Source organism: Schistocerca piceifrons, chromosome 2, assembly GCF_021461385.2.
Source record: "Schistocerca piceifrons isolate TAMUIC-IGC-003096 chromosome 2, iqSchPice1.1, whole genome shotgun sequence".
NCBI classification, from domain to species: domain Eukaryota; kingdom Metazoa; phylum Arthropoda; class Insecta; order Orthoptera; family Acrididae; genus Schistocerca; species Schistocerca piceifrons.
Window position 1 is genome coordinate 1,055,190,378 of NC_060139.1, and position 288,358 is coordinate 1,055,478,735.

The 288,358-nt window shown below is 43.8% G+C and overlaps 1 protein-coding gene and 1 pseudogene across 1 annotated transcript; both read right to left on the bottom strand.

Moving 5' to 3' along the window:
- Positions 1-58,235: 58,235 nt before the first annotated feature.
- LOC124776115 (homeobox protein unc-4 homolog) lies at positions 58,236-216,885 on the bottom strand. The gene is made up of 6 exons (XM_047250957.1): positions 216,789-216,885; positions 208,968-209,264; positions 204,404-204,734; positions 168,045-168,090; positions 58,638-58,748; positions 58,236-58,355 (listed from the first exon to the last, which is right to left on the bottom strand). The coding sequence occupies exons 1-6, from the start codon at positions 216,883-216,885 to the stop codon at positions 58,236-58,238; spliced, it is 1,002 nt and encodes a 333-aa protein (XP_047106913.1).
- A 5,000-nt stretch (positions 216,886-221,885) lies between these two features.
- Positions 221,886-222,003, bottom strand: LOC124778449 (annotated as a pseudogene).
- Between the last annotated feature and the right edge of the window lie 66,355 nt (positions 222,004-288,358).

Below are 288,358 nucleotides of genomic sequence, written 5' to 3' on the forward strand. Positions count from 1 at the left end.
GTACACGGGAGTACGAATGTGTGCGCTGTGACGCACAGCAGTTTGTTTAATAGATACTCTCAGAATGGTTAATTGTATTAATTCTGAAGTGTTTTCTTTAAACTACGTGGTCAATGTGACTGCTGAGAATTCACCTTGTTACTTGTCCTGTGTGTAATAATTAATTATTAGTATTATGGTATAATGACTTACTAAGATGCATGTGTAGATAGGTATATGTGGTGTAGCTTGTTGTGGTAGCCATATGGTCAAGGTGGTAGTTGGAGACCAGTGCATAGTTCTGTGTTATGATAGAATTATTTCTCCATCTTATGTTTTACTGCTGAGGTTGTCTCAGAGATTATTAACGGTTACTTCTGAAGGTCAAGCATTGCAAATTGTTGCTTTTGTTGCCCTTTTGCATATGTTGGAGCAAAGGTTAAATTTTTAATTCTTTATTTTAATTCAAGACTTTTCTTATATTGATTTCATACATCCCTGTTTAACTATCTATACGGGTTGCAGAAATATGTTATTGTATTGTAGGAGTATTACTGTTCTGCTGTCAGAAATATTTTGGTGTAAAGTAAAATAATTGTTAAAATGAGTCCCACCTCTGCACCAACTCCAGCCAGAAACCTGCTCCTAAATCCTCCGCTCGACATGGAAATGCTTACCATCTGCACATACAGGCATCTTGTATACTCCATCCAAATCTGACGTTTGTTGCTTGGCGCCCCATAATTTTGCCGTTTCAGTGCCCAACGGTGAACAGTGCTCCTCCCAAAACTCGTCCCAGGTTCCTCACCAGTTTTTTAGAAATTTCTTATACAGTACCCTTCAGAACCGCCCCATTACCTGTTACTTAGCAAAATAGTCTGTCCTGTATCACTGAACAGCGATTATAGTGACGCGCAAGAACAAATGGTCTAGCTAATGGTGTTACACATTCTGTCAACGCACGACAAATGATGTCCATTGGAAAGCGTAACGTGGGCTCCACTACTTGTCATTCTGCGGATAGAATGTGTATCGTAAACAGGGGACACACTCCTTCAGCTTGCAAATGACTCCACCTTCCTAGGTCTACACACTACCTTCCAGAAGATGCAACGATTCCGTCAATTCCTTGTCAACCAGTTTACCACTTCGGGCAACCAAAGCCTCCTCATGGTCACTTTTCCAAGACTGAGGCACCCTCATGACTTCTCCCTCACCGTTTACAATCGTCCTATCCAATTTACGAGGGCGGTTCAGAAAGTAACCTCCGATTGGTCACAGTGTGGGTTGTGGGGGGAGTAGCGACGCCATCTGTGCGTTCACGCACTCAACAGGTCAGTCGGCATCAATCCGTGGTCGAGTGAACGTCGTACCTGCGCTAGTTTAGTTTTTGTGGCAGTTTGAAATGTGTGCTGCAATAGAAAACCCCGCCAAATGTGAAGTGCGTGCTGTCATAAGGTTTTTTACAGCCAAAGGATATTCTGCAGCAGCTATTCATCGTGAGCTTTGTGCCGTGTACGGACCAAGAGTTATGAGTGAAGGAGTTGTCCGTGAATGGGTACGTTTATTTAAAAGTGGACGAGAAAACGTTCATGATGAAGAGAGGAGTGGTAGACCATCATTGGTGACTGACGAACTCGTTCAGACAGTTGATGCAAAAGTTCGTGAAAATCGACGTTTCTCAATGTCGGAGTTGTCTACTGGTTTTCCACAGATTTCTAAGACTCTCTTGTACGAGATAGTGACAGCAAGATTGGGTTACCGTAACTTCTGTGCACGATGGGTGCCCAAAATTCTTACCGACCACCACAAAACTCAAAGAATGGCCTCTGCATTAGACTTTCTGTCACGTTATGAGGACGAAGGAGAACCATTGTTAAACAGAATCGTGACCGGTGACGAAACCTGGATTAAGTACGTGAAGCCTGAGACAAAAGAACAATCAAAGATGTGGGCACATTCAAATTCGCCTACCAAACCAAGAAAAGCCTCGCAAGATTTTTCTGCCAGAAAACTGATGGCAACGGTGTTTTGGGATGCCAAAGGGGTGTTGTTGGTTGAATTCATGGAACGTGGTACGACCATTAATCAAGACGTGTACTGTGAAACAATAAAAAAGTTACGACGGGCTATACAGAACAAACGCCGTGGTATGCTGACTTCCGGTATCGTTTTTTTGCACGATAACACCCGTCCTCACTCTGCTCGCAGAACAACGGCCCTTCTTGAGTCCTTCAAGTGGGACGTTATCAACCATCCACCTTACAGCCCAGACCTGGCGCCAAGTGATTATCACCTCTTCATGCATTTGAAGAAATGGCTCGGGTCACAGCGGTTTGATGACGACGAAGAGCTCAAAGATGCGGTCACAGGCTGGCTCCAGGCACAAGCGGGTGATTTTTATGCAGAAGGAATTTCAAAGCTTGTGAAGAGATACGATAAGTGCCTCAATCGCTATGGAGACTATGTAGAAAAATAGTGCAAAGATGTAGTTGTAAGATGTATATATTAAAATATTTTTATTTAACTTGGTGTATTTTTTTAAATCAACCGGAGGTTACTTTCTGAACGGCCCTCGTATTAACACACTAAAATACCTCATACTATGCCTCGAACTAAAATAACATGGGTGACTCGCTTACTAACCATTCTACCAAAAACTTACGATAGACTAAAAATACACTGAAGAGCCAAAGAAATTGGTACACCTGCCTCATATCGTGTAGGACCCTGCGAGCACGCAGAAGGTCCGCAGCACTACCTGGCATGGACTCGACTAATGTCTGAAGTAGTGCTGGAGGAAACTGACACAATCAATCCTGCATGGCGGTCGGGGAGGGGGGGGGGGAGGGAAGGGGAAGGGAACAATCTCTTCTGAACAGCACGTGACAAGGATCCCAGATGTGCTCAACAATGTGTAGCAAACCTGGACGTGGGGGGGGTGTCGCATTGTCCTGCTAGAATTGCCCAAGTCTGTCGGAACGCACAATGGACATGAATGGATGCAGGGGATCAACTGGATGCTTATGTACATGTCGACGTGTCGACTGTCAGAGTTTTATCTAGACGTTACAGGGGTCCCATATAATCCCAGCTGCACACGCCCCACACCATTACACAGCCTCCACCAGCTTGAACAGACCCCTGCTGACGTGCAGGCTTCATGGATTCATGACGTTGTCTTCATACCCGTACACGTCCATACGCTCGATGCAATTTGAAACTAGACTCGTCCGACCAGGCAACACGTTTCCAGTCATCAACATCCCAATATCGGTGTCGACGGGCCAGGCGAGGCGTAAAGCCTTGTGTCGTGCCCGCATCTCGTGGTCGTGCGGTAGCGTTCTCGCTTCCCACGCCCGGGTTCCCGGGTTCGATTCCCGGCGGGGTCAGGGATTTTCTCTGCCTCGTGGTGGCTGGGTGTTGTGTGCTGTCCTTAGGTTAGTTAGGTTTAAGTAGTTCTAAGTTCTAGGGGACTTATGACCACAGCAGTTGAGTCCCACAGTGCTCAGAGCCATTTGAACCTTGTGTCGTGCAGTCATCAAGGGTACGCGAGTGCGCCTTCGGCTCCGAAAGCCCATATCGATGATGTTTCGTTAAATGGTTAGCACGCTGACACTTATTGATGGCGTCAGCAGTGAAATCTGGAGCAAAGAGCGGAGGAGTTGCACTTCTGTCACGCTGAACGATTCTCTTCAGTCGTCGTTGGTCCCGGTCTTGCAGGTTTTTTTCCGGCCGCTGCGATGTCGGAGATTTAATGTTTTACTGGATTCCTGGTATTTGCTGTACACTGGTGAAATGTTCGTACGGGAAAATTCCCACTTCATCGCTACCTCGGAGATGCTATATCCCATCGCTCGTGCGCCGACTATAACATCACATTCAAGCTCAGTTATATCTTGATAACCTTCCATTGTAGCAGCGGTAACCGATCTAACTGCGTCAGACGTTTGTTGTCTTTCAGAGGCATTGCCGAATTCTGCCTGATTATATATCTCTGTATTTGAATATGGATGGCTGTACCAGTTTCTTTGGCGCTTTATTGTAGTTGCATAACAAACAAGAGGCTTTCATTCCTCCACCGTACTCCGGTGCTATTAAGCCTAAATCCGTCCACTCCTTTCTCATGCTATGCCACCTAAATATTGCCATTTCTTCCAAATCCTTGAACGATATGCTCTCTATCTCGTCATTCTTATACGAGACATTGTTTGTTTCGAGTCCTGTATTAATTTATTAGTTCTTCATCCCCTTCCTCTCCTGCTTTTGCCACCCTCGTGTTTCCTACACTTACCACAATCCTGAGATCAAACACCATATCGGTTTATTCCGTATTATTAAACCTCGTACTCTGCCATGCTAGTAGCAAGACATCTCTCCAGCCTTACACCTATACCCACTACAAAATGAATAAAAACGAAACTTTAACCGCCTCCCTGTACCTGAACACGAAACCCGGCCAGATGTCTAGCCATATTTCTAGTTTTAACACTCCCCTTCCTATTTATACCTAGTCTTCCTTTCTACCCAGTTTTGCTCCCTCCCTTTTCAAAAGCTTGGTTCGGAATACTCTTCCCCATCCTTCCGAATCAACATCCTTTCCAAAACATTCTTCCACAACAACCCCACCGCTAATTGCTTCAGACTTAGTGCAGTGAAGTGAAGTATTCTGTTTTTATGACCACGACCACGGTCAGAGCTCATACTCCAAATAACAACAAACATACATGTGACTTCTTCAATGTACAACCGCACATGAGCCTTCTGGCTTTTTTGATGAGGCTCGCCACTATCTCCTCTCCTGTGCCAATTTCTTCATCTTAGTTGTTGGATATATTCCAATCAGTGTCTGAAGATATGTCTTAATATCTTGTCCCTCCTTCTTGTCAATGTTTTCTACATGTTCCTCTCCTCGCCGATTCTGTGGAGAAGCTACACGTATCTTACCACTCCTAATATTCAACATTCTTCTATACCACCACATCTGAAACACTTAGATCTTCTTCTTTTCTTGGTTTCACACGGTCCACGATTCACTTCCGTACAATGTTGTGCTGCAAACGTACGTTCTAAGAAATTTCCTCCTCAAACTGAGGCTGACGCGTGACACTAGTGAACTTCTTTTGAACAGTACGTCTGCCTTGCCTGTGGTAGACTGCTTTCAATGTCCTCCTTGCACCATCTGTAATGTTTTATTGGGTCGACAGAAGCGTCCGATCCCACGCGTCGGCTTTGACCCGTGACGTAAGGGTGTTGTCGAGTGTGACGTCATGACGGCGCGGAGTTTGGTTTGTGAGTGTGGCGTGTTTGCAGATGTCGTCGTGTTGTGGTTTGTTGAGCTCTCTGGTGGTATGTTCAGGGCTTTCGTTTGTGTGGTGTAATGGGCTCAGTCTGCTTTTGCTCATTATCCAGAATTGTTAGAGTGTCGGGTGTGTTTGTAGTGGAATTCGTTTCAGTGAGTTAACGATTTTGTGTGAAAGTTAATTTAGTGTTGTTCGCTTTACATCGTGTGGTAATTTTAGTAAAATTAATCGGTTGTTGTTTTTGTTCAGGAATGGATATGACGGATAAAATTAACAGTGCGCAGGTCAAGGGAAGTGTTCGTCCCAATGTGTGGCTGTGTATGTTTATATTGGTATCGGGAGATGTTTTTGAGCTATATAGGCCAAGGGAAGTGTTTGATCCTAATCTATGGGATCGGGAGCTGCTGTTGAGCTATATAGGTCAAGGGAAGTGTCCGATTCCAGATGATATTGTCTTTAGTAGTATTTGAGGAGTTTTGTGATGTCGTTTTTTTTTTTCGTCGTTTTGTGTGGTTTTGTATGGGGGTGGGTGTCTAAATATGTATATATTTAGTTTGCCCCCACCCAAAAACACCCAATTTCCCGCGCTTGTCCAGTTAGTGTCATGAGGCTTTTTGTGGAGAGTTTATGTGTTTGTTTTTGATGTATTTTCGTCCTCATAATGTGTGCGTACCGACGTTATATGCGCCATATTGGAATCGTGGTTTATGGTCGTTTCCGCCATATTTGTGACATCATGGGTCAAAGCAGACGGGCGGGATCGGACGCTTCCGTATTTCCGTTTTATTTTACTTCCAAGATAGCAGAATTCATTCATATCGTGTTTCTCGTGACCCTCAAATTTGATCTTAAGTTGAAACTCATTTCCGCCGTTCCTCATCATTTTCATAATAGTGTGTGTACTCATTTGACTGTTCATTCATCGTTCATCCACGTGTGCATAGCCGACGATCTTCATTCACTTGCGGCAGTCGCTCACTGCAGCACTTACTGCGGTATCATAGATGGATTCCTCCCTTTCCCGACAGACGCCGGTAGTGGCCGTACGGTGACTCGGCGAGTCCAGTGATGCCCTCCCGCTGGGTCCCTTCAGCGGCTGCAGCTACGAACGCCCTCTGCTGGCGCGGTGTAGGATGGCCGGCGGCAGCTACACACCCCAGTCTCTGTGGCAGTTTTCTGTCTTCAGTCTTAGTCAGCCACCGACAGTTCACTCGTGCATTAGTAGTGGAAGTCTCACTCTGTATGAGGCTTTTTTGCTTCTTGTAATAGCTGGATTATATTGCTGTTTGTTCTTTTTTAAAGTTTCTTCGCAACACTTGGAAAAAGCTACAAGTTAAGTATAACTACTGTATTTACGTGTTCGCTGATCATTACTGCTCGGGTCCAGCTTCCCTACGACCACAGCTGCCTCATCACTCTGTAGCCGACAACACGTACAACAATAAAAATTAAGTATTTTAACACCGTACCATATTACAATGTAAAATGAAATGTGGTACTGCAGTTGATCAGTGAACTACAGAATGTAACTACGTTATTAATTGTGACTGAATAAGAGGTAGGAGTGCGAGTCAGAGCGTCGACAGCTTTGCGACCCGACCCCCTCCTCAGACTTTTTTCTTTTTTGACAGCCCAGTCAACGGACACCATCTACGTCTACATCTACGTGATTACTCTGCTGCTCACAATAAAGTGCCTGGCAGAGGGTTCAATGAACCACCTTCAAGCTATCTCTCTTCCTTTCCACTCTCGAACAGCGCGCGGGAATAACGAGCACTTAATTTTTTCTGTGCGAGCCCTGATTTCTCTTATTTTATCGTGATGATCATTTCTCCCTGTGTAGGAGGGTGCCAACAGAATGTTTTCGCAATCGGAGGAGAAAACTGGTGATTGAAATTTCATGAGAAGATCCGGTCGCAACGAGAAACGCCTTTGTTTTAATGATTGCCACTCCAATTCACGTGTCATGTCTCTGGCACTATCTCCCCTAATTTGCGATAATACAAAACGAGCCGCCCTCGTTTGAAATTTTTCAGTATAATCCGTCAGTCCCACCTGATACGGATCTCACACAGCACAGCAATACTCCAGGATAGGGCGGACATGCGTAGTGTAAGCAGTCTCTTTGGTGGAGCTGTTGCACCTTCAGCCAATGAATCGCAGTCTTTGGTTTGCTCTACCTACAACATTATCTATGTGATCGTTCCAACTTAGGTTATTTGTAATTGTAATCCCTAGGTATTTAGTAGAATTTACAGCCATTAGATTTGTGTGAATCATCGCGTAATCGAAATTTAGCGCATTTCTTTTCGTACTCATGTGAATAACTTCACACTTTTGTTTATTCAGGGTCAATGACCACATTTCACACCGCCCAGATATCTTGTCTAAATCATTTTGCAATTCATTTTGGTCATCTGGTGACTTTACAAGACCGTAAATGACAGGGTCGATCAGGAGGAAAAATCATTTTTTGACAATTCTAGGAGGGGACGTCAGAACAACATAGTAAAAACCCTGAGTGAGTGTTGGGGTGAGGGTTAGCTTACTGGTAATGGTCAATTTATTAGGTATTGCTCGAATAACTCGAAAACCGCGGCTTTCACAGTAGCAAATTAAACTATATTAAATTTCATACAAAAAGGGCCTGTTCATTTTTCATCTAGGAGTAATAGTTTCCGCGTTCAGGGGATGGAAAAATCGGAGATTATTCAAATGGTTCAAATGGCTCTGAGCACTATGTGACTTAACTTCTGAGGTCATCAGTCTCCTAGAACTGAGAACTAATTAAACCTAACTAACCTAAGGACATCAGACACATCCATGCCCAAGGCAGGATTCGAACCTGCGACAGGGAGATTATTAGAAATATTGTTCTAACGGTACAAAATTAAAGTTTATCTTTGAATGCAATGGGTTAAAAACAAATATGAAATGTGTGTACGACATCCAAGAGCAGTAGAGCCATATTAGGAGAGAAATTGTGTACTGGGAACTTGGGAACTTATTGTGCTTGGGGGGGGGGGGGGGGGAGAGATGGAGCTCTGTAAAGTAGAAATACGAAGTAAAGTGGATCGCCAGATTGTGTTCATGCATTTCCCTCCTTCATAGGTCTGCAAACTGATGGTGTAGCAAGTGAATCCCAACTAGATCTACTGCACCAGGTCACAAAAAGGAACTAACGGGTGTTTCACAAAGTTATAAGGGCCCTCCACAGCGTGCCTTATCGATCACTGCCGACACAGCGCGAAGACTTGCCTAGGATGTGCTTATTTTGCACGAAGTGCGTTAACAATACTTGGAATGCAGATATGAATTTCTAATAACACTAAGTCAGGTAATTCAGACGCAAAGAATCTACATAAATACTGCATATTGTTGTACACTGCCAGAGGAGCAATTGATTCTTAGTCGTCTGAACGGCAGCTGCAGTGTGCTTCCGGGAATGGCGACTTCACCCACCACGACCGTGGCTCACTTTTCAGTTTACACACAGGCAAGACCTCTCTAGCATTTCCTTACCAGTTCTCTTATGCGAATATACAAATAACTTCACTGGCTGGGTGTTTATACGGTGGAGTTATTTCAGTTTATTAAGTGAGTTTCTAAAATACGTCACTGTGTGAAACGTCCTGGCTGATTAAAACTGTTTGCTGGGCCGTTACTCGAACTCGGGACATTTGCCTTTCGCGGGAAAGTGGTCTTCCAGCTGAGGTTCACAAGTAGAACTCACGACGTGACCTTAAGCATTACTTCCGCCATTACCCTGTCACCTAGCTTTTTAACTTCACAGAGTACATGCCCGCAAAAGGCAAACGTCCCGAATTCGAATCTCGGTACGGCACACAGTTTTAATCTGCGAGGAAGTTACACAGGAACGTACTTTACAGACTCTCTTAACAGAATGAAAATAGCTCCACTATATAACCACGCGCTCAACGTAGTTATTATTTCTACTCACAAAAGAGAACTGGTCGAGAAATACGGGAGCGATATAGTCGGACTGTAAACTGAAAAGCGAGCAGCGTTCATGTGGGGAGATTACTTTTCCCGCCATAACACTACAGCTCTCGTACAGAATGACTAGGGATCAATTGCTCCTCCAGCAGTGCATAACAGCGTGCAGATGGTTATGTGGATTCTGTGCGTATTAATTACCAGAGTTAGTGTTACTAGTGACATATCTGCATTCCGTGTAGTGTTAACGTATTTTGTGCAAAATAAGCAGTCCCTAGGCATGTCTTCGTGTCGTCAATTTTACGTATTGTATTTTATCTCCTCCTAGTTTGATGAAACCCTGAAACCCACTAAACAATTCAGACAGCAAGGAATCTCAGACAAAGTTTAACATTTCGTTCATTGACCGATAATGTTAATTTTCCTTTTTGACTGCAGGTGCCGCGGATGACTATAAACTTCTAGTAGAAGGGGCAGTCAAATAAAACAAGACAGATGGAAAAAAGTTAGTAAACTCTTTATTTTTCAAAGTAATTCCCATAACTTTTAATACATTTATCCCACTGTGAGAGAAGACAGTCAAATGTTTGGGGTTGCCTACGAAGCCATGATGGTACCGATGCGTGCATCTCTCCGACTGAAGCAAATGGACAGTTACGAAGCTCTTTCCTCGTGGCTCCAAAAATATGGAAATTGCATGAGGAGCAATTGGGACTGTATGGAGGATGTGTAAGGAATTCCTAGCTGAACTTTTGCAACGTACGCCCACATGTTGCCAAAGTTGTTTCGACGACGCTGCAGAAGTTTCACTAAGAATTCAATTAATCCTGATCTTTCCCCTTGCCAATTCCATGTTTTTGGAGCCCTGATGAAAGACATTAGCGATCGTCGATTTGCTTCGGACGAAGAGGAGCATGCCTGGGTACAATAATGGCTTTGTAGACAACCGCAACTATTTTTTAATAAACTCACTGAGTGTGTGATCCCACAGTGGGATAAATTTACTAGTATTAACAGCTACGACGATTACTTTTGAAATAATAAACAGTTTACTAACTTTTTCGGCACCTGTCTCGTTTTCATTTGACTGCCCCTTATATAGTAGTGAAATCAGTATAAAGATAGGATATTTGCAGGAAAATTAACATTATCTTTTGGAATAGTTGTGGAAAATGTATACATAATAGAATGAAATCCAGTACTCCCCCGTGAGTAAACCGACAAATGTAGTCAAATGATATCGCATTTGATGTCAGTAGCACAGCATATAAGAAGACATCAACGATTTAGGTGATAGAGTGTGGAGCTTTGTATAAAGGCAGTTGGGTCTGCGCGGTGTTAGTGCATACGTGCATGCCTTTGCAGCAGACAGGAAACAGACACCGTTAGGGACAGTGTGTGTTGTGTACTTAAGCCGCGATTGTGACAAAGCCACGAGGAAAAGCAAAAACCGGCACGTACAAGGAAATGGGACTCTCTAATGGTCAAATTACAGAGAAGTTGAACTGTTCAAGAACAGTAATTGATAATTCCGTTAGACTGTGGGCACGATATGGACAGAACGGGAAATAGAGCTGTTGTGTCTAGACAAGACAGCCTAGACACAATGAGAGGAAGCCGAAAGGCACGCGCTTAAACTCACGCAGGCTGGCGTGAGGTCTGAAACAGGATACGTAATGAATGCTATAAAGAAAAGTACGTAGCTTCTGGAATACTTAACTTTAATCCATAATTGTAGAACATCGCTCTTGATGATACATGCTTCATATAATTAATATCAATTGAATACGGCGCCTTGCTAGGTCGTAGCAAATGTAGCTGAAGGCTATGCTAACTATCGTCTCAGCAAATGAGAGCGTAGTTGTCAGTGAACCTTTCCTTGCAAAGTCGGCTGTACAACTGGGGCGAGTGCTAGTACGTCTCTCTAGACCTGCCGTGTGGTGGCGCTCGGTCTGCGATCACTGACAGTGGCGACACGCGGGACCGCCGTGTACTAATGGACCGCGGCCGATTTAAAGGCTACCACCTAGCAAGTGTGGTGTCTGGCGGTGACACCACAATAGCCAAGGCAGAAAATTATCTGAGGTATGCGAAAGTATTACTTTTGCGTAAAGCAAGGTCCGCAAAGCGTTATTCTTGTCAACTTGTTGCCGATTTATAGTTGCCAGTAACTGTCAAGTGAGTTCGAAAAATTTTGTCACATGACTAACATTTTGTATTTAAGAAACTACTGCAGAAACCCGCTCTAACACCCAAATATAAACAAGCTACATTTGAATTTGCTCAAAAACATGTGTCATGAAGTTCATAATGAGACAAAATGCTCTTCAGTGATGAGAAGAAGTTTAATTTAGATCGTCAGGAGGTCTTGAATATTACTGGCATGATTTGACAACAGAGCAGCAGGTAAGAATGAGCAGAAATTTTGGTGGTGGAAGTGTTATGATTTGGGCAGCCTTCTGCGCTAAAGGTAAATCGTGCATGGATTGGCTGAACACTAGAATGAACGCTAACACGTACACTGAGATGCTAGAGACAGGACTGATTACATTATATGACGAAAGTCTAATGTTCCAGCGAGATAGTGCTTCTGTGCATGTTTCTGCTACAACCGAAAACAGGTTTGAAGGTAAAGATATCGATGTCGTGCCCTGGCCAGGACGTACCCCAGATTTAAACCCCTTGGAAAACCTTTGGGGAATATTTGCAAGGCATGTATATCGTAATGGAAGGCAATCTGATGACGTATATGAGCTGAAAAGAGTGATGCGAGAAGAATGCGCGATAATTTCGCTAGAAGAACTACAAACCCTAACAAAATCAATGCTGAAGAGACTTTTTGAGGTAATTAGGAAGACTGGAACTGGAACTACTACTAAAAATACAATAACACAGTAGGACATCAATTACCTCTATACCATTTCCCATACAGGAAATTCAAACGACTTATTTTGTTACTTGTGTTGTGAACTAAATTACTTAATTTTGTCATGACTGTTGATGTCTTATATGTATGTACTACTTTCATAGTAAATTCGATACATATATGCTTCGTACATTGTGTGGTGTCACCGCCAGACACCACACTTGTTAGGTGGTAACTTAAATCGGCCGCGGTCCATGTAGTACATGTCGGACCCGCGTGTCGCCACTGTGATCGCAGACCTAGCGCCACCACCAAGGCAGGTCTCGTGATACGAGAGAGGACTCGACCCCAGTTGTACGAGAGCCTAGCTACCGACCAGTTGTACGCGAACCTAGCTATCGCCCAGTTGTATGAAGCCTTTCTCTCTCCTTAGCCGAGAGACAGAATAGCCATCAGCTAAGTTCATGGCAACGAACTAGTAAGGCGCCATTTGTATCAGTGCCTATAGCTTACGAGTATTCAAGAGAAATAAAAGATAAGTACAAAGCATCTACATACTTTTCTTCTTATTCATTAATAAGTTCTCATGTTCCAGACTTCACGCCCGTATGCTGTATGCGTGCACTATCGGCTACCGCGTTAGTCAAGCTTTCTTTTTCAGCTAAACTTCAATGTGTCGGTCTCGCTACCGATACTACATATGGCGACGAGATAAAGAGTTTGTATTACTTTGTTTGTACCATTGATGACGTTTCAAGTGTTCTGATTGTTTCTATTTAATTGTGTCATGGCTTCGCCACATTCTCCAGATGTACTGTCCGAATTTTATCGCTTGCAGACTCAGCAGACGCAGGCGTTACTGGATGCCCTTGGACAGCTCGTCCAGGGTCAACGTACCATTCAAACCGATGCGGCCGCCGCCGCTTCTTCGCTACCGCTGCCACTGAACGCTGTTGCACCTCCCTTTCGACCATATGTGGCAGCCGATGAGACCTGGCAAGAGTGGTCTCGCCAGTTCCACTTTCATCTAGAAGCCTACAGAATTCAAGGTAAAGAGCGGCAGCCGTTTTTGCTTTCTTGTGTCGGTGTGTCCACATACCGTGTGATAGTGAAATTGTTTCCCCGGCGCGACGTAGCAACTCTGTCCTACGAGGAAATTTTGTCTGCATTAGATGCCTATTTCAAAGAAACAGTTAATGTGGTTGCAAAACGGTATACGTTCTTTCGTACAAAACGTACGGCCGGTCAAACTAATAGGGAGTGGGTAGCAACATTGCAAGGACTTACTAGGGACTGTGCCTTTGAATGTGACTGTGGTCTTTCTTATTCAGATACAATGGTGCGTGATGCAATTGCACAGAACGTTTCTGATGTTCGCATACGGGAGCAAATTTTGAAACTAGTTAATCCCTCCCTTCAACAAGTGATAGACATATTGGATAGACAGGACACACTGGACTGTGCTCAGGAATCTTTTGAAACTTCGCCAGCCGTGTGTAACATTAACCGGCCCGCTGGACGCGCAGCGCGGCCCGGTAACCGGGCCTCGCGCACGGACACACAGCGACCGCCGCGTGCTAAGCCAGGTGTGCCGCGCCAGCCCGCAAATGCAGTGAAATCATGCCCGCGGTGTGCTACTAGACATTCGCGTGAACATTGCCCGTCACGCCAAGCTATTTGCTTTTTCTGCAATAAGAAAGGACATGTTCAAAGTGTTTGCCAGACAAAGCTCAGATCAGACACTCACAATCATTCCAGGCCCTTTGCTTCGCGCCGGAATCGAACCAAGGACACTCAGGCTCGTGGACCTTCGCCTATGGACATTCAGGTCGTTAATTCCACTTCGTCCAGTGACACTTTCTCTAACAGTGACAGTGATCGTCCCACAAAAACTGTGCGTCGACGTCGCCGGAAATCACGTCAATTAGCAAGTGATTCTGTTCCAGTGTCTGTTCCAATTGCACAAAACAGTCGCTCTTGTCGTCAGCAGGACAATAAACTTTTTGTGGACTTAGACTTTGAAGGCACAGTGATACCATTCCAGCTCGATACCGGAGCTGCAGTTTCATTGCTCAATCACGACACATACAAACAACTGGGCGCACCTCCGTTGCGTGCCGCAAATGTTAAGCTAACTACATATTCCGGACAGAACATTCCTGTGTTAGGACAGTGCAGCCTTCTTGCAACATACAAGGGACAAACAAAACTTGTGTCATTTTACGTTCTTCGTTCTTCTTCTGCAGTGAACTTATTTGGTCTAGATTTATTTAAGTTGTTTAACATGTCTATTGTAAATCGGGTCCTATCAGTGAATCAGACTGTGCCTACAGACAGTGTTTCTCGGCTGTGTGACGAATTTGCAGACATTTTTGCACCGGGCTTAGGTTGCGCTACAAACTATGAAGCACATTTAGAACTGAAGGTAAACGCGCAACCGCAATTTTTCAGAGCGCGCAATGTTCCCCACGCATTGCGTCAGGAGGTCGCAAGAACATTGAACAATGTAGAATCACAAGGTGTGAGTGAATGCGCGCAATGCCTCTTTCATTTCAGCTCCGCTTCATCGCGTACGCCGTACAGGTGTTCCGTTCGTCTGGCCGACGGCATGCGAACGCGCCTTTCGCCAGTTGCAATCGGCGTTGCTTTCTAATACTTGCCTTACGCCATTCGATCCCCAGAAACCCCTTTTGTTGATGGTAGATGCATCGGATTTCGGGATCGGTGCTGTGCTTGCGCACAAAGTTGGCTCACATGATCGCCCTATTGCCTTTGCGTCCAAATTGCTCTCGTCTGCGCAAAGAAATTATTCACAGATAGAGAAAGAAGCTTTGGCTCTCGTGTTTGGTGTTACTAAGTTCCATGATTTCTTGTATGGTCGTCACTTTACCATCATCACAGACCACAAACCTTTGACGTCGCTTTTTCATCCGACCAAGCCTGTACCTCCACGTACAGCGCAGAAATTCATTCGCTGGTCTATTTTCCTCTCGCAGTACCGCTACGATATCTTGTATCGGTCCACTGCTAAGCACGGCAACGCCGATGCGTTGTCCCGTTTGCCTGTTGCTGAGGATAAAGCATTCGATTCTTCCGAACTTGCTTGCATGTTCATTGATTCGGAAACCGATGAAGTGGTCGAATCGTTTCCGATTGATTTTCGTCGTGTCGCTACAGCCACAGCTGCTGCCCCTGTCCTTGCTACTGTTTTACGTTTTGTTGCTACGCAATGGCCTTTGTCAAAGTCTCGGATCGAGGATCCGTTGGTTCGCCGATTTTTTGCTCACAAGGACAGACTTTTTGTTCGACGTGGTGTTTTGTTGTTGCGTTCTGATAATGATCAGTCCAGAGTCGTGGTCCCACGTTCGTTACAGTCCTCTGTTTTACGGCTTCTTCATCAAGGACATTGGGGTATAGTGCGAACGAAACAACTTGCTCGTCAGCACTGTACTTGGTTCGGAATCGATGCTGCGATTACGAATATGTGTTCTTCGTGCCCGGCGTGTGCCGAACAACAGTCCGCACCGCCGCGGAAAGTCTTTGCGTGGCCAAAAGCCACTTCCCCTTGGCAACGCTTGCACTTTGATTTTGCTGGTCCATTCTGGAATGCTCGATGGTTGGTTCTGGTCGACGCCTTCAGTAATTTTCCTTTTGTTGTCCGGATGTCTTCCACGACGTCCTCCGCCACCATCCAAGCGTTGTCGGCTATCTTTTGCATTGAAGGTCTTCCGCAGACTATTGTTTCCGACAATGGCCCACAATTCATGTCCGCAGAATTCCAGTCTTTCTGCCAGGCCAATGGTATTCAACATCTGACATCCGCGCCGTTTTCGCCTCAGTCCAACGGTGCCGCTGAACGATTGGTCCGGACTTTCAAGTCACAGATGTTGAAATTGAAAGAGTCGCATTCTCGGGAGGACGCATTGTTGCTCTTTTTGTCTTCGTATCGCTCTCAGCCCCGAGATGGTCGCTCGCCGGCTGAGTTGCTCCACGGTCGTCCTCATCGCACCTTGATGTCTTTGCTGCATCCGCCGCATCAGGTTCCTGCGCAGCGGCAGACTCCTGCTTTTGCTCCAGGCGACGTTGTATTTTATCGCAACTATCGAGGTTCACGGCGTTGGCTCGCAGGGCGCATTCTTCGCTGCCTCGGCCGCGCGATGTATTTGGTTTTGGGGGCCTCTGGTGAGGTGCGTCGGCATCTCAATCAGCTGCGCCTCTGTCGTCGCTCGGGTTCTGCCGCTCCCCGTCTGCTTTCAGCGACGGTGCCGTCCGGTCAGCGCCCTGGGGACCCATCTACTGGCTCGCCTCATCCCCAGGTGTTACCGACGATGCCTTCCATTTTGCCCCATGGCGACGCGCAGCCGCCGCCGCAGCAGCAGCAGCAGCAGCAGCAGCCGCCGCCGCCGCCGACCGCATTCGACGCTTCCTTGCAGCCGCCAAGCGCCTCCCAGGGTCACGCGCCGCCGATCGCTTCCCGTGACCAGCTGTCCTCCGCCATGGAACGCCCGCCCGCTCCGGACCACATGACGTCATCGCGCGTCGGCTGCCCCGACGCAATGGAAATTGATCCTTCAGTCCCTCCTGTCTCTTTACGGGCGCATACACCACATGTTGACGTGCACCCTGGACTAGTTTTGCAGGCGTTTCCTAGCTCCCCTCGGACCGGATGGCCGGGTGCGGGTGGCACAGCCTCGCCTGTTGTTAGGCTCCCCACCTCCTCGCATACGTCAACATGTGGTCCTCCCCACGGCGGGCGGAAGCCTTATCTCACGACCGTTCGCCGATTTGCGGGGGAGGAATGTGGTGTCACCGCCAGACACCACACTTGTTAGGTGGTAACTTAAATCGGCCGCGGTCCATGTAGTACATGTCGGACCCGCGTGTCGCCACTGTGATCGCAGACCTAGCGCCACCACCAAGGCAGGTCTCGTGATACGAGAGAGGACTCGACCCCAGTTGTACGAGAGCCTAGCTACCGACCAGTTGTACGCGAACCTAGCTATCGCCCAGTTGTATGAAGCCTTTCTCTCTCCTTAGCCGAGAGACAGAATAGCCATCAGCTAAGTTCATGGCAACGAACTAGTAAGGCGCCATTTGTATCAGTGCCTATAGCTTACGAGTATTCAAGAGAAATAAAAGATAAGTACAAAGCATCTACATACTTTTCTTCTTATTCATTAATAAGTTCTCATGTTCCAGACTTCACGCCCGTATGCTGTATGCGTGCACTATCGGCTACCGCGTTAGTCAAGCTTTCTTTTTCAGCTAAACTTCAATGTGTCGGTCTCGCTACCGATACTACACATTGTACTATTGCTTTTGTGGAACACTGCCCTTATACTGCTTTCCACTACTGTATATCTGCTGTCAACAGTTCTCATTAAATTGCCGCTGGGCGACACAGAGTGACGGACGTACAGGCAGTGTATGAGATTGAGTGAATGACCGATGCTTTGTGTTCATATTCTGACGTAAACTGACACTGCCGCATCTTTAACACCTTGACCGAACGCTTCCAAACTGACACTCCAGTATTTCCGTTCCTGTGGGACATTTCGGTTAAAATTTCATCATTCTGCGAGTTTACTGTATTTTCAGTACTTTCAGTAGAGATTAAACCAGTTAGTACAGGTGAAGTGGATATCAGTACGTGATGGGTATTGGTATGTCTAACGTTTCTGAAACGTGGGCTTAGGGAAAGCAGCGAAGGTGTGGACGGGGCCTAGTCAGTTACCGTTGGTTGCACAGAAAACACATATACTTTATTTTTAAAAACCAAAACTCTCAACAATCATTTTTAAAAAGATTTTACTACACTGGCGGCTGGCAGCCTTACTAGAGGAATTGAAAATTATTGCCGGCTGAAGGCCACAAGCAATGTTACACACAATCAACGTCTGAAGGCCGAATTATGAAGGTTCAGAATTATTCGTAGGCTGAAGGACAGAAGCAATTTCAAAAATACACAACGGCTGAAGGCCTGAATTACAAGTAAGTTGGACAATTACACTTTAAAATTACTAAAACTCTTAATAACTTGTAACAAGCTGCAGTGACGGTTGAATGCCCTACTAAAACGGTATCGAAAATTATTTGTCGGCTGAAGGCCACAAGCAATGCTACAAAATATTAATGGCTGCAGGCCTGATTAAGAAATGACTCAAAATTTTCAGGATACTCAACGGCTGAAGGCCGGAGTTACGAGTGGGGGATGCAATAACATGGTAAAACATTAGGGTAAATTTTAAACAATTATGACAACTTGTCCAAACATGACGGAGTGATCCACAGACAGAGCTCCCTGTATCGACCTGAGGAAGGTGACTACAGCTGTGTAAGTGGTGAGACCGGCTGAGAGGCACCCACTTGCCTTTCTCATACTGTGGCATCAAGCAGTCAGGCCTGCAAGATGTGTGGTTTGCCAAGCGAGTGGAATCTTCCTTAATTTATCGAGCAACATGAATTCTCGTATCTTACTATTTAGTTACAAATTATCCTCCTGTATGAATAATACGCAACGGAAACACGCATCTGACTATCAGTGATTTATAGAACTCTGACTGTACACTACGCACTGGCAATACCACATTTACCTTTTGTCTTTGATTTAACGGCATTTATATAAATTCGGGACATTACGATAACATACAATTTAATGAAAAAGGCCACCAATCTCTTTCTTTTCACTATTTGATTTATTCCTAAACACACAAATTCTACAACCTACAACAAAACCACATGAGAAATTCCGCCCAGTGGGCATGGCTTTACGTTAGTGAATCTCTATACTATGGTCTCGTAATCTATTTACCGCAACAGTGCACTCCCTGGATCGGATGGTGGATCTTTTATTATACCTCACACTTCGCCTCTCACAATAATCCTCACGAAACTTTCCTCCAGATCGAGCGATACAGAAGGAACAGGCATACCCACAAATCTTTCGAAACTACCTTGCTACTCCCATGCAAAACACACATACCCAAATTACAAGACATACACAACACAACAATATGAAATATTACACAAAGAACGGTTACAACTTCATCACTTTCCGCTTTCCCACTTCAATCAATATTTATCCCAGTTTCACACGACACTGCCCCACTTTGTAATTTCTACTTCCCTAATGTGAACTCTGGAGATAAACGCACGTCTTCCTGTGCAATGCAAGCCATGTGGCGTTGCTGGAAAAACGGCCGACTCACCTTGATTCTCTCTCAGAGTTTAAATTCAGCGTCACACGGAATGATATTTCTTAAATACTTCAACTTATGATACACACGCTATTTCTTAAATATTTCAGCTTATTGTACACACGCTATTAATTCTTAAATATTCCAGCTTATTGTACACACGCTATTAATTCTTAAATATTTCAGCTTAAGCTCACGGAAGTATCTCAACTTATATCTACACGTGGGCTCTTTGTGACCGTTGGTTTACTACAATCCCCTTAAATTTACCTGCCTCACTTTGTAATTTTCCCCACAAAAGGTCCTGTGAAAGAGAAATTATTAATTCTAACTACTCTTAAATATTCCACATCCATACCATGCCTCCACTCTTTCATTCCGGAGCACAACAAAAAAACAGGTCTTTACAGCAGAAGGTTCAGCGGCAGAGTGCTGAAACATGGCCGTATTCTGATTCTCTCGCACCTCTCTCGAAGTGGGAGAAGCACCTTGCTACCTTATTGGTCAGCCACATTTCAGACGCTCAAAGCTCTGGTAACTTCCATCTCTTTGGTCTCACCAAAGGTAGCCAAAGGATCGACTCAAAGATGATCATATATTCCGATTCACTATCTGTGGTTAGCAGACGACCATACATTCATTCCTTTCACAGATCTCACCAAACTGGATGTAGGGATTTATTTTGAGGGAGTGCACATGTGATCAATTAAATAAATAAATTGTCATTCTTTCCCACACTGGTATCCGGCTTCGCTGTATTAATTGAAATTGAGTTACTTTTACACAAAAAATGTGTTGTTCTGACAAGAATTTCGTACCTATTTTCAGTGTTGGGCGGTACTGTACCCTTTCACGGCAGCCAAGAGTTGTACTCAGGATGTCAACTCACACTAGGGGTAGCTTAAGGCCGACCGACCGACTAACCAATCCGCCTAATGTCCGATCACCAGTACACCGATAAAATAATTTTAGGGAAGGGCGAAGAGATGGACAGCACCACGTCTTGAGAAATACACCCAAGGCTGAAAGAAACGCTCCAGGGCAGGTAACTAAGGCGTTAGCGGCCACAAGGCAGAAAATAAAGCTGGTTGCACTTCACTAATAAGAATAATACCAAATCCAAACTAACAACAAGGCAGACTCCACTTGTTGCGGTTGGTCTACCGACCCTGGAAGCAGCAACACGCAAACAACAGCGAGATCTCAAGCAGTGGAGGTTTCAACAGTGGACACGGTTCACTCAACTTTTTGAAAAAACAATGGTTCAAATGGCCCTGAGCACTATGGGACTTAACTGCTGTGGTCATCAGTCCCCTAGAACTTAGAACTACTTAAACCTAAATAACCTAAGGACATCACACACATCCATGCCCGAGGGAGGATTCGAACCTGCGACCGTAGCGGTCTCGTGGTTCCATACTGAAGCGCCTAGAACGGCTTGGCCCCACCGATCGGCCGAAACAGTCGTGCATGATGAGAAAAGCACGAGCGACATTGACCCCAGATTGCTAACCCCTCGTAAAGTTTACGACTGCAGCTGTTATCAATTCGCTGTCCCCTTTTGTCTAGTCAGTATAGGGTGTGAAACAAGACATTTTGTACCTTTTCGTATGTGACATACCACTGGAGACCTTATAATTATAATTAATCAGTACATAAACTATAAATCATGACTTTCATTCAATAGAATATGGAGTAGTAATATTCACGATGTTTTAGTAACAATATAACAATTTCTTCCCTTTAGTGTTCTAGGGTTAACAATTGACTGCTTAAAGTAAGGAACATGCAGCCCCTGACTAGCTGCAAGGTGGCACATCTCAAGGGCATAGCGCTTTCATTGCTCCGGATGCACAAACAGAATGGGATTGGAGATAGATAGCTCCGGGTTTTTATTGCTTCAGAGCCACTGAACTTCAGCAGGCTTTCGACCCTAGAAAAACATCGCTGGTTGCCAACTGCTCGTGTTTACTGCTGACGGATGTTTTGCATTCTGTTCCATTTCCAGAAATAAGTCTCTACGGTATCCCTCTAATCCACCTCCGTGGCGGTGGTACCTATCACATGCCTCTGTGGTGGCGACTCGGGAATAAGCCGTTTCGAATCCTGGTATTGGATGAATATTTGGCTTCCAATATTTGCCTGGCATGGGGAGGAGAGGTGGCGGCATTATGTTCCTCATCACCAGACCTTTCGTCAGTGTCCTGGATAAAATTCCAGACCTCTCCACAGTGCCTCATGAAGTGAGACACGTAAGCCACATCTCTCACATATGCTCAAGGACGAGAGCCTTCGTGAACGGAAGAAGGAAATATTTCGCAACTAAGCGGGAAATCGCACCCCTTGGAGACTCCCAGTCAACAATGCCATACGACAATACTTGTTGTATCCAGCAATTGAAGTTCGTGAAGAAGCTGTCAGAAACCTAAGATATTTTTAAAGGGTTGCCGCCATTTTGAGCAAGCTATCGGCTTTTCGCTGAATGAACACAACAAAAATCCGATTCCGAATTTCAGTTCCTACGAACATCAGGAGTCTGTTTATTATGGTTTCCTTTCTCTTGGCTCTTTTACTAAGGGGTTAATTTGCAATTATAACGGCCTTAAAAACAACTTCACCCATGTATTGTTAGGGGAGGGTCCTTATCTGTCATTATACGGCTGGATTATTAATTGTTTAGTATCTCTGCACTCATTGCTTCAGAGTCACTGAACTTTAGTAGGCTTTCGACCCTAGAAAAAAAGCGCTGTTGCCAACTGCTCGTGTTTACTGCTGCCCCTATTCATGCAGTTTGCCAGTTTCACAATTAATGGTCATTCATTAATTCACCAACAAGTGACAACACGGATACATGGCTATACACTATGTTATCAGCGAAAGACAGCAGCAAGATGTTATATTCACCAATCCAATCCCTTCACCAGCAACACTACATACATCTTTGACAAAATCACACAATTTAAGCACCTTTGACGCACGGTTTATAGGAACGTATTTTACATACAAGCTCTCTTAACAACTGCAAATAATTACTCACTTAACAAACTGAAAATAACTTCATTATATAAACACAGTCCGCAGCTCGTGGTCTCGCGGTAGCGTTCTCGCTTCCCGAGCACGGGGTGCCGGGTTCGATTCGCGGCGGGTCAGGATTTTTCACGTGCCACGACATGACTGGGTGTTGTTGTCATCTTCATCATCACCACCACTCATCTCCATTACGGTCGGTGGAAGGCCACGGCAAACCACCTCCAATCGGACCTTGCCCAGTACGGCGGTGCGGATCTCCCGCATCGTTCCCATACGCTCTGTCAAAAAGCATGGGACTTCATTTCCATAAACACAAGCTCAGTGAAGTTATTTTGTATGCTCACATAAGAGAATTGGACAGTGAATGCTGGGTAGGTCTAGTCTGTCTGTAAACTGAAAAGCGAACAGTCGCCTTTCCCAGAACAATGTGCAGAGATTTACATAGAATGTGTTCATATACTTCCTTTGCACCTGTATTGTTAGCAACTCACATCTGTATTCAGTTTAGTGTTCACACACATTATGAAAAACAAACGCCTCCCCCCCCTCCCCTCTCCGAGAAAGTGTCTCTGCATGGAGTCGCCAGTGAGTTACACGGGGCCGAGCGGAGGCACCTGTGTGTGAAGTCAGGGTAGCAGTTGGGAACCTGTAAACTTGATTAAAAATTATTCTAAGTGCTAGAAAGTCGTCGTTCTGCAGCATCATCCTCGGCTGTTGCTCATTCAGCTGCGTGTTGGACTCCAGCTGATGACCGTCGTGGCAGCTCAGCGTCTGCGCCCCCAGGAGACGAAGTCAGCGACCCTGGCGCCGCGGTGGACTGCCGGCCAGCAGGTGCGGCCGTTTGTGGCTGTTTGCTGGAGTTACTCAGTCCCACCCCAGCTTCTGTAGTGACCCTTGATGACTCATCCGCGATGTACTGTACATGGTGTCGGTAGTCGTGTGGTCGGTTGATCTCCTCTCTGCCTTTGGTAAAAGTCAGCACGAGAAGGTGAATGATAGTTGAACAGGAACGTGGACTCCAAGACCCCTTGTTGTTTTCTTACACTTCGAAGTCCGGTACTGGCAGCACCTTGCGATGCAATGTTGTCGGTAAACAGTCAATTTCTCTATCAGCAGCCGTCCGGTGTGGCCGAGCGGTTCTAGGCACTTCAGTCTGGAACCGCGCGACCGCTACGGTCGCAGGTTCGAATCCTGCCTCGGGCATGGTTGTATGTCCTTAGGTTAATTAGGTTTAAGTATTTCTAAGTTCTAGGGACTGATGACCTCAGATGTTAAGTCCCATAGTGCTCAGAGTGATTTGAACCATTTCTCCATCAGCAGATGGTATGCGGGAGACAGCATCTTCCACTAGTTCATGGACTGTGTTGGATCATCTAGGACACAGATTAACTACAGTATCGTAATCATGGAACCAGGTGATGTTACTTTTAATCCCATCGATCCCAATGATCAACTCATAACGAGAGATGGGGTATCTAAAGGGAGCTAGTGCGAGGCTATGATGCAAGGCTCGGTACGTAATGTTCAAATTTGCCCTCTTCATTCCACTATATTCACTTAACCGGCTCTTAACTGTGGTGTTGATCCCTCACTATGTGCTCTTATGAAAGAGACAGAGCCTCCTGCAACACGGCTCACGAGCTAACAAATATGGTTTCCTCGCTTCCTTTGGTTTTCTCTCGCAGGCAACTTTCAGCTGAGTGCGTATCACTATACGGCAGACAGAGCCGTGGACGTGGCCCACTTGCGACACACTGGCTCGCTTCCTGTGTCCACATCTATCTCTGGAATGACTTGAATTTGCTTGTGGCAATGGGAGTGATTTAAGAACAGTTTTCTAATTTATACCCCTTATTATTCTGTGCCGTAACAGATTCAGAAGGCGAGCTCTGGAAGGATAGGTATAACTATATGAAAAAACCTGTAGCTTTTTTTTTGTGACTTACCATGGTAGAGAGAATGTGGAATTGCCTACTCGTTCCTCTGTTTGCAGACCTGTGAAGGAGGTGACTGCCTGACCTCAATCTGGCGACTCACCTTCACTCACGCCTCTGACTTCGATCCCCACCTTTCCACCCTGCTACACCCACAGAACATAAATTATTTCTTAATACGTTTCTACTGCACTTATGTGTGGTACACGAACTTAATATTTGTTCTTAGCCCAATTCATTTAAAAATAAACATATATTTTATAAAATTAAACCACTATTTTCAATAACTCGCGATTTTTCCATCCCCTGCAACGCGGAAACTATTACTCCTTGGAAAAACCATGAATAGGGCATTTTTTGTGGCACATTTAATGTGGTTTATTTTTGTACTGGGAGAACATTTTAATCTGATGGTGCAGTGTTGGAGATATTCAAGGGAAAATCAAAAAAGTGACCTTACACGCCCCTGACAAATCTTCACGCTCACACAGTGCTCAAGATTTTAGGTATGTTGTTCATTACATTCTTCCCTACCACTACACGTTTTCCCCCAGTCGATAATTTTTGGTATTCGTTGACGAGGCTACTTGGAAGGTTGTTGTGTTACAATCAACGGGAAATCAGCAACCGTGTTTTGAACCACACAATGCAGCCACAGTAGAGAATAACAGCTCTCTTGTATGCATGGTTGTATGTGACCGCACAGCTTTGCTCAGCGTTGGTCTGAAGCAAGAACTCACAATGGCTGGGCACCTCTCTGTGTCGAGGTCCCATTATCTTCTTTTTTTTTTAATGGCTCGATGTGTAAGCGTCAGCTCCCACGGCAAAGAGAAAACCAAAACATCAGACAGCATTGGACACGAGAACACACCCACTGGTCACCTGTATTACAAAATGTAATTCTCTTGGGAGAGTCCCTTTTCAGACTGTCCTGCAGTGAAGGTAATATGTCTATCATCCGCTAACGTACTCACTGCTTTCTGGCTGTCAATGACATGTTCCTTCAGTGCTATTCAATACAGTGCTCCATACCCCCTTCTGTCTATTGACAATAATAGCAATCAGTGTTACATTATGGCTTTATTAAGCCAAGGTATTGCCTCTTCTTTAAGTAAATCCATGTCCCATTTTCCAACAGGAAAATATCCGGTCATATGTGATGATCAATGTGCTCTTCTCTGAGAAAAATCAGGTAGCTCTGCATCTTTGGCAATGCGCGTTATTTTGTCATATCGGCCATCGACGCTAATTAATCCTCTGCCCACATGATTAGTTAGCAACCATTTACTAATAGTTCTTCAGCAACTACTTTTTTTTTTCCTCATGGATTAGCGCGCTCTGTGGAGGTCCTCTTTGATGTCAAGACATGAGAGTTGGAGACTTTCATTATTGCAGGGTGACACCTACCAACACACTGGGATCTGTAAGTCTGCCAGTCCTGTAACTCTAAATAATCTATTTTAGGTAAAAAAAAACCTAACCGCTACAATAAATTTCATATCAGTTACATTAATCCTTCTTACTGCAGCAATTCTTACATAGCTTGAAACTTCCTGCGAACCTTGCAGGAGAGCTTCTGTACAGTTTGGAAGGTAGGAGAAGAGGTACAGTTGTGAGGACGGGGCGTGAGTCGTGCTTAGGTAGCTCAGATGGTAGAGCACTTGCCCGCCAAAGGCAAAGGTCTCGAGTTCGAGTCTCGGTCCGGGACACAGTTTTAATCTGCCAGGAAGTTTCATATCAGCGCACTCTCCGCTGTGGAGTGAAAATCTCATTGTGGCTTACAGAAGTTGCTGCATTACTGCTACAGCTGAATCAGTTGTATGTTGTCAATATGTTGTTCTCGAACAAACAAATTTTCTACTAGCCACACAATACTGTATCATTAACCTAAAGCCATAGCCCTCTGACTCAGTAGTCTCTGTGTGATAAGGTCTGTATGATATGGAGTTCGTGGATCCTACATAAAAGTGGATCCTACACTGAATATGTAATTTATCTTTTTCAAAGTACTTTAATTTTTTTTGTAATTTACTTGATACTGTCAGAGTACACGAGAACCGCATTCCAGCCCCCTGGAACACAGAAGAAATCAGAAATTACTTTAATCCACAAACATCATATGATAGCTTGTGGCTGACGTTAACAAACCAATGCACAGAGCTTACACAGCCGACCCATTTCGAATTCAGAGAGCTCGTTTTGATTTCCTTAAACCCATGTACTTAGTCTGTGACATTAACAGTATATTATTGTCCCTATCTCATAAGATTACGTTCTTTTCTTCTACAATTTTTATAACCTGAAATGTAATAAGCAGTAATTCCGCCTTCTTCTAAAACATATTGTTTACAGAGCTAAAATTTTTTCGATACTGTTCAGTCATTATCAATGTGCTTTGTGTTGTTCTTTATGCAAAACTAGCTCAATACTTGGCGTTGCCCCGGTATATATTTACTCCAATTTTACTATTCCATCTCCTCCTTCGTCCTCTACTTGTGCATCTTCTCCTCCCTCCTTTCTGACCATTTCCTCATTCCTCCCCTCTCTGGCAGTCTTCTCCTTCACTCTCTCTTTCCCCTTTCTTTATTTATTTTCTCCTCCCCATCTCTCTGTCCAGTTTCTCCTCCATCCTCCCTCAATCCTTCTCCTCCTCCATCCTTCTTAGTCCGCGTCCTCCTCCTCTCTCTGTCTATCTCCTCTTTCTTCATTCCTCTGTGCATCTCCTCTAGCTTAACTCTCTGTTCATCTCCTCTGCATCGCTTTCTCTGTCCATTTCCCCGTCCCCACCACAGTTTACATCTCCTCCTCCTTCATATATGTGTCCACGGCTTCCTTCCTCCTGTTTGTCTGTTCATGTCTCCCTTCCCAACTTCACTCTCCACATTGTGGTACCCACCGCAAATGGAGTTTGCTGTTTATTACCCCACAGTACTTCTTTTCCAGACAGTAGTATGTGTACCACATTTCGTTGAAATCGATCCAGGGTTTTAGGAGGAACATTTAACCCGAGCCTTTCCCAGAGTATTTACATGTCAGTATGTTCCACATATTTTAGTATATTTCACACAAATTTGAACTCGCATTTCACCTGTATCTGTAGCGGATTTCTCCCTGTGGTTTCGATTGTAATCAGCTCAATCTCTATGACCTCGCGTCTCCTAACCCGGGTGTCTTAATGATGTACATTTAGCGGGTAGATTCAGTGGTATATTTTTATGCTGTCTGGAAACTGTGTTGTGAATAGAGTTCGTAGTAAGAACGTAATAAATGAAATCGTCGTGCATGATGTGGCAGTTTTTCTCTTGAATATCTCCAACACTGCCCCATCCGGCGAAAATGTTCTCCCAGTACAAAAATAAACCATATTAACTGCGCTACAATGAACTGCGTGTCGTACAATGATACAATTTGCAGATAAATTAAGTGGTATATTTGAATACTGTCCGAAAAATCTGTCGTGAACACAGTTAGTGGTAAATAAATAATAAAGTAAAAACTCACGCATGATGCGCCACTTTTTCACGCACCTCAATGTTTATGACGTTATTTCTCTTGAACTATGTGTCGTGCAATGACATAATTTTCCAGGTACATTCAGTAGTGTACGTGAATGTACAACCAAGAAGTTAATAGTAAATCAGTAATAAATTAAAATCTCATGTCTGATGTGGCAGTTTCACTGCATGAACAACGAAACTATATTAAGTGATAAAGTTTTTTCCTTTCATCATTTTGTGCAGGTTATCTGCGAGAAAAGGTTTCGTGAATGTTTGAAATTATGTGTAAAGTTTGTTGCAAGTCACTAAGTGTTCTCGTTCTCAAATACTGGCTGAATAAAGTCTGCATATTTGCGCATCATGAGCTACACTACTTTTTCATCCTCATAGTTATTTCGTCTGTGATGTCGTTTCCTAGTGTCTCCCATGCAAAATAAAGTTCATTTATAGTTTTTCTTTGATTTTTCCTTAAATGTGTTCCATTCTGAGAAAGTAAACTTTTTCTTTTTCCTTAATATAGTATGTTCCTTCTACAGCAAGTCTTCTGGGTTTCAGTTTTGTTTTGCAGATGATAGACATTTCCGATGTTCGGTAGTTTCTCATGAACCTATGTTGTATCTTTGCTGAGTTTATAATTTTGCGTTTGTGACATATACTGATGATCGTTCTATAATATTCAGTGTTTTGAAAGGATTCATCATTCTGTTTCCTTAGAGTGCTGCCAAGTACATAAGCAATCTCCTTATTATCAATTTATATGAATTGTTTCTGTTATTCTGTGTTATGTGTGATGTCCTTCCTTGTTGGCTGGTTGTCAGTGACACCTGTTGTTTAATCTTTTTCTCCGTGATGGCTCAAATGGCTCTGAGCACTATGGGACTTAACATCTGCGGTCATCAGTCCCCTAGAACATAGAATTACTTAAACCTAACTAACCGAAGGACATCACACACATCCATGCCCGAGGCAGGATTCGAACCTGCGACCTTAGCGGTCATGCGGTTCCAGACTGAAGCGCCTAGAACCGCACGGCCACATTGGCCGACGATTCTCTGTGATGTCCATTTCATTTTTTGTATCTTTTTCCCTACTAGAAATGGATTCGAGTGGCTCTTTAGTTGATTTATTATGTACATTTGTCTTTGCTGTAGATGGTTTTGTTAAGTGTACAGCATGTACCTAAATCTTGCACGTTTATATCTTGCTGCAGTGAATGACAACTAGTAGTTGTTGTGGATCCGCTGTTTAGTGAGAATCTGAAAAGTAATTTTTGTTTGCTTAACTAAGAGGTAAATGGTGTAATCCATGCAAAAGTTGTGATTTCAGTCTTTCAGATAATATTAAGTATTTTACTTCTACAGGTTGACGCTGCTAATGTTTTCAGCGACGCTCTATTCGAAACGACCTGTTACTTAATTTTCTTGTAGACCATACTGCACTGTTAAACAATAATTTGTTTGCTGATGTAGAAGCTTCTAATCTGTCAATATATTCTAAAAGTATAAGAAATGAAAATGTGTTCTTTGTTTACAAAATAGTAGTGAAGTCATTTAAAACTAGAACAGGACAGAGTGCATTGTAGTATGTGCGGTATGCCGTTGTCTAACACATGACTCAGCCCTTGACGAAGACAGAGACGTCCATGAACTTGGTCGAAACGTTAATCTCCAATGCACCAATGCATGTTGTCAGTGATGTAACATTTTGGGAATGGGTTTCGTCATTTCAAACTACTTAAGAAAAAAGTCAAAATCGTGCTCTGGTCTGAGTTTCTACATCCGCATCTACATCTACATCCGCACCCTCCATGGCAGAAGGTGCGTCTCGTTGTATCAGTTATTAGGGCTTCTTCCCGTTTAATTCACCCCTGTGTGCGCTGTTATTAGTCCTCTATTGTCTTTACGATTAGTATTGTAACGATATGTATAGAGTTCTAGTTCATTCCTGGGGTCATCAATCAACGCATGTTCTTGAAATTTTTGTAAGTAGGCTTTCGTCGGGATAGCTTCTGTCTATCGTTTCTACAAACACAAACAAAAAATGTTGATATTTCATAGCTTTCATGTTCCTGACCAACTGTATTATATTCCTAGAAGACAACTTGACCATCGTGAGCTAATAAAAGAATGAGTAATTAAGTAAATCATTTACAAATCTGCATTTGAATGAGGGCTGTACATACTTCTGCAAGATGTGGTTTAATGAACCATTTAAGTTTGGATTTGGAAAGATTACTTGTGTCTGTGATGAACAAGGAGTGCAAATGATATGCTTGTATAAATGACAATTGCACCGTTATTTCCATATAATGATGTTAACTGCTCAAATGTTATCCTGCTGTGTGAAAGTGTCCACATTCCAAAATTCCTTGTGTTGTACAAACGTGCAATTTGTTGACTCTTGGTTTATTGCTATGTTGTCGACATATCGCCACCGTTATACAGAGTGTCAAATAAAACACCTTTCAGACGTCTAATTTCATAACTACCAGTTCCCGCGATTTGATACGCAATCTTAGCGTTATTAAGAAACTGCACCTTGTAGCACTAGATATGAATAAAGTCATGACGGTTTAATGTTATTTGTTGTGCCCTTTTCCTACATGTTGAGAAGAGTACACCCTTTCCTTTGTTATTATGGTGTAAGACTGCCATGGCTATTTTATGTCAATGTGCTGGTGATTTTCTTATACTAGATGTTCTTTGACTTTTAAGGCATAAGATTGCCACATCTGTTTTTAGTATTTTTTCCGTCTTCATAAATAATGAAATAATAAGCAACCATTTGCACAAAAGAAATTCAATTTCCTTACCGATTCGGGTACCTACTGCCCTTCTTTAGAAGGTTATGCCTATTGCATTACTTGCGAGTGTCAATAATAAAGTGCATACAGCACAGTGCATTGGTCCTAAAAAATATGCAGGAGCAATAAGTGATAAAATACTGCATCCATTAATACAGTAAGAGCTCATAAAAGCCTATATGTAGTTCACAGTGTCCGCATTGTGCAGCTGGTTGCTTATTATTTCATTATATACCTCTGATTTTATTCGAGTGTAGTGAATGTATCCTTCCTCATATGCAGAACATCTAGTATAAGAAAATCACCAGCACATTGACATAAAATAGCCATGGCAGTCTTACACCATAATAACAAAGGAAAGGGTGTACTCTTCTCAACATGTAGGAAAAGGGCACAACAAATAACATTAAACCGTCATGACTTTATTCATATCTAGTGCTACAAGGTGCAGTTTCTTAATAACGCTAAGAATGCAACATAACACTGCTTAAAAATGTACACAGTACTGAGTGGGGAAGGTTCTTGGGGAATCACATGACATGTGCACAAGCCAGATCCCAGTATATTGATACAGTGTGAAGAAGATACTTCCGCCATCAAACTGAAGGATTATTAAAATAAAAAAATATGTTAAACTGAAACACTTCAGTAGGTACGATGTGATACAGGATAAAAGTGAAGCTACAAATGTAGGAAACAGTCTCACAGAAGATTTTGTATTGGACATTTCCATGTGTCTTCATACATTTCCTATCACAGAAAGTGAGAAATGTGAAATTAACTAAACCTGTAGCAAGTTCAAGCGCAGTCTGCAGAAAGTAAGCTTGCGTCCAGCGAAACGAATGAATGTGACATACAGTTAACTGATTCTTATACCGTGTTCATCTGTTGCCCAAACAACTGCGAAGGGGCACAGTAAAAGACGAGAAGCAATAGAAGTAAGCGATAACCACAACCCGATAATTGCAATGTGTGTAGTTAAACAATTATTTTTAATAGGTGAAAAGGATACACTTCGCTGGGTCTTTTTTTAATTTGTTTTCTTAATTCGGAAAAAAAGCTCAGATAATCATTATACATGTACAGCAATGCAATTACAGGATATATATACAGCCGCTTCGTTTGCACAAAACCGAGATGGCTGTATATACGACCTGTAATTAAATAACATACGGTTGCTGGATCACAGTGAATCAAATATTTGAAACTTGTACAGCAGCTAGTTGTAAACTACATTTGATGTGTTGCTTTCTAGTGCAAAGACGAGTAAGTTTTTTGCTTGCCTAACATGTGAACACATTACATGCAATTGTCCATGTGAGAAACAAGATTGGAATGTCGGTGTTTGTGCGTTGTTGATACTGATACTGTACGCTGATTTTGCCGAAAATTGGAGTCATTTAAAACTGAATGGTAAGGTAAATAAAATGATGGTATGAATACAGATTCCTGATTAAATTTTATTTTTTAAATTAACGCAAGTTCTTCGACTTCTGTTTTAACATATGGAGGAATAACATAATGTAAATTACATGTCTTTGTTAATTTCTCACTTTCTGTGTAACGAAATGTGCAAAGACATGTGAAAATGTGCAATATACAATTTTCTGTGAGGCTGCTTCCTACATTTGTAGTTTTCCTTTTATCCTGTAACACGTCGATCCTACTGAAATGTATCAGTTGAACGACTTCTTGAATTTAAGAAGTCTTTTATTTGATGATGGAAGTGTCTCCTTCAGACTGTAGCGGTGTATTGGACTCTGACTTGTGCACATGTCAAGTGATTGCACAAGAACCTTCCTCATTCAATATTCAGCACATTTTTACGTAGCTCTACGTTGCATTTTTACCATTGCTAACAAACTGCTCCTTGAATAAATAATAAAGTCATGATGTTTTATTGTTATTTGTTGTAGCATTGTCGGTATTATTTATGGAGTCACATTTAGTTACGTTTCATACTGTCGCGTCTCATTCTTCCTTTTCCCAACTTAGATCTGAAATGATACGCTAGTCATGTCGTAACTGGTCTCATTAAAAAAAAACAGTAGTAAGCCAGACGGTGCTTTTCATTTTAACTAGACGTTCTGGAATTTTGGGCATAGAATTACACTGCCTAATAAAATAAGTGAAGCCCCAGAAGACAACTTGCAATGTAGTTTCCTACGCGAACACAACACAGACGGCTACACAGTATAAATGATTACAGTTTCAATTCTCCGTGACACGCAGAAAGGCCTACAAGGTGAATTAGTGTTGTTCGCGTCTAGTGGCTTTACCAGGTGTGATAGAACATATAACTGTCGTGAACAGCGTCAGATCACTGTGAGTAACACGGAGATACAGCATTCTCGTTTGTCTGACAGGTGTGTAGTTTTGGGTCTCGATTTGTCAGCGTGGTCGAACCATGCTCTACCCAGATTTGTGGAGCAATTGTGTGCGACAGTGGCGCGATGTTGGACTGTTTGGAAGCGTGAAGGCGAGCACACTCCTGGCGGGCACACTGCGCTCCATCACGTCTGACCACCACGAGACAGGACCGCCGTTTTGTGCACCAAGCACTTCGTTTACTCCTTCACATCTGCGACTGCCATACGAGAACAACTAATGGACTCCCTGCAATATTCTGTGTCGCCCCGCACCATTGGTTGGAGAGACTCGCAGAGAGACCAGAGAATTCACGTAGCATGCGTTGGTTTCCGTTAACGCCACGGCGCGAACAGCTGCACTAATAGCAGTGCTGTAATCGGGAAGCATTTACTGCTGATGAATGGCGTCGCGTTATGTTCAACGATGAATCGTGATTCTCCATATCACTACCGGCTCTCGATATATCGAGAAAATGTACCGATACATCGACGAAAAAAATATCGACGTACCGGCCCATAAAAACATCGGCTTCATATTGTAAATATACTTAAGGTTTTGGAGCGGAGCTTTAGATTTAAGTTTCGGAAATTTGAGTTAAGTTCCTATGGGACCAATTTGCTGAGGTCATCCGTCCCTAGGCTCACACACTACTTAATCTAACTGAAACTAACTTAAGATCCTATGGGACCAAATTGCTGAGGTCCTCCGTCCCTAGGCTCACACACTACTTAATCTAACTGAAACTAACTTACGCTAAGGACAACACACACACACCCATGCCCGAGAGATGAATGTCCGACGGGTGCATCCGCGTGAACCGTGGCAAGGCGCCCCAGACAGCGTGGTTTCACCACGTGGCTTTTAAGTATTGATTTATTATTAGATATTTTGTACATCAATAAACTAGGCGCCTGTCTATCCCACTTAGAACAAGAATTGAAAGGAAAACGATGCACGTTCACACTTGACGATAACCACTTTGCTAACAATGTTAACAGCATTTAAGTGGCACAGTGAGAGCTCCACAATGAGATTTTCACTCTGCAGCGAAGTGTGCGCTGATATGAAACTTCCTCGGGACCTTTGCCTTTCGTGGGCAAGTGCTCTACCATCTGAGCTACCCAAGCACGATTCACGCCCCGTCCTCACAGCTTTACCTCTGCCAGTACCTCGTCTCCTACCTTCCAAACTTTTTTACAGAAGCTCTCCTGCTTGGGTAGCTCATATGGTAGAGCACTTGCCCGCGAAATGCAAAGGTCCAGAGTTCGAGTCCCGGTCCGGCACACAGTTTTAATCTGCCAGGAAGTTTCACAGTGAAAGGTGTCCGATGAATCCTCGCTTGGTTTCGTCATACGCCGACTTCCCTGTTTTTCCATTTCTGCCAGCGACGTAGTAGTTGTAGCGTCAAAATTGCGTCGTGAAGCTAAACGTGGCAGTAGCTATTGGTGGCACCGAGCGCCGATTACGTCAGCATTTCCCCTCGCACGTCTTCGCCAACCGCAAACACACATCTTGTCACTCAGGTTTTTGTTCATCATTTTCAGCTACTGTTTTTGAAGAATTCCAATGTGTGGAAATAGTTGTAAGACCCCACACACAGTGAAAGTAACATTATGTTCTACTACAATTTCAAAAGAACAACTTCAAACATGTACCGAAAATTGTGAAAAAAATGTAATATATAAAAACGGCAATCGATATTCCCATTTTGATATCGATACATGGTGAAAAATGTGTCGCCGGTATACACCCATATGCCTTGAAAAAGTTGTCGATGTATCGATACATCGTTATTTTGTCAACAGCCCTGCAGTGTAAGCTACGACTTGAGCTCCAGACTGGTAGTGGCTGAGGCAGCTCTGACAGCACAACGGTACGTCACGGACATCTTGTGTCCTGACGTGTTACCTCTCATGCGACTCTATTGTCGTGCTGTCTTTCAATAGCAGATTGCTCGTCCACACAAAGCACGTTTCTCTGTGAACTGATGCACGTGATGTTGAGGTTCTGCCTTGGCCAGCAGTATTCCCAGACCTGTTCCTGACAGGAAACGTTTGGGACCAACTAGGACGTTAATTCCATCCCAGTGTCAGTATACAGGCCATCAAGCACCAGTTACAGTAGCGAAGACTTGCTGCACAATTCTGTGTCATTCTGCACCATGGGTCGGAGACTAACAACAGCTGGGCTAACGAATTACCGAGCCATGCGTTGCCTGCCGCTGACATCGCAGCACGAACAGATGTCTTTGAAGCGCTGCGGTGACCGGGAACCGTGGACTGAAGAACAGCGTGAGTCTGCAGTACCCTGGATGACCATCGTCGGCGAGGATGGTGACGAAATTCTTCCACTGTTTTGGAGTGACACAGTGGTTTTTCTCCCGGAATCATGGTATGGAGGACAGTATCCAGGATGTCAAGGACCAATTACAACAGCTGACGGCTCGCTTGCATCATGAGGGGACACAAAGGCTTTGTACGATCCTTTCCAACCTAATCAGTGCATGCACCCAGACCAGAGGGGTTCTATGTTGTACTGATAATTGGAATCATTCTGGCCAATTCTTTGCAAATTTCAGTAGATTTTGTAATCACTGCAATAACGTCACATATTGTTTCAACCTGTGAAGTTTCGTTTCGACTCTTCTTCCCCTTTCTGTGCTTCACTTTGCCTGTCAGACACCGTTTATCAAAATCGGAGAGTGTTCTAGTGTCACACTGCACGTTGTCAAATAGAGTTGCGTTCTACAAAAACTACTGTTCGGTGGTTTAGATACACTACGTAACTCAGGTAGTAAATGGTAGAACTACGGGCGGTATTGCAGAAACTGGTGGGGAAAGAAACATAAATGAATGTGCAAGAGAGACAGTGGGAGTCAATGTCTTCTCTTTGTTTTATTGTTTGTTTTGCACGTAATTGGAATCACACGTCATTCCGTGTTAGTCCAGTCTTACAGAACACAAATTGCAATTTATAACTGATAAAAATTAGTTGATCGCGTATCGTCTGCGCTTTTAAGTAACCAAACCAATTGTTTTTGATTTTGATGCAAATATAGTTTGCATATGCATATACAGGGTGGTCAGAAAATGTGTGAAATGCTTGTAGGGATGGTACAGGGCAGGTTGTACTGAGATATAAATGTTAAGAAAGAAATTCGATACGTTGCTCCGTTTCCGAATTATTTAGCATTCAAGCGGCCTGCCAGGGGCGGTGTTGCCCAACGAGTGCTTTGTCTCGTTAGCTGAAACTTGAATCTACGCACGCGACGATCTGATTGGCTAACTTCAATGCTAAATAACTCGGAAACGGTGCAACGTATCGAATTTCTTTCTTAACATTTATGTCTCAGTACAACCTGCCCTGTAACATCCCTACAAGCATTTCACACATTTTATGACCACCCTGTGTGTAAATCAAGTACGACGAAGTATTGAAGTGATGTTTGATATATTTTAGTTTTGCGTTTTTTGTTGTGGATGGGGGCGTCCAGTTTCATGAAAATCTAGCTGCTGCTGAAAAAGACAAATAAAGGTAGACGGATTTGTTTTTGGAGAGTGTCCACCTTGAGCAAAACACAGTTTATATTTTTCTCCTTATTCCCCAGACATGTGCCGCTGAAGTTTCAGCATCACCAGTACTGTTTTGTTATCTTCTTGTTACCTTGCTTTGTTCATAGTTTGTTATCTGCAGCCATATAGAACTTAACGTAGAACAGTTATTTACTTCGAAAATTTACGATTGAGCATGTTATGGTTATGCCTGCCAGTAACTAATACTGTGTAGAAGATTTTGCGTGTCTGTGTCTGTGTGTGTGTGAATAGGTGTGAGCTTCATTTATTTAATTACTACCTTTTTATTTTTTACGTTATATTTTTCTCATAATAAAGCTGCTTCGGTTTCTGGTTTGGCTGCTTCAGTATTTTGCTGTATTGTTAGTAACACATTACAGTGCTAACATCAAAGCTGTTATTAGACAGTAGATACAGTCTCCTTTTTGTTCCACATGATATCTTCATTTCTTGGGTAATACACGGTTCATTTTTTGACTTCTGTTTAATTTGAGTTACCTTTCGGGGAAAACAATTTTAAAAAGTGGAGGTACCTTTATTAATGAATGATTTGTGTTTTCCATTTGAATCAAAAGTATTGTAAACATCTATCCAATTAATGTTTTCGAGCAATTTCCTGAATTTGTCAATTTTTGACCTACTGATTAGTGTCCTGTACTCAGATTTAATAGATTTTTTTGTATACTGAGAAGTTTCAACATTTAACACAAGATTCTGCATGTCATGATCATACAGCCAGTTTACTATAGGTTTTGTGATGTGACTTTTTTCCCTATATTTGTCTACGAAGGTATTATCAGTAGCAGTCTCAAAGCATTAACTATCCTAGTAGCAAAATGCACGTAGGAACTAAACTGAATGATAGTGTTACTGACAGCAATAATTCTTCACTGACAGAGGTTTTCAATAAATCCACATTAAAATCACCAGCAACCACTATTTCCTTGTTTTCTACTATAAGATGGGACAACAGAGCTTCCAAATTTTTTATGAAGAGGTTAAAATTTCCTGAAGTTGATCTGTAAATACCTACTATTATGAAGGACTTATTATGAAATACTACTTCTGTTGCACAAGCTTCTAAGTGCTGCTCTGAGCAATATTCTTGAAATCAAAACGGTTTCTGACAAATGTGGCAACTCCTCCTTTCTCCATATTTCCTCTACATAAATAAGAAGCTAACTTCAATCCTGTAACATTTAACATATCTATAACATAGGTCACATGATGTTCGAAGTGGCATATTATATCAACTGATTTTCCAAGTTCTAACTCTTCGACAGAAATAAGCAACTAATTAAGCTTAATCCTTAGTCCTCGGATATTCTGGTACAATATTGATAACTGATTTTGTGTATTGGCTGAACTGGATGAATCTGTGTTTGTGTTTGTGTGTGTGTGCGTGCGCGAGTGTGAATTATTGTTTGTGTTTGGTGTCCTGGATGGACAAATGCTTCGGTTCCAGGGCAGCTCAAACAAAATGATAGCAGCAAAGAGTGTCGAATAGTAAAATACATTACTCAACTTCTGTAATGCTAGTTACAGCAATTGTGGAATGCAGATTTAGCCTATCTGTCCCGCGCTGACTACATTACCATGAACACAAATTGAATAATGTTCTCTGAACTAAACTCGGAAGAAATCTAAACTTCTGTCCAGATGTACTATTCGAAGAACAGTCACAAATGAACAGTACCCAGTTAAATGCCTAGGCAGGCAGTCTCTGTCCGTAGACGATAATTCTATTCGCTGTTCTGTTTCTACCAACTATCTATCGGCCACTGTTTATGTCTCACTCCGGGACTTGAAGACTTGAAAACACGACGCACGCTCTGCAGGGACTCTCTAGCAAGACTCGGACTGACTTACAACTTGCGACTGAAAACTTCAAATCATGTACAATTGCTTAAGTGCGCATCTCACTTCCTAGTGACACTACCGCTCCAGGGTGGGGAGTATTGTCATGGGCAGCAAGATTGATTTGAGTACAGCGAAATTCCGATGTTCTACAGTACCTCTGGCAACAAATTCCGCAAACTCTTCTTGCGTGGTATCTCAGTACACAATCATTTTTTTACCTTTTTGTTGAAGGAGTTGCGTTTTCTAGAGCTATATGATAAATCTATATTGTTTTCAGACTAAAATTTTCACTCTGCAGCGGAGTGTGGGCTGATATGAAACTTCCGGCATATTAAAACTGTGTGCCGGACCGAGACTCGAAAACGGGACCTTTGCTTTTCGCGGGCAAGTGCTCTACCATCTGCGCTACCTAAGCACGACTCACGACCCGTCCTCACGGCTTCAGTTGTGGTAGAGCACTTGCCCGCGAAAGGCAAAGATCCCGAGTTCGACTCTCGGCCCGGCATACAGTTTTAATCTGCCAGGAAGTTTCTGTATTGTTTTGTTTACTTTTACTACAACATTCCTCTGTTTCTTGTTAAAAATCAACAGTTCTCGAATAAAGCCTGAATGAGAGATTGGCAGTTTCAGTTTTGCTGTAAATAATGTTTATTCTTGAGTAACAGACTGTGTGGAACAAAAATGTTCTGTAGGTTACCTGGCCCTTTATTTATCATCACTCAGTTTCTGGACAGTTTACCACTTCCGATTTTTGGGGGAATCAACTAAGACACTGATAGCATACGTAAAGAAAGCGATCGTTACGAGGTAACGCTCATTGGGTATGCAACACACCCAACATACAGATAATGCGACTACGACCTCTGTAGACCAAAGCTGCTAGGAAAACTACCGTAGTCTCGCTTACTTATGGTAATGGATGACAGCTTACGGTAGTTTTAGTGTCAAACAAACACGTCACCAGACTCAGAGTGAACCGCAGACGTTTCCTCTGACGTCAGCTGAGTTAGCGGACCACACCTGTGTACTTAGTAAGAGAAGAAGACAGGCGAGAAAGCTGCAGGAAGGCCAGAACAGAGCAGACAGCTGACGCGAGGTAGCGTGACGGCAGGCAGCGTGGGGCTAATAGAGCCACGACGGGGCGGCGTGCACGCCACGCGAGGCCGGCCTCACGTACACGGCGCTCGCGTGACGGCGCGGCTGTGTCGCGCGTGTAACAGCATTAGGAGGACATCTCGCTGTGCGTGGCGTGCGGCTGTGTGGGAGGGTCAGAAGGCGGGGTGGGGCGGGGGGACAACAGAGACACGGGAGGGGACAGAGGCCGAGGCTGCAAGTGCCGCAGCCCGGAAGGTCCGCTACCTGCCTCCCGCTCCGTGAAAACTTTAATAGCGTGCGCCCGATAAACATCGGGACAAACTGTGCTACACGACTTTGTTATTTCCAGGACGACGGAGGGACAGCAGCGACGAAACAAAGTGGGTGCATCACATCAGGCGGACGGACGGAGCAGGTAGGGGGAGGGGAGGGGGAGGGTAGCGGCTTCTCGGAGCCTCGTATTTCAGGCTGGCTGACGGCGGAGATACCGCCGACCTGTGCCCGCCGCGCCTTCCTCCCTCCCCCTGTTCCTCCCCCTGTTCCTCCCCCCAACCCCCACCCCTCTCGCTTCCTCCTCTCTCCCCACCCCATCCATACTCATTCTCTCCCACAACCATTACCTAATTGCGGATATGATACATCGGAAACGACATGTCAAACTACAATTTGGCTATCACGTAATTCCACTCTGTGCGGCCCGAGAATAAACACTGACTTACACGTAAGGTTTAACCTCTGAATAGACACAGAAATAAGTTTTCGTGAATAAATTTGTACTTGCAGTTCAGCTACTCACAAAGGATAAATGTGGGCTGCAATTATTGCACATCAGCGAAACTTGGTAGATATTCCATTGCGTTAATGTGGAACAGATACACACTGAAAAAAAATTAGTTCCAATTTTGGCTACCAGGTGCATATCAGGCGTTGTACATCATCTCCTCTACGTCTCCAGCGCTCTTACTGAACAAACTGTGAAGACGCCAGTTAGTAACAACATCAGCATTACGCCATCCTCAATAGTTTGACCCTTCCTGCCCGCATCCTATTCCTAATCCATTACATATGGATGCATTTCCATATTTCATTCTTTCGTCTGGTGGCCAGAATTGGAACTTCCTTCCAGTATATATCGATTCCGTTCCAGCGCATTAGTTTATCTACCAAGTTACAAAACCATATGATAATTACAGCCATCACAGGATTTCTTTCACTAGCTGTATTTTAATTATAACCACCCTGTACATTTCTTACATTGAATCCCCATCACAGTTTAGAGCTAGTGAACTGAAAACGACGACTTGATGATTATTTCACCATCTGTTCCAAGCCGATCCCGATCATTTTCAGATTGTTTTACTTTGTATGTGCAAGGTGTTGGGCATGCACAATACGTACCACTGGATGTTTTGCCTAGGGAATTATTACATAAAGATACTACATATAAAAAGACCATACTAGAGCAATTTCAATTTTGTAAGTTCTTTGCTTTCCTACATTATTATATGCCACAGAGTCATAGGTCACAAGTAAATCACGAGAGAGTACATTCCAGGCTGCTTTAATCAGATTTCTTAGAGCATTGAAAGGATGCCGTAGCTTAGAAAGAATTGAGATTTATGGTATTAGATACGAATTGCTCCTCTGTAAATAGAATAAAACAAAACAGAACTATCACAACACATTATCAGAGTAAGTAGTCATATGCTTAAGATATAAGAAGAGGGATCATGTCCTCTAAGGTCGAAGAAAAGATGGGTAAAGTAAAAGGCCAGTTCCTACTCTGTGAAGTATAGAAGAAGCAAAAAAATAAAAGAACCAATATTTGCAGACTTTGCAGGCAATCAAAAACTACTACATAAACCACTGTGTAAACTCCAGTTAGTAATAAAATAAACATTACGCCTTCCTAACATACAGAGTCATTATTTTTCGATGGAGATAGACACTATGGAGGTGCTCGACGCGATTTTCGTGCGAAAGTGCCGTTGTGAAGTTGGGGTTAAGGTTTCAAAAATCCATTGCTTTGAGTGTAGTAAAATACCGTGAAATCACAATTTCAATCCGCGCGTCTAAGCTACGGCAAACTACCTTTACTATCAGCCATGCCAAATACATTGTTACTGGTATTACCAGCAAACTAAAACCCCTGCATATTTGTTGCAAGGGAAGATGAATTCAATAAAAGACATAGAGATTCCTTGAGCCGTTCTACATAGTCAGCAAAGCAAATACCTGACAAGCAGACATGGCTTCCAAGTAAAACCCTCCCACCTGCCCTTTGTGCTGACAACCTATCCTAGCGCCTATAATACATTATATGTTGACAAATAAACAGTGATCAAGCTGTGTAGCTAACTAGGAAGCCCGCTGTAGCTTAAAATAAATGGTGTCCACAATTAAAGTTCCACTTTCAAAACGCTGTAGAAAGAGAACCAGTGCTCAGAATGACGTCACATTTGAACAGGATATTATTGACGCAGGGAGAAAGGTCACTGAACAAAATAAAAATCAACGGAAATTTTATCAATAGATCGCGCTGTAAGAGTCTTAACGGTTGAATAACAGACGAATCGCCTTACGACGCCTATGGTTTGAGTTGCACATTAACCATCCTTACTGTTCAGTTTTCATGACTGCACAGATTCGGCAGTCAACAGTTGTGCTCTTTTAGTTCCATAAGCCCATCCACCAGGACCAGGTGGATCGGATGGGAAAATCGGTTTTTAACTGACCTGAGTCCAAAAACTGCATCAAAAACAAATCAGTTTCTGATTGTAGCCAAACTCGCGCAATATCCGTTCAATATGCTTTATTGTCGAAAAGTGACATTTTGAGCCCGTGGCTGTGTGCAGAATACAGGGTAATTCTTGCAGAGAAGAGAAAAGCAATCAGCCACTTGTTATGCTTTTTATATAAATAGCACCGTTGTCGGTTTCGAACCGACAAATGCATTACCAGACGACTTTTTCACGTTAAGATACATTTTTCTTACCTTGTATTAGTTTTCACATTTTATTTCCACATACGATGAAATTTCCATGGGGTGGTGGAGTCCTACAACCAAAACATGATGTGAGAAAATACCTGTTTAACTGTAATCGTGCCTCACAACAATTTTTAACTTTGTAAAGAAGTTGGTAAAGTGAAAATATTTTTGTTACTTACGTCGAAAATTCTACGTCATTGTGTTCCAGTGTTGACTGCTTGTATTCATGCCACAGCGAAGACAAATGAAGCCTTTTCTATATGAATATGTACATATATACTCTAAAGCACCACTCACACACCAAGAAGTTTCTCCACATGGAAAGATGTATACAAAGATGGTGATATTACAACCATAACAATACCAAATACTTCCTCGCTCAGAGATATTGACATGACAATAGAAATTTACAAAGTTCAAACGCTCCATTACTTACATCTGATATTAAGCAAGTAGTTTGTTATTTAATCTACATGACGGACTGTTCCTAGAATTAACAATCGGCCTGATTGGGCAATTTTCTGCATGCTCTTCTTAATACCTACTACACTTTTGAAAACGAATTCTGCATTAAGAACACATATGAGCTCACTGACAAAATTAAAGAAGTGTAAATTCCACTGACAGCCAATTTGTATAGGTTGACATAGTAACCCTTTTATACTAATAGCCCTCTAGAGGACACCATAAACATAATCAGAAGTAATCTACATAAACAAAAGAAATTAAGCATGGCAGTGATTTGTGAGCTCGTTGATTAGCTTACCTTGCTTCTGCAATACAATTATTTCAATTTTAATAACAAAATATACAAAAAGAAAGATGAGTCGGCAATGAGTATTAGCGTAGATGGGATGTTAGCAGATGCTTACATAGATCACTCAAAGCAAACATTTTTCGACGCTAACAGTCACGTCAACAACAAATGATCTACTACAAAACGAATGTCGATGGCACAATTATACTTTCTGATGGCACCAGTGAGGAAAATGACACATTAGTAACAAATCTGAGCTCCACGCACAGAAAGATTAAATTCACAGTTGAACATGAGACCAACAAGAGCATCAATTTCTTATACAAAAAACCGTAAACATCACATTGAGATTTGTAGAATACAAACATCCGCTGAAGTGTAGGTCAACACTTCATGCTGTCATCCAAACCAGCATAAGATGGCATATTTTAGATCCACATTACACTGCCTGCATAAAATTCAATTTGAACAAGATCAAAATGAAAAAGAAATCGGCATAATTAAAACCATAACCTCAGACAGTGGATACAGAGGCTCGATTCAAAAAGCATATAGATGCCACAAGTTTCAATAACACTTAGAAATTCCCATTTACTATGCACATAACTATTAACAATCAAGAAATCAGGAACAGTGAAGACCACATTCAGGTATTTCATAATGCTGAGAAAGGTAGCTTTACGAATTTGCTTGACTGAAATACATGTTCATGAAAGCAGATCACCACAAAATTTTCTCAATGAACTGGTCGAACTAGCAAACGCAACATTTCTTCAGAACTTCATTCACCTGGCTTACAGTTTCCAGTAATCACTATTCCCTTAAACAACAACAAATTGCAGACATTAACTCAACATTAAATAGTGCATACAATATAACAGTTTGCTTAGTCATGCAATACCTTCAACTAGTTATAAAATAATTTTAATATAATGTCCACTGTTGTAGTATTTATTTATCTGTATCTGTCCCCTATCATTTACTTTGCCTCCAATGTATGCCATATTATTTGCATAATATTATTGCAATAGTACTTTGTAACAAACTGGGTGTTCTATTTGTTTATCTTAATTTTAGCCAGTTCTCTTTTAATATAAATTGTAATTAACGAACGTTTATACTTTGTAAATTTCTGCTGACACACAAATGTATATATCGAAATATCTCTGAGAGAGAAACATTTTAGCACTGGTATGGTTGTGATATCGCCAGCTTTGTATACATCCTTCCATATAGCGAACCTTCCTGGTGCATGAGTGCTGGTTTAGGGTATGTGTGTACAGATATATAAAGAAAGTGCTTTGTATAGTCTTCGCTGCGGCATGAACACAACTAGTCAGCACTGGTACCTGCCCCGTAATTTTCGACGTAAGTAATTAAAATATTTTCACTTTAATAATTTGTTTACATAACTTAAAATCGTCGGGAGGCACAGTTGCAGTTACACAGACAATTTCTCACTTCATGGTTTTTTTTTTTTTTTTTTCAGAGCAACACCATCCCAAAAACATTTCATCATATGGCGGAATAAAAATTGAAACCGAATGTGAAGTCACAAAAACGCATCTTAACGTCAACACACCGTCTGATCATGAATAAACCGATAACGGTGCTATTTATATTTAAAAAAATAGCGTTAGAAAAAGCGGCTGGCTCCTGTTATTCTGTTATTGCTCTGCAAGAATAAACCTGTATCACATTCAATATGCTGTCCGTAGTTTTCTGCCACAAGGTGAAATTGAGAAACAGCACGTACCAAAAAAATCAGTGTGTCTCGGGGTCACGTTCAGAATGAGATGCCCAAAGAGCACCTTCAGTTCAGCTACGTTCGTAATTGGAGCACTGAACACAACATCGTTCAGAGTATCCCACACCCAGAAGTCACGCTGACTGATTCGGTGGTCTGGACGGACAGGCTGTAGGAAAATGGCAACTGGTAATTCTAGGATTTCCGAAATGCTTCTGCAGCGGCCGCTTCAGTGGCTGTGCAATGTGCGGAGGAGCCCCAACTTGCATAAAAATGATCTTACCCACGCATCCGCGCTGTTCAAGGGTTGGAATGGCGTTCGTGTACAGAAGACTCTTATAGCGTTTACCAGTGACGCTACAGGTAACATGACCTGCACGACTCATCTTCTCGAAAAATTACCCCCTGCGATAAAAGATACCGTCAACCCGCACCACACGGTAACCTTTGCAGAATGAAGTGGTACCGACCAGTGTGCGAGGGGATTTTCCATTGCCCGTATTCTGCAATTGTGAGCTTTCACGTGTCCTAGGAGATGGAAATGGGTTTTTTGTCTGTGCACAACATGTTCATGGCCATTCACTGTCCACTTCCATGCTAGTGAGAAATTCAAGAACTAACTTTTGTCTTGTTGGCAGGTCAGCACCCCCAACTCCTGAACATGGCTGATTTTGTGTGGACAGCATCACAGGATGTTTCGTAGGGTTTTATGTGCCGTGCTCGCAGGCATGTCCAACGTTCGGGCAGTTCCCGTGCACTGAACGTTTGCACACCAACTCTCAAGCCCTCCTGCAATACTGTGGCCGTATCTTCGAAAGACGTCGAATCAACTGGTTTCCTCCCTCTACCACATTGCACTTCAAAAGAACCTGTCTTCTCGAATTTTGCAATAATTTTCTTCAGACCCTTAGAGGAAATCGAACTAATGCATTTTCTTGCGTTTGAATGTCCGGAATTTCTGCATGCCGACTGACGCAAAGTCACCGTTGTTGCAAAAGAGCTTTACCAGCAGCGCTCGATCCTTCATGTCATGTTGGGGTCTCGGAAGCAAACTGAGGAACAGTCGTGTGCCGCGATTTTGTTGGTGTGCGTTTACAGGGCCACGTGTTGGTGAAATTTTCGTTATTTTTTTTATTTCCGTTAATTTTTTTTCGGTGACGTTTTCCCCTCCGTCAATAATATGCTGTCACTAATATACTGGATCTGTTTGTACAGCGTTTCGAAACGAGAACTTTAATTAAACATGTTGAATATTAAGGAATGTGTGTTACTTGTTCTCCTTTTCTGATTTCGCCCCCTACGAATGACATTATGTTTCAGTCAATATAGAAGCGAACGACACTACGGTACATGATTCAGGTAATTCAGTTTATGCTGGTAATTTGAATACCTTTACATGGTTCCATAATCTATCTTTGAAGTAATAGATAATTTCGTAACAAAATGACGATAGGAACGAGCTTCATGTAAATACTCTGTTTTAAGTGACAGGACTGATTTTTAACTTGAAAGAGTCTTCCGCAGGCCAGCACTAAATAACAAATACACGATAAAACTTTCTTCCAGACTGCAGATACATTCATGTTCAGAAAAAAAAAACAGAACACCTTGAACGACTAGAGATAGGACATTCATATACATTCATGTACGCCGGCCACTGTGGCCCAGCGGTTCTAGGCGCTTTAGTCCGGAACCGCGCTGTTGCTACGGTCGCAGATTCGAATCCTGCCTCGGGCATGGATGTGTGTGATGTCCTTAGGTTAGTTAGGTTTAAGTATTTTCTAAGTCTAGGAGACTGATGACCCCAGATGTTAAGTCCCATAGTGCTTAGAGGCATTTGAACCATTTTATTCATGTACATTAGTATGTTCTGCGGAAACAGTTAGCATTTAAACCTGTCAGCCGACTGGTTCAAGGTCAACATCGATATCGCAACACCACCTACCGGTAAAACATGCCTGCGGCTCTCGCTGTCGCTATAACACTAACGTAAAGGATGAGCGTGACTTGAGCAGCCGTGCAGGATGTCTCGGAGACGTGTGCGCTAACAGTACCGTCAAATCAGTGAGTCTGGAATTCGGGTGTGTTGTTGGCATGAGAGAATGTGATGCATCCATCCGGAAAATTGCTGATCGCGTGGGTCGAAGTGTTTCGGAGGTGCAACGGGTGTGTGCAAGTCGATTCATGGAAGGCCGTAGTACACGACGAGGTGGCTGAGGTCGCACCACACAGACCACCCTCCGAGAAGATCGACACCTCATACGAATGGCATTGCAAGGGAGATTTGCGTACTCCTCCGCTCTGGGGCAACAAATGGTTCAAATGGCTCTGAGCACTATGGGACTTAACATCTGTGGTCATCAGTCCCCTAGAACATAGAACTACTTAAACCTAACTAACGTAAGGACATCACACACATCCATGCCCGAGGCAGGATTCGAACCTGCGACCGTAGCAGTCGCGCGGTTCCGGACTGAGCGCCTGAAACGCTAGACCACCGCGGCCGGCTCTGGGGCAACAGTGGAGCAATGCAACATATCGGACACTATCAGGGGTGACAGTCCATCGCTGTTTATTATGGCGTGTACTACGTACGCTTCTTCCGCTTCTCTGCTTTCCTTTGACGAATGTGCAGAAATATGTTAGACGGCAGTGGTGTATGGAACGACGTCGCTGGGGACAATAATGACCTCAGATAGTGTTTCCGCACAAATAAATGTTTTCTTTATTTGAAAATTATTGCCACATTTTGGTTCGTCGCAGACAGGGGTAGCAGCAATGCCAGTGACTGCATTCACACAAGACATACAGCGCCAACTCAAGGCCTTGTGGTATGGGGCGCTATTGGGTACAACCACAAGTTACTGCTGGTGCATGTCCAGGGCACTGTGACCAGGGCGGCCTACGTCAATAACATCCTGCGACCCGTAGCCATACCCTTTCTGCCCAGCACCCTAGACACCATTTTTCAACAGCACAATACACGATCACATGTTGCTGCACGACCACGTGTCTTCTTGGTGTCATAGGATGTCAGCCATTTGCCCTGGCCCTCCAGATCACGAGACATGTCACCAATCGAAAATGTGTGGGATATGGTGAAATGACGGGTTCAGTGCTGTGACCCAATACCAAACACCACAGATGAACTTGGGAACCAGGTGAATGCAGCATGGATGGCTATGCAACAGGATTACACATGTGGCGTATTATCATCGATGCTATCATGCATGGAACAAGTTATAAGGGCCCGTGTCGGACCCTGTGCCTACTAGGTAACAGGACGCATACTGAACCGAGGTGACTGAAACGCTAATCATTTCTGCAGAACATACCAATCCACATGTCCTGTGAATATGAACGTCCTGTCTCTATTTGTTCAAAGTGTTCTGTTTTTTCTTTCTGAACTTCAGTGTAGTTACTGACTGCGGGAACTGACAAATAGGCACACAGACTCTGACACAATCGTCTCATTCACTAAACTGTTGTTCGTGCCGATTTGGTAAGTACAAGAAATTATTATTGATTATGTATTGTTGTTCGAGTATGAGGTCAGTAAAACTCTAATACAATAATACCTGGAAGTAAATATGCTGTCAGGCCCAGTGAACCACGCAATGTCTTCGATCGACCTTTGTTTCATTGTAGGCATTAGATGGTACTGGAGGAGCGATTAATCAGCAAACAATTCTCCCAGCCATTACTGCAGTGTTTTGAAACTGGAGCCACTGCTTCTCCCTCAAGTAGCTCCACCGCTGTCGTGACGGGACTGTGTGGACTCCAACCCAGTCTTCCACCAAAATTCTTTTGCGCTGCTGCCGGTCGAAACTGATCCTTCTGTTTTCTAGTTAGACAGTCTTCACTCAACTGGTGGTGTGGACACGGCTTTATTGCGTAAATATGAGTGGTATTTAAACGTAACTGGTGTTTTCCGATAGTTCAGTAAGGAAATAACAGAATAAACTTACCTCTTCTTGCGTTGAACCGGCTTTTAATTTTAGTCTCCCAGTGCCAAGGTTTCAGTATAGGATGCTCTTTTGTTGGGATCTTCAGCCCGACACTGATTTGACGTAGCTCTCCACACGAGTCCGTCTTGCATAGGCCTCCTCATCTCTTCGTAATTACTGAAACCTAGATCCATCTGAACCAGCTTACATACATTTTCTATCCGCCCCACTAGGCACACACACATCCCTCCACTGTCAAATAAATTATTCTTTGATATTTCAGGATGTGGCTCATCAACCTATCCCTATCAAGTTTTGCCATAAAGATATTTTCTTCTCGACTGGATTGGTTATCCTACATATCTTCAGCATTCTTCTGCAACGACGTATTTCGAAACCTTCTACACTCTTGCTGCAGGTACTGTTTATCGTTCCACATAAGGCTATACTAGAGACAAATACTTTCAGAAACAACTTCGTAAAACTAAAATTTATTTACCATGTTTCCATATTTCTCTTCTTTAAATAAGCGTAGGCCCACCTTCCTAGACCAGTCTGCATTTTATATGCTCTTAACTTCAGCCATTGTCAAGCAGTTTGCTGCGGAAATAGCAAAACTCGTTTAGTATCTTTAATGCCTCATTTCCTTCTCTGCCCTCCTCAGAATCACCTCATTTCTTTTTACTGTAATGCCTCATGCGTGTTTCACTTCTGATACTCATCTACTAACATCTTTTCTAGATATTATCCATTTCATTTCAGAACGATTATAGGAATGACTTAGATAACAGTACTCTTTCTCCCCATCTATTGCATAACGTAAAAGTAGCTAACATCAAACTTAAAAAACCATAGTTACTTTCCTGTAGTATGGGTCCCCAGATAGTATGAATTTTTTAAAGGATTTCATCTTGCTTTCAGCTTTTAGAATTTTATTTTGCAATAGCAATTTTGGCGTTAAGCCATTTGAAGCATTTACAAAACATAATACAATGTAGTGATAATAATTTACAGTGGAACTAATTGTAGGTGCAACCGATTTTGTAGTTTTTTGACAGTCATTTATGTAGGGCAAACAGGTACATGTTTCTCCATCATATTCAGGGAGCACACAAACATAAGCGAGAAGTGTAAATCTTCATTTAGTGTACGTCTACAATACTGTAACCATAATACCAACAGCATTGAGGAAACTTTACAGGTACTACACAGGGTAGAGAAAGTCAGATTGATGGATGTTCTAGAAGAAATTGAAATCTATAGCTCCTTCAAAGGTCAACCACAATATGTACTTAATGAACTAACAGATCTCAAAAATAAAAGTTTTCTCTGGTGTTTTAAACATTTACTCTACTGTATTGTAAGTGTGTACTTGGAGTTGTTTGATAGATACAACCCACTCAAAATCTCAGCATATAAAGTGAATATTGACTAATGTTGTTGTTTGATGTGCAGTTGTGCATATTACGTTGTTATCTCTGCCTAACATAAACCTGTATGTCAAAATCTTGCAAGTACAATATATGAATGTCAAAAAAATTCAGAATTGGTTTTATCTACTACTAATCCCACTATAAATTATTCACACTGTACAGTATATGAATGTTAAAAAAATACGGAATTGGTTGTATCTATTACTAATGGCACTGTAAATTTTTGCATTGCGACGGATTAGTCTATGTTTTATGAGATGCTGCAAAAGGGTTCAGCCATAGTTGCTACAATGTCTCTGCATGTAAAGTTGTCACTATTACCAGCACAACAAAGAACGTGACTCTGTATCTTGAACGGTCTTCAGATTAGTAGGAGTATCTATATACGTCTGTTTACTCCCATAAACACTTAAACATGAAGCTACATTTCCCTTGTGACGGATTACTTTTAATTTTATATGTGTCAACAGAAATGTTGATTACCTTAAGTTTATCGCAAAAAATTTGCCTCATGAGCTTTACGTGTTGCAGGAGTATAGCGGTGAGTGTATATCATTTTAGCATTTATTCGTGTCTAATTCAAGTATTGCCTCTAGTAAACGTGAGCAAAACAATGTTACAATATACTAATTTAAAGGATCGGAAAATTTTCTGAAATAAGACTTGACCTAAGATTAATCATATTTAGAGCTGCAGATTTAATGACATTTGTCTTTTTTCTTGATGTACTGCTAATGGCGAGATTTCATACAATATTGATCTCTGTCTCTCTGACATAATCTGTTTCTTTCTTTTTGTTTCCAAAGCGGGATGTGTATGCTGGAGGATGCAATCATCAGTTTATTGACATATTATGCGAAAGGAGTTGGGCAAATAAGGAAACATTTCTAGATCTACATATATTTATATAATTTAACAAAAACACAAATTCATATAATATTACATAACAACAAATAAAATATTTTAACCAATTAGAAGCTTTAATTCCTACAACAAAAAGGGTTATAAGACCTGACTCATTCTCTTCGGTATCAATTCATACTATTTCAGTACTCTTTCTAGTCTACTCAACGTAACATTTTGTTGTGTTAATTAAATAATAACAAGTACCTGATACGATTCGAAAATGTTTTATGTGCTATAACAATGAAGTCTTTTTGAAAATGACTAATCACAAACACTCAATGAATAATCTTTGTGACGCTCACTCTAGAGCACAGCAAAAAATTCAGAGTCTAAAAGAACAAATGCAGTCAGTATTTGAGAAGTAATCAACAATTTTGATGGGCAGTTGCAGTACCGAATGTTGTGTAGGGCGACAGGTATGCTACCTTTCCACACACCATGAGTACGAGAGTCATGTAAATGCAGACGCAGATAAGGATAATACTTTATGACATAATGACAAATACTTAAATAACGATAGGCATCTTGATCATGCACACTTTGAGTAACTTCAAATATAAGTGAAAGAGTTAATTAGCTTATTGGCTTCTTAACATCTGTTATTTGTTGTTTTCTACAGTACCTGTCATGCCTCACTCGATTTTTCAGAGGGTAACATCCGAATCTGACAAATAAATGATGCGAAACTGGTGAAACTTACTAAAGAATAGCGACTGGAGCTGTACTTATTTTAAAATCTTCGTTACTGAGTAATACAACTTCATGGAAATGCAGAGAGACACTTAAGTCATCGTCACAGCGCAGTGTGCATGAATGAGGAAAGAGCAGGACCAGGAGTACGTCATTGGCGGAATCATATGCCCCCTTCCTAATCATAGGAGTTTACCTGTCAGTTGCAAGGAATTCTCAATGAAGTGTTACCAGTACATATTTTTTTCTATCAGCTATCTCTATAGGCACAAAGCTTTATTTCTGCAGTATCTTAATGACAGTTGTCGACATCATTGTATTTCCTGATTTGATTTACTTGTAAATAACGAAAATCACTTCTATATCTGTAACATGAACTCTGTTACCGCATAGTATCATAGGCGAAGGTTCCTGTCGTTAGGCACACAAATTATTTTAATTCTGCTTCTGTACATTGTACTTAGAATGTCACCACAAGTATCTCATTGATAACACAATTCATTCCATATCGAGACTTAGCTGCCGCCACACTTAAACAATCAAAGTAGCATCTGTACAAACGGGAAATCGCCCGTCGCTTCACACAACATTCTTCAGTAACATCATAATTGTATTGTCACTTTTAGCAGTAAAACTTTAAACTTCAGCCTGGTTATGTACCCTAGAAGCACAGGAAAATAATCCACTTTATAGATAAATGAGACGCGCATGTGTTTCTTTGCGCAACTGACCGCTCTTTGCAGCGCTGGTCGAGAAAAGAAACAGTGAACGTTTTCATACTAGAAAAGTACTTTTCGTGGTATCGAATATCATCATCATTCTGAGGAACACGAACAGCGACATCGGAATATAATCTCTAAGGTAGTCCCATTCTACATGTTGCACATGAAACTGGGCACTATTTGAGATACGTATACATAATAATCAAGTCAGCATACTGACTAAATGTGTTCTATACCTAATTCAACATTCAAACTCACTGTTTACCAGTGCGTCCGTTCTTATAAGTAATTATTTCATTGTGCGATTTGATTTATAGTTAACGATCCACTACGTTGGACAGTATATATTTTTAAAAATAGCGTCGGTTTGGAATGGATAAAAATACACTCCAAATACTAGTACATAAGGAAGGACACGCTCTTTCTAAAATTTCGAAGTGCAGAAGGCATGAAATAATCTCTCCGGCATGAAAAGCAAATATATTAGTTACGAACAGTCTTTACAAGAGAGCGAAGAAACGCAACTGGGCAAAACAGTGAAATATCCACAAAATGTAGAGGGCTTTTAATTATGTGGAATGGAGTAATACGCTTTCTATTCTTATGGCGTGTGGTAAAAAATACCGGTTCAGAAGGGAACTACAGTCTGGAGTAGTCAGCCTTGCCGGAATGACGCGAGAGGCCAGAAATCAAGGAAGGTGTCAGACAGTGTCGATTTTTGTCACCATTTATAATTAATTTGTATTCTGAAGAAGCAATGACGGATTTGTATGATAGTAAAAGGGAATCACTGGGATTCGTTTCACTGATAGCGCCGCAGTGGTCGCTGAAAGTGAACAGAAATTGAGACACATGTTTAATGAGGTGGTAAGTGTGCTAGTTGACGGCTATTACACACACGCAAACATTGGAATATTGTGATACGTTCAGCTGGTGTCTTTGCTAACTTCAGTGAAAGGGCAAAGATTTGCAGGACGTGATGAATGAAATAAACAATCTAATGAGAACACACTATGGATTGAGAGTAAATAGAAGGAAAACGAAAGCAATGAAGAGTAGCAAAAATTAGAATAGCAAGCAACTTAACATTGATATTGACGAACATGAAATAGACGAAGTAAGACGAAGCAAGGAGGACATAAAAAGCAGTCTAACACAGACAATGAATCACGGACTGTGGAAAAACCGAAAAAAGAAAAACTGAAGCGTCTGAGATGTGGTGCTGTAGAAGAATGCTAAAACTTAAGTGGACTGATGAGGTAAGAAATGAGGAGGTTGTGTACAGAATCGGAGAAAAGAAGGTCACTTGGGAAAATTGGACACGAAAGTAGAGGATGGCAGTACTCGTTTAAAGACATCAGGGAATCACTAGTATGGGCGTAGCTATAGAGAGAGTATAGTGCTACTCTGAAACGAAGAGTTTAGAATTGGAGAGGAGTTCGTGGCGGGACCCATCAAACCAGTTAGAAGACTGATGACAAAAGAATCATTCAGCAGCTCATTGACTTCAAGAGTTGAAAGCGTCTGTCCTCCACAGAGGCAACTTGTGCTAACATAGGGTACTCGAACACTATGTGCTCGGCGGTTGTTTCTGCTTTACCAGAGTCACATTTCACCCACGCAAAAAAAAGCAATTGTGTGCGCCGCATTTAGACATGATGGACTGCTAAATGTGAAACTTGAACAGGAGACTCTTGAAGAGGCAGATGAATTACATCTCGTAAGTAGATAATTAAGGAAAATGGAAGAAAAATATAGTAGCAACTATGGTACAAAGCAAAAGGGGCCTAAACAGAAAGAAACATCTGTTACCTTCGGTAAGTACAAACCTTGAGAGCAGGAAAAGATTCCTGAGAATCTGTATTTACGTCATAGCTCTACACGAATCCGAAATTTGGACAATGGGGCAATACAGAACTGAAACAACCTAAAATGCATGGGAAAGTCTTCCCCTAATTCGGCTAAATGGTTGGTGGCCTGGATCAAACCTCCTGTTTCCAAAGGTGAATGACTTTCACAGGTGTTCCTGACAACTTCTGTAAATGAAACTTCTGAGAGGCAGGAAGGAGCACTTTACAGGAGGTACTATGAGTATTAGCAGGAAATTTCAAATTGAAGTGCCCACATTCTGCCCTACAGACTGATTGACCTAAACGTAGTGCACATTAAAATAATTTCGAGGGGCGTTTTTAGTAGCTCTCTATAAATTATTACGATTATTACAATAACGTTTTAATCAGTTAGCTTTTACGATAAAAGATTGCCTTAAAGAGGACGTGCGCATCTAGTGCAAAGAGTAGGGGAGGAAAAGTACACTTGGTTGTACGTATGTAATTCTTTGATTTCTGATTTTATTTAGTTGAAAACGCATGAACACTTGATCATCAATTACCGCCCATAGGTATGGACCATATGCATGTTAATAGCACATTACTAAGCTCACAAATAGACCTAGTGAAATTAACTGCACTTTTGTCAAGTCTTAAATTAAGCTTTTCTGTTCTCTATTGTAGCATCTCAAGGTGGCATTGGAAGGCCGAAACTGATTATGGCTGTGGCATAAAAAGTGATTGGGTCAAAAACAAAAAAATATCCTACAATAAGTCAATCACCGTTTCCACAAACAAATTGTCGTTTTTTTCCAACAACTTGTGGTGTATTTGAGTGTAGCCTGCTCTCTTTTAACTTCAGTTTGTTATCCTCATTTTTTCCGAGTAGATATTAGAAACCCATTGGAGAAGGTGTAGTTGCCGGCGGCGGTGTTGGTTTTCAAAATCAATGGCAGGATCTGAGAATCTTTTGAAAGTAGTTGTACTGCTACAGAGCACTGATTAGTGATGTAGAAGAATTGACTAATTTAAGCATGTCTCGTGGGTGAAAGAGAGGCAGCCGACCCTTATAGAGTCTGCATACTATATGTATGGCGAAGAATATAAATAAATCGGGCCCGTCAGCAAACGTTTTGGAGCAAGTCTACGGAGCAGTAACTCGCGTGGTTTGTCTCTCGCACTGCACGGCGCTAAAAGTTTGTGGATCCTGGCTGTGGCCGCGAGAGGAACTTCGCCTAACAATACGGAAGCTCCGAGACCACAGACCAAAAGAATGATTCACCTGTTGATTGTCAGCTGGATTGATCGAGTAAGGAATGGAGAGACCCTGCAACGAATCAGCGAGACGAAATACCAGATAAAGATAGTGATGAATCGAAGAGATGGAACGGCAAGCTGTAGTTGAAGGGATGATGGAAAGACAGTATGGCAGTGACATGTCGTTGCAAATGTGTAATGCAGCAGCTATGCTGAAGTGTGGAGGGTTGTTGGTAGGCTCAGGACTGGAGAACTGCATCAAACCTAACTTACGGTTGATGATCGAAATAACAACAATGATACGTGACGTAGTATAGTTCTGCTAGTTTGTGTGAGTGCTATATGAATCCTCAGCTTATCTTTATGTATATAGATTTGAGGTTCCACAGCGTGGCCAAAATAAAACTGACCCTTAAAATATTTCATTTCCCTTAAGATAAACAACCCAGCATACATCATCAGCATCTGGGCCAGATGATGTAAGTTAGGTTGCCTACCTGAAGCGGGACGAAATTTTTTTTTTATTTTTCGTGTCGTATATCACATTATCTGGTGCCTCATCTGAATTAGATTTTGCGTCTTCTAAAATAAACGTCGGTAACTGTGTAAGAATTCCGCTTTATTGTCAAGGGATAGATCCTAAGGAAGAAGATTTGACACACATCTCTACCCTGTTACGAAGTAGCAGGTGTCTGTGTCCTGTGGATGATTCAGATGAGTAATGTTGTTTGTGTTACGGTGGACTGGTAAATAATGAAAGGGTGGGAGACGGTGAAAACGGATGCCTGCATCTTTATTAAAGTTTAGGGGGCTGTCGAGTTTAATGTCCGCACCAGAAAAACAGGTAGTCACCAACAATGTCAGACACTATCACTCCACGACCCACTGCACAAAACTGTGACCAGCTAGACCAGCTACATGTGGATGGAGCACCTCCGCGCTAGTGTGCACTGGCAACGTTATTTACGGAAACTGGTGATGTAGGCACTGCATCTTTTTTCCCATATGAGGCATAGAATAATGATAGCATGACGTGTATACTATTTCTGATTTGTCGACTTTGCTTTTATTTTATTTATTTAACTTTCATTCTTCGCGACTAGTTTCCAGTTTGCAGCCCCATTCCCAAGCAATCAACAGGTTGGGATAGTACGTCGAAGAAACAGCTGCTGACCCACCAGTACAAGTCTCCTTCAAAACTAAACCAGAATATTATGACAAATTTTCTCACTCGGCTTTGTCCAGTAGATTCATTGCAAATGGGCCAGAGAAGTCAGCTACTGTCCAGTTTCTTCAATTAAAAAATGTAAAATAATTCTATATTTTGTGTGCTCATGAACGGTTTGTCACTATTTACAATATTACGCTCAAAATCGTACATAGTCGTCGAAGAAACAATACCGTCTAACTGACTTTATCCATTTTCTGGAATTCGAGCAGTTTATCCACTTGACTTAAAGCACCTGCTGCTACTTTTGGAAAGACAAATTTTCAGTGCTTTGTAACAGGAATGAAGTTGGAAGAATTCCGCAAAGTGAAACAAGGTAATAAATGTGTGCATCCCGCGAAACTACAAAAAAATGAAATGTCTCGTAACTGGAGAGTCGGAAGTTCTATGGTGTGATCTACGGTGACTTCGCAACGCCAGAAGATTGTGATGAAATTCGGGAACACCTACAACTGCACAAGACTGATGATTGGTGCAGTGGCGTGCAGCACTCTCAAAAACCAATCTCTACTTTTATACCCAACTTTCCAGTGAGTGACAATTTTTCTCTTGGTGAACGAGCATGTGACACGCTGATAGTTTCTGTCAACTAATTTCTCGACTCAAGAACCAATTTCGAGCGCTGAGAGGCACACAAAAACCTTTAACACTATACTGTGGCAGTGTGAACTTCTGGATTTACATAACAAATAAACACAGTCGGTTACGTGGTATTGTTTCTTGAACGAGCAAAGAATTCTAGTAATGTCTGCCAGTTTTCTCGGAATCTATCCCCCAAAGGGACTAATGACAGTTATTTCAATGGGCTATCACTTAATGTAAATCATGGACGGACTATGCTAGTTTAAGCCACAGTGTTCCAACGCTGTCCTCGGGTAGGCAGTATAAGGTGCCTGGCACGTAGCTCTGTTGCACGCATTCTGCGCATGCCCGAGCCGGTCGGCTACACCCTCCTGCAGGCGCTCGGTCAGGGCAGTTCGATCACGCAGACTACAGCAGGTTGCCTGACTGGCCAAGTGTCAGATATTTGTCTATCCCTGTCCGCCGCTGCCTGCGGGTGCCCGACTGCCTCTCGGCCCTCGAACTGGACCAGCCTGGTCTAAGGATGCGGTAACGAAGGGATGTGAAGATGCGAAGTGGATCCGCCGTGACGGACGAAGCTCCGGATCGCGTCCGTTTGTATGTTCTGGCCAGTGCGGATCGCTACTCTAGGAGTCCAGGCGGGCGCACAGCCAGGCTAGCAGCGGCGCCGGGCAGGCGGCGCGGGCTCAGCTGGCGACGTCGCCGTCGTTGCGCAGCATCTCGAGGCGCAGCTCGTGCTCGCGGGCCTTGAGGCGCAGCGCCGCGATGCTGGAGCTGCGCACGTCCAGGCCGAGGGGCGGCGCGTCCTTGGCGGAGGCGGCGGCCAGCAGCAGGCTGTGGAAGCCCGCGTGCGGGGGCGGCGGCGGCAGCAGGTGCGCGGCCGGCGGCGGAGGGGGTGGCGCGTGCGCGTGGTGGTGGTGCTGGTGGTGATGGTGGTGGTGGTGCGGGGGCGGCGGGGGCGGCAGGTAGGCGGCGAGCGGCGGCGGCGGCGGCCGGAAGGGCACGGGGCCGGCCGCCAGGAAGGGCTTGCCGCGCAGCGCCGCCAGCGACGCCAGGTGCGAGAAGGGGTGCGGCAGCGACGGCGCCACGGCGGCGGCGGCGGGCGGCGCCCCGTAGGCCTGCAGCGGCGAGTAGGGGTGCGCCTGCGGGCCCACCTTCTCCTGCTTGCGCCACTTGGCGCGCCGGTTCTGGAACCACACCTGCAACACCGTCGCACACATGAGCCAACAGTACGCATGTCACGTTCACTCCCACTAGATAGACAAAACCCTTCAAGAAACAACCAGCCACACGTATTATAAAAAATGGATGTATCTATGTATGCATTAATGTACGTACATATGTATGTGCATAGGAAATAAGACGTCATAAGCAGTGAACCGCGTGAAAAAGAAATTGTAGGGCGAAATATACTGGAGATATAGGTGAAGCACATGTAAAATTATGTGCGAATTATGCCAAATGTATGTGATACGTGTGTATATGGGCAAACCCCTTGCTAAGCTTTTAAGCTCCTTGTTCGATTTCAACCAAACTTGATACATGTATTACTTACTATCTGGTAACAAGTGCTGTGGGGGTTAGAACCAGCGACCACCTACTCAAGTTGGGGGGATAACATGGAGAGAGAACGTCAGGAGGAAAAGGTGGACAGAAAGAAAAGGGGAAGGTGGAGACGGATGAAGAGGGGGAGAAAATAGGCTGAGAGAGAAATGAGGAGGGGAAGACAGAGGGATGAAGAGGAGAATATGGACAGAAAAATGAAGAGGAGATTTACAGAGGGATGGGGTAGAGCAGACACAAGGTATGTGGAGTAGATAGGTGGGGCAGCAGTCGATAGAGGGGGAGGAGTAAGTCAACACTGGTATGGAGGAGTTGGAGAGAGAGGGGAGGGGAGAGGTGGACTGTGAGAGGGGTCAGGAAGAGATGGACAGAAAGAGAGGGAGAAGCAAATTAACAGTGAGAGGGAAGAGGACATGGACACAGGATGAGGAGGAGATGGACAGAGAGAGGGTGAGAATGAGATGTGCAGAGAGTGAGAGGTGGAGGAGGCAGGCAGAGAGGACCAAGAAAGAGATGGTCAGAGAGAGTCAAAGGAGGTAGGCAGAGAGAGAAGGAGATGGAAAGAGAGAGAGAGAGAGAGAGGGCAGAGAAGATGCATAAGAGAGAGGGCAGGAGGATATGCACAGAGAGTGGGGGGTGGGGGAGATGGGGGACAGGGGGAGGGAGAGCGGTAGATGGCGAGAGAGGGGAGCAGAGTAGAACGGCACATTGGAGGGGGGGGGGGGGGAGGAAGAGATAGACTAATAGCTAATAAAACTGCAACGCATACATACCTGGTCAGCGCTGGGTACTTCACTAGTAATGAATAAACGGACAGTGTCTTATATCCATTACTAATCACTAGATCGTCTCCTAATAGGGAAAACAATCTACTTAACAAAATGATAATACTGTATACCTGCCCCATATGGGGGACACTCTGTTTCTACTCATATTAACAAAGTTCAGGTTCCCGAAAATAAGATATTGAAACTAATACTAAATGCCCCATTCTTTGTTAGAAACTTAACAATCCACAATGACTTAAAAACGAAAATTGTTCCAGAGTCAGTTCTCTCCCTATCTGACAACTTTGACAGCGGACTTTCTCACTCCGCCAGCACACTAATTCATCAATGATCAATTTATGACATTGATAACGAACAAAAACATAAGCGTCCGAAGTTGGTACAGTCACCACATCAAAAATACAAAATGAGTCTAAAGGACAACACCATAAGTATTCTAACCAGTACTTAATTGTAAGAAGCCTTTCCAAGAAATGAAGAAGCAGGTAGAATAAGTTTTCTCGTATCAACCAGATTTTTATGGTTCCATACCTCAATTCGTAAAAACGTAACCCTTCTAGAATCACTTTGTTGTCCATCTGTCGTCTGTCTCCCCGTCACTTAAGACGCCTTTTTTCTCCCGAACGTGTACAGAAATCAAGTTTAAATTCATGTCAAACACTAAGATCTACGGCGCCTTGGCGGTGAAAGAATGAAGCATCTAAGCCAATCCCAACAAAAAATACGGGCATTTATGTTACACATTAGATACTCGCAAATTCTCTCGACAAAACCTACAGGGTTCTAGACTCATGAAATTTGACAAGAAGTAGGATTTCGCAGTAAATGTAAATGGAAACATCCCACAGGCTGTGGCTAAGCGAAGTCTCCGCAATAGCCTTTCTTCCAGCAGTGCTAGTTCTGCAAGGTTCGCAGGAGAGCTTCCGTAAAGTTTGGAAGGTAGGAGACGAGGTGCTGGCAGAATTGAAGCTGTGAGGAGGGGTCGTGAGTCGTGCTCTGGTAACTCAGATGGCAGAGCACCTGCCCGCGAATGGCAAAGGTCCCGAGTTCAAATCGCCGTCCGGCACACAGTTTTAATCTGCCAGGAAGTTTCAAAGAGCTACTGCCTAATAACAACTACAACAATCAAGATACAAACAGGAATGAATAGTTTCATTACGAAATGAGGCTCTTATTATCTTTTCTGTCTGACGGTTTGTTTACTTTGCCTGAAATCAATCTTTCCAACCACGAAAGACTCACTTGAAGCGATGCAGTCTTTTTTTTTTTTTTTAGCAATAGAACATTACATAAACATCATTAATGAAATAATTTAACGATTGACAAGATGTCTACCAAAACGTACTCATTTGTGTTATAAAGGGATTATAAAATAACAGTTCTTGCAAGTACGCTGTACGCAGATTGGAGAATGTTTCCTACACGATGACTGCAATCCGCCCAAGAGTGGTAACAAGCTGGTGTATTTGAAGGAGCATATCTCAATCATAAGCTTTTGATGAAAGATCGGATCACTTTTGATTAAGCCGCATGTCGCTTTTTATCGAATGAAACAATTTCGCTCTAGACTTGGCATTTCTTTATTTACATTGGCGATTGACTTGTTTCGAACTTTTGATTATTACCAAGGGGAAACCTCACGACCTCCTGGAACGCGTTTAAAATATTTTCTTAATGCAATTTTCTACGGCATCGATGAAATGTTTGAATGAAGACGTGTGTAGAAAACATTTTTATCATTGCGCAACAAAGCAATTCGATTACCTTCAGGTTGATCTAAAGATCGAAAGCAGACAATCATAAACACGAAAAATTTAAAGCCTCAAGAATAAAATGTCCTCACTGAAATATTTAATAGAGGCTATGGAACCGTGTGTATAAAAAATATACTTTTAACACGTCGTTTCTTCTTTCGCGGATGTATTACTTAGGAACACGCAAAAGCAACATTTGTTGCCCTTCCTTTTACCCCACTATTCTGTTATGCACAACGAGACAACGTGTGTTGTTGTTCATATATGTTCTTTGTTCGTCGAAGCCTTATCTCTTCGTAACTTTCGTGACTGTACCCCGGTACGTTAGGTTTGATGACTCTAATACCGTGAAGTCTTTCTCTGTTTATTTCTACGGTTAGTCTATCGTAATTATGTTTTCGAAGAATTGGTAGTTAGCTTGTTTATGTCTATTCTTCTTCTGCGTCCCATTTGCTAGCTGTTTCGTATTCGCTTTGTAACCATGATTTTACGAATTTGCTATAGTTTTCTGCCTTGGATTTTGGTGACACAATTCATCTCTTATTATCTTTAGAATTTCTCATTATTTTACATTCTGTTACTTTCCATAGCACTTTTAGTGTACTTTTTTTCTTGATGTAAGTGTGTAACTACTGTTACCAGTCGTTTATGAGGCGCACACATAGACTGATGAGCCAAAACATTGTGACCACCTGCTTAATAAATTGTTTGTCCGTCTTTGGAAGAAAATACAATACTGATTCTGCGTATCAGGGATCCGAATGTTTGTTGTTAGGTTTGTGGAGGTATGTAGCGTTAGCTGTCTGCCCCCGGGTCATGTAATTCGCACGAAAAACTGGCCTCTGGTTTGCGTACTCGGTGATGGTGCCCGATAGTGACCTAGATGGAGTCCGTGCGATCGACATAAGGCAAATTTGGTCACCGATTCATCAACGTGAGTTCACTATAATGCTCATCGAACCACTGTAGTACGGTTCTGGCTCCGAGACAATTCTTGTTGTTGTTGTGGTCTTCAGTCCTGAGACTGGTTTGATGCAGCTTTCCATGCTACTCTATTCTGTGCAAACTGCCTCATCTCCCAGTATGTACTGCAGCCTACATCCCTCTGAATCTGCTTACTGTATTCGTCTCTAGGTCTCCCTCTACGATTTTTACCCTCCACGCTGCCTTCCAGTACTTAATTGGTGATCCCTTGATGCCTCAGAACATGTCCTACCAACCGATCCCTACTTCTAGTCAAGTTGTGCCACAAACTTCTCTTCTCCCCAATTCTGTTCAATACCTCCTCATTAGTTATGTGATCTACCCATCTAATCTTCAGCATTCTTCTGTAGCACCACATTTCGAAAGCTTCTATTCTCTTCTTTTCCAAACTATTTACCGTCCATGTTTCACTTCCATACGTGGATACACTCCATACAAATACTTCCAGAAACGACTTCCTGACACTTAAATCTATACTCGATGTTAACAAATTTCTCTTCTTCAGAAATTTATACTGCTGAAAGATGACATCGCCGTTGGGGAAGACATCAAGTACGAAGGGATGCAGGTGGTTCCCAGCCTTTAGTGTGTCTTCTATTAGCACTACCGGTCCCATGCCAGCACAGGAGGATATCTCCCATAGCATAATAGTGCTCCCATCAGCCTGCATCGGTGGTGAGTTCCACGTTTCGAGCTGCCGTTCATGTCGATGAAGCTGCTTGTGTTGACGACGTTTCACCTACAGCAGCAAAAATGTGATCCACCCGAAGAGTTGACACGTTTACACTGATCTACGGTCGAATCCCAGTGGTCCCGTGCCCACTTCAGTAGTAACTGAGGATGTTGTGGAATCAACCTGTGAACACGTAGGGGTAGTCTGCTGCGGAGTTCCTTGTTCTACACTATACGATGAACGGCGTACTCCGAAACACTTGAGAGTGCAACAAAATTGCACTCTTTCGGCAGAGATGCCAAAGATCACCGTCTGTCTTACTTTACAGAGCAGACAGGCCTCCGAACCCCACATTCTGTGAAGAGTCGTGGACGTCAATCCATTTAGCAGCTGGTGGTAGTGTCACTGTCCTTATACCTCTTTCCGTAGATGCTCGCGAAAGTTGTACGTGAACATTCGACAAACTTTACCATTTTCGAGATACTTTTTACAGGCTCTGCGTAATAAAAATCTGCCCTTCGTCAAAGTCTCTTATCTCAATGGATTTCCCCATTTTCAGCCCTTATTTTCACTAAGGTGATTCCTGTCCGCGTCTGCTCCGCTTGCATACTTTCGTTACCGCTTCACTTGCCCGCAACGCCACCAGGTTCCATCCAAAGTCGCGGTGGGTAGTTATCATAATGTTTTGGCTGCTCGGTGTAAGTGGTTCAAAAAATGGTTCAAATGGCTCTGAGCACTATGAGACTCAACTTCTGAGGTCATTAGTCCCCTAGAACTTAGAACTACTTAAACTTAACTAACCTAAGGATATCACACACATCCATGTCCGAGGCAGGATTCGAACCTGCGACCGTAGCGGTCGCGCGGTTCCAGACTGCAGCGCCTAGAACCGCTCGGCCACAGCGGCCGGCCGGTGTAAGTGACTTGCTGGTATTGTATGCTAGGTGGCACAGACAATTCGTAGTTCAGAGTATCTTATCTATTCTGACGCAGGATGGATGATTCATGTAGGAAATGCAGTTGGACAACAAATAAAGTTAAAAATAATATAAATGTATAGTTGCTGTTTAACACGAATCATCCACCAATTCACAGATGTTGCTTATTGTAATTTTCATTTTACCTTACCAACCGTTGTTTTTCACATATGAAGCTGTAGGTTGTAATGATCCCGATAGGAGGGAAAAGAAGTATGGAAGTACACGATACTGAGGATAAATTATGATTTTTCAGTAAATTAAACTCAAATAAGTTAAATTTCGTATGGGTGCAATTATGGTGCAATATTTTTCAATGTCGTCAATATATAATATTTCGATCCAAAAGAGACTGCAAAAGCAAGGTACATTTATTTAAACTGTTTTAACACGAGTATTTCATTAGGAACTGTTATGTTTTGCTCATATAGGCTTATTCATAGTGTCAACATATGTGACTACGAAATTGCTTGTTATAAAATTTGGCCACGAGAACCTGATTATTCACTACACTTAGTATGAAAAACAAATAAGTTTAATAATACTTTTGTACTGTATACTCACGTTATTTATATATTTGCACTTTTTAACCCCAATATTATGCAAATGAGAAAGGTCATATTCAACACTTTGCAATCCAGCTATTTCACTTGGTTGACACTTGTAATTATTAGTAAAATGCACCATTTATGGTTTCAATCTAAACACCTGAGCACCAGAATCATTTGTAACTATTTCATGTAAATAATTCATTTAATAACAATTTAATTGACTCTAAAAAAGAGATAATTTGTTGATCTCTTTGGAAGGTTATAAATACGAGCACTGTCAAAGACCGGCAGGCAGTTGGCTCAGTGTAGTTGTGAAAGTCACGTCTCTCAGTGTTTTTAGTCCCGGCTAATTCCATTGTATGTAAACATGTGTGGATTGCAGAACCAAAGAGGTTGATGCACAAGATGTAACTGTTTTGTCAGAGACGCCATGTAAACTTTACGTGTGTTTTTTAAAGAGGAAAAAAAGCGTGTGATGACTTTTATAAAACTACTAGATGTCTCCAGCCTTACCTGTTTTAAAAATCCGGACCTCTTATAAATATGCAATACCCTAGGCAACAAAAGTGAAGAGCCATAAACTTTATCTTGGAAACAGTATTATTCAGCGTTGTGACGACCACCCTGCGAACATCTTTGTAATGTTTTGATGAGAAGTTATAGTCTCCTAAAGCATGTGACATTTTATTTACTAACATAAAACTGAATTTTCATCATATTAAGGCAGGGGGCCGTTACTACGTCCATCGCGAACGACATATTATTTGAGCTCAATGGCGTGAATGTGTTATGGGTCGACAGTAGCCAATGGAAGAGTAAATACGAGTATAGCGCACAGTCCGGCGGTCATGAACTATACGCTACTATTTCTCGTCGTCTTGCAACCCAAAAGTTGATGATGAAAATATCTGCCTCCACCATAATTTGAATTGTCTTTTTTATAGGTCGAGCACCTCTGCACTAGCCTCGTTTTGGTGAACCCGTCAGGAAAATACCCGATGGCTGTAACGCTACTGTGGCGTCAGCTGCTTGAAAGAGAAGATCAATGAACTCCTCACACTTCACCAGAAGCTGCGGTACCTATGCCGGCTCCGGCAGATGCAGCAAAAGAATGCGCTGCTACCTGGCAACTGGCGAACCCCGTTTCCTGGGACACCTGAACACGGCTGACAAAGCGCCTTCTCAATTAGCGCCCGTAATCCGGGTAATGGGCACCCTCTGGAATTAGGTAGATTTGCACGCCCCGGCAGTCGTGAGGCACGTAGTGAGTTCGCTAATTGCGTTCGCCAGGCAGGAGACAGCCGGTGGCAGGTCGGGCACTGCAAAAACACCGGCGGCGTTTCGTGACGGCCCACTCCCACGCCCGCAAGGCACCTCCCCACCAGAAGGCTAGGGACACTACCGCAGCTGCACGAAAGGTCTCAGGTACCAGTGGAAACTTCTGTGCATCTGTAAGTAAGGCACTGGCCAGCAGAAAACGAGCAGTATACGAGGTGATGCAGATGCCCGTACCGCTGTCGTTTTACGCAAGCCGCAATGTTCCAGATGGCCTTCATAAACCAATCGCGAGATTTTCGTATACTCTCGCTCGCTAGGCCTCAAATTATTAGTCCTACAGAGAAAATGAGCAGGACATTACTGTAAGGAATTTAATGAATTTAAATTTTGTCCTGAGATACGTTTCCGCTGGAAGCCACGGTTTTCGAATTATTCACGAAAAACGTACAAAAGTGACCTTCAAACACACCTCCACCCCCCACTTATGCCTCATCAGTCAGATTTCTGGTATACTGTTCGTAGCACTCCCTTCTACCACTGAACAAAAATTTCTGACTACACGAGCTATTCCCGATATTAGACCTCTTTTTGTCTCTATTTTTTGGGCTGTTATGGCGCCAGCATAGTCGGCTACTTCATTAACATTATTAATTTAAACATGCCCCTGAGTGTAATGAACAAAAACGATTTTTGTAAACGTTACGTTAAACCTAATTACGTTGATAGTGCGATCCGAACTTAAGCCTTACAAGCACAACAGCTTTGCAGTCAGAAGGCCTGGCGAAAACAACGAAGTAATAGTTCATTTTATACTATTAAATTTCACGAAATTGTCAAGTAAACCTCAGTTTTACAGTCTACTGCAGTGCACGACTATGCTGGTGCTGTTGTAGGCTAGTCATTAAAGGCCAAAACAGGTCGAATGTCGAAAGTAATTTGTGTTGTTGCGAGTATTTGCACAGTGATGGTAGGGAGTGCTACGAACATACTAGAAATCCTGACTGGTGGTGCCTCAGTATGAGAGCGGGAGTGCATTTGAAGGTCACTTTTGTACGGTTATTTTTTTTTACGAAAAAAGAAACTTGTGAATTACTGCCTCTAGCGAAAACTTATCGCCGGCCGCTGTGGCCGAGCGGTTCCAGGCGCTACTCTCTGGAACCGTGCGACCGCTACGGTCGCAGGTTCGAATCCTGCCTCGGGCATGGATGTGTGTGACATCCTTAGGTTAGTTAGGTTTAAATAGTTCTAAGTTCTAGGGGACTGATGACCTCATAAGTTAAGTCCTATAGTGCTCAGAGCCATTTGAACCATGTTTTTTGAAAACTTATTCCAGTACCAAACCTAGTTACATTAAGACTGCTACAAAAAGATTCTGTTCATTTTTTTCAAGGGCTAATTGTTTGCGCGTAGTGAGCGAGCGAATATGAAAATATCGCGTGTGATTTATGAATGCCAGCTGTAGCAATGCGGGCTGCATAAAACGACAGTGATAAGGGGAGTTAAATGACCCTGTATGTTCGAGGGGCAGTTATACACTTCTAATCACCATCTCGAAAAAAATTAATCTACGATCATGAAATTTGGTGTTGGTGTTAGTCCTCCTCCACGTATTTATCCTTCAATGGGACACATTCTTCCCAATGATGCATGCGTTGGCAATGATCCCGGCCATACAAATCTGCAACTTAGTTGTTCAGCAACCTTCTACTTCGAAAATCACCTCGTCGTCAATCTGAAATCCTACCAAGTAATTGTTTCTTTACCCGAAAAAAGACGAAGAAATCACACATGTCATGTGAAAAGATCTATTCGCGAAGAATGCAACTACTGCCACTGTCACATCTTAGCAAAATATCTGGCAGAGGACTCGAGAAATTTCAGGCCCAATGTAAAACCGCTAAGTGGGTCTAAGGCTTCCATACAGCCCCTTGTTGATCAGTCTGGTGTGGCAGTTGAAGACCGCAAAACAGAAGCTGAAGTTTTACATTTCACATTCAAGAAATAGATCACACGGGAGAATTGTACAACCACACCGTCGTTTGACCATCGAACAGACTCCTGTATGCATGACATAGTAATAAACATGCCTCGCTTAGAGAAACAACTGAAAGAGTTGAAAACAAGTAAGTCACTAGGTCCGCATGGAATTCCAATTCGGTTTCTAAAAGAGTGCTCTGTGCCATTTTTCCCTTTATCGCGAATTTCTTGCCGAGTGTCCACGAATCAGCATGGTTATAGAAAACATCGCTCGTGCGAAACTCAGAGTACGCTTTTCTCAGACGATATACTGAGAACTATGGATGAACGGAAATAGACACATTCAATATTTCTAGATTTCCGAAAAGCATTCGACACGGTACGCCCTGCAGACTGTTAACGAAGGTACGTGCACACGGAATAGGCTCACAGATATGTGACTGGCTCGAAGACTTCTTAAATAATAGACGGCGGGTGTTTATCGGAGACAGGGGTAACATCAGGAGTGCCCCATGGAAGTATGACAGGACCACTATTACTGCCTTTATACACAAAATTACTTGGCGGACGGGATGGACACCAATCTGCGGTTGTTTTCTGATGATGCTGTGGTGTACGGTAAGGAGTCGAAGTTGAGTAACTGTAGAAGGATAGAAGATGACTTAGACAAAATTTCAATTTGGTGTGATGAAAGTAGAAAAATGTAAGTTAATGCGGATGAGTAGGAAAAACGAACCCGTAATGTTCGGACAGCGCATTAGCAGTATCCTGCTAGACATAGTCACATCATTTAAATACCTGGCCGTACCGTTGCAAAGCGATGTTAGATGGAAGGAGCATGTGAGGATTGTGGTAGGCAAGACGAATGGTCGACTTCGATTTATTGGGAGAATTCAAGGAAAATGTGGTACATCTGCAAAAGAGACCGCATAAATACACTAGCGAAACCTAATCTTGAGTACATTGAAGCATTTCATATTTGTTACTAGTAGGTTCGAACAACATGCAAGTGTTTCGGACATGCTTCGGAAACTCAAATGGGAATGCCTGGAGGAAAAGCGACTTCCTTTTCAAGGAAAGCTGTTGTGGAAATTTAGAGAACCGGCATCTGAAGCTGACTGCTGAACGAATCTGCTGCCTCCAAAACGAAAAGAAGATACGAGAGGTTGGGTCTCATACGGAGGCATATAGACAGTCGTTTTTCTCTTGCTGTGTGGGGAGTGGAACAGGAAAGGAAATGACTAGCTGTGATACTGGGTACCTTCTGCCTTACGGTGGATTGCGGAATATCAGTGTAGGTGTGGAATACAGGGGGTTGGGCAAAATTTGATAGCCGAAAGGAGCAGCTTGTATGACTGTGTCCGGTGCGATATGAGCCTAGGTGTTGTCTTGGAGCAAAAGTACCCTGTTGGACGTCTTCCCTCGACGCTTATCCTCGACAGCCTCCCTTAAAGTTGTCAAGAGGTTTCGGTCGTATGCTCCTACGCCGGTCTGCCTCGGCGGTGTTAAATCCACGAGTTTCGATTGCTGCTCCTTTGCCTCGAGAACGTAGTGATACTCTTAGCACTTGTCTCTGATGATTAGCCTGCTAAAGAAGTCACCTACATTGGCCTAACACAGATGCAACATTTCAACTGCTGTCTCGGATCGGCGGTTTTTTTTGACATGGTATTTGTTTTGTATTTCATTTAACTCTTTGCAACTCATTTAAAGGCTGTTTTGCTCATCATCAAATGGCACTGAGCACTATGAGACTTAACATCTGAGGTCATCAATCCCCTAGAACTTAGAACTACTTAAACCTAACTAACCTAACGACATCACACACATACATGCCAAAGGCAGGATTCGAACCTGCAACCGTAGCGGTCGCGCGGTTCCTGACTGAAGCGCCTAGAACCTCTCGGCCACCATGGCCAGCTGCTCATCATCGGGCGAGTATGCATACAGATGTTACTTAAAGATGAAATTTAGTCTGTAACAACCAAGAACTGTTTTTATTCGGTGTTCTGTTGGTGCAGTGGCTATTGGGGTATTGGTGGGAAACGGTGAGCAGTGGGTGGCCAGAAATCAGCGTCCAATCACGTGTTCTACTGGCATGGAACTCGCTGTTTTGATTGATAGCACAGACTGCTATTTAAAGAACATATAGACTCCTACACACTTCAGAAATGTAACAAATCAGCAGTAGCAACACACATTAATGACACAGGCCAATCTTTGAAAATCGAAGGCAGTCTTGAAAGTTTGCTCAAAATCGACAAAAGTAAAAGAATGGATATCATGGAAGAAATCGAAATTTTTATTCGCAATACAAAAAATGGTGATAATATTCTTAATGAACCAACTGAAATTCTTCAGTAGCCTTCAGACAGTACTAGTGCAATTGATTTAAGGAAGGCAGTGCGAAACAAACGGCTACCAGACTGTCAGTATCGTCAATATTGCAGGAAAGAAATGGTAGTCGATGCTCATCAACACACTGCAAGAGCTTCATACTGCATTTAAGATATCCTCTACAGATCTACAGTGGAACTTCAAGAACATGTTCGATTAAGCAGTGCAATAGTCTAATGGTGAACAACAGTTCCGCCAGTAATGAAGCGTTGGGACGTCTAAATCTTTAAGTGAACACCCAACATATATAAAAGTATATCACACGATTACAACTGACGCAAAACTATCTGCATCTCGCACAGGCTGTGCTATGAATCACAACAGGGAGGCACACCTCCATGCTAGCAGAAGACAAGACTGGATGTCGATTTCTGCCCACACACTGTCAATCCCCACTTACCGAGTACCCCAATAGCCATCCCGGCAGTAAAACGGCGAAAAAAACAGTTCTACGTTATTTTAGATTAAGACATTTTACGTTTAAGTAACATCTGTATGCACAAACGCGTGATGACGAACAAAACATGTTTGAAACGTGTTACAAAGTGTTAAATTAAACATAAAAGAAATGATTGTGGCTGGTAGTAGAAAAATACAAATAATTAATCTTTGGACTATTTCGTTTACCAGGCGCAAATTATCCTGTCGGTAGATCTGATCATTCCGTATTGGTGCTGAGGCTGACTTTTGTGTTCAAGTACATCCTTGCAATACAAGCCTGCAGTCTCCTGAAAACGCTCCCTTGATTTCATTTTACGCTAGCGACTTTGTGGTCAAAATCTACTGGTCATGCCGGGTTCCTGTCGCGTGCTTGTTTCTAAATCAGATGCCAACCACGTCGTGAGTGGGCCATTGATCAGTTCACAGTGCCGAGTGCATAGCTCTAAAACCCTCACCAGGCCGAACACTGTGCCTGCGCAGAAACAAGGGACTGTAGTGCCGCCAGCAAACGTCCGAAGTTAACGTACTAAAATAAAAATGCTTCCCTCCCTTAATTCAGACCAATGTTTTCGGGAGGTTTACCTCGGTTGTAAGGCAAATGCCGGAATTTGAAACCCTTGCCAGATTTCCCCAATTTGGATGCCTTCTGCCCCACCAGCATAAAATAAGGTGAATAGAAACAATTTTCAATTTCTAAATAAAAGACTGACAATTTTAAATAGGAAAATAAGAATAAAAATTATAAGAGATTGTGGATTTTGTGCTAACTCTAGCTTATGCTAACTCTAACTTACAAATAGTTTTCGGACCTAGTTTATGATTTTATAACATAAAACAAATAAAAAGTTGGTATTTCTATTCACCGTGTAGAGAGGAGATATTGTTTCTATTAATGGGCATTTGGTGAATAGGAACGTGTAAGAATCTGTTTTGGTCCTTGCAGAATAAGAAACAAAATTTATCTGGTTGAAAAACTTTTATTCAATACAGAACTAAGAAAATTGCTTCAACCAGGATTTTTTTAAAACTTCTGTTTTCCAAACAAACAGTCATATCTGTAGCTACGTTATTGTAACATTAAACTGATGTACTTGATTTGTTGTTAAGTCACTGTGGGTGCACTAAGCCTCGTGATGCCAATTGAGGAGCTACTCGACCGAATAGTAGCGGCTTCGGTCAAGAATACCATCATAACGATTGGGAGAGCGGTGTGCTGACCCCACGCCCCTCCTATCCGCATCCTCCTCGGAGGATGACATGGCGGTCGGATGGTCCCGGTAGGCCACTCGTGGCCTAACGACGGGGTGCTTATTAAGTCACTGGGATCATTTTTAAAAATCCGAATAAACGATAGTGGAACTCGCGTATCGGTGATTCGGTACGAAATTAATTTTATATATACATAGTTCATCCATCCCTGTAATCGAAAATCTCGAAGATTTTTGCCTCTCATTGATACCGGTACACGCAATATACACGTGTGCCCATTCCTGGGAAAAAGCGTTCTTAACAGATGGGAAACAGTCAGATAACAAATGATTTTCGTATTATTTTATTACTAATTTCAATTTTCGGTTTTTTTTCCTTTAGTTGAAATGTGAAACCGTGCTTCTCGCCCAATTTCATGACTCTAGGTCAATGGGAAGTAGCTGATAGGCAATGATCAGTGAGTTTGCGAGTACCAGAATGTGTGACACAAATGGTCGTATCTTTTGATTGCACTGAGTTAGAATATTTAATCTTTTGCACCACCAGGGGACCGTAAACCTAATATGTGACTTCAGTTTGAACTTGACACTTCTTCTTGTTCCTGAGAATAAGGATTTTTAACCGTCGGACTGGCAGACCGACAAACGGACAACAAAGTGATCCTGTAAGGATTCCGCTTTTACTGACTGAGGTACGGAACCCCGCAAATGATCACGTCTTCGAATCCACAAGTCATACGTATCCCACAAGAAAGGCAGAGCTTTCTGACGTATCCTTCACTAAAAAGTTGTAAGTAGGCTGTTTAGGTTTTTATATTGGTAACACCACGTATCGTTCTGTTTGAAAATCACTGGCTGTGGTGCGTGCAGTCACAGACTGGTTGGCATTGTTGGAATATTCGCTATTGCAGTGTTGGGCAGCTGGATGTGAACAGCGCGTAGCGTTGCGCAGTTGGAGGTGAGCCGCCAGCAGTGGTGGATGTGGTGAGAGAGATGGAAGAATTTTAAGAGCAGACGATCTGGACGTAAATTTGTAATACTGGATATCATGAACTGATATATGTATGACTTTTGAGCACTATTAAGGTAAATATACTGTTTGTTCTCTATCAAAATCTTTCATTTGCTAACTATGCCTATCAGTAGTTAGTGCCCTCAGTAGTTAGAATCTTTTATTCAACTGGCAGTATTGGCGCACGCTGTATTGCAGTAGTTTGAGCAACGAAGATTTTTGTGAGGTAAGTGATTCATGAAAGGTATAGGTTAATGTTAGTCAGGGCTATTCTTTTGTAGGGATTTTTGAAAGTCAGATTGTGTTGCGCTAAAAATATTGTGTGTCAGTTTAAGCACAGTCATTTATAATTTTTCTAAGGGGACGTTTCAAAGTGAAACATGATCTTCTGCAATAAACGTTTTTAATCAGCCTGTATTTTATCAAAAAACACCAACATAATCTTTGCCTTGTAAATAACAAATTTTAGACGCATACAATCTAAATGGCTGCTTACTTTTTCCGCATAGCTCCACACACACACACACACACACACACACACACACACACACACACACACCTGGGTTGAGAACCGTGCCAGGTGGTTCTTTATTTCCGTCGAATTCTTGGTCTTCTTTTGAAGGAACACTGGCGATTACTGTTTCTGTTCAACCCATAAATTCCGAAACCATAAACCTTCCGTTTCCAGTTAGCCGAAATACATGTCACATTAATGTATAATATAAAAGAACTACTGGGTAATGCAACGCAACTGCAGATTTGCTTCACAGGTGCTTAAATTAAAACAAGCCAATTCAGATAAGTACTTACAAAGTTCGAAGTAAGCAAATTCAGCACCACATCCGATGCTTATAACAGAGTAAACGAAACAAGAGTTGACAGTTGCCAGTTTTAAAATTCATAATTTCCTGTTAAATTGATCCACTACCAACCTAGACATAGAAATCTTTTACTGGTATTCCCGTTTCTCGTCCGACACGATAGCACACAACTTTTTCGTACATTTCTGTAACTGTCACGCTATTGTACGGTACCTGTTCGACTGGTATTTAGTTGGAAAGACTCTCACACAGGAGGAGAAGACGGCAGGTGCTATAACCCGATTCTCCGAAAACTTCGCCCAGTGGAAGAGAGGTCAAAATAAGCGAACACGTGTTTTCGTGTCTTGGCTTATCTGTAGATACCCGACCGTTTCTGGGAATAATGGCGGTCAAAGTTATCGAGGTACCTTGTAAAGCTGTCAGTGGCTAAATAATTTGAAGCGAGCGATGGCACAGCGCCTACGTCACAGTTTCGTGCTTTTGCGCTCCGCATTCGAACCCCGGTTATTACTTTTGTGATTACATGTCCGATGAAGGTCATTACACAGATGTTTTCGAATGTGTACTGTAATAACGTTGCTCGTTTTCATATTACTTCAAAGTCTGGTGACTGAATTTAAAACAAATATTGTTGTTGTTGTTGTGGTCTTCAGTCCTGAGACTGGTTTGATGCAGCTCTCCATGCTACTCTATCCTGTGCAAGCTTCTTCATCTCCCAGTACCTACTGCAACCTACATCCTTCTGAATCTGCTTAGTGTATTCATCTCTTGGTCTCCCTCTACGATTTTTACCCTCCACGCTGCCCTCCAATGCTAAATTTGTGATCCCTTGATGGCTCAAAACATGTCCTACCAACCGATCCCTTCTTCTAGTCAAGTTGTGCCACAAACTTCACTTCTCCCCAATCCTGTTCAATACCTCCTCATTAGTTACGTGATCTACCCACCTTATCTTCAGCATTCTTCTGTAGCACCACATTACGAAAGCTTCTATTCTCTTCTTGTCCAAACTAGTTATCGTCCATGTTTCACTTCCATACATGGCTACACTCCATACAAATACTTTCAGAAACGACTTCCTGACACTTAAATCTATACTCGATGTTAACAAATTTCTCTTCTTCAGAAACGATTTCCTTGCCATTGGCAGTCTACATTTTATATCCTCTCTACTTCGACCATCATCAGTTATTTTACTCCCTAAGTAGCAAAATTCCTTTACTACTTTAAATGTCTCATTTTCTAATCTAATTCCCTCAGCATCACCCGATTTAATTTGACTATATTCCATTATCCTTGTTTTGCTTTTGTTGATGTTCATCTTATATCCTCCTTTCAAGACACTGTCCATTCCGTTCAACTGCTCTTCCAAGTCCTTTGCTGTCTCTGACAGCATTACAATGTCATCGGCGAACTTCAAAGTTTTTATTTCTTCTCCATGAATTTTAATACCTACTCCGAATTTTTGTTTTGTTTCCTTTACTGCTTGCTCAATATACAGATTGAATAACATCGGGGACAGGCTACAACCCTGTCTCACTCTTTTCCCAACCACTGCTTCCCTTTCATGCCCCTCGACTCTTATAACTGCCATCTGGTTTCTGTACAAATTGTAAATAGCCCTTCGCTCCCTGTATTTTACCCCTGCCACCTTCAGAATTTGAAAGAGAGTATTCCAGTTAACATTGTCAGAAGCTTTCTCTAAGTCTACAAATGCTAGAAACGTAGGTTTGCCTTTCCTTAATCTTTCTTCTAAGATAAGTCGTAAGGTTAATATTGCCTCACGTGTTCCAACATTTCTACGGAATCCAAACTGATCTTCCCCGAGGTCCGCTTCTACCAGTTTTTCCATTCGTCTGTAAAGAATTCGCGTTAGTATTTTGCAGCTGTGACTTATTAAACTGATAGTTCGGTAATTTTCACATCTGTCAACACCTGATTTCTTTGGGATTGGAATTATTATATAAATAAATAAACGAAAATTAATCGAAATTCCTGTAGTCTACCTTGTCTCATAACCTGTTACCAGCTTGGCTTACCTCGAAATTATTGCCAACGTGTGAAATCTTCAGCAATGTTAACGACGTTCAGAGGGCGATTCATGAGAAGAAGTTTCGCTGTTGGAAACCTGCCTTCCCACGATGCTCGTCGTGTTCGGAATTTCTGTGTTTCGAATGTTTGAACGATCGGTATCATCCAAGTGGAACGACCCAAATCTTCCTGAAGAACTGACGTAAGTTTAAATATAAGAGTTAGTATAAGAATTCGTGTAAGAATGAAATATAAGAATATAAGCATTCAACAGATCGTGATTCTTGACAATACCATGCACACATGTGCTATTCGTGGGTTGGATAGAAAGTAGTGATAACGCTGCCGTAACATGAAGAATACGCACTAAACAACAAACGCGTTGCCTGTAGCTGACAGCAGAAGGGCAGATAAAGTAGTGCAGTGAGTGGCGACGACTGTGAGTCAGCTGCTGTGTGTGCTGTCTGAAACTTCGGAAGGCCAGTTCAAGCGCCCTAACAGTACGTTCTGGAAACACGGCAACATGCGTGGATCAACATTTACGTGGCATGTAGTTGCAGCGTATAATAATGTTTCCTTCTGGCACTGCATTCCTTCTATCATTCATGACAATGCACGAAGCCACACGGCGAACCGCGTGCAAGAGCTTCTGCATATGTGGGGGTGGGAGTTACTGATAATATATCCACCGTAGACACCCCCTATGTGTCCGTGCGATTACGACCCGTGGCATGCTCCGCAACACAACAGAAGGCATCATCTGTACCATAGGGCAGACCTTGTGAGACATCGACGGAGATACACTATGTTATCAAAACTATCCAGACACCTAGCTGAAAATGACTTTTAAGTTCATGGCACCCTCCATCGGTAATGCTGGAATTCAGCATGGTGTTGGTCCACCCTTAGGCTTAATGACAGGTTCCACTCTCACAGCCATACGTTCAATCAGGTGCTGCAAGGTTTCTTTGGGAATGGCAGCCCATTCTTCACGGAGTGCTGCACTGGGGAGAGGTATCGATGTCTGTCGGTGAGGCCTGGCACGAAGTCGGCGTTCCAAACCATTCCAAAGGTGTTGTATAGGATTCAGGTCAGGTCTCTGTGCAGGCCAGTCCATTACAGGGATGTTATTGTTGTGTAACCACTCTACCACAGGTGGTAGAGTGCTAGATTGTGTTGAAAGATGCAGGCACCATCCCCGAATTGCTCTTCAAAAAATGGTTCAAATGGCTCTGAGCACTATGGGACTTGACTGCTAACCTAAGGACATCACACACATCCATGCCCAAGGCAGGATTCGAACCTGCGACCGTAGCGGTCTCGCGGTTCCGGACTGTAGTGCCTAGAACCGCTCGGCCACTCTGGCCGGCAATTGCTCTTCAACAGTAAGAAGCAAGAAGGAGCTTAAACATCAATGTAGGCCTGTGCTGTGTTAGTGCCACGCAAAACAACAAGGGGTGCAAGTCCTCTCCATGAAAAACACGACCACACCATAACACCACCGCCTCCGAATTTTACTGTTGGGACTACACACGCTGGCCGGTGACGTTCTTTTAGTAACTACATTTTTAGCAATTGTTTCTTTTAGTAACTACATTTTTAGCAATTGGCAGGATACCATCATTTCATGAAGTCTTTCGGATATGTACACGTGATCTGTTTGTATAGACATATCTGTGACTTCCTTGTTTACTTGCGCGTGAGCTCACTCGCGTTTCAGTGTCGTGTTTGGCTACGTGGTGTGTGGTATCAACGAAGAAGCACGGGCGGTTTACGACGATAGAGGAGAGAGCCATGTGGTTAGATGTTGAACACCATAGGCGACACGATTTTAGAGTTTTTTATATTTTGACGACTATGTGGAGATGCACCTTGGAAGACAGGGCTGATGTTTTAATTTTATTATCAATGTTATTGTCCCTGGTGCATGTTCCATTTTAGCGAGTTTTAACAGTTTCTTTTACTTTTTATTATTTTGATGATGGAAGCTTGACTTCAGAAAAGCGTCAATCTAAGTGTTTTACACTATAAACAAATGGTTGAGCCGATATATTTTTTAACATTGACGTTCACAACCACGAACTCTCATCCAGTACGGATAAAATCAAAGATGTTGACAATACCAATGCATCATCGATTAATTTTTATACTTTGTGCGGGGCTACCAGTCCTCCTTCCACCGTTCTGAAGTCCCACTTGCTTACGACGTACGTATTTCATTACCTTGAAATTAACTGCAATCATTAGGAAATCCTCCACGAGATCCGAGAGCCCGCAGCGAGCACGTAATCGAGAGGATGAAAATGAAGCATCAGCATCCGCGTAATGCACGGCAAGTGGGACCTCTGTAATCGACGAGGCTCGCCGCGCCGCCACGAAGAAAAAGGAGAGGAGCGGCTGCCGACAGTTGCGCAACGGAACGGGAGGACGACGCCAAATAAATTGTCCCGCGTCGCTAACAGCCGAGCGTACCGCAGCGGGATCTAATCTCGCGCTGCGGTGGCGCGGCTTTACGCTCGGCACGGGGCCGCGCCGGCATTCCGGTAGCGGGCGCGCTGCGCTGATCACAGGCTGCGCTGCGGCCCCTTAATGCGCGTAATTAGGCGCATTCGCGCGCGGCCGGGCTGATGAAAACACGGACGCCGTCACGACGCTCCGTCACGGACGACGCCGGCCCCTGGCCGACCGCCTGCCGACTCGGGAGGTCTGCCACCTCGCTGCGAAGACGGGCCACTAAAATGAGTACGGTACTACTGGCTTTCAGCTGAAAACGACCGATTAAATACGACGCGAACCTAAACACCTTACTTCACGGACTATAAGACGCTACGGGCCGTAAGACGCACCTTAATTTTGAAGCAATTTTGAAAGATAACATTTTTACCATTCTTATTATTAGATTGTCAAGCCAGACTAAAAAAATTTCTTAGTTTATAAAACCAAACTGACCTTCAAAGTCCCCCAAAATCATCATCTGTTGTTAGCAACACACCCTGAGGAAGGCGCCTTGCAAGAGTCGCCGAAACGTCGGTATTTTACAGATGACAATGCGGCCTGGATAAACTGAAAGAACCAGAGGTTGTACAGAGTCTCAGGGAGAGCATAAGGGAACAATTGACAGGGATGGGGGAAAGAAATACAGTAGAAGAAGAATGGGTAGCTTTGAGGGATGAAGTACCGAAGGCAGCAGAGGATCAAGTAGGTAAAAAGACGAGGGCTAGTAGAAATCCTTGGGTAACAGAAGAAATATTGAATTTGATTGATGAAAGGAGAAAATATAAAAATGCAGTAAATGAAGCAGGCAGAAAGGAATACAAACGTCTCAAAAATGAGATCGACAGGAAGTGCAAAATGGCTAAGCAGGCATGGCTAGAGGACAAATGTAAGGATGTAGCGGCCTATCTCACTAGGGTTAAGATAGCTACTGCCTACAGGAAAATTAAAGAGACCTTTGGAGATAAGAGAACGACTTGTATGAATATCAAGAGATCAGATGGAAACCCAGTTCTAAGCAAAGAAGGGAAAGCAGAAAGGTGGAAGGAGTATATAGAGGGTCTATACAAGGGCGATGTACTTGAGGACAATATTATGGAAATGGAAGAGGATGTAGATGAAGATGAAATGGGAGATATGATACTGCGTGAAGAGTTTGACAGACCACTGAAAGACCTGAGTCGAAACAAGGCCCCCGGAGTAGACAACATTCCATTGGAACTACTGACGGCCTTGGGAGAGCCAGTCCTGACAAAACTCTACCATACGGTGAGCAAGATGTATGAAACAGGCGAAATACCCTCAGACTTCAAGAAGAATATAATAATTCCAATCCCAAAGAAAGCAGGTGTTGACAGATGTGAAAATTACCGAACTATCAGTTTAATAAGTCACAGCTGCAAAATACTAACACGAATTCTTTACAGACGAATGGAAAAAATAGTAGAAGCCAATCTCGGGGAAGATCAGTTTGGATTCCGTAGAAACACTGGAACACGTGAGGCAATACTGACCTTACGACTTATCTTAGAAGAAAGATTAAGGAAAGGCAAACCTACGTTTCTAGCATTTGTAGACTTAGAGAAAGCTTTTCACAATGTTGACTGGAATCCTCTCATTCAAATTCTGAGGGTGGCAGGGGTAAAATACAGGGAGCGAAAGGCTATTTACAATTTGTACAGAAACCAGATGGCAGTTATAAGAGTCGAGGGACATGAAAGGGAAGCAGTGGTTGGGAAGGGAGTAAGACAAGGTTGTAGCCTCTCCCCGATGTTGTTCAATCTGTATATTGAGCAAGCAGTAAAGGAAACAAAAGAAAAATTCGGAGTACGTATTAAAATTCATGGAGAAGAAATAAAAACTTTGAGGTTCGCCGATGACATTGTAATTCTGTCAGAGACAGCAAAGGACTTGGAAGAGCAGTTGAATGGAATGGACAATGTCTTGAAAGGAGGAGATAAGATGACCATCAACAAAAGCAAAACAAGGATAATGGAATGTGGTCTAATTAAGTCGGGTGATGCTGAGGGAATTAGATTAGGAAATGAGACACTTAAAGTAGTAAAGGAGTTTTGCTATTTGGGGAGCAAAATAACTGATAATGGTCGAAGTAGACAGGATATAAAATGTAGACTGACAATGGCAAGGAAAGAGTTTCTGAAGAAGAGAAATTTGTTAACATCGAGTATAGATTTAAGTGTCAGGAAGTCATTTCTGAAAGTATTTGTATGGAGTGTAGCCATGTATGGAAGTGAAACATGGACGATAAATAGTTTGGACAAGAAGAGAATAGAAGCTTTCGAAATGTGGTGCTACAGAAGAATGCTGAAGATTAGATGGGTAGATCACATAACTAATGAGGAAGTATTGAATAGGATTGGGGAGAAGAGAAGTTTGTGGCACAACTTGACCAGAAAAAGGGATCGGTTGGTAGAACATGTTCTGAGGCATCAAGGGATCACCAATTTAGTATTGGAGGGCAGCGTGGAGGGTAAAAATCGTAGAGGGAGACCAAGAGATGAATACACTAAGCAGATTCAGAAGGATGAAGGCTGCAGTAGGTACTGGGAGATGAAAAAGCTTGCACAGGATAGAGTAGAATGGAGAGCTGCATCAAACCAGTCTCAGGACTGAAGACCACAACAACAATGCGGCCTCAATTCCAGAAGAATTTTGTTGATATTTTTTTATTTGTTACGTCGTTTCAAGTAGAGAAATGATCAGTTCTGGAACGAAATTTTCACTCTGCAGAGAAGTGTGCACTGATGTGAAACTTCCTGGCAAATTTAAACTGTGTACCGGACCGAGCCTCGAACTCCGGATCTTTGCCTTTCACCGGCAACTGCTCTACCATCTGAGCTACCCAAGTACGACTCACGGCCCGTCCTCACAGCTTTAATTCTGCCAGTACCTCGTGAGGAATGGACGCGAGTCGTGCGTGGGTAGCTCAGACAGAAGAGCACTTGCCCGCCAAAGGCAAATATCCCGAGTTCGAGTCTCGGTCCGGCGCACAGTTTTAATCTGGAAGGAAGTTTCAGTTTCATTATCAGGTCTGTCATTAAGACTAAAGGGACATAAAAACGAGACATGATTTTTTATGCAGTATCATGCTGCAAAAGATGAAAAATTAAAACTCAGAACAAATTAAAAAGTTCACTCACCAAAACCCGGAACTTGTAACACAGAGCTCAGTGTCACTGTCAATAAAACCTGATTATGTAGTAGCCCAAACTACATCATATACTGAGCCATCTCGACGGCATTACTCTCAAAGTATCCACTTTAGGCAGAATAACGGCTCGCGTCGGCGAAATCCGGTGTCTTTGCTTTTTGACGGAATTCAGCACCTGCAGCCAGTAAAGATCGCGATCGAAGAGAAGAGACCGCAACGGGACGCGAACACGGCTGCGGCTAGTTTCCGCGCCAGGCGAGCAAGCTGAGGGGCAGCCAAACGGTTGTCTGTGCAACCGTGGGTGACGGGACAACAGCCCTCGGTTCTCTAGAATGGAGCTTCCCGTGGTAAAACAGTGTACGCGCTACGAAGAAACACGGGAATGCTTGTGCATCCATCGTATTTTGCTGCAGATGTAGACTTTCCTACTGGATAGTTCACCGTGTTTCCAGGACAACCGCCTCCTTAGTCGAGGTCGCCAGTGTACGGCTGTGCGGTGGAGGTACGTTAAGGTTTCTCCGCAAACCTGCACCCTCATGTAAGATAAGGGTGGACTGGGACTGAATGACTTGCACGCAAAATGTGCGGCACTAATCGTCAACACAACTGCCTGTGTAACAGAAAAGGGACCACACTCGCCAACTGCTGTACTATTTCACAAATATCGCTCGACATCAGAGCCAGTATCCCATACTCATTAAGATTTGCCTGAAATTGTTATCTCCGTAAGAGATACATATGAAAATAAGTTTTAAAACAAGGAGAAGTTTTTAACATGGCTATAGCCGTCAAAGCAATACCAGTTAATAATAAATGGGAGCTGCGACTACCATCACAATCCATGTCCTGGTTCGAAGGAAGAATGATGGTTCTCTAGGGCATTCAGTTTACCGGAAACCCACTCATACTGATTTGTACCTGCAAGGATCGAGTTGCCGTCACCCATCGCAAACCATGAGTTTGCTTGAAACACTTGTTCATAGAGCTCATACTGTCTCAGCCGGCCACGGTGGCCATGCGGTTCTAAGCGCTTCAGTCCGGAACAGCGCGACTGCTACGGTCGCAGGTTCGAATCCTGCCTCGGCCATGGATGTGTGTAATGTCCTTAGGTTAGTTACGTTTAAGTAGTTCTAAGTTCTAGGGGACTGATGACCTCAGATATTAAGTCCCATAGTGCTCAGAGCCATTTGAACCATTTTTCATACTGTCTCAGATCTAGATAGCTTACATCAAGAACTCGCCCATCTAAAGACAGTATTCAGCGAAAATAGGTATTCCATCCGGCAGATTAACAGGGCACTAACAGTCAAAACTAAGAAGCAGGAAGTGAATAAAGAGGAGAACATGCCAGAACAATCTTTAGCTTTTCTTCCTTTCGTTGGCAACACTTCGTTTAAAATATCAATATTCCTCCGAAAATTTCAGGTAAAAGTGGTTTTCCGCCCACCATCGAAGATTGCGGACCTTGTGGGATCAGTTAAGGACAATCTGTTACTACGAAAGGCCGGAATTTACAAGATACCGTGCCAATGTGGTATGGATTACATACGTCAAACCACACGCACCATGAAGAACGCTGCACTGAACATTAACTTTACACCCGCCTTTTGTAGCCAAGCAAGTCCGCTATTGCTGAACATTGTATTTCTACTGGACATTCAATGGAGTATGAGAAAACAATGATTTTGTCCACAGCAACGTCTTTCTGAGACTCCATTATTAAAGAATCCGTAGAAATACGACTGGCGGAAAATCTGTTAAACCGTGACAGCGGCTACCAGCTGGACAGTGCATGGAATCCCATCATCTCCACGATTTGCTCAAATCGAAGACGACAGAGTGCGTCGACGGCCGTGGCAAACAGCAACGCAGAGGGCGACTGAGTTCCGCTATTCCACCAGCGAGGGCGCTGCCGGCGGGCAGTGTGGTTCAACTATGAAGTTCTCGACGCATGCGCAGAATAGCTACAGTACGCTATATATTGCGGAACGGAGGACGTTTTCGTCCCCCACCTCCCCCTTCTACCCCTCTTGGCAGGTCCCCGGACTCGCACACGTTACGTGGACATTCGCGCGCCGGAGGTCGTCGCCATCAGTGTTTTGTGTGTTTAGTGTTTAGTGTTCACCGTCCCCTCCATCGTTCACCAGTGCCATCATCATCTTCAGTGGTTGTGCGTCGTCTCATCAGCTAGCAGTGTGGATTATCGACGAGTGTGAACGGCTCCGTGATTGTCTCTATGTGTCTCCTGTTTTATTGCCCACCGCTCTGTGACTTATGTGTCTTCTCCCTGTTTTTGCTGCTTGTGTCTTCTCTGGCTGAAGAGCAGCGTAGTGTGCTGCTGACAGCCTGCCTGTTGTACAGGTTTTAAAATAACAATAAAGTAAAAAAAAAAAAAAAGACGTTTTCGCCAGTCTGCGACGGCTCACCTGAAGATGAATGGCAGGTGCCCAGTTGAAACATCATGCGAAGTATTGAACGACGACCGGCTGCAAGCCCGAAATTTGTTTGAACAGTCAATTCGCTGGGAAAATTTTAAAATTCACATTCCTATTACTGATAATTTAGATATATGTACAATATTTAACAATCATTTTCTTGGTTTCTACAGGTAATCATGCAACTCTCTCAGAAAATGCCTTTCCGGGACGTGTCTGAAATACTCCTTTGAGATACTAACACGGGGGAGATTGAGTCAATAATTTAATTACTGAAGACAAAGGACTCTCATGGATATGATAGAGTACCTACCAGAACATTTAAGTTTTGTGCTGCACATGTTAGCCCTTTACTTAGCCGTATCTGTAATTATTCCTCTAAGAATGGTCAGAATGCTGTACGACTAAAGTACTCATCGTAAAGCCGTTTTTTAGAAATGAAAGAAGGGATAACGTAGGCAATTGTAGACTTATTTCTATGCCATCAGTGTTTGCTAAAGGTATTGGAGAAGCTATGTATGCAAGGATAATTAATCACTTTATTTCACGTAATTTGCTATCAAATGTACAGTTCTGTTTTAGAGGTGGTTTAACAGCTGAAAACGCTATATTCTCTTTTCGCTGTGAGGTACTGGATGGATTAAACAAAAAGTTTCGAACGCTACGCATCTTTTTTGATTTAACTAAAGCATTAGAGTGTGTTGATCACAAAATATTGCTCCAGAAGTTGGACCACTATGGAATACGAGTAGTAGTTCACAATTGGTTCACCTCTTACTTTAACAATAGTCAGCAAAAAGTCATTATCTACAATGTTGAGACTGGCAATGATGTGGAGTTTGAATGGGGCATGGGGCACAGTGAAATAGGGGGGCGGGGGGGGGGGATGCCCTAGGGACCTGTGCTGGGGACACTCCTGCTCCTTCTATATGTAAATGATATGCCCTCTAATAGTACAGATGATTTTAAAATATTTCTCTGTTTGCTGATAACACAAGCTTGGCAGCAAAAGATGTCGTGTGCAACATTCGGACTGTTTGAAATAGCGTAGTTCATGACATAAGTTCTTGGCTTGCAGAAAATAAGTTAACGCTCAATCACAGTACGACTCAGATTTTACATTTTCTAATACACAATTCAACAAAACCCGATGTTTCACAGAATGGGCTTCTGATTAGTGAAACTGAACAGTTCAAATTTCTCGGTCTTCAGATAGATAGTAAACTGTTGTGGAAAGCCCACGTCCAGGAACTTGTTCGAAGACGTAATGCTGCCATTTTTACTATTCGAATGGTATCTGAAGTAAGAGACAGTTCGACACGAAAAGTAGCCAAATTGCTTCTTTTCATTCGCTTATGACGTATGGTATTATATTTTGGGGTAACTCTTCCCATATATATATATATATATATATATATATATATATATATATATATATATATTCTTTACTGTCGTATCTTGTTAACAATATCAGCTAGTTCCCAAGAGCCGGACCGAGTGGCCGAGCGGTTCTAGGCGCTACAGTCTGGAACCGCGCGACCGCTACGGTCGCAGGTTCGAATCCTGCCTCGGGCATGGATGTGTGTGATGTCCTTAGGTTAGTTAGGTTTCAGTAGTTCTAAGTTCTAGGGGACCGATGAGCTAGGATGGTGAGTCCCATAGTTCTCAGAGCCATTTGAACCAATTTGACTCGTTTAATTTAACTTATGGCCTGACTTTCGTTGGATTAATAAGCATTTTATTTTATCCGCTATTATTTTTATGTCGTAATTTCATGTACTGACAGGTTCCACGACCTTGGATGTTTGCTCCTCAGTTTGGTCCTACGGAACTAGACGTGTAAAATAATATAAAAGAATAATTGATGATGTTAGGTGTAAGTTCTACTCTGAGATGAAGAAGTTGACACAGGAAAGGAATTCGTGGTGGGCCGCTTATAACTACCCCCAAAAAGCTGCAGAATCTATCAATTTTTATGGTTTGACATCTCATTCAGTAAAAACGGAACCAGTAAAGAATCACTTTGTGTGTGTCTGTGTATCGTCTGTCCGACTGTTCAAAATCCTTTTTCTCAGAAAACGAGTAGACATATGAATTTGAAGTATAAGTCGCATATTGATGTCGAATGTCCCTTGACGTTGTAAAAAATTATGGACATTTATGTCACATATTTCGATACTCCCAAACTCACTTACCAAAGTGGTTCAAATGGCTCTGAGCAGTATGGGACTTAACTTCTGAGGTCATCAGTCCCCTAGACCTTAGAAATACTTAAACCTAACTAACCTAAGGACATCACACACATCCATGCCCGAGGCAGGATTCGAAGCTGCGAACGTACCGTCGCGAGGTTCCAGACTGTAGCGCCTAGAGCCGATCGGCTACTTCGGCCGGCGCACTTACCAAAAGTTACAGGGTACTTTCCCTTGAACTAGAGTCAAGAAATTTTCCTAGAAGCAAGATTTCACATTACAACCAAAGAGAAAAACATCCGAAATTTGTTAATTTGCAATTATACCATGCGGAAAACTTTTTTTGTTATTTGTTGTCAGACTGTCTGTCCATCTGTTCAGACCCTTTTTTCTCTGGAGAAGGAAGGCGTATCAAAATGAAATTTATGTGTCATATTGAGTGTAGCTCAGTGCGATCAAAAGATTCGGCCATTTATGTCACATGTTTTTATACTTGCAACTCAATCATCAAAACTAGTAGGGTACTTCCTGAAGGTTTGCAACAATGAAATTTGAAAAGAAGAAACGTTTCGCAGTTCAGGTAAAGAGAAAAACTCGAAATTGTTATTAATTTGTAATTACATCGCACGAAAAAGAAATTGTTATTTGTTATCCGACTGTGTCGTCCTCCATCTGGTAAAACCACTTTTCCTAAGGAAAGGGGAGACGTACCAAGTTAAAAATTATGTCACTGATTAAGGTCTTTAGCCTTATGGCTCAATAAAAATGTTAAGCTTATTAGTCAATGAGAACAAAAAATACGGTCGTTTCTGTCGCCCATTTTGAAACCCAGAATCTCACTCATTAACACCTAGACGGTAATTCTCCTTGACGTAGAATCGAGAAATTTGGCAAGAAGAAAAATTTCACAGTACAAACAGAGGAAAAGGATAATAAAATTGCTAATTTGTAATTATATCTCCCGGAATTTTTTTTTTTATCATTTGCTAACCGACTTCACACCTGAAATTAAAATACTGTCGAAAGTTTTGGTATCTCTGGAACTGGTATCTTGCCAGTATCATTGTAGATAACAGGCAAAACTCTTCGAGATCCTCGATTCCCGCGATATATATAAAATCTCCATTCGTCCATTCGTGCCGTAATTTATAGTGGCCAGCTCCCCTTAAACACCACAGTGCCCGCCCCTTTCTTTGTGGAATTCCTCTGTAGATGAGCCCGATGGAGAACAGACGTTAAGTGCCGCCCCCCGGCGCCACGTCGGGTAATTAGCGACGTCCCGGCGCTGTCGCGCGCTGGGCAGCCACGGGAGTGTCCAGCGGGTAGCGGGTAGCGGGCAGCGAGCGGCGGGCGTGTTAATTGCTGTCCACTGCGGCCCGGATGTCGCCGGCGGACCCTTTCAAGCCCGGGAGGCGGCGGCGGCGGCGGCGGGGGCGGCCAGTGGCCGCGCCGGGCTTTTACCGGCCCGTAATGACACTTTACGAGCGCGCGTCCTCAGTTCCGGCTCGGGGCTATTAACGCGGACAGAGCCGTGGCTGCCCGGCCGTACGTGACAGTGGTCGCTGCTCGCTGTGCTGTCTCAGATAACGACGCCCACCGCCCACCGCCTCCTAAAGTGGCGCTGCCGGGCCCACCGGCCGATCCGTTTTAAGGAGAACGGCCCGCTTTCCTTGAAGTCGCTGCCGCGTTAACTGGCCTCTCCGGCTGTGGTCGGTCACCTTTAATGCACCCGATACCGAAAACTGCCACCGAGGGAAAGCCTGCGGGCTCGTAAGCAAATTCTCGCGGTAGTTAGTGGAAATGTGTGTTACATAAAACACTTAAATTCGGTTCGGTCGTTAATTTTTAAAACGGACAAGAAGTCGTCTAGGGACCTTAAAGTAAAGTACGCTACTTCCCGAGAAAGGCAAGTAAGTAGGACGTGGATCGAACCGGCGTGCTGACTGGCCTAAATGCGGTTTTTTCGCGCTTCACGGGCCAAAAGTGCCGACTAGTTCCTTATCTCTGTCAAGCAAACGCACTGTACAATCATTTAATCATTTCAAATACGAATTTGCACAAAACCAAATTTTTTCGATAAATATAGTACCTAGCATATTTGTTCTCCCGCGATTAAATTCTGGGCCGGCCGGGGTGGCCGAGCGGTACTAGGCGCTTCAGTCTGGAACCGCGCGACCGCTACGGTCGCAGGTTCGAGTCCTGCCTCGGGCATGGATGTGTGTGATGTCCTTAGGTTAGTTAGGTTTAAGCAGTTCTAGGGGACTGATGACCTCATAAGATAAGTCCAATAGTGCTCAGAGCCATTTGAACCATTTTTTTTTTATTAAATTCTGTTAATGTGTTGACAAATACAAAGAGTGAACTATGTGTTGGATAGAGAGTTCTCGAATGACTCGCCTCGTCAAATATGGCTAAAATCCAAAGCTTTCGACGATTGTCTCCATCATCATCGTCAGGGTGACTTTCGCAAATCAATTCAGATACCAGTTAGGGTCATGTGCAGAGTGACCGTCTCCTTACTTTTCATTCAATGACAAGAACTAAGACAGTGATCGCATAGACCGAGCCATTTTTATTAATCTCTCCTCTATATACCCTCATGCAAGCAAAAATGGTTCGAATGGCTCCGAGCACTATTCGACTTAACTTCTGAGGTCGTCAGTCGCCTAGAACTTAGAACTAATTAAACCTAACTACCCTAAGGACACTTTTTTTTTTTCACTTGCCGCCCTGATTTTTACGACCCACCACCTAAGTGCTTAAGGTGGGTCTATTTTGACCACTTGGCCGCTACGACCGGTGTGCGGACACTGATGTAGTTGATGAAACTCACACCAGTTCCCGCATCCGGTCGCACCGTTGCCCGTGTCCCGCCACGTGGAGGCGGGTCTGTGCTTTTTTTTTTTTTTTCTTTTTTTTCTTTACTTTGGCAGCTTTCCCAAAACCGATTTAACAAAAATTTTACAAAAATTAATTTTGAATTGGAAGAAGGAAATACAAGGAACAGTTTAGTCTGAAGAGGAGAAAAGACGATAGGAAAGGAAGAGATGATAGTCCCACCACCGTAGGGGACTGAGGATGAGCGTCTTGGGATTTATCTTCAAGCCTCTGATCCTCAGTCCCCTAACCTTAGCCTAGGAAGTTCTATTCTATTCTAGTTGTGGCGTTTGATATCTCTATTTATGTTCTATCTGGTTACTTGTATACAGGTTTAGAGTGCCGTGGTAGCTGATGGCAATTGCGACGGTGCGCCGACACTGTTTATGTCTAATTTTATACATTAATCCTAAGGACATCACACACATCCATGCCCGAGGCAGGATTCGAACCAGCGAGCGTAGCGGTCGCTCGGCTCCAGACTGCAGCCTAGAACCGCACGGCCACTCCGGCCGGCTTATGCAAGCAACTGCAGTCTTTCGCGGCGTATTCCACTGATGGATTGTTCTCGGATTATCAGCCGAGAGGTGGCGTCGTCTTATCGCAACGTTTCAATGAGTTTCTCGCCAGAAGATGACGGGTACGAAACTCCAGAAACGGTGCGACAAGACGATGCCACCACTCGGCTGATAACCCGAGAAGAATTCATCAGCTTATGCAAGCAGTTATTTGGTTTGGCATTGATCGATAGAGTTGTTGAATGTCCTCCTGAGCCGGCCGCGGTGGTCTCGCGGTTCTAGGCGCTCAGTCAGGAACCGCGCGACTGCTACGGTCGCAGGTTCGCATCTTGCCTCGGGCTTGGATGTCTGTGATGTCTTTAGGTTAGTTAGGTTTAAGTAGTTCTAAGTTCTAGGGGACTGATGACCACAGATGTTAAGTCCCATAGTGCTCAGAGCCATTTGAACCATTTTTATGTCCTCCTGAGGGATACCGAGCCAAATTCCGCCCAACTTGTGCGTTACACTGCAAAAATCGGGATATGGGTGGAGAGCCTGGCCGTAATGCTCCATACGTTCTCAGCTGAGGAGAGATTCGGCGACGTTGTTGGCCGCAGGCTCGTCTGGCAAGCACGAAGACAAGCGTTAGGAACCCTCGCCCCATGCAAACGATTAAGGACAACAAAACAAGGCGTAGAGTAGCGTCGACGTACCGCTGTGCTGTAAAGGTGCAAAGGGTGACAATCAATGAGGTACCGCTATGAAAAGGAATGGAGCCCCAGGTCGTCACTCCTGGTTCTCCGTCCGTGCAGCGGGTGGCAGCCAGGTGGGCATCCCACCATCGACTGGGGCGCCTCCTGACACATCTCCGCTGGCTATGGGGTTCATTTCGAAGCGGGACTGATCAATGAAAATTCTATCCAGTCAATGCAATTCCAAGCCGAAGACGTGTCCGGAGAATCCCCGGAAAGCGCTGGGATACCAGCGTGGTTGTCGCCCGCCATATGGCCCGACAGCCAGAAGTGGCAATCCAAGTTGGTCATTTCTTTCCATAGCAGGACCCCTATGGTTGTCATCCGTGTCACCCTTAGAGCACAGTGGTACGTAGACGACGTTCTACGCCCCATTTTGTTGCCTTTCATGGGAAGCCATCCTGGACGTACATTTCATCAAGATGATGATCGTCCGCACAAGGCGAGAGTTTCTACTACGTCATGTCTTCGCGCTTGCCGAACCCTAACGGGCCAGCAAGATCTGCCCAATTGAATATGGCTGGAGCATTGTAGGTAGGGTCCTCCATCTCGGGCCAGAAGTGGGCAATTATGTTACTGACTTGCTCAATCTGCGAAGCTCTTTCTCTTCAATGAATCATCAAGTTTTTTAGAAATTGTAATCATTTGTTTGTTGTTACATGTACATCCCATCTACCGATTTACGTCTCATTCGGATAATTCCTTCGACCTGTGTCTGATTTTCCTTTCCCGTTATTTTTTTTTTTTTTTGTTCTTTTCTTAGAGTGTAATAATTGGTTATCACTGCAATAAGCTATCTTCTCGCACAGTAACCCTGGACATGGGCAGCCAGTCTTGTAGTAGGAGACAGGGGCAGCATTCGGTGCACCCCCGGATGGCATCCTCCAGTGGAACTAACTGACGGCCGGCCAGAGTGGCCGTGCGGTTCTGGGCGCTACAGACTGGAACCGAGCGACCGCTACGGTCGCAAGTTAGAATCCTGCCTCGGGCATGGATGTGTGTGATGTCCTTAGGTTAGTTAGGTTTAATTAGTTCTAAGTTCTAGGCGACTGATGACCTAAGATGTTAAGTCGCATAGCGCTCAGAGCCACTTGAACTAACTGAGGGCTGAATTGAAAACGGAACTTCACCAGCGGTGGCATGTGCTCTTGCATTGTCTGCCTGGCGCCGACTTGTCGGACACTACTGGATTGTTCTGAAAATTCTGGAAAGTTGAGAACAGCATGCAGACTCTGTGTGCACACTAAAAAGATAGCCAGTGGACTCACCCCATTGATAATGGACACTTTATAACAGTCAGCGTCCGGATGTGCGCTTTCTGTAGATGGCATATTCTGCTAGCCAGTGAATTCGCAGAAAGCAGTGGAATGGGGAACGCTGACCGTTTTCCAATTTTTTTGACAGCAGACTAGGGATTGGTAGCAAAGAAACGAGGCATTGACGTGAAAGCAGGACGACGAACGATTGCGTGCCGCATCTACGAAGTCCCTAGTAGCAGAAATTAACAACTTAAAAAATGTACGATTTGCTGGTGCCAAGAGGAACTCTAGGCTCGACTTCTGACAGAGACATGGAGGCAGACACTCCTTCTCAGGACACCGTGCGTTACACACTTCTTCACCAGATGGTGGGAGGCATTTCAACTCTAGATTCGACTTCTGTTAGAGACGATGCATAGAACGATGCCGAGCTCTCCACAGCAATTCTTCGGTTGAGCTTGATCAAGAAAATTCGTCACTTGATTCTGGCGCAGTATGAGGCTGGATCGAGACTTCGGTTATTGTGAGCAGCAGCTGGTTATGGAGGAATCGAGGTAAATTTTTGTTAATATTCCTTTAAATGCAAGCTGGCTTCTCATGAATAGGTATACAGACACTGTTTCATGTAATCTCGTCTTCTGTTTTCGTTACGACTATGCAGTCTCGGCTATTTTGTTTGGTACTGATATGCTAGGAAGTTGATTTTTACACCTCCCCGTTCCTCATTAAATTATCTTTACCAACCACACCGTACTCCACTGTAACTTAGTTTCATGTCTCATTTTGAAGTTCCTGTCGTGTGCGCCATTCAAAAATCTTGCAATGTTATGACTAGTCCGTGGACGCTAAGAATTTGTAATAAGTATCAGGGTTTAACTGGGCCATCTCTTTTATTTCGTAATTAGCTAATATCTGTCATGACATTAATGACGATAAAATACTTGTGGAATGTCATTACCTGGAATTCAAGGCCAGGGCCACCTCACTATAAATTGCGTTAAATTAGATCCGATGCGTAACGTCTGAGCATTTGGATTCCACGAAGCGATTCGCCGCTCACGAGAATAACACAGAACGTAACGTGACCGGATTTCCCAGAAGAAGAGGGATCAAAATAAGCGAACCTGTGATTCGACTTATCCGTATATACGGGACCGTTTTCGGAAAAACGACAGCCAAAGTCTTCGAAGCATTTTCGAAGTACTTTATGTCCCTTTAGATCGCGATATCTTCCGGCGAAAAGGGGCCTGAGTGAGTAGCGTACTGCGTTATTAAATTTGCGCCCCGCGTTCAAAACCTGATTATTACTTTTATTTTTGTTTTCATTTATACACCAATGTCTGCAGAACGTCACTAAACCAATGTTTTCCAGTGACTACTGATATAACGTTGTCCTTATTCGTCTACCACTTGTATGTCAGATGAATAAATTTTAAAAAAAAATGAGTAAATTATTTTAAATTGTTTTCGGTGACAATTTTGTTGTGTGTCATGATCAGTTTCAAGCGCCAGTTTGGCGTAACGTGATCCGTTATGCATGGTTTGCCACGAAATTACTGCCAACGCATGAAATCTTCAGCAGTGTTAACGACGTTTCTTCCCCGAGTGGGATTCGTACGAATAAAAGTCACTGTGCCAAGCCCGCCTCCGCGCAATGCTCGTGGTATTCGAAATTTCTATGCTTCGAATGATTCTGATATCTGTCCAAGGGAATCATCCAACAGAATGCACCGAATCTTCCTGAGGAATAAATTCTGAGTAAAATATAAAATTATAAGAAATGACATGAGAGTGATATATCAGAATATGAGAATTTTAAAAGATTATAAACCATCAACATACCATACACACATATATTATACAATAAAAGTGTGACAGTTATTGTGAAATCCAGCTGTAGTTTCACAATAAATAAAGGCCCTTGTATCCCCTAATTTGATAGGAAACATTCGTGTAGTAGCCTTCTACGGACAAGAACAAATAACTGAAAACAATAAAAATAAAATAAATAAAAAGTCTGCCCCTGGTAGCTGAGTGGCCAGTGCAACGGAATGTCATACCCAACGGTCCGGGTTCGATTCCCCGCTGGGTCGCAGATTTTCTCCGCTCAGGGACTGGGTGTTGTGTTGTCCTTATCATCATCATTTCATCCCCATCGACACGCAAGTTGCCTAAGTTGCACCGCCTCGAAAGACTTGCACCAGGCGAACGGTCTACCCGACGGGAGGCCCTAGCAACACGGCATTTCCATTTCCAATAAAAACATAATTGGGTTTGGAACACGGGGCGCAAAATTAAAAAGCGCTCACCTTACCCACTTAGCCACCATTTGGTCTGAAGACATCGCCTGGTCAAAGCCATATAAAGTACCCTGGCAGTTCCTCGAAGACTTTGGCCGTTGTTTATTGAAAAATGATCCAGTATGTACGGATAAGCCGAGATACGTATTCACTTATTTTGATTCCTCTTCCACTGAGCTAATTTCCCTAGAAGTGGGGTGATGGCACTTCCCGTGTTCTCCTCGTCAGTAGCTCCAGTTGATGCAGATCATCGTAGAGATTCACACCAGAATTTCGCAAGGGGCTAAGTCTGACTGCCGTGAAACTGGCGCAGTTTCCATTTCTATGCCGACTGGTCGGATTATGTCACGGAGAATGAGCTTGCTTCGGCGATGCGCTCAGCGTCCACAGATTACATTTCTCCTCACTGTCCAGCGTCGCCTTCAGCGCCACCACGCGCAACAGACGGACGACTTGCAAAGGGCTTAGCCGGCGTCTCTATTGAATCTGTTATTACATAATCTAGTTCCTGATGATTTGCTGATCGCACAGTCCCAACAGTTCAAAGCATAATCCGGAATTATCGAGCACAGTCCAATATTTGGCATTTGAGGTAGTCCCCGCTGTATGTTGGACAGAAAACTCATGTTTATTTAACAGAATAGTATACGATAATTTACTGATGCTAGTGTGCAGCAACTACACATTTTCTCACTTTCCGGGAAATAAATGGATTCGACGATAAAAAATTTCATATTCTTTTTGAGTGATCCACTCATGGAGCCAGTTTTAGAGAGAATTAAAAGATGTGATTTGTTGCTCAGAAAGCACATGCTGCATGGACTGAAACAACTGGAAACAGCTGAACGTGTTGATGGCCGCGGTCAGCCGTCTTCAGGCTGCTGCCTCGGAGTGTAGCGGCAGTGGGGAGTCTGGTGCGTCGCATGGTACGCCCCAGGTGTTACATGCTTCACCCACTGTCCCTGCTGTTGAGACATCTTCGCGGGTACCGGGCGCGGTTGGGCCACCCTCTCCCCAAGGGGAGTGGCGGGTTCAGCGGCGTTCCCGGCGCACGAGGCGGAGGGTCAATGTGGACGCTGGCCGTGTGGCATCGCCCGCTCTGCCTGTGAGTGGACATGTGGCTGCTCCTTCAGCAAGGTCCGAGCATGCACACGGGGGGAGGGGTTTATTAGTTATTGGGAGCTCCAACGTTAGGCGGGTGATGGAGCCCCTTAGGGAAATAGCGGGAAGGTCGGAGAAGAAGGCCAGTGTTCACTCTGTCTGCTTGCCGGGGGGTCTCATCCGAGATGTGCAGGAGGCCCTGCCGGCGGCGATAGAGAGCACTGGGTGCACCCGACTGCAGACTGTTGCTCATGTCGGCACCAGTGACTCCTGCCGACTGGGTTCAGATGTCATCCTCAGTTCGTACAGGTGGTTGGTGGAACTGGTAAAGGCGGAAAGCCTCGCTCGCGGGGTGGAATCTGAGCTAACTATTTGTAGTATCGTTCCCAGAACCGATCGCGGTCCTCTGGTTTGGAGCCGAGTAGAAGGCTTAAACCAGAGGCTCCGACGATTCTGCGGAGATGTGGGGTGCAAAATTCTCGACCTCCGCAATCGGGTGGAGAAATGTAGGGTCCCCCTGAATAGGTCAGGCGGGCACTACACGCCGGAAGCGGCTACAAGGATAGCGGAGTACGTATGGAGTGAACATGTGGGTTTTTTTAGGTTAGAGAATTCCCTCCCTAGGCTCGACAAGACGACTCCTGAGACCCGGCAAGATAGGAGTAGGCAAAATGCAACAGGGAATAACAATATTAATGTGCTAATAGCGAACTGCAGGAGCGTCTATAGAAAGGTCCCAGAACTGCTCTCATTAATAAACGGTCACAATGCCCATATAGTACTAGGGACAGAAAGTCGGCTGAAACCAGACGTAAACAGTAATGAAATCCTAAACTCAGATTCGAATGTATACCGCAGAGACAGGCTGGCCAGTGAAGGGGGAGGCGTGTTTATAGCGATAAGAAGTGCAATAGTATCGTAGGAAATTGACGAAGATCCGAAATGTGAAATAATTTGGGTGAAGGTCACGGTTAAAGCATGCTCAGACATGGTAACTGGATGTCTCTACAGGCCCCCTGGCTCAGCAGCTGTTCTGGCTGAGCACCTGAAAGATAATTTGGAAAATATTTCGAGTAGGTTTCCCCACCATGTTATAGTTCTGGGTGGAGATTTTAATTTGCCGGATATAGACTGGGAGACTCAAACGTTCATAATGGGTGGCCGGGACAAAGAATCCAGTGAAATTTTTTTAAGTGCTTTATCTGAAAACTATTTTGAGCAGTTAAACAGAGAACCGACTCGAGGCGTTAACATATTAGACCTCCTGGTGACAAACAGACCCGAACTATTTGAAACAGTTAACGCAGTACAGGGAATCAGCGAATATACAGCGGTTACTGCATCAATGATTTCAGCCGTAAATAGAGATATTAAGAAAGGTAGGAAGATTTTTCTGTTTAGCAAAAGTGACAAAAAGCGGATTACAGAGTACCTGATGACCCAACACAACAGTTTTGTCTCAAGTACAGATAGTGTTGAGAATAAGTGGACAAACTTCAAAACCATCGTACAATATGCGTTAGATGAGTATGTGCCAAGCAAGATCGTAAGAGATGGAAAAGAGCCACCGTGGTACAACAACCGAGTTAGAAAACTGCTGCGGAAGCAAAGGGAACTTCACAGCAAACATAAACATAGCCAAAGCCTTGCAGACAAACTAAAATTACGCGAAGCGAAATGTAGTGTGAGGAGGGCTATGCGAGAGGCGTTCAATGAATTCGAAAGTAAAGTTCTATGTACTGATTTGGCAGAAAATCTTAAGAAATTTTGGTCTTATGTCAAAGCGGTAGGTGGATCAAAACAAAATGTCCAGACACTCTGTGACCAAAATGGTACTGAAACAGAGGATGACAGATTAAAGGCCGAAATACTAAATGTCTTTTTCCAAGGCTGTTTCACAGAGGAAGTCTGCACTGTAGTTCCTTCTCTAGATTGTCGCACAGATGACAAAATAGTAAATATCGAAATAGACGACAGAGGGATAGAGAAACAATTAATATCGCTCAAAAGAAGAAAGGCCGATGGACCCGATGGGATAGCAGTTCGATTTTACACAGAGTACGCCAAAGAACTTGTCCCCCTTCTTGCAGCGGTGTACCGTAGGTCGCTAGAAGAGCGCAGCGTTCCAAAGGATTGGAAAAGGGCACAGGTCATCCCCGTTTTCAAGAAGGGACGTCGAACAGATGTGCAGAACTATAGACCTATATCTCTAACGTCGATCAGTTGCAGAATTTTGGAACACGTATTATGTTCGAGTATAATGACTTTTCTGGAGACTATAAATCTACTCTGTAGGAATCAGCATGGATTTCGAAAAAGACGGTCGTGTGAAACCCAGCCCGCACTATTCGTCCACGGGACTCAGAGGGCCATAGACACAGGTTCCCAGGTAGATGCCGTGTTTCTTGACTTCCGCAAGGCGTTCGATACAGTTCCCCACAGTCGTTTAATGAACAAAGTAAGAGCATATGGACTATCAGACCAATTGTGTGATTGGATTGAAGGGTTCCTAGGTAACAGAACGCAGCATGTCATTCTCAATGGAGAGAAGTCTTCCAAAGTAAGAGTGATTTCAGGTGTGCCGCAGGGGAGTGTCGTAGGACCGTTGCTATTCACAATATACATAAATGACCTAGTGGATGACATCGGAAGTTCACTGAGGCTTTTTGCGGATGATGCTGTGGTTTATCGAGAGGTTGTATCAATGGAAAATTGTACTTAAATGCAGGAGGATCTGCAACGAATTGACGCATGGCGCAGGGAATGGCAATTCAATCTCAATGTAGACAAGTGTAACGTGCTGTGAATACATAAAAAGATAGATTCCTTATCATTTAGCTACAAAATAGCAGGTAAGCAACTGGAAGCAGTTAATTCCATAAATTATCTCGGAGTACGCATTAGGAGTGATTTAAAATGGAATGATCGTATAAAGTTAATCCTTGGTAAAGCAGATGCCAGACTGAGATTCATTGGAAGAATTCTAAGGAAATGCAATCCGAAAACAAAGGAAGTATGTTACAGTACGCTTGTTCGCCCACTGCTTGAACACTGCTCAGCAGTGTGGGATTCGTACTAGATAGGGTTGATAGAGGAGATGGAGAGAATCCAACGGAGAGTAGCGCGCTTCGTTACGGGATCATTTAGTAATCGCGAAAGCGTTACGGAGATGATAGATAAACTCCAGGAGAGACGCTCAGTAGCTCGGTACGGGCTTTTGTTGAAGTTTCGAGAACATACCTTCACCGAAGAGTCAAACAGTATATTGCTCCCTCCTACGTATATCTCGCGAAGAGACTATGAGGATAAAATCAGAGAGATTAGAGTCCACACAGAAGCATACCGACAATCCTTCTTTCCACGAACAATATGAGACTGGAATAGAAGGGAGAACCGATAGAGGTACTCAAGGTACCTTCCGCCACACACCGTGAGGTGGCTTGCGGAGTATGGATGTAGATGTAGAGAACTAGTATTGGGATGGCGTGATGTCTGGAGAATACGGCGGCTGAAGTAAGACATACCATCGACATCCCTTCAGTGTTTCATTCGGTTGGTTTTCAACGTATCGTTTATCATTATCATGTAGCAGAATGACTTTCTCAGACCTCTGAGCACGGTATTTAAGTGTGCTATTGAATAACTATGCTTGGTAGTACTCGGCAGTCACCAGATCATGGAACACTACATCCACTAGGACGCATTTTGTCACGCACCTCAAAATGTTTGTCGAAACCATTCTCTGCACGCTGTTTCCGACAGAGCACGTTATGCTTATGCTTCCACAGGTGAACAATGACTTTCAGCAGCAGATTTATTGGAATGAAAGTAGTGTAGCACTTCATGATAATACTGTTTTCTAGGTACGAACATAACATGTTCAGTTCACTAAATACCATTCCTGAAAGTCACTCACAGACCTGTAAGCTGGTATTTCTATTGTTAAATAGTTCTCGTGTTTCTGTTCATTATGCTGCACTAGTACATCTACTGGCCCCGCTTCTTCAATAGCAAGAACTAATTCAAGATCTAATAAATAAACACAAGATCATCTTTGAACCTACGACATACGATTTACTACGTTAAACTGCGTGCACAGCTAAATGAGAAGCCACTGTCAAAGAAGGTTGGGGATGTAAAAGCATAGGGAGTCAACCCCCAGGGCTATTCGTTCTCACTCTCCATTTGACGGGAAATGCGAAGCAGGTATGTATAATGTCGGGATGAACTGTGTTTAGTGCGACTAGAGTGAGAAAGAAAGTCGCTCTGGTGCGGAGCATCTGAAGTCAGACAATGTAGATTACATCTCCAGAATGCGCAGGCCAAGTTTGCTTTCCAGGAGTTGTGTGTTCTCGGGATGTGTGCCACTTAACGGCCAGAATACCAGAAGAACTGTTACGACAAAGAGAAACAGCGGGCAGCCAAACTTCACCCAAAAACACAGGCTGTCACTACCTTAGAAAGTGTAAAAGAAACAAATTTGGGACTCCTTTGAGAAGTGTAAGACACCGCCATCTGCCCAGGTGCCGGCAAACCGAGTGTTTAAAGAAATTTAAAGTTGGCTTCCATTGGTTCATGTAAATAATTTAGAAGTGGGAATCAGGACTGTGAAGACTACAGGTCTCTTGTTGCAGGTGCATTGACAAATGGAAGATGTTAATGTGTGTGTGCGTTGTGGGACTAAAGGATTATATCGGTAATAACTTCATTGATGAGTGCATGAAATGCATTAGTATCCATTGCGATACTGTATGGATGCTCAGTAATGTGCCTCTTCCAGTTCAAGTTTTCATCTATATGCACACCTAAAAATTTGGAAGATTCTGCTTGTTTACTGACTACTGTTCATATGCTATATCAGTCTCATTTAACAATTCTTTGAAAAATACAATTAACAATTTCTTATGTTACATCACATCTAATTGAATGTGTTGTAGCCCTTCTATCATCTAAAAAAAGTGCCATTTCTGTTTCATGAGTTTTAAGTGGAAGATTATTCACATATGTAAGGAATGAGAGTGGACGCAAAATTGAACCGTGTGGGACTGCCTTCGTGATTTCTCACTATATCTGTATTTCATAGACCTGAAGTTTCTTCTATGAGAATCACATGATCTACAGTATCAGTCGCCTTAGAAAGATCGCAAAAAATACTGGCTGGTAATTTTTTCTTACTTAAATTCATACATAATCTCCAGTTGGATAGCGGCATATATTGCCGATACTCTTCACAATAATAAAACAGGAATAAAGTTGAAAATCAAGAGGAAGAAATGTCATACAATAAAACCACATACAAATATCTGCAGCAAAAAAAAAAGAAAAAAATGGTCCAAATGGCTCTGAGCACTATGGGACTTAACTTCTGTGGTCATCAGTCCCCTAGAACTTAGAACTACTTAAACCTAACTAACCTAAGAACATCACATACATCCATGCCCGAGGCAGGATTCGAACCTGCGACCGTAGCGGTCGCGCGTTTCCAGACTGTAGCGCCTAGAACCGCTCGGCCACTCCGGCCGGCTAAAGCATAAAAATCTAAACATGTTTGCTTCAATTAAATCTCGTCAAGTTCGCTTCATTCAGTCAACACTACCTCCAGGTACCTAACGGATTCTCGCTCTGGTGTAGGACGCTTCTTCCCGTGGAGGTCTTGCACGTTCACTCAAAGGCAACATCAAGTGAAACATAAACGATATCTGGCGTTCCGCAAAGAAGGTTTGTAGGTCCTCTGCTGTTCCTAATCAATATAAACGATTTAGGAAACAATCTGACCAACTCTCTTATATTGTTTGCAGATGATGCTGTCATTTACCATCTCACAAAGTCATCAAACATCAAAACGAACTGCAAAATGATTTGGACAAGATATCTGTATGGTGCAAAAAGTGGCAATTGATTGCAAATAATGGAAGGAATGAGGTCATCACATGGGTAATAAAAGGAAAACGCTAAATTATGGTTATACGATAAATCACAAAAATTCAAATTCTGTCAGTTCAACAACGTATGTAAAGATTACAATTACTTTCTTGTGCCGTTGTCCCACTTCATCAAAGGGTCGACATGTTTATTAACGGGTTTGACATTGTTATCTTAAGGAGTGGCCGGATATCCTTCTGTCGCCACACTGTTACCCCCAGGGGTGGAATGTGTGTACCCAACCTATCTACTCGTTGTGTTATACGTGTGAAAGTGAGCGAAAGTTTCCTGCATGTTTGCGAATCTTGTAGCTGAAACGGAACTTGAGTACCAGCCCGGTATTCAGCTAGTGTGATGTGGTAAAACGCCTGAAAACCACATCCGGGCTGGCTGGGACACCGACCCTCGTGGGTAGCGCCCACCTGTGGGTAGCGCTCTTCCGGAAGCGGCGCTTCAACACGCGAGGCTCTCCGGGAGGGTAGCAGGAAATACAGTTAGGAATAACTTATGCTGGAACGATCACACAGTTAATGTTGTGGGGAAAGCGAACCGAAGAATGCGTCTGGTTGGTAGAATGCTTAGGAGATGGAACAGGTCTACTAAAGACACTCCCTACACTATAGTTGTGGGTCCTCTTATGGAGTGTTGCTGCGCGGTATGGGACCGCATCTGATAGTATAGACGGAGGACATCGAAAAAGTTCAAAGAATGGCCGATCGCTGTGTTTGATCGCATAACAGGGGACTGAATGTCAAGGGTGTGATAAGCAAGTAGGGGCGGCAGTGATTAAGACAAAGGCTTTTTCCGTAGCGGCAGAATCTTTTCACGAAATTGTAATCCCCGAGTTTCTCCTCTGAATTCAAAATTAAGTTATTGATGTCAATGTACTTGGTGCGTAATGATCATCTTAATAATACGAGAGAAATCGGAGCTCGCACGGACAGATCTGACTGTTATTTTTCCCACGTGCTGTTCGAGAGTGACACGATACGGAAATAGTTAGACATTGTTCGATGAGGCCTGTGCCAGGGACTTAATTACGAATTGCAGAGTAGTCATGCAGATGAGTGTGTAGATGATAAGTTGCTTAGATGACCGGAAATGGGGCTAACCAGAATTGAACGAACGCGCCCAGGAATGTACTTGTAATTCTGGTAGCTTTCTCGTATATGAATTTACTACGAAAGGTCACTGACTCCAGACCTCAATAAAACACTTTAAGACACGAGATCTGCTTTACGGGACCTACGATTTCCCACCTCAACCCTGAGAAGGCTACTGGCCGATTCCTCAATTTCGAGAACTATAAGACCCTCTATGAAATTGTTTACCGTTTAGCCCTTTCCCGTAATCAGAATTAGGAACAGATAGTAAGCATGAAGTACAATTAAGTAATCTTCAATTTTATTTTAAAATGCTCGTTTTTGGGCTTCCAGCCTCGTCTTCATATGTACCTGAAAGCTAAACATCAAATCGACGCATGTGATAGCGGACACAACGAGCACGCTGACTACAAGGGAACAGTTCTACAGCAAAAGTAAGACTTGCAAAGCGACAGTGGAAGTCGATTGCGTGAGCAGTCACCAGTTACGAACACTGATTGAAATTAGGGGACAGCGACTGTGTTGAGCTGAGAGCGCCGTTGGTCCGACCCAGCTCGCCAGCCAGGCCGATCTCAGCCCGCCCCCAATTATTCGTGGCCCTGTTAATCGACAGCGGCCGGCGACGGAGCGTCGGCAGCGTCTTCATTTAATTAAACACGCTGCGCATTATATCGTAAATTCCGCCCTCGTCCGTCGCGCCTTGGGGGAAGGCGGTTTGACGTAGCAGGCAGGCGGAGGCATAGGCGGAGGCGGCAAAAAACACAGCCACCAGGAACGAGGGACGGGGGGGGGGGGGGGAGGGGGGAGGGAGCGGCTCGATGCATAGCAAGCAGCCTGCTAATAGCGGCCGCTGTCGATGTGTAGCGATAGCCCCGCTACTTGCTGCTAATAGCTGCCGGCGCTGCCACGGTAGATACTGAAACTACCCAAGCTGTCCGCACCGTTGTGTGTTAAGACCGATACGTGCTGGACTTCAACCGAACGACATATCACGTCGAGATGTGTCTATATCATGTCTAATCAAAAGTATCCAGGCGCCCTACGTAATGCGGAACTGACCACCAGATACTGCGTGAGGCGGACTCGCCAATATGACAAGAAACGGGGAGTACTTTGTTGCCTGCAGGGTAGCGGTAACGGCAGAATGGGTCAGTCGGAAGACCTCACTGAGTCATTCGACGTCATCTGAGTTACAAATTTATCACGGACACTTCAAACCATCCACACTACTGGCCATTAAAATTGCTACACCACGAAAGATGACGTGCTACAGATGCGAAATTTAACCGACAGGAAAAAGATGCTCTGATATGCAAATGAGTAGCTCTTCAGAGCATTCACACAAGGCTGGCGCCGGTGGCGACACCTACCAAGTGCTGACATGATGAAAGTTTCCAACCGATTTCTCATACATAGACAGCAGTTGACCGACGTTGCCTGGTGAAACGCTTAGAGATTCCTCGTATAAGGAGGAGAAATGCGTACCATCACGTTTCCGACTTTGGTAAAGGTCGGATTGTTGCCTATCGCGATTTCGGTTTATCGTATCGTGACAATGCTGCTCGCGTTGGTCGGGATCCAATGACTGTTAGCACAATATGGAATCCGTGGGTTCAGGAAGATAATACGGAACGCCGTGCTGCGTCCCAACGGCCTCGTATCACTAGCAGTCGAGATGACAGGCATCTTATCCGCATGACTGTAACGGATCGTGCAGCCACATCTCGATCCCTGAGTCAACAGGTGGGGACGTTTCCAAGACAACAACCATCTGCACGAACAGTTCGACGACGTTTGTAGCAGCACGGGCTATCAGCTCGGAGACCATGGCTGCGGTTACCCTTGACGCAGCATCACAAACAGGAGCGCCAGTGATGGTGCACTCAACGACGAACCTGGGTGCACGAATGGCAAACGTCATTTTTTCGGATGAATCCAGGTTCTGTTTACAGCATCATGACGGTCGCATCCGTGTTTGGCAACATCGCGCTGAACGCACATTGGAAGCGTATATTCGTCATCGCCATACTGGCGTATCACCCGGCGTGATGGTATTGGGTGCCATTGGTTACACGTCTCGCTCTCCTCTTGTTCCCATTGACGGCACTTTGAACAGTGGACGTTACATTTCAGATGTGCTACGACCCGTGGCTCTACCCTTCATTCCATCCCTGCGAAACCCTACATTTCAGCAGGATAATGCACGACCGCACGTTGCACGTCCTGTACGTGCCTTTCTGCATGCAAAAAATGTTCGATTGCTGCCCTGGGCAGCACATTCTCCAAATCCTTCACCAACTGAAAACGTCTGGTCAATGGTGGCCGAGCGACTGGTTAGTCACAATACGCCAGTCACTACTCTTGATGAACTGTGGTATCGTGTTGAAGCTGCATAGGCAGCTGCACCTGTACAAGCCATCCAAGCTTCTTTTGACTCAATGCCCAGGCGTATCAAGGGCGTTATTACGACCAGAGGTGGTTGTTCTGGGTACTGATTTCTCAGGATCTATGCTCGCAAACTGTATGAAAATGTAATGACATGTCAGGTCTAGTATAATAAATATGTCCAATGAATACCCGTTTATCATCTGCATTTCTTCTTGGTGTAGCAATTTTAATGGCCAGTAGTGTAAATCAGTCCTAGTCCACTGATGGGGATGCGTTTGTGAGGTGTAAACGTGAAGGAACACCCACAGCTAAGCCAAAACAAGGCAGATTCAGAAGTCCTAGTGAATTCCTGGCTTTGCTTGAATGCAAATCATTTTTATAATATATACATTTAAGCATGCTTTAATGGCAGAAGTAGAGCAACAGTATAAAGAAATGAATATATACAGGGTGAGTCACCTAACATTACCGCTGGATATATTTCGTAAACCACATCAAATAGTGACGAATCGATTCCACAGACCGAATGTGAGGAGAGGGGCTGTGTAATTGGTTAACACAAACCATAAAAAAATGCACGGAAGTATGTTTTTTAACACAAACCTACGTTTTTTTAAATGGAACCACGTTAGTTTTGTTAGCACATCTGAACATATAAACAAATACGTAATCAGTGCCGTTTGTTGCATTGTAAAATGTTAATTACATCCGGAGATATTGTAACCTAAAGTTGACGCTTGAGTACCACTCCTCTGCTGTTCGACCGTGTGTATCGGAGAGCACCGAATTACGTAGGGATCCAAAGGGAACGGTGATGGACCTTAGGTACAGAAGAGACTGGAACAGCACATTACGTCCACATGCTAACACCTTTTCATTGGTCTTTTTCACTGACGCACATGTACATTACCATGAGGGGTGAGGTACACGTACACACGTGGTTTCCGTTTTCAATTACGGAGTGGAATAGAGTGTGTCCCAACATGTCAGGCCAATAGATGTTCAATGTGGTGGCCATCATTTGCTGCACACAATTGCAATCTTTGGCGTAATGAATGTCGTACACGCCGCAGTACACCTGGTGTAATGTCGCCGCAGGCTGCCACAATACGTTGTTTCGCCGGCCGCGGTGGTCTAGCGATTCTAGGCGCTCAGTCCGGAACTGCGCGACTGCTACGGTCGCAGGTTCGAATCCTGCCTCGGGCGTGGATCTGTGTGATGTCCTTAGGTTAGTTAGGTTTAAGTAGTTCTAAGTTCTAGGGGACTGATGACCGCCGTCCGAAGTGGCCGTGCGGTTAAAGGCGCTGCAGTCTGGAACCGCAAGACCGCTATGGTCGCAGGTTCGAATCCTGCCTCGGGCATGGATGTTTGTGATGTCCTCCGGTTAGTTAGGTTTAACTAGTTCTAAGTTCTAGGGGACTAATGACCTCAGCAGTTGAGTCCCATAGTGTTCAGAGCCATTTGAACCATTTTTTTGACTGATGACCACAGATGTTAAGTCCCATAGTGCTCAGAGCCAATACGTTGTTTCATATCCTCTGGGGTTGTGGGCACATCACGGTACACATTCTCCTTTAACGTACCCCACAGAAAGAAGTCCAGAGGTGTAAGATCGGGAGAACGGGCTGACCAATTTATGCGTCCTCCACGTCCTATGAAACGCCCGTCGAACATCCTGTCAAGGGTCAGCCTAGTGTTAATTGCGGAATGTGCAGGTGCACCATCATGCTGATACCACATACGTCGACGCGTTTCCAGTGGGACATTTTCGAGCAGCGTTGGCAGATCATTCTGTAGAAACGCTATGTATGTTGCAGCTGTTTGGGCCCCTGCAATGAAGTGAGGACCAATGAGGTGGTCGCCCATGATTCCGCACCATACATTTACAGTCCACGGTCGCTGTCGCTCTACCTGTCTGAGCCAGCGAGGATTGTCCACGGACCAGTAATGCATGTTCCGTAGATTCACTGCCCCGTGGTTTGTGAAACCCGCTTCATCGGTAAACAGGTAGAACTGCAACGCATTCTCTGTTAATGCCCATTGACAGAATTGCACTCGATGATTAAAGTCATCACCATGTAATTGCTGATGTAGCGACACATGAAACGGGTGAAAGCGGTGACGATGCAGTATGCGCATGACACTACTTTGACTCAGTCCACCGGCTCTCGCAATGTCCCGTGTACTCATGTGTGGGTTCATGGCAACAGCAGCTAACACACTAACTGCACCCGCTTCTCCCGTGACGGGCCTGTTACGGACCCGTTTGCGTGCTACGGCCATATCTGTTGCATACAGTTGGCGGCAGATGTTTTGCAATGTGCGGCACGTTGGATGCTCTCTGTCCGTGTACCGTTCTGCATACACCCTGCAGGCTGCAGCTGCATTTCGTCGACACTCGCCATAGATGAGTATCATCTCCGCCTTTTCAGAGTTCGAATACACCATGGTCACAGTTCCTACAACACTACACTATCACAGACGTCTGGTAACACGGTGTACTACAGTTGGTCTGTCTGAAGAGACGAATGCAGAATAACAATAGCAGCAAGTGCTACATGCGGACACTGCGACAGTTAGACCAAACCACAACAGTGCACTACAGCCACACTCGTAAACACAGTCGTCATCGTAAACATGTCCCTGCAGATGCTGCTCTCCGACCGTGGCCCGTGTTTGTTACAACTCGCAACTGAACGTCGGAGGTTTCAAGCGTCAACTTTAGGTTACAATATCTCCGAATGTAATTAACATTTTACAATGCAACAAACGGCACTGATTACGTATTTGTTTATATGTTCAGATGTGCTAGCAAAACTAACGTGGTTCCATTTAAAAAAACGTAGGTTTGTGTTAAAAAACATACTTCCGTGCATTTTTTATGGTTTGTATTAAACAATTACACTAGCCCCTCTCCTCACGTTCGGTCTGTGGAATCGGTTCGTCAGTATTTGATGTGGTTTACGAAATATATCCAGCGGTAACGTTAGGTGACTCACCCTATATATATATATATATATATATATATATATATATATATATATATATATACAGGGTGGTCCATTGATAGTGTTGTTGTTGTTGTTGTTGTTGTGGTCTTCAGTCCTGAGACTGGTTTGATGCAGCTCTCCATGCTACTCTATCCTGTGCAAGCTTTTTCATCTCCCAGTACCTACTGCAACCTACATCCTTCTGAATCTGCTTAGTGTATTCATCTCTTGGTCTCCCTCTACGATTTTTACCCTCCACGCTGCCCTCCAATACTAAATTGGTGATCCCTTGATGCCTCAGAACATGTCCTACCAACCGATCCCTTCTTCAGGTCAAGTTGTGCCACAAACTTCTCTTCTCCCCAATCCTATTCAATACTTCTTCATTAGTTATGTGATCTACCCATCTAATCTTCAGCATTCTTCTGTAGCACCACATTTCGAAAGCTTCTATTCTCTTCTTGTCCAAACTATTTATCGTCCATGTTTCACTTCCATACATGGCTACACTCCATACGAATACTTTCAGAAATGACTTCCTGACACTTAAATCAATACTGGATGTTAACAAATTTCTCTTCTTCAGAAACGCTTTCCTTGCCATTGCCAGCCTACATTTTATATCCTCTCTACTTCGACCATCATCAGTTATTTTGCTCCCCAAATAGCAAAACTCCTTTACTACTTTAAGTGTCTCATTTCCTAATCTAATTCCCTCAGCATCACCCGACTTAATTAGACTACATTCCATTATCCTTGTTTTGCTTTTGTTGATGTTCATCTTATATCCTCCTTTCAAGACACTGTCCATTCCGTTCAACTGCTCTTGCAAGTCCTTTGCTGTCTCTGACAGAATTACAATGTCATCGGCGAACCTCAAAGTTTTTATTTCTTCTCCATGAATTTTAATACCTACTCCGAATTTTTCTTTTGTTTCCTTTACTGCTTGCTCAATATACAGATTGAACAACATCGGGGAGAGGCTACAACCCTGTCTTACTCCCTTCCCAACCACTGCTTCCCTTTCATGTCCCTCGACTCTTATAACTGCCATCTGGTTTCTGTACAAATTGTAAATAGCCTTTCGCTCCCTGTATTTTACCCCTGCCACCTTTAGAATTTGAAGGAGAGTATTCCAGTCAACATTGTCAAAAGCTTTCTCTAAGTCTACAAATGCTAGAAACGTAGGTTTGCCTTTCCTTAATCTTTCTTCTAAGATAAGTCGTAAGGTCAGTATTGCCTCACGTGTTCCAGTGTTTCTACGGAATCCAAACTGATCTTCCCCGAGGTTGGCTTCTACTAGTTTTTCCATTCGTCTGTAAAGAATTCGTGTTAGTATTTTGCAGCTGTGACTTATTAAGCTGATAGTTCGGTAATTTTCACATCTGTCAACACCTGCTTTCTTTGGGATTGGAATTATTATATTCTTCTTGAAGTCTGAGGGTATTTCGCCTGTTTCATACATCTTGCTCACCAGATGGTAGAGTTTTGTCAGGACTGGCTTTCCCAAGGCCGTCAGTAGTTCCAATGGAATATTGTCTACTCCGGGGGCCTTGTTTCGACTCAGGTCTTTCAGTGCTCTGTCGAACTCTTCACACAGTATCGTATCTCCCATTTCATCTTCATCTACATCCTCTTCCATTTCCATAATATTGTCCTCAAGTACATCGCCCTTGTATAGACCCTCTATATACTCCTTCCACCTCTCTGCTTTCCCTTCTTTGCTTAGAACTGGGTTTCCATCTGAGCTCTTGATATTCATACAAGTCGTTCTCTTATCTCCAAAGGTCTCTTTAATTTTCCTGTAGGCGGTATCTATCTTACCCCTAGTGAGATAGGCCTCTACATCCTTACATTTGTCCTCTAGCCATCCCTGCTTAGCCATTTTGCACTTCCTGTCGATCTCATTTTTGAGACGTTTGTATTCCTTTTTGCCTGTTTCACTTACTGCATTTTTATATTTTCTCCTTTCATCAATTAAATTCAATATTTCTTCTGTTACCCAAGGATTTCTACTAGCCCTCGTCTTTTTACCAACTTGATCCTCTGCTGCCTTCACTACTTCATCCCTCAAAGCTATCCATTCTTCTTCTACTGTATTTATTTCCCCCATTCCTGTCAATTGCTCCCTTATGCTCTCCCTGAATCTCTGTACAACCTCTGGTTCTTTTAGTTTATCCAGGTCCCATCTCCGTAAATTCCCACCTTTTTGCAGTTTCTTCAGTTTTAATCTACAGGTCATAACCAATAGATTGTGGTCAGAGTCCACATCTGCCCCTGGAAATGTCTTACAATTTAAAACCTGGTTCCTAAATCTCTGTCTTACCATTATATAATCTATCTGAAACCTTTTAGTATCTCCAGGGTTCTTCCATGTATACAACCTTCTTTCATGATTCTTAAACCAAGTGTTAGTTATGATTATGTTGTGCTCTGTGCAAAATTCGACCAGGCGGCTTCCTCTTTCATTTCTGTCCCCCAATCCATATTCACCTACTATGTTTCCTTCTCTCCCTTTTCCTACACTCGAATTCCAGTCACCCATGACTATTAAATTTTCGTCTCCCTTCACAATCTGAATAATTTCTTTTATTTCATCATACATTTCTTCAATTTCTTCGTCATCTGCAGAGTTAGTTGGCATATAAACTTGTACTACTGTAGTAGGCGTGGGCTTCGTATCTATCTTGGCCACAATAATGCGTTCACTATGCTGTTTGTAGTAGCTTACCCGCATTCCTATTTTCTTATTCATTATTAAACCTACTCCTGCATTACCCCTATTTGATTTTGTGTTTATAACCCTGTAGTCACCTGACCAGAAGTCTTGTTCCTCCTGCCACCGAACTTCACTAATTCCCACTATATCTAACTTCAACCTATCCGTTTCCCTTTTTAAATTTTCTAACCTACCTGCCCGATTAAGGGATCTGACATTCCACGCTCCGATCCGTAAAACGCCAGTTTTCTTTCTCCTGATAACGACATCCTCTTGAGTAGTCCCCGCCCGGAGATCCGAATGGGGGACTATTTTACCTCCGGAATATTTTACCCAAGAGGACGCCATCATCATGTAATCATACAGTAAAGCTGCATGCCCTCGGGAAAAATTACGGCTGTAGTTTCCCCTTGCTTTCAGCCGTTCGCAGTACCAGCACAGCAAGGCCGTTTTGGTTATTGTTGTAAGGCCAGATCAGTCAATCATTCAGACTGTTGCCCTTGCAACTACTGAAAAGGCTGCTGCCCCTCTTCAGGAACCACACATTTGTCTGGCCTCTCAACAGATACCCCTCCGTTGTGGTTGCACCTACGGTACGGCTATCTGTATCGCTGAGGCACGCAAGCCTCCCCACCAACGGCAAGGTCCATGGTTCATGGGGGGCCAAATATCTCACGAAATAAGCGTCAAACGAAAAAAAATCACATAGAACGATACTTGTCTAGCTTGATGGGGGAAACCAGATGGCGCTATGGTTGGCCCGCTAGATGGCGCTGCCATAGCTCAAACGGATATCAACTGCGTTTTTTAAAATAGGAACCCCCATTTTTACTACATATTTGTGTAGTACGCAAAAAGAAATATGAATGTTTTAGTTGGACCACTTTTTTCGCTTTGTGATAGATGGCGCTGTAATAGTCACAAACGTAAAAGTACGTGGTATCACGTAACATTCCGCCAGTGCGGACGGTATTTGCTTCGTGATACATTACCCGTGTTAAAATGGACCGTTTACCAATTTCGGAAAAGGTCGATATCGTGTTGATGTATGGCTATTGTGATCAAAATGTCCAACGGGCGAGTGTTATGTATGCTGCTCGGTATGCTGGACGATATCTTCCAAGTGTCCGGACCGTTCGCCTGCTAGTTTCGTTTTTTAAAGAAACAGGAAGTCTTCAGCCACATGTGAAACGTCAGCCACGACCTGCAACAAATGATGATGCCCAAGTAGGTGTTTTAGCTGCTGTCGCGGCTAATCCGCACACCAGCAGCAGAAAAATTGCGAGAGAATCAGGAATCTCAAAAACGTCGGTGTTGAGAATGCTACATCAACACCGATTGCACCCATACCATATTTCTATGCACCAGGAATTCCATGGCGACGACTTAACGTCGTGTACAGTTCTGCCACTAGGCACAAGAGAAATTACGGGACCATGACAGATTTTTTGCACCCGTTCTATTTAGCGACGAAGCGTCATTCACCAACAGCAGTAACGTAAATCGGTATAATATGCACTGTTGGGCAACGGAAAATCCACGATGGCTGCGACATGTGGAACATCAGCGACCTAGTCGTGTTAATGTATGGTGCGGCATTATGGGAGGAAGAACAATTGGCCCCCATTTTATCGATGGCAATCTAAATGGTGCAATGTATGCTGATTTCCTACGTAATGTTCAACCGATGTTACTACAAGATGTTTCACTGCATGACTGAATGTCGACGTACTTCCAACATGATGGATGTCCAGCACATAGCTCGCGTGCGGTTGAAGCGATATTGAATAGTATATTTCTTGACAGGTGGATTGGTCGTCGAAGCACCATACAATGGCCGCACGTTCACCGGACCTGACGTCCGCGGATTTCTTTCTGTGGGGAAAGTTGAAGGATATTTGCTATCGTGATCCACCGACAATGCCTGACAACATGCGTCAGCGCATTGTCAGTGCATGTGCATGTGAATACATCACGGAAGGCGAACAACTCACTGTTGAGAGGAATGTCGTTACACGTATTGCCAAATGCACTGATTTTGACGGACATCATTTTGAGCATTTATTGCATTAATGTGGTATTTACAGGTAATCACGCTGTAACAGCATGCGTTCTCAGATATGATAAGTTCACAAAGGTACATGTATCACATTGGAACAACCGAAATAAAATGTTCAAACGTACCTACGTTCTGTATTTTAATTTAAAAAACCTATCTGTTACCAACTGCTCGTCTAAAATCGTGAGCCATATGTTTATTACAGCGCATCTATCACAAAGCGAAAAAAGTGGTCCAACTAAAACATTCGTATTTCTTTACGTACTACACGAATCTGTAATAAAAAATGGGGGTTCCTATTAAAAAAAACGCAGACAAATATTTCATGTGCCTTGGCGAGATCATAGAATAAAGGGCCATAAAAAGGAACCACAGAGTTGGAGTACAGACACTCAAGAGAGTAGAGGAGGACACATGACTCTGCAACAGGATGTCCATGTCCACGTAGACAAAGGTTAGATACTACAACACAGTAATCAAACATGAAGTTTTGTGCGCCAGCGAAACTCTAATTCTCAACAGAAAAGGCGATGTGAAAAACAACCTTAAGGAAGAGCGATTAGTTATAAGGAAAATTCTTCGCCAGGAAAAATAGAGGACAGATACAGACTGAAATCTCGAAAAGTAACAGAGTAATTATCAAATCTGGCAGAAGACATTATAAAACTAAGACTGAAATTTTATGGAGAATTTCGAAGACTCCCAACAATGAGACTCATACACAAATTACGACATGTATAGGAAAATTGAAGAGTGTGCCATGGATCCAAGAAGATGAAAAAGACCTCAAGAGAGCCCAGATAGAAGCAATGGGAGTATTAGACAGAAATCTGTTCTGTCAAGAGGAAGGAAGATGAGATTATTGTACCAATGACAACGAGATCATTAGAGACAGAGCACAAGCTCAGGTTAAGGGAGGATGGAGAAAGAAATCCGACGTGCCCTTTCAAACGACCGATCCCAGCATTTGCCTTTGGGAAATCACAGAAAACTTAAATCTGGATGGCTGGACGGCATTTGAATTATAGTCCTCGCAAATGCCAGTGCAGTGTGATGAACACTGCGCCACCTCGCTTGGTGGTTTGAGTCAAAACGTAAACTGTTACGTGGCACAGCCAGAGAATGAGGGGAAATAAAAGAATGCCGCTCACTAACCTAGTGGACTGAAGATATAACAATGAGAAGAATGAGAGCCACACAGAAGATAAGGAATCTAAAAGCACGTTAGCACGCCGTTTTCGGAATTCGGGGAGGCGCACCGACGCAAGACCAAATCTGTTCGGGCAGACTAACGACTAGCGCCGGTGTGCCGACTAGCTCGGATGTTGTTTTTAGGCGGTTTCCCAACATCCCACTAGGTGAATACCGGGCTGACGTCCACATCCAGTCTCAGTTACGCCATTGACAAACATTTCGAAAACGTTCGGGTGCTTTCAGATGGGCTAACACTTGACACAGTTGTTCAAAAATGGCTCTGAGCACTATGGGACAACTTCTAAGGTCATCAGTCCCCTAGAACTTAGAACTACTTAAACCTAACTAACCTTAGGACATCACACACATCCATGCCCGAGGCAGGATTCGAACCTGCGACCGTAGCGGTCGCGCGGTTCCAGACTGTAGCGCTTAGAACCGCTCGGCCACTCCTGCCGGCTGACACAGTTGTGATAGGGATATTCTGTCCTGATGGTGGAGGGAACTGGCGAAAGAGTTGACAGCAGGATGGGCATCTGGCCGTCTTCTACCACTGACATTGGCAAGTCCATAAATTAACAAACCGACCCAGTGAAGAAACAGGATGAAGACGAAGAAAAAGGAGAATAAATACAGGCTGATTCAGCTGTCCCTACTTACGGATTTTATGCAACCTGCAACGCCTTTTGATACCATGAGTGAGATTTTCATATTCTCTTCCTGGCTACACTCAAACTACACTGAAGAGCCAAAGAAATCGGTACACCTGCCTAATATCGCGTAGGGCTTCCGCGGCCATGCGAAAGTGACTCTACTCGACGTCCGAAGTAGTGCTGGAGGGAACTGACACCATGAATCCAGCAGGACTGTCCATAAATGCGTAAGAGTACGAGGGGGTGGAAATCTATTCTGAACAGCACGTTGTAAGACATCCCAGATATGCTCAATAATGTTCATGGCTGGGGAGTTTGGAGGCCAGCGGAAGTATTTAAACTCAGAAGAGTGTTCCTGGAGCCACTCTGTAGTAATTCTGAACATGTAGGGTGTCGTATCGTCCTGCTGGAATTGCCTAAGTCCGTCGGAATGCGCAGTGGACGTGAATGGATGCAAGACAGGATGCTTACATACGTGTCACCTGTCACAGTCATATCTAGACGTATCAGGGGCCTGTATCACTCCAACTCCACACGCGACACACCATCACAGAGACTCCACCAGCTTTAACAATTCCTGCTGACATGCAGTGTCCATGGATTCATGAGGTTGTCTCCATACCCTTTCACGTCCATCTGCTCGATACGATTTGGAACGAAACTCGTCCGACCAGGCAACATGTTTCCAGTCATCAACAGTCCAATGTCGGTGATGACGGGCCTAGGCGAGGCGTAAGGCTTTGTGTCGTGCTGTCATCTAGGGTACACGAGTGGGCCTTCGGCTCCGAAAGCCCATATCGACGATGTTTCGTTGAATTCTTCTCACGCTGACACTTCTTGATCGCCCGGCATTAAAATCTTCAGCAGTTTGCGAAATGGTGCACTTCTGACACGTTGAACGATTCTCTTCAGTCGTCGTCGGTCCCGTTCTTCCAGGATCTTTTTCCGGCCGCAGCGATGTCAGGGATTTGATGTTTTACCACATTCCTGATATTCACGATACATTCATGAAATGGTCGTAAGGGAAAGTCCCCACTTCATCGCTACCTCGTAGATTCTGTGTCCCATCGCTCGTGCGCCGACTGTAACACCACGTTCTAATTCACATAAATCTTGATAACCCTCCATTGTAGCAGCAGTACCCGACCTAACAAATGCGCCAGACACTTTTTGTCTTATATAGGCGTTGCCGACCGCAGCGCCGAATCTGCCTGTTTACATATCTTTGTGTTTGAGTACGATTGCTTATATCAGTTTCCTTGGCGCTTCAGTGTATTAGTGCAAATGGCTCTGAGCACTATGGGACTTAACTTCTGAGGTCATCAGTCCCCTAGAGCTTAGAACTACTTAAACCTATTGAACCTAAGGATATCACACACATCCATGCCCGAGACTGGATTCGAATCTGCGACAGTAGCTGTCGCGCGCTTCCAGACTGAAACGCCTAGAACCGCTAGCCCACACCGGCCGGCTAGTGTATTAATCCTACAGAAAAATGAACAGGACATTTTTAAGGAAATTTATTGTAATTAAATGTTGTAGTTCTCGAATCACTCAAGAAGAAGGTACGAAAGTGACATTCAGACGCGTTTTCCTTAAATAGCTCGAAAACTTCAGCCTCCATCGAAAACATATCCCAGTAAAGAATTTAACCTATATTAAATTTCCTACAAATAGGTTCGATTCCTGTTTTTTTGTGGGACTAACAGTTTGCACGTAGTGAGGGAGGGAAAACAAAAATCTCACTTTTCGTTTTTGAAGGCAGTGCAAGTTTTATAAAAATCATAGACGGGGGCAATTGAATCACCGCGTGTGTTATACACCAGGACTTGGATTTTTTTATGGGCACAGTATCTCTACGTCAGTGACGCTTTTGTATAAATATTTTAATTAGTCAGTAGTAATTAAAATACCATTGTTCGAATGAAACACATTTTCTGTATTGAGTTATTCCGATCTTGTACAATACTTCTACTGCCATACTTCAGTTTCTTTAGAAAGCTTTTTCAAGACAGAGTCAAAAATTAGTTTGAGACGTACTCTGTCGTAAGGCTCTATGAGACTAGTTCATGGAGGTTACTCGCCCCCCAAAAACCTATCACGGTACTGCGAATAAGAGGTAGTTCTGATTCCCAAAAAATATTAGCTACGATAGGTATAATTTCTGAAAGAGAAATCAAATACAAAACTTTGAATCACGCGAAGAAAGTTGATAACTTGAATACAGAGTTTTTAAAAATGTGTCACATAGTCCTACAAGAAATAATATTAGCCATAATGAGAAGAAAAGTTCCTATAACGATATGTAAGGAAACCATAACGTGTTGGGATAAGGACTAATCTGTCCTCTCATTCCCATCTGTCTGTCAGATGAAAGTGGACACTATATCAATATGTGACACTTTTTCATATACCCTATGTAAATAAAAATATCTATATGGAAAGATGCGAACAACTTCAAACAATTTTATGTACTACCCGAAGTGTCTGTTATGTTACGTTCAACCAACCTTCATCTTACGATAAAAGAAGGACCTCCCTTCTGAATCAATCGCTTACGTATAGATCGAGTGTGACCTCTCGACCTTAGATTTACCAAAAGATTGGAAGATTGATTATAATTATATCACAATCCAACGATAGTGGAGGAGTGTTCGCGTTAGACGGAACGTAACGACAGCGACTCCTCCCAGCACTCAACAAAGAAAGGGAGGTCGTGAGGGACAGTCCGTCCTTCAAGAAGTTGTGATATTACACAAGGGTGGAACAACTGTTAAAAGTGCACCTGAGGCATGACCAGTTTGCGTTCCGTAGAAACGTAGGAACACGCGAGGCTATGCTGTCAAAACATCCTATCTTAAGCTGAAGGAAGGTTAACCTACGTCTATAGCATTTGTAGATTTGGAGAAAGCTATTGATAATGGTGACTGGTAAACGTTCTCTGAAATTATAGAGGCAGCAACGATTAAATACATGGAGAGAAACCTGACAACAGTTAATGATGTCGGGAAAAACGAAAGAAAAGCAGTGATGTGGGAAGGTCGAAGGCTATCCTTGATGTCATTCGGTATGTACAAGGAACAAGCAGTATAGAAAACCAAAAATAAATTGGGAAAGGGAATTGCAATTCAGGCAGAGGAAATAAAATTTTAAAGTTTGCAGATGACATATTAAATCTCTCAAAGTCGGCAGAGTGCGAGGAAGATCATTGAATGGAATAGATACTGTCCTGAAAATAAGATATGAGATGAAGATCAACAAGAGTTAAATGAGGGTGATGAAATATAGACGAATTAAAACGGGTTGTATTGCGGGAGTTGGAGTAGGAAATAAGACACTAAAAGTAGCAAATGAGCTGTGTTATTTGCAAAGCAAAACAACTTTTTTTGGTCGAAGTAGAGAGGATATAATATGTAGACTCCTTAAAGTAAAAAACTCTTTGTTATAAAACAGAAATTTTAAGAAAAAATTAAGTATTAGGAAGTCTTTTCTAAAAATATTTGTCTGGAATGTAGCTTTATACGGAAGCAATACACGGACGATATACAACACAGATGCTATAAAAATGTAATGGCATTACAGTTTTCTAACGGGGTTGATCTCATGGTGAAACTTCACCCAGTAAACATCACAGAAAGAGTTTATGACATAATTGGCTGTGAAGTTTGCCGCTCATATGTCGTACAGAAATATGTTGAAGATATTAGATGGGTAGATCGGATAACTAATGAAAACTTAACCGAACTGAGGAGAAAAGAAATTTATGTATCAGCTTACCTAAAATAAGGGATCGGTAGAAAGGTCTCACACTGAGACATCAAAGAAACGTCTGTTTCAGTGCGGAGGGGTAAACGTTCTAGAACGAGGCCAAGACTTCACCACTGAGAGTTCAAATAGGTGAAAGCTGCATAAGTCATGCAGATATGAAGAGGACAGAGAAGACTAGCCTGGAGAGCTACATAAAATCAATGTTTGGACTGCAGACCACAGTAACAACATAGGCTCACCATTAGGGAGCTAGCAATTTTAGTAGTAACTATTAATGGCCACAGCAAAATTCATCAATTGGATCTTCTCGACAAAGGTCGTATGTTAAATTCTGCACACTGCTACGAAATGAAAGAACATGAAAATGCTGTACACTGGTTTCACAGCTTCAATATTAATTCATATTAATTCATAATAAAGTCCATTCAAGGTAAGTGCCGCTGAACCGAGAGAAAATTATCTACGTAACCAATGGTCTGTAAAACACGGTCATGGAACTACGGCATAAAACAGCAGACAATCAGGAGCTTGTACACGGAAAAAAATACTCGTGAAAGAATTCCTAAAATTATTTCTGCAGCTGCGACAACCATCATTTCTAGTGGGTGCGCTAATCGTTTCTACGACGATGCCAACCCTGTAGCGACTCTGGAAGTAGAAATTTTGACTTTAAAAATATCACTTGAGAAAGAAGAGTGTTTAAAATTTAATTCTTTTTTTCTTTTTTATCACTCACTTACTTTACAGTTGATGATCTGCTTGCTAGAATAAAAGTTAATTCTTAGACTCAGAACATAGCAAGCATCAAAATACGTGTTCTTTAGATTTAATCTTTAAATGCATTTCACCTTACAGTACCACATGTCGACTTGTTAACTGCACTGCCATCTCTACAGTACAGGATTTACTATAAAACTGTAATGGCATTACAGTATTCTAACGTAGTTGATATCATGATGAAACTTTACCCACTAAAAATCACAGAAATAGTTTGTCACCTAATCGGCTCTGGAGTTTGCTGTTCACTATTAACTGCAGAGTTATACATATCAGTCTCTTTTCTTATCGATTATTTCTTCGCTCTACATTAGTTATTGAGAAGAAAATTTTCGGAATTATAAGATTAAATTTTACATGTAGTTGTTGATATCTCTGTCCGTTAATGGGTTAAAGGTTATGGACAGTCTTAGTTCTGGCAGTTCAACGTTTGCACTTAAACTTTTATGTAATGATTTTATACTTAAACTATCGTTTAATTTTATATTGTTTTATTACAACAGTGATTCCGCCTGAAAATAGGTAGTTCACCCACAACCGACGACGGAACTGAATAAAGAAGTACATTCCTCTGAGACGGTGCTAAGGAAAACTGATGTTCATCATTGGTTCTGAGCAGCTGGGTTACCTTGAAACAATGGAAAAATATTTAGTCCACATTTTACTTTCTTTTCAGATTTTATCTCAAGCTATCCATTTCAACGGCCTCCTATTAATAAAAACTGTTTCGTTTCCTTAACGAAGCGTCGACCATAATAGAATCGTATAGCAGCGTGTTTGACACTGATGCAGTACGTAAACTCCGTGTTTGTTTTCATATGTTGTGAACCAAAACATTTGGTGCATACTGGAAATTCGTTATGTGACCAAGCGACAGTGTTTTATAACGCAAACCAACAGATGTGTGGGTGAAAATAAAAACATCTTTGCGAATATAATTCGTTGCAAGAAAACTGCAAAAACTAATGAGCCAGATGGACATTTCACGTAAGTTGCACTCTAACACAAATCTTTAGCGGAACCGTCTTTGTTACATGTTTGCAACTATGAATTACTGTTTGTCCTAGGACAGCTCACGGGAAGCCAATGTATCAGTTGTTTCAACAAAAGCATGAAAGCCGTCTGATGAAGAATGGTGTAAATTCGAAAGCAGTAAAGGTACATTCTGAATAAAGTAACATGAAACCAGTTATTGGCTGGCTGCTGTACACCATCAACAGTTCACATCATGAAAAATTTATACCATCAACAAAATATTTCCCTTAACAGCTGCGGGCTCCAATCGTGTCTTTATTTAACGAAACAGCAAACGTAATCAAATTGACAGGTCGACTGTAATGTGAAATACAGCGATCTCCATTAAACAAAAACAAAAAATGAATAAATAAATAAATAAGAAAACTTGTGCAACGTAGACATTCGCGAGTAAAAGGTTCACGCAATGATATCCTCCAATTGTTTTTAAGTTGTAAATTATAGATAGCAGCAATCAGTCGTCCTTGCTTAAATTTTATTTTGCAGATCTAGATTTCAGCTAGAGGCTAGCCATTCTCAATGCACTATTAATTTCGCTCAAAGCATCCGAGTCCCTGTTGATCGGGCTTCAGCCACAGTTCATTGAATCCTTCATAAGTATTCAATGAACTGTGCGTGAAGCCCGATTTTACATGCTTTGAGCGAAAATAATAGTGCATTGAGAATGGCTAGCTTCTAGCTGAAATCTAGATCTGCATAATAAAATCTAAGCAAGGACGACAGATTGCTGCAATCTATAATTTACAAATCAATAAAACAGTCGCTGAGTGCAACCGCTTTCCAAATGGAAGGTAACCTGATGTTTTTAAGTTGCTTAGTCACACAATAGTTTACCACATGTACAGCTCTACAATAACTTTATTATTTGAGATATTTTCACAATGCTTTGCACACACATACAAAAACTCAAAAAGTTTTTTTAGGCATTCACAAATGTTCGATATGTGCCCCTTTAGTGATTCGGCAGACATCAAGCCGATAATCAAGTTCCTCCCACACTCGGCGCAGCATGTCCCCATCAATGAGTTCGAAAGCATCGTTGATGCGAGCTCGCAGTTATGGCACGTTTCTTGGTAGAGGAGGTTTAAACACTGAATCTTTCACATAACTCCACAGAAAGAAATCGCATGGGGTTAAGTCGGGGGAACGTGGAGGCCATGACATGAATTGGTGATCATGATCTCCACCAATCTCCTGTTTAAGAAATGCCGAACATCGTGATGGAAGTGCGGTGGAGCACCATCCTGTTGAAAGATGAAGTCGGCGCTGTCGGTCTCCAGTTGTGGCATGAGCCAATTTTCCAGCATGTCCAGATACACGTGTCCTGTAACGTTTTTTTCGCAGAAGAAAAAGGGGCCGTAAACTTTAAACCGTGAGATTGCACAAAACACGTTAACTTTTGGTGAGTTCCGAATTTGCTGCACGAATACGTGAGGATTCTCTACCGCCCAGATTCGCACATAGTGTCTGTTCACTTCACCATTAAGAAAAAATGTTGCTTCATCACAAGCGTTTGACTTTGTCATCGGGTGTCAGGGCTTGTAGCAATTGTAAACGGTAAGGCTTCTGCTTTAGCCTTTTCCGTAAGATTTTCCAAACCGTCGGCTGTGGTACGTTTAGCTCCCTGCTTGCTTTATTCGTCGACTTCCGCGGGCTACGCGTGAAACTTGCCCGCACGCGTTCAACCGATTCTTCGCTCACTGCAGGCCGACCCGTTGATTTCCCCTTACAGAGGCATCCAGAAGATTTAAACTGCGCATACCATCGCCGAATGGAGTTAGCAGTTGATGGATCTTTGTTGAACCTCGTCCTGAAGTGTCGTTGCACTGTTATGACTGACTGATGTGAGTGCATTTCAAGCACGACATACGCTTTCTGGGCTCCTGTCGCCATTTTGTCTCACCGCGCTCTCGAGCGCTCTGGCGGCAGAAACCTGAAGTGCGACTTCAGCCGAACAAAACTTTATGAGTTTTTCTACGTATCTGTAGTGTGTCGTGACCATATGTCAATGAATGGAGCTACAGTGAATTTATGAAATCGCTTCAATCATTTGTAATAGCCCTGTACATGTATCCAGAGAGCCGTGAGACACAACAATTGATGCAATTTTTCGCTTTCAAAACAAAGAAACACTCACGACTGGCAGTATATATCCCTGAAGAATGAGTACTGAAGCCACACGATCAAAGTCGTGGTGCGGCCCTCGCGCAGTTGGCCTGGAAGGGAAGCCCAGCGAGCCCTACGCCCCGGCAGGTGCTGAGCCCTGCGCTCATTACGCCAAGCCCTACAGGCCGTCCATCATGTGAGCCCTCCATTATCGACACCAGCTCCCTCAAAGTGCCGTCTCCCACACGTATAACCACACGGACAGCCTCACAACCGCCATCACTTTGCGGCGAGATGAAAACGTTTGATCTTTTCTACTATATCAGACGTCCCTCTCGCACGCAGTTTCACCTTCCGTTACTTTTTGTTTCGATTTTTCGATTTTTCCATGCCGTACAAAGAAAACACCATCAGTCCTCGAATTTTTGTTTTGTAACATATACACAGACTGGTATGGAAAGTGTTACACCATGACTACCTTGATCGGAGACCACCAAACTGATACGCCATTATTAGCACGCTTTAGGATATGCTGATTAAAATTTCTTCCTTATGCGAACTTATTTTGAGCTGTTTCCGTACAGAAAAGCGTCACTCTTGCGCGTGGAAAATGACGTGAGTACATTATGGCTTTCGAGTGTTTCTAACGCTATTGGAACATTTCCGGTGATACTCATGGACCCAAGGGCGTGCACCTGCAGAAGAGCAGGCACAGTCCTTCCAGGATTACAACACGAGTAGCTCTAGGATTATTCGATGGGCTCTGATTGATAGGTGGATAACCACAGAAAAATTTCGGATGGAGATAACAGCCAGTGCATCACCACTAACAGTTGGGAACAGATTACAGGAAGTTGGGTTGCCGTCTCGAGCTAGCAAGCGTCTTTTACCATTGCCACTATACCGCAGAAAACACAGACTCGCATGATGTAGAGACAGAGTCAACTCAGGCACTGAGTGCCAGCCTACATCGACATCTACACCCACTCTCTGGAAACCACTGTGTAGTGCATGGCAGAGGGTACTCCCCACTGTAACAGTTATTGGGGATCCTTCCCCTTCCATTCAAGTTCGGAGCACGGGAAGAACGGCTATTTATCTATGAGCGCCGCGGTTAATCTGATCACCTGACGATCCCTACCGAAGTGATACGTAGGGGTATGTAGTAGAGTTCCAGATTCACCACTGAACCCCGGTTCTTGGAACTTCGTAAGTACGTTGTCTCGAGGCAAATTGCGTCTGTCTTCAAGTTTCCTCCAATTTAGTTTCTTCATCATCTTTGTGATACTCTCCCTCTGGTCAATCCTACCGGTGTCCGTTCGTGCTGCCATCTCTGTACAGGGTCGTTATAATTAAACTTTGACTACTTGAACCAATGTAGACGGGAAACTTTCACCGTATGGGTAACCAACTTAATAGGAACGATGTTTGGACTGTACGCTGCAGGACTTGCGTTGTTAGTAGTGTTAGTGTCATGACTTGCCGTTAGGCACCTGTACAGATATGGCGACGTAAGATTGAAACACAAGCATCAGTGAGCATTACAGCTGCAGACACCCAACATGGCTCTGGATAGTAACCAAGGATTCATTCGTAAAGCTGTTTTATATAAGCAACAGTAGTAGTGCTGCTGGTCTTTGCGGTTATCGATATATTAAAGGAATAAAGAAGGGTCCTCTTTCCGCACCGGATTAAAGAACATGATTCGGAAGTTCGAAACTGCTTCGCCACCAAGATCAACATGTATGACCCCGTGTGCTTTCTGGCTGTGGGGTTATCTGAAAGACAAGACTTCCCAACGCGACACTAACACAACACGGAAGCTGAAGCTGAGAATAACGAGGGAAGTAGCCAAAATATCACTTGAGATGTTCCAGGCATCAGTAAGGCAATCTCTAGCGCGATTCCAGCTGCCGTGGACGCAGATGATTGTCGAGCAACGTTTGTAACCTGGAACACAAACATGGAACGCAGTTGACAAATGTTATCCTCTCATGTGGAAACTAAAACTGTTTGTTCAATGGTTTATTCGTTATTTCTCTTCTGCATGTCCTTACCAACGTTAACACAACATTTCATTGTCCTTATATCGCTCGGTTTTCATGGGAGTGGCTCGCTCAAGAAACGAAAGTTTAATTATAAACATCCTGTACTTTCAGTACCCCAGCTATTCCTATCTGGAATGGGTCTCATATACTTGACCAATACTCCAGCGCGGGCTGCACGAGTGATATGTAAGCTAGCTCTTTTCTAGACTGATCTCATTTCCCCAGCATTCTACCAATGAAAGCCACCTGCTTTACCTACAAATGAGCCTATGTGATCGTTCCATTTCACATCCCTACAATAAGTATTTGTTCGAGCTGACCGATTCCATTTGTGACTCGCAGAAACAGCAGTCAGAGCATACTATGTCTTTTCTTTTTGTGAAGTGCCCAGTTTTACAGTACTGAACATGCAAAGCAAGTTAGCAGTCTTTGCACCACTGAAATTTTATCAAGATTATACGACTACACTCGTAATATGAAGGTTACTTGCATACTAGTGTTCTCGCGCTCTTTCAAATCGACACTAACAGAACATCACAGGAAGCAGTGATTCTCTGGAGCCAAATCTGTCCAACTCCTGGAAACATAACACGCGGATCTACTGAATATGACAACATGACTGATTTGGTAATTACTGAAGGAAGGCAGAATGCACGCTAGTACTGGTAACAACACTAAACATTGTTGTCATCCCATCATAACCAGTATTACAAACTGAGTGTTCCAGCAAGATAACGCAAGACCCCCACAGCAGTTCACACCACAAACGCATTGTGTAATTTACGTATCCTTGAGGCTCTGCCCATTTGTCACACGTAGAACACGTCTAGGATACGATAGGAAGGCCAATACTTTCCAGCCTGTAGCTACTAATCTTAACGATTGGACACAATATGTGTTTCAGCTGTAAATGTAAAAATTCCTCAAGATGACATTCACAGACTGTTTCCTTCCATGCCATGTATTCGTACACTTGGGGATCACATCTCATACTTACGCTAATGATCGATATCATCAGTTCCAAACATATGATGAAGATTTCCACTAACTTAAATGTCGCAATGGTATCTCATGTGGTAACGCTTTCCATTCCCTACAGTACATTAATGAGTGCAAAGAGTGCTACAAAGCAAAAATTCAGGACAAAATTCTTGTTCAGAAATTGATTCGTATTATAATTTAATATTTGCTCCATATGACATACAGTGTGATTAAATGGACGTCTGTTGAGGTGACAGTACGGACAATTCTGCATGAAAAACATTATATAAAGACACGTTCTATCGTCAGAGAGCTCTTAGAAGCTCGCAGCATTTGTCATGTAAGAATCCTGAATTTCGAACGTCACTTTTTCAGACTAGTGGACTCATCTTTCACAACGACATTCAGTTATGGACGTTAACATTCTGGCATATATGGATTAGGAAAATTGGAGCAGTTTACCAGTGTAGTCTACACCCTGTGTCATGAAGCATCGAATATTTACACAACCAGATTATGTCGAGATGGTGTACCACTACTGTTCGAAAATACCAAAGATGGTTTGCTGAATGAGGAATACACCATTCAGCGATGCTTTCGAGTGTCTTCCAGTCATTGCTCGAATCTGATCCTCTCCCAAAAATCTTCAATGTATCGGATGGATAGGACTAATAAGATGTAAATAAAGCGGAGAACATTCATCGCTATTTGAACTCGGAACGCTGAACAGCCGTAGAAAAATTGGTAGTTTCTTTGACGAACTGTCTCCACAGATTCGGTTATCTAATGGATCGATATTTCCTTGTGGTGGAACCTGCTACAGTTGTAACCGGAAAACTATATATTGTGCTGCGTCAGTCGCTAAGTTTTTGCTACATCCAGTACAGCTTTGTCAAAAGGTGGAAGACATCTTTTATTGGTTAGCTGCTGTTCGTGGTAAACGTTGGTGGTTTCTTGTAGCTGCATGTGAGGTAGCTGTTAATTTACGTTGTGACTTGCAAGTGCGGGAACAACACTATATGTGCTGTATTCTGATACAGAGAATCACTTATGCTTCTCATTGTACATCAATCACACAATGCTGTAATTGTTGCACCCCAGAGGTTTCTGTTTCGTCTTCTACAAAATCTTATTTTTTCAGTATTTTTCATTTTCAAAATTACAGTGTTTCTTGACATATTGTCTCGAACGATTTATCAACAATTTTGTTTAAATTCAGCACGTTCTGTCATGTTCGTATTACCGTTTACTTGTAAGTCTCATCTTTTCTGTTAATGAGGCTTGTTCCATTTGATATTTTCTTCCTTTCTCCTCTATTCTTACGTGAACATATATCGCAATTTGGATAATAACTTTGTTAAATAGTTATCCCTCTCAACTGTGGTGAGCCTTCATTTTCTGCGATGCTTGTATAATGATTTAATTAACACTATAATTAATGTATGGTGCAAAACATTCTGCTTTGTATATATTATAATGTAGTGTAACTAGATAAATTACGTTTCTTGAAAGCCTACACACAGAAAGCACAAATGCTCCAATTATCTTTGATGTGCAGGCGGATTGTACAGTGCTGCTTAGCGTTTGTTCTTCCCTATGTATGTACGTATGTATGTATTAAACCAGGGACCTAGAAACGACGGACAAGCTTCGTCCTGCTGTAGCAGTCTGTGGTTCACAACCCTACAACAGGCCACAGCAGTCCACCCACCCCACCACCACCCCACACCGAACCCAGGGTTATTGTGCAGTTCGGCCCCCAGTGGACCCCTCCGGGAACGTCTCATACCAGACGAGTGTAACCCCAAATGTTTGCGTGGAAGAATAAGTATGGTGTATATGGTGTACGCATATGTGGAAACGGTATTTGCGGAGCAATCGCCGACACAGTGTAACTGAGGCGGAATAAAGGAAACCAGCCCGCATTCGCCAAGGTAGGTCCAAAACCGCCTTAAAAACCATCCACAGGTTAGCCGGCACACCGGACCCAGACACTAATGCACCGGGCAGATTCGTACTGGGGACCGGCGCGCCTTCCCGTTAGGGAAGCAGTGCGTTAGACCACGTGGGTAGCCGGGTGGCCTTTGTTCTTCCCTAAGTCAGGTATCAGCTTAATATTGACTCAGCGACTTTCCAACATTGCGTAAATAACTAGAAAGAAACGGAAGATCTGGAGTTGCTTACGGTGCCTGTGTGCAGTGGCTGAAGCTAACGAGTTCTTTGATATTCCCTTCGCGTGAGCGGCCGAGCTGTTTACACAACAAGAGGGCAGACGGAGGAAAACGCAGGAATAACAGCAGTGTCCTTAATGCCAAAGAAGACGTTTACCAAGACGTTCACACGTTATGGCAAAATGTAGCTGCGACAAAGCTGGGAATGTACAATCAGAAAATGGCCAAACAGCGTTAGCCTTCCCTGCAGTTGTGATTCTGAGAATAAAACATGAAAAAGCGGCAGGGTGAAATCGGCGTCACCGATCATTTCTGACCGAAAGTAGCAGAGATCACTGAAAAATATGGTGCAGCGGCGATTTAAAGTACGGCAGTAATTTGTGATGGCTGCAGTCACGTCATCAACCGTGCCAACGCTATTCCACAAGGAGTATGAGTAAACCCTGCCTGAAGAGTTATTGCTGATCACAGAAACGCCCTTTTCTAACATGCAGCCAACAAGAGCTATAGCTCTTATTGAAAAACTAGGCGCTCCTAGCCAGTTCTGTTTCAACATTTACCCCTTTAGTCCAAAAAGTTTCGAAACTGGATTAATATCAAAGACAGAAGCGTTAAGATGGTGGTTTTACTGCTTCATATGTTCTACACAGTCTCCACGCACTTGAGTACAACGCACGGAACGTTCAAACAACAACGTCCAACTGTCAGAAACGGCGTTGATTGGGATGTTGTCCAACTCGCGCATCACTTTCGCAACTTGTACTGTCTTGGCGGAACACCTGAGACCCATTGACAATTTATGGTCTGTTCGAACTGGTACGCATATCCTAGTCACTCCATTTTCCAGAAAAAAGTATCCACATTTTCCATCATTTCAGCCAATCACGACACCCTTCCACTTGTCGTTATTTTTATTCAAGAGTGAAGGTGTGCGGGAAAAACCTCGCACACACATTTCTCTTCTGCAAAACATTCTGGAGGATATCTTGAACACCTGATTTAGAGATGTTTCCCCATTGCGATTTGTCGCGCGACGACGCTGACACCCTATATTTTAAGTCCACTACTTAGCATTCCGTTTTCCCAACAGACTGGTCGAATGAACAGCTCTTGTTTACATTTGTCACTTCAAGTTGCCACCGCAGGTGCAGCGCTACGTCGCTTTTAAGCCAGGAATAAAATCAATCTCGGGACTTTCCGGACGTCCGTTATACACTCCTGGAAATTGAAATAAGAACACCGTGAATTCATTGTCCCAGGAAGGGGAAACTTTATTGACACATTCCTGGGGTCAGATACATCACATGATCACACTGACAGAACCACAGGCACATAGACACAGGCAACAGAGCATGCACAATGTCGGCACTAGTACAGTGTATATCCACCTTTCGCAGCAATGCAGGCTGCTATTCTCCCATGGAGACGATCGTAGAGATGCTGGACGTAGTCCTGTGGAACGGCTTGCCATGCCATTTCCACCTGGCGCCTCAGTTGGACCAGCGTTCGTGCTGGACGTGCAGACCGCGTGAGACGACGCTTCATCCAGTCCCAAACATGCTCAATGGGGGACAGATCCGGAGATCTTGCTGGCCAGGGTAGTTGACTTACACCTTCTAGAGCACGTTGGGTGGCACGGGATACATGCGGACGTGCATTGTCCTGTTGGAACAGCAAGTTCCCTTGCCGGTCTAGGAATGGTAGAACGATGGGTTCGATGACGGTTTGGATGTACCGTGCACTATTCAGTGTCCCCTCGACGATCACCAGTGGTGTACGGCCAGTGTAGGAGATCGCTCCCCACACCATGATGCCGGGTCTTGGCCCTGTGTGCCTCGGTCGTATGCAGTCCTGATTGTGGCGCTCACCTGCACGGCGCCAAACACGCATACAACCATCATTGGCACCAAGGCAGAAGCGACTCTCATCGCTGAAGACGACACGTCTCCATTCGTCCCTCCATTCACGCCTGTCGCGACACCACTGGAGGCGGGCTGCACGATGTTGGGGCGTGAGCGGAAGACGGCCTAACGGAGTGCGGGACCGTAGCCCAGCTTCATGGAGACGGTTGCGAATGGTCCTCGCCGATACCCCAGGAGCAACAGTGTCCCTAATTTGCTGGGATGTGGCGGTGCGGTCCCCTACGGCACTGCATAGGATCCTACGGTCTTGGCGTGAATCCGTGCGTCGCTGCGGTCCGGTCCCAGGTCGACGGGCACGTGCACCTTCCGCCGACCACTGGCGACAACATCGATGTACTGTGGAGACCTCACGCCCCACGTGTTCAGCAATTCGGCGGTACGTCCACCCGGCCTCCCGCATGCCCACTATACGCCCTCGCTCAAAGTCCGTCAACTGCACATACGGTTCACGTCCACGCTGCCGCGGCATGCTACCAGTGTTAAAGACTGCGATGGAGCTCCGTATGCCACGGCAAACTGGCTGACACTGACGGCGGCGGTGCACAAACGCTGCGCAGCTAGCGCCATTCGACGGCCAACACCGCGGTTCCTGGTGTGTCCGCTGTGCCGTGCGTGTGATCATTGCTTGTACAGCCCTCTCGCAGTGTCCGGAGCAAGTATGGTGGCTCTGACACACCGGTGTCAATGTGTTCTTGTTTCCATTTCCAGGAGTGTATATCTCAGGTACAGAGACGCTGCTTAGCAACTGATTGTGACGACTGTAGCGTCTAGAACCGCTCGGCCACCCCGCCTGGCCGTTCTGAACAAATTTAAGAAAAAACTGTAATTGTACAATACGTATCGCTTAGGAAACAGTGTATCAAAAAGTCAAAGTAGTCTCATAGTCAGAGAATGAGTGTATCGTAACGGATACAGAAATCTGGCATCAGGATCCTAGTGGAGAAGGTTTACTGCTGCCTTCCTCCGACCTGTTATGAAGTGTCAGTTGTGTACCTGTGTCAGATGGATGATTGTGATGAGTGGTACAGGGATCACCATCAACAGTGTCGCATTCTCTCACTTCACGAGACATCGCGGTGAGGTTTGCAATTTAATCCAAGACACCGGCACAACAGCTGATGGTCAGGAACTTTACGCCACCAAATCTCCTCCCCTTGCCAGCCAAATACATACAGCTGGTGAAATTTTTGTCCACCCACCAGCATGCGAACCGGCATACCTCCGAGTCGAGTGCCCCGACACATTAGCGACAACAGTCACAGAGGCCGGTAAGAAACGTCGTATACTACAGCATCAATAGGCAGATCAAAATTAGAGCGCAAGAACTATCGAATCTAAACAGATTATTCCAACGGGAAACTTAAGACTATTGAGGTGGGTTGCCTATGTGGTCTGGCATTGCGTAGGATAAGATTAATTGTAGCTACAATTTGTTTCCAATTAAACGAAGCTTTCAGGTTAGAAATTTGCTGCGCGTATGACAGACGCTGTATTAATATGCTCCGACCTAGTTGGCGATGTGGAGTGACTCAGGCCGCAGTGGGATTAACGAACAGGTGTAATTAAATTTCCTGACAGGCGAACCGGCATAAACAGCGACCCGGCCCGGAAGAGCCAATCGACGGTGGCAAGCAGAGGTGGGGGCGGGGGCGATCGCGTGCGCCCCGGCTCCCCCCCCCCCCCACCCCCACCCCCCTTCGGTGGCAGCCGGCAGTCGGTCGGTTGTTATGGCGTGTCACTGCCGGCTGCGGCCAGATAGCATCTCTACTTAATTAAACCGCCTACGCTAATCCAATTTAACTTAACATCGACTGTGTCGGGCACGCCGCGCCCGCAGGGAGAAAGGTCAGCCTGAGCAGCGTCCTGGGGAGAAGGCGGGAGGAAGGGGTGTGGTGCTGGTTGGCGACGCTGAGGCGGTACTTACTCTGCTGCTCAGAGAACCAACAGAGCAGGAGGTGTGTCTGCCACATCGAGGCATTTGTCGTGGTGACAATTCCGTTAACTGCCAGAAGGTGTAAGACCAGTCGGGGATTGAACCTAGCATCTTCTCCACAATATGGTTTACTACAATCGAATCTCGCATAAATATTTCTATGTCTATATCAGTTTCTGCTTGGCAGTCGTTTTCAACAACCGACGGAATTGCTCTTGGTGCAATACTGCATCATATTACGATTTAAGCTCCTTTCCACCACTACTTCGATGCCACAGCTAGAACACTTCTCGAATTAAAATCCTATTGAGCATTTACGTCTACTTCATACTCCGCAAGCTACCTAACGGCGTGTGGCGGAGGGCAGTTTTGTACCACTAACTGAGCCCTCCAACCCTGTTCCACTCGCGAGACGTACGTAGTGGGAAGCAATATGGTGTCCGAATCATCCCGGAAAGTGCTCTCTCGAAATTTCAGTAGTAAATAGACGAGCTTCAAAATCCGCTTATATCAATCGACCATTATACCTGTGATGTTATATGGATGTGAAACATTAATATTTAGAAAGAAAGATGAAGAAAAACTGTTAATATTCGAAAGAAAAGTACTAAGGAAAATTTTTGGACCTGTATACAATGAAAATAACATGGAATGGAGAAGAAGAAGAAATGAAGAATTAAGAGGGCTGTATAAACACCGTTACATCGTCGAAGCGCTCAAGAGGAGAAGATTGAATTGGGCAGGCCATATTGCAAGAATTACAGAGAATAGACTACCTAGAATGGCATTCAGCACAACAATAGAAGGAACGAGAAGAAGAGGGAGACCCAGAATCAGATGGCGGGATAACATTCGGGAGGACACAACGAGGATGAACAACAGCAGCAACTGGACAAACAGCGCATTGTACAGGCAGAAGTGGAAGAGGCTCATAGAGCAGGCGTATGGTCGATAAGGCCTGTGTCACATGTAAAGAAAGAAAAGAAGAAGAAAGAAAATAGAAGAGCTAGGCGATTTTTTACCTGGCAGTGTGTTCGGGGCTTAAAACCAGGTCCCCGTGAAGCAGACAGCCTCTCCTGTACACAGGGTGGGCAAAAAAAAACAAAAAAAACGGAAACGCCACAAGCAAAACATATTACCGAGCCTAATACAGCACAGGAAAACCGTTGGCATTCAAGTCGTCTCTGAATGGATAATTACGAGTTCTCTTTGGTTTTTAGGGGCATTTTATATCATTCTTCCTGCAAAATTTGGCAACTTCAAATGATGTTGATCGAGATGGATAGCGAACTCGCAGTCTTCCTTCCAAAATAGACGACAAATGCTTTATATTACTGAGATCTGGTGGAGGTGGTGGCCAGAGCAGGTTGGGCAATTCGTTCCCGTGCTCACAAAACCAGTCCTGGACGATGCGAGCTCAGCGAACAGGGGCTCTGCCTTCTTTGAAGTCTGCGCCACTGTTGAGGAACAAACATCGTATCATGGGATGGACTTGACCTGCCAGAATGGTCACATAATCCTTGGGTGACCATTGCAGAGTAACCGTGGCGCCCATGGACTATCACAAGACGGCTGCCAAAATCATCACTGGACTACGCAGACATATTTCACTCTTGGAACATTAATGAGGCCACAAGTTGGAAACAGTGTGAAACAAGACTCATCCAAATAAACTGAATTGTTCCATTGCTCCTTAGTTGAGATTTTATGGCTTCGGTACCACGTTTTTCCGTTAAAGGCATTTGCGTCAGTGATGAGTAGTTTATGCAATTCCAGCCCGCCCTGTAGTTACTTCTATGGAGCTCCGTTCGTGTTGTTTTGTTGCGGAGAGGGTTCGCTAGTGCGACATTCACTTCTGCAGTAACTTTTGCAGCTATTGTCCTCTCATTTTTCGTCACAGTCCTCTTCAGTGGCCGTCCGCCGAGATCACACAACAAGCACTTTCATCCGCATTGTGACTTAGTGGATGGCGTTTCTCCGTTTTCCCTGTACACGGTATAAATCTTCGATATAGTTCGAGTACCTTGGTTACAGCAATCACCGTACGGTCACCGTTACTTTGACCACGCTCGAATTCACTTAGCTGCGACATAGAGCACCCACGAGTACACAAAACACTGTTCTTGCCGCGACTGGCACTTGCAACGTATTGACGACACTGTAACGGTACTGTTTGTGGTCGAACACAGCAGCGCATCCTGCAGGCTTGGTTAGCATTCGCATTTTTGTTCAAGCACGCATTTCTTTCGGTGTTTCCGTATTTTTGTCCAACCCCTGTACGTCGAGCGGCAGTATTCATGCGAGGTTCCTGGCAGTAAACCTACTTTCCAAAATAGTTGTCCAGCTGAAACCGATCTAGCCACAGAACTATTAACGTGAGTATTGACTGTAATAAAATGTGATGTTAATAATCATACTGATCATTGTTCTCTTCCTGAAATGACAAACACGACACCATTCCGCCACTACGTAGCTACGATTGGTCTTTAAAAGCCTGTAGCGAAAAAGAAACCGCAGCAAAGGACTGCTCGCATTTACAAGAGCCACGTCAGCGAACACACAGAGGTGTGTTAGCCTAACCGGCCATAACGCTATCCCCTTGCTCGCCACCTTCCGTAGACGGCGCAGTTAACGCCCAATATAAGAAGGGAATAGTGTCCTGTTTAAGGCGGATGTTGGCTGTCTTACAAGTACTGCATTCAGAGAACTCCTTCCACTCAAGAAAACATTTTATGAGCAGCGTAAACCCTTCCTGTTCCAGGAAAGCGTTTAGACAGTTCTTTATTGCTGTCCGTTTAAGAGACCCTGGTTTTGGTCTGCAGTGAAACCTGTTCCATTCATAACTGTCCTAGGTTCAAAGGGCCTTGGCAACCACGCCTGTGTGAACGCAACTCCAAAACGGTTTTTTAAGACCGATATTTTATTTTGAAAGAGCTAAATCGTCTTCGAAACATATACACAAAATCTCGTGAAGGAATTTCTCTCAGAGGTAAGCAAGAAAAACAAAATCGTCTGAAATTTCTTTCGTAACGATTAAGTAGTAAAAATGTTATCTATACTGCGAGAAAGAAATTGCTGTACTGTGCTGTGAAAACGTGCAGTCTCGTTTTGTCTCTCACAGCCAGTTCTAACTACGATAACATCAAATTTTAACTATTAGGTAAATTGTTTCTTCCATGTATATTTAGGATAAAAGAATTATAAAACTATGCGAAATATTGTCATTGAACACCAATGATCCAAACCGATTTACCCACTCATTTCAAGCCATTTCAGATGCCAATCAATGTTTCGTTTGCAAAAACAAGGCTCAGAGATAGAGAGAGGGGAGAAGACGAAATGGGGCAGAGAGGAGGGAGGAGATGGACAGACAGAGATGGAAGGAGGAGATGACGAGAGAAAGGGTGGAGGAGGTGGAGGAAGAGGACGAGGAGGAGAAGATTGACAAAGAGAGGAGGAGTAAATGAACAAGGAGAGGGAGCAGGAGGTGATTGGGATGTACATCCAGTTCTCATACATATTTTGCATTGCCGGTTTCAAAAAAATGGTTCAAATGGCTTGAGCACTATGGGACTTAACTTCTGAGGTCATCAGTTCCCTAGACTTAGTACTACTTATCCCCTAACTAACCTAAGGACATCACACACATCCATGCCCGAGGCAGGATTCGAACCTGCGACCGTAGCAGCAGCGCGGTTTTGGACCGAAGCGCCTAGAACCGCTCGGCCACAACGGCCGGCCATTGCCGGTTTCGATTTTTTAAAAATAAGTAAGGCATTATTTTAGTGTGAAATCTGGAATATTCCTACCTGAACGAAAAACTTTAATGCTGTAACACTCATGCGTGGATACTCTTATGTTACCTGCGTCGAATCTAGCCCATGTAGATGGGCTACAGAGAGCATTCCGGCCCCGAGTATGCGTCCATTCAGAGACTGCTCGCACCTGCTCGCAAGAACAAATCCGACCCAGTTCGCTGGTGTGCCAACTGAACTACTGTACCACAGGTAGTTGAGCAAGGCGCAGTAGAAGGGGAAGATCCTACACAGGTATGAAAGATATTTTGGTCATAACAAGGTTTCTATGACAAAAAAATTTTTGAAAATCCACGGAAAAGACGGAAATTGACTTCAACTTCCGCATGTATGAAATATCACCAATTAAGAACGGCTCCACAGATGGGGTTAATTTTTGTCTTTGTTGTGTTTGTAATTGTCAGGGCAAGGTTAGTATAAAGAAAAATTTTGGAAAATCCACCATAAAAGTCGGATTATTAAAATCGGTTTTGAAAAATCAGCACGTGAGAGAGGATCGGTCAGTTTGGTTAATTTGTTTTCGTAATTGTGGATGGTAATGGTATTTTTGGAATGAAAAAGAAAATAAAAGAAATTATGTGTTTAGTTTGACAGTCCTGCTGTCTCATGCCTTCACAATAAACCAGTTTGAGAGTTTTATGTATAAATACATATGTAAATACAAATGGGGAAAGTTGCTCCTGCAAATCTCGAAAATTTGACTGAATGACTACAAATTATTACGCGATACTCTAATGAGCATTCGGACAGACATAAGCTGTATATTTTTGAAAAATGTTACGTACGTAAATACATATGTAATATATAAAGGGGAAATGTTTTAACAAAAATCTCGGAAATGTCTTCACGGATTTCTTTTAAATTTTTTAACGACACATTATTGAACACTCAGACAGAAATGGACACAGAGAGGGGGTACGAAGCTATGCACTGAGATGGGGGAGAGGAGGAGATGTACAGAGAGGAAGGGGGGATGAGAAGGTGGGCAGGGAGAGGGGTGGGAAGGAATTTGGGATGTATATTCAATCCCCATACATGTTTAGTAATTTCGAAGCATTGGCGGGTTCGCTGGATTTGTACAAATGAGGACGTGGTCAAAGCTTTGACGTTTTGATGCTATTACATTTCTTGAAAGAACTTCTCAGATTTCTGAAGGCAGCATTTTCAAATGATACTTCTCTCTGAACTGCAGTTTCTTGAAGTTATCCTAAATATTATATGCTAAGCACTGATGTAAAAGTGTAATTATATTAAAATATTTTATACATTTTGTTGTAATCAAACAATTTATCATTTCGTTGTATTAAAGTAGTTTCTATTTTTAATATCAATAAAATCGCAGGCATCTGTGCCACTTCAAAAGCGAGGGTGACGGCAAGTTGTTCCCTCCACACCCACAACCAAACCCGGGATCCACACCTGGCAACACTTCGTTCGCAGCAGAGCAATGTTGACCTCAGTTTTTTCTGATGATCAGAATTCAGATTCTCATTCTTTGCGGCATGGATGTACAATACTGAACAAAAGTTTTCGATCTTCTATCACGACTATGAATTTGTAGTTAAAATATTGAAATCGTTTCGAATATTCTATCATATCCACGCTCTGATAATACGAAGGTAGTTTAGTAAGTAATGCCCCACATTTTATTAAAAAACCATTAATATACAAATATAAACATCCTTGTTGGTGCTTCACATTTTATGTTTGTTCTGTGCGAACCGTTCTGGCAGATGGCAGAGCCGTACTACAGCGACAAAATAGCGATTACATATGACTCACGTTAAAAGCTGCGTGCTGTTGTTGAATTCTTGTGTGCAGAAAAGGAAACCGTGGTGAAAATCTATAAACGTTATGTACAATGTGTGGCGATGCTGCAGTTGATAGGAGTACAGTTCTGCAAGGCATCCCAGATATCCTCGATAATGTTCATGTCTCAGATTTTTGTGGCCAGCACAAGTGTTTAAACTCAGAATAGTGTTCCTAGAGCTACTCTGTAGCAATTCTGAACGGGTGGGGTGTCGCATTGTCCTGCTGGAATTGCCTAAGTCCGTCGGAATGCACAATGGAAATGAATGGATGCAAGTGATCAGACAGCATGCTTACGTACGTGTTACCTGTCAAAGTCGTATCTAGACGTGTCAGGGATCCCATATCACCCCAACTGCACACTCCCCACACCATTACAGAGCCTCTACCAGCTTGAACAGTCCCCTGCTGACGTCCAGGGTCCATAAATTAATGAGGTCGTCTCCATTCCCGTACACGTTTATCCGCTACATACAATTTGAAAGGAAACTTGTATGACCAGGCTACATGTTTCCAGTCATCAACAGTCCAATGTCGTTATTGACGGGCCAAGGCGAGGCACAATTCCTTGTGTTCTGCAGTCACCAAAGGTACAAGAGTGGGCTTTAAACTCCGAAAGTCCAAATCGATGATGTTTTGGTGAATGGTTCGCACGCTGACACTTGTTGATAGCCCAGCATTGAAATCTGCAGCGGTTTGCGGAAGGGTTGCACTTCTGTCACGGTGAACGATATACTCTTCAGTCGTCGTTGGTCCCGTACTTGCAGGATCTTGTTCCGGCCGCAGCGATGTCGAAGATTTGATGTTTTGCCTGATTCCTAATATTCATGGTACTCTCGTGAAATGGTCATACGGGAAAATCCCCACTTCATCGCTACCTCAAAGATGCCCACTATAACATCACGTTCAGACTCACTTAAATATTGATAATCTCCCACTGTAGCAGGAGAAACCGATGGAACAACTGCGCCAGACACTTGCTGTCTTATGGGGGCGTTGCCGACCGCAGCACCATATTCTGCCTGTCTGCATATCTCTGTATTTGAATACAAATGCCTATACCAGTTTCTGTGACGGTTCAGTGTACTTCGCAGTAAATCATCGGAGACCGCAATACCGGTAAACAAAACGAGAAACCTTACCTCAGTGAAGAAACACGTAATTGCTTAACGTAGTGACAGAAATACTGCCTGTCACAAGCAAGACTCGAACTCTGGACCCACGCACTGATGTCGAGCACGTTGACTCAGAGCCACATCGACGGAAATACTTGACATGGTTTGGAATAAACAGGTGCGTCAGATCGACAGACTCAACCGCTGCACGTACGATGAGAAACTCCATGTGGGGACGTCACACGTTCAGCATCTTTCTTCCACTTTTGGGGTATTTTCTGACATTTACGATCCCATGCGTCTTAAATTAATTGTCTCACCGTCATCTACATCGCTTCAGGTGTTTTAAACGTTGATAAGAATCACCCGGAAAATTCTAAGGTCCTGGACAGTGCAGGAAAAATGCAAATGGGTGTGCAATCAGAGGGTGCTGTGCAACGACCTTTATAGGTAGCGGCTTAACTAGTCCCTGTTTCCCGGAAATACTCTGTTGCTAGAGGATGACGAGGTGGAGTATCAGCATCGTATGGTGCTCAGTGCCCGACGCGCGGGTTGTGGTTTTATCTGCTCGCACCACGTTAGGTGTACAGTTCACTAGCAGAAATAATGCAACGTCTGACTACTCCGACGGCGATGTTTTCATGCACAAGAAACAAGCGAGCTCCTATTTCGATGGACGCTAATTTTAATCACTCTGATGCTGTGGTGTTTTCTTTTTTGTTCAGCCGTCGTACGTTGCGCGGCAATCACTGAGGCGTCGGTGCCGGAAACTTTGGGTGTCTCCGCGGATGGCCGGCGCACTTCTTGCCGTTGCCGGCGGTGCGGCCATGCGGAACGGGCCGCCGGTCGTCACCCGGGGAGGACACGTGTTTCCTGGAGCCGCGCTAATGGCGACGAGAACACTCGAGTCAGCAGCTGGGTGCGCCACCTACGTGCAAGGCATCATGCACAAGGCTTCTAAGGTATTAGTAGTAGTACTTTCAGTAAACAATGCTCTACAAAACTGTTAAGGCTTTCGTGGCCACTTGTTCTGTACCGGGTTCTTTGGCCGACGTTCATCTAATGGTTTTACTGAGGTTTCGCCGGCACGAGTGGCTGGCATTGTCAAAGCTTCACCCTCCATTGCCGAGCTCGAGGCCACAGGCTATATGTACGAATGCCGGACATTTGCCACGCCGGACATTTACCACGCAGGACATTCGCCACACTTGCCCCTTCGCCAGGTACTGATCCCTCGGGTAAGGGACGCCCTTCCTCGTGCTTCTTCTGTCCGCTTTCAAACCGCTTTCTCTACATCTTACTCGATACAACCAGTACGTAAGGGACCTTCTTCTTCGACATCTTGACCAAATACATAGCTTCTTTTCCGAAATCGAAATATTTGTATGTTTTGGGAAATGAAAGCAATTCCGACGATTATGTCAGTATGTAATTAGTTCTGCCAAGAATAAATATAGATCCCTCTGTCTGTACGGTAGCTTCCTTTCACGCTTACTGATTGCCATAGAAACAGGCCATCGTCATGGGAGCAACAAGAAAGGAACGCTGTAAACAGAATGCGAATGTACGCCAACCATTTCTTTTTGATCGCTGCATTTGTGCCTACTTTAATTGCTACAACTGCATGCCCAAAAGACAATAAGGAAAGAAGAAATGGGTATGTGAATGTTTGAAAAGAAGGACGACATACTTCATATTAATTTACTCTAAAATCCCATAGCCCTTGCGGCGAAACATTAGTTAATAAAGTGTAGCGGGACAATGTTCAAAACGTGGCTGAAAGTACGTTCATAAACAGAGATAAGAACATCTTTGATTGACATGTCATCTAAAGTCGACATACAATTTTAAAATGTTAGAATTAAGGAAATGAAGTAATACAGAATGCTATGCTTGTACCGTACGTTGTTGTTGTTCTATATTGTACACACAACGCGACAGAAAGCTGCTGCAGGAGCAACGAAAAAGGCACGTATAATTTAGACGAGCGCAAAATCTCCAAGATTGGCGAAGTTTTACTGGGAGCTGGAGATACATTTAATAGTTTCCACAACGACACTCTCGCTAGAAATGTGGCGAAAACTCCTTAGAGATTCTGGTACTATGTTAAGAAAAGCAGCGGAAAGGCTCAGTAAGTACCTTTACTGCGGGTCGGGCGGCGAGTGAGGAGGAGGAGGAGAAGGAGGAGGAGGGGGACACAGGGACCCAACCCTTCGGAGCAGGTAAAATCGTGGCAAATGTCCGGAGTGGCAAATGTCCGCACACCATATGTACCTGGCGCGCCGACGTCCGAGGGCTTCTCCGCGGTCATTTCCGGTGCGGTTCTCCTCTTGCTACCTGCGACGGTCGTTCGCTGCAGTACAGGAAGCCAGGATCCGTTTACCTTAAGTGTTTCCTCCTTCTTGTTGAAGCTGTTCGCGTGTTTTTGTATTTCTACAGCTTCTCTGAATATGCGGATGTGATAGTGCTTCTCTACAGTCAAAGCTTCCGTGTCGGCGAATTTTATTACGTGGTCGGTCTCATTCAGTGCGTGCTCTGCCACGGCCGATTTCTCAACCTGCCCCAACCTGCAATGTCGCTTACGTTCTTTGATCTTGGTGTTGATTGATCGTCCAGTCATTCCGAGATAAACTTTTCCTCATGTGCATGGTTTACAGCATATTCCCGACATTTCAAGTGGGCCCCTTTTCTCCTTTGTCGATCTAAGACACTCTTTAATCTTCCTTGTCGCCGGCCGAAGTGGCCGAGAGGTTCTAGGCGCTACAGTCTGGAACCTGCGACCGCTACGGTCGCAGGTTCGAATCCTGCATCGGGCATGAGTGTGTGTGATGTCCTTAGGTTAGGTAGGTTTGAGTAGGTCTAAATTCTAGGGGACTGAAGACCTCAGAAGTTAAGTTCCATAGTGCTCAGAGCCATTTGAACCAATCTTCCTTGTCGGTTTGAAAATCGTATTTACGCCGTCTTTGCGGAATATCGGCCAAAGAACCCGATACAGAAGCCAATAGGCAGCATGTAAACAATGCTCTACTGACTCCATGTACTTAAACAGCGGCGCCACGAGGCCATCAAAAGCTGCTGTGCAGTGCATTTGTTTACCGACAACCAGTTACGGTCAAGCGACTGTCTTCAAGTCAACCACATATTAACAGGAATGTATAAGAAGTATTGTATCTCTAAATACCCACTTTACGTATCCGGGTCACCCACTATACCCAAAAGTCAACTAGATGGATCACTTTCTCATTTGCTAAGATCTGCCACTGTGCACGTTTTTTCTATTTTTGGGAAAATGTTGATGATCTTGTTTTCTTTGGAGATTTGTGATCCTATGGACCAAACTGATGAGATCATCGATGCATAGACTTACACATTAGTTACTCTAACTTAAACTACCTTACGCTAAGGACAACACATAACCACACGCACACACACACACACACACACACACACACATACACACACGCACACACACGTCCGATGGAGAACTCGAACCTCCTACGGGGGCACCCGCGCGAACCGTGTCAAGACGACTCAAGACCTCACGGCTACTCCGCGCGGCGATGATCTTGTACTGCACCACATTCACAGAAGTCCACCTCTTTATATCCTCAATTTCGCAGGTTGGTATTGTACCGTGTGACACCAGTTCTTAAGCGTTTAAGCGCCCTCCATACCGCAAACGATACACGGTTCCCAGCGGGTGGTTATCCTTTAGGCATCTGATTAATAAAGTTTTGCCAAAAATTTTCCCCCATATTTCAGGCGGCTCGTCTAAAGGGCTGGTCATTCGCATAAAACCTTTCCGGGACTTCAGTCTACTGTGCTGTATTTGGTAGCAGTATAACGGTATTCTGTGATCATCAGCCTGCTTCCTCCCTTCGGATTCAGCTGCAGGATTGCCTTCTGATTGTCAGTGGAGCTAGAGGACAGTGAGGTAAATTTGTTGAACTGAAGTCGATTCTAGGAAGCCAGGCAGTACACGCACTGTCTCATTAATTGTCACGTCGATGTACACTGAAGAGCCAAAGAAACTGGTGGCCAGCGGAAGTGTTTAAACTCAGAAGAGTGTTCCTGGAGCCACTCTGTAGCAATTCTGGACATTTGGGGTATCGCATTGTCCTGCAGGAACTGTCAAAGTCCGTCAGGATACACAATGGCCATGAATGGATACAGGTGATGAGACGAGATGCTTACGTACGTGTCATCTGTCACAGTCGTACCTATACTTATCAGGAGCCCATATGACCCCAGCTGCACACGCCCACACTGTACAGGCCAGCCGCAGTGGTCTAGCGGTTCTAGACGCTCAGTCCGAAACCGCGCGACTGCTACGGTCGCAGGTTCGAATCCTGCCTCGGGAATGGATGTGTGTGATGTCCTTAGGTTAGTTAGGTGTAAGTAGTTCTAAGTTCTAGGGGACTGATGACCACAGAAAGTCCCATAGTGCTCCGAGCCATTTGAACCATTTGAACCACCCTGTACTAGCTTGAACATCCCCTGCTGACTTGCAGGATCCATGGATTCATCAGGTTGTCTCCATTCCCGTACACGTACATCCGCTCGGATCAATTTGAAACTAGAGTCTTCCGACCAAGCGACATGTTTCCAGTCATCATCAATCCAATGTCGGTGTTGACGGGCCCAGGAGAGGTATAAAGCTTTGTGCCGTGCAGTCGCCAAGAGTATACGAGTGAGCCTTCGGTTCCGGAAGGCCACATCGACGATGTTACGTTGCAGCAGTTTACGGAAGGCTTGCACTTCTGTCACGTTGAACGATTCTCTTCAATCGTCGTTGGTCCCGTTGTTGCGGAATCTTTTTCCGGTCGCAGCGATGTCTAAGATTTGACGTTTTATCGGATTTCTAATATTCGTGGTACACTCGTGAAATTATCGTACGGGAAAATCCCCACTTCGTCGCTACCTCGGGATGCTGTGTTCCATCGCTCGTTCGCCGACTATTACGTCATGTTGAAACTCAGTTAAATCTTGATAACCTGTGATTGTAGCAGCAGCAACAGAACTAACAACTGCATCATACACTTGTCCTGTATAGGCGTTTCCGACTGCAGCTCCGTATTCTGCCTGTGTACATATTTCCGTATTTGAATACACATGCCTATACCAGTTTCTTTGGTGCTTCGGTCTATTAATGCGGGCACCGCGCCGAAGTATGCTTCCCGCGACAGACAGAGGACCCCCTTGACCAACTAAACGATGATCGATGATGGCTCTTACAACTTGTTCCGGCCAGTGAAGTGAAACCTCGTGGGTCAGAGGTTGGGAATACGGGATTGGTGGCAATCTGAATAGGGCGGGACAGTCTAGTGCCCCTCCGCCGCTAAATAGCACTGGCATGAATTTCAGACTAACGGTTCGACCAGCCTTTGTGGATTTCCGCCATATTATAAAATACCGGGAATAATTAATGCAGAATTCGGAAAGTTGCTCCGACTCCGTTACCTTCTGGTAACGAAAGGAGCACACGTCTAAACTTATTAATTATGTGTGCGCATACACAATAACTCGAATATGTTACCTGCACATCGAGATGAAACATACGTGCCTGTGTGTCGTATTTTCTGCTTTATGCATGTTTTTAATCAACAAATAACTTCTAGAACACTCTGTACTTTCTTATTTCATTTTCAAATGACGGCATTCGCTTCTATATGTGCAGTCCTTTTTTCTTAATTTACGGAAATTTCTCCGGAAAATTGAGGTCTTCCCATCTAAAAACATGTTCCAAGGTACATCGTGGTCATGCACCTAGGAACAAATACTCTATTGAAATTTACAAGTATTCCAGTCAAGAAAATCTTGTCAGTGCTATATTTAATCGTCTGTCTGTTACATTATTGCTCTACTACACAACAATAAGTAAATGAAACCAAGTTAAGCAGCAGTTTCATCAAAGATCAGTTAAAAGTTAAATAGCCTACATTTTGAAATAAAAGCTACTAGAAACTAACAAATATCTCCAGTTTCGAAACAGGTTAAATTGTTAAGACATTAAAGAATCTCATTTCATCTGCGAGTAGCAAAAGGCCCACGGTAACAAACCTTCTTCTGTTTCATAATACGAGATGGTGCGCGACCGTCGAATTATGGTTTAATCACCCACATGTTTACAAATAGCTTTAAAAATATGGAGCATTTTATCACCATAAAATTCTGTACCTGAAGAATTAACAATATTCTCCAAATAACTTTAATATATTTCAGAGCATTTAAATGTGTATACGCGCGAAATCCCTACAAATGACGCGCAAAACACAACGTGATGTCGAAAAACAACAAAAACTGTAGAAAATGGCAGAAACTGCTATGGCGGTCTTTAGTGCGCACTATACTGAAGCACAGACCATAAAACAACGTGTGTTCCTATGTGCACTAACTATTCTCTAGGCACAGCAATCTCCTACTCAAAATAAATGAAAGCTAATGAATTTTTGTACATTTAAACAAATTTTAAATAATTATTCAAGTCCTTGTCGTTTCAAAAAAAAGGAATGTCGTTACCAACTCTCTGATTCTCCTCTCTTTTACGCCACTGGACTTTAGAGAGGACGTTAAACATATCTCTGATACAAAGCCATTTGGCATTATCTTTGGCCAAATAACGTCGTGGTTAATACACTGAATAACCTGAGATACAGATTATGCTTCATGCTTTTACAGTATTTCAAGTCAACTAATTAGAGGAACGAAATACTGACAGGACGTTTTCGAACCTTTCTTCCTATCGTCAACCTCGCCCCTAACGGTAGTAGGGATATTTTGTTCCCGCAGAATTTTTATACAAATAAGATCATGTACATACCAATTTTAGTTGAAATTGCTACAAGAGTTCCTGAGTTATGTTTTTATATCACTCGTATTCATCCCAAATCCTCACCCATAGGGTGCTAGGGGTGCCTTCCTTTCAGGCGCCAGTTAAGGCGATATGTTACTGTTCTCGTTTTATTTACAGCCTCCACTCTCCCCCCCCCCCCCCCCTCCACCGCTCCTACACCCAATCATAGTGGCGAGAAACGTTGTCTCGACTGTCGCCAATAAGTCCACACAAGCCGAAAACAATGGATATCAGTCGTTATCGAATGCTTTTACACGTCACGTCTCCTCAACCACATCTCTACCGCTAGGGGTGGTTGCAGTACATTACCCGAGAAATATCTTTATATAAATAATTACACAAATAATGGGTCAATTATATGCAAAACTGTATTAAAATTTCTCCAGGCGTTTGAGTTATGCTTCTATGTTAACCTCTTTCCTTCCTCATCCCTGTTGTTGGGAGGTGGTCCTTACCCCCACAAGAACTTCCGCAGACGTGAATACAACAACAAGCAAATTTTCTTTGTAATCAGATGAATGGTATAGAGTCACATAAAGACAAACAAACAAATATTCATTCTTATGGATCAGATTATTATTGCTGGTTTTTTCGTCCTAAGGGGATATGCTCGTGAAAATGAACAAAAATTTGAAAAGAAATTTGTTGACCAATAAAAGAGCATTTCATGCTGATTTCAAAAATGTATAGTTTATGGGCATTATCATTTTCCGTTCATTCTGAAATTGAGGTTGAACTTAATGTTGCACAGGGGCCACGCCTATCTGTTAGTTTGAAGTGCATCAGAATACGCGATGCATTACTTTGTTTTTCCGTTTTTTTCCGTCGTTAGTTACGGATCGTTAACATAGGTGTATTCTAGAAGGCACCGACTACTGGAACCAAAGTATAGCCATATCTAGAAGGCTGTAGATCGAATGTAAACAAAGATCTGAGAATATATAATTTCAGAATTTCATACCCATGTGGTTTTGTAGTTATTGTGTGTTGTTTTGTTTCTGTGTGTATGTTTCGTGTGCTACAAATGTCGAGAGTAAAGAAATTTAGCTCCAAACGGAAGTTTCGCGGCAACCAGTTCCAAACACAACCGAATAATACACATCAGTTGCTTCAAAAGTCGCATGTGGAAACTGTGTCTACAAACAGTTCGTCTAGACGTAAACTTTCACGTTCTGAATCCAGTAAGAACAAGCCTAGTAGTATTGTGAGCAGCAGTAAAGACAGAAATATTATTGTGAAACTAAATATGCTGTCAAGACTTTTGAAGAGTGCTGTGTAATGTAAGTACTGCAATTGTGAAGATAGTATTGACTTTCTAAGGATACTTCAGCAAGAAAGGGTCTTTCAAGTCGGTTAGTGACTGCCTGTAATTCTTGGAAGATGCACAGTGATACTATGACATCGCCAGTAACTAATGGTTGAAATTACAGTGTAAATATTGCTTATGCAATGCGATGTATTGGAAGGGGATGGAGATCTGCCCAGACTTCTTGTGCAGTGATGGATCTGCCTCCACCTTCTCTGAGGTTTGACAGATACAATAAATTAATACATAACGCTTTATGTGGTGTAAGTGAACATTCAATGAGAAGAGCAGCAGAAGAGGCAGTAGCCTTGTTTGGGAAAAAAGACATTGTAGCAGCATTTGATGGATGTTGGCAGAAGAGAGGTCATACTTCTCTGAATGGGGATGTAACCGTCACATTTGTTGAAACTGGTACGATACTAGAATATGAATGTCTAACTAAGCACTGCCAGGGTTATTCAAGTAAATTTATTGGCGCCCTTGTTAGTGTAAAGAACTTTGATGGCCCAAGTAGAAACTTGGAAACGAAAGGAGATCTAAACATTTTTAGAAGATGAGAGGTCAGTCGTCGTGTGAGGTATGTAGGCTACCTTGGGGTTGGAAACTGCAAAGGACACACTACTGTTGTTAATGACAGATCATATGGGGACACTCAGATAGAAACGCTTGAATGTGTTTGGCATGTACGAAAAAGAATGGGTGCTCGGCTCAGAAAATTATGTAAAGGCATCAGTGGAAAAAAACTGGCAGACGGAAAACATATAGCTGGTCCAGGTCGTCTTACAAAAAGTGCAAATGATTCTTTGACTTAATATTATGGACTAGCAATAAAGAGAAATGTAGGAGATTTGGAGAACATGAGACGAGCTCTTTGGGCAACATGGTTTCACAGAGTGTCAACAGATGAAACCCCACAGCATGGTTCCTATCCAAAAGAGGAAGATTCGTGGTGCAAGTACTGGTTGAGCAACGCTACAGGCCTACAATATACCCACAAGCATTCCTTACCACTTGCTGTAATGGAGACAACTAGGCCTATATATAGGGACCTGGCAAATAAAAATCTACTTAGGAAATGTATGCATGGTCTCTCTCAGAATGCAAACGAGAGCTTCAACAGCTATATATGGGAGAGAATACCCAAAACTGTATTTGTTGGGCTGACAGAGCTGGTGTTTGGTGTAGTGGATGCAATAATAACATTCAGTGATGGTGCAATTTCAAGGATCAATGTTATGAGGAAATTGAACATCCAAACAGAAAGCAATATGGCTTCAGCTATAACTGCTATTGATAAACGGTGGGTAACCGAAGCAGAGGCAGCTGCAGAACCTGCTAGCAAGGAGTCAAGGAATGAAGATAAAGAGTATGGAGGATAAGGAAACAGGAGGACAACTAGAGTATGCAAAAAAATTGTTCAAATGGCTCTGAGCACTATGAGACTTAACTTCTGAGGTCATCAGTCGCCTAGAACTTAGAACTAATTAAACCTAACTAACCTAAGGACATCACACAGATCCATGCCCGAGGCAGGATTCGAACCAGCGACCGCAGCGGTCGCTCCGTTGCTGACTGTAGCGCCTAGAACGGCACGGCCACTCCGGCCGGCTGGAGTATGCAGTTGGAATGTTCTAAACGAGCATTGTGGTAAGTTAATAAATCTGTAAATCTTCTTTTGCGATTGACCGAAAACTTGAATTCAGGTACACTTTTCTCCTAAATGACTGAAGTTAAATTCACAAAAATTGATACCGATATTTATAATGACTTCCTCTACCTCCCTTGCCTACTATTTCCTGAAAAATTTATAACGTGATGATGATGTCGGTGGTATTTGAGCTACATACACTACTGGAAATGGAAAAAAGAACACATTGACACCGGTGTGTCAGACCCACCATACTTGCTCCGGACACTGCGAGAGGGCTGTACAAGCAATGATCACACGCACGGCACAGCGGACACACCAGGAACCGCGGTGTTGGCCGTCGAATGGCGCTAGCTGCGCAGCATTTGTGCACCGCCGCCGTCAGTGTCAGCCAGTTTGCCGTGGCATACGGAGCTCCATCGCAGTCTTTAACACTGGTAGCATGCCGCGACAGCGTGGACGTGAACCGTATGTGCAGTTGACAGACTTTGAGCGAGGGCGTATAGTGGGCATGCGGGAGGCCGGGTGGACGTACCGCCGAATTGCTCAACACGTGGGGCGTGAAGTCTCCACAGTACATCGATGTTGTCGCCAGTGGTCGGCGGAAGGTGCACGTGCCCGTCGATCTGGGACCGGACCGCAGCGACGCACGGATGCACGCCAAGACCGTAGGATCCTACGCAGTGCCGTAGGGGACCGCACCGCCACTTCCCAGCAAATTAGGGACACTGTTGCTCCTGGGGTATCGGCGAGGACCATTCGCAACCGTCTCCATGAAGCTGGGCTACGGTCCCGCACACCGTTAGGCCGTCTTCCGCTCACGCCCCAACTTCGTGCAGCCCGCCTCCAGTGGTGTCGCGACAGGCGTGAATGGAGGGACGAATTTAGACGTGTCGTCTTCAGCGATGAGAGTCGCTTCTGCCTTGGTGCCAATGAGCGTCGTATGCGTGTTTGGCGCCGTGCAGGTGAGCGCCACAATCAGGACTGCATACGACCGAGGCACACAGGGCCAACACCCGGCATCATGGTGTGGGGAGCGATCTCCTACACTGGCCGTACACCACTGGTGATCGTCGAGGGGACACTGAATAGTGCACGGTACATCCAAACCGTCATCGAACCCATCGTTCTATCACTCCTAGACCGGCAAGGGAACTTGCTGTTCCAACAGGACGATGCACGTCCGCATGTATCCCGTGCCACCCAACGTGCTCTAGAAGGTGTAAGTCAACTACCCTGGCCAGCAGGATCTCCGGATCTGTCCCCCATTGAGCATGTTTGGGACTGGATGAAGCGTCGTCTCACGCGGTCTGCACGTCCAGCACGAACGCTGGTCCAACTGAGGCGCCAGGTGGAAATGGCATGGCAAGCCGTTCCACAGGACTACATCCAGCATCTGTACGATCGTCTCCATGGGAGAATAGCAGCCTGCATTGCTGCGAAAGGTGGATATACACTGTACTAGTGCCGACATTGTGCATGCTCTGTTGCCTGTGTCTATGTGCCTGTGGTTCTGTCAGTGTGATCATGTGATGTATCTGACCCCAGGAAAGTGTCAATAAAGTTTCCCCTTCCTGGGACAATGAATTCACGGTGTTCTTATTTCAATTTCCAGGAGTGTTTTTAAATATTTTTACTGTAGTTAAATAAATTACGTGTCTTTTTCACAGATCAGCATCAGGGAAGGAAATTGGAGGCATAAATCACTTACGCGAATGTTGTCTGTAATCTGACTCTTTTACCAAGCTGTGCAGTCAGTGATCCCAAAGGAAATGGTACTGCAGTGAAATAATCCTCCGTTTTTTATACTATTATAAACATGGTTGTCAGTAACAAAACATAATAAATATCTCAATGACTTTTGGGAAATGCTTTAACTAATGGCCCCAATTACATGTAAGAATTTTGAGCTATTTCTCATTTATAGATCAGTTGCAGTATGAGGGTGAAGACAATGCTAAAAATGCAGCCCGTTCAGGGGCGTGTCTCCTTAAGCTAACTACAATTAAAGAATACTTTTCACCAAACTCGTTTCACTTTCATTTATGAAATATCTTCTGTGGCGTTCTTGCCTCTTGTTTACATATTCTGAAATCCATTGCCTTTTTTTCTTGTTATTGACGGAGGATGAGCTCGGAATCTTTTCCACACATTCATTTATTGTAATTTTTCTTCTATTTTGAATTCTTTTTATATTACGTTGCATTTGCGTTGTTTTTTCACATAAGTTTTGTAAACTTCTCAAGAGCAATAGTATTCCAGTTTCACGTGTACCACACTCATCACAGTGTTTCCAGCAAGAGTGACGTGGGAAAAAAGAAAAAATGACAAATGCAGCGTTCAAAAAAGATGAAAAACTGTTTTAAGTGGATTTGTGACAAAGTTTTCGACCTCAGCGAAATAACAGGAGACAAAAATACCAATGATCGTAGGTTTTGTTAATAACAAAGAACTGCATCTGGTTAAATATATACTATAATTGCAGCTAGTTTAATACGGAAAAACCAATAATAATTAATGTATTGTAGCTACTGCAGAAGATAGCCATACAAGCAACCATATGATAATTATCAGTTGCAGCATGTAAATGATACAGTTAAAAATCAATATGCGTAAAAACATTAAAAAACCTAGTAAACCTATGTCTACCCGCTATAGACATACACAAACCTGAGGAGCTGCTATTTATTCATGCGTCCATTAACTGACATATTTTTCTATTAGTCACTAAGTGCATGGATTGACAGTGCATTGCATTGTTACGCATATTATTGAAGCAATCTCGGATCGTACAATGAATCTGCTGATGTTTAATTTAATACGAATGCAGTAACATTGCTTAAAAGTTAGGATAATCAATTGTAACTTCATCAGAGTTGTATATTTTTTTATTGTAGTTCGTCATCCTGCTGGCAGGTTTCATTAGCCTCTATAGCTCCCTCTAGTTCCATGGAAGTTACCCCTGATGCCGTAACACATTTCCAATCACGGCCTACCTTTTCTTGTCAGTCTTCTCCACATGTTCCTTTCCTCGTTGATTTTTCAGAGAACCTCCTCCTTCTTTCCAATCAATCCACCTATTTTTCAGCACCCTTCTACAGCATCACGTATCAGATGCTTCGGTTCTCTTCTTTTCCCGTATTTCAACAATCCACGTTTCATCTCCATACAGTGCTGTGTGGAAGAAGTACTTCGTCAGAAATTTCTTCCTCAGATTAAAGCCTGTGTTTGACACCATGAGGGCGTGCTGAAAAGTAGTGCCTCCGAATTATATCTGTGAAAACTGTTACTCGTTTTCAAATAAAACGAACGACATTAACATTCTAAATCTTTGTTATTCAGGTTTACATAATTGTAGCCCTCTGCTACTAGAGGGATCCACACTGTAGCGTGTGACGTGGCGGTATGTAACGTAACTCTGCCGGTGCGTGAGAAGCAGTGCACTGTAATCGAGTTTCGAATCCGTCCACACATGGAGCATGACAATGTCAGACCACACACGAGCGCTACGAAATCGGCAGCAATCCGACGCCTTGGATTCACTGTCACAGATCATCCATCGTACAATCCCGATTTGACTCCATCTGATTTTCATCTGTTTCCAAAACATAAAGAACCTCTTCGAGGACTTCACTTTTACAGTGAAGAAGCGTTGCAAATAGAGCTGACGTTGTGGCTGCGTCAGCAAAGTCAAACATTCTACAGTGACGTTATCAACAAACTGGTCCCTCGCTGGGAGAAACGTGTTCGTTGCTAGGGTGGCTATATTGAAAAATGAATATCTGGACATGATGAATAAAGATATAGAATGTTAATACCGTTTGTTTTGTTTAAAAAGCTATACGAGTTTTCACATACAAAATTAGAGGCATTGCTTGTCAGCAGTCTCTCGTAGTTGATTTCTTTTGGCCAGGAATTCCATCTTTGCTTGTGGTGTTCTCCTTGGTTCGTCCTTCACGTATTATTTTGCTTCCAAGGTAGCAGGATTCCTCCACAGCATCTACTTGGCGATGACCAATTCTAACGTAAAGTTTATTTCTAATCCTTTTTCTGTTACTCCTAATTACTTTAGCCCATCTTCAGTTTGTCCTCAATCCGTGTCCTGAATCCAGCAGATTGTTTTTTTCACTCAACTGGCCCTGTAATTCTTCTTCACTTTTACTGACGAATGCAACATCATCAACGAATCTGATCAATGATATCATTTGACGCTGATATCTTAACCTCACTTCTGATCCGTTCTGTTATTCCCATGGATGCTTCTTCGATATATAGACTGACTGTAGGCGCAGAAGTTTTCACCCATGTCTAACACCCTATATAATCCGAGAATTTCATTCGTGGTCTTCCATTCTTATTGTTTCCTCTTGGCTTTTGCGAATATTGTACATTACATCTCTTTCCCTATAACTTACGTGTATTTTCCTAAGAATTTAAAACATCTAACATTATTTTACATTGTCGAATGCTTTTTCTAGGTCAACAAATCCTATCAAAATGTTTTTATTTTTCTTAAGTGTTCCTTCCATCATTAGGCGCAAAGTCAGAATTGTCTTTTTGTTGCCTCTCTCTTTCCTAAAGCGGAATTCATCGTCATTTACAAATACTCGATTTTCTTTTCCATTCTCTTGTATGTTATTCTTATTATCGACTTTGATGCATTATCCGTTAAGCTGAGCTGACGTAGTTTTCGCATTTATCTACCCATGCTGCCTTTTGGATTGTGTGGGCGATATTTTTCCGAAGGTTAGATCGCACGACTCCACTGTCATAGATTCTACACACCAACATAATGTGCTTTAAAGTGTCTATAATTTATCTCTCTTTTGATTTCATACAGATCGTTGCGTACAGGACCAGCGATGTCGTAAATCAGACCGCTAGGCGAATTAATGGACCTCAATCTTATCTCCTCCTTGATGTTAGAGACAAATTCGTACATTCTTCCTGCTGTGCCCAACATGTCTCATACATATCGCCATAGTTGTAAGAAAGTAGATTGTATTTTTTTCCCCTTTGTGCGTGGGCGTGGCTCACTGTTTCCAGAGAGAGTGTTCGAAATTCTCCCATAGCAGACAAACAAAATTTCCAAAATGATCCCGTTTCGGTAACTTTCCCGCAAACGTCTTAAACCTACCTACTCCTTTAATTATATTTGCTATGGCTGTTGACAACTTGAAGAGATGGAATTACGTTTTCAGACCGTAAAATTATAGTACATATCAAATTAAAATTTTTATTTTACGTAAAAACAATAGTCCGACCATAAAAATAAAAAACCTTGTCTAGAGGTACCACCTTTCCTTTCGTCATACTTTTTCAATGTTCTGTTGATTTAATATGAGCAAACCATCTGTATCTCACTTCGCTACTCGACACCTCTGTTCGCGCTACTGTGAACACAAAAACCTGTACCCGTTTTTTTACTTGCGCTTCCTGAAAGCTCTTAACCGCCGATCCTTCATTACCTTACATTTATTTATAACAAATCATTCCAGTACTGATGTGTTTTTGGGAGATCCTCTATATTGGAGCAGCATGTATTCATAGGACATATGTTTTAGGATAAAACACAGGAAATACAATCTTCAACTAAAACTACAAAATCCAATATAGCGTCTCCTTAGAAATCAGTATGCCCACGATAGTCGATAGACATCCCAATCGGCCGAAAATGGACATGTGCACATCGTAGCGACGTCACGGAAAGGTATCACCGTGGTGAGCCTCCAACGAAAGGTAAGGTGTATCTACTGATTTTAAGAGACAGTGGCATCCAAATGTCAATGAAATAAGTTTTAAAGGGTAAAACATAGGTACAGTTTCTTTCCGAAGTGCTACTGTCTCTGCTACTGGAAGTACAACATGAAATATGTAGATGTATGGGATGACATCTAACAAGTATGTAGATAACTAAGTACGTGTGGTTTGAACTAAAATACCAGAGATGGTACTAGTAGTATTGCTAGGCAGGCAAAACTTTTCCCCAATTACCCCGGTACCGAATTTTTTTCCCCAATTATTTCCCGTAGGATTCCGTTTCACCATAGGTTCCCCCACAGCAATAATTTTCCCCGAAACTGCGAAAAAGTCCCCAATCCGGAGTCGATGCCCTGGTTCTAATTACCCCACGTACTTGCGCCGATATCAGCTGGCAGGGGACAGGAGCGGCGGGGGGCCAGGGGGGGGGGGGGGGGACGACGACTAGGAAGCAGCAGGAGGTGGCGCTGGCTGCACGTGGCTGGGTGTCGACCCGGCCACCCAAAGCAGGCAGGCGGGCACGCCGCGCTTCTTGCTACCCGGCGACGACACCTGGCACACCAACTGGAGCAGAAACGCCCGCGGCGTCGGCAGCCGCGCCGAAGAAAACCAATTTAGCGGTCGCCGCCAGCTGCCGGCGAGTGTTGAGTTAAGATTAAGAAACCTCATAATTAGATTCTTTCTTGGGCGACGGTACAGTTCATTACCTGGCTACCGCACTTCTTGCTCGGCCGGAGCGCATCGACTCCTGCTGGAACAAAGGTCTGCGGTCGCTATGGCCCGCTTCCTCTCGTTATTGCCGCTCCCTTCGCCCCCCTCGGCGTCGCGCTCTTCCTGGTTCTTGCGGACCGCGCCAGTCTCTTGTCATGGTGAAATTTCTCTACTGGAACTGCCGCCGGCGGCTCCGAGTGAGAGGGGCAGGGGGAAAAAAATTGGAGAAATGGTCCAAGAACCGTCGTACGCACTCGTGCGTGCTGGAGCGGTGTGCTGTCCCTCTTTAAGGACACAAAACGTTCTAAATTGGGTTAACGCATGGATGTTTCCGAAAACAGCGTCCCCGTTCCAGTTACCGCGCTAAGTTGCTACCGCCAGCTGCAAACGCGAGGCTGCTCCTAAACAGGTTGGGCCCTACAGATGTACCAACCTGCTGAAATTTGGGAGCGTACTACATTTTGGGCGATTATTCACAAAATTTCTACAGTTTATATTTTCTGTCCTAACAATTGTTTAGCATTCAATTCTCTGTAACCTCAGAGAAATCTTTATATATTATGTTCTTTATATTATTTAAAAAAAGCATAAACAACTGTATATCAATAACACTGTAACAATGAGAAGTCTTTGCTATTAGATTCAGAAGCATCCGATCCACCTTACATTTCAAGGCGGTGGGTTACTCTGTACTGTTAATGAAATAAGAATGAATGTCCTTTTCAGTTGTTAGTGCTTTTGCCTCTCGTTAGCTACAAGTGGGTTGGTTGGTTTGTGGGGGTTGAAGGGACCAGACTACAAAGGCCATCGGTCCCCTACAAGTGGGGAAAGAATTTCTTTGGATGATGTATATCGTAATATTTCTGGCTTTAGAGCCATCACATTCGGCTACAAGAAGCTCTTCTTAGAGCAGTTGAGAAGGAATCAGTGGCAAGTGACGTAATTTGGTGTGAGCTACCGATGACTATGATTTGTTCGGTACGTGTATCGTGAGAGAGATCGCCCAAAGTGCGGGGCTTCTTCGCGATTGGCTGCTGCGTTCGGAAGTTGCGCGCCAAAATAATAACCTCCTGTCATTAATATCAGAAAAACTAAATAGAGTATTTAATTGCATTTCATGTAAAAGCACCTCTCAGTAGCAGGCTATCATTCCATTATTTCAAAAGTCTTAATTACCAGCAGAATAGTAAACAGCTGCTAAACGGAAAGGCAGACGAAGCACTTCGCAGATCTTCGGATCGTGCCTAACTTGGATGACAGTCGAAGTGGTTCGGCTGTAAGATCATAGATGTTTCGGTAGTCTCGGAGAACAGAACGCAGGTTGGTGAACATTAATTAGGAGTTATGCGATTCACTCAGGACGGTGGAAGCAAATAGGCCCCTCGCGTGTACTGTAGTCTTAGTACAAATGAAATCAGTGACACGTCATCTGTGGTAACACAGAGGAGGTATGAAGGAGAGAAATTTTCAGAGAAGGAGTTTATTACACACATGTTTATATCACCCTCTCCCTCTCATATTCTTTTTCTATTTGCCGTAATATATGTATAATGAACCGAATTAAAATTTGTACCAAGGCCAGAATTCGTTCGTGGGTCTCCTGGTGACTAACAGACACTCTAAACACTACATCACCCTGGCATATTGTTTATGGAGAACACCAAGTTGGGTGAGTGTGAAAGAGAAATTGGACTGAGGAGGGAGGCATGCTAGGGTAGTCTGCACGGCTTTGTCAGGGCGGCGTAGTGCTTAGCACATCTGCCTAGTGACCAAAAGACCTTGGTTCGCATTCTGATGTTGGTACAAATTTTTCATTCGGCGCTTCAGTCTGCATACGTACATCATAAATGTTTGAGACTTGAAAAGGTCTCTAAAACCAAATACTTTCATTTGACTCTTTTTAAAGAGTTGACTAGGTGCGAGTACGACTCGCCCACTGAAAACGTAGGCAGTTCATACTTCTCGGGAATGGAGAATCTAATCGATTTGAGCCTGTTACCGATATCGATAATGGCTGACAAGAACTGGTCAAAGACATATAGTAAAAGAAGAATAGGTAGCTTTGAGGGATGAAATAGTGAAGGCAGCAGAGGATCAAGTAGGAAAAAAGACGAGGGCTAGTAGAAATCCTTGGGTAGCATATGAGATATTGAATTTAACTGGTGAAAGGAGAAAATATAAAAACGTAGTAAATGAAGCAAGCGAAAGGAATACAAACGTGTCAAAAATGAAATCGACAAGAAGTGCAGAATGGCTAAACGTGAATGGCTAGAGGACAAATGTAAGGATGTAGAGGCATATATCACTAGGGGTAAGGCATGAATATTAAAGAAACCATTGGAGAAAAGAGAGCTACTTGTATAAAAATCAAGAGCTCAAATAGGAACCCAGTTCTAAGCAAAGAAGGGAAAGCAGAAAGGTGCAAGGAGTATATAGAGGGTCTACACAAGGGCGATGTACTTGAGGGCAATATTACGGAAATGGAAGAGGATGTAGATGAAAATGAAATGGGAGATGTGATACTGCGTGAAGAATTTGACAGAACACTGAAAGACCTAAGTCGAAACAAGCCCCCGAGAGTAGACAACATTCCATTAGAACTACTGATAGCCTTGGAAGAGCCAGCCCTCACAAAACTCTACCATCTGGTGAGAAATATGTACGAGACAGGTGAAATACCCTCAGACTTCAAGATAAATATAGTAATTCCAATTCCAAAGAAAGGTGTGGATAGGTGTGAAAATTACCCAACTAACAGTTTAAGAAGTCACGGCTATAAAACACTAACACGAATTCCTTACAGATGAATTGAAAAACTGGTAAAAGCCGACCTCGGGGAAGATCAGTTTGGATTCCGTAGAAATGTTGGAACACGCCAGGCAATACTGACCCTACGAATGATCTTAGAAGACAGATTAAGGAAAGGCAAACCTACGTTTCTAGCATTTGTAGACTTAGAGAAAGCTTTTGACAATGTTGACTGAAATACTCTCTTTCAAATCCTGAAGGTGGCAGGAGTCGAATACAGGGAGCCAATGTCTATTTACAATTTGTAAGAAACCAGATAGCAGTTATAAGAGTCGAGGGGCATCAAAGGGAAGCAGTGGTTGCGAAGAGGGTGAGACTGGGTTGTAACGTATCCCCGGTGTTATTCAATCTGTATATTGAGCAAGCAGTAAGGGAAATAAAAGAAAAATTTGGAGTAGGAATTAAAATCCATGGAGAAGAAATAAATACTTGGAGGTTTGCCGATGCCATTGTAATTCTGTCGGAGACAGCATAGGACGTAGAAGAGCAGTTAAAAGTAAATGGACCGTTTCTTGAAAGGAGGATACAACATGAACATCAACAAAAGCAGAACGAGGATAATGGAATGTAGTCAAATGAAAGCAGGTGATGCTGAGAGAATTAGAAACTAAATGAGTTTCTCCATTTGGGAAGCAAAATAACTTATGAGGATCGAAGTAGAGAGGATATGAAATGCAGACTGGCAACGGCAAGGAAAGCGTTTCTGAAGAAGAGAAATTTGTTAGCATCTAATGTAGATTTAAGTGTCACGAAGTTTTTCTGGAAGTATTTGTGTGGAGTGTAGCCATGTGTGGAAGTGAAACATGGACGATAAATACACTCCTGGAAATTGAAATAAGAACACCGTGAATTCATTGTCCCAGGAAGGGGAAACTTTATTGACACATTCCTGGGGTCAGATACATCACATGATCACACTGACAGAACCACAGGCACATAGACACAGGCAACAGAGCATGCACAATGTCGGCACCAGTACAGTGTATATCCACCTTTCGCAGCAATGCAGGCTGCTATTCTCCCATGGAGACGATCGTAGAGATGCTGGATGTAGTCCTGTGGAACGGCTTGCCATGCCATTTCCACCTGGCGCCTCAGTTGGACCAGCGTTCGTGCTGGACGTGCAGACCGCGTGAGACGACGCTTCATCCAGTCCCAAACATGCTCAATGGGGGACAGATCCGGAGATCTTGCTAGCCAAGGTAGTTGACTTACACCTTCTAGAGCACGTTGGGTGGCATTTGATACATGCAGACGTGCATTGTCCTGTTGGAACAGCAAGTTCCCTTGCCGGTCTAGGAATGGTAGAACGATGGGTTCGATGACGGTTTGGATGTACCGTGCACTATTCAGTGTCCCCTCGACGATCACCAGTGGTGTACGGCCAGTGTAGGAGATCGCTCCCCACACCATGATGCCGGGTGTTGGCCCTGTGTGCCTCGGTCGTATGCAGTCCTGATTGTGGCGCTCACCTGCACGGCGCCAAACACGCATACGACCATCATTGGCACCAAGGCAGAAGCGACTCTCATCACTGAAGACGACACGTCTCCATTCGTCCCTCCATTCACGCCTGTCGCGACACCACTGGAGGTGGGCTGCACGATGTTGGGGCGTGAGAGGAAGACGGCCTAACGGTGTGCGGGACCGTAGCCCAGCTTCATGGAGACGGTTGCGAATGGTCCTCGCCGATACCCCAGGAGCAACAGTGTCCCTAATTTGCTGGGAAGTGGCGGTGCGGTCCCCTACGGCACTGCGTAGGATCCTATGGTCTTGGCGTGCATCCGTGCGTCGCTGCGGTCCGGTCCCAGGTCGACGGGCACGTGCACCTTCCGCCGACCACTGGCGACAACATCGATGTACTGTGGAGACCTCGCGCCCCACGTGTTGAGCAATTCGGCGGTACGTCCACCCGGCCTCCCGCATGCCCACTATACGCCCTCGCTCAAAGTCCGTCAACTGCACATACGGTTCACGTCCACGCTGTCGCGGCATGCTACCAGTGTTAAAGACTGCGATGGAGCTCCGTATGCCACGGCAAACTGGCTGACACTGACGGCAGCGGTGCACAAATGCTGCGCAGCTAGCGCCATTCGACGGCCAACACCGCGGTTCCTGGTGTGTCCGCTGTGCCGTGCGTGTGATCATTGCTTGTACAGCCCTCTCGCAGTGTCCGGAGCAAGTATGGTGGGTCTGACACACCGGTGTCAATGTGTTCTTTTTTCCATTTCCAGGAGTGTAATTTAGACAAGAACAGAATAGAAGTTTTCGAAATGTGGTGCAACAGAATAATGCTGAAAATTAGATGGGTAGATCATGTAACCAATGAGGAGATACTGAATAGAATTGGGAAAAAGAGAAATTTGTGGCACAAGGGATCGGTTGGTAGGAAATGTTCTGGGCCATCAAGGGATCACCAATTTTGTATTATAGGTCAACGTGGAGATTAAAAATCGTAGATGAAGAACATGAGGTGCATACAATAAGCAGTTTCATAAGTCCGTCAACTGCACATACGGTTCACGTCCACGCTGTCGCGGCATGCTACCAGTGTTAAAGACTGCGATGGAGCTCCGTATGCCACGGCAAACTGGCTGACACTGACGGCAGCGGTGCACAAATGCTGCGCAGCTAGCGCCATTCGACGGCCAACACCGCGGTTCCTGGTGTGTCCGCTGTGCCGTGCGTGTGATCATTGCTTGTACAGCCCTCTCGCAGTGTCCGGAGCAAGTATGGTGGGTCTGACACACCGGTGTCAATGTGTTCTTTTTTCCATTTCCAGGAGTGTAATTTAGACAAGAACAGAATAGAAGTTTTCGAAATGTGGTGCAACAGAATAATGCTGAAAATTAGATGGGTAGATCATGTAACCAATGAGGAGATACTGAATAGAATTGGGAAAAAGAGAAATTTGTGGCACAAGGGATCGGTTGGTAGGAAATGTTCTGGGCCATCAAGGGATCACCAATTTTGTATTATAGGTCAACGTGGAGATTAAAAATCGTAGATGAAGAACATGAGGTGCATACAATAAGCAGATTCATAAGGATGTAGGTTGCAGAAGTTACTTGGAGATGAAGAAGCTTGCACAGGATAGAGCAGCATGGAGAGCTGCGTGAAACCAGTCTCTGGACTGAAGACCACAACAGCCGGCCGCGGTGGCCGTGCGGTTCTAGGCGCTCCTGTCCGGAGTGGCGCTGGTGCTACGGTCGCAGGTTCGAATCCTGCCTCGGACATGGATGTGGGTGATGTCCTTAGGTTAGTTAGGTTTAAGTAGTTCTAAGTTCTAGGGGACTGATGACCACAGCAGTTGAGTCCCATAGTGCTCAGAGCCAATTGAACCATTTTTGAAGACCACAACAACAACAACAACTGATGACTAACTGAAACCCTCAGCTGCCGACAGGCGTTGTTGATATGCCTCGATGTGGACAGCTGAAAATTTGTGCCCCGACCGGGATTCGAACCCGGGATCTCCGGCTACATTACATATGTAGAATTGTGGACAGTTGGGAATGTGAGTCTCACGGGAAGCGTGCAAGGGATAAGTCCTTGCATTCGTGCTATTCATCTGTGTCCTCGGTGGCTCAGATGGGATAGGCTGGCTCGGTAGCTCAGCGTGTTCGGTCAGAGGGCTGCGTGCTCTCTGTAATAAAACAAACTGAGTCAAGGAATCAACGTCAACTTGAACGGGTGTTTGCCGGCACGGTAGCTCAGCGTGTTCGGACAGAGAGCTGACTGGCCTCTGTAATAAAGAAACTGAGTGAAAAGATCAACAACGAGCTTCGACGGATGTCATGTGACGTCCGCTACGGCGAAATACAACGAACCATAACGAACAAAACTAAAAAAAAAAAAAAAGATGGATAGAGCGTCTGCCATGTAAGCTGCAGATCCCGGGTTCGAATCCCGGTCGGGGTACACATTTTCAGCTATCCAAATTGAGGTATATCAACAACACCTGCCGGCAGCTGAGGGTTTCAGTTAGTCATTATTCTTTCGAGAACAGTTACTGTCTTCATATAAACAACAACAGCTATATCAATACGGGTAAGATAACGGTCACGGGAATTCCAAGACTTCCGTGTGGTACAATTACAAATTAACATTTTTAGGATTATTTTCCTTTACGCGTACTGTAAAATCTTGCTTCTTGCCAAATTTCATGACTAATGATCGATGGTAAGTACGCTGTATGGTTTGATGATTGAGGCTTCGAGTATCAAAATAATGTCACACAAACGGTCGTAACCTTTGGTTGCATGGACTTAGAAACACATTTTTTTACACCGCCAAGGGACCGTAGACCTTAGTATGTGACATAAATTTCACCTTGATACGGCTGTCAGTTCCCGAGAAACAACTTTCTTACAGTCGGACAGATAAACAGACAGAGATATGGATAACTGCGTGCTCCTGAAGGGTTACCAACTGCTGTACGAAACTCTAATGACCTCCGAAGCAGAGAATCACCAGAATTGTTGCGATGTCAGTATATGCAACAGAGACTGCCACATCGAATGGGAGACAGGGGTGGGTTGTCATGGGGGTTCGTTGTCACGAGTCTCGGTTCTCAGTTGCTGCTACCCCCTAGCGGTGTACACACAGAACACAGTGCGACTGCAAGAAACTGAATATGGACTACATAGTGTCCAGGTCCTGGCTCTAATTTTCGGGATTTAATCTGTGCTTTTGCAGCTGTAAGTGTTTATTTAATGTTATAATTGACACTTTATTCAGTGAAGTCTGAATCCGAATTATTTTCAACTATTTTACATACTACGGTTTAACACCAAAAGACTTCAAAACTTTGCCAATTGATATTAGCGTGGCAAAATCTATTAAATGCTCTAAGATCCAAAACTGCGCGCATGTCATTTCTTCGGTTAAGATCTATAGCAAAGGATGGCGACAGAAAAATACAGTTCTAAATCACTCCCCAACAAGAGATATAGCAGTTTTAACAGATTGACCAGAAAAAAATGAAAGTAAAACAATTAATGATATGTCTATTTAGAAACACAACTGAAAACTACGAGAATGCAAACAAAAAAGAATTTTAAAAAAAAGAATAAGAAATTGCAATTGGTGACTGAGTTAACAATGATAACCGTTTTTGTTTAGTTAATCTTGGATGATTTTCTAACAGTAAGGCTAAGGGATAATGGATCCCAATGCATAGAATATATTCTGTGGTTCAGTAATTATATACCGCTAGGCTAAAGAACTTTTATACAATTCAGAATTGTGTGAGTGCGTTCGGAAGTGACTAGGCTGTTAGAGAACATTTTCTTAATTATTTACTTTAATTAATATTTTAGCTTCTAAAATGATCTTAAATATGTATTTGTGCTATATCAATATTATTACTGGACTGTGACTCTTAATACAACTTTTTTAAATAAATAATTTCCTCTTCCGATCCAAATAATCCTTGAAATCAATCGCAACTTCTATGACAGCCAATCTGAAGCCGAGCAGGTTCTCACAAAAATTTACTCTCACAAAACACTTTTACCTGAAAATCTTATTGCCGTTGTGGCCACAAATCTGTGGTAAAAATACAGTCAAAGATACACACTACAAGGCACACTAATAGTAGTAACAAAAACTATAAACACTGCCTCTTCAAAAATTAAAAATTATAAATTGTGACAACCTGCCCCTGTCGCCGTACCGGCCAAACACTGATTGTATTATTTTCTTCCTAAAGACTGAAACTGTGAAGAGAACAGTGGATGTATCCCTGAAACAATATTCAGAGAAAGTCCACGAACACCGAACTTCGTCTTCTCCCCAAGACCCATCACCACCCATTACAGAGGAGTTGAAACCACTGGTCCACAGAGTACGTACGTAGTCAGACGAAAACGTCGCCGAAGAAACCGAATGCTCCAGGGAGATTTTCGAAAAGAATGAATAACCAGAACTACAATTGAGCGTGCCCTACACCGCAAATCGACACCGCAGAGGGAACCGACTCCCTTACCCGGAAAATCGCGAAGATACTTCCAAGATATGGTTTCGTATCGAACCTATATCGATCACTTCGAGGAAATTAAAAGATCTATTATGTTGTGAGAAAGATAATCTAGGGTCCCAAAAACGGGTATATAGCTCATATTACATCGAACAAGTGTGACATGCCATATAGGCCTATCGGAGAGATCGTAAGAACTATTGTACGAAACCTCATAATTACGAGCATCAACGTCAAACACTTTGTGCACGCAGATACATCAACAAGAGCTAGTTATGGCCTAAGGGCGTGCCATACTTAGGAAAACACGAACTGTAGTCGGAAGAGGATGATAGCGATGTGGTAAGGTAAGTATCCAGAATCATGGATTCCATAGTTTAAAATACAATATTCACAGTAATTAATTAAAATTTATTCACGCGGCTATGTTTTATTTAGTTTTTTTTTGTTGTCAATTTTTCTGTCAGTAGATTTTACAGATTTTATTCTGATTTTAAGTATGGATATTGCTGCAATATATCATATTTCATCTCTGGTTCATTCTAACACAAACACTTTAGCTATGTGTAACGTTTCCAGTTAACGACTGTGAATTTGCTATTTTAAACTAATGAACGTATGATGCTTGACACTTACGTTACCTCACCATTAGCGCCTCCTACCGAGTATAGTTCGTGTTTGTACAAGTATAGGACGCCCTAAGGCCACCGCTTGTTCATGTATCTGCATGTAGAAAGAATCTGACGTCGTTATTCGTGTCAGGATACTCATAATAGCGCTATCTGGCCGTCAGTCATTTATAACTACCGTTCGATTTTTTTCTAGAGATTTGGCCTTCGGTCAGTTAAAAGTATTGCTGCTACGTAAGTGATTTTTCCAATTTGTTTTAACAGATCTTACCATGGCAGGAAGCCGAAACCTTTGATACTGCGAACTACGTAATTAAGTGCGATCAAGACGAACAATTATTCGTAAAGTGCTAAATATGATCGCTGACACGTCTATGAACTTTATGTCTTCAGTTGATACTCTAAGCACACATTGTTCTTCGTTCCAACCACCAGATGCGCAACTAAAGCATTTACAATTTCCTCGTGTTACAGAGTTCATTGTTCGGGGAAGGCTTCCACAGATTATGACGCATCGAAAACGGATTCTTTCCTTCAAAGTGTGATGCATAGCTACTGCCAGAGTTTTGGACGCATTGATATAACTGAAACTGCGTGTGACCAGAGGAGTATCCATTCTACCCCAACGACCTCCGAAGTTGTCAGCACATGTGTCACAGATGACGATCGACTGGACTTGTTTTGGGATTAACTTGGGCAACCACCAAATTCAACTCATTTTCTACGTGCCGAGATACAGTGGTCCTTGTTTTGTAGCCAGGGCCAATACCACCTGAGAAAGTAAATCTTCGATTCCGAACTACAAGTGTATTATTTCCTCAAATGTCTTCATAAACACCCGAACCTATTGTACCATCCAGCGAAACTAAGACTCCATTCCAAAATCAAGAAAGTAGCCCAGAGTAGCACACCATCGTCACCGAATTTCCCGTTTCTAATGACCCCTTCCGCGACGGGAAGTTAAATTCTTAATTTTGGATCATCAGAATTTCGCAACTACCCACACAAGTGATTGATCTGTTTCCTAGGCACCTGCCAGGCCCAGAGATGGCCGTCCGTCCCCCACATCGTATACAGTGTGACTCATCAGCCCATTACCCCTTCTTCCGCTGCTCTACAAACAACGGCGTTGTTTGCACAGCTCTAAGAAGAGTCACGCTTTCATTTTTTGTGCCCAGTGACTTGCATCCAGCAGCACGACCATGAAAATCGTGAGCTGTCGCATCTTCACCGGTCGTTCTGCCACTGACCTTCGCTGTGACAAAATTCTACAACGTTTTTTCATAAAGGACAACCGGCGGTTAGTAAGACCAGTACGCTTTGGAAATTTGAGGACTCGTCAACTAATTTCTTATGCCTATCAGAGTAATGAGTTGGTATATTGTGTCCGTGTTATTTCTGATCTACAACATCGCTAACAGTATACTCCTTCCAATTTGAATTCTCTCAGTGAAGTCGTTCTATCCACAAACATGTCTGATGGTAACGCATTTTTAGGCCTACACCAGTATTTACACACACTCGAGTGCATTCGCTGACGTCCCACACAGTGCTTCCGCCAGTGGGGTCTCCACACACTTGAGTTCATATAAGGCTCTTTTTTTGGTTAGCAGTGGTAATTTGCTCTGATATATACTCTAGGGACTGATCGATGACACGATACAGAGATCATTTATTCAATGATACACTGTCTGAGTCTGCGATCTAGTACAATGTTCAACATATACCGTAACTCTGGATGCATTGTACATGAGGTATTAGAACGCAGACTCTGTAACAAAGTGTGATTGAATAAATGGTCTCTAGCATGGAAACCATTCATTTCCGGACATAAGTTCATTAGACCTTTTCTGTTCTGCATCCTGTCCTCGATCAGTCCCTAGAGTTTATACATCATGGAAAAAGTCACCCTGTATATATCATTGAAAAAGAAAATTGATGTTTATGACTGGTTTATTTCTTTTTTATGATTCCCATAGACCCAAGAGGAAAATATACAAAGTGGTGAGAAACAGTCCGAAAAGTTTATAAGAGTGTTAAAAGGTAGGTTGTGCTGAGAAATAAACGTTCAGAAAGAAAATCTATACCTAGGGCCTCTTACGAGTTAACTGGCCTTGACGTTAGCCAAACAAGACGTTGCGTGCGCAAATTCGAGCGGTCCGCAAAAGACGTTGTCGTCAAACGTGTTCTCCGATTGGTTTCTTAAAACAGAAAGAGAAGGATACAAAAACTGAACATGGCACGGTAGTAAGGATCGTACCAGAGCCAAAAACTGAGCAGTTTCGTACGCTATCACCTACCCTATGAGAACAACTGATACTGCACCTGGCAGGCAGCTTGAATTTGCGCACAAGGGCCATATTCGCTAACTTCAATGCTAATTAACTTTGAAAAGGCACAACGTACTGAAGTTTTTCTTAAAATTTATTTCTCAGCACAACCTACCCTGCAACTGAGTTACAAGCTTTTAAGACTGTTTCTGGCCAACTTATACACTGCGTGTTTCCGTAAGAGCGTGCAAAAATGTAACAGGACGTAGAGAATGCTCCACTGAACAATTTAGCTGGCTTCTCCGATACCAGGTTCTCTACCTATATACCTATATAAGTAATTACGTAGACTAACTTGACCTTTCATGGAACAAAGCTTTTCTGCTACAGTCACTTTTTACTGTTCCTCTAGTATTTACTAGCACGACGCGTTCCGTCGGCTTGCTGCCATCATCAAGTGCTTTACAGTTCACCAATTTATGATACAATGACTGACCTCAACAAATTCCATACACCATGATTAAATTCAATTTTACCATGTGACTTTTGCAACGCTACTGCATTGACTCCTTTGATCCATTAAGGGGAGCCGGAGGTGGTCAAATCCAAAAAATTACGATTTTTTTTTTGCTACCGAAAATTAATAGGAACATTCCTCTTTAATGTAAACTTTGAATTATTGTTCTACTCGCCCTAGAAGTGGAGTTATTACCATTTTCCCCCACGCCTGCAGAGGAAATGGGCGGCCGTTGAATGCATCTAACACCCTGGTGAACTGCTTGGGATTTTCTCGGCCTGTTACGCATACAGCGCCTTATGTTACGCATACAGCGAGTGTGCAAGCGTTGGCTACATTGTTTTCTGTGACAAATGAAGCGCTAAGAGCGCGGAACATCGTCTCTTTGCTGTTTACCGTTTCGAATTAGTTCAGTGTTGCGCCTGTTGTTGGTAGTATTATACTTCTTGCGTAAAGCGTTGTTCTGGTTACGATGCCACGTTTTAGTAACCGTGTACATAAGAAGAGGAAGAACGTAGGGAAAAGAAAATTAACACTAATACCAAGTTGCGATACTGCAATTACTGAAACAGTGCGTTCTTCTGCTAAGCAACACATGGCCGGCCATAGCCCTGTGACATCTTCTAGCGAGAAGCTGACTGGTGGAAGTGACAGATTTCGTGAATATGTTAGTGACACTGTACGAGCACTAAGAAATATATGCAATAAAACCAATTTTTCATGACTTAGGACGGCCAGAATTGTTACACAAATGTCTACACGGAAAGACGCAGAATCCTAATGAGAGCGTAAACAATTTGATTTGGAAAGTGATTCCTAAAAGGGTGTTTGTAACCATAAAAACACTGCACTTTGGCATTTATGATGCAATAGCAACCTACAACCAAGGGAACAGTGTGATGTGTGAAGTTCTGAAGGCATTAGGATTTACAACTGGGGTGAACACTGTACGACCACTAAGAAATATTGAGAGAGAAAGGATAAGAGGAGCAGAAAGAAGAGAAAGGCATATGAAGTATGATGGAACAACAGGCCAGAAAAGAAGACAGAAGAGGAAGCTTTTGGAGGATGAAGAAGAAGACCCTCATAATCCATCCTATAGTGCAGGAATGTATTGAGAAACTTCGATAGCCATTTCCCGTAAATTAGAATTTTTCGAATATAAGGAACATTTTCTCAAAATCCACTCACGCTAGAGAGATGAAATTTTTATACAGCACTCCTAGTGGTCAAACTTACATTGTAACACAGCCATTTGGCAATATGTTCAGTAGTTTCATTTCAGTTTAATTATAAAGCAATTATTTGTAAAAAAATTTGGGTCATTAATAAAAAAATAATTGGAAGGAAACTAGAAAAGATACTCCAAAATCCCTCTGTCATAACTGCAATACTAAACCACTCTGTATGTAAAATAAATTCAAATTTTTCTATTTGGTAGTTTATTCATAAATGTTCCTCAAACTTAGTGATTTTAACATGGGCAGCATAGGCAACTCCGGCTCCCCTTAATACTACATTACGAATGTTATACTGCCAGCGTAGTCAGAAGAGAGTAAGGGTTCAAGGTATCCTGCAGACACAATTTTATGCGATACGGAAAACAGGTGCTTCAAATTGTGTGGGCGAAGCTGCATCGCAATTGGAAACGTAGTCCCAAGTTGAAGTAGAAAAGACAGTACGATTCTTGTAAGCAAAACGTCTAAATTTCACATGGATTAACAGTGAAATTCTGGCGGCATAGCGGCCAAAAGCAATGTCGCATCCAGAAAAGAGATGTCGATGAATATTATAAATTTAATCTTTTTTCTTTAATACATCAATTCGATCTTAACTGGAAATACAATTCGGATCCTGAACGTGATTTTTAATCTAGCGTCGCATCAAACGACGCATTATTTGTGGGATGTAATTAGGATGTACAGAGAATAACATTAACCTTAGGTTTTACAAAACAGTAAAATAAACTGACCTGTATACGTGCTTCTGTCAGGCCTATCTTCATCGCAAGCTCCTCCCTGAAACAATAAATGTTATATGTACAACACGAAGGTATGGGCCTTATTTAGGAATTCGTTAATTAAAGCATCTTTTGTACTGTAGTACATATACATACACTATCTGATCAAAAGTATCCGCACACCAGTATGTAATGCGGAATTACCCACTAGATAGGGCGAAAGGTGGACCCACCAGTATAAAAGAAGGCAGGGAGCACTGTGCTGTGAGTAGAGAAGCAGTAACAGAAAAGTGGGTCCCTCAGGACAGCTCAGTCACTTATAACAAGACGTCTTTGAATGTCACCTGACTAACAGATCCGTCAGGGACATTTCAACTCTTACACCCATCAAAAAAAGTTTTGTATCACCCTGGGTCCCAGAACTCCTGAAGACAGGAGTTGATTATGGATATTGTATCACAGACACAGTCCCTTTGACTGTTCAGAGATGTCACTATGCCCGCCCAAAGATGTAAACAACCGAGCACCAGCAGCCCTATTAGACGGAGAGGGTCCGACAGCCGATCAGTTCCAGTCATTCCACCATGAAGGAGGTACAGGGCCCGTGTTGTCTGTAGTTCAACCATGCCTAGATGGTCAATACCGCGGTTCGATCGCATCCGCGTTGTTACTTTACGCCAGAAACGGCTCTCAACAAGGGAAGTGTCCAGGCGTCTCGGAGCGTACCAAAGCGATTCTTTTCGGACAAAATTCAAATGGCTCTGAGCACTATGGAACTTAACATCTGAGGTCATTAGTCCCCTAGAACTTAGAACTACTTAAACCTAACTAACCTAAGGACATCACGCACATCCATGCCCGAGGCAGGATTCGAACATGCGACCGTAGCAGTAGCGCGGTTCCGGACTGAAGCGCCTAGAACCGCTCAGCCACCGCGGCTGGCTCTTTTCGGACATGGAGGAGATACAGAGAGGCAGAAACTGTCGATGACATGCGTCGCTCAGCCCGCCCAAGGGCTACTACTGGAGTGGACGTTGGCTACCTACGGATTATGGCTCGGAGGAACCCTGACAACAACGCCACTATGTTGAATAATGCTTCTCGTGCAGCCACGGGATGTCATCTTACGACTCAAACTGTGCGCAATATGCTGCATGATACTCAACTCAACTTCACTCCCGACGTCCACTACGAGAAACATCTTCGCAACCACGGCAGCATGCAGCGAGGTACGGATGGGCCCAACAACATGCCGAATAGACCGCTCAGGATTGGTATCACGTTCTCTTCACCGATGAGTGTCGCCTTCAACCACACAATCGTCGGAAACGTGTTTGGAGGCAACACGGCCAGGCTGAACGCCTTGGACATACTGTCCAGCGAGTGCAGCAAGATGGAGGTTCCATAATGTTTTGGGGTGGCATTATGTCGGGAGACGTACGCCGCTGGTGATCATGGAAAGCGCCGTAACGGCTGTACGGTACGTGAATGCCATCCTCGGACCGATAGTTCAACAATATCGGCAGCATACTGGCGAGGCATTCGTCTTCTTGGGCGACGGTTTGTCCCCCCATCGTGCTCATTTGTGAATGACTTCCTTCAGGATAACGACATCTCTCGACTAGAATGACCAGCATATTCTCCAGACATGAACCCTATCGAACATGCGTGGGATACATTGAAAAGGGCTGTTTATGGACGACGTGACCCACCAACCACTCGGAGGGACCTACGCCGAATCGCTGTTGAGGAGTTGGACAACATGGACCACCAGTGCCTTGATGAACTTGTGGGTAGTATGCCACGACGAATACAGGCATGCATCAACCCACGAGGACGTGCTGCTGGGTACTAGAGCTATCGCTGTGTACAGCAGTCTGGACCACCACCTCTGAAGGCCTCGCTGTGTGGTTGTACAACGTGTAATGTGTCGTTTTCATGAGCAATAAAAAGGGCGGAACTGATGTTTATGTTGATCTCTATTCCATTTTTCTGTACAGGTTCCGCAGCTCTCGCAACCGAGGTGATGCAGACCTTTTTTTGATGTTTGTATAATGCTACCCAAGTGGACTGATTGTGCTACGCCCGTGAAGTGCAAACGCGATGGAACAACCACATCTAAACCTAGACCAAGCAGACCTCACGTCCTGACGGACCGGGAACGTCGAGTATTGCGGAGGATGGTGGTAAAAATTCGCATGATATCACCGGAATGAATTACTGATCAATTCCGTAGTGCTACCACTAGCCCAACTAGTACAGTGACTGTCCGTTGGGAGTTAAAACGAATGGTTACAATGATCAAGCAGCTCCTTGAGAGCTACACATCATTGCAGTCATTGCTAAGCAATGCTTGAGGTGGTGCAAACAGCGACGCCACAGCACAGTAGATGAATGGAACCGACTGGACTGGACTGGACTGGACAGATGACTGGACTAATGAATCATGCTGTACCCTGTATCAATCCAATAAAAGGGTCTGGGTTTGTCGAGTGCCTGTATAACGTAGGAACGAAGGAGGCGATGTTACCATAAAGGGGTATTTTTTCCTGGTAAGGATATGGTCTCCTTACGGTGCTTGAGTAAACGCTAAACGTGGAAGGATATGAACACATTCTATAGCATTGTGTACTCCGTACAGTAGAGGAACAATTTGAGTTCGACGATTGTTTGTATCAGCATGACAATGCGCCTTGTAATAAAGCAGCATCTGTGGCTCAACGATTTGTGGAGAATAACTTCCTGAAATGCACTGGCCTGGGTATAGACCTCAACCTTTTGAGATGAGTTAGAACGTCGGTTTCGCTCAAGACCCGATCGACCAACATCATGATCTTCTCTAGTTTCGGCTCTTCAGTAAGGATGGGTTGCCATTTCTCCACAGACATTCAGAAACCTCGTTGACAACGTCCCCCGCAGATCTTAATCTCAGGGTGGACCCAGTCCACATTAATGTCCACCAATAGGTGTCCTGATGCTTCTGATCAGATAGTGTATCATTTGAGGCGCACAAGTTTCAAAACATAGCAAAGTTGTAAAAGTATCCATTCAACATATAGTGCACTGATATACTATTATAAAATTAAGTACGACACTAGCTTATCTCAGTGCCTTATATGGTCCGCTATCCGAATTTCATCTTGTCGGAATATACACTACTGGCCATTGAAATTGCTATACCACGAAGATGACGTGCTACAGGCGCGAAATTTAACCGACAGGAAGAAGATCCTGTGATACATAATGATTACCTTTTCAGAGGATTCACACAACGTTCGCGCCGGTAGCGACACCTACAACGTGCTGACATGAGGAAAGTTTCCAACCGATTTCTCGTACACAAACGGCAGTTGACCGGCGTTGCCTGGTGAAACGTTCTTGTGATGCATCGTGTAAGGAGGAGAAATGCGTACCATCACGTTTCCCACTTTGATAAAGGTCGGATTGTACCCTATCGCGATTGCGGTTTATCGTATCGCGATACTGTTGCTCGCGTTGGTCGAGATCCAATGACTGTTAGCAGAATATGGAATCGGTGAGTTCAGGAGGGTAATATGGAACGCCGTGCTGGATCCCAACGGCCTCGTATCACTAGCAGTCGAGAAGACAGGCATCTTATCCGCATGGCTGTAACGGATCGTGCAGCCACGTCTCGATTCCTGAGTCAACAGATGGGAACGTTTGCAAGACAACAACCATCTGCGCGAACAGTTCAACGACGTTTGCAGCAGCATGGACTATCAGCTCGGAGACCGTGGCTGCGGTTACCATTGACGCTGCATTACAGACAGGAGCACCTGCGATGGTGTACTCGACGACGAACCTGGCTGCACGAATGGCAAAACGTCATTTTTACGGATGAATCCAGGTTCTGTTTACAGCATCATAATGCTCACATCCGTGTTTGGCGACATCGCGGTGAACGCACATTGGAAGCGTGTATTCCTCATCGCCATACTGGCGTATCACCCGGCGTGATGGTATGGGGTGCCATTGGTTACACGTCTCGGTCACCTCTTGTTCGCACTGACGGCACTTTGAAAGTGGACGTTACATTTCAGATGTGTTACGACCCGTGGCTCTACCCTTCATTCGATCGCTACGATAGCCTACATTTCAGCAGGACAATGCACGACCGCATGTTGCAGGTCCTGTACGGGTCTTTCTGGATACAGAAAATGTTCGACTGCTGCCCTGGCCAGCACATTCTCCAGATCTCTCACCAACTGAAAACGTCTGGTCAATGGTGGCCGAGCAACTGGCTCGTCACAATATGCCAGTCACAACTCATGATGAACTGTGGTATCGTGTTGAAGCTGCATGGGCAGCTGTACGTGCACACACCATCGAAGCTCTGTTTGACTCAATACCCAGGCGTATCAACGCCATTATTACGGCCAAAGGTGGTTGTTCTGGGTACTGATTTCTCAGGATCTATGTACCCAAATTGCGTGAAAATGTAATCAAATGTCAGTTCTAGCATAGTATATTTGTCCAATGAATACCTGTTTATCATCTACATTTCTTCTTGGTGTAGCAATTTTAATGGACAATAGTGTATCTGAGTTTTTTTAACCGTGGTGGGAGCACAGACAGATGTGGTGAGTGTTGAAGTTAAGTTACAATATCTTTCTCCTGTGTGGGACAGCTCAGGCGTTGAACCTGGGACCGCTGGTTGCTTCGGAACAAAGGGCTCTTTTCCTAAGTTTCTCAAGTGTCGCAGAATTCGTAGGACGCCTGTTCCAGTTGTTCTCTGTCGGCAGAACAGTGTGTGCGCCCTTTGAGGTCAGGAGGTAACCATCGAGTCCCAGAACTGTTCGCAAGCGTGACGAATCCACACTCCCTGCAGGGCGCTGAAGTGCGCGACTCAGCCAGGTGAGAACTTTTAGTATTCTGGGAGCTCCAGCAGTCGCCTGCAACTATTTTTGGATCACCCAACAAGCAGCGGGATAGAAGTCGGTGTGCCAACCTTAAAACAACTAAGATATACACAGTGGGTACTATTCAAAAATTGTAACAGTTTCTCCCCCACAATTTGAGGTGGAAAGAGAAATTTCGGGTCGTCAGGCTGGTAACGGTTATAGACTCTACCCTCGAGGACTTGGTGTTATGGAGAGGATGAATGTGGCTGTAGGGAGGGTGAAGAGTGGCGTCGGTCCTCGACGTGCAATTTTCAGTCACCGAGACGCTGGTCTGCAGCCTTGGATGGTTTTACTGTTTTAAGTGTCACAGTTTGGGAGCAGCTCTGTCCTTTTACCTCTGAATAACTCGCAACTTGTGTGTCCTTTAAATCCCAACTTGTGTTGCATTTGTATAAATTCGGGATTCAGAGTATTCAACACAGTCCTTTAATTGCGTATGCGAGCTCCTCAGACGTATTGGAACGCCACCTGCACTTCCGCTAGCGGTCTTCCTTGCTATTAACGTCAACTGCTCACAAATAACTGGGGTATCATCCACTCTCATTTGTGTGTTATTCAAATAATCACAGTCAACTGTCTGGTTGGGTAAATTAATATTCTTTGTTAATAATTAGTTTAACGGTGTTACACAAGAAAGTTTATAACTATTTTGAGCATTTCGGTGATAGTTAAGATTCCACGATTTTTAGTTTCAAGTTAACTTTTCTTGTTATACTATTCTTACAGCAAATTCTATTTTTATGAGTATCACTCACTTCAGGTTATTTTGTATATGCTGAAACAATGAAATGAACTATATTAATTAAAAGTGGTTCATTCAACTTCATGACTCTGAACAGTCGTATGTTCGGTCATATTTGTTTATTTTAATGTGTATTCCATTGCGCTGGCGATCTTTTGCAGTACATGTTATAACGATATGTTTACGTAATGTGTGTACATAAACATACAGTTACAAATGTCCCCGTTCGTAGTCGCTAATTATAACAATGTGTTTACTTTTGTGCTGTAACATACAGCTATAATCAGCGGTGGAAATATATTTGCGAACGCCGACCGTGTGCGGCTGTTTCTTGTTCGATCGTCTGATCAGTCGGAAGTTGCATTGCAGAGGAGAGTAAATGCCTATTCAAAATGTAATTATTTTTGGATAGCTCAACATGAATTTCCTAAGGGACCGTAGTTTATCATGCATTTACCAGTAGAAAATGGCGCGGAGAAAATATTTCGCCGCATGCAGTTTCCGTCCGATTTCGACGAAAGAATTCGTGACTGTGAACTCTATATTTGGCAGAAACATAAAGAAAATGAAATAACTTCATGAAGGAGTGAGACATAGATTCTATATTAAATAAATAATCCATACACCAGTTCCATTTAACTCTGAATTTATGGCAATTAATAGATGAACTTTCACTGCAATGAAGGATTTAACATGGATGCCGCTTTGACTGGCTCTTCTCTTCTCGTAACGAAAATAATTCCTTTGACGTTTTCACATACACGTCGCACAATAAATCTACTGCTATGCAGTATTGCACTTTTAGTATTGCACTTTTACTTAACACTAAAATAATATTATTTTTAACGATAATAATGCGGCTGCAAGACATGCGCGTCCGACTCAAGTTAAAAGAGACAAGAGAAAAAATGAGTAAATGAGTAACTGTTCATCGAGAATATCTCGTACATCAAAAGAATGTGTAAAAGTGTTCTTCATCTGTCCGTTTCTCGCGCCGCGGTTTTCAAAGTCAATAACTCACTGCATCTCTGACGGCACTTCGACAATAAACAAGTTACGTCACAGGTCGTTCACCTTTTACATTCTCGCAACACTATTTGCTAACTGTAGCTGTTGCCGAGCGACTGCTCGATTAGTGAATGATTTAAAATGATAAGGCAATCACATAATGTTACAAGGTACTCATTGTGATATCGGTTTAAGGACTTTTCAGTGTAAAGATTTGGCTGTTATATTCTACATGAATGATTATTCAGCGAGCAGAGATGTTTTTCTTTCTTTAAGCGTGAAATCGCCGGGAGAACTCACCTTTTTTTTTGTTGAGTTCGTAAGAGTGGCAGGTGGATTGCACGACCGCTAACGAACCCAGAACGACTCAATAATGGTAATGGTACACCGACCGCAGACAGACTTCCCCTACAGATGATAAATTATTAGGCAGAATCAATTAACTTTTACCAAGAAAAATTGACAAATAGCCGTATGTTTTGGGAAGTCACTTTATTTAGACAACGAGTTTAGGATCTCTGTAATGCCATCTTCAGGCCCCTATGCACTCCAAGTATAGTCTCAGATATATCGACACTTGCACAACTGGAGCCATCAATACCTGTTTCCGTAAATTCGTTTCTGGAGCGTTTACCTCGAAGACTAGACAACAGTCGACAACGAGACGTTGTCAAGTCTTCGAGGTAAACGCTCTGAAAACTGCACCAACATCTTCATACGGTTGTCGACATGTCTGTAAGTGGGAATTTCATAAATTTGGCCGTCATGGTCATTGCGAGTAACGTCTAGAAGACGAAGCAGTAGTTTCGTTCATTTCTCTTAGATTTCCCCCACTGAATTCTGTTGGCCAGTCATTGAATTTAAAAGAAGAAGATCTTTATACGCGAGGTTCACCACAGCATTATTATTTTTTACGGTGCTTTTACGCTTCAGAAGTTTCCTTGTGAGATACTGGAGAGCGAGTAGAATTTTCAAGACAAAAAGAAAACGAAACGGAAGTGGATTGTAGTCATAAGAAATATTCAGTCGTATCATTACAATCAACTAGGGTAACTTTTTACCAGTCAGGGTACCTTTGTACCACTTATCACTTTATTTCAAATGGCTGCTGCCCAAAATGCTTGCATTATTTTGTACTAAAAGTAACAATTTTATTAGCTCTCTGATTTCTACTTAGTATTTAAATTGTCTTTCGACATTCTAACAAACTCTCAGTCGTGTGACAAGCCTTAATTGCATCGTCTGTGAAGAGAACTTCTGCCAACAATGATTTCAATTGAATAACGCCAGGTCTATACGAATATCTTGATATTTCAAAGTTAGCCTGCAATAACGAATGAACACTGTTTGTTTTTAATTCTTATAAACACCTAAGCTCCTTCCAGCATGATCTAAATTTACCCACAGCATTAGATACAGAAAAAATACAATAATTTTTAAGACTGGTCTAAAGTTACCCTAAATGGCAGTGTAACTTTGTACCACTATTGGAATAGTAAGTTTTCTCTTGCAGGCAATAGTTAGCGTTCATTTCTACTTTGCCAGCCACTCAGTAACTATAAATATGAAATGTTACGATGTCTATTGTGATGTGTAACTTATTTCGGTCCACTATTTTCAGAAATTGGAAAAAAGTGGTCCAAAGCTACCCAGATTTACTCTACTGGTATTCTCAGTAGCAACGAACTGTATTAAGTCGAATTCATGTTTTACTTGAATTATAACTTCATGTTAATGAAATTCTTACTGTTCGCATGCAACTACAAAAGATGTTTTATTTTGTTCCGTGAGTGACGCAGAAAGATATTGGCAGCGATATTCCCCATCAAGTCGGCGGCCAGTGGGATGAGGAAGATGCAAGAGCATCAAGTTCACGCTGCGCCTATTTTTGTTAGTAATGAATAAAGAAAGAAAGATATAACTCTTACGGTAAAACTTTTAACTGAGAGCCTGAAATACTGAAAGTTGTAATCTGCTCTTCAAGTTAAAATTTATTACGTGGCACGAAGCCGTATGCATTATGTTCCAATAAAACTTTGGTAATCTTGTTGGAATTAATTTAAGATGCCGGTGTTCTGATTTATCTTGAAAATTTTGTGAAGAGAATATTTGAAAAAGTGTCATTGGAAAAGGTAATGTCAATGTCATTTTATAAAAATAATAGTTAAAGAAGAGACTCAGACCGACGCAACTGAAAAAGTAAAAGTTATCTTTGGTTTATTGAAACTTCCGCAACTGAGCGAAAGGACATTAGTAATCTGACTGGTGATACGAAGTCAGCTCATGATGATAACTGACACTAAGACATTCTTTAGTTAGAACATTTTAATCACTTCAGTGAAGAGAGTGCTAAAATATAAACCCAATTTGCATATAATTTGAAAGGTGGATATCACGTAGCAGAGATTATATCATTCAACTGTGCGGAAATAGTTATGATCTCTGGTAGAAACAAATTACGCAAAATATAAACCAGAAGGGTAAATGTTTGATATTTTATGGTATTCTACGATCTCCGATTAGGGAAGAATATTTCACACTGAATAGTTAATGTTCACTGAGAAACTGGCGACACACTAAGTGACTTTTCAGAGAACAAAGTGTTGCGAGCAGCCGAGTTGGCTATCACAATCATACTACAGTTAGGTGTGATCTCTGTGTTGGCGTAGCAATGGAGAAATAAACGAAACCGATTTGCCGGTCGGAGCTGCCGAGCGGTTCTAGGCGTTACAGTCTGGAACCGCACGGCCGCTACGGTCGCAGGTTCGAATCCTCCCTCGGTCATGGATCAGTGTGATGTCCTTAGGTTAGTTAGGTTTAAGTAGTTTTAAGTTCTAGAGGACTGATGACCTCAGCAGTTAAGTCCCATAGTGCTCAGAGCCATTTGAACTATTTAAAACCGATTTCGGCTGACTACAAAATTGATTTTTTAAAAATAACAGTATTTACCTGTTACCTTTTAGAATTAATACCTACATTCAGACCACGAGAGCGTAGAGCTCTCTACAAAAATTGAACTATCTTCGGGTGCATGTGAGATACGGTTTTCGTGCGTGCAACTCGCAGTCTGACGAAGACAAGTTACATCGTCTAAGATACTTACTGCTGGCTAACAAGGTTAACCCACATTAAGAGCCGGCCGTGGTGGCCGAGTGGTTGTAGGCGATTCAGTCCGGAACCGCACGACTTCTACGGTCGTACGTTCGAATCCTGCCTCGGGCATGGATGTGTGTCAAGCCCTTAGATTAGTTAGGTTTAAGTCGTTCTAAGTTCTAGGAGATTGATGACCTCAGATGTTAAGTCTCATAGTGCTCAGAGCCATTTGAACCACATTAAGAAGGTCGTACCACTGCAGGATCCATGGAAACGAAAACAGGTTGTCATAACGCAAAAGTTAAGCACAGAAATTTCTCTTCGATGGTATACATCACAATCATAGCATCACAAAAACATATGATTTGTCCGAAATTCTGGGTGTATAAAGAGCGACGAAAGAAAATAAGTATTCCAGGCACACCAACAAGACTTTGTAAAATAGTGGTCCACTCATTTCCATAAATATTGGATCTATAATTAAAACAGTGTTCTTAAATACAGTCAATGGTAAGAGTAATTAAAGGTACATAGTTATTCCACGACGGCAAGGGGCCGATCACGGAGCAACAGAGAAAAATATAGTACCCACCTCAGCTGACGCAATAATGTCAGCTAAAATTAATTTGTAATCGGAAAGATTCATAAGCATATAGAGCGTAGAGTAACAATTTCATAAGAGCTCGGGAAAAGCACGCGGTGAGTTCCACACCAGGGGACCGGTTCGGTCGGAACAAAGGTGATCAAGTGTGTGTGTGTGTGTGTGTGTGTGTGTGTGTGTGTGGGTGTGTGTGTGTGTGTGTGTGTGAGAGAGAGAGAGAGAGAGAGAGAGAGAGTGAGAGATGGGGGGGGAGGGGGGAGGAGAACGCTAATTAAGAAATGATCGATAGATGGGCCCCGGGCGTTTGCCTGCTTCGCAGCTAGTAGCTGGGCCCGCGCGAACCAACTTACCACCCGCCACCATATTTGGCGGACCAGGGGTTACGATGAGTGTTTCTTATTTTAAGAGATCTCGGCTACCAGTACAAAGCACATCACACTATAGTTATGAGTCATAAGATCCGTCAGAGTCTTTGTTAAGTATGCGCCAGTCTTTCTCTCTGTCCCTCTGCCTGTCGCAGTCTATCTCTCTTGTATACATACACGATGTCGAATAAATTGTTCTTTCAAATTAAGGCGTCAAAATCAACCATAGATTCGGAGAAGGAGTTAGATAAAATGCTGCGAGTAATGAGGTTAATGAACAGGGACACTACATCAGTAGCGTGTGGTATAAGTTGAAGAATCTAGGTCTGATGGGAGGTTTGCTAGGGTACTGTTTTGTTTTAGGGTGCAAAACAACTAGGGTCATGCGCGCTTTGCTAGGCTAGTCTGTGCAGTTGCGATGACCATTGTGTCCGGATTGCATAGTGGGCAGCGCATCTGTTTAGTAGACTAGGTTCCGAATCCAGGTCTGGTACATATTCTCAACTAACCCTACTGATATAAATCAGTATCCACTGGTAAATAATGTCTTTAATTCTTTGAAGTATTAAAACTAGGAAAGAATTCATCGAGACATTAGTCTGGAGTGTTTTGTTGCGTGGCTGTTGCGTGGTTTGTTGCGTGGCATCGGTCCAAATGGGACAGGAAATACGAAGTCTGGAAGTAGTCGAAATGTGGATGTAGAGAAGCATAGTCAAAATAAGCCGAGGACAGAAGAAGTCGAAAGAATGGGTCCTCAAGGAAGTAGATGAAACAAGGGAATTGATCATTACCACAGAAAACAGGAATAGAAAATTCTTTGGGCACGCGATACATCACAAGGAATTCTTGACCTCCAAAAAGAAAAAGTTTTAATTAAGAAAGGAAGAGGAAGACCGCTGAAGAATAATTTGGATTCATTGATGGGTGGACTTAAATTCAGCATAGGAGAGACAAATATGGTTGCAGCAGCAAGGCCTAGCCTTTGGAACATGATAGTATCAAATTAATGTAATGTAAAAGGCAGGAACACTAAACTTAACATATTTAGAATTGAAACAAACGGTCACTGACGTCAACTTTGGATACTAAGGATCAGTAATAAACATGTTAGCGGAGATCGTGTAACATGGTAGGAAGAGTTGCGAAGTTTCCAGGAGTCACTTAAGCATGTGACTGGAGGCTTCAGCACGTGCAACTCTGCGTCAGAGTGTTGGCTGCTCCGTAACATGAATTTAGCGGAGCTGTTGTGCGGTACCGAACAAGGTGGTGCAGTGGTAAGACACGGAACTCGTATTTGGAAGAATTAGAGTTGGGGTTCCCTCCAAGCCATCCAAATTTCTAAATCGCTTAAGCCGAATGCCGAGATGGTTACTTTCAGAGTGCAAGATCGATTTTATTCCCACGAGCTTCTTATTCGTCTCTAGCAACGTAGTCATCGACAGGATGTTAAACCCTAATATCCCTTCCTTCCTTCTCGTGCAGCTGCATTGAAAACGACATGTACAGAGCTTTTAAGCAGTGGAAGGAAATGATGTGGAAATGCTGAAGTCAAACAGATTCGGCTTTGAAGATAAATACTCTAGCGCTGAATTGGTCGGTTTTGATGAAACATGTCACATAATAAATACAACTTTAGTAAAGCGAACTGTCGCGTTTCTTTTGTTGTCAGATCTCCTGTGTTCGTACATTCCCAGCATGTTGTGGATGGCTCCAGGAGCTGCGTGAATCTTGGGACGAGGTTTTCATGTGACGCAATGAATCATACACTAGATATGTGATGCACAGTCAGAAGACGAGCTTAGGATATGTGACATCGGGTCACTTTGATAGTCAAGACACGGAGTTAACTCTCTCGCACATCAAGCTTTCTTATATGACGGTCAAATGATTGATAGCTTCCTCCATTGCTGACGTAGGACGGTGCTCCATCATAATGTCAATATATTCTTCTCCTAATATCCACATTTATACACTGTTCCAAGAACACATCTTCGAGGAAAATGATACTTCTCTCATCAGCGGCTGAACATTCACTCAACACAAGAAAAATGGGGACCCAGTCGGCGGTGGCCGCTATAAGGAACGATTCCAACATTCGTTTCAACTGGTTTACGGAAACCCCTTACATCGTATTAATGGCAAAAAATATCGAAACATGGTATTCGACAAATAAAGGTATGAAAAGGAATGACTGTTTTGTTGTACGTAATGGATTTTCTTAATCTATAGAAGTACTGGAGCTATTATGCTGGTAAAAGACAATTTCAACTCTACTGCAACGTGGAGACTAAAAGTGGAGCTAACCATCAGTAACAGAGTATCTGAAGTGTAACCTCACAAATAGCAAACCATGCACTTTGAATTAGTAGGTAAAGTTGTACAGAAATTACTATCAGTATGTAAGCGGGGAGCAACATAATGTCCCAAGTTAGACACCGGGAAACCAAAAGGTGAAGGAGCTGTTGGATCTCTGAAACGATTCATTGTCAATAACTATCTCCTCCTGCTCCTCTCCGGTCGTCATCGTCGTGGTTCTCCATATCAAAACGCTCTTTACTTTTAGACAGAGCCTCCTGTAACCCTACGAAATTTACGGAGTGGGCAAAAGGGAGTAGAGCTGGAAGATGTTCTATTTAAGGTAGGCTACCCAACTTACATCATCTGCTACCAGGAAAGTTTACCTATCTTAACGCACACGAAATATTTTGCGGGTCTGTTCATTTTGCCCACCGTGTGCAATTGCAGTTATTCTCGTGTTATACGGAGCATTTTCAGATCGAAAAATTACTCTGAAGAAGTCAACATGGAATGCGAAGTACACTGCGCTACAAAATTAAAGGATCACTTTTTCGAAACCCATTGCAACACTTAAGTTTTACGTTTGGCTGAAGGGTGCCTACAACCTTCCTCTGTAATGGTGCAAAAGCATGGAGACCTGATACGTCACCATGGGGCTCGATCACTCTTCAAACAACAAGGTGTCGACACATGCGAAATAAACGCCAGACCTCACAAGCCCATGCGACGTGCAAGGTGTGTTAAGATAGTCACATTGGCAGAAAATTTCACCACAGTTCTGCCCAATGCCACGGTGGACGTGCCACACGATCTGAAGGTCGCCATATCCGCTCTTACCCATATTTCACCCCTTCTTCTGACGCCTCTGCGATGGAGGTCAGAACCGCGACGCCCCGCCCAGCGTTGAAATCATGCGTTTCTGTTACGAGTGGCCTAGGAAAACATTCCAGACGTATCACCGCTCAGAAAAAGATGGTGCCATAAAGGGTGTCAATGAAACTTTCCCCTGGGGCGTTGATTACCACACATTTCGCGGTCGAAAATGCGATGAGAGACAGGATGACGTTCTTGACAAAATTCGACACTGGGTCGCTCTAAGATCCATCAGTTCGGCAAAACCATCAGTTGCACCCGCCCACCTTTATTGAGAATTATAAAAAATGCGCCTTTGCAGGCAGAACCCGGTGCCTGCAGGTAGGCTACGCTGGTGCTCTTTCGCCGCTACAATGCTGATCTTGCACCTGACAGCACACCATCTGGAATCCGAGAATGTCAAAGGGTTCGTCCGTCTGCAACTGCCTAGGACGTACTCATGGGTTCTGTATGTGATTCTCAATAAAGGTGGGCAAATGCCACAGAGGGCTATAGCGAACGGGGTCTGAGGGACCCTTCGCTGTTTTATTCACGCATGTGTCAATGTCGCATCTTCCAGTGATCAGGCAACAAGAGGACATAAAACAGGAGCTCGGGTAAAGCAGAAGCAGTCTTAGCTTCTTTGCATTACGTTCAAATTTCGTCAGATGGTTTTGAATCGTCCCTAGTGGCCCAAGCTTGTACAGGACAGCAAAATTCCAAGGCCACTCCTAAGAAACCGGTGTGATTTCAACGCTGGGCGTCGCGGTTCTGGCCTCCGTCGCAGAGGTATCCAAACAAAGGGTGTTGAAAGATGGTAAGCCACTCTCTCACTTTAACTATTCCGTTTGACAGATTAATATTCATATTTTAGGTCATGATCTCCGTGTTACCCAATTTGGTATGTGTAGCTTATGACTCTTTTACATGAGGAAATATTGTGAGCAGGATGTTCTTGTAACTACACGTGTAGCCCATAGGAAACTTGTGCACACGGCCCATAGTGGAGGTGACTGAGAGCAGGGAGAAAGTTCGTGGCGACCTCCATCGGTAATGCTGGAACTCAGTATGGTGTTGGCCCACCCTTAGCCTTGATGACACTTTCACTCTCGCAGGCATAAGTTCAATCACGTGCTGGAAGATTTCTTGGTGAATGGCAGCCCAATCATCACGGAGTGCTGCACTGACGAGAGGTATCGATGTCGGTCGGTGAGACCTGGCACGAAGTCGGCGTTCCAAAACTTCCCAAAAGGTGTTCTATAGGATTCAGGTCAGGACTCTGTGTAGACTACTCCATTACAGGGATGTTATTGTCGTGTAACCACTCCGCCAAAGGCCGTGCATTATAAACAGGTGCTAGATCGTGTTGAAAGATGCATTCGCCATCACCGATTTGCTCTTCAACAGTGAGGAGTAAGATGGTGCTCAAAACATCAATGTAGACCTGTGCTGTGATAGTGCCACATAAAACAACAAGGGGTGTAAGCCCTCTCCATGAAAAACACGACCACACCATCATACCACCGCCTCCGAATTTTACTGTTGGCACTACACACGCTGGCAGATGACGTTCACCGGGCATTCGCCATACCCACACCCTGCCATCGGATCGCCACATTGTGTACCGTGATTAGTCAATCCACACAATGTTTACGATCCTTACACTATGCGAGGCGTCGTTTGGCATTTACCGGCGTAATGTGTGGCTTATGAGCAGCCGCTCGACCATGAAATCCACGTTTTCTCACCTCCCGCCTAACTGTCATAGTATTTGCAGTGGATCCTGATGCAGTTTGGGATTCCTGTGTGATGGTCTGGATAGATGTCTGCCTATTACCCATTACAACTATCTTCAACTGTCGGCGGTCTCTGTCAGTCAACAGTCGAGGTCGGCCTGTACGTGTCCCTTCACGTTTCCATTTCGCCATCACATTGGAAACAGTGGACCTAGGGATGCTTATGAGTGTGGAAATCTTGCTTACAACGTATGACACAAGTGACACCCAATCACCTGACCACATTCGAAGTCTGTGAGTTCCGCGGAGCGCCCTATCTGCTCTCTCAGGATGTCTAATGACCATTGAGGTCGCTTTTATGGAGTACCTGGCAGTAGGTGGCAACACAATGTACCTAATATGACTCATTTATGTTTTGGGGTGGACTGGTGTCCGGATATTTTTGATCACATAGTGTATATTTATGGGTGGTTAATTAATATGTACACACATCAGTGTGTTGGTCGTTTTTTTGGCCACGTCGAAGAGTCTTTCAGTAAACACATAACACAATTTACCATCTGAAGTTTTCTGTGCATTCGTAACTACAGCAGTAAGTGTTTATCTCCGTCAGTATATTCCAATCATATTGCGTCCACGTATCCACATGTCAACACCTGAAATGCTGCCACCGGAAAACATGTATTAACGCCACGTGTACTTGAAGGTACCACCGAACCTAAAAACATACTCTCCAATGATAAACTTTGAGGTAATAGTGTTTAGTAACCGGCTTCAGTCACCAATAGCAATAGCTGCTTTTATATTCACTACACCCTGTGCATTACTAAACGGCTGAAATGATCACCCGTTTAGTCAGGTGCCGTTGCATGGTTCCTGTGCGTCTTCTGCTAGTAGTTCGAAAGTTCTCGCCTGTTCTCGAATAGTCTGACACCCTCCACATAATAATGATAGAAAAAAGTTTATCACTTAGGCCTAATAAATTTTCGCCATTGATGCAGTACACTTTAAGTATCAGGAGTGACATTTTTACTTTATTACTCCTGTACCACTGACTCTATTCGAAGCCTAATTTAGGCACAGTACCCAATTATACAATTGAAAGTACCTACAAAATTATATCATTGTACGACGCACAGTTATGGAGATATGAATTCATAAACACTGAGGCGTTTGAAAAGCTAGCTTTTCTCAAGTGGAGCTGTGGCAGATCGATTTTTTAACGAATCGATTGGGAGAACGTTATTGGTAAACGCAAGAAACAAGGACACGTGAGTGAAAAACGAGGGAAAACGTGAAGTCACTGATAAAACTTAGACAGTGCAAATCGCTTCTGATATTTGCTACAGCAGAGTGGTTTATCTCAAGCGCCAACGTTACACTATATTCCATGGGCAATAAGGATTTCATATCATCATAGCTGCGTCTGTTGGTACCTTATGTCTGCAGTTCAGCTGGGAACGATACCGCTGTAAATTCAATAACCAAGGTGAAAGTTAAATGTCAAATAGAACATGGCGAAGGCAGTCATGTTAGCTTCAGGACGTGCATAAGTAGAACCGTACGCTAATCGACGGCAGTTCTCAATCTGAAGAGCGCAAATGAGAACTTCAGTCCACTGTGAAGGCAGCCCATTACTGTGCACGTTGCTTGTAGCCATTGGCGAGATCACGCGGTTATCTTCCTCATTTATTGTCCAATTCTGCCTTCATTTGCCTCTAACGGCCTTCTCAGTGGTACTGGGCGTTCACTTGCGTAAGTGCAATTGCCAACACGTTCGCGGAACTGCTTTCGCAGCACGCTGGCTCCCATGCGTGATATGCCTCCTCTGTTGTGTAGTTCACTTTTTCCGTCTAAAGTTCGGTGATTTAAACCGCAGTCTATTGCTCCTCAGAACTTGAGCTGTGCTGTTCGTGTGATGCTCGCTGGTGCTCTAGGAAGATTACCATACCGATTAAGCGATAAGAACCAACGCAGCAGAAACAAATAGGCCCATGGGTTTGTGGCACTGACAAGGGGAGGCCGCCAATTGTGAAATTCAGGAGCGATTCATACTGCGCATAATAAAAGCTCATGGCCAGGGGTGTAATGTGGCAAAGCACCAAGATGCACTTGTCAGCCGTTGTCGAGAAAATCGACGGTTAAACGTAACCGTTGCGGTGAAATACTCTCTACGATTAGTAATTTTCTACAGCGACGTGGCGCAGCGGTAAGCGCTCGGGTTCGTAAACCGAAGGTCGCCGGATCGAATCTCGCGCTATGCAATTCTTTATTATTAGTTTTTTGTAATTATATATATATATATATATATATATATATATATATATATATATATACTATTAATGAATTGCTTATGCATCTTGGTGAAAGCGGATCGCTCTCCAATCGTACCGCCTCCATTTTTCCGTTTGTTTAACAGGGTGTACCACAGCTGTCGCGTCCGCACTGATATACACTCCTGGAAATTGAAATAAGAACACCGTGAATTCATTGTCCCAGGAAGGGGAAACTTTATTGACACATTCCTGGGGTCAGATACATCACATGATCACACTGACAGAACCACAGGCACATAGACACAGGCAACAGAGCATGCACGATGTCGGCACTAGTACAGTGTATATCCACCTTTCGCAGCAATGCAGGCTGCTATTCTCCCATGGAGACGATCGTAGAGATGCTGGATGTAGTCCTGTGGAACGGCTTGCCATGCCATTTCCACCTGGCGCCTCAGTTGGACCAGCGTTCGTGCTGGACGTGCAGACCGCGTGAGACGACGCTTCATCCAGTCCCAAACATGCTCAATGGGGGACAGATCCGGAGATCTTGCTGGCCAGGGTAGTTGACTTACACCTTCTAGAGCACGTTGGGTGGCACGGGATACATGCGGACGTGCATTGTCCTGTTGGAACAGCAAGTTCCCTTGCCGGTCTAGGAATGGTAGAACGATGGGTTCGATGACGGTTTGGATGTACCGTGCACTATTCAGTGCCCCTCGACGATCACCAGTGGTGTACGGCCAGTGTAGGAGATCGCTCCCCACACCATGATGCCGGGTGTTGGCCCTGTGTGCCTCGGTCGTATGCAGTCCTGATTGTGGCGCTCACCTGCACGGCGCCAAACACGCATACGACCATCATTGGCACCAAGGCAGAAGCGACTCTCATCGCTGAAGACGACACGTCTCCATTCGTCCCTCCATTCACGCCTGTCGCGACACCACTGGAGGCGGGCTGCACGATGTTGGTGCGTGAGCGGAAGACGGCCTAACGGTGTGCGGCACCGTAGCCCAGCTTCATGGAGACGGTTGCGAATGGTCCTCGCCGATACCCCAGGGGCAACAGTGTCCCTAATTTGCTGGGAAGTGGCGGTGCGGTCCCCTACGGCACTGCGTAGGATCCTACGGTCTTGGCGTGCATCCGTGCGTCGCTGCGGTCCGGTCCCAGGTCGACGGGCAAGTGCACCTTCCGCCGACCACTGACGACAACATCGATGTACTGTGGAGACCTCACGCCCCATGTGTTGAGCAATTCGGCGGTACGTCCACCCGGCCTCCCGCATGCCCACTATACGCCCTCGCTCAAAGTCCGTCAACTGCACATACGGTTCACGTCCACGCTGTCGCGGCATGCTACCAGTGTTAAAGACTGCGATGGAGCTCCGTATGCCACGGCAAACTGGCTGACACTGACGGCGGCGGTGCACAAATGCTGCGCAGCTAGCGCCATTCGACGGCCAACACCGCGGTTCCTGGTGTGTCCGCTGTGCCGTGCGTGTGATCATTGCTCGTACAGCCCTCTCGCAGTGTCCGGAGCAAGTATGGTGGGTCTGACACACCGGTGTCAATGTGTTCTTTTTTCCATTTCCAGGAGTGTATATATAATTCCCGGCAATCAGTTGCAACAATTATGCATATAATAAGTTGTTGAAAGTCGTTTGTCGTGGAAAAACTGGCGACTTCGAACATCATTATGTTTTCTGCAAACAAAGTTGTATTTCACAAATGTTATTAATTGTCTTCATTATGTTAACCACGTATAGTTAACGGAAGACGCAGAAACGATATTCCGAAACGAATACGTATAGCGTAAGTCAAACGTTCGAATTAGAATAGAGACCCCACGAACACAAATTTGCTGTGGCAGGTATGAAATATAGACTCCGTTACTCGCTCGTTACACTTGAAGGACAGATGTTGAGTGGGCCGAAGTGAGCCGCCGAGTAACAGCGTAGTTGCCCGCTAACTTCGAAAGAAGGTAGATGCGGTCCCTAGCGCAACTTACAACATCGTCGAAAATCAGTGCAGACGTGAGAGCTTTGGTACACCCTGTTAAAAAAACGGAAAAATGGAGACGGTACAATTGGAGAGCGATCCGCCTTCACCAACATGCATAAGCAATTCATTAATGTTTGAATTACAAGAAATTAATAAAAAAAATTGCATGGCGCGAGATTCGATCCGGGGACCTTCGGATTCCGGACCCGCGCGCTTACCGCAGCGCCACGACGCTGTATGTAGATCATTCATCATAGAGAGTATTTCTCCGCAACGATTACTTTTAACTGTCGATTTTCTCGACAACGGCTGAGAAGTGCATCCTGGTGCTTTGCCACATTACACCTCTGGCCATGAGCTTTTATTATGCGCAGTATGAATCGAATCGGAATTTCGCAATTGGCGGCGTCCCCTTGTGAAAGTGAGTCGAAGTATCAACAAGTATCCTTCGTACTGCATTCATCACAACAATCGACATGTGATCTCAAGTTGATACCGTATTGTCAGATTTCCAGACACCATTCCTCACAAGCAATTTCTAATAAAGTTATTTACCACTAGACAGTCGTTTCAGGTAGAAATTTCCGACAGAAAGGTCACACTTCGTATTAAGTGATGGGAAGTCATCTAGTGAAACTGAAGTGCTAGCCGGGATTCTTCAAAGAAATGTGATAGGGCTTCTGCCGTTCTTTATATAAACAATTTTGGAGATTATCCGAGCTGCCCTCTTAGACTGCTTATGGTGGTGTCGCTTAGCATCTTTACTAGACGTCAGAAGAGCAAAACTAATTGCGAAAGGATTTGGACAAGACACCTGCAAGGTGCGAGACGTGACAGTTGACCTTGATCTGTAGCAACTGTAAGGGCCTCCACAGGGGTACTAAAACAATCCTTTCACATTTAGCTTCTATACAGATTTAAAGGTTATGAATTAAACTAAATAACTTGCGAACCACACCATACGAATCGCTGGGGTTTCAATGGTCTACTACTACTAATGAATAAGTAGTTCCCACACTTCCTTAATCGAAAGTTATGATATTAGGTAGGTGCATAAGTTTGTTGCGTTTTTTTCTTTTTCATGTTGGTATTCGAGTTACTATAGGTTTGTTTTTAGATTGCCACTGTATTTGTAGTTCACTGTTGATATCTGAGCTTACATATTGTCATCTTGTCATTTTCAGGTACTGAGAAGGGAACCTCCCCATCGCACCCCTCTCAGATTTAGTTATAAGTTGGCACAGTGGATAGGCCTTGAAAAATTGAACACAGATCAATCGAGAAAACAGGAAGAAGTTGTGTAAAACTATGAAAAAAATAAGCAAAATATACAAACTGAGTAGTCCATGCGAAGATAGGTAACATCATGGACACGGGGGGGGGGGGGGGGGGGGGGTCTAGGAGAGCCGGGGTCCCGTGGTTAGCGAGAGCAGCTATGGACCGAGAGGTCCTTGGTTCAAGTCTTCCCTGGAGCGAAAAGTTCAATTTTTTACTTTTAGTTTATGTGACAAACTCTTATGTTTTCATCACTTTTTTGGGAGTGATTATCACATCCACAAGAAAACCTAAACCGGGAAAGGTAGAAGAATCTTTTCACCCATTCGCCAAGTGTACAAGTTAGGTGGGTCGACAACATATTCCTGTCATGTGACGCACATGCCGTCACCAGTGTTGTATAGAATATATCAGGCGTGTTTTCCCGTGGAGGAATCGATTGACCTATGACCTTGCGATCAAATGTTTTCGGTTCACATTGGAGAGGCACGTCCTTTCGTCTACTAATCACACGGTTTTGCGGTGCGGTCGCAAAATACAGACACTAAACTTATTACAGTGAACAGAGACGTCAATGAACGAACGGACAGATCATAACTTTGCGAAAATAAAATTTTCAGTCGAGGGAAGACTTGAACCAAGGACCTCTCGTTCCGCAGCTACTCACGCTAACCACGGAACCACGGCACTTCTGAACTCACGTGTTCCTTGATGTTATATATCTTACACATGGACTACTCAGTTTGTATATTTTACTAATTATTTTTATGGTTCCACACAACTTCTTCCTGTTTTCTCGATTGATCTGTGTTCAGTTTTTCAAGGCCTATCCACTGTGCCAACTTATAACTAAATCTGAGGGGGGTGCGATGGGGAGGTTCCCTTGTGAGTGGAGCTGTGGACGCTATAAAATCGAGTGCCAAGTGGAGAAATCGAAACATTTGCGACATATTCCTCTGTCTGAGTTCAACAGAGGGGTGACAGAAGCAGAGGTAACCAGATATTTTCGGCCATGTATTGAGATAATGCCATTGGACAGCATGCCAAGAAAATGGTTTTCTCGTTTTAAGAAGGATCGTATTGACATTAGTGACTCTCCACGTTCAGGAAGACCTTGGGGGTTTGATGAAGGTCGTTTAAACGCATTAATCCACAGTGATCAAAATGCGAAGAAATGTTGTTACTCCAACATTGTGCGACATTTGCATGCAATGGGGGAGGTTCAAAAATCGGGTGTAGGGGTACCGCATGCTCTAAGCCAAAACCACAAAAATCAGCAGGTGGTCGTATGTGCATATCTGCCTGCTCCTCATCATTTGGCACGTGAACAACAACGACCGTTCCTAGCCTGTATCGTTACTGGTGACGGAAAATATCTTTGTGCTAACGTAAGGCAAGGTTGAGCCCAAACAAAGCAGTAACTATCAGTACAAGGGCCTGTAGGCATCCACAAAAGATTGTTATGCACCTGGTGGAACAGCGAAGGAGTCGCGTACAACGAATTGCTTCCCCGAGGTGTAGCCATGACTGATGACACTTATCGTCAGCAACTGGGACGCCTTGCAGCCGCAGTCCAAGAACAAAGACCTGGAACACTGCGCGAAGTGATCCCACTCCACGATAGCGCCGCCCGCGTTCTGATAGGTTGATAAAAAGCACCATACAGGAGTCTTCCACCCTCAGAATTTCACCTTTTCCGCTCTATATCGAACAACCTTCAAGGAACTTGGTTTCCGGATGAGAATGCTTCCGAACAGGACTCGATGAACTTCTAGCATGCGCTGTAACTGTTCGTTTGCACATTTTTGACGTGGTTTTTTTCACTTTCGGAAGTACCATTTATGACTATGTTATGGTGACTTTTAAAATGGATCCCGGCCCGATACTAGTCGTCGAGTGAATAAAAAAAGTGAAATTTGCAACTTCGGGTGGTCTTTCGTTGTAATGATGATTCGACGAGTTCTTCGCCTCAAAACCACGTGATTTCTGTAGCGGCGCAATCGAAAATTTGGCAGACTATTGTAAAAAGTGAAGGAGAATATATTACTGACGATTAAAGTTTCTGTTTTGTGTATCTGTTGTCTTTTTTAATCTTGTGGAAAAAGCTGATCTTACGCACCAACCCAACAGAATGGGCCGACCCCAGTGCAAAGAAAAATAAAATTAATATATGCCTTCTCTACAAGTCTAAATGTAGTGACTGCAGCGTACGTTCATCCTTTAAATGAAATCAATGGGGTTTTCTTTCAGTTTTTGTGGAATTAGAAAATGTTAGCTCGGCTGATAATCTTTATGGAATTGACTTGTTTAATAACTGCGCGACCACCTAATTATTAAACAGTATTCTTTATATGAAAATCTAATTGAAAGTAATATTCGAATTTTGTCTCTTAATTCTGTAGCTTCAATTTTTAAAACGGTGGTGAATCAAATGGGACCAAAAGACACTCAAGACTATCACGCAAAAGAAATCGATTCCGTTTTCAATACGGCCACGTTCAACATTAACCGATTATTTCTCTCATTAATTTTCATGAAAGTTTCGACACGATTAATCTTGAAATGAATCAATATTCATTTAAGAGAACATTACATATTACTCGCGTCTAATCTGAGCGATATGCAACGAAACAATAAGATACGACAAAACAGACATTAAACCTTTTATCTACGAAAAGGATAAGGATATATTTTCTTCATTACGAGTAACAAAATCATTATTCATACATCTCTCTGAATCTTCTATTGCCTCTGCATTTACTTGTCACTGCAGCACAACGACGGAATGAAACTACACCGTGAAATGCTATCTGGTACTTTCAACAAAAAGATTGCACATAACTTTACAGACGGAAGGCAAACCAAAAACTGGATTTTCGATGCTTAGATGCAGTATTCAGATGTCACAGGATGAGGGGTATTCTTGAAATGGCTCAGAGACAAGGAAAATTTTCAGATGAATTACATACGGTCAGGCAGAGATTCCCAAATCAGACCCGACCACTATGGCCGAGTGGTTCTAGGAGCTTCAGTCCGGAACCGCGCTGCTGCTACCGTCGCACGTTCGAATCCTGCCTCGGGCATGGATGTGTGTCATGTCCTTAGGTTAGTGAGGTTTAAATAGTTCTTCGGAAGATCAGATAAGTGAGAAGATCAACTCTAGGGGACTGATGACCTCAGACGTTATGTCCCATAGTGCTGAGAGCCATTTGAACCATTCGAATCCAAATCAGATACTGTATTGTACAGTGTATACAGAAGCATATATACACTCCAATCACAGCTTATTAATGATGAGGAATAGACTGAAATTTAAGTGAGTTGTCCAGGAGAGTCGGTATGGAAGGAAATGGGACATTGAAGCAGTGAGGAATGATGAGACGAGTCTGGAATTCTCCAAGGCTGAAGATACTGAGATAGTGTGTGTCACAATAAGCAGTTCACTTGAAGAGAAATGGGCAACTCTAAAAAGGGCAATAACAAATATAATCTCAAGAATGGTAACTGCGAAGAAACCTTGGGCACAGAAGAAATATTTCATTTAATAAACGAAACAAGCAAATACTGCAATATAAGTCAGGAATGAAACAAATAGGGACTGCAGAGAAGACAAGGCGTAACGGATGCAGGAAAAATGCGAAGAAATTAAAAAAAAAAGTTGTCTAAAAGACTGATCAGCTTGTAGAAAACTCAAAACAACTTTTGGTGAAATTAAAATTAAGGGCAGAACATTAAGACTGCAATGGGAATTCTACCGTTGCACACAGAGGAAAGAGCGGAAAAGTGAAAAGATTGCATTGGTGACATCTAAGAGAGGAAGGCTGGTCTGACGCAATAGAAGCAAAATGGGAGTCGATATGGACGAAAAAAGGATTCAGTGTTAGAGCCAGAGTTTAGCAGAGCTTAGGAAGATCAAATAAGTGAGAAGATCAAATAAGTGAGAAGGGGTAGACAAAATTCCTGTGGAATTTATAAAATAATTCGAGGAAGTGCTAAACAGTCGACTACTCAAGTCGGCGTGTAGGATCTATGATGCTAGAGTCTGATCATCAGAATTTCGGAAAAATAACATCCACACATTTCCTAAGATACAAAGGTAGATAAGTTGGAGAATTATCACGTAATTATCTCAACATCTCATGCACCCAAGATGCTGACAAGAATAATATACAAAAGAATGACAAAGAAATTCGAGGACCTGTTAGGTGACAATCAGATTAACTTCAGGAAAGGGAAAGGTCCCAGAAAGACAGTTTTGACATTGAATTTGATAATGGCAGGATGACAAGAAAGATTAACACTCAATCTTGGGATCTGTCAATCTATAAAAAGCGTTCGACAAAGTAAAATGGTGCAAGATGTTAGAAATTCCGAAAAAAATAGGAGTAAGCTATAGGCAAAGACAGGTAATATACAATATGTACAAGAACAAAGAACAAAGAGGGAGCAATAAGACTGGAATGTTAAGAACGTAGTGGTCGGATTAAGAAGGTGTAAGACAGGGCTGCAGTCCTCCGTCCCTGCTCTTCAATCTATACATCGAAGAAGCAATCATGGAAATAAACGAAAGGTTCAAGACCAGAGTTAAAATTCAGGGTAAAAGGATATTAACAATAAGAGTCTCTGATGACATTGCTATCTTCAATGAAAGTGAAGAAAATAACAGGATTTGTTGAATGGCATGAACAGTCTAATGACTAAAGAGAGAGTAAACCGAAGGAAGACTAAAGTAAAGAGGAGTAGCAGGTATGAGATTAGCAACAAACTTCACATCAAAACTGGGGACCACGAAGTGGGTGAAGTGAAGGAATTCTGCTACCTCGGAAACAACATAACATATGACGAACGAAGCAAGGAGGACATACAAAGTCGACAAGCATAGATAAAGATGGCACTCCAGTCCAAAGGAAACGTTCTATTATCAAATATCTACCTTAATTTGAGGAATAAATCTGTGAGAATGTACGTTTAGAGCACATAATTTTCACGAAATTTAATCATCAACTTTATTTCTGCGAATGGAAAATATTTTATTGACCCCCATCTACATAGGGAGAAATGACCATTATGAGAAAGTAAGAGGCATCGGAGCTCCCACGGAAAGATGTAGGGGTTCATTTTTTTCCACATGGTACTCCCCAGTAGAACAGTCGAGAAATGTGGTATTCACAGCGCCTACGTAAAGAACATCATAATATTGTAGGAAAGGCTCCGTTATTTCTAAACTTTCTTGGCTGACACAAGGGGACACTTTCATGACTTTAAAATTTAGAATCACTGGGGACAGCCATTCGTTTCTCAACTAGAAGAACTGCGGAGAAGTGAACATGTACGCAGTAGATTATTGGTATGTTATTATAACTAAGGTTTCACCACTTTTATTGCCCTCACTAAGGAAACTGTGTGCATTTTGTCTGCGTCTCCGTTTTTCTTCTTACTTCATGGTTTTTACATACAGCGTCGGTTTACAATAAAACAATTTGTTGTAAAGTATAAAGCTAAAAATGTGTTAAGTATTTTATTCAACACAGTTCTATGGGACGTGACGTAATCCATCGCCCCCCCCAACATTTTGTCTTTTCCATTATCTTCAGCTAGACCTACATTGATAAAGTAACCACACAAGACAAATTACCACTCGCTAGAACTTAACGACATATTGTAAATAAGACACCCGCATGACACCTATAACTGAAATACTAGGTTGGCACATAAGCTCGTGGCGTTTTTGTTCTGCATGTTGGAATTTCGGTTGCTATGGGTTTATTTATAGATTGTCATTTTCATTTGTAGTTCGCTATTGTTATTTGAGTTTGCATATTGTCATTTGGAGACACTGAATGGAGCTGTGGACGCTAGAAAATTTGGGCCGTGTATGAGGATAATGCCACTGGACAGCACTGCAAGAAAATTTTTTTCTCGCTTTAATGGGGGATAGCACGTGAAACGGGCCGACTAGAAGCAGGAGAGGCACCACAGCACATTTTAATTTGGTGGTGCCTCTCCTGCTCCAAGTCGGCCCGTTTGACGTCCTACCACCCCCCCCCCCTTTAAGGAGGATCGTTTTGACATTAGTTACTGTCCACGTACACACGTACAGGAAGACCTTGTGGGTTTGCTGAAGGTCGTTTAAACGCATTAATCCACAGTGATCCACTTCAGTGTACTCGAGAACTGCAGATGCGATGAACTGCGACCATTCAAACACCGTGCGATATTTGCATGCAATGGGGGAGGTCCGGAATTCGGGTGTATGGGTATTGCATGCTTCAAGTTAAAACGATAAAAATCAGCGGCTGGCCATATGTGCATCTATGCTTGGTCGTCACTAACTGGCTTCTGAACGACACCGGCCATTCCTGTCTTGTATCTTAGTGGTGACGAGAAATGGTATCTTTATGCTAACGTAAGGAAAAGGAAGGAATAGTTGGCCGTAAAGAAAACAGCAACTGATCGTACAGAGCCTGCCGCATCCAGAAAAGATGTAAGCAGCTACTGTGTGGTGTACTACTAATTGCTTCCCCGAGGTGTAACCATCACTGCTGGCGTATGTGTGCCAACAACTGAGATGTCTTGCAGACACAGTCTAAGAACAACGACCAAGAAGACTGCGTGAAGTGGTGCTACTCGGTGGCAAAGCCCGCCCGCATTGTGCTAGGCTGACACTATACAGGAGTTGGGTTGGGCCTCAGATTTTCATCTTTTCCGCTCGCTACCGAATAACATTCAAGTATATCTCTTTGTGGATGAAAATGTGCTCCGAACACAGATCGATGATTTCTTCGCCTCAAAACCACGTGATTTACTCAGTCGCGGAATCGAAAACGTACCCCAGCATCGGGAGCCTGTTGTAAAAAGTGAAGGAGAAGACTAAAATCTCTGTTCTGTATGTCTCTTGTATTTGTTAAACTTGTGGAAAAACGCTACGAACTTACTCCCCAACCCAAAACAAAAAGAAACAGCGCTGACCCCACCTACACAACATTTCTCAAAGTATCGCGTTCTTCACAAGACCCCGGAGCCGCTGGGGCCGTGTTCCGCCTCCGCTAGCCTATCATATAGTTTTCCAGAGGACGGAGGCGGCTCAGCGACGGCGCCCGTCGTCTTGGTAACGAGGTGTCCAACCAGCAGCCGCTCCGTCCGTCGTCCGAGCTTGATTAACGACCGCCTTTATTAACGACGCCTGAAATATTAGCCCCGGTAATGGTACGCATTCAATTAGGGACCTGCGACCAGATCCATCATCGAGTTAGAAGACAAGTGATTTTAGGGGCAAGGGCGCCATGGCCAACGACCTCCGTAATTGAATGTTTTTTTCTACGCGTAGGTCTATGGTTTTGGTATCGGAGTTACTGATCTCAGGCTCTACGCTACAGAAGAGGCGTCATTTTTGACGTGGACGCGTCAGCAGGCGATCTGATTCCCGACATACTCTTCATCAAGCTAAAAATCTACTTCCAACCTTTAACAATCTCAGCTTTGAGCAGCTGACGAAAATTACCGTTTAATACTATCATTTCAAATACTGGTTTCGTTTTGCGATTCTGCGCTCATGGAAAGAATCCACCGCTTGTCCTACATCGTTATGGAATACTAATATATTTTCTGTGTGCTTTCAAATAAGTTGTTTCCAAATCTTTGTGGCTTATTGACTTTGTCGTATCCACAGTGTAGCACCAAGGAAACTGGTATAGATATGAGTATTCAGTTATATAGATATGTAAAAAGGCAGAATACGGTGCTGCGGTCTGTAACGTCTGCATAAGACAACAAGTGTCTCGCACAGTTGTTAGATCGGTTACTGCTGCTAAAGTGGCAGGTTATCAAGCTTTAAGTGAGTATGAACGTGGTGTCATAGTCGGCGCACTTGAGATGGGACACAGAATCCCCGATGTAACTATGAAGTGAGGATTTTCCCGTACGGTCATATCACGAGCGTACCGTGAATATCAGAAATCCGGTAAAACATCAAATCTCCGATATCGCTGTGGCCGGAAAAAGATCCTGCAAGATCGGGACCAACGACGACTGAAGAGAATCGTTCAACGTGACAGAACTGCAACCCTTCCGCAAATTGCTGCAAATTCCGATGCTACGCCATCAAATATTCAACGAAACATCATCGATATGGGCTTTCGGAGCCGAAGACTCACTCGTGTACCCTTGATGACAGCACGACACAAAGCTTTACGCCACGCCTGGGCCCGTCAACACCGACATTGGACTGTGGATGACTGGAAATATAGTGCCTGGTCCGGCGAGTCTCCTTTCAAATTATATCGTCGGGATAGACGTGTACGGATATGGAGACAACCTTATGAATCCTTGGACCCTGCATATCAGCAGGGGACTGTTCAAGCTGGTAAAGGCTCTGTAATGGCGTGGAACGTGTGCAGTTGGAGTGATATGGCACCCCTGAAACCTCTAGATACGACTCTGACAGGTGACACGTACGTAAGTATCTTGTATGATCCATTCATGTCCATTGTGCATTCCGACGGACTTGGGCAGTTTCTGCAGGACAATGCGACACCGCACACGTCCAGAATTGCTACAGAGTGGCTCTAGGAACACTCTTCTGAGTTTACACACTTCCGCTGGCCACATGAACATTATTGAGCATATCTGGGATGCCTTGTAAGGTGCTGTTCTGAAGAGATCTCCACCCCCTCGTACACTTAACGGATTTATTGACAGGCCTGCACGAATCATAGTGTCAATTCCCTCTATCACTGCTTCAGACTTTAGTCAAGTCCATGCCACGTCGTGTTGCGGCACTTCTGCGTGCTCGCGGAGGCCTTACACGATACTAGGCAGGTGTACCAATTTCTTTGATTCTTCACAGAATATTTGCCGTGAACATTCGAACGAGTTGTTTCCAAACCATTGTGGCTTATTGACCTTGTCGTATCTGTAACGAAGAATGGCAGTTGTGTGTGTGTGTGTGTGTGTGTGTGTGTGTGTGAGAGAGAGAGAGAGAGAGAGAGAGGGGGGGGGGGGACAGAGAGAGAGAGAGAGAGAGTCCACGCATGTTCATGCACAACTCTAGGAACGTCTGGAAAATTTGTAAGCAAACTTTGTCTTATCATCTGCAAAAACATACGGTGATAGTAACACACCACTGGCAACGTTAGTACGACTAGTAAGATTCCGGGGTATGGATATACCAACGCTTCTCTGAAATGAAGACATTAGATTAGGAGTTGAAATCATGTCGAGCTGTATCAGATTAGTCAAAAGACTTATGAAATCTGGGAAAATCAATATTATTCAGACAGAGAAGGGAGGATCAGTTATTTAACACAGGTACTTACGCATAGAGATAAAGTTGTAACAGCTCTATACAAGGTAAAGCAAAAGAAAAAATTCTTAAATCGAGAGAGAGTTTCAGACAAACGAGAGCAGGAACACGACTTAACATACTAAATTCGTTTACAAGTGTCTTAGAGAGGATGCGTAAGGCGAAAATTTAAAAAGAGAAATTAGTCAGAAAGATAAGAGAACGAGAAATCAAACCAGAGGCAGAACCATGGACCATGCCGTTGGTGGGGAGGCTTGCGTGCCTCAACGATACAGATAGCCGTACCGTAGGTGCAACCACAACGGAAGGGTATCTGTTGAGAGGCCAGACAAACGTGTGGTTCCTGAAGAGGGGCAGCACCCTTTTCAGTTGTTGCAGGGGCAACAGTCTGGATGATTGACTGATCTGGCCTTCTAAAACTAACCAAAACGGCCTTGCTGTGCTGTACTACAAACGGCTGAAAGCAAGGGGAAATTACAGCCGTAATTTTTCCCGAGGGCACGCAGCTTTACTGTATGGCTAAATGATGATGGCGTCCTCTTGGGTAAAATATTCCGGAGGTAAAACAGTCCCCCATTCGGATCTCCGGGCGGGGACTACTCAGGAGGACGTAGTTATCAGGAAAAAGAAAACTGGCGTTCTACGGATCGGAGCGTGGAATGTCAGATCCCTTAATCGGGCAGGTAGGTTAGAAAACTTAAAAAGGGAAATGGATAGGTTAAAGTTAGATATAGTGGGAATTAGTGAAGTTCGCTGGCAGGAGGAACAAGACTTCTGGTCAGGTGAAAGAGGAAGACGCCTGATAGAATTTTACACAGAGCACAACTTAATCATAGCTAACACTGGGTCAAGAATAATAAAAGAAGGTTGTATACATGGAAGAAGCCTGGAGATACTGACAGGTTTCAGATAGATTATATAATGGTAAGACAGAGATTTAGGAACCAGGTTTTAAATTGTAAGACATTTCCAGGGGCAGATGTGGACTCTGACCACAATCTATTGGTTATGAACTGTAGATTAAAACTGAAGAAACTGCAAAAAGGTGGGAATTTAAGTAGATGGAACCTGGATAAACTGAAAGAACTAGAGGTTGTACAGAGTTTCAGGGAGAGCATAAGGGAACAATTGACAGGAATGGGGGAAAGAAATACAGTAGAAGAAGAGTGGGTACTTTTGAGAGATGAAGTAGTGAAGGCAGCAGAGGATCAAGTAGGTAAAAAGACGAGGTCTAGTAGAAATCCTTGAGTAACAGAAGAAATATTGAATTCAATTGATGAAATGAGGAAATATAAAAATGCAGTAAATGAAGCAGGCCAAAAGGAATACAAACGTCTCAAAAATGAGATCGACAGGAAGTGCAAAATGGTTAAGCAGGGATGGCTAGAGGACAAATGTAAGGATGTAGACGTTTATCTCACCAGGGGTAAGATAGATACTGCCTACAGGAAAATTAAAGAGACCTTTGGAAAAAAGAGAACCACTTGTATGAATATCAAGAGCTCAGATGGAAACCCGGTTCTAAGCAAAGAAGGGAAAGCAGAAAAGTGGAGGGAGTATATTGAGGGTCTATACAAGGGCAATGTACTAGAGGACAATATTATGGAAATGGAAGAGGATGTAGATGAAGATAAAATGGGAGATACGATACTGAGTGAAGAGTTTGACAGAGCACTGAAAGACCTGAGTCGAAACAAAGCCTCGGGAATAGACAACATTCCATTGGAACTACTGACGGCCTTGGGAGAGCCAGCCCTGACAAAAGTCTACCATCTGGTGAGCAAGATGTATGAGACAGGCGAAATACCCTCAGACTTCAAGAAGAAGATGATAATTCCAATCCCAAAGAAAGCAGGTGCTGACAGATACGAAAATTACCGAACAACCAGTTTAATAAGTCACGGATGCAAAATACTAACGCGAATTCTTTACAGACGAATGGAAAAACTGGTAGAAGCCGACCTTGGGGAAGATCAGGTTGGATTCCATAGAAATATTGGAACACAGGAGGCAATACTGACCCTACGACTTATCTTAGAAGCTAGATTAAGGAAAGGCAAACCTACGTTTCTAGCATTTGTAGACTTAGAGAAAGCTTTTGACAATGTTGACTGGAATACTCTCTTTCAAATTCTGAAGGTGGCAGGGGTAAAATACAGGGAGCGAAAGGCTATTTACAATTTGTACAGAAACCAGATGGCAGTTATAAGAGTCGAGGGGCATGAAAGGGAAGCAGTGGTTGGGAAGGGAGTGAGACAGGGTTGTAGCCTATCCCCGATGTTATTCAATCTGTATATTGAGCAAGCAGTAAAGGAAACAAAAGAAAAATTCGGAGTGGGTATTAAAATTCATGGAGAAGAAATAAAAACTTTGAGGTTCGCCGATGACATTGTAATTCTATCAGAGACAGCAAAGGACTTGGAAGAGCAGTTGAATGGAATGGACAGTGTCTTGAAAGGAGGATATAAGATGAACATCAACAAAAGCAAAACAAGGATAATGGAATGTAGTCTAATTAAGTCGGGTGATGCTGAGGGAATTAGATTAAGAAATGAGGCACTTAAAGTAGTAAAGGAGTTTTACTATTTGGGGAGCAAAATAACTGATGATGGTCGAAGTAGAGAGGATATAAAATGTAGGCTGGCAATGGCAAGGAAAGCGTTTCTGAAGAAGAGAAATTTGTTAACATCGAGTATAGATTTAAGTGTCAGGACGTCGTTTCTGAAAGTATTTGTATGGAGCGTAGCCATATATGGAAGTGAAACATGGACGATAACTAGTTTGGACAAGAAGAGAATAGAAGCTTTCGAAATGTGGTGCTACAGAAGAATGCTGAAGATTAGATGGGTAGATCATATAACTAATGAGGAGGTATTGAATAGGATTGGGGAGAAGAGAAGTTTGTGGCATCACTTGACTAGAAGAAGGGATCGGTTGGTAGGACATGTTCTGAGACATCAAGCGATCACGAATTTAGTATTGGAGGGCAGCGTGGAGGGTAAAAATCGTAGAGGGAGACCAAGAGATGAATACACTAAACAGATTCAGAAGGATGTAGGTTGCAGTAGGTACTGGGAGATGAATAAGCTTGCACAGGATAGAGTAGCATGGAGAGCTGTATCTAACCAGTCTCAGGACTGAAGACCACAACAACAACATGATAGATAGACATAACATTTCATTACTGAAGATACTCTGATAAAAGAAAAAAATTATCTTTGAATTTGTGGCATTAGCGTACTCAAAAATTCATTTAGTGTACAACATCAATAATTAAAAATGAGAGAAAATTTATTCGTTTCAGTTACCGCTGACTGCTAGTAATAACACAAAAATAATAAAGATTTCACTTTTCTGTAAGATATTATGTAATTTCATGATTAATAGGATGAGTAGGAACTCAATTCGTTCTTCTTTAGTTTGGTAAAGTGTTATAACTGCAGTTATTATCAGTTACTTTCATTGTACTGACAGTGTAACGTTCAACATAAATTTTAGACTGAAAAATGAAGCCATTTTCATTTAAATAAGGAGTCACAAAGCTAGAGCTGCAAACCAGGAGGATAAAAATGGCAGGATGTATCTGACTCACTTTGCAGTAAAATGTCCACGAAAAGTGCAAGTGGACTAGAAACACCATAGTTATACCACTCATGATGTCACAAGCCCCACCGTCCTTATCTATGACAGCATAATCATAATGTGACAAGCCACTCCCTCTTTTCTCCCCTTTCCTCCCCCTTCTCCAGCCAAGATCAGCATACTATCAATACCGAAGTGACACTCACAACATAATACTTAATCGGGCATTAAAATGAAATAGCCAACCATGAAATAGCCCCCGAGGAGCCGTCTTGGCTGCACTCAAAAGTGTCCGAACGATCTGAAGTTTTTGTACCACATCCTAAAGTATTTATCGAAGAAGCTGTATAAAGCGAGACGTTTGTGGTATTTCTACATCTGAAATACCTCAGAAACACACATGTACAACACGCACACACACACACACACATACACACATACACACTTAAAAACATGTAACCTTCAAATGAATCGCGTAGATTTGTGCCATCTCAAAAAAAAAAAAAAAAAAAAAAAAAAAAAAAAAAGTGTCGTCAACATTGTTTTCCTACATCACTAGAAAATTGTATATGTCAAATACTCTGCCATCTCATCAGCAAATTCCATTTCATATCTGTAAATTTGATTGTAAACTATAGACGGTGTCCCCGGAGGAACAGTTTCAGGGATACGACAGGAACGATTATTCGAAGCAAAAAAGTCCAGTAAATATGGCCTCTAAAATCAGTAGGTTTGGAGTTATGAGCATTTATTCATCTTCTGTACTGTGAAACAAACCTCTTCTACAGCAAACTCTTTGATTTCCACATTTTGAGAAGTGGTAGTATGGACGAAATCAATGAATAATGTCCAGTAAACATGCATAGCTTAAGAGCCTTGAATATTTGTTCATCTGTGCCACTGTAAAACACGTGTCTTATACTAAAATAGTGACCACGACTCTTAAGTTGTACATTTCATAGCCCTTGTTCACTAGACAATTTTTTATTGTTTGTTTTATTGTTTTGGTCCATACAACCTCCTCCTATATTAATAATGGTGGCTGAAGCCGGAGAATATGACAGAATACAGCAGTTTTGCGGATCATGTGATTTATACGAAGCTAGTTTGAAAAATTTCACAGATTTACCACCGGATGTCACCACTAGCGCAAAGAGGTTCCCGCGTAATCATACGTCATCCGTTATCAGCAAACAAGTGACCTATATAGAGATGGAAAAAATTGAGATTCGAGCACTCATTAAGAGCTTTGTAAAGAAAGATATGAAACCAAACGAAATTCAAGCCGATTTTCAGAAGACACTGGGGGACTCTGCTCCATCATATTCAGCAGTTGTCAATTGGACAAATGAGTTTAAATTTGGTCGGGATAACTTACATGACGACCTGCATAGTGGTCGGCGAAGATGTGCCATCAACCCGGAAATGATTGGTCATGGAGGATAGCCGACTGAAAGGGCGATAATTTGCTGAATCTGAAGGGATGTCTTCTGAACGAGAATATCACATTTTGGCGGTGGAACTGGAATGAGGAAAATATGTCCTATAGGGGTTCCGTGCCCCTTGACGCAGGATCAGAAATGCATCAGCACGGAAATGTCGGAACAGTATTTGACCCGTTCTCAGGACAAGCATCGAGATTTATTGCCGCGTTTCGTGACGAAACATGGGTCACTATCACAAACCGAAAACTAAACAACAGTTGAAGGAACGGGAACATGGTGAACCATCACCAGCAACGAAAGTAGAGGGAACACCGTCGGCCGGACAGATCAAGGAGTCAGTTTTCTGTGAGGTAAAAGCGATTCTGGTGATAGAGTATCATCCCACTGGTCAGACCATTTCGGGACAATACTACGTTAACCTCCTGGTCCAATTGCAGCAAAAAATACGCGAAAATAAGCCAAGTTTGGCGAGGAAGGAAGTCATCTTTAATCAAGACTTCGCACGCACACGGAAGTGTCGGTGCGTGGTGAATATACATGAACTAAGACACTAATTGGTTCCGCAGTCGTCTTATTCCTCTCATTTCCCTCCATCAAATTTCCATCGCTTGTCGAAACTCAAAATGTTCCTGGATGGACGGAAAGTCTCGCCGAACGAGGAAATGACAGCCGAGGCTAACGGATATTTTGCAGGGCTGGAGGAATCTAATTTTCGACATGGGATCAAGGCACTGGAATGTAGCTGGAGTAGTGTGCAGGGAGACTAGATTGAAAAACTAAAAAATTCATTGAGTTAGTAGTTTCTTTCTATTTCGTCCCGAAAACTTTCCAAACTACCCTCACTGGAAAGTAAAGCACTCGGCGCGGTCGCTCACCTGGTGAAGACGTCCGGGTAGTGCGTCCTGGCGAAGGCCTTCTCCAGCTCCTCCAGCTGGAACGAGGTGAAGGTGGTGCGGTAGCGGCGCTGCTTGCGCCGCGGCGCCTCCGCTTCGGCATCCACCTCGTCCAGGTCGTCGTGGTCCGAGGGTGCGCCTCCGCCTCCGCCTGCGGGGGCGGGCGCCAGCGCGGGGGCGGGCACCGCGCCGCAGCCGCCTCCGTGGTCCGAGTCCCCGTCGCAGTGGCTGGCGGGGGTGGCGCCGGCCGCGGGCGTCGACGACTCGCGGCTGCCCTCCGAGGACGAGGGCGGGGACGGCGCAGGCTCGGGATCTGCCAAGACAATCACACTTTGTTACCGTTACGTCAGAGATTGGGTTTGCTTGCAGTGGTAACATCAGCTTGTAGCATATCGGCCTCCCAACCACACACTAATGCGACAAAAGTCACGGGGTAGCGATATGCACATACATAGATGGGAGGCAGTATGAGGTACACAAGGTACAAAACGGGGGTGCACTGGCGGAACTGTCATTTGTGTTCAGGTGATTCATGTGAGAAGTTTTCCGATACGATTATGGCCGACGACAGTATTTGCGAACTTCGAAAGTGGAAAGGGAGCTAGACGTGTGGGATATTCAGTATCGGAAATCGATTCAGCATTCCGAGAATCACAGTGCGAAGAGTGTGCCGAGGATACCCAATTTCAGGCATTGCCTCTCACCACCCACAACACAGTGGCCAACGGCCTTCAGTCAAAGACCGAGAGCAGCGGCGTTTGCGTAGAGTTGTCAGCGCCAACAGGCAACCAACGCTACGTGAAACAACTGAAAAATCAATGTGGACCGTACGACGAACGTATCTGTTAGGACAGTGCGGCGAAATTTGGCTTTAATGGGCTATGGCAGTAGGCGACCGACTCGAGTGCCTTTGCTAACAGTACGACATCGCCTGAAGCGCGTCTCCTGGATTGGACTCTACACGACTGTAAAACCGCGCCCTTGTCGGATGGGTCCCGATTTCAGTTTTTAAGAAGTGATGGTAGGTTTCGAGTGTGGCGCAGACTCCACGGAACTATGGACCCAAATTGTCAACAACGCGCTGATGGCTCCATGATGGCGTGGGCTGTGTTTACGTGGAAATGACTTGGTCCTCTTGTCCAACTGAACTAATCATTGACTGGAAATGGTTAAATTCAGCGACTTGGAGATAATTTGCAACCATTCACGGCCTTCACGATTCAAACTGCAATGGAATTTTTACGGACGCCTTTGTGCCATGTCACCAGTCCACAATTGTTCACGACTGGTTCGCAGAACGTTCTGGACAGTTTGAGCTAATGAGTTGGCCGTTCAGATCGCTCGACATGGATCCCACCGAACATTTATAGGATATACTCGAGAGGTCAGTTCTCGCAGAAAATCCTGCCTCGGCAGCACTTCCGCTGTTATGGTCGACTATGGAGGTAGCACGGCTGAGTATTTGTGCAAGAGACTTCCATGGACTTGTTGAGTCCATCCCGCGTCGAGCTGCTGCACTGCACCGGCCAAAAGGAGATTCGTCACGATGTTAGGAGGTATCACATGACTTCTGTCATCTCAGAGTATGGAAGGTTATTTCACAATTTCTATTACAGGCTTACAGTGGTTGTAGTGGGCTCTCAATATACCCGCATCCGGAAATATACTGTTTAGATGTAAAACAAAGTCGAAGATCAGATGATAAAATCTTCTCGGGTGACAGCCAAGTCAATGCATTGTTCTCCAGCAACGTTTCAGCAAGTTTCTTACTTGCCATATTCAGGCGCCTGAAGATGGCAAGAAAAAACTTGCTGAAACGTTGCTGGAGAACAATGCATTGACTCGGCTGTCAACCCGAGAAGATTTTATCATTGAGATTGGCCGAGAAAGCCTGCATTCTCATCCAAGATCAGATGTCTCCCACTTCACAGCGGGGACAATGAGCTATGATGTGTGTGCACTACAGGACCCTACTGTTCATCGCAGAAGGTGTATTTCCGGCGCACGTTTCGATACACACGGTCCAAAATCGCTGGTGTGCGTCGAATAATTTCTGCTGCCGCCAAATCTCGCGTACCCAGATCTTCTTCCGAATGTCACACACAAGAAAAATTCTGGAGGAGGCAAATCTGGCAACTGTGAGGGTCAAGAAGTTGCTCCATCTAAACTCGTCCACTTTTCACCGTATGTTTGCCGTCATCCACGTACTGCTTCCTGTGGAGTGCATCGTTCATTGGGCCAAACAGATGCTCCACACATGCTTCTTACAATGCCTCTTTTGATTTGATAAGAGGGATGTGTGGATTGTGGCATTCATTCAGCAAACATTTATAAACCATTTGTTGCCACTTTGACGTTTATTGTTAGGATCAGGCACTGTCGGTGCAGCCTCAGTAGGCCAGGCTGATTACAGACGATGAGAATTCTTTTTTGCATTCAGAGACTCGAAGCCGGTACCTCCTGCACCAGTGCGTCGCAGTGACGGACGTTAGCGTCCTCGCTTACGAACGCGACTGAGCACCACGGCGTCAGTGTTGAGTGTGTCGTGGCTGGATGGTCAGTGGAGCCGCTGCGTGGGCCGTGCGAGTCCTTCCCCGCCTCGGCAGCGGCCGGCGTGGCGCTACGCTGCGGCCGTGTATCGCGGATGCGTCGCGGCTGACGTCAGCTCAGCTCCGCTCCGGAAGGCGCGTGGATTCCTGCGTGCCGCGTCACGGCGGGCCATTAGCCGGCCGCTGCTCTGCCTGTCCCCCCAAGCTAATGGAGCGCGCTGCGCGGGCCCCTGGCCGCCTTATCGGCCCCTGCCCGGCGCCACCGCGGCTATCGTCGCGGCCGCCGAGGACTCTCAGCGCGTCCGCGTGTCTGTCCCGCCAGCAGCAGGCCACAGGCCGCAGCGATGCCTGCACTGCCGCTTCAGATATATTTATTTAGCATATGGCCGAGTACTACCCATCAATTAATTAAATGTGAACCGCCTACTGTACAAACGTATAAACATTGATAGAGGCGGGAAACGTGCTAAGGTGGTCCACGCAGTTGTGTAAAGCAACTCTGGCACGGTAGGGTAGTTGTTAGCGTATCTGCCTAGTGAGCAGAAGACCCACGCTCGAATCCCGGCCTTGGTAGAAATTTTCATTCGTCACTTCAGTCTGCATACATACATCATAGCTGTTTGGGACTTTAAAAGGTGTGCGCAACTATATAGCTTCATTTGATTAGAACAAGCATTTAGTATGCATATAAAGCCCGCACCGTTGGCCGTGCGGTCTAACGCACCGCTTTCCGGGCGGGAAGGAGTGCCTGGTCCCCGGCACGAATCCGCCCGGCGGATTTGTGTCGAGGTCCGGTGAACCGGCCAGTCTGTGGATGGTTTTTAGGCGGTTTTCCATCTGCCTCGGCGAATGCGGGCTGGTTCCCCTTATTCCGCCTCAGTTACACTATGTCGGCGATTGCTGCGCAAACAAGTTCTCCACGTACGCGTACACCACCATTACTGTACCACGTAAACATAGGGGTTACACTTGTCTGGTGTGAGGGGGGAGGGGTCCACCGGGGGCCTAACCACACGATATTTCATCGCAACAGGGGGAGACTTGAAGCACGAAGCGGTGCAGGTGGTCCACCATAATGTAGTTCACTGCTGTTATGTTGCCTTCGATAGATCCCATGGAATCCCAACTCAGTGTACCCCATAGCACAATTCGGCCCTCACTGCCCTGCATCTGTGGTGCAGTGCGTGTTTCATGCAGCCATTCGCCTGGATGACGGCGTGCGAGGACCCCTACCAAAATGGGTCTGAGCACTATTGGACTTAACATCTATGGTCATCAGTCCCCTAGAACTTAGAACTACTTAAACCTAACTAACCTAAGGACATCACACAACACCCAGTCATCACGAGGCAGAGAGGATCCCTACCATCGACCTGGCGTAACAAGAAATACGTGAGCATGCTGTCTGATTACCTGCCCTCCATTCACGTCCCTCGTGCATTTCCACGGACTGGGGCAATTCCAGCAGAACAGCGCGACACCTCATACGTCCAGAATTGCTACAGAGTGGCTTTCAGGAACACAAATCTGAGTTTAAACACTTCTGCTGCCCACCAAACTCTCCACACATGAACATTATTGAGAATATCTGGGATGCCTTACAACGTACTGTTCAGAAGAAATCCCATCGTACTCTTACGGATTTATGGACAGCTCTGCAGGAATCATGGTGTTAGTTCTCTCCATCACTACTTCAGACATTAGTCGAGTCCATGTCACGTCGTGTTGCGGCGCTTCTGCGTGCTCGCGGGGGTCCTATACGATATTAGCCAGGTTTACCAGTTTTTTTTAATTTTTTTTTTTTCAGTGTACGAGGATAGAAGTGAGATGTATGAGACTTAGCAGAGTGTCCCGTAACACAAAGAAAAAACAAGGCAAAGGAGACATGGCTTATAATATTAAAGGCTGCAAAGCTCACTTGTCGTGAACGGAAGTTATTACCGGCCGACTCTGCCTTCCATATTACAGACGTTGTTCGATACGCTCAGTAAGTTTACTTAATAGGCGAATCATTGGCTGGGAGTACAGTAAAACGATGTTTTCCGACAAAAGTGCCGACAACCTCAGCGATGTCGGCTGCGGCGACTCGGCCGCAATTCGCGATTCGGTCACGAGCGGCGGCCGCATGCAGTCGTGCGACCGCAGCGTCACGCCGCGGCCCCCGATAGAGCCGTCAGCGGGGCAGGTAGCAGGCACCAGCAGGTAGTAAGCAGGTGGCTGTGGGGCCGCCGCGGCATGGCTCTGGGCCGGCCGCGCCTCGCCAGCGGAAGGGCCCGCTGCCCGCTGCGCGCTATCTGCCGCGGCCGGCCCGCCGTAATGCCAGAGTCGTGTACGCGGCCGACTCGGATTAATTGTCGCCGCCAGCGTCCGCTTTCCTCAGTAAAAGCATTTCGTGTCAAATTATCTCGTCCACCGTGAAGTTCCGAGCGCCGGGTTTTGCTGTGTCCGCTGGTCGGTATTTCGAGCGAGGAAGACTTTGTCGACAACACGAAATGGATTGCAGAAGGGGAGAGGAATAGTCGACGAGTTTTGATATTTCGGCAACTGACGATGGCCGAAGTAGAGACGATACACACTACAGATGGGCAATAGTAAGAGAAGCGTCTCTGAAAAAAAAAGGAATTTGTTATTGTCGAATACAAATTTAACTGCTAGAAAGGCGTTTCTGGAGGCATTTGTCTCTAATGGCCTTGTATGGATGTGAAACTCAACGATAAACGATTCAGGTAACAAGATAATGCTGAAGATAAGATAAATACATCGAATAGCTAATGAAGACGTACTGAGTCGAATTTAGGAAAAAAGAAATTTGTGTGACAGCTTGACTAAAAGAACATATGGAGCCATACGTAGACTTGAATCGGAACTAGTGACGTACCGCCAATTAGCGGTTTATTAGTTTGGATTGACACCGAATGTTGTTTATCATGTTCCAGGCTACTTAGGTCTTATGATATACATGAATGCGTGCTGTCTGTTCTTGCCGGCCGCAGTGGCCGAGCGGTTCTACGCGCTACAGTCTGGAACCGCGCGACCGCTACGATAGCAGGTTCGAATCCTGCCTCGGGCATGGATGTGTGTGATGTCCTTAGGTTAGTTAGGTTTCAGTAATTCTAAGTTCTAGGGGACTAATGACCTCAGAAGTTAAGTCCCATAGTGCTCAGAGCCATTTGCACCATTTTTTTTTTTTTTCCTCTTCTTTCGGCATGTCGGGAATCTCAAACTAGAGACCATGGAGGACACGGAAAGGGGCTGTGGATTGGTGCCGTTAGGTGTAAATGAGGGTCACCTGAGGTGTGTATCGATTATATGTTGCTAAGAGATCAAGTGTGTTTTCACAGTCGTTTACAATTGGAGTGGTCTCATGAACTAAGAGCTCGAAATAAATTTCAGAGAATGCGCTTAGCACTATTTCGGATGATGTTTTATGCGTACCTCCAGATGTAAACATGTATTTTAAGCAACATACTGAGGATAAATTGAAGCCACTACCAACTATAATCGTACGAGTCGGGTACATGTTCGAAACTAGACTAAAGTTTTCTTTGAATTTCAGCAATTGTATCATCTGAGTTCGGATGTCTGTAAAAGGATCCGATTATTTTATTCCGTTTGCCAAGTATGACCTCTACCCATACCGACACACAGGAACTATCTACTTCAACTTCGTACAAGGCAAACTATCTCGGATAGCAACAAACACGCGACCACCAACTGTATTTGACCCACACTTTCAGAATATGGTTAGTTACTTCGCAAAAATTACGGCTGAGCTTATCTCCGGCCTTTGCCAGCTTTCAGTGCCTACAACGATTTGAGCATCAGTGCTTTCTATTAGCTCTTGGAGCTCTGGTATTTTCCCAACACAGCTACGACGATTTCCGACTGTTATACCGATGGTGTTCGACCTGCACACATTGAGACTGAAGCCCTTTTTGTGTTACCCCGAGACCCTCTAACCTAAAAAAAAAAAAAAAAAAACTCCCAGTCCACGCCACACAGCCCCTGTTTCCCGTGTAGCCGTCTCTGCGTGTAATGGTCTACTGACCTATTTAGCAGAACCCACTTACCTATGGCGCAAGTAGAATCTGCAGCCTACACAGTCGCAGCACCGCCTGAGCCTCTGATCCAGAGCGTCTAATCGGCTTTGTACCACATGTCTGCAAACGGTCCTGTCGACTATGCTGCAAATGGCGAGCTTTCACCACTTCCGTTAGCCGCTCGAAACCAGAGAGAATCTCTTCCAAACCAAAGCTACACACATCATTGGTACCAACGTGAGCCACCACCAACAGCTGGCTGCAGCCTGTGCTCTTTATGGATCCGGAAGCACCCTTTCCACATCTGGAACGACTCCACCCGGTATGCACACAGAGTGCACATTGGCTTTCTTCCCCTCCTTGGCAGCCATGTCCCAAAGGGACCCCATAAAGCTCCTAACAGTGGAGCTCCCAACAATAATCCCAACCTCTGTGACTGCTCAGACCTTGCAGGATGAGAGGTTCCCTCTGTAACAGGACACGTGACTGCATCTGGGTGAGGGACAATGTCAGCCACAAACAGCAGCAGGAACCAATTTGTCAGACTAGCTGCGGAGTCCTTACGTTCAGTCCCCTGGGAAGTCTTTCACCGCCTGCCATATCCTGAGGCGACCTCCCACTCGATCAAGGAGAGGGGTCAACCTCAGTGCGAGCAGTAACTGGGCTGGCCACCATTGCAGACCGATCAGCAGACTTGTGAGTCATGCTGGACGTTCGTTGGATACCCACGGCTGGTCTACAACTGTGATGCCCATCCACTGCAACTTCAAGCTGTGTAACCAAAGCCATCACAGCCTGGAGCTAAGAGTGAAGTGTCATCAACTCGGCTTGCATCCGCACACAGCAATCACAGTCCCCGGACAATAAAGACTGCGGAAAACTACACTACACTTTCAGTTTACACCTTATGATAAAGTTACATTTCACCTGAGGTTGTGTTTTTCAGTGCCACGAAACCGGTTGTGATCTGACACCAAAAAGATTAAATACAGCTAAAGCGACTTGTTAAGTCCCAAGATGTACTTTCTGCCTGACCACCTGCCAGCCAGGAAAAGGCGCTTGTTCACACACCCTTGCTGTCAACAGTACACCAGACAGTATTTTCCAATGCACAAGTAGAAACGACAAACCACAGGCAGCTGAGTAAGGCAAGACATAAAAGAAAGAAACAAAAACGCTGTTTCCTGAATATAGGCAGAAACCACTGAAAGAAAAAGCATTTACATGCTCACGTTGCCATAGTCTGCAGGGCTGTGCTCACATTCGTAGTGCTAAGTGAAATACTGATAAAAGATGAGTGCACAGTATGATTGTATACTGTTAAAGTATGATGTCAAAGTTGTTCCAGTTTGAAGGTGTTATAATTCTTAAATCAGTTACGCTGCACATCCACTTTTCAATTTTCGAATGAATGCTTATCGAATGGTGTATTTTTCTGAATCATAATTTCTTGGAAGATATATTAAAGCGGTGCAGTAAGCACTACTGCCAGCGAATCATCAATATGATTGGATTACAACATTTTATATATTTTATTGTATTTAAGAAATTTATTATTATTGATGTTCACTATATCCATTGTAGACGACGAACTGCAACCAAACATTGCAGCTAAATACTGTGTATGTGTGTGTACTGCCAGCAAGATATTCTTTATCGGTAATAATCTGCCATGCATAAACACTCCACGTGCACTGTATGTACCTAAAACATAACAACCTTTAAGTTTCATAGCAGCGTCTAGCTGCACGTGGTCCCGAAAAGCACAACCAACTGATGATGAACCATAAATGGCGTGAAAACTAGTTAATGGTGTAGAAACTAAACTGAGTCAAAAACTCAAAATACTGAGTTTGCATAATACAACTCAAAAAATCACCAACTTATTGTTATTATTAACATTTTAGGCATATCTGGCACTTCAAAAAGGAAGTATGATGCAAGTTATACTTAGAGGCGAAGCACAAGGGGGAACGAACTGTGACCCTACCACATCCGAAACTGGAATACGATATGTGTTTGGAAGTAACATGGATGACACAGAAAAAGCTGTATCCCACACATAGCTGTTGTAGAAATCCCGAATTGTAGAAGTTATACTTACGTGGTTCTTCCTGACGCAAAGCGCAAATGCAAACACTAAAGTATAATTATTCAGAGCACATAACACTTGAAAACATGTGTACACCGTGGTCTTATGGCGGCTTTGTTGATTACGAAAGTGGAAGATCTGTTATATGAAACTGTGGTGTTACAAAAGTCTTCCACTATTAAGCTATGATGTCCGTATATTCACGACGACTACTATCGTGAAACGGCATATTAGCTATTTAGATCACCCAAAAGAAACTATGATTCTAATGTCGCATAATTCAAATGGCTCTGTGCACTATGGGACTTAACATCTGAGGTCATGTCCCCTAGAACTTAGAACTACTTAAACCTAACTAATCTAAGGACATCACACACATCCATGTCCGAGGCAGGACTCGAACATACGACCGTAGCGGTCGCGCGGTTTCACACTGAAGCGCCTAGAACCGCTCGGTCACTGCGGCCGGCTCGCATATTTATTTAAGCTTCTTGTCGTGTAACAAGATGTACACTATGTTGTCAAAAATATTCGGACACCCCAAAAAACATACGTTTTTCATATTACGTGCATTGTGCTGCCACCTACTGCCAGGTACTCCATATCAGGACCTCAGTAGTCATTAGACATTGTGAGAGAACAGAATGATGCGCTCCGCGGAACTCACGGACTTCGAACGTGGTCAGGTGAATGTATGTTACTTCTGAAATACGTCTGTACGCGATATTTCCACAGTCCTAAACATGTACTATTTCCGATATGATAGTAAAGTGGAAACGTGAAGGGATACGTGTAGCACAAAAGCGTACAGGCCGACCTCGTCTGTTAACTGACAAGAGACCGCCGACAGTTGAAGGGGGTCGTAATGTGTAATAGGCAGACATCTGTCCAGACCATCACAGGTTTTCCTAACTGCATCCAGATGCACTGCAAGTGCTATGACAGTTAGGCAGGAGGAGATAAAACTTTGATTTCATAGTCGAGCGGCTGTTCATAAGCCCGTAAATGCCAAACGACGCCTCGCTTGGTGTAAGGAGCGTAAACATTGGACGATTGGACAGTGGAAAAACGTTGTGTGGAGTGACGAATCCTAGTACACAATGTGGTGATCCGGTGGCAGGGTGTCGGTTTGGAGAATTCCTGGTGAACATCATCTGCGAGAGAGTGCCAACAGCCGGCCGCGGTGGTCTAGCGGTTGTAGGCGCTCAATCCGGAGCCGCGCGACTGCTACGGTCGCAGGTTCGAATCCTGCCTCGGGCATGGATGTGTGTGATGTCCTTAGGTTAGTTAGGTTTAAGTAGTTCTAAGTTCTAGGGGACTGATGACCATAGATGTTGAGTCCCATAGTGCTCCGAGCCATTTGAACCATTTGATGAGTGCCAACAATAAAATGCGGAAGCAGTGCTGTTATGGTGTGGTCGTGTTTTTCATGGAGGGGGCTTGCACTCCTTGTTGTTTTGCGTGCCACTATCAGAGCACAGGCCTAAATTGATATCTTAAGCACCTTCTTACTACCCACTGTTGAAGAGCAATTGGGGGATGGCGATTGCATCTTTCAACACGATCGAGCACCTGTTCATAATGCACAGCCTGTGGCGGAGTGGTTACACGACAATAACATCCCTGTAATGGACTGGCCTGCACAGTCTTGCCCTGAATCCTAGAGAACACCTTTGGGGTGTTTTGGAACTCCGACTTCGTGCCAGGCCTCATCGACCGACATCGACACCTCTCCTCAGTGCAGCACTCCGTGAAGAATGGGCTCCCCAAGAAACCTTCCAGCACATAATTGAACGTATGCCTGCAAGAGTGGAAGCTGTCATCAAGGCTAAGGTTGGGCTAACACCATACTGAATTCCAGCATTACCGATGGAGGGTGCGACGAACTTGTAAGTCATTTTCTGCCAGGTATCCAGATACTTTTGATCAATCACGTATATCTTCTTTTAATAAGTCTGTCTTCATTTCTCGATCCAAACGAGAAACAAACAATGTTTTCTACAACGACATTTTATCCAGAAAATAAATCAGTTTAATAGTTTTCAACCCGCTTACTGGCGCAATATTTAGTCGTAGTTTACGCCAAGAAATGGGTGGTGTCGGAGAAAACTATACCGATAACACCAGTGTCAAACGCTGTAATACTTGGAAAATATATAGGCAGAAGGCAGTTTCGGATGTAAGCAAAAATGAGACAAATGATGATACATATATTAAATGAATGAAACGAAATGCACATGGCACTATCAGTTAGCATTTCTGCTAGCTGCAAAGACATTTTTTAACATCTTAAGTACTTGTAGAGTATTTTAACACCTTATTTTAATTTGTCATTAGATTGTATTTACTGCTGCTGCACATAGCATCACGAAGAATATGTCGGCCTGATGTACGAGATTGTGCTGAAAGGAATGCCTGTGAATTTATTATTCAGTTCTCCAAACTGGCTGAGGCATCACATGTCATGAATATTATTCGGAGCTTCGCAGCCACAAGCTGCAATACACTGCCGCTAGAGTGCTAGTATATGGCCGTGTGTAACCAAACAACGTCGGTTCGTGGGAAACAACGTGGCGTAATCTAGTTCCGAATTGGAAGAGTTCTACCACACATGGAGCATCTTCTCCTTCAGCATGAAAGTGCCAGAGCGCACACGAGCGCTGCGACGTCTGAAACACTTTAAAGAGTATTCACATTAGATATTCGGGTGCACTACTTTTCCGCTCGCACTCGCATGCTTGTTTTGTGTTAACTGTGCTTGATGCAGCACCTCCTTGTAGCCGGACGACGTTCCTTTCCTCAGTGTAGGGTAGAGGTAGGCATTTCAGTCAAATTGACAATAGCATGCCTGTGCACACTGCTTATGTTACGTCTCTATTCTAATAAGTGTTTTTATGGGTATTTTTTCTCTCTTATTTAATCCAAATAATCATTCCGAATAATAACAGTCTACGATTAGGGTTTTTTTCTTTATTCTCCTCTTTGGCTGTGTAGAGATAATAGCGATTTATACCTGTCATCTGGATTATTGTCATTTTTTCGATGAAGAATAATAATTAATATTGTTATATCTTTCCTCGATTTATTATTTTTTTTTTTTACAACTACGAGTATCTAAGACTTTCCGAATTTTATATCAGTATTTCTATGCAGGCACTGTCAGTGACAACAGGTTTCAGTTTGTTTCAACAAGCAGTTGCTACAGATTACACGGAATTCGTGCGCCACCATCTACTAAAAGGATTCTCTTGGTTATCTGCATTTTACGGAGACAGTAGCTTGTTTTATGCATGAAATGTATAAATTAGAGCAAGTGGAAAGGAAGAAGACCGAAAAGAGATAAAGTGCCGAGGTGTTAGGCAGGAAAGGAGCAGCTCAGGAGGAAACTCTTGGACAGTTGAAAAGGAAGAGAGTAATCTCGTATATGCTGTTTAGAGGAAATTATAACACCATCAAAAATTTCACTGTACAAAGTAACTACCGATCGACACGGCAGATAGGCAGCGACAAGCGGCGAGGCTACGCAGCGAGACTACTACGCGACATCCACGACAGGAGTTCCCAGTAGATAAAAGCTACTGAGTTTTTTTAATTGCGCCTTCTTACGAAACGCTAGCGCTCAAATAATTACTTTATTATGACAGATTAGCAAGCGCTACTCGGACCTGTTGATAGCGGATGTTCACCAATGCCGTCGCCGACCGCAGGCGCGCCGACTTCGGAACAGCGATGATAATAGCCAGCTAATTGCTGCAAATCCAGCGCGGGGTATCCGGACGCCATCTGGACCGCTCTTCGCTGGCAGGCAGGGAGCGACAAGCGAGATAAAATCAGCGCGCTCTGTGACGCACTGGATGGCGACACAGACCGTTTCCTTTGTCTGCGACCACGCCCGCCGACAGAGCGAACCACGGCGAACGCAGCGTGGGCTGTACCTAATAACGAAGCGTCCGGTGAAAGCACAGCCTCTGCGCGGCTTCCTTTTGCCTTGACGCCCTCAAAATATCGTATTTAAATTATTTTTGTGTGAAATCTTATGGGACTTAACTGCTAAGGTCATCAGTCCCTAAGCTTACACACTACTTAACCTAAATCATCCTAAGGACATACACACACACCCATGCCCGAGGGAGGACTCTAACCTCCTCCGGGACCAGTCGCACAGTCCATGACTGCAGCGCCTCAGACCGCTCGGCTAATCCCGTGCGGCATTTAAATTATTGTCTACCCTATCAGTCAGTATATACTAAAGTGCCATTTTTATACACTGTCCAGTCATATTAATGTAACCACCTGTCATAAGCCTGAATAACCACCTTTTGCAGGGCGGACCATTGCAAGACGTGCAGGAGGAGAGCCAGTGATGTTCTGGAAGGTAGCGACAGAGATGTGGAGCCACCTCAACTCCAGTGACGTGCCCAGCTGCGCAAGGTTTCTCGACTGAAGATCTGGGGCGCGAAGAGCCCGATCGAGATGATCCCACGGGTTCTTGATTGAGTCTAATTGCGGTGAATCTGGTGCCCATGGGGGTACGATAAACTCATCCTGGTGCTCTTAGAATAAAGCACGTACAGTGCGAGCTGTGTGCCTCGTTGCTAGTAGATGTTCTCGTGCCGAGGATAAAGAAACTGCATGTAAGGATAGACGTGGTTCTCAAGAATAGACGCATACTTTTACTGTTCCATTGTGCCTTCCAGAATGATAAAATCACACAGGGAACGTCCTAAGGCCTGGAGGCTTTCGACAATTATTGCAAGGTGCTCGGTTTCAGACGTTTCACGCCGTACACGCCAACGGACATCTGTCCGATGGAGCGTGTAAAGTGATTCATCTGAAAACACCACCTGTCGCCACTCAGTAACGTCCAGTTTCAATATAGCCGATGGACAGCAGTCAGCTCGGATGCGTGAACGAGGCGCCCTATGCGGAGAAGCATGATCCGTAACGTTCGCTGAACGGTCGTTGAGGAGATCCTGTTGATAGCCTCTTGCTTGACATGGGCCGCAGTTGTTCAACAGTTGCACGTCTGTTCACCCTTCATCTACATCTACACGTCTACATCTACATCTACATGACTACTGTGCAATTCACATTTAAGTGCTTGGCAGAGGGTTCATCGAACCACAATCATACTATCTCTCTACCATTCCACTCCCGAACAGCGCGCGAAAAACGAACACCTAAACCTTTCTGTTCGAGCTCTGATTTCTCTTATTTTATTTTGATGCTCATTCCTACCTATGTAGGTTGGGCTCAACAAAATATTTTCGCATTCGGAAGAGAAAGTTGGTGATTGAAATTTCGTAAACAGATCTCGCCGCGACGAAAAACGTCTTTGCTTTAATGACTTCCATCCCAACTCGCGTATCATATCTGCCACACTCTCTCCCCTATTACGTGATAATAGAAAACGAGCTGACCTTTTTTGCACCCTTTCGATGTCCTCCGTCAATCCCACCTGGTAAGGATCCCACACCGCGCAGCAATATTCTAACAGAGGACGAACGAGTGTAGTGTAAGCTGTCTCTATAGTGAACTTGTTGCATCTTCTAAGTGTCCTGCCAAGGAAACGCAACCTTTGGCTCGCTTCCCCCCCAATATTTTCTATGTCATCTTTCCAACTGAAATTGTTCGTAATTTTAACACCCAGGTACTTAGTTGAATTGACAGCCTTGAAAATTGTACTATTTATCAAGTAATCGAATTCCAACGGATTTCTTTTGGAACTCATGTGGATCACCTCACATTTTTCGTTATTTAGTGCCAACTGCCACCTGTCACACCATACAGCAATCTTTTATAAATCGCATTGCAACTGATACTGGTCTTCGGATGACCTTAGTAGACGGTAAATTACAGCATCATCTGCGAACAACTAAGAGAACTGCTCAGATTGTCACCCAGGTCATTTATATAGACCAGGAACAGCAGAGGTCCCAGGACGCTTCCCTGGGGAACACCTGATATCACTTCAGTTTTACTCGATGATTTGCAGTCTATTACTACGAACTGCGACCTTCCTGGCAGGAAATCACGAATCCAGTCGCACAACTGAGACGATACGCCGTAGGCCCGCAACTTGATTAGAAGTCGCTTGTGACGAACGGTGTCAAAAGCTTTCCTGTCGATAGCTGCCATTACATCGTGCGAATAAAGAGCTAGCTGCGTTGCACAAGAACGATGTTTTCTGATACCATGCTGATTACGTATCAATAGATCGTTCCCTTCGAGGTGATTCATAATGTTTGAATACAGTATATGCTCCAAAACCCTACTGCAAACCGACGTCAATGATATAGGTCTGTAGTTTGATGAATTACTCCTACTACCCTTCTTAAACACTGGTGCGACCTGCGCAATTTTACACTCTGTAGGTACAGATCTATCGGTGAGCGAGCGGTTGTATATGATTGCTAAGTAGGGAGCTATTGTATCAGCGTAATCTGAAAGGAACCTAATCGGTATACAATCTGGACCTGGAGGCTTTCGACAATTATGGCAAGGTGCTCGGTTTCAGACGTTTCACGCCGTACATGCCAACGGACATCTGTCCGAAGGAGCGTCTCAGCAGTCGTCCTGCCCACCTGTTATTTCTAGCCCGTTGTCCTCCACACTTTCTTCGGTGCTCGTTTTCGATAGGGTCATTTTTCCGTCCACGATATGCTTTAACCACGGCGGCACTCGAACAGTTTACAGACTTGGGTGTTTTGGAGATACTTCCACCCTTTCCCCAAAGCCAATGATCATGCCATCCTGGACGTGAGATAAATCGCTCCATTTCCTCATTGCGACGATAACTGCTTTCAACGTCCTCCCGACACACTGTATATACCCTCAAGTGCTAGTGCTGCCACCTAGCGTCTGTGAGTGGTTACTGTACGTTGACAAAATGGGAGCATATCGCGCAATACACGAATATAGAAAAAGGCGGGATGAGGTCGTCAAAATAACCCACCAGACATTGGGACAGCCGTATCGTTTAAAGAAACACCTTCCTCCAACAACCCATAAGACTCACTGTTTTAGAAAATATTGTATACAAAAATTACCGGAACCGCAGGTTAACAACTGACGAAACGATCCGTTGCACTCTACTTGACGTAGCAGTGATCAATAATGCAGAGCGAGTCACCCTCGTTGTAGTAAATCAGGAGAAACGAGCACCTGTTAATTTGAGAATCACATACAATGAGGAGGACAAATACGGGGATCTGACAGGTAACATTAATTTAAAGGCAAACAGAAGACTGAGTACATCGTTACCACCGCATACATCGTTCCTGGGGTAGGATGAGTGCAAAATGACTTCACGCATTGCGTGCAGACGACGTGGAAGACGAGAGGGCAACGGTTGCGGTGGTTGATCGCCAGCGAGTCATTCAGTAAACCCCCGATCGCAATAGCTATTAGAGTCGCTTCACAAGAAAAAAAAGGCCATGTATAAAATATGCATAAAAAGTAATGAGCCAGAAAAAAATTCTTATTCTAAACAGTACTGTAGCTTATTAAGAAAAATTGTAGGAAATCCAGAAGTGTGCACATTTTGCCACAATTTGATAGATCACCCAATAAAATGAAATCAGTACCGGATATTGTTAATAAACAGAAAGAGAATGGGTGCGTGGTAAAAGAAAGACTGTGTGTAGCATATATTGTTAATAATTACTTTTAAAAATATTACAGTCCGCTAAGATTATTTGATCATCTTAAAACAGGAGGGTATTTATAACTTAAGTGCTAAGCCTATAATGGTGCACTAATTCATTCTGTCATCATTTAATATATACATACACGACGTCATGAAGACATGGTAGGATAAAGTAGTGCGCGATCATAAGCTTAATGATAATTTAATCATCTATTATTTGCTGATGATTAAATAATCTTAGTGGACTCAGGAGATAAATTAAAGACAGCAGTTTGGTCCTTGCACAAGGTAGTAAATCATTATAACATGACAAAATCTAAACGTAAAATTAAGACAATGACATTCCATGGTAAAGAGCATTTAAGGACAAAAGTAATAACTGACAATGAGCAGATAGAACAAATAAATACTTTTAAATACCTCATGTATCACACGCAGTGATCAAGAATACAGAGTGCAAAACTTCCAAAATTTGGGATATACTATAAGTCTCACTCTCCTCAAAAAAGTTAGAAAAGACACAGTACTAAATTTTTATAATGTGATGGCAGTACCAGCTGTAGTGTGCGCGTCAGAACCTCGGACTCTAACTGCCTGTCAAAGGAGGAGGACTGAGACAGCAGATGTGAGAGTCCTAAGACCTTTAGCTGATTACAGTCTCATAGATCCGACAAAAAATAATGAAACAAGGAATGAACTGTTTTGTCCAAAGCATACTTCATAAAATAGAGGAGTACAGAATGAAATGGGATGTACACATTCAAAGGGATCCAGAAGAATTAATGCCTAAAATAATATCAAATGTACACCTGAAGGGAAAAGGGATTTTGGGCTCCTAAGAAGAGATGGAAAGATCAGTTGTAATCCACTTGAAATTGGAACAGACAAGGATGCCTAAACCAAAACTGGATATGGTGATGAAAAATAGGTGAAAAAACTGCTGCAAAGGTCGTAAGTGGCCGATCGGGATCATGTGACCGCTGCGTCATCCTCAGCTGAGGATGCGGAAAGGAGGGGTGTGTGGTCAGCACACCACTCTCCCGCTCGTTATAATGTTTTTCTGTGACCGGAGCCGCTACTATTCGGACGAGTAGCTCCTCAATTGCCATCACGAGGCTGAGTGCAACCCGAAAAATGGCAACAGCGCATGGTGGCCTGGATGGTCACCCATCCAAGTCCCGGCCACGGCCGACAGCGCTTAACTTCGGTCATCTGACGGGAACCGATGTATCCACTGAGGCGAGGCCATTGCCATGTATCCAATAAGACACTAAAAAATCTTCTGTCACTTCTCAAAGACATTTTATCGTGTCAGTCATAATGTTCCATTAGAGAAGTCAAGATTTTATGGGATACATAATTCAGCAAATGCCTGATTTAGTTCTTATTTAAGAAACAGAATACAGAAAGTTACCTTAGGCTGTTTGAGTAATACAAAGGGCAACGTCACATCATCTGCACAGTGAGAAATTACAGTCGGAGTCCCACACGGTTCGAAATTTACCCACTATTGTTCCTGCTCTATGTTCATGATCTGCCATTTCATTTGAAGCAGGAAGCAGCATCAGTCTTGTTTGGAGATGATACAACAGAGAAAACAGTAAACAGCATGGTTGTGCAAGATATTGAATGGTTTTGGGTGAAACTGCTATCGTTAGGCTTTGAAAAAATGCAATTCATCCAGTTTTGTACTGTCAAAAGTGTACTGCCTCCTGTTAGCCTAGTTCACCAACAAGAAATAATAAATAGCAAAGAAAACTGAATGTTCTTAGGTTCGCATATTGATGAAAACTTAAACCAGAAAATCCAAATGATACTCCTCCTAAGACCTTCAGATGAAAATTACAGTATTTTGCATATTTTCATTTACTGAAGTCTTATGAGATAGTATTCTGGACAACTCCTTACTTAGTTAAAAGTATTCATTGCACGAAAGAAAGCAATTAGAATTATGTGAGGAGTTCACATATGTACATCGTGCAAGTATCTCCTTAAGCGGCTAGGAAAATTAACAACAGCATCGCAGCACGTTCATTCTCTTATGAAATTTGGTGTCAACAATCCATCTAAGTTTGAAAGTAACAGAGATATTCACAAAAACAGCACTAGAAGGGAAAAAGATATGCATTACCCTTAATGAAAAAAGGGGTTAAATAATCAGCTATATAAGTCTTTGATAATCTACTCACAGAAATAAAATATCTGACAGATGGTAGAAATGTTTTCAAAATTAGATTAAAGAGGTTTCTAGTTGTATATAAGTGTTCTATGTTTGTTCTGTTGACATGTTCCACATCATACCATTTATCGTGTACTTGATATATGGAACAAGTGCCTTAGTAATTATAATCATCAATGAGTGGCTTCAGCTAGATACGAGTCATAGATGAAGAAATGTGTGGACTCTTTCTCTTTGAACAGAGCTGTTATCTAGTCTAGAGGCGGTGCTAAATGGCATCAGCGTCATGTCTCCTGTAGTGACAGTTTTGTGTCCAGTAACCTTATTTCCGCTACGCTGTGTGTTGATGTAGTGTGGGAAAACCGGAGACAAAGAGAATCGAACCGACTATCATCTGGCGCTGTACAAGGATGTTGAAAATCAGACGATCTGATTAGAAAGGAGGAGTATGAGAGTCTCCGCGGAACAGGCAAGAGCGAGAACATGAGGGAAACCTTAACAAGAAGAAGAAGAAGAAGAAGAGAGAGATAAGAAGAAGAGGGGACGACAGGACTAGTGTTAAGACGTGAAGGAATACGTTCCATTGTACTTGAGGGGGCAGTAGAGGGTAAAACATCAGCAAATAATTGAGGACGTTGGGTGCAAGTGCTGCTCTGACAAAGCAAAGCTACCATAGGGCGAAACATGGCAGGATGTAAATAAGGGAACCTGTTTTGGCTTAGACACCAGCACTCAATAGTTTCCGAGAAAACGACTGTCAAAGTTTCGAAGCCACTTCAGCAGTCATCTCGCGTAGCGTGTATCTGAGTGAGTTGATACTCTATGTGATCAAAAGTATCCGGACAACTGGCAAAAAATTACTTACAAGTTCGTGGCGTCCTCCATCGGTAATGCTAGAATTCAGTACGGTGTTGGCCCACCCTTAGCCTTGATGACACTCTCGCAGGTATCGTTCAGTCACTTGCTGGAACGTTACCTCTGCCAAGCACTTTTAGCGTGATTTTCAGAGTAGCCATACATATATAGATTTTCTCGGGAACTGTTGAGTATTGGTAGCCAAAAACAAAGCAGGTGTCCCTTCTTTCACACTGACAAGATTCGACTGTATCAGGGGGCGACCTATAGCGGACTTCCCGTGTGGGATGAAGACGAGGATGCAGGACAGTAATTCGTGGTGGGCCACAGCAAATCATTGGGAAGACTGATGGGAAAGAATAGAACGAAAGAAACTCATGCCGGCCTGTTCACTGGTTCACATTTTACGGCAGTAGCGGGTGTGTGACACGGTCGTAGTGGTGTCGAGGCGGCGGCGCCGGGCCGTGTCACGTGACCTTGGACGTTGCCCCCGCGGAGACAATGGAATGCGTCGCCGGCAGTCGGCGGGCGCCGCCGTGTCAGGCCGAGGCGGAAGCGGCGGCGGCGGCGGCGCACCGCGCTGACGTCACAGCCCGCCCGCCACCGCGCACCTAATGAGCCTAATTACCGGCGCACCCCCGCTGCCAGACCTGACAGGGGCGGCCGCTTAATAGCCGAGTCACCGAACGCACCGGGGCGCAAACAAGTGGACCCGAGTGCCAAATGGGCCCGCTTCCTGCCGCCGGCTGCTCGTCTCGCGTCGCGTGCTCACGCCGCGAAACGGCTGCTCGTAGCAGCCACTCGCGTCGTGCTAGCCTTCCACTGCCGGCTACAAACAAACACATTCACTCGGTACTCGTCAGCTTACCTGCACGAATACGCGTAAGGAATAAAAATTGCAGTACCAAAATCTATTTAACGTAGAAAAAAATGGTTCAAAAGGGTCTGAGCACTATGGGACTTAACTTCTGAGGTCATCAGCCCCCTAGAACTTAGAACTACGTAAACCTAACTCACCTAAGGACATCACACACATCCATGCCCGAGGCAGGATTCGAACCTGCGACCGTAGCGGTCGTGCGGTTCCAAACTGTAGCGCCTAGAACCGCTCGGCCATCCCGGCCGGCTTTAACGTAGAGCAATGGAATTTCGGAAATACAATTGTCTAGGTAACACATTGCAAGATCACAGGTGAATGTGAGCGCGATACAAGCCGTAACAAACATGATATGCCGGTACTCTAAAATCAATATAGCCGCCAGAACGTTGAATGCGAGCATGTAAACGTGACTGCATTGTACTGTACACGTGCGGGATGTCAGTTTGTGAGACGGATTGCACCTGAGCAATACAGGGATAGTTAATGCCGTTTGTCGATGATGCTGAAGTTGCCGTCTGACGGCGTCTCATATGTGCTCCACTGGAGACAAATCTGGTGATCGAGGAGGCGAGAGGAACATGTAGACACTTTGCAAAGCACGTTGGGCTTCAGAAGCAGTATATCTACATCTACGTCTACATGGATACTCTGCAAATCACATTTAAGTGCCTGGAAGAGGGTTCATCGAACCACCTTCACAATTATCTAGTACTCCAAACCAGTATAACGCGCGGAAAGAACGAATACCTATATCTTTCCGTACGAGCTCTGATTTCCCTTATTTTATCGTGGTCAACGTTCCTTCCTATGTAGGTCGGCGTCAACAAAATATTTTCGCATTCGGAGGAGAAAGCTGGTGATTGGAATTTCGTGAGAAGATTCAGTCGCAGTGAAAAACGCCTTTCTTTTAATGATTTCCAGCCCAAATCCTGTATCATTTCTGTGACACTCTCTCCCATATTTCGCGATAGTACAAAACGTGTTGTCTTTCTACGAACTTTTTTTATGTACTCCGTCAGTCCTATCTGGTAAGGATCCCACACCGCGCCTCAGTGTTCTAAAAGAGGACGGACAATCTTAGTGTAGGCAGTCTCCTTAGTAGGTCTTTTACATTTTCTAAGTGTCCTGCCAAGAAAACGCAATATTTGGTTAGCCTTTCCCACAACATTTTCTATGTGTTCATTCCAATTTAAGTTGTTCGTAATTGTAATACCTAGGTATTTTGTTGAAATTACGGCTTTTAGATTAGACTGATTTATCGTGTAACCGAAGTTTAACGAATTTCTTTTAGCACTCATGTGGATAACTTTACACTTTTCGTTAATTAGGTTCAATTGCCACTTTTCGCATCATTCAGATATCTTTTCTAAATCGTTTTGAGGTTTCTTTTGATCTTCTGATCACTTTATTAGTCGATAAACGACAGCGTCATCTGCAAACAACCGAAGACGGCTGCTCAGATTGCCTCCCAAATCGTTTATATAGATAAGGAAGAGCAAAGGAGCTATAACACTACGTTGGAGAACGCCAGAAATCGCTTCTGTTTTATTCGATGACTTTCCGTCAGTTACTACGAACTGTGACCTCTCTGACAGAAAATCACGAATCCAGTCACATAACTGAGACGATATTCCATAAGCACGCAGTTTCACTACGAGCCGCTCGTTTGGTGGAGTGTCAAAAGCCTTCCGGAAATCCAGAAATACGGAATCGATATGAAATCCCTTGTCAATAGCACTCAACACTTCATGTGAATAAAGAGCTAGTTGTGTTTCACAGGAACGATGTGACAACTATCCTGTAGGAGCCCCCCGCCCTGGGATGCCATTCATGAATGGCAGCACAACAGGTCGAATCACGGCGTACAATTTTGCAGTCAGGGTGCTTAGGACAGCCACTAGAGTGCTAAGGCTGTCATACGAAATCGCAGCCCAGACCCAAACTCCAGGTTTAGGTCCAGTGTGTCTAGCACGCAGACAGGTTGGTTGGAGGCCGCCAACTGGCACTCTTTTAACCAGCACACGGCCACCACTGACAACGAGGCAGAACCAGTTTTCGTCAGAAAACAGACCTGCAGTCTGCCCTCCAATGAGCTCTCACTTGACGTCACTAAAGTCGCAAATGGCGGTGGTTTTGGGGTCAGTGGAATGCACGCTACGTAACGTCTGCTTCGGAGCTTTCCTTGAAGTAACCGATTTATAACAGTTCGTTGCGTTACTGTGGTGCGAAATGCTGCTAAAATTGCTGCTACAGATGCAGTACGGTGCGCCAGAGCCATACGCCGAACACGATGGTCTTCCCTTTCGGTAGTGCCACGTGGCCCTTCGGTTGCCCGACCTCCTTATGTCAGTCATGTACTGTGGCTACGTTCCTGTCAAGTGTTCCTGCAGTATCGCAGAAGAAACATCCAGCTTCTCGTAGCCCTATAACACGACCTCGATCAAGCCAGTGAGGTGTTGATAATGGCGTCTTTGTCAGCTTAAAGGCGTTCTTGACTAGCATCAACCCAACACGTCGAACCTCAAAGGTAATTAACGGCCACGACCGTTACAGCGTGTATTTAAAGCAAACCTGATCTGCATCCTCATAGTGGCGCTACTATTGCCACTATTGTGTGACTGGCGCGAAATTTAAACGCGTATCATCTTTCACATGTACAGGGTTATTACAAATGATTGAAGCGATTTCACAGCTCTACAATAACTTTATTATTTGAGATATTTTCACAATGCTTTGCACACACATACAAAAACTCAAAAAGTTTTTTTTAGGCATTCCCAAATGTTCGATATGTGCCCCTTTAGTGATTCGGCAGACATCAAGCCGATAATCAAGTTCCTCCCACACTCGGCGCAGCATGTCCCCATCAATGAGTTCGAAAGCATCGTTGATGCGAGCTCGCAGTTCTGGCACGTTTCTTGGTAGAGGAGGTTTAAACACTGAATCTTTCACATAACTCCACAGAAAGAAATCGCATAGAGTTAAGTCGGGAGAGCGTGGAGGCCATGACATGAATTGGTGATCATGATCTCCACCACGACCGATCCATCGGTTTTCCAATCTCCTGTTTAAGAAATGCCGAACATCATGATGGAAGTGCGGTGGAGCACCATCCCGTTGAAAGATGAAGTCGGCGCTGTCAGTCTCCAGTTGTGGCATGAGCCAATTTTCCAGCATGTCCAGATACACGTGTCCTGTAACGTTTTTTTCGCAGAAGAAAAAGGGGCCGTAAACTTTAAACCATGAGACTGCACAAAACACGTTAACTTTTGGTGAATTGCGAATTTGCTGCACGAATGCGTGAGGATTCTCTGCCGCCCAGATTCGCACATTGTGTCTGTTCACTTCACCATTAAGAAAAAATGTTGCTTCATCACTGAAAACAAGTTTCGCACTGAACGCATCCTCTTCCATGAGCTGTTGCAACTGCGCCGAAAATTCAAAGCGTTTGACTTTGTCATCGGGTGTCAGGGCTTGTAGCAATTGTAAACGGTAAGGCTTCTACTTTAGCCTTTTCCGTAAGATTTTCCAAACCGTCGGCTGTGGTACGTTTAGCTCCCTGCTTGCTTTATTCGTCGACTTCCGCGGGCTACGCGTGAAACTTGCCCGCACGCGTTCAACCGTTTCTTCGCTCACTGCAGGCCGACCCGTTGATTTCCCCTTACAGAGGCATCCAGAAGCTTTAAACTGTGTATACCATCGCCGAATGGCGTTAGCAGCTGGTGGATCTTTGTTGAACTTCGTCCTGAAGTGTCGTTGCACTGTTATGACTGACTGATGTGAGTGCATTTCAAGCACGACATACGCTTTCTCGGCTCCTGTCGCCATTTTGTTTCACTGTGCTCTCGAGCGCTCTGGCGGCAGAAACCTGAAGTGCGGCTTCGGCCGAACAAAACTTTATGAGTTTTTCTACGTATCTGTAGTGTGTCGTGACCATATGTCAATGAATGGAGCTACAGTGAATTTATGAAATCGCTTCAATCATTTGTAATAGCCCTGTATAAACATGCCTACCAATTTTCATTTATGTCGCGCAACTCCTTCTTCGTGTTGCGATTTTTTCCCGCCATAATGAAAAACGGGGTGAGGTTCTTAACTATCGGGTATGATGCAGAAAATAATTGATAGGATCGCCTCCTGACTTTCTTTATAAATGCGTTAGTGAGGAACGCCGCATTAAAATACAAGGTGAAACAGCTGCGAGGTGTGTTAACTCGCGGGAAATGTAGCGGTATGAGTGATGTTCAATAAGAGTCCTGCTTCTAGTGCATGGATAATCCTTGCGACAGTATCGATCGCAATAGGCCTCAGGCGAGACCATAAACATGAGCGTCAAACATTGCGGACCTCGAAACTTTCTGTCAGATTCGGGATTCTAACTCAGAACTTTGCCTTTCGAGGATAATGCTCTCACTGAGTGAGCTATCCCGGCACGATACTCGACCCACCCTCAAGGCTTTACTTCCACCGGTACCCCCTGATAACCTTGTAATATATGGGAAAGTGTCGACATTATGTGACTGTAGGAGAATACAGGATGACCAAGACAGTATTTCTGTATGATGTGACGAACGGCAGTTTGTTCTGAATGTATAAAAATGAAAGGTAATTCAGATAGTTGGAAAAACAATGCTGTAATGTTCGAATACAGTTTTAGTGGTGTACCGCTTGACACAGTCACATCAATTAAATACCTAGGTCCGACGTTGCAACGTAAGGTGAAATGGAACGAGCACATAAGGTCGGTTGTAGGAAAGCCGAATAGTCTACTTCAGTATGTTTGGAGAGTTCAAGGAATGTGCAGCTCATCTGTGAAGGAAAAAGCGTACAAAAAACATGTGCGAACCATTCTTGAACACAGCTAGCGTCTCTGGGCTCCCTACTGAATCAGAGCAAAGGAAGATATAGAAGCAGTTCAGAGGCGTGTTGCTAGAATTGGTACCGATAGACTCGATCATCACGTAAGTGTCACGGAGGTGCCTGGTGAACTCAAATGGTAATCGCTAGAAGGAATGAGACGTTCTTTTCGCGAAACATTATTCAGAAAGTTGAGAGAACAGATATTTGCGACTGACTGCAGAAAAGATTTTACTGCAACAATTGTGCACCTTGCTTATGGAACGCGAATAAAAGATAAGCGAAACCAAGGCTCATACAGAAGCATAGAACAGCTGTCTCCCTCAGTCAGTTTGCGAGTGGGACAGGATAACGAATGACCACTGTTTCAGAGATTTGATGTTTTACCGGATTCCTGATATTCACTGTGCACTCCTACGGGAAAATCCCCACTTCACCAATACATCGGAGATGCTGTGTTCCATCTCTCGTGCGCCGACTATAACACGACGGTCAAACTCACTTAAATCTTGATAACCTGCCATTGTAGCAGCAGTAACCGATCTAACAACTTCGCCAGACACTTTTTGTCTTATATAGGCGTTGTGGACCGCAGCGCCGTATTCTGCCTGTTTTCATATCTCTGTATTTGAGTACGTATGCCTGTACCATTTCCTTTGGCGCTTCAGTGGATATCCATGGTGTGGTACCCAAATTCTCATGCTTGGTTGCACTACCCCTACTAATTATCATTGCAGTAAGACGTTTCCATTTGCACGTCACTTCCTTTCAATTAACTTGCATGATTGTATGGTGTGCTTCCCTTGTCTGAAAATCACCAGAGACAGTACAATAGGATCATACGGGTATGAAAAACGGCACAACCGCCATCCCACATTGGAAGCTGTTAATATCAGAAAAAATAAACGTCAGCCACCTGGTCACATTCATTCAGGCTGAACAGCCATACTAGAGAAATCAAACTCATTGCAAAGAGGGTGCGTTAATTGGACGAACAACTGATACACACCTAACGTCGATCAGTTGTAGAATTTTGGAACACGTATTATGTTCGAGTATAATGACTTTTCTGGAGACTAGATATCTACTCTGTAGGAATCAGCATGGGTTTCGAAAAAGACGATCGTGTGAAACCCAGCTCGCTCTATTCGTCCACGAGACTCAAAGGACCATAGACACGGGTTCCCAGGTAGATGCTGTGTTTCTTGACTTCCGCAAGGCGTTTGACACAGTTCCCCACAGCCGTTTAATGAGCAAAGTAAGAGCATATGATCAGACCAATTGTGTGATTGGATTGAAGAGTTACTAGATAACAGAACGCAGCATGTAATTCTCAATGGAGAGAAGTCTTCCGAAGTAAGAGTGATTTCAGGTGTGCTGCAGGGGAGTGTCGTAGAACCGTTGCTATTCACAATATACATAAATGACCTTGAGGATAACATCGGAAGTTCGCGTAGACTATTTGCGGATGATGCTGTAGTACATCGAGAGGTTGGAACAACGGAAAATTGTACTGAAATGATGGAGGATCTGCAACAAATTGACGCATGGTGCAGGGAATGGCAATTGAATCGCAATGTAGACAAGGGTAATCCGCTGCGAATACACAGAAAGAAAGATCCTTTATCATTTAGCTAAAATATAGCAGGTCAGGAACTGGAAGCAGTTAATTCCATAAATTATCTGGGAGTAGGCATTAGGAGTGATTTGAAATGGAATGACCATATAAAATTAATCGTCGGTAAAGCAGATCCCAGATTGAGATTCATTGGAATAATCACAAGGAAATGCAATCCGAAAACAAAGGAAGTAGGTTACAGCACACTTGTTCGCCCACTGCTTGAATACTGCTCACCGGTGTGGGATTCGTACCAGATGGGGTTAATAGAAGAGATAAAGAAGATCCAGCGGAGGCCAGCGCGCTTCGTTACAGGATCATTTAGTAATCGCGAAAGCGTTACGGAGATGATAGGTAAACTTCAGTGGATGACTGTGCAAGAGAGGCGCTCAGTAGCTCGGTACGGGCTTTTGTTGAAGTTTCGAGAACATACCTTCACCGAGGAGTCAAACAGTATATTCCTACCTCCCACATATATCTTGCGAAGAGACCATGAGGATAAAATCAGGGAGATTAGAGCCCACACAGATACATACCGACAATCTTTCTTTCCACCAACAATACGAGACTGGAATAGAACGGAGAACCGATAAAGGTACTCAAAGTACCCTCCGCCACACACCGTCAGGTGGTTTACGGAGTATGGATGTAGATGTAGATACACGTATGCGTTAGTCAGTAGCTCTGAGGATAGAGCCATTTACAGATTTATAATGCTCAACTAGAATCCTGATAAAAAGGATTCCTATTTCCCTGTGCCAGTTCAAGCAGACCGCAACAGGTTTCCTTCAGGAAAGTCTCGAGCAAGTGTGTACTCTATGCTTGTCCTAATTTCTAGTTTTTCTGAAGCTGTTGCGCTTCCAGTTCTTACTTTTCACGTTTGTTGTCTTATTTTTGTGTATTTGTTTTGTCCAAATTATCAATTGTTTTGGCTGTGTAGCCATTGCTTATGACAATACTTTTTGTTGTGCCCGATTTTGCTGTCGTGTAGTAAACGATTTACACCTGAAGATAGAGCCGTAGGGTCCTAACTGCATCGTGTAATTTAATAAAACACGAAAAAAAGTTGTGACCGCAGGCGTTTTTATTCGTACTTCCTGCGTATTGAATACTGTCATGTTCACAGTTCCTAAATAAGGACAACAATATAAACAACAGGCTTTCGTTTGCAGCATAGACCGACCACATCTACAAGAACCTGTAGTCACTTTTACAGCTGGTGTGCTATAGCTAGTTATGCACTGTTGAGAAAATAAAGGAGGATAGCGAAGAGATGAATGACGAAATAATTATCTAACTGACGAAACATTTTAGAATTATCAAGTATTAAGTAGACACTGACTTGGAATTGTAGGGTTTGCTGGAACGTCTGCCGTGCAATCGCTTCGATTTATCGAACATGCCAAACACCGAGTATTTTTTCGATTTATCGATGTGCTGTTGTACTGCTCGAGCGTTAGGGATCCCTATCAGGTCGGATTAAGGGAGGACATAGAAGCAATTCAGATGCGAGCTACTAGAATTGTTACTGGTAGGTTTGATCATCACGCGAGTGTTACGGAAATGCTTCAGGAGCTCAGGCGAGAGTCTCTAGAGGAAAGGAGGAGTTCTTTTCGTGAATCGCTACTGAGGAAATTTAGAGAACCAGCATTTGAGACTGACTGCGGTACAATTTTACTGCCGTCAACTTACATTTCGCGGAAAGAGCACAAAGATAAGATGAGAGGGATTAGGGCTCGTACAAAGGCATATAGGCAGTCATTTTTCTCTCGTTCTGCTTATGGTAGATTGCGGAGTATGTATGTAGATGCTCCAAGGGACTTGACGATAAGTTCGATTTATTGAAAAATTAGATATATCAAGTTTCAAATCAGCGATAGTAGATCGTAGTGATACAGAGTAGCGAGCGTGTACTGTTGTGCGCTGTCCACTATTCCTGGAGCGCACAGGGCACCGAAGGGGGGGGGGGGGGGGGCGGGAACGGTACACGCAGGGGTACGGCCACTGGCGCCAGGAATCCGTCTGCTGGCGGCTCAATCAATATCAATCCATCACGGGCCGGGCCGTACAATGAGCGCGTCGTGGGCCCCCCGCCCGTCGCGCTAACAACACCCTCCGCTAAGGTCCCATTGTGTGCTGTCAGAACCACTCCCTCCAATGCGGCACTCGCTTCGGCTGTGTTTGATCTAGGGCCGCCTTAGGTTCGCTTTCCTTGTATTACTAGCAATTAACCTTGAAATATTCATTTTTTCCGCGTCACCTAATAGTTTCCCGTTGTCGTTGTCTTGCGTCCAATCTAGCTAATGCGCGTGATGCGGGAGAAACGACACCCCGTTCTGAACGGTAACATTCAGCGGAATTTAACTGACTGAAATTGAAGGAGTGGAGTTTGTAACCTAAGCGAAAGCTCTGGCAGGCTGTGAGAGTCCTGAGGAGTGACACTTCCGCACTGATGGAATGTGTTGGCGAAGGGCCGCGCGCGTTAGCCGCACGTTCTTAGGCGGCTTGCTACGGTTCACGCGGCTGCCCCCGTCGGAGTCCTCCCTCGGGCATGGGTGAGTGTGTTGTCCTTAACGTAAGTAAGTTTAAGCTAGATCAATTAGTGTGTAAGCCTAGGGACCAATGACATCAACAGTTTGATTCCACAGGAACTTACCACAAAATGGTCCAGAATGAGATTTTTACTCTGCAGCGGAGTGTGCGCTGATATGAAGCTTCCTGGCACATTAAAACTGTGTGCCGGATCGAGACTCGAACTCGGGATCTTTGCCTTTCGCGGGCAAGAGCTCTACCAGCTGAGCTACCCAAGCACTACTCAAGCCCCGTTCTCACAACTTCGTCTCCTACTTTCCAAACTTCGCAGAAGCTCTCCTGCGATCCTTGCAGAACTAGCACTACTGGAAGAAGGGATATTGCGGAGACATGGCTTAGCCACAGCCTGGAGGATGTTTCCAGAATGAGATTTTCACTCAGCAGCGGAATGTGCGCCTGTATGAAACTTCCTAGCAAGTTGAAACTGTGTGCCGGAGCCTGGACCTTTGCCTTTGAGCGGGCAAGTGCTCTACCAACTTTCTTTTCTTATTCTTATTTTGTTCGGTATTGTTCGTTGCATTTGCTCAGGGCGAACGCCACAAGACATCAGTTTTTTATTGCAGAGGGCAAGCAGCGCCCTGACCGAACACCCTGAGCTACGGTGCCGGCCCCGACTTAGTTACCTAAGCACGACTCACGCCCCGTCCTCACAGCTTTACTTCCGCCAGTAACTTGTCTCCTACTTTGCAAACTTAATGGGGCGTGAGTCGTGCTTGGGTAGCTCACTTGGTAGAGCACTTGCCCGTGAAAGGCAAAGGTCCCGAGTTCGAGTCTCGGTCCGGTACACAGTTTTAATGTGCGAGGAAGTTTCACAAAATGGTTGTCGAAGGAGGTAATTTACAAAATCTTCGTTCCACCAATACCTGAATATTGCTCGTCACTCTGTGATCTGTTCCAGGTGCGATTGAAAGGGAACTGAAAGTGATCCAAATAAGAGCGCTGTCTTTCGCCAAAGGTTCAAAAGTGTCACGGAGATGCCGATCCATCTGCTGTGGCAGGTGCTGCAAGAGAGGGATTGGCCATCGCGGTGAGGTTTATTGTATATTCTTAGAAGCGTCAACAATTATATTGCTTTCAGAAGTTTTATATTACTTTCTCCTCCAAATATCTCACAAAAGACAACGATGATAAACTCAGAGGAAATCAAACCACACGGATTCTACTAATTAATTAATAATTGTAAGAATAATACGAGCAATGACGATGGGAATATGCTGGCGCTGCACGAGAGGGCAACAATATTGAGTTCGATCCAGAACGCACGTCTCGGCTAGTTTATGCACAGCGACGCACACAGCAAACAGTAAGGCCTACGATTATTCGTATACACGAAAAAACTGTAACGTATAATATTGTAGTATTAGTTGATATTTGTTCAAGCCTTGAAGATATTTACCTCCTCTTCTTCTTTGAAGACAATGTTACGGCGTCCATCTTGCTCTGCTTAAATTTCTTGCATCTCCGAAGTATTACAGATACCGGTAACGCAAACGGATACATCACTTGAAATAAGGAGCTAATAAGTGACATTGACTTTGTACCATAAGAATTAATGTATTTCACATTATTAGTAAAAACAGAAATCCACGTCTTTTCTCTATCATGGACGGGAAAAGACAGACAATACAAGATCAATGAAACATCCGATAGCAGTTTTTACAAACATAAGAAAATTAATGTTCATCTTTTCTCGCTACCTTCACAGGTTTGGTTGCTATGGGCATACCGCATTTTAATGTTTGTCGTGAACTACTTAGGTGAACGAATCGATAAAAATAGACAGAAAAAAATAAAACATATATCCATATAGGTAAACCAGCATAAGTCCCAATACAGAAAGCTACCAACAATCGTTCTTCCCACAGACCATTCGTGATTGGAAGAGAAAAGGGGGAAAGTGCAGTGGTATACAAATTACCCTCTACCAGACACCTTTTCTGGTGGCTTGTGGAGTACAGAAATGGATATATATGTGGAAGATGACGCTTGAATAGTCTTATTGTGCGATACATACCAACACAACACACGAAAATGTTATTGGTATCACATCGTGTCAGAAAGAGAAATATTTTGGTTCAAATGGCTCTGAGCACTATTGGATTTAACTTCTGAGGTCATCAGTCCCCTAGAACTTAGAACTACTTAAACGTAACTAACCTAAGGACATCACACACATCCATGCCCGAGGCAGGATTCGAACCTGCGACCATAGCGGTCGCGAGGTTCCAGACTGTAGCGCCTAGAACCGCTCGGCCATCCCGGCCGGCAGAAATATTTTCCTTGCCGTAGTGTAGACCCTTATTTTCACATCTTCGATGCCACCTATTAGTGCTACCTTATACGAATCGCACAGGCTTAACCAACATATCAGAATAGGCTACAGGAGACGATCCGTTTGGGCTATATTCTGCGAACGTTAGCTCAAATTCTTCGTAACACAACGGTCCGGCTCTCTCTGGGGGGTGGTCGTCTTTTCCTGCAGAGAATGCCAGGGGCCAGATTCTGGAATCTGGTGGAAGGGGGCTTTGTCCTGCGTAGTGATGATGGGTTGGACTTTCTGTAATCCGTCCAAGTGGTAGTCGGAGCTTACGAGGGTGGCCTTTCCCATGAACTCAGGCGTTTACCAGTACATATCAGAAGTAAGCTTATGGAAGGTCCAGGCGTGTAGCAGCATTTTGCAGAGGAGTGCTGTGGTGAGAGTAGACGATGACCCACCGAAAATCTTGCATTCTCCTCCAAAGGCTGATTGTCTAAGAGGTCTAGAAGTTAAATCTGTTTTGTGACGGTGTGCTGAGCCCTTAAACTCGAGGAAACAGCTGACAGTTGCCAACTGTTTTATTGGCAGGGAAAATAGATATTTCAGGCATTCGGTAGACGAAATGCAGTTGTTTACTAAAAGAAGCCTTCTTCGCACGGGAGTAACGTTTTGCAAAAAACTAATCTTGACAGTTCGAAAATATTACCATAACGGTACTCTAGATAGGATCTTCGTATTGGGAAAGACCTCCATGACTATTATTTCTTCATCGTTCACAGGGTTTCGCTGTGAAGTTGGACTTGACAAGAGAAAACAGACAAGAAACAAAGGCAGAGTTTACAGGCCATGCATAGTGCACGGGCCACATCTGAATTGTCCCAACAACAAAAAACTGCAAATGGAATATCTACTATAAGTGGAACGTTCTATAATCTGTATTTCATTCATTGATAAACAATATCCTTTTTCCGCCACAAAAGACACGTTTCTGCTTGTCTTGATCATTCGTATAAACATTTCCCTCTCTCGGCGATAAATTTAAGTGGATAATAAGTCTGCTTTTCTGTGGCATTGCGTCACATGAGCTTCTAGTTTGAAATTTTGATTGTAACCCACATAAACTTTACGTTCAGTTAAATTTTTCCTGCCGTAGCAATAGATCATTGCGTAAAGTGCACGCAGATGAAAGTTATTGGCAGTATAATTAACAACCAATATTACGACGCTAGACACGACAGCCATTCTCAGAGACACATAATGGATTTCACTTCCCGGGGCAAAAAGAAACGACCGCAACTCCGCCTACCTCACTCACGGTAGTTGGCACGTGATTGTTCTGAACACCAGACTCTAGTAGCCACTAATCGACCACGCCTTGTTATTAACTTCCTATTTTGTTGCAACATACTTGTATATTTCACGGCAATATGCAATGTTAACTGCTATTTAGTAAGTGTCTCAAACATTGTTCATTTTTCCTTCATCTGTAAAAACAGCAGCAGATCGGTGCCTGGAACCGTTACTAAAGCTTTCGTTCCACGAGAGAACAAAAAGTACTTTGCAGTGAAAGAGCCATTTTTTAGGAATCTTGTGAAAAACTAGAGCGATAGAGAGGAACTTCAAACTCCTGTGCATAACATTATATAGTTAGAAACTGATATTTTTAAAACCCGTGCCTGAATGTTAAAATACAGGAGATAAAGCAAAAGCAGCTACCGCAAAATACGCTGACCAACCATAACACTGCCACCACCTGCTTGACAGCGTATTGTTCCACCTTAGGAACACAATACAGGAACCATTCTCTGTGGCGTGGATACGACAAGTCCTTCCTAGTTTTCCGGAAGAGTGTAGTACTAGATGTCTATGTACAGGCCAGGCAAATCCAGTGAATTAAGATTCGATGGCTTCTGGGAGCGGAGCGGGGTCCCGTTACCGTCACAGATGCGTTCTGACGCATTCGGATCAGGCGAATGTTGTAACCAAAACATAAATTTGTGTTCCCTAACATGCTCCTCAGACTACTGGAGCACAATGCTGGTCTTTGACATGGACAGTTATGCTACTGGAAGATGCCATCCACTGCGGGGAAGATATCAATCATGGAATTATGCAGCTGGCACTACACAAAACTGGCGCTAAAAGCATAGGCACATAGGGAACACACACGACACAGATGTGTAAGTCCACAGTATTGGTGATAAGTTGAGAAAACCGACACGAAACTCATGTGCTGCAAAACGCCACTGTTTCCTGCGCATGTAACCCGACATCAGGGTGGGATTTGATCACCATGCACACGTACACAGACCGCACAACGGGTTGGCACACTCTGGATCAGGTGGTCGTGCGGCTGCCGGGGTATAGCCTCCCATTCTTGCACCAGTGCCTGTCGGAGCTCCTGAAGTGTCGTAGGGGTTTGAATACGTGCAGCGATACGTCGACCGAGAGCATCCCAGACGTGCCCTGTGGGGTTTCGGTCTGGAGAACAGGCAGGCCACTCCATTCGCCTAATATCTTCTGTTTCAAGGTACTCCTCCAAGTTGTCACCTCGGTGGGTTCGTGCGTTATCATGCATCAGGAGGAAGGTGGGATCCACTGCACCCCTGAAAAGGCAGACATAGTGATGCAAAATGACGTCTCGGTACACCTGACCTGTTACAGTTCCTCTGTCAAAGACATGCAGGGGTGTACGTGCACGAACCATAATCCCGCCCCACACCATCAAACCACGACCTCTATCCAAGACATTAAGGGGTTGGTATCTGGTTCCTGGTTCATGCCAGATGAAAACCCGGCGAGAATCACCGTTCAGACTATACCTGGACTCGTCCGTGAACATAAACTGGGACCACTGTTCCAATGATCATGTACAGTGTTCTGGACACCAGGTTTTACGGGCTCTCCTGTGACCTGGGGTCAGTGGAATGCACCTTGCAGGTCTCTGGGCGAATAAACCATGTCTGCTCAGTCGTCTGTAGACTGTCTGCAGACAACTGTTCCAGTGGCTGCGGTAAGGTCCCGAGCAGGGCTACCTGCAGTACTCTGTGGCCGTCTGCGGGCACTGATGGTGAGATACAGGTCCTCTTGTTGTATTGTACACTGTGGACGTCCCGTACTTTAGCGCCTGGACACGTTTCCTGTCAGCTGGAATCGTTGCCATAATCTTGAGATCACAAATTTGTGGCACACGGAGGGACCGTGCTACGTCCTGCTGTGTTTGACCAACCTCCAGTCGCCCTAGTATTCTACCCCTCATAACGTCATCAATATGTGTTCTTGAGCCATTTTCAACACTATTAGCACGTCTGAAAATGTCTGCACACATGCTCGCTGCCCTGTACTCTGACATGCACTAACACACCTCTGCGTATGTTGACTACTGCCAGCGCCACCGTGCGACGACCGCAGGTCAAATGCACCGCATGGTCATACCTCGAGGTGATTTAAACTCGCAAACCGCCCACCAGAGCGTTGTTTCACCATGTATCAGCATTATCCTTAATTTATGAGCATGAGTGTAGTACGCATCTACCACGGTGTCTTTGATTTCTGCTACGGGTCCCTTCGCGTACCATGCTTATGTCCACCATAGCATAATGCTCTGATGAACCAAGACGTTATGACCATCTGCTTAACAGCTTGAATGTGCGGCAAAATGGCGCTGTCCGCAATCGGAGCTGCAACTGTGGTGTATAACAAGCCGTAGGTGACGGCGGTCAACGACGGCTGCGGTGATGTGTATCGCCTAGATGAACCGAGGAGCTACCAACAGTGTCTCCTCAATGCCAGTTCAGGGAACGTTGCTGCTTATGGGCCTACGCAGCAGCGCATAGTTCAAGCACTCATGCTGACCGCTATCCATCAGCGTCGAAGGCCGGACTTTGCAGGCCAATACCTCAACCGGATGTCCAGTGAGTGGGCGTAACTAGCAGTGTACATGCGTGCTTCAAGCAGCACCAAGATGAGTTTATCGTATCCCCCTGGTTTCGAAACACATCGATTACAACCGAGTCGAGAATCTGCGGGACCAGCTCGATATTCCCCATGGATCCATGGATCCTCGGCCAAGAAACCAAGCGCAGCTGGCCACAGCACAGGAGTTGTCATGGCCCCACATCCCTGTCAGTACCTCACTGACACTCTCCCTGCACGTCTCGCAGCGATCTTCGCTGTGAAAGGTGGACATTCAGGATTTGGACAGGTGATCACATTAATGTATCTGGATTACAATACTGAATTGTGCAAAGAAATAGTGTCTCTCCATCTCTATAATGAGTTACCCTATATTCTAGGTACACTTTATTATCCTATAGCATTTTCGAAATAGTGAGCCACTTCCTTTTGTCATATCCACAGATTTTACTTCAGAAATATGTGTCCATTTCTCTCTGTCAAACAGTGTAGCAAACTGCACCTCCCATCCACGTTTTACAGACACAACTCTTTATTTAAATGTTCTCCCCTCTTCATTTCTTGCCCTGTTCCTCTCTCACCTCAACTTGTCTCATTCTGTTGTCTTTATTACTCTGCTCTTTACAGACAAATATAATTGTGGTTTCCTTTTCTGCTATCATCACTACTATTTTTACTATTTCTGCCATAACTTTTTATAACAGAGTCCATATTCAATTTAAGACCTCTCATAACAGGGTGCATAACAGGTGTACTGTAAATGTCAAGAATGCCTGGACAGTGTAATTGAGACCAGCACGACTGTAATACTGATGCTATAAATAAAAACGTTTGACCTGATGGCGCCACGCTATCACTGCAGTATGCGAGACAGTTGTTGCCACGGTCTTAGTTAGATCTTCGGTTTATCACAAGCGGGTGCATTAATCCTGATTCAGTGAGGCTGGCGGTAACCAACGAATGACCACTTTAGTCTCGTTTATTGCGTCATAAACGTACTCTGGCTGCGAGTGAACTTTAGTGCCCCCTTTTACGTTCCAAAGAAAAGTCCAAAAGCGATGTGGCTCTAGGTGCTTGGTCAGCTCATAATGGATTAATTTCAACGCAACGTAACGCTTTTCAATTGCATTTGTGTCATCCACATAAGTCAGAAAGGATGGAAAAATTTCTAAGAAAAAGAGAGATGTTATTATATATCAGTGAATAACTTCTCTATAGGTTCCTAGTGATTATCTTTCTCATCTACTGCATACACGGGACAGGCAGTAAAAAATTCTTCAGGCTGAGTTTCTCTCATTGGGGCTTTTCGAGAGCACTTGTGGAATATTTTTGGCCTTATTGTTAACTACATGCGTTAATTCCTATCCTCTCTCCCACACACTACGGACATAATTTTCAGTAGTACCAGGGAAAACTTTAGTTCCACTAACTTATTGTTTATCCACTGTTGTTCGAAGCAAACTGCGGTGCGCAATTGATCTTCAAATATTTTGTTCCAATTAATGATGACCGAAAGATAGGTTGCTGTCGTTACAGATTTGGATTTACATTCGGAAGAGCGTGTTTCAACTCCTCATCCGACCAACCACTATCATATTTTCCGAGGTTTTCCTCAGTCAAATGGTTCAAATGGCTCTCAGCACTATGGGACTTAACTTCGGAGGTCATCAGTCCCTTATAACTTAGAACTACTTAAACCTAACTAACCTAAAGACATCACACACATCCATGCCCGAGGCAGAATTCAACCTGCGACCGTAGCGGGCGCGCGGATCCAGACTGTAGCGCCTAGAACCGCTCGGTCGCCCCGGCCGGCTTCCTAAATCAATTGAGTTAAATTCCCGGCTGGTCCATTTTCAAAGAATGTGGCCGGTTGACGTAAAAGCTGTTGTTCTATCCTAGCTTGTACTCCGATTCCAATAACGTCACTGTCTACGGGACGTATAGCCCCAGTCTTATTCATTTATGTAACGGATTGGAAGGAGGAGGACCTCGGAGGAGGTTTAGAGCAAAAATAGGACCCAATGAAGGCGTATAGACAGAATGGTTCACTGCAGATGCAAAACTCAGGTGAGTGAGTGAGGCCAGAAAGACTGACAGGAGAGAAGTGGGTGTTCACAGGCTACATGGTCCGACATCGTCGTCATCCACGACACTAATTAAATTAATCTTCCTACCATTTCTGAATGTTAACACGTTAGAGAAAATAAACTTAATGAAGAGTCAGTATTTGGGATGCTTGTTGGTCTAGCACCTTGGAGAGCACATGCATCTGAAATATCACCGATAGTAGTCGTGACGACCCTCCAGAGGACAGCTAGAAGACAGGTCTCATCATAGTAATGAGCAGGAACCTCTCTCCAACGACGCCGTTGTAGACGGAGTCATAGGGGAGACCTATAGTGCAAAGTTTATGCCTAATCAAGTTGTAATTTGAGATTTTTTCCACGCACAAATCACTGCCAAAGATCAAAGTAGAAGCAAGCGGGAGAAAAGAAAAAATAGGAATGAGTAAGGATTGAAAGACAAACCTTCGTATCGCTGTCAGACATTGGGATAGGGAAGTAGCAGGAAATCGGCTACGTCGATTTTGTTAGTAACATTATGAAAGCCTGAATCTTCATGACTAGATCTCGATATGACTTCTGTTCATCCATAATGCACACGCAGTGCTAATGTTTGTAAATTTGTGGTAAGATCTTACGGTACCTAACTGCTTAGGTCATCGGTCCCTAAGCTTACACATTACTTTATCCAACTTAAACTAACTTAAGCTATGGACAACACACTCACCCATGCCCGAGGGAGGACTCGAACCTCCGAAGGGCGAAGCCGCGCGGACCGTGACAAGACGCCTGAGACCGCTCGGCCACCCCACGCGGCCCACACCCGGTGCCTTAAGGGCCTTGCTTCATATTACATTCACAGATGGGACGATAAAATATAGATTGTCGTTACGACTATGTATGGGCGCAAAGTTTCATCCCCGCTTCGGTATAGGGTTTTTAGCAACTCTTACTGAAATCTCCTTCACGAGTTCTAATGTAAGTTTTGGATCGAATGATGGCAGTAGCCAATGCATGTCGTAATACACTGCCTGACAAAAAAAGTGAAGCATATAGACGATATGGTCGGATATCAATGTAACTTCGTACACCTCCGAGGACAAATCAGAAAATCTTTGACCCGATTTTTTATTAGCCATACTAAGGTACATACAGGTACTGACAAAATACATCCTATTCTACGCACCTTACACTATTTTTCACATAGTCTCTCCACTAGTTCACAGATTTTTCCTATCGTAGCACTAAATTTGAAATGCCCCTGCGGTAGAATCCTTCTGGCTGACTATGGAACCACCGTCCAACTGCTGTCTCGGCTTCATCATTACTTGTGAATTACTATACAGCCAGAAAATTCTTCAGCGACACGAAAACGCGGAAATAACTGGGGGCGAGGTGTGGACTGTGTGCTGTGTGGTCCAGAATCTCCCAGTGAAATGCTCGGAGCTTTTCAGCAATTGTGATTTCCACATGTGGTCACGCATTGTCCTGGAGCAGAATCACATTTTCCACATGAAGAATCCCTCGATTCCTTAGCCTGATGGCACCTCAGACTTGACAGTATGGAACAATAACTGTCGGCATTCATGGCTGCACCTTGTAGCATCAAATCCAGGAGAAGCGGCTACTACTATCCCAGATGGCCGTTAACATCATTTTCCCAACAGATGGTGCTGAACGGAATGTTTTTGTCGAAGGCGAGCCTCTATGTTTCGACACCATGCTCTGCTGCTTGGATTCCGGCGTGAAATGCGGTATCCACGTTTCATAGCCAGTAACAATGCGGTCTAGGAAACCTTCACTCTCCTTGGAGTACCGTTCCAGATGATTCAGTGAAAAACATCATTCGTTTGCCTTCCATCACGTCATCCAACTGCTTAGGCACGCACCAACATGAAACCTTCCTTTACGCTAAGGACCTGTGAACGATGTCGTAAGCACTCCCATACTATACGCCAAGCTCCCGGGAAACGGCCGTCATGTGCACACGAAGATATGCTTTTACCACTGCATCCACGTGGCAAATGTCAGTCAGCGACGAACGTGGCCTCCCCGAAAGCTCATTGTTTTGCAAGACTTCACGGCCTTTGTCGAACTCACAACACCACCCTCTCAAAGTTCTCAAAGCGAGACAGTATTCCCTATATGTGGGATGCATTTTCCTGTAGCTCTAGATGGGGCTTCGTTCCTTGCTCATAGAAAACGAATCACACTTTGCTGTTCTAACGCCACGCACGACCGCCATATTTAACAACTTACAGCAGCGCCGTGCGACGGAGCTACAGGCTGATTAAGCCGGCACAAAGCAAGAAAAATGCAGCGCTGGCGCTGGGAATGGATATGTTGACTTCTCATTTATAGCCGTAATTAGGCTAAAAAATAGGGGCAAAGACTTTCTGATGTACCAGCCATGTACCTGCTTTTGATGTCCTCTTTGCTCCGTCCGTCATTGGTTATTTTACTGCCTAGGTAGCTGAATTCCTTAACTTCATCTACTTTGTGGCCATCAATCCTGATGTTAAGTTTCTCGCTGTTCTCACTTCTGCTACTTCTCATTACTTTCGTCTTTCTTCGATTTACTCTCGGTCCATATTCTGTACACATTAGATTGTTCATTCCGTTCAGCAGGTCATGTAATTCTTCTTCACTTTCACTCAGGATAGCATTGTCATCAGCGAATCGTATCACTGATATACTTTCACCTTGCATTTTAATTTCACTCCTGAACCTTTCTTTTATTTCCATAATTGCTTCTTCGATGTACAGACTGAATAGTAGGGGAGAAAGGCTACAGCCTTGTCTTACACACTTTTTAATCCGAGCACTTCGTTCTTGGTCGTCTACTCTTATTATTCTCTCTTGACTCTTGTTCTCGCTGTAACTTGCACCTATTTTTCTCAGAATTTCGAACATCTTGCACAATTTTACATTGTCAAAGGCTTTTTCCAGGTCGACAAATCCTGTGAAAGTGTTTTACTTCCATTATCAACCGCAACGTCAGAATTATCTCTCTAGTACCTTTACCTTTTCTGATCGTTGCCTAGCACACCCTCAAGTTTCTTTTCCATTCTTCTGTATATTCTTCTTGTCAGCAACATGGATGCCTGAGCTGTTAAACTGAGGCCGGCCGAAGTGGCCGTGCGGTTAAAGGCGCAGCAGTCTGGAACCGCAAGACCGCTACGGTCGCAGGTTCGAATCTTGCCTCGGGCATGGCTGTTTGTGATGTCCTTAGGTTAGTTAGGTTTCACTAGTTCTAAGTTCTAGGGGACTAATGACCTCAGCAGTTGAGTCCCATAGTGCTCAGAGCCATTTGAACCATTTTTGTTAAACTGATTGTGCGATAGTTGTCGCACTTGTCAGCCCTTGCAGTCTTCGAAATAGTGTGGATGATATTTTTCCGAAAGTTCGATCGTATGTCGCCAGACCCATACATTCTACACACCAACGTGAATAGTCGTTTTTTTTTTTTTGCCACTGCCCCTAATGAACTTAGAAATTCTGATGGAATGTTTTCTATCTCTTCTGTCTTATTTGATCTTAAGTCCTCCAAAGCTCTTTTAAATTCTGATTCTAATATCGGATCCCCTACCTCTTCCCAATCGACTCCTGTTTCCTCTTCTATCACATCATACAAATCATCCCCCTCATGGAGACTTTCAATGCATTCTTTCCACCTATCCGCTCTCTCCTCTGCATTTAGCAGTGGAATTCCCGTTGCACTATTAATGATACCACCCTTGCTTTTAATGCCACCGAAGGTTGTTTTGACTTTCCTGTGTGCTGAGTCTGACCTTCCGACAACCATTCCTTTTTCAATTTCTTTACATTTTTTCCTGCAGCCGTCTCGTCTTAGCTTCCCTGCACTTCCTATTTATTTCATTCCTCAGCGACTTGTATTTCTGTGTACCTGAGTTTCGTGGAACATTTTTGTACATCCTCATTTCATCGATCAAATGAAGTTTATCTTCTGTTACCCATGGTTTCTTCGCAGTTACCTTCTTTGTACGTATGTTTTCCTTTTCAACATCTGTGCATCTGTGATCTGAGTCTGTATCTGCTCCTGGTATGCCCTACAATCCAGTATCTGATTTCGGAATCTCTGTTTGACCATGATGTAATCTAACTGAAATCTTCCCGTATCATTCGGCCTTTTCCAAGTATACCTCCTCCTCTTGTGATTCTTGAACAGAGTATTCGCTACTGCCAGCTGAAACTTGATAGAGAACTGAATTAGTCTCTTTCCTCTCTCATTCCTTGTCCCAAGCCCATATTTTCCTGTGGCCTTTTCTTCTACTCCTTCCCCTACAACTGCATTCCAGTCTCCCATGACTATTAGGTTTTCGCCTCCCTTTACGTACTGTATTACCCTCTCAATATCATCATATACTTTGTCTATCTCTTCATCTTCAGCTTGCGACGTTGGCATATATACACCTGAACTATCGTTGTCGGTGTTGGTTTGCTTTCGATTCTGATAAGAACAACCCGGTCACTTAATTGCTCACAATAACACACTCTCTGCCCAACCTTTCTACTCATAACGAATCCTACTCCCGTTATACCATTTTCTGCTGCTGCTGATATTGCCCCATACTCATCTGACCAGAAATCCTTGTGTTCTTTCCACTTCACTTCACTGACCCCTATTATGTCTAGGTTGAGCCTAGGCATTTCCCTTTCCAGATTTTCTAGTTTCCCTACCACGTTCAAGCTTCTGACATTCCACACTGCGATTCGTAGAACGTTATACTTTCGTTGATTATTCAATCTTTTTCTCATCGTCACCTCCCCCTTGGCAGTCCGCTCCGGGAGATACGAATGGGGGACTATTCCGGAATCTTTTGCGAATGGAGAGATCATTATTACACTTTTCAATTACAGGCCACATATCCTGTGGATGCACGTTACGTGTCTTTAATGCAGTGGTTTCCATTGCGCTCTGCATCCTCATGCCGTTGATCACTGCTGATTCTTCCGCCTTTAGGGGCAGTTTCCCACCACTAGGACAAGAGAGTGCCCAGAACCTTTGTTCGCTCCTCCGCCCTCTTTGACAAGGCCATTGGCAGAACGAGGGTGACTTCGTCTGCCGGAAATCTTTGGCCGCCAATGCTGATTGTTAATCAAATGTGCCCTTCTCTTTGCCCTCCCTACCTGTTGACCGAAATCGGTTCAGTGGGTTAGTCGTGATAACGTAGCGGATACATTTACTTTTGGTTTTATAATACTGGTATTGGATAAAACTTACAATTACAATACTTTTTTGTGGTATTGCATGTCGATACTACCCCACGGGTATCATAGCAATGGAATTACAAGTTTCTGTGAGACGCCGATAGCGAACGTGCGAGAACCAGTGGAACCAATGAAGCACGCCCACAGAGCCACTCCTCCGGCAGCTCTGTACTTCGAGCGTCCTCTGCCACCCCAATATGGAATGGCCGGCAGCGGCGGTCCAGCCAGCTCGCGCTGGAGCCACTTAGCCACATGAAGCTGCGCAGACGCCATATAGTCGCGTTTCTGTGACCATCGTTGTTACTGTAGTAGCTGGACTCTATTTCTTGTTGCATCATTTGTATCGAATCTTCCTACATTTGGAGGAATATAAGTAAATCTTCTGTTTGCTATGATACTTGTTCACTAAATATTTCTGCTCCTGTCCAGCTTCCCTACGACAACAACTGTCACATCACTACGCAGCCAACCTCTTCTTACTGTTGTGTAAAAAGTCGTACACAACATTTTTTCCATGATCCGATTTTGACAAAGTAAAGCCGTAACTGTGCCCAAGCTGTACTCAAGTTACCTGTGAAAATACAATCAAAATTCGTCTAGTAGTTTTGGAGATTAGCGTGTTCAAACAGAGAACGAGACAGATACGACTATTTTACATAAAACCTTAAATCACTGTATCTTTTTTCCGTGATCCGATTTTGATGAACTAAAGACTATACGGTGATTCAAGCTATACTCAAGTTGCCTGCGAAAACGCCGTGAAAATTCGTCTATTAGTTTTGGACAAGCATGTTCAAACAGACAGTTTTACGGATTTATTATTTAAGTCTGCTGATTTTTACCTTGAAGTTTTACTTTTTATAAAAAAAAAGTTTGTTGAAAATAATTAAGTGCGTGAAATAGCGTTCAGATGTAGTCATCAAGTTGTTCTATAGATCAATCTGTTACCACAATCTTTATTTCGTATTCACATTCGATAAACTTATCAGTTCATAAATTGTCGCACACCAAGTTAAGGTACACTGAGGTAAGAGAAGTCATGGTATACCTGCTCATACCGTGCCGAACCTCCTTTTGCCTGGCGTAATGCGCCACCTCGGCGTGGCATGGACTCAAGTCGTTGGAAGTCCCCTGTAGAAGTACTGAGCCACGCTGTCTCTACAGCCACCCATAACTGCGAAAGTGTTGCCGATGCACGATATTGTGCACGAACTGACCTCTCGACTGGGTGCCATGAATGTTCGATGAGATTCATATCGTGTGATTTAGGAGACCAAATTTTCGCTCCAGTTGCCCAGAACGTCCGTCAAAGCAACTGAAAACAGTTGTGACACAGTGACATGTTTGGGAACATGAAGTACATGAATGGCTGCTAATGGTCTCCAAGTAGCCGAAAATAACCATTTCCAAACAATTATCGGTTCAGTTGCAACTGAGGACCAACTCCATTCCATGTAAACACAGCCAATAGTATTATGGAGCAATTACCAGTTTGCACACTGGCTTGTTGACAACTTGGGCCTATGGCTTCGTGCTGTCTGCGCCAGACTCGAACGCTACCATCAGCTCTTACCAGCTGAAATCGGGACTTATCTGTCCAGGCCACGGTTTTCCAGTCGTTTAGGTTCCAACCGGTGTGGTCACAAATCAAGAAGAGACGCTGCAGGCGATGTCGTGCTGTTAGCAAAGGCACTGGCGTCGGTCGTCTGCTGCCGAGGTCCTTGAACGCCAAATCTCGCCGCACTGCCCTAATGGATTCGTTCGTCGTACGTCCCACGTTGATATTTGCGGTTATTTCACGCTCTGTTGTTTGTCTGTTAGTGGTGAATGCACTACGCAAGGCCGTCGGTCACTGCATTGTCCGTGGTGAGAGGTAAAGCTGGAAATTTGGTATCTTCGGTACATTCTTGACACTGTGGATCTCGGAAAATAGAATGCCCTAACGATTTACAAAACGGAATGTCCCATCCTTCCAACTCCAACTACCATTCCGCGTCCAAAGTCTATTAAATCCCGTCGTGCGCCCATAATTACGTTGGAAACTTGAAAGCCTTCTACTTACGTTTCAAATCTACACTTTAATAATAAAATGGGAAGGTACTGTTAATCAGAACACAGGAAGAAGCTGTGATCTAAATGACAATAAATTTATTCATCCTTAACATCAAAAGACAACAAAAATGACTAAAGAAACGTCACACAAAAATTTTTATTTGACAAGCGCTTTCATTAACATGGGGTCTATGGTGGACAAAGTGATCAGCTGGGGATCGACACACGACATTAACCGGAACACTAATCACTTTATCTGACTTCATACACGTGAATCCGGGTTATGGCACAAAAACTACGCCACCATCAAGCATCTATATTCTACCATTCCAGAAAGAAAAATATGGTTCGAAGGAACCGGGTGCTGAGAAAAAAGTACATAGGAACCCTACGCCGTGGCAGCGAATACCTTACCCTCCTGATGGTCGGGGCGGCACATCACGATGTGTTCCGCGCCTTAAGGCATGGACGGCCGCAATCTGTTATTAATGGCGCGCGCCCGAAAAATGCAAGTATGCGGTCTCGCGTTCGGTTGATTCGAAACTCAGGTACTTTCCTATGAGCCTCTGAAACCCTGGTGGATTCCAGTGTGCAGGTGGATCCCTTTGCTGGTCTGCCAAACCAATTTGACTCCGTGCCACGACTATGCGTGACGGAATACGTCAGATGTTTAGACGGCCGACACAAGAGAAGTAAGTACAACCACGCATCACTCGTTGTGTGCAAAGACATGGCGCTAGTACAAGAGTGAGCTTCTCTTTCTGTACCCTTTCCTCCTCACCTCGGTAGCAAAGCACATTTACATCTTAGATTTCCCCCGCTTCAGCACAAGCCAATCACGAGGTGGAAGTTCAAATGGCTCTGAGCACTATGGGACTTAACTTCTGAGGTCATCAGTCCACTAGAACTTAGAACTACTTAAGCCTAACTAACCTAAGGACATCATACACATCCATGCCCGAGGCAGGATTCGAACCTGCGACCGCAGCGGTCGCGCGTTTCCAGACTATAGCGCCTAGAACAGCTCGACCACTCCGGCCGGCACACGAGGTGGAGCACGGCATTCGAAGCTGGGAGAGCGCCCTTTGCTCCGCATACACCGATTTGACCAATCAGAGACTTTAACGTTAATTGGGAGAAAAGGAAAAAAAATGTTTCAGTTTCACGTCCTCTTTCCTGCGCATTTGCGCCATGTCTTTTGCTAACAACATGACCAGGATGGAACCACACCACCTCCATAAAAAACTTGTTATCTCCCCTGTTGCGTCCATTTCAAAGTTTCCAAAGAACGGCGACAAACTCGCTAAAAGCGTCATGCTTTCACAAATATGTCTTGTAACAGAGTCTTGACGTCTGGGCGCCGGTGACCGGTCCCACGGAAATTCGCTCAGAGTTGTTTTATCGGCTTCCTGCCTAACAAGGGCCCATCCTCTGCTTCATTGCTGGTCTACAATGTGCTGGCCATTGCAGCAGTGACTTCTCGGTGCTAGTCAGTCTACCTGGACACATCTGCCACCCGACAGGCGCCAAGCAACGTGGCTGCACAATGGGACCGCAGAACTCGGCCATCCAGAAATGTTTTCACCCAGGTTCCGCAGAAAAAATGCACTTCCCTCAGCCCACCATCGCCGTGCTATTTTACTGCAGCCATTTAAACCGGCACACTATTCCTTTGAACGCAGAAGCTCACTGTTACTCCTTCCCTAGATCACGCAAGCAAGAGCATTAACTACTGCCCACCATTTCATCAAGATGTATGACGTCAAATCGCAATAAAGATCACATTCCCTAAGAACATGAAGAGGCGTAACTCCGAATTAGAAGTGAGAGTGCCATTCAATCTCTCAAACTTTTCACTTGGATCACCTGAGTAGAAATGGCACCTCTGCCAATGCATTACTCTCTTATTACCGGGTGATCAAAAAGTCAGTATAAATTTGAAAACTTAATAAACCACAGAATAATGTAGATAGAGAGGTAAAAATTGACACACATGCTTGGAATGACATGGGGTTTTATTAGAACAAAAAGAAAAAGTTATCGGGCCTTTTTTCTTCGAGGAAATGCGTGATTCTGGTTTTGTAACTGCTATCGTGACGGGTGGGAGGTACGCCGATATGTTACAGAATTGCATCATCCCCAGACTGGCTGACAAACACCTGCTGGAACGTACGATGTTTATGCAGGATGGCGCTCCACCCCATATTGCTAGACGCGTGAAAGATCTCTTGCTTGGCCTCCCAGGTCCCCAGAGGTGAGTCCGTGCGATTATTGGCTTTGGGTTTACCTGAAGTCGCAAGTGTATCGTGATCGACTGACATCTCTAGGGATGCTGAATGCCTCACCATAACTCCGGACATGCTTTACAGTGCTGTTCACAACATTATTCCTCGACTACAGCTATTGTTGAGGGATGATGGTGGTTATATTGAGCATTTCCTGTAAAGAACATCATCTTTGCTTTCTCTCACTTTGTTATGCTAATTATTGCTATTCTGATCAGATGAAGCGCCACCTGTCGGACATTTTTTAAACTTTTGTATTTTTTTTGTTCTAATAAAACCCCATGTCATTCCAAGCATGTGTGTCAATTTGTACCTCTCTATCTACATTATTCCGTGATTTATTCAGTTTTCAAATTTATACTGACTTTTTGATCACCTGGTATTTGTGTACGTGATACTACCATCTGTACATGTGCATATCGCTGTCCCTTGACTTTTATCATCTCGGTGTATTCCTGGGCCTACGTTTCAGATCGTGCCCCATGGTTCGAAAAGGCTCAGCCTACGCTCAGTCGCAACTGTTTAACCCAGGTTCTCCACCTGTGCGAAGTTGAACACCAGATACGTGATTCTGAGCACGCAGTTCTCTCCGTCTATGTCAGCAACGTCATAGCTGCGCCACGCCGGCGCCAGCAGTGGACATCTCTTCCCAGACAGACGCCAGACGGCGGAGGGCGCCCACCCAGTAATTAATACTGCGGCCTAAGCACCGGGAGGGAGTGGCGGTCCCAACTCCCGCGTCTCCGCGCCGCTAATTAATTAAAATTTCAGCACTTAATTCCGAAACGTATTAACGCGCCAAAGCTGCCCGTCTCCAATACAATTAACCACAAAGATTGTATTTTCTAGATAATTATAAAACGCTGCTAATAATGACGCCTATCTCTCTCTGTATTATTTTAATACGCGCTCCCCGCTGCCTGGGGGCAGGAGGGTACCGGCGCGGAGGCCTACCTCTCCCCGGGCCTCGGGTTCCTTTTTTCCTCGGCGCTGTTTTAGTTTCTCAATTTTAATGTAATTACCGGCCAGCGCGCTCGGTAAGTCGATCACGTCCCGCGGCCGGGCTACGGGGCACGTTGTAATTGGAGATGGCAGCGTAATGGGCGCAATCAGCCAATGGCCGCCGCCGAAGCGCACCGTAATTAACCGGCCAGGCATTAGGGGGGCGAGGCGCTACTTTCAACACGGACTGCCGATCGACTCCCGTCTATTAGCGTCCTGCGCCTCCCGGAGCCGAGGCGAGAACTCCGGCGCGGGCTGCTGGTGCCTTATTAGGGCGTCCAGATTCCAGGCGCCGATACACTCCTCCGCCGCTCTCCGCTCTCGACTAATTTCCGTTAACGCAACTACTGTACTCGGTGTGCAGCGACGCGGCCTCCGCTGTTAACGTCTCTCGCACCTCCCAGAGTTTTCCTCCGGCCATTCCGTCGCACCGCCGTTAATCTGATAAGCGCGCGCAGCGCTGCCTACGCCGGTGTTAATGGAAGAACTGGTCCGTGGAGAACCATCGCGCGCTGTTCGTCCGGTAAACATCGCGCTCTTACTTAATTCGAGCGAGCGCCTCGCGGTACCGAGTCCGCACCGATGTGTAACCTATCGCTCGTAAGCTGGTTGCGTTTATCCGGTCGGCGTCCTGCGGATCTGGAGATAAAAGCAGTAACGCTTTGCACGCTGAGCCAAGTTCTCTTACTTAGTTACTTCGTTAGGTACACGTTCTGTAGATAATTTGAACGATTTTTTTTTCCTTTCGAACTGATGTCGAACGACTCAGTTTACTATATACAGGGTGTTTCAAAAATGACCGGTATATTTGAAACGGCAATAAAAACTAAACGAGCAGCGATAGAAATACACCGTTTGTTGCAATATGCTTGGGACAACAGTACATTTTCAGGCGGACAAACTTTCGAAATTACAGTAGTTACAATTTTCAACAACAGGTGGCGCTGCAAGTGATGTGAAAGATATAGAAGACAACGCAGTCTGTGGGTGCGCCATTCTGTACGTCGTCTTTCTGCTGTAAGCGTGTGCTGTTCTCAACGTGCAAGTGTGCTGTAGACAACATGGTTTATTCCTTAGAACAGAGGATTTTTCTGGTGTTGGAATTCCACCGCCTAGAACACAATGTTGTTGCAACAAGACGAAGTTTTCAACGGAGGTTTAATGTAACCAAAGGACCGAAAAGCGATACAATAAAGGATCTGTTTGAAAAATTTCAACGGACTGGGAACGTGACGGATGAACGTGCTGGAAAGGTAGGGCGACCGCGTACGGCAACCACAGTGGGCAACGCGCAGCTAGTGCAGCAGGTGATCCAACAGCGGCCTCGGGTTTCCGTTCGCCGTGTTGCAGCTGCGGTCCAAATGACGCCAACGTCCACGTATCGTCTCATGCGCCAGAGTTTACACCTCTATCCATACAAAATTCAAACGCGGCAACCCCTCAGCGCCGCTACCATTGCTGCACGAGAGACATTCGCTAACGATATAGTGCACAGGATTGATGACGGCGATATGCATGTGGGCAGCATTTGGTTTACTGACGAAGCTTATTTTTACCTGGACGGCTTCGTCAATAAACAGAACTGGTGCATATGGGGAACCGAAAAGCCCCATGTTGCAGTCCCATCGTCCCTGCATCCTCAAAAAGTACTGGTCTGGGCCACCATTTCTTCCAAAGGAATCATTGGCCCATTTTTCAGATCGGAAACGATTACTGCATCACGCTATCTGGACATTCTTCGTGAATTTGTGGCGGTACAAACTGCCTTAGACGACACTGCGAACACCTCGTGGTTTATGCAAGATGGTGCCCGGCCACATCGCACGGCCGACGTCTTTAATTTCCTGAATGAATATTTCGATGATCGTGTGATTGCTTTGGGCCATCCGAAACATACAGGAGGCGGCGTGGATTGGCCTCCCTATTCGCCAGACATGAACCCCTGTGACTTCTTTCTGTGGGGACACTTGAAAGACCAGGTGTACCGCCAGAATCCAGAAACAATTGAACAGCTGAAGCAGTACATCTCATCTGCATGTGAAGCCATTGCGCCAGACACGTTGTCAAAGGTTTCGGGTAATTTCATTCAGAGACTACGCCATATTATTGCTACGCATGGTGGATATGTGGAAAATATCGTACTATAGAGTTTCCCAGACCGCAGCGCCATCTGTTGTTGAAAATTGTAACTACTGTAATTTCGAAAGTTTGTCTGCCTGAAAATGTACTGTTGTCCCAAGCATATTGCAACAAACGGTGTATTTCTATCGCTGCTCGTTTAGTTTTTATTGCCGTTTCAAATATACCGGTCATTTTTGAAACACCCTGTACGAGGGGCGTTTGAAAATTCCGTGCAAAAATAAAAACTACTTACGTGTTTGGGGTAAAGCTGTTTTATTTTTCGACAGAGTCCCCTTTTAGACTTATACACTTCGTCCAACGCTGTTTTAATTTGTTGATCCCTTCCGAATAGTAGGAATTGTCCAAGTATGTAAAATAGCTATTAGTTGCTGCAATCACCTCCCTGCAATAAAACCTTTGTCCCGCCAACCATTTCTTCAAATTGGGGAGCAAATATTAGTCCGAGGGAGCCAAGTCTGGAGAGCAGGGAGAATGTGAAACGAGTTGGAATCCTATTTCCATTAATTTTGCAACCACAATTGCTGAGGTGTGTGCTAGTGCATTGTCGTGACGGAAAAGGACTTTTTTGTGGTCCAGTCGCCGGCGTTTTTCGTGGAGCTCGGTTTTCAAACGGTCCAATAACGACTTTTCCAGATATTCGATGAGGATTATCCCTTGCGAATCTCAAAAGACAGTCGCCATAACCTTTCCGGCCGAAGAAATGATCTTAGCCTTTTTTGGTGCAGATTCTCCCTTGCTAACCCATTGCCTAGACTGTTGTTTGGTCTCAGGAGTATAGTAATGTATCCATGTTTCATCCACAGTCACGAAACGACACTTACAGTCCAGCGGATTCTTCCTGAACAGCTGCAAACCACCCTTGCAACACTTCACACAATTCCGTTTTTGGTCAAGCGTGAGCAATCGCGGAACCTATCTTGGGGATAGCTTTCTCATGTGCAAATGTTTATCCAAAATATTGTGTACCCATTCATTCGAGATGCCCACAGCACTAGCAATCTCACGCACCTTAACTCTTCTGTCACCCATCACCATACCATGGATTTTATCAATGATTTCTGGAGTCGTAACCTCCACAGGGCGTCCAGAACTCTCAGCATCACTTGTGCCCATATGGCCACTCCCGAAAGTTTTGAAACCACTTATAAACTGTTCTAATCGAAGGTACAGAGTCACAGTAATGTTTATCAAGCTTCTCTTTAATCTCCTGAGGCGTTTTGCCTTTCACAAAGTAATGTTTAATCACCACACGAAAGTCTTTTTCGTCCATTTTTTGACAATCACTCGACTTCCTTGATTCACACGAACGCCAAACACAAAGAAAGAGACCAATATGGCTGAAACTTAGTGTGCGTTCTTTCCAAAGATGCTATTAACTAAACATGACCTAGATAAGCGCCGGTTGTGCCATCTCTCGGACATTGCACGGACTTTTCTAACGCCCCTCTTATATAGGGTTTTCCAGAAGTGTTGACCAATATTCAGGGATATGAAAGGAATGACCATTCGAAACAAAAAAGTCAAGTAAACATGGGCCCTAAAAGGCGTACCTTAAGATCTATGAGCAACTCTTGATCTTCTACTTGATATCTTCTACTGCAAGCTATAACGTTTCTCAAACCACTGTAGCACGATTTTCACTCCGAGACATGGACAGTTATATTGTTGAAAGACGACATCGCCATCAGGGAAGACATCAAGAATGAAGGGATGCGGGTGGTTCCCAGCTGTCAGCGTTTCTTCGATTGCTATGTCAGGTCCCATGCAGGCTTCAGGAGAATATCTCCAATGGCGTAATACTGCTCCCACCAGCCTGCGTCCCTTGCGTGCTGCACACTTCGGGCAGCCGTCCACTTCGATGACGGTGCTTGTGGAGACGACCATCGACCTAATGTTGCAATAATATAATTCACCTGTAGATACGAGACGTTTCCGTTGACCGACGGTCGAATCGCGGTGGTCTTGTGCCCGCTGCATTCGTAATTGACGAAGTCGTTGGGTCAACATGTGAACACGTAGGGGTGGTCTGCTGCAGAGCTCCATGTTCAACAACGCACGATGAAGGTGTGCCCTAAAACACTTGTGCTGGCACTAGCATTGTCCTCTTTCCGCAGAGATGTCACAGATCACCACAGAGCAGGCAAGCCTCCGAACCCTACGTTCTGTGAAGAGTCGTTGACTTCCAATCATTTAGCGCCTGATGGTAGTTTCACTGTCCTTCTACCTCTCTCTGTAGATGCTCATGACAGTAGCACGTGAACATTCGACCAGCTTCGCCATTGTCGCTCACAGGCTCTGCGTAAAAATAATTTTCAGATTGTCAAAGTCGCTTATCTCAATGGATTTCCCCATTTGCAGCCCATAACTTCGTCAGGGTGATCCCCCCGCCGTGTCTGCTCCGCTTAGATGCTTTTTTACCGCTTCACGCCCCCGCAAAACCACCAGGCGGACTCCAACGTCGCGGTGGACAAAGGTCATAACGTTTTGGCTTGTCAGTGAATGTATGTACGTATGTATGTATGTATGTTCCACATCTCTTCCTAAGCCACTGCACCGATTTCAACCAAACTTGGTACACATATCATTTACTGCATGGAAAAAATCATTGTGCGGGTAAGGACCACCCACATATCAAAGGGATAGAGGTAGGAGTGTATTCCACGAAGCTAAAATATCGGTACGCATACTTTAGTCATCCAGTACTTGAGAATGAGAGTACTCAGACGACTGCAGCAAAATTTACACATGATTTCGAACCTTTACGGAGTTTTTTCTTGCTGTCGACCCACACAAAACGTTGAATGGAGAAAAGTTTGTCGCTTACTACGTTGTCGCTCTTCATGCAGTAAATCAGCCAAATAAAGCAGAGCGTTTTAATTTATCACTTCTTTACTACTACCTCTATTGGCAGCACATTTCGCAGACAGTGGGAATATCTACCACTGGACATACCTGCAAAAATATAATATTGTACAGAACATAGTTCAGGACATACGGCGTCATAACATTAAGATGCGAGAAAATGAAACTGCAGGGTGTAATTCGCTATATATACAGTTGAAACGTGCGTACAAATAAGTGTGAAATATATTGAATTTGTGTCAAATGCATTGGAGACGTGCGCATGTGAGCAAAGCCATGGGTAAAAAGCTCACCCTAAACCCCTGCAACGAATTCAATCAAATTTGGTACACATATTAGTTCCAATCTGGAAAGGAGTACTATGCCCATAAGAAGCAGTAACCTCCTATTGCTGTTAGTGCGATAACGTGGAGACAGAAGGGAGAACGAGGAGATGGACTGACAGCGAGGGTGAAGGAGGAGATACACTATGTGATCAAAAGTATCCGGACACTAGGCTGAAAAAGACTTACAAGTTCGTGGCGCCCTCCATCGGTAGTGCTGGAATTCAGGATGGTGTTGGCCCACCCTTAGCCTCGATGACAGCTTCCACTCTCGCAGGCATACGTTCAATCAGGTGCTGGTAGGTGTCTTGGGGAATGGCAGCCCATTCTTCAGGGAGTGCTGCACTGATGAGTCGTAGCGATGTCGATCGGTGAGGCCTGGCACCAAGTCGGCGTTCCAAAACATCCTAATGGTGTTCTATAGTATTCAGGTCAGGACTCTGTGCAGGCCAGTCCATTACAGGGACGTTATTGTCTTGTAACCACTCTGCCACAGGTCGTGCATTATGAACAGGTGCTCGATCGAGTTGAAATATGCAGTCGCCATCCCCGAATTGCTCTTCAACAGTAGGAAGTAAGAAGCTGCTTAAAACATCAATGTAGCCCTGTTCTGTGATAGTGCCAAGCAGAACAACAAGGCGTGGGAGCCCCCTCCATGGAAAACACGACCACACCATAACACCACTGCCTCCGAATTTTACTGTCGACACTGCACATGCTGGCAGAATGACGTTCACCGGGCATTCGCCGTACCCAGACCCTGCCGTCGGATCATCACGTTGTGTACCGTGATTTGTCACTCCACACAACGTTTTTCCACTGTTAAATTGTCCAATGTTTACGCTCCTTACACAAAGCGAGGCGTCGTTTGGCATTTACCGGGGAGATGTGTGGCTCCCGCGAAACTGTCATAGTACTTGCCGTGGATCCTGATGCAGTCTGGAATTCCTATGTGACGGTCTGGATAGACGTCTGCCTATTACACTTTACGACCCTCTTCAACTGTCGGTGGTCTCTGTCAGTTAACAGACGCGGTCTGCCTGTACGCTTTTGTGCTGTACGTGTCCCTTCACGTTTCGACTTCACTATCACATCGGAAACAGTGGACATAGGGATGTTTAAGAGTGTGCAAATCTCGAGTACAGACGTATGACACAAGTGACACCCAATCGCCTGATCACGTTCGAAGTCCGTGAGTTCCGCCGAATGTCCCATTCTGCTCTCTCACGATGTCTATTAACTACTGAGGTCGCTTATATGGAGTACCGGGCAGTAGGTGGCAGCACAATGCACCAAACACATGTTTGGACTGATTTATGGAAATCACGAAAAACCTAAATCTGCATGGCTGGGCGCAGGTTTGAACCACTGTCCTCCCGAATACGAGACCAGTGTGCTAACCATTGCACCACCTCGCTTGGTCAAAATATGATTCGTTTCTTTCCAAGACTAGAAATTACACAAAAAGCAAAAATAGCTGATGTTGACTGTTTGAGCAGCTCACTAATAGACATTTTCCAGTTCAAGTTTTAGTATGAACGTCCAAAAATTTTTACCTTTCTGCCCTCGTTACTGACTCATACAGGTATATGACATCATTTGTTGGTATGATTATTTGTTTTGCAGAATACAATAAACAGTCCATTTCAGAGAACCTCTTAATAATTCTTTGAAAAAACATAAGTAACTTCAGTTGCATTCCACAAATACCATGCCGATGAGTGTCTAAGTTAGCAATTTTTGAATTTTGCTCTTAACGTTAATTTGTTGCAGTAACTGCTGTAACCTAACCAAACTAACAAACATTCCTTGCGAAGTCTGTGTATGAGGTGATTTTATTTACAACATTACAGGAAATTTGTTCGCAAGGTAAGCGCCGCGTCTTCTTACATTGTCACTGTTCTGCTGCTTGATATAGGCAAACTTCAATTAAGGGTGGCGAAGGGGTTGCCTGACCCTCAGGCGGCAGAGCTGCCTTGTGGCTGAAATCTGCAGGTACATTTTTTAACGTGCCTAAGAAAGGTGCGTGAGTAGCACCGATGGTCTTGACGAACTGGGTGGTCTTACAGGGACACTTTGCCATTTTATTGAAGCATGTATGAACGTCGAAACCTCCCATGACCACAACACAGAACGGCGCGAAAAAGGAGGGAAGAACAAGCAAAATAACATGTTACAGCGTCAGATACCGTTCATATTTCGTCGAACGATTTTGAACGGTCCCTAGTGGTCCCATCCTATATGGCACTGTGACAATTGCTGTCACCCTACACTCCAAAGGGGTGACACCATGTTCAGCGGTGTTGCAGCCCCACGATGTCCTCAGAGTAAGGTTGAAACGCTCAGGGGGTGGCAGCAGTGGCCAGATTTGTCAAGAACATCGTCCTGTTGCTCGTCGTACTTCGAACTGTCCTTTCACGACCGCGAAATGTGTGGGAATCAATGCGCCAAGGAAAGGGGTGGCTCATTGACTCCCTTTTTGCAATCCCGGAACCGGTTCTGACCTTCATCGCAGAGGCACCAAAACAAGTGGTGAATGAGGGTAAGAAGTGGTATGACGCCCTTCCCATCGTGTCACACATCCACAGCTCACACAAACTTCTAAACTGTGGCCTTTTTAGTGTGTATGTTGTCACCTCGCTGTCTGAAGCGTACTCGAGGGCAAGGGTGACGTCGCCAGCTGCTACACTTTGGACCATTGCAAAGGCAAGTTGTAAGCACCTTTGAGCCAAAATTCAAAGAAATGCGTTGCAGCGGTAGACAATTAGGGGGTTTCGAAAAAGTGACTCTTTAATTTTGTTATGCACTAAACAATACAAGCGTAGATTGACCTTCTTGTAATCTATCTTCTAGGATAAGTTGAAGGATCAGTATGGCTTCTCGTGTTGCAGTATTTCTCCGGGACCTAATCTTACTCACTCCGATGTCGGCTACTACCAGTTATAATACCATGGTGATTTTTGTTTGTTATACAGTATGTACATACATGTGTTGGTAAATAATCATGTTAACATTTAAATTTATATTCATAACTTATGATAGGGCTTTATTAATAGCATTGCCGTTCTGATACGACATAGTACGTAAATAATATTTGGACTTCTGCAAATACTAGCTTATACCACCTCATTTACGTGGGCTATACGGAAAGTAAGGTCTGATCGGCCGCGAAGTGGAAACCAGAGTGAAAGCAAAAATGTTTTATTTGCAACAGTTAGCTACATCTTCCAGCTGTTTCTCCACATAATCACCGCTCCGACATAGACACGTATCGTAGCGTTGTACGAGGGCTGTTCGGAAAGTAAGGCCCGGTCGGTCGCGAAATGAAAACCACAGCGAAAATCAAAACTTTTTTTATTCGCAACAGTAAGCCACACCTTCCAGTTACCTCTCTAAATAGTCGCCGCTCGAACTTAGACATTTGTCGTGGCATTGTACAAAATTTCCAGCACCCTCGTCACAGAAAACAGTCGCCTATGCTTCCCGCCAATTCTCTTCGCTGGTCTGCCTTTCGCTGTTTATGCCAAAACGTTGTCTTCGTAGCCACTGGTTCGTGTGAGCAGATATGAACAACGGAGGCAGCCAGTTAAGGGCTGTATTGTAGGTGGTAAAACACTTCCAATCGAAAACGCTGCACGAGCGTCTTCATTGCTCCTGCAGAATGTGGCTGAAAATTGTCTTGAAGAAAGAAATGCATGACGTTTATGTTATGTTTGCAGCATAGCTTCAGGCGAAATCTCTCAGCAGATCCACATACTTTGTGGGAGACACTGTTGTTTTAGTCATTTATACGCGATCACTTTGCGCTCTGAACTGAAAAGAGTGGCGTGAAGCGATCGACAAGCACACTAAAGATACTGCCACATATGTGCAAAGTTCCAGCAGATTTTCACAGTGGTTTCCATTTCGCGACCGATCGTTCCTTACTTCTCGAGTAGCCCACGTATAACTGGTTGTGAGCTTTGTATTTATGGTTATGTCAAGGTTTTTTGTTACACACAGATACTGCGTTGATGGTTATTAATCGAAACCAGAAGTGATAACAAGAGAGATACAAGGAGCTACATGTCAAATATTTGATCGAAAACAAAGAGACGTTTGGAGGAGCCATTTCAGCGAGGGATGACGTCAAAAGGCGATCACCGCAGAGGGGCCACTCTGACATCGGCTGATGCCCGTGCCTAACGTCCGACAAGCCGCCACGGATGAACGAGTTTCTGCTACAAACAAGCCTCCAGCGCGATCCACTCGCGCTCCAGCTGCCAGAGTTCCAGCAGCACGTGCTGGAGCCGCGCTGTTGCCGAAGACGCGGACCGCCGGAAATTACGCTCCATCCAGTGCTGATCGAGCCCCGAGTTTCCCCAGATTAAAATCAAACGTGTGAAGAAGCCTATAAAGCGCGGCCCTCTATCGAGCTTTAATAATAACAATAAAGGCGAGGGTAATAGGGATGGGTGGGAGCATCCGCGGCGCGTAATTCTAGCCGAGGACACGCCGCCGCGCCGAGGCCCGTGTTTACGGAATAATGGCGGCGATTATGAGCGCCGCTCCGAGCCGGGCTGCGCGCGCACCTGCCGACTCGATAATCCGCCGGGACGCGGCCCGACTGTCGCTTAAACGCCGCAGCCGTCCAGAAGCAATTCAGGATGCTGCGCGGCGAATTTTTCACACCGCATCCGCGCATCGCTCAGTAATGCTCCCATCTTGTACACACGAGCAAAACGAGCAACTGGTTTGCGAACCTCGTGCAGCACCGAATGGGTAACTGGATTGTCAGCTGTCGTTAGTAGGGATATTCGTGACTTCACAAACGAGTATAGTTACGGGAGAAGTTAAGCACAGCGCAGATTCTTTGATCCCTTAACCTCTTATCTCGAGTTGGCCTTGACCCTGTAGTTTTTCGCATCGTACATACCAGCAGGGTCGCGTTTACACAGGTCTCGATCCTAGGGCGCTGAGAGCAAAGGACACAAAAATAAATATGTCTAATCTGAAAACATGGAAGCCTATCCAGGAGCAGTGTCGCTGGTGTAACGTTCGGTTCATTACTGAGTTCAGTTGGGGGAAAAAAACTTGATAACACTGGTATCAACTGATGTGTAGTTAGATCTATAATACTACATATAGATGAGTCGCTGTTTAACGTCGTTACTTACTACAAATCCTTACGCGATACTCTAATAAGGGTTGCGACATATTTTGTGCATATGTGGTATACAAATACGTATTTACTATATCAACGGGAAACGTTGTTATCAAACATCTCGAAAAGTTTTTGATCGATTCACTTCAAATTTTTACACGATAATGTAATAAAAATTTGAACATGACAAAAATTATGGGATACCTCCTAATATCTACATCTACATCTACGTGATTACTCTGTTATTCACAATAAAGTGCCTGGCAGAGGGCTCAATGAACCACCTTCATGCTGTCTCTCTACCGTTCCGCTCTCGAACGGCACGCGGGAAAACAAACACTTAAATTTTTCTGTGCGAGCCCTGATTTCTCTTATTTTATCGTGATGATTATTGCTCCCTATGTAGGTGGGTGCCAACAGAATGTTTTCGCAATCGGAGTAGAAAACTGGTGACTGAAATTTCATGAGAAGATCTCGTCGCAACGAAAATCGCCTTTGTTTTAATGATTGCCACTCCAATTCACGTATCATGTCTGTCACACTATCTCCCCTATTTCGCGATAATACAAAACGAGCTGCCCTTCTTTGTACTTTTTCGATGCCATCCGTCAGTCCCACCTGATGTGGATCCCACACCGCACAGCAATACTCCAGAATAGGGCGGACAAGCGTAGTGTAAGCAGTCTCTTTGGCAGACTTGTTGCGCCTTCTGCCAATAAATTGCAGTCTTTGGTTTGCTCTACCCACAATATTATCTATGTGATCGTTCCAATTTAGGTTATTTGTAATTGTAATCCCTAAGTATTTAGTTGAATTTACAGCCCTCAGATTTTTGTGACTTATCGCGTAATCGAAATTTAGCTGATTTCTGTTAGTGCTGGACCTTCTTTATCCCAGAGTAGTGCAGAAATTCGACGTGTCATGATAGACTGAACAAGTCGTTGAAGTCCCCTGCAGAAATACTGAGCCATTCTGCTATAGAGCCGTTCTTTATTGCGAAAGTGTTACCAGTGCAGGATTTTTCGCGCGAACTGACCTCCCTATTATGTCTCATAGTAACACTAAAAATTGGGCGATTTCGGTGGTCAAGTCATTCGCTCGAATTGTCCAGAATGTTTATCAAACTAATCGCGAACAGTTGTTGCCCAGTGACATGGTTCATTGTCAGCCATAAAAGTTCCATGAAAATTCTCATCGGCTTCTTCAACTCCTTGTCCCTTCTCGTGGTTCTCTAGATGCTTCACTCCACTGTAAATGCTAAAACCATTCTATTACACCCACTTATGTAACCGAAAAATTGTGATTTTTGTCCTCATCTTCACTAGATATAGGCTACACCTGGGGACGCTCTGAGGCCGATGTATTGTAGATTTTTCTTGAAGTAGTCGTGATGTAAGCTCAGGGACTCTATGTTAGTCATCAAATTCCTTCAATATCAGCATTGTCGCACCAGTAATGCACGCGGTAACTAAGCTCACAATTGTGCTTCAAGCTCTTATCCTACTTCTGAAGCAATTTTGAACCTCTTCGTTACATATTTCTCTTGCGTAGGAAATCAGTTTTTGGTATTTAAAAAACAGTAATTTCTCTATCATGAGTGGTTCCCTGACTACGCGAATTGTGGTGCCACTTACTGCTGCTGTTGTTAAGCTTCAATGGCGATGTCCATCATACTAACTATATGTCATTCTGATCTTCTTTCATTCTCAACTCACTCTTGTATGTGATGTTGGCAGAGTTGCTCCAATCATTGTTGGAGTCATGCCCTATCCCAAGATAACATATGAAGTTACGTGTGATTACAATTACAATATGGCTCAGATAATAAGCCGCGCGAGGTAGCCGTGCGGTCTCGGGAACCTTGCCACGGTTCGCACGGCTTCCTCCGTCGGAGTTTTGAGTCCTTCCTCGGGCATGGGTGTGTGTGTGTGTGTGTGTGTGTTGTCCTTAAAGTAAGTTAGTTTAGGTTAGATTAAGTAGTGTGTAAGTCTAGGGACCGATGACCTCAGCAGTTTGGTCCCATAGAACTTCCCACAAATTTCCAATTTCAGTTAATAATTGTTTACGTATATTCCTTCATCCCAATCCTGTGACTTAAAATTTTCTACCAAGCCTGCAGATGCCAGTTCTTGTGAAATGAATGTACCTTTTCAAGTTCTGAATTTACGGAATGAAGCTCAGTACTACCATAACAAGGAAACATCTTCCATTACCTGTTGCCCTGGTCGAGATGCCGGAACGGTAGCTCAGCGTGTTCGGTTAGAGAGCTGGCTGTTCTCTGCCATAAAAATACTGAGTGAAGTGATCAACGATGAACGTCATCGGATGTTATGTGACGTCCGCCGCTATGAAACACAACGAACAGATTGAAAAGTAAAAAGGCCGCTAACTCACGCTTGTGCGGTGGTGCTCGGCCTGGGGATAAGCTAGTTCGAATCCGGGTGGTGGAAAAAATTTTCGCTTCCAGTATTTGGCCGACAAGGGGAGAAAGGGTGGTGGCGTAAAGTTACTGATAGCCAGATTGTATACCTGGTTTAAATACCAAACTTCTCCGCAGTGTCTCATGAAGTGAGGCCATGTGACACTGCTGGTGGTGATCCGTCCGTCAGATGGGGACGTTACACATCATCATCATCATCATCATACAACACTTACGTTACACTCCACTCCAAACACACACACAATACATGCATGTAGTATTACAAATACTGAAATGGATCATGTGGTAAATAAATAAACTGATGAAAACATGTTATATTGTGTGTCACGCTGTGAGACCGCTACTGAAAGAAAAGGAAAGATAGGGAGGGGGACACAGAAGATGACGTATCGACTTATGGTGTTAGAAACTTTCGCTGACATTCTGGAAAAACTGATTACTACTGCGAGGTTCAGTCCCCCAGTTTAGAGTTCTCACCTCGTAATTACTTAGCAGGTTTCCTAAATCCCAAGTACCTGAGAAGCTAATTGTGGGATAGGTTTAAAGGTAAGCTGCGATCATGCGGAAGGTCGCGTTTCTTCTCATTCGCATAGAAGCAGATCCAACTATGCCATCCAACTATGCAATGTGGTAGAGTTGTCAAGCAGAGTGACACAGCGCAATGGTTGAGACCCTGGACTCGTGTTTCAGAGAAACGGGTTTCAGGTCCCAGTCTGAGCCTCCTACATTAAGCTTTCTTTGATTGACGGATAACACTTGGTTGGAATGCCGGAATGATTCTGAAGAGCTGTAACCGTGGCCGATCACGGCTTAACCTCTGACCTTCCTTTGAAATTGTTAACGAATTCCAGACAGTTAAATTTGATGCCAATATAGAATGGAAAACGACAGAAGACGTATAATGAATTCTACACATGACAAAGTGGTGGTAAGAAATGGCGATGAAGAAACAAATAAGACTGGTATTATAAGAGGTATTATATAAGGGTGCTATTTGACACCAGTGATTTTTATTATTTACGCTGAGAAATGAACAGATAAAGCATTAGAAAATGCAAGCGCCATAAGCGTAGGAGGAGAATGGATAAAGAAAATTAAATATGCAGATGATCAAGCAATATTTGTTGAATCAAAGTAAGAACTGCAATTTACGGCAGGGAGGATCGTAAAACTGGAAAACCAGTATGTAGGGAGGATAAAGGTACGAAAGATGAAAGTGATTAAAATCAGCAAACGTGAAAGTTCTCTCAGAATATCACTGAAAGAAAGGATTTTGGAGTAAGTAAAATCATTCAGGTACTTAGATAGTTTGGTAGCAGAACATGAAAGTTGTGTGGAGGAAATAAGGAGCAGATTACGTATGAACAAAGGAGTTTTTGAAGTGATGAAAAGTCTGTTAACAGTAGGGAGAATTCCGATAGAATTAAGAAATACACTCTAAGAAAAGAAAATCCGATGCACCAGGAGGCAATTATCCGAATGGGATGGAAATCGATAGATGTGATGTAAATGTACAGAGAAATTAATGATTACACTTCCAGAAAAATTGAATGGTTTATCCAAGAGAAAGAGCTTCACAAATTGAGCAAGTCAATAACGCACTGGTCCAACTCTAGCCCTCATGCTTCGGCTTAGCACTGATTGACGGAGTTGTTGTGTCCTCCAGAGTGGTATCGTGCCAAATTCTGTACTAATGGCGCGTAAGATCGTCAAAATCTCGAGCTGGTCGGAGGGTCCTGCCCATAATGCTCCAATAGTTCTCAGGTCGGGAGAGAACCTGTGGTGTTGCTGGCAAAGAGAGGGTTCGGCAAGTACGAAGACAAGCAATAGAAACTCTCGTCATATGAGGTCGGGCATTATCTTGCTAAAATGTAAGCCCAGGATGGCTTTACACGAAGGGCAGTGAAGCGGGCGTAGAATGTCGTCGACGTGCCGCTGTGCTGTAAGGATGCTATGGATGACGACCAGAGCGGTCCAGCTATGAAATCAAATGGCACTGCAGACCATCACTCCAGTTTGTCGGGCCGTGTGGTGGGCGACAGTCGGGCTCGTATCCCACCACTGTCTGGTGCGTCTTCAGGGGTCGCACTCAATGAGATTTCACACCGAACGTACCCGGCACCATTGCAAACAACCTTGTTGGTGTACAGAGGTCAATGGTAGTCCGCGTAGAGGGCGTCGTGAGTTCAGCACCTTTCCTGAGAGCCGGCTGTTAATGGTCCTTGTGATCACTGAAGCACCAGCTGCACGTCGGATCGATGATAATGATCAGTCAGGGGCTCTGAATGCCTCTCTGACTGTTGCTCGATCGTCACATTGTGTCGTCTCCCTAGGTCGACCGTTACCTTCTTGACGCTGTGTTCGGCCGTGGTTCACCCATTCTTGCCGACATCGTCGAATAGTGGCATCGTCTTCTTCAAACATCGAGCGATTCGCCGATTACTCCAGCCCAACTGCACGTGAGCCCTACTGCACGTCCTCTCTCAAACCCTGGCATCCGCGAGCATTGTTCATGCTCCTGCCTACGAGAGATAGTTACTGTTCAACTGTGTAAGTGGAATGAAGTATGTAAACACTTTATTCCATGGCATCGACATGACCCCTGTTTACAATCATTGCCAGCCCGTGGCGAAACTGCGATGGAGCATCGCACATCCATCCATTGGCCACCAACGTTTACAGCTTAGCTTTTTCTGTTGATAATTGTATGGATATTAATTTGTGGCCTATATGGATGATTCTCTCGTGGTGCAATTTTGTTTTTTAATATTCTGAAAGACGCTTGTCCAGCGTATGGAGCATCATGATGCAGATTTTGCAACTGTAGTAATGGTGTTGAATGAAGTGTCAGCACCAGTTGTAGTTTTCTTTTCATTTCAAACTACGGCCAGATCGGCTCCCAATTCCATTATCTAGTGATATTTACACAGTATCAAACAATATAGTGCATCAGAATTAGTCAAATAGTGAAGACTGTAGCAACAGGCACCATCAACAATAACTCATATTTAGAGAAACTCGTCCATACACTTTATAAAAGCAGAAAATTAAAAATTAATGTAGTGTGAATTCGTCTACTACTAAACTGAATATATGTTATGTAAACTAAATAATGAGGCAAGTGATGAGATAAAATCTGATGAAATGCTTTAAAAGTTAAATAAAATACAAGACCAATCATTATTTATAAAACTGACAAGGATGTATAAGAGAAAGACGTATAAAAGTATTAGTACAAAAAGAGAAAGCACAACAGACGACGTACAGGAGACTCTATGATGAACAAGTCTATTTCGAAACCACAGAGTTTAAATTTCTGTGGAGTGAATATTCGGATGCGCAGAGCGATAATTCCGTCCACAACATTTCCTGCAGTTCAAGTCCTGTGATTTTGGGACGGTGCATTTTAGCCCGTGTAGCGTAAGTACCGTGAAACGCTGTATACGCGTGTTGCAGAGATCTTAACAATTCGATATCAGGAACTGCTTTTGGATTAAAGATGTGAAAAACAATGATGTCCTTTTTCACCACACTATCACAACTCAGATTCCACTTTATATCCGTTTCTTTCAGTAACGGGGTAAGAAGTGACAACAACCATACTTTCTTGCGTTTTCTGATGCGCTTATTCACACTGTCGAATCCTCTGTTCTAATCAGTTACATTACGATGATACTGTAGACGGCACCGAAGTGTCACAGGAAAGAATTTGAAACCACGAAATTGTTACAGTAAATACAGTAAACGATTTGCACCAGCTGCTTGTCCGTTTTTATTCACATTTTTCTTTATTAATCCTTCTGCTTTTTATGGACAAGTAAAATATCTATAACATTTTTAGCTATCTCAGAAAAAATTACATGATCAGTGGTCGAATTTTGGAATAATAAAAGAAGTGACAGCCAAAAACATGTTTCTTTTATGTTTCCTACTGCAGTGATTCATATTGTTGAATCTGTTCTAATTAATTACGTTACAACGACACTGTATAGGAATCTGTCTCATGCAGAAATACTTACATACTCACAAGGGCTTGAAAACGTGGCTAAACTGGAGGTAATTAACCAGACTGTCATGTATACATTTTATTTTCATATGAACCTAGTACCCATATGTATACACTAACTGGCAGTTTACTCACATACACTTGCAAATTTATCTAGCACTTGTCTCGTAAATACGTGGCCATAAAATCGTGGAAATTATCTCTACAATGCAAGATTTTATAATACTGTTCTCCATATTTTTCAACATGTAAATGCCTCATACCTCTATGACATTTACAATTACACATTTGTTGAACATACCTATGAAAGGAAACGGTCTGGACCTCCTTCCATACTCTTCTCTTTGCATCCGTAGCAACGAAAATACTGCACCATAGCTGTTACTAAAACTGAGACGGGGAGAAACGTCTGTAGCACAAAGCGAATACATGTAATTTTCTCAAGTTTCAGTATTACCGCAAATCGTAGACAAGCACCGTCGTTCCGAAATCGCGTGACTAGCCCGGTGTGATGTTGAGTACATACGCAGTTGGTTATGCTTATTCCATAGATATATGTACTCTATCTTGGAAATCAACGATACAAGCCAACGCAGCAGCAAAGGATATCTCTGCTTGCAAACACGATGCAAATACGACATGTAGTCACGTGGAACTGACCATGGTCTGCTGTTTACGATAAATATTCCTGCTGTAATACGTAATGAAACGTAACAGCACTAAACTTAATTACATTATAATACACCAAACACATTCTGAAAGGCATCCAGGAAGAAAATGTTTTCCAGACTTTTTTGTCTGCTAAGTATGTCGCCCTTATTATGGTGCACATGGCTATAGATTTCAGATCACTATAAAATGTCCATTTACTTACCTTTCTCCATTTTACGCAAAATTCCGAGGTTAAAGGCAATATTAGTGACACTGTGGCGTTATGAAAGTGAATGAGAAACAAAGGTACATTTGTCTTCCGCATTCTCTCTTCCTACTTCTGTGTATTCTTTTTAAAGTTTCTGACTCTCTAGCCTATAAAAAGGCGTTGCAATCAGTGCTTTCGATTTTATAAACTACTGCAGTTGTAAATTTGTTATTTTTATTTTTAATCTGTGCACAAGTAGCTGACCTAGTATGTTATCGGTTTTCATGGCAATTCAAACATTAAGTCTGCGAAAAAGTACACTGAGTTTATAAGAGACGCTCCCATAACAGGGAAACGAGGTGAGTTTTATTCTTTTTGTAGCATTGTCACTAACAATGCTATCTCTATTTTGAAGAACTTCCAGTTTAGAATTATATACCTTATCAATTATGGAAAAATTACAGCCATTTCTAGGCGCAGTTTGGCACAGTATATTCAGTTCTCCTATTATTAAGGCATAATTTAAGTAATCCGTTTGTCACTGCTTGGAGGAAAGCTTTCTTTTGCTGCTGGTGATAATGAAATGGGCACATTGGAGCGACCTCATTCTGGATTTTGGTGAGATGGCTGCTGGTTGCTTTCTTACGCTGTATTTGAGTGATTATATGTCACGTGGTCTTTCAGATGTTGGAACATTATATTTCTTTTCGGGAGATACTTTGCTGTCGAAATTAAGGTAGGAAACATTAAGTCTTTTTCCCAGTGCGCAACTTTATTACAACACGACGGAAACAATATCCAATTTTTATTCAGTCATCTGAGCTTTCAGGTTGTTTACCTCGTTGTTTTTCAACTCATCAGATAATGTTCCAGGCGTTAATGATAATATGTGATGATACTCTTTATCTATTGTGTATGGATGGTTATGTAAGCACAGGTGGTCTGTTAAATAGGATGTGTGTGTGAAACATAAGCATTTGTATTCAGTTTCTGAACAATATATTAAGTATTCTAAACACAGGATTCTTAAGAACTTACTTTTATTTCTTTACCTGTAAAGCGGAGAGAGAATAAACTGCCGTCCGCAGTGATGCTGTTTTTATTTTGAATGAAATTTCAACTACGCAGGTAATTTCGTGTTGCTGTCGGAGTTCAAGACACGTGCTTGTAGAGACGGAGATTTAGAGATAAAATTTTGCTGTCACACCAATTCAGATCTTTTTCATTTACTGAGTGTTGCTGGATACAGAGTGCTAACATATTTGCATCGCACAAGTTACATCTGTAGCGTGTAATCCATATGTATGCGGTCAGTAGCTGTAGGAGATCTGTTATAAGGATTATGGTTTAAGTTTTGTCTTGGTTTAACTCCTGTTATAATCCGCTTTAACTGTTCCGTTGCACTATGAGGAAGTTCTTGGTACTAACAGATTTAAAAATAAAATTAGTCAGTTTCGTTTATTTGCACACGGGTCAGGGGTAACGTTTCAGGGCATGAAATCACAAGTTAAAGCATAAAGTAGTGCAAGGCTTTCAGTTCGTCAAATGGTTTACCTGGATTGTAACAGGCGTAGTATATGTCAGGCAATCATGAAGTGTTAAAAAGAAAGAGGGAAAGAATGCTCGATAGTTTAGGAATTTGGTTGGGGAGTAAAAGTGCTAAAACTGAAACAGACTTACAGAACTACGAATGAAGAAGTTCTTCTAAGAATAGGAGGCGAGAGAAAAGTAGCGAAAATGATGCTAAAGAGGTAAACACCTTGGCTATGATATATACTGTGAAGAATTTGCGTTCAATGAAAGATTGTAGACAAGGTAGGGAGAGCAGGAAGAAAACTTGGAGTGCTGGATGATATTGAAAATTGACGAAGTTGCCAGAATATTCAGGAAGAGGCAGAGGACAGACGAAACCGAAGAACATCCATTCGATAGCACCTGTATAAGTCATATACCAAAGGAGAAGGAGAATTAGGTGTAATTTTTAAAGGTTGTGGATAGCCAAGAACAGTAGGAGAGGAACAGACGTCGTCTGATAACTTGAAATCATGTGCGTTCGCAAAAATTTATCCGGAAGGCGGGTTGAAGTGGGAGATGGGGCAAGACTCTAGTGAAACAGTCATTTTCGAATGAACTGATCATTTTCGAGACGTGTCATGCTACGAGAACCGAATTTTATAAGTGACACAAAAAACTAATTGTAACAAAGACAATTGATGGTTTTTCACGTTTTGTGTAAGGAATAAAATATCTCTACTTCAGATTTAAGGGGGACAGGTAATTACTCTCGTCCCCGCCCGCAGTATAAGACCTTTAACGGACGCCTATGATTGCACGCCATACCTGTGAGTATTGAGATACTGAGTACTGTAGACTGAGGTGACAAATGTCACGGAATAGCAATATGCACAGATGGAGGCAGTATCGAGTACACAAGGTATAAAAGGGCAGTGCATTGGCGAAGCTGTCATTTGTACTCGGGCGATCATGTTAAAAAGTTTACGACGTGAATATAACCGCATGATGGGAATAACCAACTTTAATCTGAGAATCGTAGCTGGAGCTACACGCATTCGGAAATAGTTAGGCATTTCAACATTCCAAGATGTGCAGTATCAAGAGTGTGCGTAAAATACCAAATTTCTACATCTACATGGTTACTTTGCAATTCACACTTAACTGCCTGGCAGAGGGTTCATCGAACCATTTTCATACTACTTCTCTACCATTCCACTCTCGAATGACGCTTGGGGAAAAGGAACACCTAAATCTTTCCGTTCGAGCTCTGATTTCTCTTATTTTATTATGATGATCATTTCTCCCTACGTAGGTGGGTGTCAACAAAATATTTTCACATTCCGAAGAGAAAGTTGGTGATTGAAATTTCGTAAATAGATCTCACTGCAAAGAAAACCGCCTTTGTTTCAGTGACTGCCACCCCAACTCGCGTATCATATCAGTGACGCTCTCACCCCTATTGCGCGATAGCACGAAACGAGCTGCCCTTCTTTGCACTTTTTAGATTTGCTCCGTCAGTCTTACCTAATAAGGATCTCATACCGCTCAGCAACATTTCGGCAGAGGACGGACAGGCACTACATCTCACCACGGACAACGCAGTGATCGGCGGCCTTCACGATCGAGAGCAGCAGCGTTTGCATAGAGTTGTCAGTGCTGACAGACAAGCAACACTGCGTGAAATAACAGCAGAAATCAGTGTGGAACGAACGACGAACGTATCCGTTAGGACACTGCGGCAGAATTTGGCGTTAATGGCCTGTGGCAGCAGACGACTGACGCGAGTTCCCTTGCTAGCAGCACGATATTGCCTTCACTGCCTCTCCTCGGCTCGAGACCATATCGATTGGACCTAAGACGCTGGAAAACCGTGGTCTGGTCAGATAAGTCCCGGTTTCAGTTGGTAAGAGCTGACAGTAGGGTTCGAGTGTGGCGCAGACCCTATGAAGCCAATGATTCAAGTTGTCAAGGCACTGTGCAAGTTAGTGGTGGCTCCATAATGGTGTTGTCTGTGTTTACATGGAATGGACTGCGTCCTCTGATCCAATTTAACCAATCATTGACTGGAAACGGCTATGTTCGCCTACTTGGAAACCATTTATAGCCGTTCATGGATTTCAAGTTTCCAAATAACGATGGAATTTTCATGGAAGACAATGTGCCATGTCATGGGGGCACAACTGTTTCTCGACTGGTATGAAGTACACTACTGGCCATTAAAATTGCTACACCACGAAGATGACGTGCTACAGACGCGAAATTTAACCGACAGGAAGAAGAATCTGTGATATGCAAATGATTAGCTTTTCAGAGCATTCACACAAGGTTGGCGCCGGTGGCGACACCTACAACTTGCTGACACGAGGAAAGTTTCCAACCGATTTCTCGTACACAAACAGCAGTTGACCGGTGTTGCCTGGTGGAACGTTGTTGTGATGCCTCGTGTAAGGAGGAGAAGTGCGTACCATCACTTTTCCGACTTTGATAAAGGTCGAATTGTAGCCTATCGCGATTGCGGTTTATCGTATTGCGACATTGCTGGTCGCGTTGGTCAAGATCCAATGACTGTTAGCAGAATATGGAATCGGTGGGTTCAGGAGGGTAATCCGGAACGTCGTGCTGGATCCCAACGGCCTCGTATCACTAGCAGTCGAGATGACAGGCATCTTCTCCACATGGCTGTAACGGATCGTGCAGCCACGTCTCGATCAACAGATGGGGACGTTTGCAAGACAACAACCATCTGCACGAACAGTTCGACGACGTTTGTAGCAGCATGGATTATCAGCTCGGAGACCATGGCTGCGGTTACCCTTGACGCTGCGTCACAGACATGAGCGCCTGCAATGGTGTACTCAACGACGAACCTGGGTGCACGAATGGCAAAACGTCATTTTTTTGGATGAATCCAGGTTCTGTTTACAGCAACATGATGGTCGCATCCGTGTTTGGCCACATCGCGGTGAATGCACATTGGAAGCGTATATTCGTCATCGCCATACTGCCGTATCACCTGGTGTGATGGTATGGGGTGCCATTGGTTCCACGTCTCGGTCACCTCTTGTTCGCATTGGAAGCACTTTGAGCAGTGGACGTTCCATTTCAGATGTGTTACGACACGTGGCTCTACCCTTCATTCGATCCCTGAGAAACCCTTCATTTCAGCAGGATAATGCAAGACCGCATGTTGCAGGTCCTATACGGGCCTTTCTCGATACAGAAAATGTTCGACTGCTGTCCTGTCCAGCACAATCTCCAGATCTCTCACCAATTGAAAACGTCTGGTCAATGGTGGTCGAGCAACTGGCTCGTCACAATACGCCAGTCACTACTCTTGATGAACTGTGGTATCGTGTTGAAGCCTCATGGGCAGCTGTACCTGTACACGGCATCCAATCTCTGTTTGACTCAATGCCCAGGCGTATCAAGGCCATTATTACGGCCAGAGGTGGTTGTTCTGGGTACTGATTTCTCAGGATCTATGCACCCAAATTGGGTGAAAATGTAATCACATGTCAGTTCTGGTATAACGTATTTGTCCAATGAATATCCGTTTATCATCTGCATTTCTTCTTGGTGTAGCAATTTTAATGGCCAGTAGTGTACATTCTGGACAACTCAAGCCAAGGATTTGGCCATCCAGGCTGCCCGACATGAATCCCATTGAACATTTATGGGACATAATCGAAAGGTGTGTTCGTTCACACAGAGTCAGCATGGCTCAGTATTTCTCCAGGGCTTGCAACGATTTTTTGAGTCTATGCATTGTCGAGTTGCAATACTACACCGGGCAAAAGGAGGTCCAACACGGTAGCAGGAGGTATCACATGACTTTTGTCACTACAGAGTATTTCCCAGTTGCATTAGACACGCAGCATGCCCTTGCTTGAGTAGTCCCAGATTCACGCCGCACACAATTTGCAAGCGCTTGTTCTTCGCAACCGTATTGCGAGCAACAGTCCCCCTGTAGCAGCCAGAGAACGGTGCAAATCAGCACAGACATGCAATTGTGGTCACCGAACCTGTTTGCGCCAAGCACATCTGACGGTGTCCGAAAAAGTCCCACAACTCGCTTAATTATACTTGTGGATAATGACGTGCGTGTACTAGCCGCTTTCGGCAAAGAGAATCATGTTTTGGATAGTTGTTTTGCTATCGATAAAAATATCACACACTCTAATTACCTCTAGGTTTCCTCGCAATATTGCAAAATGGCTAGTCATACATATAAATGAGGGCAGTACTTCAGACGTAAACCACTCAACCTTTAACTGGCGAGGCGTCTGTGGGAAAGGATCGTTTTTCTTCCCTCCTTCTTCTCGCTTCCCGTGAAACTCCTTATACCACATGGACTAATACGTAACTGAATTCACCCAATCGCATTATAAAATGATTTAAGGAATGTTAGCATGGTTGTCTGTATCGACATTCTCTGGGCATACGGTGCACTTCTGAGGATAACGCTTAGAACTAGAAATGTTGATCCCAGCATAAAATCCATGTCCTGACCAAACAAAACCACTCAGTAAACACTAAATTACTCTAGTAGATTCTTCTCACTTGTGCGTCAAGAGAGACTAAGCTCACGTGAAATTTACCGTAGTAAATGTTGGAACACGCGAGATTCCTAACGACGCAGTAGCTAACACCAAAAATAGAACGGTACTGTAAATAAAACGCACGAGTTTTCTTTGTTTCTTTGTTTTCATCTCTCCATGCTGGAAAACTAAGAAAAGTGAGACTGAAGCCATTCGTTACGTGATGAAAATGTGCAAAACTTACGTTGTGTTACATTTATTTAGTTCGTTAATTACGTGTTCTATAGAGCCATTCGTTTTATCGAAATGATAGTGAAACAGTCAGTTTACATGGTATGTGAACATGATTCCTATTAACGTGAATGAACTTTTTATTTTCCAGTCCTACTCATACAACTTCACTTAAAAATGGGCCACTACTTTTTAAATAAAAATATGTCTTTGAAATGGAAGAACTCGTCTAGACGAAATGATTCTAGGTTAGAGTCAAAACTTGTTTGCAACATTTCAGAAATTCTATCTTATTGGGCAAACGATAAAACACAATTTGATGCGTATTGAACTCCTTGGAGAGAGCCGCTAACAGCTCTAATAATGAACAACAAAGGTTATTTTTTCATTTAGTATTGTTGTAGTCGCCATTCCTCTACAATTGACAAGGATTATTTATGATGAATGTCTTTTGTGCAATCATTACTATCTTTGTAAGTGATAAGTTATTCTAGAAAAACCATGAAATTTTTCAGTAAAAATATTGATTCGTTTGTTTCCGAATATAGCAACTGTACGAAGAGCTGAACCTAATGTCTTGAGCTGTTCATCAATATGCTTTTTCTAGTTCAAGTTTTCACCAATATGTACCCCCAAAAATTTAGGACATTCTACACCTTTATCTGATTCCAGATCGTATGCTGCATAAATTTTGTAAAATCTTCGCTGTCGCCTTAACCGTGGATTCGGGCCGAGAAAGTTAATTTTTGCGCAGATCAGCGTCCGAGAATCATAGAGAACTCTTCATTCATAGTTTGATGTGTAATTTATACATCCATCTTCTCATCTAACGTGAGAAGTAAAATAAGAAACACATTCGTATATCTCAAATGGAGGAAGCGCGGGCATTTCAAATGACTTTTCGATTACAACATTACCGCAACTCATACATTAAAAATTACGGCACTTTTGAAGATAACACGGAAACGGAACTGCTGCCAACTGTGAAAACGTATTTTTCCTTCCTTGTTAGATAGAATAACATCTCGAGTACAGGAAAACGGTCGTCGAATATGTGGATAATTTACGCAGCTGCCCACTTAGCTGAAAATTTGTGGGCAAGATACTTATATTCTGCTACCAGTTTTATTCCGGTAAGTTAACTTTATCACTGATGGTATGCGATCTGTGCGTTGAATAAACAGTAAACGAAAGCAAAGAAAAATTTGGAGAAGAAATTAAAGTTCAAGAAGAAGAAGAAAAAACTTTAAGGTTTCCTAATGGCGTTGTAATTCTGTCAGACACAACAGAGAACTGGGAAGTCCAGTTAAAAGGAATGGACAGTGTCTTGAAAGGAAGATATGAGATGCACAGTGACACAATCAAAACAAAGGTAATGGAATGTAGCAAATTAAATTAGGCGATGTTGTGGGAATTAGATTATAGATTGAGGCACTAAAAGTAGTAGATAAGTTTTGCTATTTTGGCAGCAAAATAACTGATGGTGGCCGAAGTAGAAATGATAAAAAATGTAGACGGGAAGGCAAGAAAGGCGTTTCTGAATAAGAGAAATTTGTGAACTTCGAGTATAAATTTAAGTGGTAGGAAGTCTTTTCTGAAGGCCTTTGTTTTGAACGCAGCCTTGTTCGGAAGCGAAACATGGTCAATAAGCAGTTCAGAAAAAAAGAGGCATAGACGCTTTTGAAACTACAGAAGATTTCGAAAGATTATATGACTGGTGGGGAGGTACTGAATGAAACTGGAGTGAAAAGAAATTTGTGAGGTAACATGATTAAAGAGGGGGTCAACCGATAGGACGCATTCTGAGACATCAGGGGAGTGTGGAGGGAAGTGAGGTAGACCAAGAGACAAGTTTAGTAAGCAGGTACAAGTGGATGCGGGTTGCAGTAGTTATTCAAACAAGGAAGAGCCTTGCACAAGATAGAGTAGTGCGGAGAGCAGTCTCAAACCAGTCATCGTACTGAAGACAACATCAACAACAGCAGCAGCAACAACAACAACAAACAACAATCAAAATGACGCGTCAGTAGCTTCAGGATATATTTAAAGCGTGTCCTGGAACTGCTAGTCGTCTTTCGCTTCATCAGTGAAGAATCGCATGAAAGGCAGATGTTGGAAATAGCATTTTAACAGTTCTGCGTAAATTTTGAAGTTCGGTGGTCCTACTACAAAAAGTTAACTTTTACGGAGTTTATTATCCAATATCCCTGACATCGATTTGCTGCAGAATCCTTGAAGAAATTCTCGCTTCGAATACAACAAATTTTCTTGAGATCGAGGAGCTTATATCCAGAAAGCAACACGGTATTAGAAAGCTGCGAAACTCAACTTCCTGTTTTCTTACGTGATATACTTCTAATTATGGATAAAGACAAACAGGCAGATTCCATATTCCTAGGTTTCCAGAAATTGTCTAACATAGTGCCTAAGTGAAGATTGTTAACGAAGGTACTTGCATATGGAATACGTTCCCAGATGTGTGAATGACTTGAAGAGTTCTTAAGTGATAGAGCGCAGTATGTTGTCCTCGACGGGGAGTGCTCATCAGAGACAAGAGTATTGTCAGAAGTGCCCCAGGGAAGCGTGACAGAAGCGCTATTAATTTCTATGTACATGAATTATCTCATGGGCAGGGTGGGCAGCAACCTGCGGTCCTCTGCTGATGATGCTGTGGTATACAGAAAGGTGTCGAAGTTGGATGACTGCAGGAGGACACGAGATGACTTAGACAAAATTCCTAGTTGGGGTGGTGATTGACAGCTAGCTCTAAATGGAGAAGAATGTAAGTTAATGAGGAAGAGTAGGAAAAATAAAGTGTCAAATACAGAATTAGTGGTGTGCTGACTGACACAGTCACATCATTTAAATATCTTTGCGTAACGTTGAAAAGTGATATGACATGGAACGAGCATGTGAGAATTATGGTACAGAGGGGGAATCGTCGACTTCGGTTTACTGGGAGAATTTAAGGAAACTGAGCTTCATCTGCAAAGGAGACGGCAGATACGCATATAGGATGCCAGTGTGACCTGTTCATGAGTACTTATCGAGCGTTTGGGACTCGTAACAGGTCTGATTAAAGCAAGGCGTCGAAGCAATTCAAAAGCGGGCTGCTACAGTTGTTACCTGTATGTTCGATCAACACGCAAGTATTACGGAGATGCTTCGGGAACTCGAATGGGAATCCCTGCGGCGAAGGCGACGTTCTTACCGAGGAACACTATTCAGAAAATCTGGAGAAGCAGCGTTTGAAGCTGACTGCAGAACGATTTTACTGCCGCCAACATATATTTCGCGTAAGGACCACGAAGATAAGAGACGAGAAATTAGAGCTCAGACGGACGCATAGCCGTTTTTCCCTCGCTCTGTTTGCGAGAAGAACACGAAAGAAAACGATTGATAGTGGTACAGAGTACTCTCCACCACGCACCGCAAGGTGGCTCGCGGAATATGTATGTAGATGTAGATGTAGAAAGAAAAGAAAGTTCGTGTTAAGAGAAGTGTTACCCATGTCGTTGGTAGGAAAAGAAAAGTGAGTTATTGATGCTAAGTGACAACAACACGACATAAACTGCACGATAAGGCCGCTGTATTCAAAGTACTACACGTGTTAGCTTTGAAGACGAGCGTGGCATGTCGCTTCGCTTAACTGACGAACTGCGGCGAGTTTTATTATTTCCGGTCTCTGAGAGCTAAAAGCAGTTTGCAAGCACGTTACAGAGAATCGTTGTCGACGCCAGAGACGGAAGAAGAACTAGACACGTAGTTAGTCGTGCAACACAGTGCGGTGCACATAACAGCACTCTACAGGGGTTCCGAGTGTACATAAATAGACTTAAATGTATGTTACACCTGGAAGGGTGGAGGACGTGGCACTTAACTTATGACGACCGTCCATACAAGCTTTGCAGCTTTGTTTGCTGCTATAACGGGCACTCTAATTCTTTTCTCGTCCCTGAAGACTCGTTGAACCATCATACCCTTCTCAAGTGAGACACGCAGCTATGTTCGCAGAGGGACCACAATTGATATCTTTCAGTTTTCATTGTCATACGATCTGTTCCAATGAAGTCCCTTATGAATTTTTAAGATAATCCGAATCGTCCAACAATCTTTCGTTAATAGATTATTTCTCACTTCTTCTCCTTCTTCTTCTACTTCTTCTCCTGTACAACATTAACACTCTTTTGACATTGCTTTTTGTATGCGGAGGTTTCATCTACATTTGCATAAGCACTTCACAAGTCACACTACGGTGTATAGTGAGCGCTACCTTATACCACTGCTAATAGTTGCCTTTCTAGTTCCACTCGCAAATGGAGCGAGGGAAACACGTCTGTCTATATGCCTCCGTACGAGCCCCGATTTCCCTCACCTTGTCTTCACTGACTTTATACTAGATGTACATTGGTGATAACAGGATCGTTCTGATGTCGGTCGTAAATGCCGGCTCTCTAAAGCTTTCGATAGTGTTTCGCAGGTCCACAGCTCGTGGTCGTGCGGTAGTGTTCTCGCTTCCCGCGCCCCGGTTCCCGGGTTCGATTCCCGGCGGGGTCAGGGATTTTCTCTGCCTCGTGATGACTGGGTGTTGTGTGATGTCCTTAGGTTAGTTAGGTTTTTTTTTTTTTTTAAAAAAAAAAAATTCTTTATTCTCAATATTCTTATATCATACAACAACCCACCACCTTATACAATTAGTGGGTCCTATTTGATACATTTGTGTTTTATATTAGTACTACAGCTAACACAATTTGTTACTTTTCTGTTGCTCACACTATGGGCACTTCTGTCTTTCTTCCTATATTGTTTTATTCTACTTATGCTAAGCTACTTCTACCTGTAGCGTTTACATTTGTGCCAGAATAGTATAATAGTATAATAGTAAAACCACCAGGTTAGTTAGGTTTAAGTAGTTCTAAGTTCTAGGGGACTGATGACCATAGCTGTTAAGTCCCATAGTGCTCAGAGCCATTTGAACCATTTGAGTGTTTCGCGGAAGGAATGTCGTTTTCCTGCAGGGATTCCCATTTGACATCATGGAGCATTTCCGTAATACTCGCGTGCTGGTCACCCTTAGCGGTAACCAGTCTAACAGCACACCTCCGAATTGCTCCGATGCCTCGTTTCAATCCTACCTGGTGGGGACCACAAACACTCGAGCAGTACGCAGGTTCAAATGGCTCTGAGCATTATGCGACTTAATTTCTGAGGTCATCAGTCGCCTATAACTTAGAACAAATTAAACATAACTAACCTAAGGACATCACACACATCCATGCCCGAGGCAGGATTCTAACCTGCGACCGTAGCAGTCGCTCGGCTCCAGACTGTAGCGCTTAGAACCGCACGGCCACTCCGGCCGGCAGTACGCAGGAGTGGGTCGCACGGGTGTTCCGAACGCCGTCTCCTCTGTAGATATCACCCAGTAACCCGGACTTGACTATTTGCCTTCCCTACAACAGACCTTATATGCAGTTTCTGTTTCATGTCCCTTTGCAACATTACGCCTAGATATTTAATTGACGTGGATGTGTCAAACGGCACAAAACTAATACTGTATTTCAAAATTACAGGCTTGTTTTACCTACTCAGCTGCATCACGTTACAGTTTCCGGTAATTACAGCACGTTGCCATTAATCAGAACAAACAGTAAATCTGTCCTAGTCTTGTTGTACCACCCTAAAACCACCACACGATGACACTTTCCTAAACAGAACAGCATCATCAGCAAACAGTCGCAGTTTGCTGCTCACGTTATCCGTCAGATCATTTATGTATACAGAGACCAAGAGCGGTGCTATCATACTATCCTGACGATACCTATTTCTCTGATGAACACTCACCGTACTGGGTTCCATTGCTTAGAAAGTTTTAAATATTCACAAGTATAAGAACCTACACCACATGCTCGGACATTTGTTAGCAGTCTGCAATGGGCACTGTGTCAAATACTTTCAGGGTGTGTAGGGATATGGATTCTGCCTGTTGTCCCTTATCCATGGTTCGCTATATAGCGTGCGAGAAAATGGCAAGCTGGGTTTCGTACGTGCGATGCTGTCCACTCCCGTTTCCCAGTTTACCACAAGCGAGCTAGCCGTGACATGTAGTTATATGTTCACAACATGCCGCAACTGTAACATAAACGGAGTCCCAAGCTTTTATGCTCAAAGTAATACAGACTATGTTGGACCCCAAACTGAGCATTGTGAATAAACACCTTACCGTTGGAACCGAACGTTTCAGGCGGTGGGAGGGCTTCGGCAGCATTGTACTTGACGTACATGATCGTAGGTGCTTATGTTCGGCAAGAAACTACTACCTGTTGCAAAGACGTATGTGGCACTAACGTGAAAACAACCCACATTCGTCGGTGGTGTGTATCTACAGTGGAATTTACTACGGTTTATATTTCGCAGCTAGTTATTGAAACCCACCGTTACAGGGATTTCCAGGCCCGAAGACTGAATTTATAGGAATCTACAAAAAATAAATAGAAAAAAGGTAATATTTATTTGATTTTTAATACTCGTAATATCCTGAAACTGCTGTTTGCGAGAAAAGCACTCCGGAAATATTCGGTTCACACTAACGCTTAGTTGCAGAGGGCTTAGTTACGGACAGTGTACTTCCTTTCTGAACACAGGAGTATAGAGATGCGAATCTTCACCAAATGCCGGCCGAAGTAGCCGTGCGGTTAAAGGCGCTGCAGTCTGGAACCGCAAGACCGCTACGGTCGCAGGTTCGAATCCTGCCTCGGGCATGGATGTTTGTGATGTCCTTAGGTTAGTTAGGTTTAACTAGTTCTAAGTTGTAGGGGACTAATGACCTCAGCAGTTGAGTCCCATAGTGCTCAGAGCCATTTTTTTCTTCACCAAATTGTCGTACAGTAGGCGACGGTCACTATTTGTCAGAAGAACAAATCTCACTTTCGTAACTGTACTACTGGGACCGGTGTCCCATTTGCAGATGCAAACGTACGATTTTCTATAATCATGCTTTAAATAACAGATCAGTAATCGTGAGATTAAGAAATGCATTCACGAGTAGCTCATGCTTCCTTGGGTCAGGCATAAATCATTCACAAAGAGCTAGCAAAAGCATAAACCAACCGAAAGGATCATAAATAAAGAATAGTGCCGTTCTTATGATCACGTCATAAAACTAATTCAACAGGTTCCACAAAACGGGCAGCATCATTTCTTTGACAAATCTAACTTATATAGTAACTCACAGACATATTCGTACGTCTGACTCTCCAAGATATGTTAGTGGAGCAGTAATGAGTGTGCAAAATGAACAAGAATAATGACATTAAAAACAACCGAGCGAGGTGGCGCAGTGGCTACAACACTGAACTCGCATTCGGGGGGACGACGGGTCAATCCCGCGTCTGGCCATCCTGATTTAGGTTTTCCGTGATTTCCCTAAATCGCTTCAGGCAAATACCGGGATGGTTCCTTTCAAAGGGCATGGCCGACTTCCTTCCACATCCTTCCTTAATCCGATGGGACCCATGACCTCGCTGTTTGGTGTCCCCCCCCCCCCCCCCACACACACACACAAACCATTACAAATAATGATTGACATAGTTGAGGTCAAACATTGAAAAATGAAATTGTGTTTCGTTATTGGAGAAGTACTACCAGATAGACTCGTCTACATAATTTTGTCAACTTTCAATTCATCTTTCCACTAAACCGATGATCTGGCACTAGCGTGTTGAGGGAAATCTTCCGAAAATTTGAAGCCCACCTGACAGACGCTTTGAGGTTGCTGGGTGCCAGTTACTCCAACTATGAACACTGTCCAAACCCAGCTGAAACACAACTGCGAGCGTTTCATCTTAAGCACAACCTGCTACCTAGCAAACTTGACACCACATAGTAAAGGAAACAGTTAGTAAATTGCTCCCATCCCAGAATATCTGGGAAGCACTCTGGATCGTATTCTGACTTAAAAATAGCATTCTGATCATGTGAGAGGAAGCCAAAAATAATATCCTTCACAAGGTCACTGGTAACAGGTGGGGCTCTCGACCACAAATCCTGGGAATGACGGCGCTATCAATATGTTATGGTGCTGCAGAGTATGCTGCCTAGTCTGGTACACATGCATCCACGTAAACATAGTGGACAAGGCGCATAAACGAAACGTGTCGGCGTATTGCAGGTTCTCATAAACCTATGCCACTTGTAAAATTCTACCAATTTGCTGGCTCGACGACACCAGATATTAGCCGTGAAATAACAACCAAAGCGGAGGGGTCAAATCAGGCTCACCCGTTCACTAAATGGGCATGTTACGGCAGCCCCAATGCTGAAGTCCAGAAGAATTTTCCTCAAGAGCACTTCAGTCTTGCAAACATCATCAGCTACAGCACCTAAACAGTTGTCCTTCTCTCGACTTGAGAATAACTCAGCCAGACCTCTCTCTTTAGAAACGTTCCCACCTGGGCATGAACAGAACTGCACTGTCTTGATGTCACTCCACCGTTTTCGTTCTGGAACCGGAAGATCCGGAAGTAGCCTTCCAGAAATGACACTACCCTGTGGATACCACCAACTGTGACTGCGGAAAACCACAGACCATGGAGCTCCTACCGGATTTTCAGCTCTGCCTTGCATCTCGCACAGAACATCTGCCTGCGACACGAGGCGCAGGATTTCCGTCAAGAGTAGTGGAGTTTGGTAATTTCTGAATGAACAGCTGTGACTGTACTATGAGATGACAGCCTTCTGCTTGTGCCGGCCAATAGATGTAACCATATGCAACAGTATATTGTTTTTGTGCCTCACAAGCACAAAAGTAAGACATATTGCTGTCGACATGTACCAGCGATATATTGTAATGTAAAATGAAGCTGGAAGCTTAAGATACGTACTTGAAAATGACTAAAAGTCGAAATTGGCCAATCCCATAGACAATAAAAAAATAAAACAGCATACCTAGACCATGTTTTCATTCACGAATAAAATTTTAAAAAGCTTCGTAATTCTTTCTTTCATTTGTTTCTAATGGTAATCATCATGTATTATATTTGTTTTCTGACTCGAATAAATATAAACAGCGAAAAGCGTACCTTCAACGCGATTTAACTGTTGACTGATAAAGTCTTACGCAGTCGATAACATATGGAAAAATTATTTTTCGTATCAGCACAAGTGTTAACAGATGCACATTTTATTAGAGAATAGAGTGAATACGTGACTCTGCATTAAGCTGAATGGTTTAGTGAATGAAAAAGCGCTGGCACGCATTAACAGTAGAAGAGAATAAGGGCGTATTCATGAGTACAGAGATGATACCATGAATTTCACAACGTGCATCTGGGCGTATAATACTATACAAAATGTTTCTGAAGGTGCACAGTAGCTGTGTTATGGGGACAGAGGTAACATTAACACACGAACATGTACTACCGATGGAAAAATATGTTTTTGGTAAACCCTAGGTATTTTTTCGAACACAATCCCAATCTGCAATAAAAGTGGGAAGTTTTCATTTTAAAATAAAAAGTAAATCTCCCATGGGGGAGGGGGGATTAGGGCATTAGCGGGTGGCCATTTCTAGCACAGATAAATGTTCACTTGAAAACATAAATTTGTCACCATGGACATTTTTATTTTTCGTACGATGCTTATTTTTCGAAATATGTAGTTGTTCCTAATTAAAAAATGTTTCAAATGGCTCTGAGCACTATGGGACTTAACATCTGAGGTCATCAGTCCCCTAGAACTTAGAACTACTTAAACCTAACTAACCTATGGACATCACACACATCCATGCCCGAGGCAGGATTCGAACCTGCGACCGTAGCAGTCACGCAGTTCCGGACCGAAGCGCCTAGAACCGCTCAGCCTCACCGGCCGGCTCCTAATTAAAACAAACTGACTGTATACATAGTGAAACATATGAATAATTCTTCAAATTTTAAAGTTCCCTTTTGCAAGGAGTAATAAAATGGCAAATACATTTGGCAAAAACCCTATCATTTTATTAAGAAAATTAATTGAACTAAAATAATTAACACTTAATTTTTAAAATATTGTACAGTGTCAATGTTCTTGGCTGACTGTAGTTATCACATTCTCTTAGTATATGCACAACGCTCACTTGAACGAGGCAGGTATCGCTGTTTGAAAACAGTATCAGTTTTAACAAAAGTCTCGTTTAATCAGGGTTCCGTGGTTCAATGTGTAAAAACGGAACACTTTCAGAGTCGCTATTTTCTCCATCTGTCTGTCTGTCTATCCGACTGTTAAGAATCCTTTTCCTCATAAACAGGTAGACGTAACTAATGGAAATTTATGTCACATACTGTCTGTTGTCCCTTGTCAGTGTAATGAGTGTAAGCTCCCAAGTCAATGGAGCCAAAAGATACGGTCATTTAGATCACATATTTTGATATTTGCAAACTCACTCATCAAAACTTTTAGGGTACTTCCCGTTGGCGTAGAATCATAAAATTTGGCAAAACACACAGTTTCGCAGTACAGCTGAAGAAAGACATCCGAAATTTCTCAATTTATGGTTATATTCCAGGAAAAAATATTTCTTTTGTCATTTGTTCTCCACGTCAAATATAAAATAAAAACAATTTGTAATTCTGCATTCAGGCTAACTGGGTCCCATGGAAAAAGTCAACAACGGGAAAGGAATGACTTTAGTGCTCATATGACGCGTCTGGGAACTCATCCACCAGACCAGTCTGATGGATAGATATCTATGTGCAGTAGTCGCTCCTGGATGTCTGATGATTGAAAAATTCCCAAACGTGTCTTATGAGAAATAAACTCATGCCTTGCCTGATGTTTGACTTTCACCATTGCGAACCAGTCAGCCTGAACGGAGAACCACTGATTATTGTAGTAATAGTCGTCTGCCTCATGCATGACTTTATATCACATTTGTATTAATGAATTTAGAACAGTCTCAAAAATCTTGGAATCCCTGGGACCAATATCAATGTCGATAACAATCAAAAATGGTAGAGATCTTGGCTTCCCGGAATGGATTAATTGTCTATATACGCAATCAAGATCGTACGGAGCCCTCATTGCGCGGGTTCTACTAGCACCTGATCAATATGTAGTATTTCTGTGACCTATTCTTACTTTGTTGATAATACCAAGTGATGCAACCAAGGGTGGTGTGGAATCTGATGCTAAATTGTCCACTACCATGTGCCTTCAAGGCTACGGTTCGTGTCCACAAATATCGTCCATTTCCTTTTTGCTTGGTTGGCGAGTGTGCAATGAAAGTCACTGAATGGTAGGGGATGTAGATGCTGCAGCATTTTCTCCACTTGGTCGGTACTTTCGTTGTCCCTATCAACATGTCCTGGTACACATTCTGTATTAATCCTTTCCTCTATAGAGACTTCTCAATACACCGTGTACCAAGTGATTTATAGTCTTTCTTTGGGCTGTCCTTGTAAGGGACTGTACGGCACACGACAAGTCAGTACGTTTTTTACGCGTATTGGCTGAAGTCGAGCCGGTCACGGCGGGGTGTCACGGGTTGGCAAGGCGTCTGTTACGAGTTACCAGTGAGAGTCGAGAAAAGAGGCAATGTATTTCTACAAGCAGCAATTAAATTTGTAATATCGACTGTCACAAGCATTTGATTGTTTTTTCCCAACATTTCGAAATTTCCGAGCTTGTGGATACCTTGTGACCTGAGAACCCAGCTGTCGTTTTTTCTTTCCTTTTCTTTTTTTTCCGACTAAATGGAGAACTTAGCATCCACATCGACGTGA

What these genes read in the sequence shown, in the direction of transcription:
- LOC124776115 (XM_047250957.1), bottom strand. Translation starts at nt 216,885, where the DNA reads ATGGCGTCCGGATACCCCGCGCTGGATTTGCAGCAATTAGCTGGCTAT. An exon ending in TGCGGTCGGCGACGGCATTG is followed by an intron (nt 209,265 to 216,788) that starts GTGAACATCCGC and finishes CGGCCGCGGCAG; the next exon opens with ATAGCGCGCAGCGGGCAGCG. An exon ending in GCCAATGATTCGCCTATTAA is followed by an intron (nt 204,735 to 208,967) that starts GTAAACTTACTG and finishes TTGTCTTGGCAG; the next exon opens with ATCCCGAGCCTGCGCCGTCC.